At 36.9% G+C, this 288,358-nt stretch overlaps 5 protein-coding genes across 11 annotated transcripts; all 5 read left to right on the forward strand.

The window, feature by feature from the left end:
* The first annotated feature begins 23,947 nt into the window (after positions 1-23,947).
* On the forward strand, positions 23,948-24,775 carry LOC131429113 (uncharacterized). The gene has a single exon (XM_058593160.1). The coding sequence runs from the start codon at positions 23,948-23,950 to the stop codon at positions 24,773-24,775; it is 828 nt and encodes a 275-aa protein (XP_058449143.1).
* A 1,715-nt stretch (positions 24,776-26,490) lies between these two features.
* On the forward strand, positions 26,491-145,489 carry LOC131427371 (ATP-binding cassette sub-family G member 1). Of its 7 annotated transcripts, none has more exons than XM_058590498.1 (12): positions 26,491-26,625; positions 65,707-66,294; positions 130,452-130,569; positions 130,733-130,913; positions 131,093-131,238; positions 138,563-138,801; positions 138,930-139,225; positions 139,472-139,640; positions 139,701-139,801; positions 139,857-140,012; positions 140,090-140,298; positions 144,861-145,489. In XM_058590498.1, exons 2-12 carry the CDS (start codon positions 66,243-66,245, stop codon positions 144,997-144,999), a joined length of 1,806 nt encoding a protein of 601 aa, XP_058446481.1. In that variant the 5' UTR covers positions 26,491-26,625; positions 65,707-66,242; the 3' UTR covers positions 145,000-145,489. The 7 variants fall into 7 exon arrangements, with proteins under 7 accessions (XP_058446481.1, XP_058446480.1, XP_058446483.1 ...); XM_058590497.1 differs by lacking the exon at positions 26,491-26,625 and adding an exon at positions 26,677-27,085; XM_058590500.1 differs by lacking the exon at positions 26,491-26,625 and adding an exon at positions 26,677-26,935.
* LOC131427372 (uncharacterized) lies at positions 116,516-118,358 on the forward strand. The gene is made up of 3 exons (XM_058590503.1): positions 116,516-116,804; positions 116,866-116,995; positions 117,052-118,358. Exons 1-3 carry the CDS (start codon positions 116,670-116,672, stop codon positions 118,224-118,226), a joined length of 1,440 nt encoding a protein of 479 aa, XP_058446486.1. The 5' UTR covers positions 116,516-116,669; the 3' UTR covers positions 118,227-118,358.
* A 70,260-nt stretch (positions 145,490-215,749) lies between the features above and the next one.
* Positions 215,750-216,527, forward strand: LOC131427377 (MAGE-like protein 2). Its single transcript, XM_058590513.1, has 2 exons — positions 215,750-215,810; positions 215,870-216,527. The coding sequence occupies exons 1-2, from the start codon at positions 215,805-215,807 to the stop codon at positions 216,407-216,409; spliced, it is 546 nt and encodes a 181-aa protein (XP_058446496.1). The 5' UTR covers positions 215,750-215,804; the 3' UTR covers positions 216,410-216,527.
* A 59,971-nt stretch (positions 216,528-276,498) lies between these two features.
* Positions 276,499-278,007, forward strand: LOC131427376 (titin-like). The gene is made up of 2 exons (XM_058590512.1): positions 276,499-276,553; positions 276,632-278,007. Exons 1-2 carry the CDS (start codon positions 276,548-276,550, stop codon positions 277,865-277,867), a joined length of 1,242 nt encoding a protein of 413 aa, XP_058446495.1. The 5' UTR covers positions 276,499-276,547; the 3' UTR covers positions 277,868-278,007.
* The last annotated feature ends 10,351 nt before the right edge of the window (positions 278,008-288,358 follow it).

Genomic DNA, 288,358 nt, shown 5'->3' on the forward strand with positions numbered 1-288,358 from the left:
AAAAGAGAAACAATAACTCATAGAGTATTTTAAAATAATGTTAATTTGTTTGAACACATAACAAATGCAATTGCAACAGTAAATGATAACAAGAGGAAAGTCACTCTTAACTCTGTGATAACTCAGATAAGTTTTTATCTAGTAAGAAACATTCTCACATAATATCGCACAAACCTCCCTAAATCATTTTTACCTCTGCTAAACTTCTATTAACTCGCTAATACCGCGCAATCCATCCTAAACTTTTTATAAGACCAGATATCTTAGAAAGATTTTCAAAATATCGAAAACAAATTTCCGATGATTGCTGGAAAATACTCTTAGAAATTATATAGAATTAGACCTTAAGACAAGCACGAACATAGAAGAGATAGAAAAGGAAAGGCCCTGGTGGGCCGAGAATTTGAAACTTGAAACGAGCCGAATAATAACTTTGATCGATTTTTTTCCGAAAGCACGTTTTTCAACCGGGTGTCACCCGTACTTCAAAACTATTACGCTTATCAAAATTAACCAAACGGCATTTTACTTTTCAGATGTCTCTTTTTGGACCTTACTACAACCAAGAATATTCATTTTCCGCCATTGTGTTTTTTTTCGAAGAAGTTTCGAAACTCATCAACAAATCAAACGAGTGCGGCAACTGTACTCTTGTCTGCAATAAGTTCACTTTTGGAATATATTGTAAACAATTGATGGAATTTAAGAAAAACCTTTTCAATCCACCTAGTGGTGTAATGATGCCTTTCTCATATTACTTATATTTCCAAAAATATCATTAGAAGATTCGGTCAAGATATCAACCATGAATAAAATAAGAAAATATGGGTATGGTATGAATTAATCGCACTGTAGAATCGGAATTAGAAGCCATATCTAGATCAACTTTTCGGTGACTTTTTAAAGAATTTCAAGACCTTTTATTTGCTTAGTTTATTTTGTAAAAATCGGTTCAGTTATTTCAGAGAAAATTGAGTGCGCATTTACTCATAAATTTGCACATATTTCCTTGTAATTCCGGAACCGGAAGTCGAATCGGAATAAAATTCTATAGCGATCTATGGTACCATAAGACCTCTCATTTAAATCAAAGTTTATAAAAATCGGTTCGGCCATCTCTGAGAAAATCGAGTGACATTGTCACATACACACACTAACACACATACACGCACAGACATTTTGTAATCTCGACGACTGAGTCGAATGGTATATGACACTCGACCCTCCGTTCAACAGTCGGTTTTCACAGTGATTGCATAGCCTTTCTATGTGAGAAAGGCAAAAACACGATTTTCGCAAACTTTCTTCAGTGTTAATTTTGATTTCTTCTTTGCTAAGAAATATAAGTATTTTCACCTCTTTATGTCAATTACAGATAATGCTAAATATTTATTATGTATAACCATTAAGTGCCCATACCCCATACCATATCCGGTAATCAAAAGATTAAAGTTTTGCATTCAAAAATATCACCCTAATGCTGTAATTTTTTATGCTTGGGATTTACATACAGAATGATTGATGCTAAGATGCTTTATGTATATATGTATTCATATTATACAATTGCATATTCTAATTCCACAATTGTATCCACTAACATTTATGTTCACAAATTAAAAACATATCCAACACTAAAAAATGAATGCAAACCTCCTGCTTGTACACCGCACCGCAGTCTTTCGAAACAATAAATACTTCTGTTGAAGTTTCCGCTTCGCTGCAAGAAGCGATCCTTTTCGCATGGTCATGTTGATCCGTTTTTGTTATGCCTTTAGCCTTCACAACGTCATTACTTTCCGAACAATTCGCAAACGGTTCGCTTTTGCTGTCGTCTTCCTCCTCACAGTCAACGGACACTTCAGATGAGTTTTCTAAGTCCGTAAATGGTAGTAACTGAGATGGTACCCAATCAACACTGCAGGAGTCAGTTGCATTAGCAGGTGTAATGGCTGGCTAGCTAGTGGTTCTTTTCTCAGGGTCGGCTTACCACTGTTGCTCTAGAGGACTCACAACCGTTACTTACCCCGCAACTAATACGGCTCACAATTCAGAACGACACACAGAACAGACTTGAGGGCTCAATAGTAAGAAAATAACAAGCAAATATCTTCATTTAACTAATTTATTAAGGGGTTCATACATATATTGGGAATTGGGGATAGGGATTTGATGCGGCCGAACCGGAACCGATGGAGCTCATGCAGTTGGATGCGAGAGGGTTATAATAATCTCATACCTGCGAGATAGCGATATTCCGAAGGAATTCGCTGATGAATAGAGCCATGCAGGGTCATATGTCAGTTCTCGCCTCCGAATACCACTGCAAGGGAAGCGATTGACTCTATTCCGGGTGCTCGTATACAGTGGGTAAACTCATCGGCCCAATCATCAGTGAGCGGGGGCCAGGCTCAACCAGACCTCACTGGGATCAAGCCTCCTAAACGTCCGTTTCCGCAAACCGTACACGACGATATCGAAACGGGGCTCGCCGGCCACCAGCACCACTCGCAGTTGTATCGTTAACCGAAAGATGGACTCCTCACTGTCCTTGCCCAACGGTCGAAAATCGGCACACCGCCGATAGGTCGAGCACGTAGTTTTCTGGAGTACGATGATATAGGATGGGGCTCGCCGGCCACCAGCACCACTCGTAGTTGAATGGTCGAATTATCACCTCCGTTGGAAGCAGGATGCTTTGCTTTTAGACTGGATCCTTCTCCGGTCGAAATACGGACACGGTTATTTGTCGACTTCACCTGCTGCACCGACAATCCGATCGTCGTCCTCCTCTGCGTTGGCTTGCTGGATCTATTCCGAATTTCACACCGCATGTGGGTAATCAAAAAAATTTGCCTTTTCTTGTGCACCGAACCGCGTCCGAAGGCCTCAGCAGTTTACGGCCGACTCCCGGTTTCCAATTCTTCGATACTTTTTTTCTCCATCTAACCCTCTTTTTCCTGTCCCTCTCGCTCTATCGGATACAGTGGTGTCGCGATGAAGAAACGGTGAAATGCGCACCCACGTTCGTTGTTGACATGTGAGTAGTGGGATTCTAGGTTATTCTTTCTAACGGGCCTATCCTTATTCTATAATAATCTATAATTGACAAACAACTAACTGACTAACAAAATTTTAATTCAATTCAAATTAATTTATGCAAAAAAAAAACCAAGAATATTTTGTGTGTGGGCCTGCCGAAATTGTGACCGGTTTATCAACGGTAACAATCATCCTCCCGCCAGGAAAAAAATTGCTGAAATCTGTTCAGGATTGGCAATTTTTCTCGATACACCGTACAATCCGCCAATGATCTCCCTCAAACCACTCGAATACATCGGGGCAATAGTCTGGAACAGGTTATCGTTAAAATGTTCTATTTGAAACACATCCTCTCGGACACCCGTGAAACAGTCAATATATTTATTTTCGTTACCTCTTCTCTTCCACCAAAAGCTCAGGAAAAACTTCCTAACTTTCCTGATTATTTCGACTTCCATAACTTCTTGAAATACTCTAATACTGATGGCCAGTCTAATCTAAACTCCTGACAAGCTATCAGTATTCACGCGGAAATATCTAAAACTACTCTAACCTAATTATCTCTACTGTCAAACTTTCTGCATTCACTCGGGTACCCTTAAACATACATTCGTTTCTCTTTCATTCATCTAACTTTCAAAAAACTATACCTATGTTAACCTAATTATCCTTGAAGTCTTTGTTTACGACTTCGAGGAGACGTTAGGGCCAAATATACCACCAACGAACTAAACTTTCTATACCTGATTCCTTGGGAAGATCAACGTTTTCTTATCAAAAAGATTAACTTCCGCAATTGACACGATGTTGATTTTTATCTCATTCATCTACAGGCCTGACGGTTACTTCAATACAGGCATGTCCAAACACTGCACTGCACTGCGTGCTTCATATAACCACCGCCACCGCGTGTATTGAGAATGCCATTGCGTGCCAGTGCACAAAAAGAAACACGAAACGCAATATCCGAAGCCACGGTGCTTGTGGCGCTGTTTTATTTTCGGCGCTGGTGTTTCAAGCTTCGGCATACACCGAAACTGCGTGTTTTCAGTTTCGTTAAACACCGGAGCCGAGTGTTTTCAATTTCGCGAAGGCACCGAAGAGCACCCATGCGTTGGTTATAATGTCAATCAATTGAATTCAATCAGACGCGTATTGATGAAAAAAGAATTAATCATTCAAACGCATTTTTCGTCATACCGTGGTGCTATAGGTGCTTATAGTACAAGCAACGTATATGGCAAAATCGGAAACACTCGGCTTCGGTGTTTGCCGAAGTCAGGAACACTCGACTTCAGTGCTGCCCGAAAATCCAAACACCGTTGCTTGGCAATTACACGACCACCGGTACGGGTGCTTTTTCTACTGCGTTCGGTGTGTGTTTTTCAACACGGGCACGAAGCGTAGCATTCAATACTCCTGGTGGTGTGCTCACGAGTGATGGTGAGTACCGTGCAGAACGGATCCGTGTTTTTGCCATGCCTGCTTCAATAAAGAATCAGAGAAATCACGTTCAATGATAATTGATTCAATTTTATATAATGGTCACCCTCTTGGAATTGAAGATGTGAAGCGCTATTCTTCGTTAAATTAGAGGTAGGCCAACCGTGCGCATACTGCGAACCTGACGGTGGCTGTCAAAACAAAGATAAGATGGCTGTGGTATAATTGCGAATGAAAGAGGGAAGAGTAAATTCACTTTTTACTTCACCGGGAAAGGATGTTTTACCATTTCGAACTTTGATTATTGCCTCGAGGATCATGTGTTTGCTGAAAAGGGATGTTTTTCTTGTTTTTGTGCTGATAACAATGCTTGTCTCTATTTCAGGTTTCGAGTCGGGTTGCGGAATGAAAGTTACTACATTTAAGACTGATCATAACCCAACAGCTTCTATCGGATCGCGAAAAGATGAATATTTATACATTTAATTTTTTTTTTCGAGATCGGCGTCAAGTGGAACTATACCAATAGGATCATTGGAAACAAATTGAGATAAGGCTGGATCACCCCGGTTTCAGATGAACGGCCGGCCACACTCCCAGTGACTTTCCGTCGAGGTCTTCCAGCTCATACGAAGAAGAACCTTTCTTATTTTTGATTCGGGTCCGTATTTTGCATTATAATTTTCTAATGCGTTTGACAATTTCATGTTGCGTTTATACACCAATTGTCCAACCTGGAAAACATTACCGTGTGTTCGGTGTCTTAAATTGTATCGTTTCTGTCCCTCCCTGTGGGCTTTTGCTAAATTGCGCTGGACAAGATCCGAAATTTCATTAAATAATTCCTTCTGGTGGGACACACGATCATCAGGCGATTTATTTTCATTGTCAATAATCTGCTGATGTTCGGTCCCTTTCCAATACATTTCATACCCATGTGTCGTGAAGTAAGGGGTAAGTAGGGTTGCAGTATGTACTGATGAATTCAATATTGTTTCTATTTCAGATAGTTTACTAACCCACAGCTTTTGCTCATTCTTTACATACGATCTTATAGCTGCGTTAACCGTTCTATTCACTCGTTCAACGGGATTAGCCTGTGAGTGGTAACGGGAATTGAGCCAATGCCGAATGTCAAAGCGCCGCAGGAGAGTTTTGAATTCTTTCGAGAGAAAGCAAGTGGCATTATCCGTAATTATTATCTCTGGGATGGAGTTACGGAAAAACCATTGATCCCTCAACGTTGCGCATAAAACTACACTATCGATTTTCCGAAATGGTACTAGCATAATCCATTTACTAAATAAATCAACTACCGTAAGTATGTACTGGTTTTGTTTTCGACTTCTCGGTAGAGGACCGATGAAGTCCAGTGCAATAATTTGCCATGGATGGGTCGTTATGCGTTGTTCGCCCATCGGGGGGGGGTCATAGCTGTGTTCGGCGCTTTAGTTTCCTTACATAGACTGCAATTTTGTATATGCTCCCGGACTTCGACGGTCATGCGAGGCCAATAGTAACGCTGTCGGATACGGGAGAGTGTTTTATCAATTCCTAAATGCATAGATTCATCGTGATACTCGCGGATTATTTCTGGTCGTTTATCGGGATCGGGGACGAGTTTCCAATCGTGGCGAGAATCGTGGGGCGAGTCTGGTACTGATACATATTTGTAAAGATTTCCCTCTTTAACTTGAAAATCTACATAGTCTTCAGGGCTTTCCTGTAACTTTTCCACCCAACCTTCATACCAGGCGGATGCATCACTGACTGCAGCTGCGGAGACGGATCTTGACAACGCGTCAGGTACTATATTATCTTTCCCCTTGCGATGTACGACAGTCATGTTATGTTGCTGCAGAGAAAGACACCATCGACTACATCTTGATGCGGTTTTCCATTTAGAAGACATTATATGGGTTAACGCGGATGAGTCAGTCATCAGTGTGAAATGCGAGCCTTCTATATAACCTCGGAATGCCTCGATGGCTAATAGGGCGGCCAAAGCTTCCTTCTCACACGCATGATAGTTTCTTTGCGGAGTTGTCAATTTATGTGAAAAGTAGGCAATAACTCTTTCGTGTCCATCTTGAATTTGAGTTAAAACGCCAGCCACAGCGACATCACTGGCATCGGTTTGAACCACGAATTCTTGGGAAAAATCCGGACATGTCAAGATAGGAGCAGAAATTAATTTCTCTTTAATGTTATTAAAGGCTTTCTCAGCGGAGTCATTCCAGGCTATGGTCTTAGTTTTGGTCTTAAGTAAATCCGTCAAGGCGGAAGTTGTTCCACTAAAGTCATCAATAAATCGGCGATAATAATTAGCCATTCCCAGGAACCGACGTAATTTGGTTACCGTTGTTGGTCTCTCGTATTCCACGATAGCTTTAATCTTATCGGGGTTTGCGCGAAGACCTTCAGTAGTAAGCAGGTACCCAGGAATGCCAATTCCCTAACACCGAACTTGGATTTCTCTAGGTTGATGGACAGGTTGGCCTCTGCTAGACGCCTCGCAATCTCGCGGAGTAACCTTATGTGCTCCTCGAACGTCTCCGAAACTACGACGATATCATCCAAGTATACGAAGACGTTCGGTTCCAATTCACCATGCCCCAAGACCTGATCCATAAGTCGGGATAGGGTGGCAGGACTATTGACTAATCCAAACGGGAGCCTAGTGAATTGGAACATCCCTTTGCCCTGGACGCTGAAGGCAGTATATTTCCGGGAGGTTTGACCCAAAGGAATTTGAAGGAACGCCTCCGATAAATCAATCGTACTTAAATATTGGGCGCGGGGTATTTGTCCCAGAATGCGTCCTGGATGGGGCAAAGGGTAGGCGTCACGTATGGTTCGCTCGTTGATCTTACGAGCGTCTAAGCAGAGACGGATCTTACCTGTAGGTTTGATTACCGGTACGACGTTTGATGACCAATCCGAATGAGCTCGTTCGATTATTCCGACTCGCAACATTCGTTCTAATTCCTTTCCCACTTTTTCCTGTACCTTGGGAGAAAGTGTGAAGGGGTACTGGCGCACTGGAGGTTTTCCTTTCCAGTGGTCAGCAATCTCAATGTGATGAGTTACTAAGGGGGTCGTCGTTAACTTCTCGGTATTAGCGACCAAGAACATTTGCTTTACTGATTCTAACTTATCGGTTTCGTTTACTGTGAGCATAATTTCTTCGCTTCTCTGGCGAAGTCCGTCTTCTTCACATATGCACATGCACTCTGATATGGTTGGCCAAATTTTAAATTTAACCCAGAAATCCATACCAAGAATGCAGTCCACGGTTAGCCCTTTTATCACCAAGGTGGGCACTATTTTGATCTGTCCCTGAAAATTGAAAGGGATAAATAATTGTCCTAAAACGTTGAGTTCCGATCCGCCGGCTGAGCGTACGGTAACCGGATGATATAGGGGTTTTAATTTCACAGTGTTGAACTTATCGTGCATTCTTTCACTAATCAGGGTGAGCTGGCTACCCGAATCGAGGAGACCTTTCGCAGGCTGACCGTATATTTTAATACTAGCATATGGTCTATTGTCATTTAGATTGGAAAGAGATATAGTAAGTATTTCGGGATATTCGTGTTCATAGTCATGTTCTTTAACGGGTTCCCAATATTTTGGAAGTGGGGAGTTCAATGGTAAGTTTCTTACGCGGGTGGCTGTGGCGGTCGGCGATTTTCGATCACCTGCAAGCCGTTTTTTTGGCAGTATGGACAATGCTGCGTTTCGAATCCTTTGAAACCACATATCAGACACATGAGACCTTTATAATATCTACACGTATCTAACCCATGATTGGGTTGTCGACAGTAGAGACATTCGAAACTTCTAGGTGGGCGATGAGAATTAATAAGCGTTTGCAAAGTGCGGGTCGGCTTAGAGGGGCCTTCTTTGGGGTCCTCCTGACCAACTAGTAATGACTTACTTTGATGGTGTCCCGGGGCAACTTTGGACTCATTCAACTGGTTATCTTTCTTTGAGTAATTACTATCTTTTTGTTTATAAGAATTATTATTCTGATCTAATTGTTTGATAGGGGGTTTACTTGCATTTCCGACTTTGTTTTCGGATTTACCATTTCTGGTTTCCGAAACCACGTTGGTGGATTTTTCAATACCCAACAGCTTTGAGTACAATGAAAAGTTAGACGCATCAATCACATGACCTGCCTCTAACAGTTCTGTAAGGTGACTTATTGGCTTCCACAACAGGGCTTTTTTGTAGTCCATCCTCATGTTTCGCTTTAAGATGTCTAACTTTTCAGCCTCGCTCATGGGTACTATCATTGATCGAAACATACTTTCCATATCATAATAGTACTCTTGGAAGGTTTCATTCCGCTGCTGCCTACGTTGATAGACTCGAGTGCGTACAAGGGAATTGAGTTCAGGATGAGCAAATGTTTTACGCAGCTCATTGACCAGATGAGACCAATTCAACAAGCGACCGGACGATCGCATAGACATGTACCAATTGAGAGCAGGTCCGGTAAATAAATGGAAAGCAGAATCAAATAATTCGGCTTCCGTAGTATGCTCTGATAATGCTAACTGTGACACCAGAACCAAAAATTCGTTTAATTTTAACCCTTGGTCAGTGCCTGCATATTTATCAAGCTTCCATCTTGACACAGGTAAGGACTGGTGATGATTAAGTACACGCATGGCGTTACTTGTGATCTGCGGAGTAACCGATGGCGGTATACGATCATAGGGCTGTTGAAGTGGAATGGTTGGAGTGGATAGCATATCTATGTTGTTCGAAATCGTAGTTGTTGGGTAATTTAACCGGTTAGACATCGGAACAGAGTATGGGGCCGGAGGAAACGACCAAGAATCCATCCAATTATTTGAACTTGATGTTTGTATATATGAAGAAGTTATGGTTCGTGAAGTGTAAATGGGTTGATTATATGTGGATGTTGGATACCGTGCTGTAGTTACATTCCATGGATAGCGATCAACAGTTGAAGCTATACGTGGGGGCGAATAAGAAGAAGTTAATGTAGTTAAGGTTCGGCTAACTGAGTTGTACGATGAAATGTTGATAACGGAAGTGGGTATAGAAGTAACCGTATTATAGTCTTTACGGATGGTACCTGTGTATGTGGTACCCGGTAGTAAATTACTGGTGATCTCCGGGCAATATGGTGAAAACGAATTTGAGGGTTCTCGTAATTCGGGGGAAGCTTGCGTTTGCTTGAGATTTCTTAAGGCATACATGTCCTGTTCTAATTTTTCAACGGCTTTTTTTATGTCAGTTATGTCGGATTTGTCTACACCAAGCAGTCCTAACTTACTCAATAACTCAATTATCATTCCCTGATCATTTTTTAAGGAACTGTTCTGATGAGATGGTAATATTGGTTCCGAACCTGTTGTTGAAATAATTCCTGGAGGAAATTCGGGGAGAGAAGTAGATTTTCTAGGAATATTCCTGGGCTCCACGAATAGTTCGTGCAAATTTAGTATTTCCGGATCATGCAACTGGCTTGTTGTGGACCTTCCATAAAAATATTTATTCAAGTAAAATATCACACGTTCCTGCATTTTGTTTAGGGCGCCTATATCTTCTAAAGCTACATAGTTTTTTAATAATTTAATTCGGTTTCCCAGATGCAGTAATAATGACTGGCATCTAGGTGGTAATTCTTTTGGTGCTTGTTTAATGCTTCCTACAATATGTGCTAGTTTACTCTCGCACGCTTTCATTTCTTCACTCGGTGACCGTTTTAGTATTCTGGCATTCGGTGAATCTTCTTCTTTCTCTTGCTTAAGCCTTTCTCGCAGAGAACGGCGTTTTCTAGACATCGTATCATCCTTTCCAAAAAACACTTCCCTAATTTCTAGTTCGAAATCAAGTTCATCTTCATTGAGATGATCAACTCTTATATCATAAAAATAAGTCTCTAAATCATGTTCTTGTAACCCCGTCACTGTACGTTGAGCTTCTGCCATGTTTAAATACGAATTTACACTAGAAAGTGAATTCCAAACAATCAATGAAAGAAACAAAGCAACGATCTTATATCAACGTTCTATACTATTTCACAGGAGTTTCTTTACGATGTGTTCCAAACAAAATTTCATTTACTGACGCCTTTTGCGTTTTTTCGCGTTTACAAGTCAAACAGACTCTTTGATGATCCAATAATATCGAACAATAAGAAAAAGATCACGACAAGCTGCACGATACACAATAGGCGGTATCGTGAGTCTCCCAGAGCACGTGGAAAAAATATTCTCAGTAATGCTGAGAATATTTTTTGGTTTTTGTTTTACGCGGATCGCCAAATGTAATGGCTGGCTAGCTAGTGGTTCTTTTCTCAGGGTCGGCTTACCACTGTTGCTCTAGAGGACTCACAACCGTTACTTACCCCGCAACTAATACGGCTCACAATTCAGAACGACACACAGAACAGACTTGAGGGCTCAATAGTAAGAAAATAACAAGCAAATATCTTCATTTAACTAATTTATTAAGGGGTTCATACATATATTGGGAATTGGGGATAGGGATTTGATGCGGCCGAACCGGAACCGATGGAGCTCATGCAGTTGGATGCGAGAGGGTTATAATAATCTCATACCTGCGAGATAGCGATATTCCGAAGGAATTCGCTGATGAATAGAGCCATGCAGGGTCATATGTCAGTTCTCGCCTCCGAATACCACTGCAAGGGAAGCGATTGACTCTATTCCGGGTGCTCGTATACAGTGGGTAAACTCATCGGCCCAATCATCAGTGAGCGGGGGCCAGGCTCAACCAGACCTCACTGGGATCAAGCCTCCTAAACGTCCGTTTTCGCAAACCGTACACGTGTGACACGACGATATCGAAACGGGGCTCGCCGGCCACCAGCACCACTCGCAGTTGTATCGTTAACCGAAAGATGGACTCCTCACTGTCCTTGCCCAACGGTCGGAAATCGGCACACCGCCGATAGGTCGAGCACGTAGTTTTCTGGAGTACGATGATATAGGATGGGGCTCGCCGGCCACCAGCACCACTCGTAGTTGAATGGTCGAATTATCACCTCCGTTGGAAGCAGGATGCTTTGCTTTTAGACTGGATCCTTCTCCGGTCGAAATACGGACACGGTTATTTGTCGACTTCACCTGCTGAACCGACAATCCGATCGTCGTCCTCCTCTGCGTTGGCTTGCTGGATCTATTCCGAATTTCACACCGCATGTGGGTAATCAAAAAAATTTGCCTTTTCTTGTGCACCGAACCGCGTCCGAAGGCCTCAGCAGTTTACGGCCGACTCCCGGTTTCCAATTCTTCGATACTTTTTTTCTCCATCTAACCCTCTTTTTCCTGTCCCTCTCGCTCTATCGGATACAGTGGTGTCGCGATGAAGAAACGGTGAAATGCGCACCCACGTTCGTTGTTGACATGTGAGGAGTGGGATTCTAGGTTATTCTTTCTAACGGGCCTATCCTTATTCTATAATAATCTATAATTGACAAACAACTAACTGACTAACAAAATTTTAATTCAATTCAAATTAATTTATGCAAAAAAAAACCAAGAATATTTTGTGTGTGGGCCTGTCGAAATTGTGACCGGTTTATCAACGGTAACACAGGCTAGCCTGTAACACAAAACTTATTATGGTTTTCACTATTAGTTGTGATTGACTTACCGAATACGAAATGCAAGCCGCATAAATATTTGTTTTTCCAACTAAAATCCTCACTAAGTCTCAGAGTTTTAATCCAGGATTTTCTTCGTTCTTCATTTATGCGATTTATACAAATATCGCTCCTTGAAGATGGAAACGCATACAGGGCAATCTTTTCAGTTCTTTTCACTTTGGAACACGTTTTTAACAAGCACTTTCTCGTCATTTTTCAATTTTTTATTCGCAGTCGCAAAACAAAACAAATACACCTCAACTGTTAAAGATGAACTTGATTCATCGGCAGTTCATTTGTGTCGTCATCGTGCAAAACCTTATAGCATTTTGGGGTTATGACACGTTTAATTTGAATCTAAGTTTGAAGAAAATCGGCTGAGCGGTTAATGAGAAAATCGAATGCCTTTTTTCATAATTTATTTACACAATTTACCACCTTACTCCCGAACCGGAAATCCGATCTGGGTTCAATTCATTAGCACCAAGAGACCTTTTATTTGAATCTAAGTTTGTGAAAATCGGTCCAGCTATCTCCAAGAAAATCGAGTGCACATTTTTGTTACATACACACATCCATACATACACACACATACACACACAGACATTTTGCGTACTCGACGAATGGAGTCGAATGGTATATGAAACTCGGCCCACCGTTCAAAAGTTGGTTTTCAAAGTGATTGTATAGCCTTTATATGAGAAAGGTAAAAATTGGCAAAGGCGAGATCTGGAGGGCCGAGTGTCATATTCCAATCGATTCAGCTTGACGAATTGTGCAAATGTCTTTGTGTGTCTGTTTGTGTGTACAGAACAAAAAGACGTAGATCTCAGAGATGGCTGGGCCGATTTTCACAAATTCAGATTGAATTTTCACAAACTAAGATTTAAATGAAAGGTCTTGAAATTCTTCAAAAATCCGACTTCCGGTTCCGGTATTGCAGCGCTTATGGCAAAACGAGCTGTAAGTTTTTGTAAAAATTGCTGCAAAATTAATCTTGTTGTCAGATCTTGTTGGTTGGTGAATATATAAACCTACTTTGGGACTACTAGTCCCCGGTTTTCGGTTCCCAACGCACCCATAATAATGAAGGAAAATTTCATAAAACGGATGTCACTTCGATTTACCTGCAACGGTTAAAAAGATTTTCACAAATCTTGATTCAAATAAAAGCTCTCATTTTCTTAAAAGATAGCGTGCAATTTCATCCTGAACCGACTTCCGGTTCCGAAATTATAGGGCGATGGGTGTCAAAATTTTCAAACCGTCATGAAAAATGGCGATGCAAAACCGGTACGCATTTAACCGGATTTTTTTATACAGCAGTAATAGGAGCACAGATTCTCGTTTGGTTTCATTTTCGTTTAATTGACTCAATCTAAATAGTGCAAAAGTTTTTTCGCTGAACTTATTATATGTTGGTCAAAATGTCTAATCGTCATAAAGTTTTCAAAGCAGATTACACCCTTATTCTGAATGAAGACGTATTTATATTCCTAATAATCGAAAAATCAATACGTCGTTATTCAGAATGAGGGTGCTTATAACTATTTAAACTTGTAAGCCTGGCAATTTGAGGCCCGCAAAAACTTTTTACGACAGTAGCGGTCTCCGAGGTCCGGCTCTGGAAATAGATTGTCAAAAAATCTATCGGAACATGCATCGATTTCTAATTATTGGTTAATGAGAAAGGCATCATTAATCCACTAGGTGGATTAAAACAGGTTTTGCATATAAATTGGATAACGGTACCCCTATTCATCTCAACTCCAGTAATCATCTCATATATGAAAACTGAAATCTGCTGTCTCTTTTTTCCATAAATACATTTATTTCTTAAGGAAATTTGCATAAGTTTTTCTTCGCCGTAGCAGCTCTTTTACATAGAATTCTTATCCTAATCTAATACTAATATAGTCACAAAGATTAGAGTTTAATAAAACATATTCATAAACCTCTTATTTTTTAAATATCATATTATTTGAACCAAACGATTAACTGCTATAAATTATAAAATAAGCTGAAATTTTTATACATTTTGTTGTTGATTTCATAACCTATTTCGAGTTTGTTTTACCAGCACATTATTTTTATTAAAATTTTGCTATTCGATGAACTAATGGACGCAGTAGGAGTCAGAACTAAGACTCAAAAGGGTCAATTATTAAATTGAAACTTTAATTGTCTTTATGAAATGATAAAGAACTTCCATGTAAGAGAGGTCACGACAAGAAAGAATGTCTCGAGCTAGGACATTGGATTGTCTACCTTGGGTACGCAAAGAATTTGTTAGTTGAGATCTGACATCACGATACTCCACGCATGTCCAAACGACATGATCAATATCGCGATAACCTTCGCCACAAGCACAATGATTAGTCTCGGAAAGTCCAATTCGAAGGAGATGAGCATCTAACGTGTAGTAGTTGGACATGAGTCTAGACATCACACGAATGAAATCCCTACACACATCTAGTCCCCTGAACTATGCCTTTGTCGATATTTTAGGAATAATTGAGTGCATCCACCGACCCAGATCATCTTTATCCCAAGAAGCTTGCCAGCTGGCAAGTGTTCTTTGGCGAGACGAGCTATAGAATTCGTTGAAAGCAAGCTCATAAATTTCACCTTCAATAGCACCACGTTTGTCTAAACTTTCGGTTCTATCATTGCCTGGAATGGAGGAATGATTTGGGACCCAAACTATTGTGATTTGATAATTATTATTCAATATGTCGTTCAGGTATTGTTTTATTTTGCCCAAAAACATGGTTCATTTTTGCCAGCAGCGTTTGAGCGAATGGCTTCAATTGCGCTCAGTCTAGCAGTTCGGCTGAAAAGTTCGTATCGTTTAATAGAAACACACATTTTTTTTGCCAAAATTCGTTTTTATTATTCAACATTATTGCCATCAGAGGCGATACAGCGATTATAGCGATCTTCCAACTTTTCGATACCATTTTTGTAGTACGATTTGTCCTTTGCCTCAAAATAGGCCTCAGTTTCAGCGATTACCTCTTCATTGCTTCTAATTTTTTTTACCAGCGAGCATTCTCTTGAGGTCTGAGAACAGGAAAAAGTCACTGGGGGCCAAATCTGGAGAATACGGTAGATGAGGGAGCAATTTGAAGCCCAATTCGTTCAATTTCAGCATGGTTTTTCGTTGTTGTTTTTGATCGATTGTGAGCTCACGCGGCACCCATTTTGCACAAAGCTTTCTCATATCCAAATATTCGTGAATAATATGTTCAACACGTTCCTTTGATATCTTTAGGGTGTCAGCTATCTCGATCAACTTCACTTTACGGTCATTGAAAATCATTTTGTGGATTTTTTTCACGTTCTCATCGGTAACAGCCTCTTTTGGACGTCCACTGCGTTCTTCGTCTTCGGTGCTCATATGACCAGTACGAAATTTTGCAAACCACTTACGAATTGTTGCTTCGCCCGGTGCAGAGTCTGGATAACACTCATCAAGCCATTTTTTGGTATCGGCGGCACTTTTTTTCATCAAAAAGTAGTGTTTCATCAACACACGAAATTCCTTTTTTTCCATTTTTTTTTCACAATAACAAAAGTAGCTTCACTCAAAATGCAATATCTCACAAACTAATAATCAGACAGCTGTCAAATTTATACACGTATCTTTTGAAGGTTGGTACTAACTGAAAATGGTATGGATTTAATTCTAGTGGCGCCCGCTCATAGAAACAATACGAACTTTTCAGCCGATCTGTTATTTGTGAAGAGGAAATAATGGTTTGGAGATAATGTGACGATTACACTCAAGCTATAATGAACTGCTGCTAACTCTGCTATATAAATAGATGCAGGTTCTTGAAGCCTAAATGAGACCGAAACATTATTGTTGAACATACCAAACCCAGTAGCCTCCTCAATTCGTTATCCGTCCGTGTAAAACATTTTCTCAGAGTCAATATGCCTGAACTTACTTGAAAATAATTTTGGGATTTCCATCGCGCGTAGGTGTTCCGGGATTCCACGCACTTCGCACTGCATGGATGTGTCGAAAAATAACGTTCATTCTGGAACATTTAGGAGGCTGACACGGATAGGAATATATCTTAAAGGGTCGATTTCCTGTGACATATGGTTAAAATATACTGTCATTAATCTTGTTTGAGATTGAAGCTCGACTAGTTTTTCGAAGATACTAATAACCAGGGGATTCAGTACCTCACATCTTATTAGCAGTCGCTATGAAAGCTCACAAAAACGATATTTCAAGGGAAGAACTCCCGCCAGAACTTCGAGCAGCCTAAAGCAATTCGCAAACAACGGTACTGAATTCGCTTAAGTTTGATAATATGAGAGTTTGCAGCGGAACGAAAACAAACGGATCCATATTCTATCACTGAAGGTATCGTTGTCTGATACAATATTATTCGATCTTCCGGGTGAGCACCCCACCAAGATCCAATTATTGTTCGAAGAAAATTTACTCCTTGTTGGCATTTTGTTATCAGATACCTAATGTGTCCTCCCCATGTGCATTTGGAATCGAACCACACCCCGAGGTATTTAAAAGTTAAAACCTGTTGGATCATTCTTCCCATCATATGTAGCTGAAGCTGCGCGGGATCATGCTTTCTTGAAAAGACGACTAACTCTGTTTTCTCCGCAGAGAATTCGATACCTAGATGAACAGCCCAAACGGACAAGTTTTCTTGCAATGGTTTTTGCTGATTAATAGCTTTGGATCCAGTAACTGAAACCACGCCATCATCTGCCAATTGTCTTAGTGTACATGGAGTTATTAGCTAGTTGTCAACGTCGTTTACATAGAAATTTTACAGGAGCGGGCTGAGGCATGAGCCTTGCGGGAGACCCATGTAGCTAATTCTGATTGTTGCCGAATCGCCATGTGAAAAATACATGCACTTCTATGACAAAAGGTTGTGCAAAAAATTGTTTATAACCGCTGGAAGTCCATGTTGGTGGAGCTTGTCTGAAAGAACATCAATGGAAACTGAATTAAATGCTTCTTTAATGTCCAAAAATACAGATGCCATTTGTTGTTTTTGAGCGAAGGCAATTTGGATGTTAGACGAAAGTAATGCAAGGCAATCATTCGTCCCTTTATTTCTACGGATGCCAAACTTAGTATCTGACAACAAACCGTTCGTCTCGACCCAAGTGTCGAGACGTCGAAGAATAATTTTTTCGAACAATTTTCTGATGCAAGACAACATTGCAATGGGTCTATATGAGTTGTGATTGGAGGTTGGTTTCCCCGGCTTTTGAATGGAGATAAATTTCACTTGCCTTCAGTCAGGTGGAACAATATTTTGCTCAAGAAACTTGTTGAACAATTCCAACAAACGTCTTTTTGCGAGGTCGGGCAGATTCTTCACCAAGTTGAATTTAATTCTGTCCAACCCGGGAGCGTTATTGTTACAAAACATGAGTGCTATGGAAAATTCCATAATTGAAAAGGGGCTATCAATGGAACCATTATTCGGAGAAGACTTCCAAATAATGCTCTGCGTATGAACAGAATCTGGACAAACTTTCCTCGCAAAATCTAATATCAATCCAACCTTCGACAAAATGTCTCCAATAGCTCCACATTTCTTGGCCCGAAGTATGTTCTTGTACTTGGTTTCTAAAATCAAGAGTTTTTCAAAAGGAGGAAGGAGGAGTTCCTCCTCCTCGTTTTAAAAACCGTCTTGAAAGCATTTTGTTTCGCGTGTTTAACATCTGAGCACTCTTTGTCTTCTTCCTCCAAACCCACCAAGGGTTTGGAGGCCTTTTGTTAGACGATGGACTAGGAATTCGTTTGGTTTGGGCTTGTTCTGCAGCCTCCAGAATCGAATCTGCTATCTTTTGTCTTTCAGAGTAAGATGAAAATAGGTGCATTCGCTTCAAATTTTCGCGTTGCTATAACAACATAAATAAATAAATAAATAAATAAACAAATAAATAAATAAAAAATAAATAAATAAATAAATAAATAAATAAATAAATAAATAAATAAATAAATAAATAAATAAATAAATAAATAAATAAATAAATAAATAAATAAATAAATAAATAAATATAAAAATAAATAAATAAATAAATAAATAAATAAATAAACAGAGTTCGTACCGAACACTCGTAGCGACCGGTTGAGTTTTTTATCGGCTCCATACGAATTCTGTTCAATGAATATATCTTCGTGCAGTGGATAACCTTTCCAGTTTTCGGATATCATCTGTGCATTAAATTAATCGGACATTCATCAAAAATATTGTTTGTCGGAAGTTTTTTCGACTATATAGTGATTTTTCTAGTGATTATCATCACCCGGTTCAAAAACACGTGCATCATTCAGTGATCCGCCATTGAAGCAGTCAGGCTCGGGCTCAGCCTCCCGGACGAAAGCCGACAGCTGCTACAAGTGTTAGTGCAGTGGAGACTCGTGCGTTGGTGAGCCTACGAACACTGACAGTTAGGTGTTGCCAGAGCAGCTTGCAGTGAAAACACGAAAAAGTGATCATAACCAAAAGTGGTCACAGCGCATAGGAGCGTATTCGTTACCGCTTAACCATTACCGGACGCAGTAAAATCCCCGGTATAGCGGTGAGTCACCCTACTTCTTTTCGTCTCGTTTTTACACAAATCCCCCGCCCCAATGCCGGGGCCCGACCCTCCTGATGGAGAACAACCCTCCAGCTCTAGAACAATTTTTCCCCCACTACCTAGTCCTAATCTCCCGGGTTTTATGAACTCCGGAGACATAATTGAAAAACAAACGTTGTTACTACGTGCGACGGGAGGAGATGGTGCAACCGAAGCTCGGCTGCCCTCTAACCCTTTTCTTATACATAAGAGCATTCAATCGATCCTGGGTACGGATCCAACTAAACTTATCACCGCAGCAAAAGAGGCAAGAGGATCTCGTTATATCCTCAGAACGACCTCTAGAAAAGCCTACCAAGCACTACTGAATCTGAAAGAACTTGCTAATGGCCAACAGGTGGAGGTAATTCCACATCCCACCCTGAACTACGTACAAGGTGTCATTTATGACCTCGACACCATCAATATGGGAACCGAAGAGCTACTTTCGGAGCTTCGGCCCCAAAATATTTGCGGCGTCCGTCGCATTACTAAACGCAAAGACGGCAATATTACCAACACTCCCCTCCTTATCCTATCCTTTGCTGGCTCTCACCGACCGGAGAATGTCAATGTGGGTCTGGTCCGAACGGCGGTCCGACCGTACTATCCGACACCCATGTTGTGCTACCAGTGTGGCCGTTTCGGTCACGGAAGCCGCTCGTGCCCCGGTAAACCATTATGCCTCAATTGTGGCCAGGACCACGGACTAAATCCGGAAATACCCTGTATTCTTCCTCCTCATTGCATAAACTGCAACGGAAATCACGCTACACGCTCTCGGCAGTGTGCCAAGTACAAGGAAGAGGAAAGTATCATAAAAATAAAAATAGATCAAGGTATTTCGTTCCCGGAAGCCCGCGCAATCGTAAAAAGAAACCAGAAAAGTCCAACTTACGCCAGTCAGGTTCAGAATCGTCTAATCTCTCCGTCTGATGAGAAGGATAGGATAATTGCTCAACTGAAGCAGGAAAATGAGAAACTCCGTACCGAAAAAGAGAAAAAATCGACCAGTGATGAAAGCAACGTGATCCAACTCCTAAAGGTTGCACTGGAAAATGCCACCAAGGAAATTGCCACTATGCGAGCACAAATTCTTGCCCTGCAATCTTCAAAAATTAATCCAGAAACCAGCATTCAGGGACCTTCCAACGCCAGCAGTAGCAGCGAAGGCTCCCCACCACCGAAGCAGCCTAACCTTGGATCTGTTTCAACCAAGCCCAAAACTGACACGACGAACGAGACTACTGCCCCCCCAAAGCGGGCCGGAAGATCACACGAACGACCCTCGCTCAGTTTATCTAAGCCGTCGAAGACAACCGCAAACCGTAAACAAAAGAACAAAGCAAATCTTTCCACTCAACCCACGAATCAAGAACCCTCTAGCCCAAATAAAAATCACCCAGACAACGAGGCCTCCTTTCGATCTGTCTCCATCTCTAACACCGAGCTCCCAGTCGATTCGATGCTGGTTGACCTTCCCGAGTCCGAGTAGAGTACTCCTATATCCCATTGCTTCAACTGTAATAAAAGAGCAACTCTCAAATCCTCCCAGCACATCATCTTCGATCCCAAATCATCTAACTTTACCACGGACCAAATCCCGAGTCTGAATAGAGTTCCCCGCCCACTGTCTCAGCTGTAATGGATAACTATCAAACCACCAAGCAAATCACCTTCGATCCAAAGTCATCAAATATTGGCACGGGGCCGATTCATACCAATCAGGTCCCGTTGAGTCACCGTCACCCACCAACCGAGCAATCCTCCATTATAGCACACGACCGCGATCAGAACGAGCTCCGTAATGCCATACCTCCACAAACAATACCCCAGTACAGTCCGCTTCCCGGTCAACTTATTGATGTAATCTTGTCTCCTCCCGACCTCCAACGCTCGTCGGAGCACGAGACACCTTGCAATCCAAATCAACGTTACTCAGTTCCCCACGATCCTCTTAAAAATACTCTATCAGTTAATAGCGCTAGTCCTCCGTCTGCCCCCCCACTAGGTTCGGTGGGAGCTAGGGTCCAGAGGGGGGCTAACGCCGATCTACCAATTCTTAGCGGGACTCCAACTGAATACAAAAGATGCTTCGACCCAATTCCCGGATGCTCTTGGCACCAAGCTCCTTGCTGTAGTAAACACCAGACTCTCCTCAAATCAAAGCCATCCATTTCACAAACTATAGTTAATGTACCTGATTCCATTGAAGAAATTTGCTTCTCGTCACATACATCCGTTACATTAAATACCGACTCACCGAACACCGTATCCATTAACAGAGAATCTTACACTTTAGAAATGACCAAAGCTATTGTTCTTCCAGTCCCCCCACTGTCTCCCCAACCAGTTTCGGAAGGATCCGGGGTCAGCGAGGGGATTGCTTCTGCGCTTTCCAGTCCTAACGGAGGGTATACTCTTGCTATACAGTGGAACCTTAACGGTTTGAGAAACTGCTTAGGAGATCTGCAAATCTTAGAGTCAAACCTACAGCCCGTCTGTCTTGCACTGCAAGAGACCCATCTTCATGACGACACAGCCCTTGAAACATGGTTCGGATCTAGATATAGTTGGAAAACAGCAAAAGGTGATAATATTTATCAAACAATCGGACTAGGTGTGAGGGCAGACATTCCCTCAACAGAAATCACCCTGGATTCTGAGTTGATTGTGGCTGCCAAAACGATTATGTTTCCGACCCGAATAACCGTTGTCTCAATTTACATCCCACAAAACGTGCGTCACGTGGGAAATGAACTACACAAACTGATTGCACAGATTAGTGGACCATTCCTGATCTTGGGAGATTTTAATGCACATCACAGAACATGGGGATCCAAATGGGATAGTCACCGGGGCAATGAAATTGTCAACGTCATAGAAAGCAACCCCGCTATGATATTAAACGACGGTAGAACTACCTTCATACGAGGAAATTCCATCTCCGCTATTGACCTGTCCATTGTCTCGGTCGATATTGCTGGGTCATGTGGATGGGATGTTATCGAAGATACTAGCTGCAGTGACCATCTGCCAATAAAAATTACATATAACCAGCAACCATACTACACATCGCGTCGACCCCGATGGATTTTAGAGCGAGCCGACTGGGACGCCTATGAACAGCGCGTAGCCGACTCTATTATCCCGAATCACGTCTATTCGCCCGATGAGATAATCGAAATACTGGCACAGGCAGCCAGCCATTGTATCCCACGTTCAAACGAAAACCCTCCCAAGCGCGCCACTTATTGGTGGTGTCCGGAGGTTGAGCTTGCTATTAAAGCGCGCCGCAAGGATTTACGTGCGTTAAAGAAAACACCGGTATTTCATCCACTACGTGATGCCAGATCGGCCGACTTTCGTAACAAACGAAATATTGCAAGAAAAACAATTCTACAAGCTAAAAGCAACAGTTGGGCCAAATTTTTAGATGGTATACATCCTGACTCCCCAATCGGCGAGTTGTGGCGGCGGGTTAACGCCTTGAGTGGAAAAAGGCGACATTCAGGCTTCTCTATCATTACAGAGGATTCTGTTGAAGTGAGACCCGAAGAAATTGCTAATAAACTAGGTCACTATTTTGCCTCGCTATCTGCTAATACCTCTCTACCACCAGAGTTCATTCCAATCAAACGTCAAGTTGAAGCTACTCCTATCAACTTTCCTCCAGATTCAACTGCAATTGAAAACCAACATTTCACTGGAAAGGAACTAACCGTCGCACTATCCAAAGGTCGAGGAAAAGCTACGGGTATCGACAATATCGGATACCCATTGATTTTACACATGCCCCCTTTCGGAAAACGATCATTGCTAGACTGTTTCAACAGAATTTGGGAAGGCGAGCCTATCCCAGAATCCTGGCAAACAGCATTGGTAATCCCAATTCCCAAACGTACACAAGGAAATAGAACGGTAAACGATTTCCGCCCTATTAGTTTATTGAACTGCATCGCCAAAACAATGGAACGGATGGTAAATCGAAGATTAATAACCTTTCTAGAGGATCGCAACCTACTGGATTGGCGACAGCATGCCTTTCGCCAGGGCATGGGAACCGGTTCATATTTTGGTTCACTGAATGAAACTTTGAGCCAGGCCATGAGGGATGGTCTTCATATTGATATTGCCGCTCTTGACATCGAAAAGGCCTACAACACTATGTGGAGAGAGGGCGTACTCCGACAAATAAGCCAATGGGGTATTCATGGAAACCTTGGCCACTACATTCAGCGATTTCTTTCTAACAGAAGATTTCGTGTCTGTATCGGAAATCATCAGTCGGAAATCTTTCCCGAAGAAAACGGTGTCCCCCAGGGATCCGTTCTATCGGTTACTCTTTTCCTTATAAGCATGCAATCTATCTACGCCATCTTGCCCAAGGGAGTGTATATCTTTCTATACGCCGATGATATCCTATTGGTAGTGACTGGTAAAACGACAGGTAGAATTCGCATAAAACTACAAACAGCAATCAACGCCATAAACAAATGGGCACTATCAGTAGGATTTCGCATATCTGCAAAAAAAAGCTTTATATCACATTTTTGCTCTTCATTTCATCGGGCAACCGATAGACCAGTCCGAATAAACAACACGATTATACCGTTCATCAAAGAGCCTAAAATACTAGGAATCACCTTCGATCGAAAGCTGACATTCCTCCCCCACCTTCGCAAGCTCAAACTAGATTGCGAAAGTCGCAAACGATTGGTACGGGCTATATGCTCCCGTCATCCAAAGTGTAATAGACAGCTAGCTATCAATATATGCAAATCGATCATATTTAGCCGAATCTATTACGGAATCGAAATAACTTGCACCAGCCTAAACAGTCTTAACATTATACTAGCCCCACTATATCACGGTTCAATTCGTCTTGCATCAAACCTCCTACCCAGTACACCTGCTGAAAGCGCATGTGTTGAAGCCGGATTACTTCCTTTCCGCTGGGCGGTTGCCCTAGTGGTAATAAGGAGAATCCTCAGTTTTCTTTCAAAGACAGAGGGAGAGGGTGGTGTTCTTCATGAAATCGCCGATTCCATACACCGCGAATTTGCAGATTCTCCGCTACCTGAACTGGCAGACCTGCTTTACACTCGCCGCCGTCCATGGTACACAGGACCCCCAAACATTGATATATCACTGTCAAATACTTTAAAGGCAGGAGCCGTCCCCAGCATGGCACAATCCGCCTATACCCAACTCGTAAAACGCCGGTTCTCCAATCACGTCAAACTATTCACGGATGGATCAAAACTCGGTGATGCAGTAGGAATCGGAATCCATGGTATCGGAAATGGCATCTCTCTAAGTGTCCCGTCAATATACTCCGTATTTTCGGCTGAAGCAGCTGCCATGTGGTTAGCTTTGTCCCGTAGACCGAAAGACGTAGCGTTGGTTATTTTTTCCGACTCTTTGTCAGTTATCCAAGCCTTAGAGTCCGGTGAATCGTGCCATCCGTTCATACAACAAATTGAAAACTCATGCGACCCACTCGTCACCATCTGTTGGATACCGGGCCACGTAGGAATTCGAGGGAATGAAGAGGCCGACCGTTTAGCAGCCCTCGGACGAAATGTACAGCACAGTTTCACGAACGATATCCCGGCTGCGAATATCATAAAAAACTTTTCAAGATGCATCACAAACAAATTTTCTGAGCAGTGGAGAAATAGTTCAGGTCACCTACAGAAAGTTAAAGGAGATCTTAGCAAATGGGTTGATCGGAACTCCCGAATCGAACAGAGAACTCTCTCACGTTTAAGAGTGGGACACACGAAGGTTTCACACGCCCATTGCATATCCCAAACCCTTCCCCCGCATTGTTCAACATGTGGCACTAGAAACACCGTTGAACACATTCTGGTTAATTGTCAACTATATTCAGATCTACGTCGTCAACATAATATTCCACTATCTATTAGAGATATTCTTTCCAACGATCCTGTCCGCGAGGAAATTTTAATATCCTTCCTTAAAGATGCAGATCTTTACGATGCTTTGTAGCTGCGGGATTTTTTGTACGTTCAATTTAAATATATATGTACGTGTATATGTATATGGTCTATAAATCTAACTTACACGACTGTTTTTTTTTCTCTCTCTCTTTTAATTCCTCATTTCGAGCACTTACATCACGGGCCATCCGCCACGCTTTGGACAAGCGTCGGGGATGTTCTCCGCGGCCCAACGATAGCCATCCCACCGGACACAATCCGATTATGTGGTTATGCTGACTCTTCACGTGGCTTATGATGATTTTGCACACATTATGGAACAAATGAGGATATCCCCTTTCGACATCCGTCTTACTCAATGGACCCAGCTTATGATACTCAGATGCTGCAAAGTCACACCTTATTACAACATTAATAACTTTATTATATATAAATGTTTTATACTATATTAGATAAGCTAAGTTAATTCTATATGTAAATATTTAATTTAAGTGCGGTGAACGACCCAATCGTGGTTAAAGCCGCTAATAAACGACAACAACAACAACAAATAAATAAACAGTAATGCGTATGTTTTCGAACTCTTTTTTCTGCGGTTTTCCTTTTTAGAGCCGAAGCAGAGATATTGGGACGTATGAATAAAATGTAGTAAAGACGGTTTTGTGTAGTATTTTTTTAAAAGACAAAGTCCACAGAGTATGTCGCGGTTTGGTATGAATAAAAATACAATTTCGAACATGTAATTAATGCTACTTTTGGTCACGGTGCAATGTTTGTTCGGTGGGGTCTTTATTTTAAATTTAATTTTAAGTTTGTAAGATTGTCCAAGTCCAATTTTTATAATAATAATAATAATTTAATAATATTTCACTCTAATTTACATTTTAAACTCAAGTTAACTTCTGAAAGACTGAATAGATTGGCGTAAATGTTTAATATTCTTAGTAGAAAGAATAATGTATTCAAAATGGACATTCGACCGAAAAAGTTTGGAAGTCACTGAGTTAGAGTAAGGAATAAAATTAAACTATTCTTCTGCTAGTTTGTACCGCACAACGTTGCAAACCACCAAGCCCTTGCTACAAGAGCGACGAGACTCTGCGACAGACAATGTTGCAACTGAAAGCTTTGATCGTCGTGCGGAATTATCAAGTTGCTGTCGTCATCCATACCGTGGTCGATCGCGTCGTCATCGTTGTTGATTTTCGGGTTCGCAAAATAGTTAGGTAGCAGCGTTGAAAGACTTCGTATGAAGTGAAATGGAACGTAGGTATGAAGTAAAAAGACGATGCATGAAGAAACAAAGACACGCTACCGAATGTTTGTGGTTACCTAGCAGTGTACAAAAAGAAACACACGCGGTTATATTTGCGAAGCGAATACAGTCAGTTGATGTTGAATATTCGTGGAGCGCATTGATAAGCCCTTTGAAAAAGAGTCGAATTTACCTACATGATCACAGTGTAGAACCAAGGGTACCGATTTACAAGTTTTTAAGAGTTTATGTAAATGTTTTCGATTCATTCAACTTCTAGCGAGTTTAGATATAATTACCTATCATAGTTACTTCTTAATTACACAAAAAAAAACTATAAATCTTCAAACCCAGTCTAATTCTAATACCTCTTTTTTGATCGGAAATCCGTCTACAGTAGCAAGTGTTTGTACTGTAACATTGCGATAAAAAATTAACGAAAACCGTAAGGAAAACAGCGCACAGCCATGTGTTTTTTTGTAGGTGCGCTAAAGAACCACATTAGTTCGTTAGCACTCTCTACAACTATCCGCGAGTTCAAATGCGAGAGCCAGTAGTTTGCCAGTGAGTATCCTTCCGATTGGCGGTTAGTTCTCGCTGATTACTACACGTTTTCGAGCCAGCTGATTGCCTCCGTTAGCAAGGTATGTACATACTATTGTGTGAGCACGAGGGGGAAACATTCTCTCCCAGTCGACGTTGTTAGAAGTTGATTGCCTACCGATCTTACTGGCGTTGATCAAAGTCGTTTACGCATCCGTCTGATGCTGACCAGGCGCTCGACTAGGAAGATTCTTGCCGCTCGTATCCAGTCAAGTTAGTTCTAGTGCGTACGCGAACCTGTCTGGACGTGCAGTCGAGTGAATCGTTTGATCAGTGTGCAGTGTGTTCTAACTGTTGGGAATAAAGTCGCCTTACAGCGATCAACTTCGTTTCGTTTGCTTCACTGGGGCTGTAAGTTCACGCAAAGATCGCGCCCAGTAAATAAATTGAATCAATTTCTTTTTGGTGTCATTACCGTGTGTACGACCGTCCGTCCGTCCGTCCGTCCGTAAAAGTGGCAGTGCTTTTATTTAAATTGGCAATTTGAATTGGTCGACAACGGTGAGTGTGTGCTTCAATTTCGGTCCTAGACAGTAGATACTAATTTAATTATAGACAAGGTAGACAATTGTTGTGTTATAGCTCACGATTGTTATGATACACCACTACTGCTTCAAGTGCATCGTTGCACATAAATATTATTTACAAACACCGGTCCGGGATAGGTAATGCGTTGCCGGGAAGATCACGTTGTATGCCATTCTAACAAGATTGTCTCGCGATTACGATGTAAACTGCTAAGGCCGCAAAGCTGATTTGCCACCAACAAGCAGGAATTTTGTTCTGATGCGTTACTCGGTCCGAACAGTGATAAGCCCAGTGCATGTGAATATTGCAAAACGAGGTAACCTACATCGATATCGGGTTCTTTCTGGCACACGGAACATCTGACCAACTTCCCATCAATCAGTAACTGTTCTAGACCTATTGATAGTCTGTGAGCTTAATAATGCACTATCGCTGTTTTTTTTGAATATTGATTTGTATTGATATGAGCTGCTTTCTTTTTCCAAGCAACCCGTTTAGCTCGTAATAGGTGTGACAGTGAATTGCAAATGTGCAAGTGAATCGATTTGTGTGCATTTCTGTTCTGTCCAGTCGCGAGACGTTAGTAGGAGAAGCAGGGGTAGCGCGTGTCAGTTAGTGAAGTTGTGTTTTGTCTTCTTTACTGTTGTTTTGAGGTTATTGTTCTATTTTCAAAATAAACTAGAGACTTTAATAAAACTTGTGATGAATGTTGACCAGATCATTTGAACCTAAATTGATTGTGGAATATGCTAGACTCAGATTTATTTTTGGTAAGGATGATTTTTTCTCAGTATTCAAATATTTCGCTGCTGATTCTAGTAACTAGCATTGTCGAACCAAGCAGTTCAATTTTACAATTATTTCTTGATGATCATGACATCTTTGCGTAGTTTGGCTCAGCGTGCCTTGACGTGAGCACTCCCATACTTTAGTATGGAATCTCTTTTTTTTAAGAAATTTGCTGTAAACATCGAAACAGCTGCAATGAAAATCACTGAACAGCCGAATGCTCGACAATCATCTCGGCAAACCTTAAAACAACTGAAAATTTCGGTATTTTTCATTTGACAGGAAATTTACATTTACTAAGATTTTCGGTTTCGGGAAGATCTTTGTCGCTTGTGGAAAGATATTATTCAAATTGTCGGTGTTCATGCATGCGAGTTATTGTCGATATTTTAAGCAATGAATTAAAATTAAATTTCATATATGAAATAAACATTCTGTTTTAAACTTGTTATCATAGACTCATAAACTCAACATTATGTTGGTGGTTGAATAAATAGGCTCAGAAATGTCAATAAAAAATATAGTTATCGGCTCCCTATTTCATCTCATTTGTAAGAACGTTATACGCCTTCGCCCTTCGGGGTAGGGTCTAAACAATGAAAAAATCATGATTTTTGCGAATTTTTTCCAGAATTATCGTTTAACGAAATAAATTAAATGTTTTGCATGATAAAAAGCATCATTCGAACAACATTTCGTTCGTATTTTGTTCGTGGAAATATATTGAGAAATAAGTCGGTGAAGAGGTATTCTCGAGAACGCTTCTTAAAAATCATGATTTGCGGTGTCCACTGTATCTCAGCGAACACTAATCAGAAGTGAACAAATGAATACAGCATAGTTAGAGTAGAAGTTTTTCTAGACCCCAACGTTTCTGTTTGATTTTTTGTATTTTTTAAATTTTTGGTGGTTGTTCAAAGTGAAAACTGAAATTTTTCAAGAAAAAATTCACCATTTTGTAGCCGTTAAACCTCCCAAAGTAACAAACAACGAAAAGGAAAACGTTGGTCTGGTTTTTTATATGTAGAAAGTGTGTGCAAAATTTGAAGTAGTTTTTGAATGACTATGGACACGGACTTTCGAAAGATGCTTTCGAGGAAAACACGTTTAAAGGTTTTTGTCTATAAAATCAATGGAAACAATTAATTACTCCAGGGAGCCCGTAGGGTCCAACATTTTCAAACGATCATATTTTCTCTTTTATAATTTATTAGTACGAAACATTTCAAGAATGTTTTGTCAAGTTTTGAAGTCAATCGAAGTAGAAATCTTGGGCCTGTGCGCCGAGCTCTTGCTTCTTCGTAGAATGAGATAGCCATAGATAAAGGTCCATAACTTCCAGAGTTTCGTTCCAATATGCTTGAAAATTTAACTGAAAATTCTTCAAATGTTCTACTATAAGTAAAAATATAGAGAAAATAATAAATGATTTTTCAAAAGTGTTAGACCCTAACTAAATATTAAAAAAACGTGATTAATCCACCTAGCAGTGAGATGGTACCTTTTTTTTTATCAATCCGCATGTGTTTTTTGCATGTATATTCTTCGGTGTTTTAGTTCTCATGACATTATTTTAATGACCGTTATTTCAAGCGGCAATTTAAAGTTCTATTCATTCGTTACCCTGTAATGTCGAAACTGCAAATCGTATCGAATTTCAATCTTAACGTGTGACAATCGATTGAACATTCCATGAGATGTCGAAGTAAGTTCCACTTTAGAGTTTTTCGTCATTATTTATGGTACTTCCAGAGCCAGTATTCAGGAACTAGCATAACCCAAAATGATTCGAATGGCCGCCAAACAATTTACATCTTCTATATCGGTATGAATTTTTAAAACTCATCATCTGTAATTCCAGAATCGGATAAAATTCACTAATTTTGTATGGGACCTTTAGTATTTTAATTTGAATTTTTGTTTTTGAAGTTCGATTTGGCCTTTTTGAAAAAATGATTGAGCTTTGAGAAACGATTCGATACTGGAACCGGAGTTCTAAAATCGGTGTAGCCGAAATCAGTTAAATTCACCTGAGTGTGTAGACATCTTTGAGAAATTGTAGTGCGAAATAAATTTTTGGGTACCTCTCGAATCGAAAACTGAATCCCGCTTAAACTGAAATAAATTTATTTCGCAATCGACTATCCAAATCAGCAAACCCGATAAACCTGATTAATTTATGTGAAATGGACATTTTTATACTAATCACCCTGTATCTCCTAAACCAGAAATCGGATCTGACTAAATTTTATAGGATTTTAAGACCTCTCATTTGAATCATAGATGATTCTTAGATTTAATTTGAATCTTAGATCGGTTCAGCCATCTACGAGAAAAATGAATTGCATTATTTTAATTTCGTTTCATATATCATCCTGTGGTTCCGCAATCAGTAGTCGGATCTAAACGTAATTCAGGAATCTTGTTTGGGAGTATACTACTTTTCATATGAATCTGAGTTTGTAGTAAACAGTTTAGCCATCTCCGAGAAAATTAAGTGAAATTATTTGTCACACACGCATTTGCTGATCTCGACGAACTGAGTCGCATGGTATATGGAAGTTATGTTTTTCCAGCTTTTATTGCTGTAAGTAGTAAATTATATTATGGAATTGCTTTCAACTCGAAAATGCTGATATCATCTGGTTTACACATGCCATATTCGAACGATTATGTTGCCAAAAACGAACCGTTCTAAAATCGGTCCAAGGCAAATTGTCATGAAAAAGGATACTGTACACAGTCTTTTTGGTAAGTAAAAACAATTGTATGTAACAGTATAAAAAATCGTTTGTTTTTCATTCTTCCCATTTCTTTGTCATACAGCGCTCAAAACTTCTACTGCTGGAATAAGGGGAAAAGTCGTTTACACAAAAATTTCGATATCTCTGTTAAAAATGGACGGATTTCAACAATCTATGGCTTGTTGAATAGGTATTACCGTGCGGAATCTAAGTCTGAAATCATATTCTGTTTTCATTGTTAATTGTGACAGATATTGTAAAAAACTGAAAATTTTGACATAAAACTTTGTATAACTCAAAAAGTAAACATCCGATCTCAAAACCATTCAATAGTGTTCAGGGTGACGGGAAGACCCTTCATTTGCGACTAGTTTGATCAAAATCGGCTCAGCCATCTTTGAGATCTCAACTTCTTAGTTGACAACACACATACAGATACACACACACGGACATTTGCTCAGTTCGTCGAGCTGAATCGATTGAAATATAACACTTGGCCCTCCGGGCCTCGGAAATTTTTTCTAAAGTTTGAGCGAATTCTATACCTATTTTTTATAATTATAAAAAAGTTAAAAATGCAGTTAAAAAGACTTCTGATATGTTCACTATTCTGTTCCTTATTTTATCTTAGTGGATTTTCATTCATCCTATCGTTGGTTCTATATTCATTCTATTAATTAGCGATAACAATCAAAATAAAATATAGCACTATTACGCTCGCAGGTTCAAAATGTGGGAGTTTTTCTGAATTTCTGTGAGGTACAACAAACTATATTGCTAGAACCAGTTTGAATTCGATTCGAATTTAAAAAATTATTGGGTGGTTTTTGTTCCCGTTTACATTTAAAATTTTACTTTTGGTTTTGTTTCGTTTTACGTTTAAAATTTTACTTTAAAGTTTAGTTTGCCCTTTTAAAAAATATGAAAATATCAGATGAATAGCCGATTAAATACATACACAGATGAACAGCCGATTAAACACATACAGTTAACGGAATAAAACCAGTGCTACTAGATTTGCCATAATGCTTATTTCATTAGTATTTAAAACTCACTTTCTAGTAATATATGAAGCCGAATCCGTTTTTTTGGAATATAAATATCAATAACATAATTAAAATAATTTCACGGATACCAAAAAATAAATGATAATTTAAAGGAGAAAAAAAGCATGAGAAAACTTGACAAGTAAAAAACATTATGAGTAAACTTGACTAATTTGCAATACGGAATGAGATGAAACAAGGCGCAATCAAGTGCAAATTATCATCTAATATTTTTGAAGATTTTTATTGTTTAGCGGGTAATTTTAGAAGTTTTCAATCGTTGAAAATCAGATTTTCCGTAGAGAATCAGATTCCGAATACAACAAAAGTAATGCCTCGATGAAGTGTTTAATATTTAAGAAAATATATTATACCGTAATCCACCAAAAAATATGTTTTCAATATTACAAATCATATCACTATATTCGGAGAAGGTTTTAAGTTGCAACTTATTTCACATATGACAAATTTCGCGCTAACTTGAACAAATGTTTGCAGCACCCATTCCGATTTTCATGAATCTGGCTGTACATGAAGAGACTTTGTCATGAAAAACACTTTGCAAACTTTGTTTTTTTTTCAAAAATGATCTAGACTGTCTTTTAAAAAGGGCCAAACTTTGTTTTACAATTTTTTTTCAAACGGTCGAAAACTTACAAATCCTACAAAAAAAATGTTATATGAGTGATTTCTACAAAATAAGTCAAGTTTTCGAATAAAAGTATGGAAAAAATTCTAATCGATTCCTACACTGAGAAAATCGATTTTAAATATTTAAAATAAATTTTAAAAAACAGTTATGATTTAGATGTAATTTTGTTTCAAGATAGGTGACTATGTTCCCTACCTACAATCAAAAATTCAAGTTGAACATATTTTAGGAAAAAAAATTATTTGAAAAAAACCTCGATTTATTCAATTGATCTATAATGATAATTTTACTAGAACTGCTCTTCACAATTGTTGTTACTAGACTGCTTTACGACCTTAGTTTTAATAGTACTATTTAAAAAGGATTTTTCTCAAAATTTTTATTCAAACACTTGATTGTTTTGTAAAAATCACTCATACAACACTTTTTTTATAGGATTTATCAATATTCGACTACAGACGTTTGAAAAAAATGGTAAAAAAATTGGGCCTTTTCAAAAGAAAGTGTAGAACATTTTTGGAAAAAAAAAAAACAACAAAGTATTCAAAGTGATTTTTTGTGACCAAGTCTTCATGTACAGCAGGTTTCATTAAAATCTGAGAGCACCCTCTACGAATACGATTTAGCGCAAAGTTCGCATGCAGTTAAAAGCTGTTTACCGAGGTTCCTGTAAGTTGATATCATTAATCTGCTGTTATCGGTAAAACGACCACTGGTATACACGCTTCTTTCCAAAACTGAATATCAATATATTGCCGAGAAATTGGAAATAATAAACCGAGTATTTTGGAAAAAGCGATCTTTGTCAAAATTTCAGTAGAATATCGCTTCGACGTTCGTTTTTGGCATTTATTTTTACCGAGATAAAAATTAAGTTTTAAGTGTGTATAATTTGTGATCAAACTTTTAGTATCAACCACAATAAATAATTCTGAAAAGTATGAAGGGCCCGGACACGATTTGTTCGGACAAAATGTTAAAATGATAAATTGTTCGTGCGAGACTTGGAAAATCAACATAAAACTTTTTTCAGCAAGCTTCTTTTTTTAAATCTGAGAACAGAAAATAGTTGCCGTAGGCTAAAGCAAGGGAATGTGGTGGATGCGATAACCGTAACTATAAGTTTGTTTTGATTAACCTGCCAGAAACTCACTTTACAAACAATTTTTCCACATTCAAGTGCTCGTGCAAAGTTTTGAATAGACTTCTTTTGAACACCTTTTCGTTGTCAGCTATCTCCGGCAACCTCACAAGCTTCGATTTTCCAAAACGACAAAACTCACCTTTGAGGCAATTTTCGGAACAACAGCCTCTTTTGGACCTGACCAGAACGTGGTGCATCATCCATGTTAGGACGATCACGTTTAAATTCAGCATACCAATCATCTATTGTTTATTTCTTAAAAGCAGAGCCCGCTTAGTATTTGTTCATCAAATAACAGTGTTCTAACGACACACGAAACTGTGTTTTCTCCATTTTTTCTTATTTCAAATAACAGCATCACAGAAAGTAGGGGGGTTAGGAGTTCAAACCCCTCCGAAACTCAATAAATTATTGAGGGAGACCGGAACAGCTTAAATTTTCTTCGCGCTCATTAAGGTATATCGAGACTTGGCACCCCATTGTATTCGTTCTTCGTTTTGGTGTGAAGCTTTATGTGTACAATACTGTACAACGAGACGATAAATCAAAAGGATCGGGATCTGATAGGTTACCAACGTCATTTATTAAAGAATTATCGGTTATTATTCGCTTTCTCGCTGATTCCTGTTTTGTGACAAACTCGATTGAAGCTTTGATCGGTAACGCAAAAATCTATAAAACCATTTCTATTCTTATTTGGCTACCAACATTTTTCGAACGTATGCGTATAATCTTTATTCGTCAGTAAAGCACATAATTTATAATGATCAACACGGCTTTGTTAATTGCTATTTACTATGAGCATGTTGACCTATGTTCCAACACTGATTGATAAACTTGGTGTGCAGTGTACGTTGATTTTTCTAAAGCTCTTGGTTGTATTTCCTAGCAGGTCGCATTAGGAAAATTGTATCGAAATGGATTTTGTCGTAACTCACAGTTTGCAGGGCCTCGGTGCATCTAGGATCTATTTTTTCTAATCCGGTCAACATTACATCAGGTGATACTCAAGGAAGCCATCTTGGGCCACTCCTTTTTGTTCTATTTGTGAGTGACCTATGCAAGGGATTATCGTCGTTTAAAGAAATTTATGTAGACAATCTCAAAGTTTGCCGCATCAATACTAACCTTGTGGCTTACTGGTTCTTAAAAATTGGCATTGACAGAGGGATTGTGTGGTGTGAAAGAAATGATATGAGTGAAGATATTAAGAAGTATAATACAATCTCCAAACAAATTTGATAACTTTATGATGGCTGTCCCCGTTCAACGTGTTTCATCGGCAAAAGATGTAGGCATCATTCTTAATCGCAAATCAAGTTTGGACACATTTTGTAGTTCCTAAGAAGTTCCTACGAAACATGCACATATTTTTTGTTGCAAATTGTTTACCATACCACGCCCAAATTTGTTGCTAGAGAGTTTACGACGCCTTAGTACTCACTACCTCAACATCGATCAGATTTACCGATTGATTCAATAGTGTGTTTTTAAATAAAAATATATGTGTTAATTTATACTTCAAAAGTCTGTGCGAATATTTACATTCTATCGAAAGTAAATACTCAAACTCAAATTATTTAAAAAGAAATACTCATGACAAGTGATTGCCACTGTCGATCTCGGTCTACACTTTTGATGTAGTTGTGACATATTGCATGAGTATAACAGACAAAACAATCACAGTTTAAGGTTCTACTTAGAATCTCAGGAAAACAGCCATTGTTTAAAAATGCTAAAGCAGTTTCCTCCGCTACTGCTTGATGAACCTTCAAGGAAAAAAACATCAGTTTGTTTAGAAAAATGTTCCAAACAAACTGATATTCTCTTTTGAATTTCCGCTCAACTACTGCGAAGAAAACTGCTTTTGCGTTTTGCTACAACAAGCTGGGCACACAAAGTTCCTGAAATTTATTTCGATACGACTTCCGGTTCCGGAATTACTGAGCTCAGCTGAAGTAGTTCGCCCGTAGTTGCACTTCGTGATTGACCAAATGAGTAGAAATGTACAATGAACCAAGAAAATGAAGCTCAGGAGAAGCAAATCATTTTTACTGTACATACCCACTCACTCCTAACTTTTTATTAAATGATCAATAACGACGCTGGCTACGACCAAAGGCTGTGCTACTAAGGGAAAGGAAGGAATGTATGTCCGATACTCGTTGTTTCTAGAGACCGCGTGTACCACTATCTCCACGAGCATCACGGGATAGAAGATTTGTTAGTAGGGAGGGAAAGAGATCCGGGTATGTTTTGATAAACAATATGATCTCAACAAAACCATATTTTTGATACTCAGGAGAAATATAATAAGTTAGAAAAATATAAAATATCTTCAAGGAACGATCTCACCAGTATCCTTTTTCTCCCACTCGCTCTGCTGAAACAAGACCACTGAAAGAATAAAATAAAAACACTCACGAATGGGTCCTTTGTAGATCAAACTCTAGACCTTCTGTTTGATTGATACGATCGACTTGTAAACTTTCACACATTCCATAGAAATCCGACAACACCGATAATGACATGCAGACGGCGCTTCGATCGGTTTACAGGTTAACATCGTTGAATTTTGGGGCGGTAAATTCTCAGTTTCCGCCGCTTGAACATCTTTAGATTCGCGGATCAACATTATTCAATAAATAGCACTCTCTCTACTAAACACACACTTGCCACATCTCCACTATCACTAAAAATAACTGTTTCAACCAAATTTTCAACTATACATATAAAATAACACATTGAAATTATACTTTTTTGAAAGTAGCGCCAGGACACCACATCGCACTCCCAGTGATGCAACTCTCATCTCACTTCCGGTTCCGGAATTACTGGATGATTAGCCGGAGCCGGGTATGAATAAACGATATAAAAAAAATGCAACAGACAAATATGATCAATAATTTATTTTAAGTCGGATATTTTTGAACTCTGAGGGAATAAATAAACATATATTAGTAATGTTTTGCAAAGTTGGTTTGATTAATCTCCTCTTCCAGTACTGTCGTAAAAATATGTCATGTCTTCAACTTCACAGTTAATTTAGCTGAATAAACAAACAATTTAACATCAAAATAGACACAACATCAAGGCATTTTTTACTTGCCTACACCAGCGTAGTACCACCGTTGAAACCGAAAACGTTATAGTTTTACATATTAAGTGATGTATACCATGTCATCACTCAAAAAAAAATATACGGCATGTTTTGATTTACAACATGTAAAATTTGTGGGTACAAGGAAAATCTGTTGAAATACCAAAATATTTTGTTTTCGAAGGTAGTTTAAAACTTCTTTAGTGTAAGAACATCGCATGCTGTTATAAATGTTCATGGAAAGAGTCAAACCCATGAAATCGATAATTTTGATCATGATTTTGTGAATCAAAATCATGATTTTAGAAGATACTTAAATGATCTTGATAATACTTTTCAATCAAAACTGGTGTGGATTTTTCCGTGTGTGAATGAAATTTACACGTAGCTGGCAGAATGTTGCGACTTGAATATTTTACACACTTCGTCCACCGACATTCTGATTTGCATTTCAATGCACTGAAGACTAAATGCCTTGGTTTGTCGCGACAGTTACTGTTAATTAATTCAGTCAAATGATATTCTTTTGATAAAAAGTCCAGTATGTGGTTTGAGTTACACGTCCAATGTCAGAAAGACAAATGTAACAGTGTAGCAGTTTAGTTAATTGAGCGATCACTGTCAAATAATTGTCAAGTGAATATCTATTTTTTATATTTATCATATTTTGAATGTAATTCCAAATAGAACATAAACATGTATCCCTCATTAGAAAAGATATTCTCTTTCATAAATTGTGATCTGTTTTTTTTACAACATGGTGGTTCATTTAAAATTACATCACACTGTGAACGTTGACACTTTGCTTGAAGCTCCAATCGTCACGTCCATTATTTCCAAGCATAAGAAGTTTTGCTGTGTCGTTAACCCCAACTTCTCCTTCTACTGTTACTTGTTGCTTGACCGTATTCTGCATATGGAACTTTGTCATGTGCTACTCCAGTTTATAGCCTTTGGCGGGTGCTGCCCGGGAACTCTTGACCGAATGGACTGGAAGAAGCGGAACTTGACTGGCAGAACTGTACTCGTTCAATATTGGAATGAGATGATGATGTTTGTTGTTGTTATTTGTTTTGCGCCGAACTGCATTCCCTTCTGTTAGAATTTGTTGTTGGGGTATTTGCAATAAAGTGCGATTGCGTTTCATCATATATTTTAGCGTCGACATTGAATTGCCTGTTGATAACAAAATAAACCATTATGTATTGAGCATCTCGGTTAAATTTTGGGCATCACGAATACTGGACGTTTGTTTGTGCTATTGAAAGGCCCGGTTTGGCGATTCAATGAATAGTCTTATGTTCGAGCCCCGACCTGGAAGGATTCATAGTGTCAGTAGGGTCGTAGCACCAGCCATGCAATGGTTCTGTACGCTATGAGTTGGCTGCGAAGTTGAAACAGAAGGTCTAATTTCACAAGAGGAATTTAATACATAGGCATTGCTTTGTTCTATTGAAGTCTGACGGATAAATCCACACGGAACAAGAGAGGGAAAAACAAAGTATCGAATAAGTACAATAACTTCCGTTGATTGTGCGAGAAAAAATGTTTATCCAATAATTTTTTCATATGAAAAGCTAAACACCGTTTATGAAGCATTTGGTCACGAAATCTTCCGAAAATTATTTTTTTTATATAGAACTAATTAACGATCACTTCTTTATTAAGTTCGAACTTAACACGTCGGTCAAAAAGTGGCCGGCCTGACAAAAAAAAAATAAAAACTCTAGTCCAAATTTCGATTTTATTCAACAATTAAATTTCCTTCAAGAGCCACAAGATGTCTCTGTTGATCGCTAAAGAGATTTTTCATTTGTGACGCTATCTGTCTGTCAGACTGCGTCAGATTTTTGCGACTCTTCACGTATGGGAAGATCAACAAAAATGTTGATATTATTTTTTAACTGAAGCAGCTAGAGCGAAAATAAAACAACATTTGCATTTTATGACTCATGCGTTCTTCGTGCAGTTTTCCACCTCATGCTGCCAGGTTGATTGCCAACTATTCTTCCATTCACTGGGTGTTGATAGGAGTCTAAACAAACGTTTTGATTGTGATTTGTTTATGCGATATGCTGAAATAAGTACCGCTCGGGGGATCTATCAAAACATCATTCAACTGTTTTCATGCAACTTGTTCATCGAAGAAGAACGTATGTTCGTAGAAAGAAGAGCAGGAAAAATGTTTTTTTTTTTCATTGACTGATATTTGCGGTAGAGCGATTATCCGTTGATTGTATACCTTTGGCTTCGAATCAGACAAAGGTTAGTTCATTAGAACCGGAAAGTTAGGCGATGTTTCAAATTTGTTTTGCAGAGTTTCGATGCAGATTTGATTTTCACTGTACACTAGAAGCAATTGCCAATGGCAATGGCAATGTGCCGCGAAACTGAATTACCGGTAGTGACACCTGCCAATAAAAAACGGAACCAAGAAGGATTTTTTCGAAAATTTTCATATCGGCAGTATTGATTTTCAACATTTTTATCGTTTATTCAATAGTATAAATAGATATCAGCAATAAAAGTACACTCGGAGTAGAAGAAAATCGATTTCAAAGTGATTACTACTACTTTTTTTAGTGTAAACTACGATTAAACATGCAAAATCTTCAGAAATGTGTGAAATTGGGTAAGGTCAGGGTTTTTCGGATCAACATTTTTTTAAACAGAAACCAGTGTAATGTTGATTTCTCGAGCACTAGAATGTATAGCGATCGAGTACCATTTATTTTGGATACTTTATCTGTTATTTCCAAGCATTTGAAAAATGGTATTGAACCAAGTTTAATGCTCCATTCTAAATAAACACGGATAAAAAACTATTTCCGGAACCATGATTAAGAATCATTAAATCATGAATCATGTCTATCATGAATAATAAATCATGATTTCATGATTAAAAGGATTGATATCATGAACAATAACACATCTTTCATGAAAATTTTCATGATATGATTCATTTTGCTCATGAAATGTCATGAGAGGACATGGTTCATGAGTTCATGATTAAAAATCATGGTACCGGCAATCGATTTTTATCCGTGAACGTTAGTTTTCGCACAATGAATAAAGATCAACATTACCATCTCAGAGTAAATTTTTTTTCTGCTATGATTTTACAAATGAATTTGCTCGTTTTTATAAGAAATCGTTGTAAAGGTGGAGTAATTAAAATTTTGATATTAAATACTTTTTTCTCCTAGTTCGATGATTCAGAGTATACAGCACGAGTCACGCAAGAAAGTATTCGTATGTTCAAGACCCGGAATGCAGGATCGTAAGTATCAGTAACACCGTAGCACTATTCATACAATTGTCGTGTATGACTTGTTCGCTATAAAATTTGGATGAGAATAAATAAATGTGCTGTTTGTTCAATCAAAGATGAAACTTTTAACTTTTGAGTTTACTCTAGCCATCAGGGTCTCTGCAGACTTTTCTACAATCGACTTTGCTGCTTTTCTCCAAGATTTTCAAAACTTTTCTATAGTCATAGCTTGTTGTTTATATTCAGAGAGTTCTCTTTTTACAAGAGCCTAATACTGCTCGACAGGACGCAGCTCCGGGCAGTTAGGTGGATTTTCTGTTTTCGGTACAACATGGATTCCATTCCCTTAATACCACTCCAAAACATCTTTGGTGTAGTGACAAGACGCCAAATATTGCCAAAATAGCGGAGGAGCTTAGGCACGGTAACAACCGCTTCTTCACGGTATATTTCCTTTTTTATCGCTCCGGTAATAATAAAGCTTTGTTTTGTTCGACCACAGCTGCGTATTGCCTGCCAAACCAAATACTTTTTGCGGAACGTGGCCTTTTTCTTCGTCCTGGAATGCTTTTCTACGCCGTAACGTTGCATGGCAATGAAGCCCGTGCCCAGGATTTCGTTTCGGGAGGCAGAGATGTCGATCTCCTCTGTGTGACTACGAGCAAGTATAATTTCTTCCATCGCACTGACAACATCAACGAGAACTCTTCTCTTTCACACATATACACAACTGTTATATAAAGTGTGCACGCATCATGACAGCGAGTGTTAAGTTTTTTTCAACTCTAGCATTCGATCACACTAAATTGCTAGAGCAGAGCTCTGAAATTTTCTGAGGTGGATGAAGATATTTTCTCCGAAGTTTGCATGCCGGTGAGGACTCTGGTGTACGGTTCGCATAAGAGAAACGTGGGGCACGCATATTCAGCAGAAGCGCAATTTATCGTTAAAGTTTAGTTTTTCTTTGCTGCGAAAAAGATTGTCATAGTAAGGCCATCGTTACCTTCTATAAATTTAAAAATTAAATCACAGAAATGTTCGCTCACTAGCACGCACCACTGGTCACTTGGGTGTATTTAGGCGAGAGCGCGAGAGAGCGATTCATGCGAAGAGAATGCGTTTCACTCGCGCCAGCTGCTTTAACCACAAGCGTACGCTCAAATTCTGTCTATTCGACACTGAGAAGAAGTGCGCTTTCCTCTTTGTGCGATGTTTCGCTTTTTGCATCCCCTGTGTAGACAAGAATCTGACACCACCGTGTATCACTCTGGTGAAATGCCATCACAATCGGGAGTTGACTTCACCAATTCCTGCAGCATCGAAGAAAGCGGTCAATAACAACGGAATGGAATTCGCACCGATTTCACTGATAATGCATGAACTATTTCACGAACTTATATTCAAATGAAAGGTGTTTTTATCCCGTATGACATTTATTTTCATAGAGATACATTTTCTAGGTCCGAAAACACAGGGTGATGAGGGTTGAAAATTTCAAATCGTCATTAGAAGTAACCAGTACTGGAACATAAAAATCTTCTTCACTTGTTTAAAAACTGTTTCAATTTCATGATAGTGTTAGTTGGTTTTCATACTAACTTCGAAGTGCGCTTGAGTTCGTATTTTTAGTCCTAAATAAGTATGTGCGGGATCCTACGGGAGGACACCTTTCTCATCTGCTGAATCTTGCCGAATTATAGCATGCTAGCGAACTTTTTCTTACCGGTCATCCAGTACAATTTTATGTATTATGATTATTATATTTGTTTAGTTTACCTAAGTTTTAATCTCCATTTTATGAAGTTTCGATATTGTCAGGGGCAGTGAAGTTTCACGAAACTCTTAAAACTACTATCCACACACTTTTTTATAGTTTCTGTTTCTGATTTCGGGAGGACTCCTCTGGGTACTTGCCTGATGGCAGTAAAAAAAGATATTCCGGGAAGCTGGTTTAAGTCTTCCAGCACATAAGTTTCATTGCCATTACTAAGAAAACTTAGTCAAATATTTGCGATACAACTTGCGAGGCCAGGTTTTAGTCGTCAAATTCACTGTTTATCATTACGGTTCGGTACAGTTTTCATCTTGAACACCTTGCCGGCGTTAGGAAGTATGCACGAAAGTTGGAGACAGTACGTACTGAAATATCTGGTCTCTTCTGCAATATTTGCTTCGCCTTTGCGTCCCTCTGGTGGTTTCTGAGATCCGTTTTTATTCCGCTCCCAGCTTTTCTGGCTGTTCTCAAACGTGTATTTAAAGATTTAAGAATATTATAGATAATGCATACAGGAAAACAAAACTTTTTTGCAAGTTTTCTTAATGTCAGATCGGGATTTTCATTGCGACCGCACACAATTGCTTTTCGCACTTGCTCTTCCTTCGACGCCATCTTCGATCTAAAAGCATGTAGTATGTCCAAAAATGGATTCTACACAATAAACAGACATACGTTCATCAGTCTGCGAAATATTTCACGCGTTGATAAAGTATTTTCAGAGATATCCGTTATTAGGGGTGTCTAGATTATGTCGCCAACAAGCAACAATTTTTTATCGGATCGGGTTATTTGGCTTCACTTAGATCAAAGACATTATATTAACAGGATATCCAGCTCTTACATTTCCCGAAAAAATCATTGCAACATCCTTTTTTGCGAGCATGTCGGCGAGTCCGTATCGAATCTTGTACATAGAAGTAAGGGAGAGAAATGTCAAATTCGTGCGCGCCAAAATAGCAGCACTGCGCATCCATACAATTGACATGATAGGTTGAATGTGATACCGTGCGATGGCGTTGCTGAACTGAAGATTCGCTCCAAGCTGACAGGGTCTGCTTAGATGCTTGATTATTTGGTTTCAAGCTTTATTTGTTGAAAAACTAGCCAGTACATTTTTTTTTTAGAAATAGATGCTGGAATGTTTTTTTCGAGAGATCCCGAGAAGAATTCGTTGGTTATTGTCTTATTGTTACATCGAAATTGTGCAGCAAGTGCATGACAGTAATCTAAGCAGGGTTATGAAGGTTGAAATGGGAGTAAACCCGGAAAAAACGCATTGCATCGATTAATTGTTTCTTTATAGTGTTGACCCTTTGACACCTGTCTCAGATAAACGCGTGTCATCAGAAGTTCAGTACAGGATAGGGCAGTAATTAACTATATTCAGTTCCCTGTGATTAAAATTGAAGGTGTCATTAAAAATATTAAACTAATAACCTAATTTCTTAAAGTAAATGATTTCCTCCGTAGTTATGAAGTTGTTACACAAATGTAGGGGAAAGGTGAGTAATAGTGCGCGGTACATATTAATGCGCAACACATTGTGAGCTCCTGTTACTTACAATAAACACTTAGGATCAAATGTAAAACAAGTTTACTTGTGTCGGTAATTGGTGTATTACGTACATTTTATTTGGTACGTATGTTATAGATCTACGTATTTATATATGCAACCAGTTTATCAAAGTGGCAGGAACGATTGAGTTTTTTTTATTCAATAATATAATTTTAAGGCACACTGCTAACAGGGATGTCCGATACCGAGTCGATACTTTGAAGTATTGATACTATTGATTCTCGAAAATCGGGTATTTTGGTATCGATTTTACATCAGAGCGATACTGTTAGTATTGATACTTTAGGTCTCGATACATACAGTATCGCAACAGATTAAAGTCAATTTCCATTACTACGGAATATTTTTTTTTGTTTCAGTTATAGAGGCTTTAACCTTGAGGTCATTTGCCACTTCGGGTCAGAAAAAATTTTTAACCCTATGTGCGGGGTTGAGAATCGAACCCAGGTTGGCTGAGTGAAAGGCATCGACTAATCCATCACGCTATACCCGTCACCGATGGCACATTTTTGACGTGAATACGTCTTACTTTACTATGAGGCGCCTTTTCAAAATTTACCCTCTTGAAGAGTGGTTTTTATCGTGAATGTTTCTTGTTTTATTCAACGTACCATCATAATTTTTTTACACGTCATCGGAGATATGATCAGCAATTTGTGATAAAATTTTCAGTAATATAACCACAAATAACTCGAAATTAAATTTTCATATTTAGTAAGTGATAAAAATAAATCCAGATCTAATATTCAGTTCCTCGTTCGGAATCCAGGGCCAGAATTGAAATCCAGAATTCTGGACCTTGGACCAAATTTAACAATTTTATTCTAAGCCTGGTTTATAAACCCGAAATCTGGAACATAGATCAAGATCTTGGCTCTAGACCTAGACTCTGGAGCAAAAATTTGGAAAAGAAATTTTTGGACTTAAATATGAATTTTGAAATAGAATTCTGGATTTGAAATTGAGGTTCAGACCAGAACACAATTGCAAAACTCTTATCCAGAATTCAGACTTATAATTCACGTTCAGAATTCGGAAATTGAGTTCTGAACCTCAAGTTCTGGAACTGCAGCTCGAAAATCTGGATCAAATTCAGATCTTAAACTAAGCTTTATTTTCAGAATTCTTTTCTAAAATGCTTTCCAGAACCAGGTTTCAGTTAGAGAATGCTGGTCTAGAATTAGGATCCAAAACACACTTATACAATTCTGGAAGTGTAACTGAATTCAGAGACTAGATTTTTAAGATTTCTGAACTATATTCCGGATCTGGATTATACAACTCAGTTTCGAAGCTAAATTCTGGATCCGATTTTGAAAATTGAATTCTGGATCGGAATATCGGAGAATCCTGGTCTCGAATTCAGTTACAGATCTCAGCTTCAGTGATCAGTTCAACAATTTAGATACAGAATTCAATTCTTGGACTTAGTTTCAGAATTCAGTTCCAAAGTCTAGCATCAAAATTAAGTTCCAGAATTTGGATCCAGAATTCATTTTATTCGTATTCATGCCATCCGGTTATGTTTCTGATATAACCCACCTCTCTTTTTTTTTCTTCGACTTCGATGAAGCGCCAGACTCGCGCATGTATTGATATGACGTGGACTAGCCGTCGTTGAAATTCGTTCTCGACAATCTCGCTTCGTCCCACAGGTGCACTGAAAGAGAGTGTAATGAGAGAAAACACGCACCTAAAGGCCATACTCACTGAGGATTCAATCATTTCAATTTCTCACACTCGTTGCACTCTCTTTTAGTGCACCTGTGGGACGACACGAGATTGTCGAGAACGAATTTCAACGACGACTAGTCCACGTCATACCAATCCAAGCGCGAGCTTGGTGCTTCCGTTCAGTCCGTCCTCGGTACTGTCGTAATGGCAATAGGAAAAGTTTTACGACAACTTTTCATATCCTTTGCTTTTCGCATGTTAAGCTGAAACTGAAATAATTTTTCTTGAGCAGTTTTCAGAAAAACGAAAGAGTATTAGACTAAGATTTTCGCTTTTCTTGAATTGCGATTCTAAGCAGAATAAACTGATTTCTTTTATTCATTTTTCAACCATATGGAAGATTTATTGATTAAAATCAGGAAAAATCACTGCGCACTATTATCTTACCCTTGAGCACTATTACAAACAAATCACAACCATTTTGTGGCTTTTATGCTCGTAAGCAACATACTAATTGTAACCGTTCTTTTGAGGATATTGTGAAGCAAAGGTTTAAGTTTCCGTAGATGTGTTTGCGATCTTGAAAAATGTAATGTTTAATTTGTAATATTTCAAAAAGCTTAGGTGTGCACTAATCTCTACCTCTCCCCTACGTAAAACTGCTCTATCATGGTGATGTCTACTGTGAGAGGGGTTTTCAATCTATTTGCAAAGTGACAGAAACTTCAGCCAAAACACAGAACATACAAATGACGTGATACGCGATGATTATGGAGAGCTGCAATATTTCACACAATAATATTAAAAATTCGGTGGCTTCTAAACCTGTAAATTTACACATTCGCATTCTACCGGTACACGGGAATCAATTTATACGGTAGTCATAATCAAACAAAAATTCGCTACCGAATATACACTCGTTTCTTTGTCAAAACGAAGAATCGTTCAGAAAATTCACCTGTTCAACCTTCGGATCTAATTGGCAAATCGGTAGTTCGTCTGCTCGAATCTTCTGTTCGCTAGAGCGAAATGCCCCGGGTTATCGTTATGTTTTCAGTGTTTATTAAATCATCGCTAGATAAATCAGTTTTAGATTCGCATGTAAATTACAGTTCGCGAAAGAATCCGAAAAAAATGTTTCGATTCGAAGATTTACAATTTATTGTTATTAGCATAATTTTGGATCTCGGCGCTGGCGCCGGCTAACGCTTCGGACATTCTAGGGATTATTCAAAGTTAGTTACTTTTTTTGCTTTGCCATTCACATTTAGGCATTATCTTGATTAAACTTTGAGGCGCGTTATAATGTTATGTGTTTTATTCCAAAAGCAGCTATATATTAGTTTGAATTTAGCAGTTTTCGTTAAAGAATGTTGTTGAATAAAAAAAATATTATATTTTCCCGGTTTTTGTTTAGATGTGGTAAAATATAAGCATTTAGCAATTAGTTTTATTTTGTGATTAGGGCAGAACATTTTCGCCATAGAGTCGCCTTAGAAACGTCAGTGAACAACAGTTTATGTTGATCTGTTATGCCACCTAGCAGTTCAACTCAAACCACTAAGCAGGCGTAAAGTTTCGGATATTGGCAACTGAAACTAAAAACTGTTATGTGCCAAAATATGGTCCACGTCTAAGTGATCGAACCTGAATCGGCCAGAAAAAAGTGTAAATTTATAATTTTTGATTCTTTCTAATACACTGAAGTCTTTTTTTATGCGAATTTACGTACCGCATAAAAAAAAACCGCATAAAAAAAAACCGCATAACTCTGAAAATTCGCATAAAAAAAAACCGCATAACTCTGAAAATTCGCATAAAAAAAAACCGCATAACTCTGAAACTTCGCATAAAAAAAGACCGCAGAAGGGCAAACCGCATAACTCTGAAAATTCGCATAAAAAAAAACCGCATAACTCTGAAACTTCGCATAAAAAAATACCGCATAACTCTGGAAATTCGCATAAAAAAAGCCGCGTAAAAAAAAACCGCATAAAAAAAGGCCGCATAAAAAAAGACCTCAGTGTAGTTAAAAAAAAGCAACAAATTCAGGTATATTTTGTGATTGACATTTTAGTTAACAAGATTGGTTTACCGTTCATGTATTATCTTGATCCAACTGAAATGTTTTCGCGAGACTCAATTGATAGGCGCTCTATCAGTCAATTGAAAAAAAGATATTTATTTCCAGGGGGCAACTGATGACGGTTGAATGAAGTTTTAATTAACAGTCCAGTTTCAATTATCTTCTCCAGTTGGTGCGACCTCAATAGAGTTGTCTTGAACGCTTCAAAATGTTCCGTAATTTCTTTCTCACGTAAATGCACAGTGGTTGTATTCAACTATACCATTTCCCAAACTATTCTCAAACGATAATCGACTGTCAAGGACTTAAGAGTTCTGTTGGATTCCAAACTTAATTTCAAGGATCACGTAGGATATACAATCTCTAAGGCTTTCAAGATGCTAGGATTCATACTTCGCATTACAATCTCTAAGGCTTCCAAGATGCTAAGATTTATAGGAGTAAAAATATCAAAATTTTCAAAGTCCCAGAAAGTCGATTTAAAAAAAAAAAAATCTTTTTGAGATAACACAAAATCTCGACGTTTCATGCAATTTTAAGATTTTGAGCATCAAAAAATATTTTCGATTTCGGAAATTTCATGTACTACCTCCCAGAGCTAATAAAAGTCATTTTCATTGACTGAAAAATAGACGAAATTATTGTCACTTTTAGCTTCGCTTGCAAACTATGAGAACGAAGTCCATGTCCAGTCAATAACATAAGCGGGACAGTAGTTTCAAAATTGTGCTTTTTCTTTTATTTGCCTTTTCAGTCATTTGCAGTTTTCAATGAAAATCCCATAGTATGCAGTGTCGATATTCAACCAAAGCTGTGAGAATTGAAAACGACAGAAAAAGGTTTCGCAATAAGTTTTAACTGTTGGTGCTAGAATTTGTAGTAGTTTTGGTTTCCAAAGAAGTTCTGAGATGTAATTACTTCGATTTGCCATATTTTAGTCGCTTTTTATAGCCAAGCGTCACATATTTTCAATACATCGATAAAAGAATGAGAATTGAAATTCTGCTGTTGCTACCTGAAGACGTTAGTATGGTTTCGTCTTGTCACAGAGGAAAGAGTGACGTTGGCAATTATGCTCTCTCGTTTTTTCGATGAGAAACGAAAATGCTTCGTCTCTCTTCGTTTGTTCTGGTGTCGGTCATTTACGAATGAGACAGTAAAACATTGAAAATGAGACTGCTGGAATGGTTTCTTTCATTGAGAATGTGTGACAATTTTAAGCTCTGCTTCCTTCTATGGTGCTTTTTCTTGATCGAAAATGTTCAAACTTTAACCGCTGGGCAGCACCCCTTACCCATGTCCGATTTAGCTCAAATTTTGCATGAGGACTTTTTTCGAGATGCTTAACCTTCTGAACAATAGCGCTTTACGAAATTAGAGGTGATCCTAATTTGGCACCCGTATATACATTAGAGCGGTAAAAAACAACGTGTTTTGTCGGTTACGTCACCTATACCATTATATCTCCGGAACCAAAAGTCACAGCCATTTGCCCCGAATTGTTACAAAAACGGAACCTAGCTATTAACTTTCGCAATCTCTGATCTCATCAGAATTTAATCTGCTCGCACTAATTACGGCTATAACGAGCCGGTTTCTAGTATGTGCCGTCTATTTAACCGATGTTCTCACATGTTCGATTTTCACCTATCTCGTAACACCGTTAAACAAATTGTTTCTGAATTACTTCTCTACTTCTTCTCAGGAATCCAAGCTAATTGGCTCAAGTGGCAGATTTGTGCCTTGCCCTAGCTTCCTATCAATTTCCTGATGGAAAGGGAAGGATTAAAGGAACATGGAAGGGAATTGTGAAGTGGGTGAAGTGAGAAAACAGCATAAAACATAAAGAAACAAATCATTCTGCATCCCCGAAACGATGCTGAACGATTTGCAGGTGCCAAAATGCACAGTTAATATAACCTCCGAACCCGGGGGGAATTTAGAGATTTTACAAAAGCGACACTATTCTGCATTCCCGGAATAATGCAGAACGTTTCGCAGTATGTACGAGCAGAAGTAAATTCGGCACCCCATGAAGGATGCCAAACAATTTGCTAAAACCTATTTAAGGTTAAAAGAGAAAGGATTCATTCACTCCAAGAAGAACGATGAACCCTTCTGACTATAGCTCCTTACCACATTGGGTGAGAAACGAGAGAATATCCTTTAATTGTAGCTCCGCATACACAGACTCAACCATGTATGGAGTACCAAAAACCCGGATACGTAGTTGCGTCAATCAAATGATATGAAGTACCGTAATCGCATTCACACAAATCACACGAACAATACATTTGCAATGTCCAGTCAGAGTCCTGACCAGAATACTGCAATGATGGTTGGAAAAATGCTGTAGACACCTTGACATTTTCAGATTCAAATCCGGTAAAAATGTTTTTGATTGAGCGCAAGTTTGCAAGCTGCGCCAGTAGCTGGCATGTTTGTATGCAGCCCAAGAACGAATCTTGTGCTTTATCCAACTATTAGAAAGTGGTAAAGCTGGTTCAGGACCAACGAAATCATTCGTTGCACCAGCTCTAGCCAACTTATCAGCCCATTCATTTCAAGTTATATCAGAATGGCTGGGTACCCATAAGAAGTAAACAGCATTTGAAATGCTGAGGTTTCCAATTTGAGTTCGACATGATCACTAGATTCGACCGTGAATCATTCGAACTGAGTGCTTCTAAGGCTGCCTGACTGTCGGAACAAAAATAAATTCGTTTACCACAGATTCTCTGCTGAAGTGCCGATTGTATTCCACACAGAATCGCATAGATTTCTTCTTGGAACACAGTACAGTATCTACCAAGTGAATGAGATTGCTTCAGCCTCATTTCACGACAGTAGACATCAGCACCAGCACGACCATTGAACAGAGAACCATCCGTATAACAAACTATGTGTTCGTCAAGTTGTCGTTCCAAATAACCAGACAACCATTCCTCACGAAATTGAATGTTTTGAAAGGAAAACTGCATGTGAGAGTTAGGTCACTAGGAGCAAGTAAATACTCACCCCATGTAACCATTTGAGACCACAAGCGAGTGTGGCTAGTAGCATAGTCTAAAGGGTTACTGTTCCAAAGCCCTGTAACCTTAAGACGGTGTGCACAAGATAATGTTTCTTGTTTTTGGAACACATGTAGTGGTTTAATGCACAGTAGCGCTTCTAGAGCAGCAGTAGGAGTAGTCGTGAATGCTCCTGTCATCGCCATTAGGACCATCCTTTGGAGGTTCCGGTCGCTACGATTAACATTTGGATCAGTGGTTGCTAATCGAGATATTTCGATCTGTAAAATGACTAAATTTTGCGTTCTCTTTTAGATGTGGCATAGTTCATAGTTGACATAAAATTTAAACACACGTTAGACTGACTTTCAGAACATTACGAAGCCAGCTTAAAATCATCAAATCTGCTCAAACTTAAAGTTTGTTTTGCATTGCGTTAAATAATGTTTGAACATATAGCTGGTGAAGCGAACGACGGTTACTCATGTGAAGAATATTTACAGCAATGCGCAAATCTTAGAAAAAACGGAGATTTCTGATTTCGGTTAGATACTATTCTTCAGAGATCACGTTTCGTATTCGTTTTTACACTGGAAAAACAAACTTAATTTTTTCTAGATATGACTCATATTCCCATATAAAATATTGCGGTATTCTTTAAAATTATCTTCTTTGAATTTCGAGAGTTGGTATTAATAATGCTCGTTTATTTTTTTGACGCAAAACATTATATTTTACGTAAAAAAAATACTGTACATCTTTTAAAAAAACAGTGTATTTTACAGTACGCATTTAATGTAATAGTAGTTAAAAAATAAAAGAAGATAACTATTAGATGATTTATTTTCATCATCTCAATAATTGTTCTTTTTATTTCTCTTTATTAAGGTATTTTTAATTTCAATATAAACTAAATAAATGCACGAATTAATCATCGAACAATTTTTTGCACAAAAATTCCGGGATTTTTTAAATAAACGGATATTTGACAATGAATTAGATTTAATGTATTCTTTGTTTTTGGTGGAGACAATTTTCTTTTGTTTTAAATCAACAAAATATAGAAAAAATCTTGTTACCCGCTCTGAACAAAAATTAATATTGAAAAAACCACGCTGAAAAGGAAAAAAGACAAATCGCCACAGTAAATGTGGCGAAAATGCCCAGTCTCATTTTGATACAGGAAACAATCACACATAGTTAAATGTTGTGTTGTAGCGCTGATTATTGCGTAATTTATCTTATTAATTTCGCCCCGCTCTTCCCTATTTATATTCGATATGTGTTGTCACTGTTTTTTCTGACGCTTTTTATTGCGGCGAATCGAAATTCGGTGCGTTGAAGATTAAAAACTGTATTATATTTTTGATAGGAAAAATACAGTACATTTAAGGGTAAAAAACAGTGCGCAGTATTTGGGTCGAAAATACAGTACAATACTGTAAGATACAGTACGAAATTGAGAATCAAGGATCGCTTAACCGACTGGTAATTCGGCTTAGTGGCTTACAAATGTAGTTTTTGTCAATTTTTTTACGATTTAGCTTCGTGCTATGAACGAAGGTTAGAAATTTCAAGAACTGTAATTCTGAAACCAAAAGTTGGATTCTATCAAAACTCAGGAGTTTTATGCGGAACCATTATATCGTTCATTGGAAAAATCGGTTAGGCCATATCCGAGATTTCGAAGTGGGTTTCAAATTGATGCATTAGATCAGTCCGATTCTTTCGAAACTCATGTTTTGAGCCAAATTAAGAATTCTTTAACATATAACGTTTTCTCAATCGTCGCTCCTATAAAGAGTTTAAAATGTTGAGCACTTATCAATCTGTAATCCAGGAACGCATGTTCGAGTCCTGTCTTTGAGCGTATCTTTTTCCAATAAATCATCTTTTCTGTTAGTTTTTCATTCATTTGGCTTCTCCAATATATGTTTTCACTCAGTCATTGCAAACAAATGATGTTTCGTAAATTGAACAAGTTTTTAGCTCAATCTAGAAGATTGTGTCTGCTTTTTGCATCGTCACTCTTAACAACGGTTTGAAAGTTAAGGTACTCATTTTCCTATAATTCCGGAACCGAGTATAATCCTGATAAATTTTGAACATGTTTATAGTACTGGAAAGACTTTCATTTGAATCCAATTTAAAAAGTTTCTGCACCATTTCTGGTACTTCTGCAAACCCAAACTGGGAACGAGCACAAGTAAATCAATATGATTCGATCCTCTAGTAGCAAGATCCACAAATTGTAAAAAAGCAATTTTAATTTCTGCGCTAATCATCCTGTTATTACGGAAATGGAAGTCGAATCAAGATAAAATTCAAAATTTTTTATGGAATTTTACGACCTTTCATCTAAGTTGCGTGTCCAAAAACGTTACATACACACTTACACACACAGATACAGATGCACACATCCACACTTGGATATCCATGCGTGCTCGACGAACTGATTCAAATGGGATTGTATAGCCTGTCTATATAAGAAAGGCAAATAGTGCGGTTTGTCGGCTAGGTCATTTCTACGACTATATCTCTGAATCGAATATTTCTAATCTAAGGCTTTCGAACTTGATCTACAAGCCAATAGTAACTTACAAAACTAATCTAAGCCTGTTGAAATCGGTTAAGCCATCTTAGAGAAAGGTAAGCGTATAGAAAAAAGTACAGTTTGTTGATTACGTCACTTATACGAACATATCTGCGAAGCCAGAAATATCGTAAACCTTGACCCACAGAAAAATAATAGTTTTCAGACGAGCATGTTGAAATCGATTCAGATATCTCCAAGAAAATTAAGTGGATAATAAACATGAAATATTTTAAAATAAAGGGTGATTCATAAAGGGGCGGGTAGGGTCTAACACTTTTGAAAAATCATTTATTTTTTTCTGTGTGTTTTCTTATAATGAAATATTTCAAGAATATTCTGTGAAATTATCAAGCCAATCGGAGTACAACTCAGCATGTTATGGGCCTTTATATTTGCTTATCTCATACTGCGAGGAAGTGAGAGTTCGACGCACAGGCCCATGATTTCTGCTTCGATTGACTTAAAAACTTAACAAAACATTTTTGAAATGTTTCATTATAACTAAATACAAAAGAACAAATATAATATTTAAAAATGTTAGACCCTAAGATCTCCCTTGAGTTATAAATTGTTTTCTTCGATTTTATAGGCAAAAATCTTTGAACGCATTTTTCTCGAAAGCAGGTTTTGAAAGTCCGTATCCATCGCCATTCAAAAACTACTGAACCAATTTTTTTAAAATTTTGCGCACACTTTCTACTTGTAATATACCAGAACCCAACGTTTTCTGTTTTTTGTTATTTACTACTTTGGGGAAGTACAAAATGGCGGATTTTTTTGTGAAAAATCGTAATTTTCACTTTAAACAACCGCTAAAAATAAAAAAAAATAAAATAAAAAATCAAATAGAAACATTGGGGTCTAGAAAAACATCTACTCTAAATATGCTACTTTGATTTGTTGTCTTCTGATTAGTATGCACTGAGATACAGTGGACACCGCAAATCATGAGGAAAAAAACACAATAAATATTAGAAAATTGATGAAAAATTGCAATCTCAAAAACGAACGATCAATATAATTTAACGTTTGAAGATGAGTTCATGCAAATGTTGAGCGCGGCTCCGCTTTAGGTGGACCATTCGCAAGGTTCAATTTTGGCACACTCTCTCCAATATTTCTCGAATAAAGCCACCGGCCCATACTCCATACCAAATAGTGACTTTTTTGGGATGCATTGGTAGCTCTTGCAATGTTTCTAGCTGGTCTTCACTCCAGATGTCGTAATTTTGCTTGCTGACGTATTCATTCAACCAGAAATGTGCTTCGTCGCTGAACACAATTTTTTGATAAAAAAGAGGATCTTCCTTCAAGTTCGTCAGCGCCCATTCATGATTAAATTATACATTGAACTGAACAAGTTTGACAATGGCACAAAAAACGATTCACCCGTGATCTGTCAAAAACAGTGTTGCCGAAAAGATACCAGCAAAAAAAATCACGCCTTACAATGCTTAATCTATTTGAATATATTTATTCAGATTTGTGTATCGGCATTTTATTGCATATTGGATTAAAATGAACGTTTTGCCTTTCTCATATAGAAAGATTACGCAATCACTTGAAAAACCGACCGGAAGGCCAAGTGTCATATACCATTCGACTCAGTTCATCGAGCTGAGCAATGTCTGTGTGTGTGTGTATGTGTCAAATAATCTCACTAGGTTTTCTCGGAGATGGCTGAACCGATTTTGACAAACTAGGATTCAAATGAAAGGTCTCGTGGTCCCATACGGAATTCTTGAATTTCATCCGGATCCGACTTCCGGTTCCGGAATTATAGGGTAAAGTGTGTTCAATATTGTACACCGTCGCTTAAACCGGCGAAACAAAAAACGTAAAAAATGTTCTAAACTGGTCTCAAAACTACACAAATCAATAGTCGTTATCAGTAGGCAGCTAAACAAACCGATTCCGGCTATCCTGGTTCCCAGTATCCGGTTCCGGAAGTACCGGAAATAGTGGTCATATATACAAAAATAGATCTCCTCTAATTCCGGATCCGACTTCCGGTTCCGGAATCATAGGGTAAAGTGTGTTCAATGTTGTACACCGTCACTTAAAATATTTTTGGATGCAACAAACATTTAAATCGTAATTTAGAGTGCGTACTAGAAAAGTTTGTGTGTCATGTTAGTTGGTGGCCGTACGAACCGACTTTGATTATACCGGTTCTCGGGTTCCGGTGCCGGAAGTGCATATAATAGTGAACCCATTTCGTTTTCTTAAGGATGGCTTACGCAATCAAAGCACTGTTTTATTCTGTATGTTTTCCATAAACAATCTCTTGGTTTCTTTCAAAAATCGAAGAGAAATTTTTTGAATAGAATACCACATTATTATATGTACATGAGAAAGGCATCATTACACCCCTAGGTGGATTAAAACAGGTTTTTGTTTTAGCATCTAACGTTTCGAAACCACATGTCAGCGTCTTTTTCAGGGAAACTAATAACACTGTTGTGATAGTCTATTTTTCAACTATGTTACCCATTTTTCGAAGTTAAGTATACCAAAAACTAAATCTTCAGCATTTGCTTTTTCTCACCCCCAAAAATGTTTTTGACGTGGAACGATAGTCGGTTTCTGTATAATAAGTCCATTTAAAATTGGAATTAATGAAACATATTTTGTAGTGTCTATCAGTAACGTCGAAACGTTAAGTTTAAAACCAAACATGTTCGTTGCATTCTACTGAAAAACAGTTTCCCAAGAAAAATAGAAAAGCAAAAGGGCATGCCTAACTTTTGGCTCACTCCAAAAAAATTTTAATTTTACAGGTGTCTTAATCTCTCATACGATGTAATTCATAAAGACCTAATTTGTCAAATGACGGAAAATTTCATTTTTAATGACTTAGCTTGAATTTTACTGGTTTCGACTGTAACTTGCATTCTTTTAGCAGATGCGACTGTATGTATTTAAATGCCCCTTTTACCAGCAAAGCAGTTGTGTGCTTCTGTGGCTCAGTCGATTAACAGACGTGCTTTGCGATCCAATGGTTCTCGGTTCAAGTCGCGGCGCTCGCTCTATCAGTATTCATTTTTTTCTATTTAAATGAATTTCATGTTATGGAATTTTGGATACAATATTAAATGTTCTTCCACATAAATTTGCGTGAACTGTGACGCTCCATTTATGTGCATCTAATAAGATGTAAAATCACAGGTTTTTTTCGAAGTGTGCATAGTTCATAAATCATAATGCAGATAAAGTTGATTTTAGAAGTTATCTAAGATACAATTAGGTAAAATCCACCGATTCATTGCTTAGCCACCATCGTGCTTATTCACTAAAAAAGTAATGCGTTAAAGCGTAGATCCGTTTGTTGATCGAGGTTTCCAGTAAGCAGTATTTAGCAGTCTCGTACAGGGGTGACCGCGAGCGGCAGTAATATGCGTTATTTGGTGTGTTTAAATTTAGTTTTAGTTCGTTAGCATCCAAGGACCGGCACACGAACGCTTTGGGGAAGAGTCAAATGACCTCACAAGGTTGGAGCGTCTAGAGACTTAGATTAGTATGAGACAACCAACCCAGTAACTAGTTGGTTTCAGTGACGACTGATGGTTGAGTGTTCCAAATTTTTCATATTCATACGCTAATAAATGCGTGGCACGCACCCGGCTGCGGAATTGGTTACATAGTTAGTAAGCGCTTGATGTTATAAGTGGCATATCAATATTTCTCACGCATGACCATATTACAATCGATGCAATTTGTCATCCAACATGTCTCAGGCGATGAATTTGACATATTGGAAAAGTTCTCAACACCAGCATTTATTCAATAATTCAATTCCGTCAAGCATTTCAGAGGTTTGGCTCCAATTCGAAAACTTACGATTTCTACCGATTACTACCAACCATACCAAAATAACCGGTATCAAAGGGTCAAGCCTAATTTAGTATGCGAATCAGCAGAATAAATTACAGTTGTTGCTGGTTTCTAACAAAAACGAAGTGAAGTTTATCGCTGCACTAAATAAGATTTGAAAGAGCATAAAAAAAATAAAAATTAGATTCGCTTTTTACGCTACTTCCGAAGTTGGCTGTGAATGATCCAACGGATGTTGGTTTTCTCTTTAACTATTCGTATAAATCGGACACTAATGGTGTTGAGTTCACCTTGCCTCACTGTCGGTTGAGTTGGCCGGTGCGATTGATGATATTTCGGCCTTGTTGTTTCTTAGACAACCTCATAAAATGTAAAGTTAGTAGATAGTATATATCCACTAGTGTACCTATAACGGCTAACTTAAGAACTGCTGTATGAGTTAACAGAAGTTTTTTCAAAATATGGAGATCCATTCGAATCCGACGTATTATTTGTCATAAGAATAAAATTTCCTCTCAACTAATGATGACAAATTCTACATCAATTTGCATCGTTCTCAAATTCTACATCAAATGCACGTTCTTTTCCCTCAGTTCAGTGACTGCGCTGCCGACTCTTAATGAGCAGTAGAGTTAAATGACTCCTACTGACAGTAAGAATGCTTCCAGATCGGGAAAATTTAGTATAAATCCTTCCACTTGAGTATAAAGCTTTCTTCCTTTTTTATGGAATACAGTATTTTTTAAACATAAATTCTACAAGTAAAACCCTTCTTTTCGAGGCATCTTTCTGCTGTGCAAATTTGATTATTTTCGTCTGCCGAATAATATCACTAACTAGAAAAATCATTAGGCAGATTCTCAATGTGCTCCTACACACCAAAAAAATTTGAATTTTACAGGCGACTTAATCCCTCATACGATGTAATTCATAAAGATCTAATTTGTCAAATGACGGAAAATTTCATTTGTAATGACATAATGTTAGATAAGCTTGAATTTTACTGGTTTCAACTGTAACTTGCATTCTGCCAGCAGGTGCGACTGTATGAATTAAAATGCACCTTTTACCAGCTACACAGATGAGTGCTGCTGTGATTCAGTCATTTAGCAGACGTACTTTACGATCCAATAATTCTCGGTTCAAGTTTCGACGGTCGCTATCAGAACTTTTTTTTTCGATGAATTTCATGTCATGGAATTTTGGGCACAACATTACAGGGTCCGGCACTCGAAGTGTAACCAATTAAAAAGGCCATAAATTCAGTTTGAAAAATTACTTTTACTTAATTCAAAGTACAAAATGTGTAAAAATAATACAAAATTCAGAATCAATTCACTTTTGCTCGATATGACCACCTTTTGCCTTGACTTGATGACTTGAGAGAGTGAAGGAGTTGCTTCGTTTTGCCGAAAGCGGTCAATTTCCGAACATTGTACTTTCTGACGAGAAAATTTTTCCAATCGAGCAATTCGTAAACTCTCAAAACGATAGGGTTTACTTGACCGACCGTTCATACGAGAATTTGAGTCATCGATTGGCCACCAGGAGGCAGCACCCGCAACAGATAATGGTTTGGGCCGCTGTAACCGCAGATGGGCGCTCTCAAATCGTTTTCATCGAGCCTGGCGTCAAGGTAAATGCGACATACTTTCGGGAAAGTATTCTGGAGGTTGATTTGAAGCCGTGGGCAGACAAACATTTCGGTGGCAGACCATGGACGTTTCAGCAGGACTCGGCACCGTCTCACAAAGCTCGAGTAAACCAAGAATGGCTGAAAAACAACGTTCCGAACTTCATCACGTGCACACAATGGCTCTCGAATTCACCAGATGCTAATCCAATGGATTATTCTCTTTGGGCCATTTTGGAGAGCAAAGTCCGAACTAAAAGATACACCAGTCTCGAGGCGCTGAAAAAAGTTATTGTCCGCGAGTGGGCCAAAATACCTGCAAGTCACATTCGGCCAAACGAAGCAACTCCTTCGCTCTCTCAAGTCATCAAGTCAAGGCAAAAGGTGGTCATATCGAGCAAAAGTGAATTGATTCTGAATTTTGTATAATTTTTACACATTTTGTACTTTGAATTAAGAAAAAGTAATTTTCCAAACTGAATTTATGGCCTTTTTAATTGGTTACACTTCGAGTGCCGGACCCTGTAAATGTTCTTCCACGTAAATTTGCATCAAATGAGAAGCTTCATTTATGTGCTTCTAAAAAGATGTGAAATCATAGGATTTTTTCGAAGTGTGTATTAAAAACGTGTTTTTATCATAAAATTTTCATTGTGTCTGCTTAAAACAAGAAACAAAATGGTATAAATAAACGATATAATAATAAATAATAAGAAACAAAATGCTCCTCAATGTTGGTGCACACACACAGATAAAAAATATGATTTTTACAGGTGATATAATTCTACAAACGATACAATTCTTGACTACTTAACTTTTCAAATGACGCAATATTCCACTCGTACAGAATTTTACAGGCTGCGAGTATAATTTGCATTCGGCTAGCAAGTGCGACTTAATGAATTTATATGCACCATTTATCAGCCAAGCAGATGTTGTCACTCGATTGGCATATTGTCGCAAAACTGAAATGTAGAGGCGCTGCATGTTTAGAGATGATACTTTCAGCAAGGGATGTCAAATCGTTAGGAAAAATTTTAATGATTCCACCTTTTCAACAATTTCTTATAAAAACGGACAAATTCATTTGAAAAATCATAGTAGAAGTTGAAAAAAAAGTTTTTACTCTGAGGTGGTAATGTTGATCGTAATTCATTGTGCGAAATCTACCGTTTATTCAGAATGGAGCATTAAACTTGGTTTTATACCATTTTCCAATGTATGGAAATAACAAATAAAGTATCCGATATAAATAGTACTCGATCGCTATACATTCTAGTACTCGAGAAATCAACATTACACTGGTTTCTGTTTAAAAAAATGTTGATCCGAAAAATCCTAACCTTACCCAATTTCACACATTTCTGAAGATTTTCCATGTTTAATCGTAGTTTACACTAAAAAAGTAGTAGTAATCATTTCCTTCTACTTCGAGTGTACTTTTATTGCTAATATCTATTTGTACTCTTGAATAAACAATAAAAATGTTGCAAATCACTACTGCCGATATGAAAATTTCTGAAAGAATCCTCCTTTTCTTGGTTCCATTTTCCATTGGTAGGTGTCGCTACCGGTAAATCAGCTTTGCGACAATGTGTCAATTAACTTAACTTGCTTTATGATCTAATGTTTCTCGGTTCCAGTCGCGCAGTTGTTGTCGATCTTTTGTTTTTTATTGCATTCAATTTCAATTCATGTATTACACAGTTTTACAAGTTCTTGAATATGAATTACTCCATTTATGTGCATCTAATAAGATGTAAAATCACAAGAATTTTTCCAACTGTGCAGATTTAGATATTTTTGCTTAAGGCGGACATTTTATAAAACTTCCAGCGCCAATTTTGAATAAACAAACCAATAAAGTTTGAAATTTGACGATTGTATTAGACTAAGAACAAATACAATTAAATAAGATCTTTATTCATAATATATTTCGAAAGAAGTTCTAGGAACATATTATGAATAAATGTTTGGTTAAAGAATTCCGCGGCGAACGCTTAACTTTTTAAATATGGACAGTGGCGTATCTAGGGGGGTGAATGGGGCATTCGCCCCGGGCGCAACAATTTGAGGGGGGTGGCAAAGTAATCCTTGGGACCTTTGTTTTTTTGCTCGACAAAGTCAGCTTTTCGGAGATGGAGTTCAGCATTGTTTGCTCGCGAAACCAACGATGGGGGCGGTAAATCTCTTATTTTGCCCCTGGCGCCAAATTTCCTCGGTACGCCATTGAATATGGGTTGAGCATGTAAAAAAGAATTTTACCTAGAACAAATACATTGAATCGAAAGCAGTCAATGATAGTCGAAATTGAATCGAATATTTCAGAGGCAAGCGTGAAACCACAATCGATTATTATAAGTGCAATTTTGCAGTTTTTGAACGCTACCTACGGTTCATCAGCATCCGCAAACAGACAGCAGAAAATGTGTCAACATCAGGATTGATTTGTTCCGATTTAGACGAAACGTTGTATACGTTTCGAGTATTCGAGTATGGCAAACCATCAATTTGACATGAACAGAGAGAGTGATTTGACTCAGTACTGTTTTTTCGAAAGGGTGTATGTATTTTTTTATTTACTATCTTTAAATCGTTGTAGCTCAAAAGCAATTATTTGTTTACTAATGAACAAATTGAAAACAACTTTTCTTAATCCACCTAGAGGTGTGATAATACCTTTCTATTGCCATTTGAAAAGTCTCGTTAAAACATTAGATTCTATTCTCATCCATTAGTATTGTGATTCTTTCATCTCCGAAAAATTTTGTTGCATTGAAAAACACTGGGATTCACCAGCTGTGTCACATATACGAATAAATCTCTTGAATAGAAAATGTTCGCCAAAACACTTCTAAATTTGATTGATATTGTCATAGTAGAACGAGACTAAGTTTATCGAAATTCGTTGAGTTATCTTCGAGAAATTTCAGCCGATGAAAAATGTGCGGTTAGTCGGTTACATCACTTATATATCATTATTATATCATCAGAACCGGAAGTGACAACCATTTGATTTTAAAATTTCATCCAAAATTGAACTGTAGCTTTCAAGCGAGCCTATACTTGGTCAAATCGACTAAGTCATCTTTTGGAAAATTGAGCGGTAAAAAATCAACGCGTTTTGTCGTTTACGTCACTTATACCATTGTAACTCCGAAACCAAAAGTGACAGTCATTTGTTCTTCGCAATTAATCAATTCTTCAATGTAGATATAGATGTACAGGGTCCGGCACTCGAAGTGTAACCAACTTCAGACCGCTCGCGCAGCTGACGCACGGGCATCAGCTCTCTAGAAATTTGCTAAATGACAGTTCAGAGTTGTATTGTTTACAAGCGCAAGAAAGCATTTTGCCAAAAGTGAACGGGAAAAAAATCAGTGATGGATTTAAAACGTAATAGTGTGATTGCTTTATATTTAGATGGAAAATCACAACCAGCGATTGTTCGTGAGCTCAAACACCTTAAAGTGAATAAAGTTTTTGTTTATCGCACCATAACTCGTTACAATAATACTGGTAGCATCGCAAAACGTCATGGAGGTGGTCGTCAAAAGACTGCAACGTCACGTGAGATGGTTCAAAAAGTGAAGAAGCGACTTGAACGAAATCTTCGACGAAGTGCCAATCAAATGGCAAAAGAACTGAAAATATCCGACCGTAGCATCCGCCGCATACTGAAAAATGATCTGAAGGTCAAGCCTTACAAGATCCAAAAGGCGCATGATCTCACACCGAAGCAGCAACAAGTTAGACTTGAGAGAGCGAAGGAGTTGCTTCGTTTGGCCGAAAACGGTCAATTTCCGAACATTGTATTTTCTGACGAGAAAATTTTTCCAATTGAGCAATTCATAAACTCTCAAAACGATAGGGTTTACTTGACCGACCGTTCATACGAGAATTTGAGTCATCGATTGGCCACCAGGAGGCAGCACCCGCAACAGATAATGGTTTGGGCCGCTGTAACTGTTTCATCGAGCCTGGCGTCAAGGTAAATGCGACATACTTTCGGGAAAGTATTCTGGAGGTTGCTTTGAAGCCGTGGGCAGACAAACATTTCGGTGGCAGACCATGGACGTTTCAGCAGGACTCGGCACCATCTCACAAAGCTCGAGTGAACCAAGAATGGCTGAAAAACAACGTTCCGAACTTCATCACGTCCACACAATGGCTCTCGAATTCACCAGATGCGAATCCAATGGATTATTCTCTTTGGGACATTTTGGAGAGCAAAGTCCGAACTAAAAGATACACCAGTCTCGAGGCGCTGAAAAAAGTTATTGTCCGCGAGTGGGCCAAAATACCTGCAAGTCACATTCGGGCAGCTTGCGATTCGTTTTTTGACCGTCTCAAAGCCATAGTCAAGGCAAAAGCTGGTCATATCGAGCAAAAGTGAATTGATTCTGAATTTTGTATTATTTTTACACATTTTGTACTTTGAATTAAGTAAAAGTAATTTTCCAAACTGAATTTATGGCCTTTTTAGTTGGTTACACTTCGAGTGCCGGACCCTGTAGATATAAATCGGTTTCTACCAGTAATTCTATTATCTTTCTATAGAGAAAAGCACCACCATCTTTATTTGATTTTCTTGCGATATTTTTATTTTAAACTTGTTTAATGACAAACATTTCATGTTAGTTTAGTTAGAACCTTTTAAAAAATGAAGAAGCTAGAGCTAAAACAATCCGAAGACATTTGCAAAACTTTAAGATTTTAATGAAATATTGTCATTAGAATGAGAATTATTTGGCTCAAGTGGTACGTTTTCCTGGTTATTTGGAGATTTGTGCTTTTAAAAAATCGAACATTTCTTTCCATAAATTGTTATAAAAGATGTTTAGAAATGATACAGAATTAATTCCAGACGTGTGACCAAAAAGTTGGTAGAGAAAAGAGAGCAAACTGAGTTCCAGTGAATCCGGCCGTTCGAGATCCCAGGGTGGCTTTTAATCAAAACTTCGAAACCGCACAGGGAAATAATTTATGTAGACAGATGTCTTAAAAATTTGTGAATCGTCGAGTTCTTTTGTATTAAAAATCTCATAAAAAAGGCTTTAACTGAGAAAATAACGGAAATACGTTGATTTTGGGTATACCGGATCATCGTTCCTGGTTTCAGAAGTACCGGAAAAGTGCTCGTGTGCTCCAATCCGAAAATCACACCAATTTCTCAGAAATGGACAGACCGATCTTCGCAAACTCAGATTTAAATGAACAGTATTATGGTTCTATAAGTTTATGTAAAAATTATCCAGATCTGGCCTTCGGTTCCGGGAATACAATCGATTTTCACAAATTTAGATTACAATAAAAAAGTAAAAAATATACTGCTTTTGATTTTTGTTAGGATCTCACTTCGGTTTCGGAACAACAGGGTGAGAGGTGTTTCAAATTTAAAACCGTGTGATTTAGAGCGAAAATGCGTGTGATACACTTTATCATCGATATATAATTTCTAATTAGCAGTCTTGATTACTCACATTTTATAAAATTCAAGCTCTGTTATGTTACTTATTATAGTATCCAAAGATTCGGTGCGTTATCAGTCCGGTCAAAATAGAGTTATCTTGCATCAAATATGTTTTGTAAAGAAAACGTGTTATTTAATGTTATGTAGTTTCAAATAGTCTCAATTATCAATATTTACGCTTGGATTGTTGAAACTTTTGAATCGCGTGCAAACTTTTTTGTTCATTCAAGGATGAAAAAATTTCTCTGGTTTCTCGAACAACAAATTTTGTTGTATCATTACACAAATAAGCTGATAGATAAAATGAAACAAACTTTTCTTAATATAAAGGTATAGCAGAATTGAGTCAACATGGACATTGTCAATACAATCAATTCAACTTATGTTGATATGCAATTTTCACAAACAAAAATTCTTATGAAGAGTCCTACTTTCCTTCAGCACGCTGTTCAATTTTATCCGGATACGACTTCCGGTTTTGAAATTTTCTTCGATAGTTGAAACCATTTTCTAGATTAATTTGAAAGGTTCTACTTTGCCGACAAGCGCTATAAAATTTTATGACTTTATGTCTTCCGGTTTCGACATTGCATAGTGATGAGAGGGAAATTTCAATTTCCAGACCATGTTTCTATGCACGACGATATACAAACGAATAAAATAAAGCTCGCCATATAAAACTTATGTCAGTTGCTAACCAAACGAACCGATTTCGGCTATATCGATTTCAAGTCCCGAGTTCCGGAAGTACCGGGACAAAAATTCCAAAACAGATTTTCATTCTGCTGACTGAATCAAATTTCTAGCAATGATGATAAAACGGGAAATTTTCTTCTGAATTAAGTTGCTCAAAAATGCTTTTATTTGTAGGTTATGATAGTTTATGCCAGAACAAACATTCTTGTTTTTATTCAATATTAATGTGAGTATAAGGAACAATTGCACCACTAGATGGATTAAAACAGGTTTGTAAAATGCTTCTACTTCCCGAGCGAGAAATGCGTTTCTGGTTTTTACTATTAAATACCCTGAATAAGGGTAAAGGCAAACTAGAAAAGAAAACAAAACAATAACAACGTCATTTTACGGGTTAATATATTTTCTTGCATAGGGCACATAACCGTTTTTACATACTTTATGTTTCGTCTTCGACTCGTCAGTACATAACAGTTTATGTTGAACTGTTATGTGACCCAGCAGTTCAACATAAACCACATAAAGTGACATAAGACATAAAGTGCAATGTCTTATCTGACCTGTTGCAAATATAATAAGTGTTCTGCAAGTATCACAAACTTTATGTCTAGTGGTTTATGTTGAACTGCCTAGTGGTTTATGTTGAACTGCTGCGTCACATAACAGTTCAACATAAACTGTTATGTACTGACGAGTCGAAGACGAAAGTATGCAATAACAACGATTCCGATAACCAATGGACGACAATGTGATTCGCGAACTAATTTCTCCTCAGTCGATGCTGAATATGAATTTACTACTCGTTTTATTACATTTGGATTTGGTATCAATGATCACTTATCATCGTCAACTAGTATTTCCGAAGAAATCGAGAAACAATTTTTTGGAACAGATAAAATGAACAGTTGAATGCAAAAATCGGATACGTGCAACTTAGTTGGGGAAACTCTGCAAAGTATTTTTGAGTGTGAAAATCGGATAAAAACATTGACATGCAAAAACTTTGAATACCAAAACCAGATAAATACTTTTTTTCCGGAAGAGCCGATTAAGTTTTTATTCGGTTTTTGTATACAAAGTACTGCTGGCGAGCAGTCTTACTAGGTTTTTTTTCTGTTGATACAAAAATTAGAAAACAATTATCAAAGAATCATAAAGAAACATTTATGTTTACAGTTTGTTTACGTTCAACATCTAATACATTTGGATCTATCTGGACATATTCTATGAAATGATTAAATAAACAATAGACATACTTAAATGTCCAGCCCCGTAATTATCGTTTTCCCTGCGGATGCTCATACGAGTAGTGCCACATCATCTCAATTACCTCATCTAAAGCAACTCGATTTACGATGTAACTATCATATCGCTGCCAGTAGTGCCAAGCAGGTCTAATCTAACCCTCACCCGGGTTACGGTCACGTTTTTTGCCCTCATACGATCAATTTTCCAAGTGAGTGAAACCTATTTTTTCTTTTCCTATTTGCAGATTGGTATCTACCAGAGCTCTCGGTTGTACGATCGTCTAATTAGCTGCTGAGAACGATTAGCACCTTTCAACTAAGCATTTTCCGCGAGTTTTCTAGTTTGTGTAATACTATAACCGGATTGTAGTTTTCTCGCATCTTCATTGTCGTTTGAAAAAAAAAAGCCTGTCATTTTGCATTTTATGCCCCGTACATTCCAAGGCCTGGTAAAAATCATGAACCCGACACCTCAGTAAAGCTTTAATTGGAGGATAAAGATCACACGGCAGTTACGCGACAAATTCCTATCCATGGCAATTGTAGTGCTCTGCTAGGTTACCCGTGGATAGCTTTTGTCATCGGAAGTTAATTGCGTTAGACGGGCAGCAGTTTGAGATTTGCCACGTGCCGGTCCACCGCTCCGCACCGCCGGTTACTTTGTAGTGCTGTAGTAAGTTTGTGGGTTGTGCGATTTGTAGTGTAGATTTTGCGCTGTCGAGTATCGATCGGTGTAGCGCAGGTTTGATAGTGTTAAACGTTGAAAGACCCAAGCCCAATCATGGATATTACTTTTGACAACATACGCTATACCGTTTCGATGGGGAAAAAAGGTGAGTACGTTTGTATTTATGATTGGTTTGTTAGGAATATTAGAATATTTAAAATAATTTAAAATGTTTGCCAGGCAATGGATAAGCTCAAATGAAGCCGTATTTTGACAACGCATAATTGATCATAAGCGGTCTTATGATCTCAATGCTTTGATAATAATTATTTTCGAAAAAAAAGAAATTGTTTTTTGTAAAGTGTCAATATTTCAGCGCGTTGTTTCGGTGTGAAGCGATCCATGGCAAAAATTGTACTGAATTGACGTTTCTAATACATATCTGATGTAATCGCTCGGTTGGTAAATGTGAAAGTTATTCAGCGTTTACATACCAACATAAAAGATGGAGCACCCTGTACTGACATTAACAAACGCAGAGGCAGTTACCCCTAGTCTTTTTGTTTTATATTATTTTCTATACATACATGGCGTACCGGTCGGTTTTTTTCATTGTAGTTTAGTTATATAATGAATTCTTTCTATTTTTCTTCTATTTAAGGCACCATACACAAATTATGTCCAAGTTCAAAAGCGGGACCAATTTAAAAAAACATGGACACTGTGACTAAAAGTCAATTATTATTGTCTTGCAAGGTTTCTAATAAATTTCAGGATACATAAAAATAAAAAAAAATTTGGTAATTTAAGTCCAAATCAGATATGACGCCCATTATGATTCCCTTACCTAGAATGGTTTTGTTGTTTACCCTAACCTCTTTTGTAACCAACCGTCGTGCAAGATTTCCTAAGTGATCTATGAAAATGAATTTTAAAAAAAAGTTATTTCGAAAACTTTTTTGTCTTTCTCAAAAAGAAAAAAAATGTGCGGTAAAATGTGCAAAAAAAATCAAAATATGTTTACTAATTTTTCTCAGAGATGGCGTGACCGATTCTCACAAACTTAGATTTAAATGAATAGTCTCATGGACCTTCACAAAACTTCCGAATTTCATTTGTATCCGACTTCCGGTTCCGAAATTATAAGGTGATTAGAGGGAAAATTCCAATTTAAATCTACTTACTCGCTTTTCTCAGAGATGGCGTAATCGATTTCAACAAATTTTAATTCAAATGAATGGTCTTATGGTTCCACACAAAACTTCTGAATTTCATTTGGATCCGACTTCCGATTCCGAAATTATAGGGTAAAGTTTATACAAATTTGTATACCATCACATAGAGGGGCGAAACAAAAAACGAAAAAAAAACCTGTTTTAATCCACCTAGTGGTGTAATGATGCCTTTTTCATATCAATCATACTATCATATATAATACTGTGGTATTCTTCAAAATTATTTTTTTCGATTCTTAAAAGAATAACGGTTTTACGGTTACGGTGCTTGCATAACCTTTCTTAATGAGAAAGGCAAAAATTCTTAACTAACCTCAAAACTACTCCATTTGATAGTCATTGTCAGTAGACGGCCAAACAAACTGATTTTGGCTATCCTGGTTCCCAGTTTCCGATTCCGGAAGCACAGGAAATAGTGGTCATATTTTCTCTAATGGATCTCACTTAGTTTTCTCAGTGATGGTTTGACCAATTTTCCCAAACTTATGTTTTAATGGAAGGTCCTGTGGTCTTGTATGGAATTCCAGAATTTCACCCGGATCCGAAATCTGGTTTCGGATATATAGGGTAGAGTGCGTTAAAAATTTTATTCCTTCACGCGGGCGAAACAGAAAACGTGAAAAAATTCTAAATCGGCCAAAAAGCTACTCCAATTGGTAGTCATTAGCAGTAAACGGTCAACTAAACCGATTCCTGTTAATCTTTCAAGAATCGAAGAATTCTATTTTTAAGAATACCACAGTATTATATATGATAGTATGTTTGATATGAGAAAGGTATCATTACACCACTAGGTGGATTAAAACAGGTTTTTTAGATACTAATAAGAGCGTTCTAGTGAGGTTATGTCATGTTCGTGTAAAATCAAATATTAGGTTTTTTACCGTCACTGCTAACCTCAATCGGATGAACACATTTTGATAGTTAGTTTTTTTATCGTGACGTCACAAATGAATAAGCATTCATCTCTGACAGTTCAGTTACTGTTTACAGACAAGCTTAAACAGAAATCGAAGAACATGTCTTTAACAATCATCTTTACACTTTGCAACTGGTCACTTTTATGTAATAAATCTCAAACACAAGCCGTATTCAATCGTGAACAAATGTTTCAAAAATCTATTGAGACGGCATGGACTGGTCTCATCAAAATTGTTAACAGACAAACAAAAAAATCTCTGTTTACAAGCAGTACTGCTGGACTGTCAAAATGTGTTCATTCGATTGTGGTTAGCAGTAACGGTAAAAAAACCTAGTTCAGCAGTACTGTTTGTAAACAGACATTTTTTTGTTTGTCTGTTGACAAATTGGATGAGAGCATTTACGGTCCATATCGCCTAAATAGGGTTTAAAAACATTTGTTCACGATTGGAAACGGTTTGTTTTCGAGATTTATTAAATAAAAGTGACTAGTTGCAAAGTATAAAGATGATTGTTTGAAATGTGTTTTTCGATTTTTGTTTAAGCTTGTTTGTAAACATTACCGCTGAACTGTCATGGATGAATGCTTGTTCATTTGTGACGTCACGATAAAAAATCTAATAGATTATTAGGTTTTACACGATGGCGACACAAATGAACTGCCGATGAATCAAATTCATCTTTGACAGCTGTCGGTGGTTTGCTTTGTTGCGTGTCGCGCACGATTAAAAATTGAAAAATGACGAAAAAGTGCTTGTTAAAAACGTGTTCCACAGTGAATAGAACTATAAAGATTGCCATAATCCAGCATCAAGGAGCGATATTTGTATAAATCTGTTTAGTGTGAAGCGACTAGCAATATTTAAACGAAGAGCCTCTGATGAATTTTTAAACTGTAAACAAACCACGCGGCAGTAAAAAAAGTTCATTCTGTTAATTTTGTGAAGTTATGTTATGTTCGTGTAAAACTTAATAATATTGGTTAGCTTTCCACAACTCTCTAATGCATGATCAAAATGTGCTGTTACGTCTCAAATTACATTACCCCACTTTTTTAATAAAGTTCACACTGGCTGTGGTAGATGGTGCAGTGATATACGAGAGCTACCGACAGCTCACCGCTTTGCCCCGCATTCCACTATACATTTATGAGGAAGGCATCATCAGGTGGATTGAAACGTTTCTTCTGTGGTTCAACGATCAACCGATGTACTTTGGGATCTAATGTTTCTCGGTTCAAGTCGCGCTGTTGATATCGATCTTTTGCTTTTTTTTTTAATTTTATTCGAATTCAAGCCATGTCATTTTCAAATCACACAATTTCACATGATCTTGAATATAAATTTGTTTGAAATACGCTTCATTTGTGTGATCTCATTTATCTTATAAGATGTAAAATCACAAGGTTTTTTTGAGCTGTGTAGTAATTTTAGTTTACCGGATGAATGCAGAAGATGAGATAAATGAATTTTAACTTCATTACAGAACAAAACAAAACAATTTCTTTTTTAGAAATTTTTTCAGAAATAAACGTGTGATCCGATTCTGGCAAATTTAAATCCAGAGGACGGAAGTAGTGTGATGAGTAATTCGATGCTTTTCACACAGCCCGCACGGGTTCGATTCCCAACTCCGCGCATAGGGTCAGAAAGTTTTTCTGATCCTAAGGGGCGAATGACTTTACGGTTAAAACCTCTATAATCGAAATAAAAAAAATTGAATTTGGAACCAAAACCAAGCTTTATAAAATCATATATATAATAATGAGAAAGGCATGGTAGCATCAATATAAGAATAGTTTGCCACTATACAAAAACTAGTCAATTTTTACGTTTTTTTACATGTTAACTAATGTTTATTCGAAAACAATACTTAATGCTTTTCATTCCTCTTTTTTCGATTAAATTAGATTCAAACTGACAGAATTACTGTAAAGTCATTTCTAGCTTTCTGTGATACACACCCCGTGAATTAAACAGTTGCGAATAGTGTCAATTTTCGATTAAAAGCAATTAATATTAATGGAATCAGTTTTCGAAGCAATTACAATTAACACTAGTTGAAAAGATTGTTTCTTCGGGTTCTATTCTCTGTCAAACTGTACACGTATAATGAAAATTCCGCGAACAGTTCATTCTGGACATTTCCTGGTACAGATTTATTGCGCTGTTAGCACTCAATCGCTAAGATTTTTTAACGTCAGTCTCTTGTAAGACGAAAGCGGATAAATAGCATTTTATTGCTCGGTGACTGTGTGGTCCAAGATGTCGTTTAGATTTTTAATGCTTTGTTTGACCTTAACTTCATCATGACCGCGAAGGTTATTCTGTGTAATCCATTTTGACATGAGCTGGCTCGGTAGTGGCATCAAGAAGCTAGTGTTTTCTCGTTCGTTCTGATATCTTTTTGATGGGCTCGAGCACTGGATACATTATTCGGCACTTTGATCTTCGTTTTCGAATAAGGACGTTTCATTTTCTTGTTAGTAGAATCTCAAGTCTTAGATGACTACCGGCGATTCGCACGTTGGGCAGAGTAACTGAGGCAAATCAACAACTATGACGTGGTGAAATCGAATCAGTTTTGCTTGGATGACTTGAAGTTGTAATCCGCACCGTTAGAGGCAAGTGTGTTGGTTAAATGTGTTATGTGCCACTCACACCAGCACCTTTGTATCTAAAGGTAGATTAGAACAAAAAATACATATTTATTAATCCACCGATCAGTGTAATGATTCATTTTGCTTCTAACCTCATATTTAATCTAATAAACGTAGGGATCGGGGTATTATTTTTGCTAAAGATACTTCGAATGGTCATCAATCGTTAGGATCTGTGTCTTGAATCCAATTGGTGTGCAATTTTAAAGGTATCACTTAGTTCTTCCATTCTTATATTTTGATTGCTGAGACTGACTGTACTCATCATTCTGTAATTAGCTAACCGCAAAGACAGAGAACAGACATCCAAGCAAGAACATACATTTTCTTTGGAAAAGGCTATGTAAAGCATCAGTGGCGTACCTAGGAAAATTTGCGCCTTTAAAGGCGACTTGCTATTTGGTGAGCACTTTACAAAGTAACCGATAAATTTCTTTTCATTGTATTTTAAATTGTTTTTAGAAGCTTTGAGTCATCTGAATAATTAGAAAACATAGTGTTCACAAAATTAGACAGTTTCAACAACAAAACCGAACGGTTTGTATAGAATAAAATATTGCTCATTGGGTGAATTACTTATATAATTGATGAACACGTCAAACATATACGGTGCCGGTAATTTACACAAAATCTGGATAACCTAAGTATAACAAAGTGTGTCATTGTTTCTAAACATTGATTATGTGTAATATATTCTAAAAATCAATAATTTGTGTATCTATTCGCATTCACATTGAACAAAAAGCAGAAGTGAGAAATACTGGATTAAATATAGAATTGAAAGTTTTAAATACAGACGTATGTACCAGAAAATTTGGTGTGAAATGGTTCTGTACGCTATGAATCGGCAGCGAAATCTGTTGGAACAGAACGGTCAAATTCCACAAAAGTAATGTAATATCGTGATTTGGCTTAACTGATAAAAATCGATTCATGCATCTCTGAAATCTCGAACTCTGTGTTCTTTACGTGCACACAGACAAATTCGTCGAACTTAATCGATTAGTATATGAAACTCAGCATTCGGAATTTTTTCCAATGTTTAAGCGAATTCCGTTTTGTCTAGAAAGAATATAGAAGAGCTGGAAAATCTCCCTTTTTATCGGAGCCCCGGTTACCAATACGCAAAAATCAGCGCAACAAAGTTGGCATTGAATGCTCCCAACTCTGATTTAGTGTTCAAGTGGCAACATTTTCACATGCTTGAATTGCTTCCCTGAGCTAAACAGTGAATTGCGTTATGAGTGAAACATTTTTTATTCACTTAAGGGGGGAGGTAAGGTCTGAATGATGAAAAAAATCCTCATTTTTTCGAATTTTTTCAGAACTATCGTTCAACAAAATAAGTTCAAATGTATTGCATGATAAAAAGCATCATTCGAGCAACATTTTGTAATTTTTTCGTGGAAAAATATTGAGAAATAGGTCGGTGAAGAGGTATTTTTGAGAGCTCCTCTTAAAAATCATGATTTGCGGTGTCCACTGTATCTCAGCGCAGACCAATCAGAAGTGAGCAAATCAAAGCAGCATAGTTAGAATAGCATTTTTTTCTAGACCCCAACGTTTCTGTTTTTTTTTTAATTTTTGGTTGTTGTTCAATGGTAGTTTTTTATATGCGGAAAGTGTGCGCAAAATTTAAACAAAATTGGTGCAGTAATTTTTGAATGACGATGGACACGGACTTTCAAAAACCGTTTTCGAGAAAAACGCGTCTAAAGTTTTTTGTCTTTAAAATCAATGGAAATAATTAATTACTCAAGGAAGTCCGTAGGGTGTAACATTTTCAAAAAATCATATTTTTCTATTATATCATATTATAAGGAAAAATTTCAAGAATGTTTTGTCAAGTTTTTAAGTCAATCGAAGCAGAAATCTTGGGCCTGTGTTCCGAGCTCCTACTTTTTCGCAGTATGAGATAGGCAAAAATAAAGGTCCATAATTTTCTGAGTTAAAAAAAAATACAAAGAAAATAATAAATGATTTTTCATAAGTGTTAGACCCTACACGCCCCTTAAATATTGGTCCTAACTCAAAGATAATTGCATTTTATTTCCCATAGTTTTTTATCACTTCTCTTATTTCATTATTAAAATCAGTCATTGAAATAAAATGATATTTTTCATGTACAAAACAGTTGCAAAATATTAATAAGGCCAACAAACTTCATTTACACAGAATCTTCAGTCATGTGTGATTGTTTCCTTCGTAAAAATAAGAATGGCCATTTTCGCCCCACCCATTTTGAGATTTTCGATTTCGTGGTAGGTTCACTCCGAGCCCGATTGCGGCCGTATAAGTGGGAATATGAACATTAAACTATATACCGTTTTGTAAGTGACGGTTGAGCGTTCGAACAGTATATAACACTCCGAGTGAAAAAATTATTTTCCGCAATATTTCTGGCACAAGACAAAAAGTGGCCATTTTCGCCCCGGTCTCCCCTACTGAAAACATGTGCAAAATTTCATCTGAATCGAGGTAACACGATCCTAATTTTGACATCTCTTCTGTTGTTAATTTCTTCAATTGCTTCGTTTTTTTCGATGATTAGTGGCAAGCCCGTACACAGGATTTCGTTTCGGGAGGGCCCGGTTGACTTTTCTAATTCCGGATGCACCAAAAAAAGGGGCAAAACTGTCGGAATGGAGCTCACACCGATTTCTAAGATATTATTTGGTCTATTTCACGAACTTTTAATCAAATAAAAGGTGTTATTATCCTGTATGACATTTAATTTCCTCGAGGTCTAACTCCAATTCCCAATCGCCGTTAGAAGTAACTACTCAACAAAACTGAAAAATCTTCTCAACTTATTTCAAAACTGTTTCAATTTCAAGGTCTTGTATAATGGTTTTTAAACAAACTTGGTTCTACCGATCTTCGATTCCTGGAAGTAGTGGCCAAAAATTCCAAAAAAGAACGCACATAGATTTACCAGAGTTGAGTAGGCCGATTTTCACAAATGATAGAATGGATCAAATCCGAATCCGGCTTCTAGTTTCAGAAATACAGAATTTCGAGTGCTCGTTAGTTGTCGTTACGTTGTAAGGTCATACTGAAATAACTTATTTTCCATAACTTGAAAATAACTTGTTTTCAAGTAAACTAGTTGAAACTTTGTCGCCATCGACATTATAAACATTGAATGAATCCATAATGTTTTTCTATCAACAATAAAAAGACAGTATAGTATTTGAAATTACAAATTTGATACAAGGTACAAATTTCACAACGATTTTAAAACTATCGAGCGAAATTAAATTTTAATTAACTGTTTTTTATGCGCCTTCAATCAAAATCTGTGAAGATATGAACAATAAACAACGAAAAAACGTTATGTTCAGAATGCTCAAAATTAATCCAAGTAGAGTGTTTAATCCCTATATTATTTCTTCGTGTTAATAATAGTGCACAGAACAAAAAGGACTATTCATTATTTTCGTCAAAAAGTAGTTCTAAAAAAAGGTTTTATATATGTTTTATACACTTCTTGCGACTCCATAGTGTGATCGCCATATTCAAGCCAACAAAAGTTTTTTAGGTTGCATTACCGTTATCATTACATTGGGAAAACCTACCGATATCTATCTGAATCAATGCAGAAATTGTATGTTATAATCTGATAATATCTAAGTTATTGCTACATCAATTAACCGTAACGATTTACATATACGCTTACGTATTTATAATGGTTTCGCAACCTTTTTTCAACTAGTAGCTAAAGCCATAGCTGTTATTAAAGATAAGTTAGAATCAAGTAACGATAACTTACAAATGATAGGTAGTTCAATGTTGATGTTATAAAGAAACACTGCTGTCACCTTGTTTTAACCAGCATAACATAAAAAACATATTCGTGCTCTTGTTGCAACATAGTTGGGCTAAGTGGTATCAGAACTAATTACGGGTTGCTAATATTGGAGTCAAATAAACTTATTTTCAACAAGTAGCTGGAAGCATATTTGTTATTAAAGATATGTTTGGATTAAGTAACAGTAGCTTATAATTTATAAATAATTCAATATGACAAAAAGATGTGGTGATTTGAAATCGTAACTATTTCGTTACTAGTTATGTTATGAAGAAACATTGATGTCACCTTGTTTTAACCAGTATAACATCGTGCTCTTGTTGCAACATAGTTTGGACTTAGTCGCATCAGAACTAGCTGCGGATTGCTACTTGGGTACCAACTAAGTTTGGCTACGCTGGTTTCGGTTTCTGGTTCCGGAAGTAGTGTAGTAGGTTTCTCAGAAATGGCTTGAGGTTTGGAAACAGATAATAGTTCGAGGGAGCCAAATCGGGTGAGCAAGGTGGACAGACTCGTTCCTCAATCGCTTCATTATTGCGCGTTAATACTTGCGGTCTGTTTTGAAATAGTCCTCCAAAAGTGTACCATGACAATCCCAGAAAACCGACATCATGATCTTTTCGACTAATTGAGCCTCCTCATGTCGTTTCGAAGCGCTCGTTTTGACTTCAGTCCATTGTCGGGTAATCATTCTGTTCTCTGGCGTATGATAATGGATTCAGCTAAACATGTGTTCGAAGTGCGCATGCGTTCGTCTTTTGAGGACTAAAAATGTATGTGCGGGATCCAGCGGCAGGATATCTCTTTCATTTGCAGAATACTGCTCAACTATGACATGCTCGTGATTTTTAAAATCACTGTTTCGCGGTGTAATCTTTCCCATAATATTATTCAAACTTTTTTTTTTGTTTCGGTTTTTGATTTCGGGAGGGGTCAGTGCCTCTTGGGCCCCCCCTCTGGGTACTCGTCTGATTAGTGCTTCTTTGCCTGAAATGAACTGCCTAAAATGAACTGCAATTTTCATACGTGATGCAGCAACTTTGTCAGAATAAACAAATCAAGTTATGTATTCATCAGAACTGTTCTCCCCGTTTGTAGTGCATTTGTGAAGATAAAATCCTTTATTTAGATTTGCGTTGAAGTTTTTAAATTTGAAGGATTCGAATCAAGAAATAGGAAAGAAGAAAATAGGAAGAACATGCTTGAAACAGGAATGTGATTGAAAGATGCCACATCTACCGACAGTCGACCGGGAATTCAATTGATGTGCAGACATGTGTAAGTGGTTACTGTTTATTTTTTTTTGCATGCGTAGCCGCTCATGACTCATCATTTACTGTTCGGGTTACCTATTTTCATCCTCAATTGACCGGTCGACGGTGTTGCTAGTAGAAATTTTTAAAGGCTTGCGATAAGTGCTTCATAACTCTTAAATGCTCATTTTATAAATGTTGGGAAAATGATGCTCTACCAGCAATATTATTAAACTAAGTTCCTGACGAACATCGACTAAATAGTAGAGCTTTCTCATTTCTATAAAGTTTATAGGCAGCTACATATTATTTGTATATTTCGTATATCATAGCTTCGCCTTGCAAGGATTTCTAGAGACACTTTGGTAATGATATTAAATAGGTTAGAAATAGACGTAAAAAAAAAGAAAAAAAAACATATTAATATAATTTTTTTGCCCAGAACTATGCTTCAATTTTACTTCAAAATGGCAACGTGTGCCTTCAAGAGTTAGGATATGTGCACTTGAGTCAATGGTCAATGGTTTACCAGTGTGATGAAAACCACCTGAGGTGATGATTGCTATTTCTGGATGGATGGATTTTCAATAGGAAGACATGATCAATGAGTCAGCTATGGATAATGAGGTACACATTGCGGGAACAACTCGAAATTCGGGCATAAGTAGATGGTTACTGATTTTACAGCGGTTCACAGAAAGCTTTGAGAGCCAGACAACTAATGCCTCTTTAGATCGGGTTTAAAAGTACATCAACAACAAATTTATTACATCCGGTTGGTAAATGATGATCGACCAGAATAGTGATTAAAGTACTTAACGTTTACCTAGCGGTTCAAATACAGAGCTGTTATGGAGCACTGGTAGTTCAATTAAAAATTGCTTTGCACTGATTAGTTGAAAACAAAACGTGAATGAAAAAAATAAAATAATTAAAAAGTTTAGTTCAGCATTGGTGAAAAAGTATATCAAAATTTCGGAATCTCTCATTGGTGACCCTTACTGGAATACTCCAAGCATTTCAGCAACAATTATTTCACTGAACAGGCTGTGAAATTCCAACGATCGTAATAAAAGGGTTTTTTTTACATTTTGCTTAAAGAGAAAAAATAAAATCACAACACACTGCCTGTAGTGGCCTCGGGGGAATAACTTAACCCCTCCTCAATAAATATTGTTAGCTTGTCAAGTACCCGTGGTCATTTTTCATCTCCAGCCCTCTCGTCTATCCCTGGATTATAACAGCTCGGGTTGGAAACAATCCGAGATGCAATTATTGTAATTAATGCAAATAGAACCGAATGTCACTCTAAAGCCGGAAGGTATTCGCTTCAATAAAACTGGAGAAGTGGGTAATTTCTACGGGTACTTCACCAGTCCGTACTGAATATAGACTGCTCTTTTTCACAGTGGATCAAAAGAGTCGACTTAGATCAATGCAACATTGTTACAGGTTTATAAATATTTGATCATTAGAGAACTGTATGAACGCAGCAAAAACTTTGCCCTTGTCGTGAGAGCTCACTCACGGTGTGTGATTGCAGATGATTAATATGTCAAAGTTCCAGACAAATAGGTGCGAAGCTAGTAGCTTGCTTAAGGGTGGAAAAACTGTAACTTGGATATTCAGCAATACTGACTATATAAAAATACAAACAACACGTGATCGCCAGAGCGAATGAATTAATAGCTCGATATCAATTCTTGACGTATATTACGCAGTTGCAGTATTATTCGTTTTTATATTGAGTGGATATGATCCTGGTTGGTGAGGATATTTGGGACAATACGAGAAAGGTAAGATCTTGGTATTACATTACATTTGTGGAATTTGACCTTCCCATTTCAATAGACTTCGCAACAGAATCATTGCATGGCTAGTACTATGGATCCTACTGACACTAAGAATCCTTTCAGGTCGGGGCTCGAGCATACGACAACTGGCTTATAAAACAAGTGACCCATCGATGTTAAAAATTAAGAATTTTCTCGTGGCATTCTGGTTCTGGTGACCTTGGAAATCCTTTATAAGCCATTCACTTGGTTACGGTATACTTTTTCCTACGGTGGATCACGGGAAAGCATTACCCAACTGTTGCGCAAGTTAAAAACAATCTGTTGATAGTTCACTAACGCCCATTATAATGAAGCTAAAGATTTCATCTACGTTTTCATTACACGTGGGAACACCTATAATTAACAATGAATTGATGTAATTCATCGCCAGGAAACGTGCAATCAGCGATGAGAATGGGTTTGTGATTAGGTGGCCTGTGGCGTATTTGAGTGATACTTGTTTTTTTTTTAATTAATATGTAAGAATCCTTCATTAAATTCACAAACAATTGTAATCACTTTACACTATTATCTTTACGACATTTAAAACCATTACAATACATTTTTACTTAAAATCATTACATTACATTGCAGATCGTCCTTTCATTGATACTTCGTTGTTGACCTGAACCAAGTAGCTCGTGCCTCAACGCCAAAGATCGTCATTAGCACTCGTTGCACAAATAGTTCAAGTGCCTGCAGGTCATCCTCAAGTATGGTTCCGGTTCCATGACCGTAGAGAATCACCGGTTTTAAAATGTTTAGTACGTGGTACATTTGGTGCGGGGGTGGATTTTTCTTTTTATTTAAAAGATATTTTGATTCAGGCCTATTTGCGTACAAGCTTTACGTGGCCGATTGAGCCGTTTTTTTAAATAATTTTTTTTAGTTGGATCTCGTTGTCACCCTGGGGGGAGTCTAGGGGGAGAGAAGCTTCCATTTCCCTCCTTGAGGGGCAATTCGTTCGTGGTTTCTTTCGTCATCCATTGCCGCATCGATGGTATTGTTGTCGATTTTCGTCTTCTTTTCGTTGCTAGTTGCTGTAGATGCACCTTGTTGTACATTGGTTGCAGTTGCTGGTTGGTTGGAGGGTAAGTTGTCAACTGTAGCTATTGTACTTTGTTCTATAGGGGATGATGATGGATTCGTTGAAACGTTGGGGGCTTCATTGTTGTTGGTGGTTGTCACAGGTGTACTGGGCAGGCCCGTACCCAGGATTTCATTTCGGGAGGGGCCCAAAGATTAAAAATTAATGTTAGTGAAGATTGTTTATGTACCTAATTCTCGGTGTGCCTTTTACGAGTGTTTTTAACATACACTTTTCCACATTAAATAATATTGTATTACATTTCTTTACGTTTTGTGTCTTGTTATTTCTGTAACACATGTCTGAGACCTTCTAAACAATTATATGTTTTTGATTTCGGGAGGGGCCAGGGCCCCTCGGGCCCCCCCTCTGGGTACGTGACTGGTACTGGGGTTGTTTGGGGTTGGTGTGAAGGAAGCAGCGTTGTCCTTTGGTGAACAGCTTTTTGACAGTATTGACCTGTGGCCATCTGATTGTCATAGGTAACAAATGATTTGCATGGAATTCTTGTATCCTGACCGAAAGTCACATAGGAAGGTATAGGCCTCCTCAAGCGCATGCGTAACAAACGTATGCCATTTAGAATACCGGGGAAAAAGTTCTTCCACTTTTCTTTTTCGATAGAGATAATCTCTCCGTGTTGGGACATAGTTTTGCAAATATAAGGATCGATGACGCTTGAGGGAAGCTCATGCACACGCACTTCTATAGCACTATCTTCCATATGTACTGGAATGTTGTACCTAATGTTCTCGTGCTCCACATAATGCACATTGTTATTGTCTTTTGCGAATTGAATTGCATCCAACTCTTTTTAAAACTGGATGTAAACAACATTATTTGTCTTATTGCATTGAAGTAAATGCACACGTTTAATGTCAAGATGCATTTGCTCCTTAAGCAAACCTTCAAGTTCTCGTATCGAAGGTCGAATTTTGCACTGCTTGAAATCAACAACAATTGTATTCTTTCGTGTCGGTGGTAGCTTTTGTTCATTTGGTTCACTCATTTCGAGGTCGTTCTATTGTTCACTACACAATACTGTACTTGGTTTCTTCTGTCCCGAACGTAAGCGGCTTTGTTTTATCGACTGACTTGGATGAGATGTGAAAGCGAACTGGGATTTTTCTTGACAACAGTGTCTCTTGGAGAACATAACAGAGCCGACTACCACAGATGATGTGCTTTCGGATTTTACGATTCACATTGTTGTCAGTCATTAGTAGGGATCCGAGGAGAAAAATTCCTCTACTATATCGAAGACTTTTAAGATTTTTCTAAGTCCCAGAAAGTAGATTTTTTCAAACACATTTTTTTCGAGATAACACTAAATCTCGACGTTTCATGGAATTGTAAGACTTTTGGCATTAACAACTTTTTTTTTGATTTGGGAAATTTCATGTAAGCGTGTATAAAAGGTAAACTTTGATCGAAAATCGTTAATTTCTTCTAGTGCATTAGACGGAACTGGATGTCGCAGTGAGATCCTTCCACCAACATCAGTAACAACAAAGGTGGTCGTGCTCTCATTAAGACGCAAATCGCAATCAGCTGCAGAATACTGGATCTGGATTCGGGAGCTGAATTTGGATTGAGTTCTGTACAATGAAGTCTTTTTTTACGCGGAGGATATGTACCGCGTAAAAAACCACTAAAAAATATCGCTTAATGATTCAGTAACTTTTCGTTGCATGTTTGATTGATATTTATTGAGAAATCGTAAGATGAAATATCAAATTCGAAGAAGCGAGGTTGGGTACTGTTTTCATATCGGGGAAACTCTTTGTTTTTATGGATGGATATTCTTATTAATTGATAAATTATTATTAAAATTTGTAAACTGAAAATTTCAAATTTCATCCGAGATTTTCAAGTGTATAGGACAGTTTTAAATTATATGTTTGATGTGAACACGTTAATAATCTTTTTTTACCCTTGTTTGTAAGGTTTTGCCATCTGACTAACGAATGCAGATGGCAAAACCTTACAAACATGGGTAAAAAAAAAGATTATTCACGTGTTGTCATCAAACAACTCAAATAAATTGAAAAATTCGTCCTATTTTTTTTCTAAATGCATGGGATATTTCAAAAGAATTACCATAACGCTATCTCGTGGTGATCACGCTGATTGGATTCTTCAATTGCGGATTCAAAATTGTGACGATTGAATGAACTGTTTGATTGTCGTTCATTAGAAGCTTTGGTTGCCTTGTTCCACATCAATGTCTCTAACAACCCCATGGGGCTGATCCTTGTAGTTTTTTTTGAAAAAAAATCAAACATTTTCTAGCATCAGATCTTGAAGTTTCATGCATTTCTTAGACAAAACAAAATAACCGCGTAACTTGGGAAATCCGCGAAAAAAACCGCGTAACTTCGGTTTTAGAATTATCAATATATTCCCGAAGAACATACCTACTATGTAAATCTACCAAAAACAACTACAACATTGTTTGGACGGCCCTATTGTCGTTAATACGACTTAATTTACTATGGGGCGCCTTTTCAAAATTTATCCTCAGAAAGAGTGACAAGTTTTTGATAGTGAATATCTCTTGGTGTATCTTATATATCAACATAATTTTTGCTGCATGCCATCGGAAATATGATCATCAATTCATGATAACATTATCAGTTGTATGACATAATCACAAATAATTCAAAACTAAAGTTTTCGGCATTCGCGTATCCAAGAAGCAAACTAGGGGACGGGTATAGCGTGTAGAGATAGTCGATGCCTTTCACGCAGCCTACCTTCCCAGCTCCGGATTGCGGGACGTTCGCAGAGCCAGTTTCCCATTAAAGAAGATCGATTGCGTCAACCTGCTGCTGGTCGTTTGCATTGGAGCAAAATACAACATTATGAAAAAATCAGCCCTTCTAATAGCTACAAACAGTGTTGATGATTGCCGAAAATTTGACAGAAGCTGCTCGATTTTTATCTATATTGTATACAACATTTTCAATCCGGTAGAAGATGCTCCAAGAACTCGAGTCATGAACCGCGAGAGAATTTTCCTACATTTCTTCGCTCCATTTCATACTCTGAGTATTTCACGGCCCTTAAAAAAATTACAGTCTGATAATGATTGGTGATTGGATGATTCGACTTGATGATTCTCATACTAGGTTGCAATATTACAAAACTCTTGTGTGGAGCATACACGTACATTTTCATAGGCACAACTTATACATAGATTATGTGCACATTGTAAGAATAAACGGCAATAATAAAATGATTCTATCGCAGTTATTCACTGCCCATACCGAATCAGATCGCGAAATGAGAATAAGCGACCGTTTGTTGCTTCATAGAGAATCCCACAGTTAACCTTTGATTCTCAGACAGGTCATCGAGAGAAATTCGCTCTCGCACTGGTGTCTAATCTATGTTAAATGAACCATGTCGGTTTTTTGTTGCTGCGATGATATCCGTCTCTCTTTGATGGCACTGATTCAATCGTGTGAAGAGTTGAGTTTGATATAAGAGTTAAAATATCAAAATACATAACAAAGTTTTCATGAAAAAATGTCAACAAAATATAAAATACTGTCCTTGTAATATCAAACCACAAACAAAATATTTAGAGAGGAAGAATTTTTCAGTTATTTTATATTCTAGCATTCAGAATAAAATAATAAAATAAGAATTTATCTTATCTGATTCTGATGCAGTTTATTCAATTGTCTTTTCTTTGAAGATAGAACTACTGGATCAATTCCATCTAATAAAATTGGAATAACTCATCAATAACGAAATAGGATATAATAACTAATTCAGATGCTAAACCGATATTGTACAATTTTTTGATTCTCTAGATGAAATATCAAGAACATATCAAGTATCGCTATGATAGCACAGAAACGTTAAGACAAGATATGATGGTAAAATTTGTCATTATTTTGATCTTTGTTTGTCATTTACATCTACCCGGGCTTAGTGCATATCTAGAAATATTTGATTAGCTTTGAGCAAGTTTTCGAAGTGCGAGATTCGCACCAAACAAGTGTGAATAAAGCTAGCATTTGCCTGCTTCGCGTGCGAGAAAAATGTTCCGAATAGTTTTTAACATCGTATAGAATTCTACAAAATGTCCTTTTAAATGCCAGAATAGTTTGATAGTCTCTCAAACAGAAAAATGCAAATCCGAAATGAAATAATTGACACCAAAATTTTGTTTGTTGCTATTTTTGTTTACTCTCATTTGTTTTGCGTTATTTAATTGTAGAGGTAGAAAATATTTGTCGCCAGTAAGTCAATCTTTAGTATAAATGTACCGTTACAGTTCTGGAAGCGAAGCAGTAAAAGTTGCGAAATTCACACAATCAATTAATACGAACGATCATCATTTTTATTCATATTCACGTCCAGTTATGTCTGTGACATTATTCACCCGCATTCTGTTCCAAAAACACGTCTTTTGTACGACCTGGCTTTAAGTATTTATAACATTTTTCGAATAGAATGTTGTTTGCGGTAGAACATAACCTTTTTAACATAAATATAAGATAATTTACGTAAGTTTTCCTTCACCGAACCAACTATTTTACATAGAAATTTTAGGCAAATATAAAACCACAATGATTTGAATTCAATGAGAAATATTTATTCTTGGATTTTGTATTAGGTTTTCAGTATTGATCATTTAACCTACTCAAAACAAACAATCGAATTGTTACACAGTACATGTTCTATTGATGTTCTCTTGAACTATTTCAGGTTTGTTTGAATCAGTACATCGCTTTTATTTAAATCTAGACCGCAAGCTATTGACTGAACTCAATCAAGGGTAATGAACAGAACCTAACCTTGTTGTAATTTGCTCATGAAGGTTAAGGTTGCTGTTTAGATTTATCTCGCATCGGAAAACCCCAACGTACCTGCAGTCTTCCGATTGTTTAGAGTGAGAAATTCGTGATACGTTAAACTACGTCTGGATGCTTTGGAGATACAGACCTCATTATACCGATATCGAGTTCAGATTAAATTGTAGTCAAATACTTTAAAATAAATTGTGACGCTTCCCGGAATGTTTTATATATTCCATTGCAGGTCGGGTACGATAATTGAAATTTTCAACACGTTCCTATCTCTCGGTTCGCTAGGCTTTGTTTGAATTTTCTTTCATAACGCTATCGGCAAACATGGTTGAGTGGCCGTGGACCTGACCGCGGTCAACTCGGAATGAGTGGCATCCAACAGTAGCGGCACCAATGATGCATTCTGAATACGTGGCACAAATGCTCGATTCTTTCTTTCTTTCTATTTTTATTTTTGTCTTATCGCAGTTCCGATTAGAGGTTGACCCTGGTCCAGGCTCGGGCAGGATGCGACGAGTCTTGAATATTGACCACGGTTTCATTTTTTCTTACTGCAAACACTTAACGATTTATGGATTGAACAGAATGCCGATGAACTCTTTGATTTGTGTTTTTTTTTCCTGAAAACAAAAGCTTTTATTCCGAGCAAAAATAAAACATACATATTGAATTAACTCATTCAAAGTGTGTTGGCTGCTGTAATTATATATGTCTATTGATAAATGTGAATAGTGTCGTATATCAGTACTGGAATAACTGGATTTTTCTGAATACATCTTATTCTTCATAGCATGGCGAGCGAGTTACGATTGCATTACTGCTCGAACAAATATCTTATCCCAGTTTTTCAAACCATTCCATACTAGAGCAGAGTTTCCATGCAACAAATGCAGCATTGCTCTGTATTCCCGATAAACAAGCCCCCACAAGTTTATAACAAAAAGCTTGTTTTGAAGCAAGTGCTGATATAAGTCTGGTTTCTTTATTAAACAAGAGAAATAGTTTAGATATGGGATACGATGTATTGATCAGGTTACTTTCAAACTAGAAATAATGTTCACGAAAAGGTGGACATAGTGTGATGGATAATACGCCATTCATAAGATTTACTTCTACTCGATTCTCAATCTTGTACATGTAGACGGTAAATTTATCTCATCCATAGGTGGATGACCACAATGTTGAAACCTTTACTCTTGCAGAAAAGCTTGTAGTCTTTGTAGTTCAAGTTTGTATACATTTCTAGTAGTACGTTTTTTTCAGCATCGAATATATCGTTTTTTTTTCAGTTATGAAAATCTCTGTTTCGAGTTCACAGATCATTAGATTTTTATTAATATCGTATAGAAACGCTGCAGAATAAATAAAATGTTCAAATTTAAAGTGGACCAGATTTCGGTTGTGCGTTTTAGAATTACATTTAATTTAACGGAATTCCAAAAATGGAATTGAAAAGGAGTTAGTTTAAACCCGTATTGTATTACAAAGTATAAACAAAGAAAAATTGTAGTACATTGATTATTTGCAATCTTCTCTCTCTTTCAATATTAAATAATTTACCGACAAGGCTTAACCTGTAGGCAGTGATGGCCTAGTACACGTTCACCACACGAGCCAGTTCTCATACAGCTCGTGTGCTGTGCTTTTTTAAACCATACTCATAGAGCGTGTGCTAGCAAGAAAAGAGAGCCATATCGATAGAGCTCGTGGCTCGCTGAAATACGAAACACGCGAGCTAGCAGAAAACACGCACACGAAGTCTGAATCACACGCTCGTGTGCCGTGTTGCTACTAGATCGAGAGTTGTATGCTTCGTAGAACCAGCTCGCAATTCAACTGGTGTGCTGGCCCTTTTTCTGGCTCATTCTTCTGGATTGGGTTCTAGCTCGTGAGCTGACTCATGTACTGGCTCATTTGCTGACTTGAGTGTCCGTTTATTTTACTAAATAATATAATATAATTTTTAGACACACAGTGTCCGCTCTTGTTTTGTCTCTTGTCAGTAGGTGGACTACACAAATAAATATTATTGTTAATCCAAATGATTAGTGCCTTTCACATAAGGTGATATTATTGTCAATACTCGACATTTTGACAATGCTATTGATGATGCATAATCGTGTGCATTCAAATGGGAGTGACGTATTGTCGAAGGATTTACAATACTGAATATTGACTATATTATTGACTCATGTAAGGGCTATACCACTTCAATATATCAATTAATTGGCATAGAGTATTCTTTCCTCAATTTTAGAGAAAATCAACGTTCAGAGCATTCAATATTGCAACCAACGTCTAAACATTCAAAGCAGAATTGTATGTGATGTTGAGCGGCTTGTGTAATTTCCACTACACTATTAAAAGAATTGTCAACAACCACGTTTCAACCAATTCGCAATGAAAAATAGGAGAAAATTATCTTTCCTTTCAATATTACTATAGCGAGGTTGAATAAATTCACACCTGATTATGAATGGTAATTTTCATGATCAACAGCCGTACAGTGATTTTTACTAAAACATGATGATATTTAAATGTTGGAAGTTCAATACGCAATAGCAATAAGCTATGCAAATACAACGAAAAAAACATTACATTACAACATTTTAATTACAAGATTGATTAACTTCCGTGCACTGCTTCGATTAAACCCTATTAAACGGTATTTATCATGAATTTGATAAATAGAAATAACAGGAGCGCAAAAATTAGCTGCGTAGCGTTTGAGCACTTATTTGTGTATTTGCTGTATTTATTGACTTCGCCATAGACTCCTGTTACTTCTGTGTATGAAATTCAATATAGTGTGATATATTTAAAAAATGCAACATAATACAACCTTTGTGATTGGATTTTTACAATTGCAATTATTGTCATTATAAATTTATCATTGAATGAAAATAGTATTTGCGGTTTTTATTACCAACCATAATGGTACTTCTGTAAAAAGACATATGCACCGCGCAGGGAGGGGTTTTTTACCCAAAACACCCAACCTACCCCTACCCATAGAGGACTATTCAGTATTAGGTTCCATGAGCAATAGAGTACTTTTTATATAAAAGTTCAAATAACTTGACAATTCATACTTCGTTCTCCGAATTTGTTTTATAGTGTCCTCATTTGAACAAGAAAAGTCTTATCAACTTATAACCGGACATATTCATCACCAATCGCATTGTTAAAATGTCAAGTATTGACAATAATATTACCTTATGTGAAAAAGCCACTAATCATTTGGATTGACAATAATATTGGTTTGTGTAATCCACCTACTGACAAGCAGATCTTCAGATTTCGTACATAGTTCTGTTTGGTGTGGATTATGGACCGGTGGCATCATCGAGCCGTACTTCTTCTAAGGCGACGATGGGCGGAACGTTACTGTGAATGACGAGCGCTACCGTGTGATGATTGACGATTTTTTTGCCCAAAATGGATGAATTTGACATGCCTGGCATATTTTCAAACGGACGGTGTCACATCCCACACGACACGCAAAACAATGACCAAATTGAGAGCCGCCTTCGGTGAACAATTTATCTCACGTTTTGGACCCGTCAATTTGCCGCATAGATCATGTGATTTAAATAAATACCGACCGATATGTTAGAGAGAGTGGGCCATCTAAAGCGCACCCACGGCTAACATTTGCATGAAATCATTTTCAAATATTAAATTATATTGATCGTGCTATTGATAACAATAAAGATTTCATCGTTTTTTTTAAATAAATCCTATACCTCTTAAAAAATTATCCTTCATCATCACTTGTGGAAGAAAAATATAAGAGCGGAATGACGCTTTCTGCCAGCAAAAACTGCTGTAAAGAATATTTTTCCACAGAGTCTGCATAGTATTGATATACTTTCATACATTTTTAAGCCAATGTGTGCAGTTTTCCTAATATCCTTAAAAAATACATGGAATTGAAAATTTGCAATTTAAAAATAATTGTGCTGGATTTATTTGCTTGAAATTAGCCGAAACCATGAAACTTGCAGAAAAACTACATTACATACGGAATGAAAAGGAAATCATTCAGAAATCTAGTATATGGTTTGCACCTTCTTGAAATAATAAGCAGACCTGCAATCACTTTTGAAAGATATTGAACGAAAAGTTGAGTTCATTAAATCTACTTTCGTAGGTATGTAGGGTAACTATTGGTACTATAGCTATACTACCGGTTGAACAACTTGTTTGTGCAAGTGCAGCACATAAAATCAAAGTCTTGGCATTACATTCCTTTTGTGGAACTAGGTCCTTCTGTTTCAACAGACTTCGCAGCCGATTATTAGCGTACAGAATCATTGCTGGCTAGTACTACGATCCTACTGACACTAAGAATCTTTCCAGATCGGGGCTCGAGCATATGACAGCTGGCTTGTAAGACTAGCGCTTATGCATTAAACCACCAACCCGGTCAAACTCAAACACATATGCTTACCAAAATTAATACTACAGCACGTGTCACAAAAGTAGGGCACGTTAAGATTTATAAAAAATGTTATTAGTTTGATAAAAAATATATTTATTAAAAATATTTTTATCTAAAAATATATTTTTTACTGCGAATATCTTTTCCTAGAATATTCTTTTTATTTAGATAATAAAAATCGTTATTTTGTAAGAACCCCTTTTCATTCATCACACTGTTACAACATTGGAAAATAACAAAAAATATGTTTTTTATATTTTTCAAGTCCAGCAAAATATCTATTTGATCAAAATAATCTGTGATTTTGTAGGAATATTTGAAAATTACCTTATGCATATTTTGAACAACATTCCACTGATTGAACAATTGGCCATAGTTATTTTTACAAAAATCAGTGTTTTGGAAATCTAATGGGAAATTTTTTTTTAGAAATTATGTTTGTTGTGATTTTGTAAGTATCAATTCAATTCTTGCGTGAGCACAATCGTTTTAAATTAAGTTTAGATAGTAATAGATTTTCCAAGTTCATATGAACGTTTGTTAAACATATATATTTGAACGTAACTCATATAGTTGCATATTTCTTGCCAGCGAATATCACTGACTGTTGAATATATGAGATATGTCTAACGCTCGTATCCGTACTGTATATTACAGTATCATAATGTATTATTGACCCAAATATTGCGTATTGTTTCTCACCCTTAAATGTACTGTATTTTTCACATCAGAAAATTGATACAGAATTTTAAATTTTCACCGCATAGAATTTCGATTTACCGCAATACAAAACGTCAGAAAGAACAGTGACAACAAGTAACGAATATAAATACATGCAAACAATAAATGGATTTGTCTCTTTCTCTTCTTTACATTATTCATTCATGTTCAGAGCGTTGTTGATAATTCGAAGGGAAAAAAGGCGGGTGGGTAATGCCAGAAACATAACTGGATGTCGTGAATACGAAAACAACTGACATGTTCCTTAAGACTTCCGAATATCAATTAGTTTATCAATTGTATGAATTATGCAAGCATTCCCCTTTTTCACATTTTTCGCAAAAATAAAGAAGGCTTCACTTGATCTCGGTTACTGTGAGCTTCACACAGCGAAAAGTACACAAATCGAATCAAACTGTTCTAGATTTGCACTAAACTGAGGATATTTACCTTCAATTTGCGAAGAAGAAATCCCAACAGTTATTTAGAAAACTTTTAGAGCCATTAGAACGGCAGATTTTTTGTGATGCTCTCCACCGTTGTCCTCTTTTCGTTGCTTTTTAACCAATGCAAACGACTGGCAGCTGTGACGTAATCGCACTGGTCGGAAGCGAAACTAGCTTTGCAAACAGCCCGGTGGCAAGGATAGGGCGCTCCAGCAAGTGCTATCGTAGCCAACATCTGGGGCATTTGGTGGGCAATCAGAGCGCTCAGAGTATGGTAACTGAAGAATTTTTTGTATGCTAAATGTCTTAGGAATGTATGAAACGTCCAGATTTGGGATAAACTCAGAAAAAAAATGTTGAAAAAAATCAACTACGGCCTTAAAATTTGTTTGAGATTGACTTAAAAAAATTTGGGATAAATTTGATATTTCATGAATTTCTAAGACAAAACAAGAAAATCGGGTAATTTTGAAAATTCGCATAAAGAAACGCGTAACCTAACGTAACCGTAATGACATGCCCAGCCAGTCGTTACCGTCTGATTGCAGCTCTCTGTAAGATGGCTCGTTTTCATGTTGCGATTCGTGATTCAGAAGCCGTCTCCACATTCCATCTTCCATCTGCATTCCGCCATTTATGGTTTGCAGCACTTTTCTTTCGAAAACCTCAAGTTCGTCCTCAGCCAACATTGTCCAGGTCAAGTGGCCATAGAGAACAACCGGTCTAATGAGCGTTTTAAAGATGGTTAATTAACTTTACTCGATCGAAGGGTAGTACAAGTCCAAGATACGCACGATTATTCCTCTTATGTATTTTATTTTTTATGCATTTATGGCCAGTCCGATGCGTCTAGCTTCGGCTTTCAGTCCAATGTATATTACCATCATCTTTTTAAAGTTACGTGTCACAATATCAACGTCGTCAGCGAAGCCAAAAATCTGTACAAACTTTCGGAAGATCGTACCACTTGTGTCGATCCTCGCTCTTCGACCTGTCGATCAGCTCACATTCGTTCGTGAGAAGGTTAACACTGGTTTCTTTACACATTTCGGCCCGTAGTGTGTGGCCTCTACGTTAGCGTTTCACCTTCTCATAGACCTTCCGTGTATCATTTACGTGATACAGCGCTTCGCGATCACAATCTTCCTGGTGGCACTTTTTTCTCTGAAAAACAGAGTTCTGTCTGTTCCGAGCCTGTGTTGCAGAATCCTTCAGCGGGTCTCGCTTCATGTGGGTAGTGCACGTTGATGATTCTTTAATTGAAGAAGCGGTCCTTTATCTTCAATACGCACATCCTGTCACTGATTGGTTGCCATTCAATCACGCGATGGTGAATCTCTCTCATCATTATAAATCCTGTTCCTAACACGCTGATTGTGCCACAGCTCTGATAGAAGGTAGACGCTCGATGGTCGCACCTTCTGTCCCGTCCAACCAAAGCTGAGGGCAATTTGGTGGATTGATATTTTTCTTAACGAAATTTATACCCTTTTCCGCAATCCAATTGAGAGTGGTTTTGGCGTAGTGAGCCGACGCTAAATCCAGTTAAAACAGCGGAGGTGTACTATGCTTCTTATATAAAGGCAGCAATCTCTTCTGGAGACACTCAGATCGATAGATTTTTGCATTTATAGTTCCGGTAGTGTAAAAAATGGTTGACTTCAAACCATAGGAACATATTGCTTGCGATACCAGTACCTTTCGGCCAAATTTCTCCAATTGAATCGACCTGTTCGCATCGCTCACATCCTCCCCAACGACGACAGTAAAGTATTGTGGACCTGAAAGGGTTTTTGAGTCCTCCTTTACATAAGTTTCATCGTTCATCAAAACGCATGCATCCGGGCACTGCAAAAGACGCGAATACAATTTCGGGCCCTTGTTGCTGATCGCTTCTTCATGATTAGAGATACCACTTTCTGGTCCAGTTTCGGGTTGGAAGAACCGGGGTTTCTGCCTCTTCCTGGTAGCTCATCCAAAGAATAGTGTTCCCCAAGCTTATTAATGATGGTTTAAACACTGGTATGATGAATTCCAACCCGCTTCGCCAATTTTCGCATAGTAATACCCTTCTCATTTAGCCATGTGTCCAGAACCTTAATTTTCACTTCCTTTTCAATACGCGACAATTTGAAAACGCAGAATTTCAACTGCACAAACAAGTAGCTGACAGCTAAACGCACAGCATGCTGTGATCTGAGCATAAAAAATCATAACAAATACATGCGTATAACACAAATGTATGTGAATAGATTAGTTTCGATACACTTCTTAATCGTAGTCCTTTGTTCGACGCCGGGTCGTATTTTGATTTTCCGTAACTGCTGTTTAACGGGCGGCTTGTTTTGCCTGCACCAATCTCCTGTCTCGCCGGAGGGTCATCGTGTCAGCCCTATTTGGAGTCCCACGCTGTCACAAGGACGATAATCAGCCGTCCCTAACATGGGGAATAGACGATGTTTCGAATCGCTCCATACATAGGGAACAGACCCTCTGATAGGCTCGCTCCCTGAAAAGAGGAGTCCCACCAGGGTTGGTTACAGTTTATGTCGTATATCTTCACAAATGTCTACAACAAATGGATAGCGTTTTCTCCAAACTAAAAAAATATATTTGATTGTAGGACTACGCTGCCAAATGGCCGAAGTAGTTAGCAAATTAATCAGAGACCTGCTTCGAAAGTATTAGTCATACTTTAAAAAAAGGTAAACAATAATCAACCAGTAAACAGCAAACGCATAAGTCAGTATGTAAAATTTATAATAATTTCAAAAGCAACAGTTTATTCCTGATTCGTTCAATGTTATTTAATTTAATTTTTTCCTATGTATTGTCTTCCATTTGAACCAAATCTACTCACAGTATCTATATCAGTTTCAATATCTGAAGGTTCCCTCATTGTCAAGTTTTATTTGATAGCCGATAGTGCAAATGAATTTCAGTGGCAAAGGCAGAAAAACTGGTATTTCCCAAAGGGCTAGCCCGGTTTCATAGCACGAATGTCTGGCTAACCTGTTTCTCTGTGAAATATAGAGCGCTAGAGGCGTTAGCACTCGAGATAATGTAGGAATTGGGCGTTTTCTTGAACCTGATTTGGACAAACGCACCTTTGCTACAAAACCACTAGTCACTGTCGAAGGCATGTCTAATTATTTGATTTTTTATTGGAGCTTAAAGTTTTAGATAATATGTTACGATAATGACTGTAAAATAATCATGTCTAGTAACCTTTCACAAAAACTGTATGTAGTTCAGGCTGTAAAATTCCAATCAATTTCCTATTCTTGTTCAAATAAAAAGCAAATTAGCTTCCGCATTGATTAGTTGTGACTTAATCGTCATTCTTGCCTTTGTATATGTTTTCACTAATTGGAGTTTTTCAGCAGTTAATGTTTATTTCCGACATCGGCATCGAGCTGAGATCTTCGTTCTGTCGAATGAGCTTGTTCGCGTTAGAATTAAATGCCCGGTAGACTCGACAATTGAATGCCGGTAAATCGCGATGGATGCGGATTTTCACACCATAGTTTTAATAGCCACGGGCTGGTCTGGTGCGATTCTGCTTATTATACATACAGGTAATAGTAGGAGTCGGAACAAGTTTCTAGTGCGAGATACAATTTGAATACATGTATACCGGTAATTTTCTGCGGCCAGGTTGTTTACCTGTGGACTAGTTCAGGCAGATCGTAGAAATAATAGATTTATGTTATTTATTCATACAATTGATGTGACAAGACTTGTTTACTCCCGTTCAAGGTGCAACAATTGAATGTTGCTCGACTGATGTTTAATAGGCCTAATAGGATCGCATTCAAGCCAAAGTTATAAAAAACTGAAGTAAATGAAGTAAATTATTTGATTTACTTCTTCCAAGTATGGTTGAAGGAGCAGATCTGTAACTTGATGAAGAAGTGCAAATCATGATAAGCTGGATTCGAAGCGAATTCCGTTGATTTTCATTGGTCAAGGTCAAAGCCGGGAATAAGTAAACGAATTTTGCAAATATATATTGGAAAATATAAAATCAAACCGAGTACGCTAAAGTCTGTTTTTTCGGATTTTTAAGTGACTTTTTCAGGCCAATTTTGGAAGTTCAGTTGTTTTTAAGATACGTTTTGGAGTTTGTGCTCCTAGTCTTTTCTTAGAAATGCTCGAACCGACGAGATCTGGGGTTCCTTATCTTGTTAAGTCTCAGAGCCAATATTTTCCAAGTTTGCAATTACATCTGGCAATATTTGATTCCAAGCAAAGCCTTGGTGTTACATTCCTGTAGTGGAATTTGACCTTCTGTTTCAACAGACTTCGCAGCCGATTGTACAGGACCATGGCATGCACCCCGGTGGTGCGATTGTCATCTGCATACAATTGGCTTGAAGCCGAAATTTTTGGTTCTTTTGGTTCTAGTTCGCTGTCAAATGTTGTGTTTAAGCAGTGTTCACATCTTTATTCATGCGGTTGCACCAACATAAGGAAATGATTTCGATGTGTAATCAAACTATAACAAACCACTTTTTTTCTTATTCAAAAAGAGGTCAAATTACTTATTTTGCAGAGAATATTAGACAAGATTTATATTTATATTGGGTTTGAAGAAATTAACTTTTGACAACAGTGTGGTTTGATTGTATGGTATGAACGTAGCTTAAAATATTGTTGACAACAACGCCACCAAAACAAAATGCGTCGGTTTCAGGAACCAGCTTCCATAGCAGGGGGTGATTGCATGGCTGGTGTTACGATTTTACTAACACTACGAATCTTTCCAGATCGGTGCTAGAACATACGACAACTGGTTTGTAAGATCAGTGCCCTATACATTGAACCGTCAATCCGGGACATATTTGATATTTGATACAGGAAATTTCATTTTTTTTTCGAGATGACGTGACATCTCGACGTTTCGAAAATTCTTAAAAACATCAGACAAAAAACATGTTTATACTTAGTTAAGCGATTTTTAATGCGAATTTGTAAAGCTCTGATGGTTTGCGGTAGATATTTCCCGCATAAAAAATGACTTGAGTGTACATACATAACCCACCAGAAGAACTAGACTATCTTGCCCACTTGAGCACTGGAGTAGACGCCATAATCGAGTTTTTCCTTTATTTAAAAGATATTTTGCGTACAAGCTCTACGTGGCTGATTTAGCTGAGTTTTTAGATAAATTTTTTTTTTGTATTGGATCTCGTTGTCACCCTTTTTCTAGGGGGAGAGGAGCTTCCATTTTCCTCCTGCGAGGATTGAGGGGCAGTTTGTTCGTGGTTCGTCTCGTCATCCATCGCCGTGGTATTGTTGTTGATTGCGTTGCTAGTTGCTGTAGATGCGCCTTGTTGTACATTGTTTGCAGTTGCTGGTTGGTTGGATGGTAAGCTGTTAACTGCAGCTGGTGTACTTTGTTCTATAGGGATTACGTTGGATGGTTTCGTTGAAGGGGATACTTCCCTGTTGTTGGTGACTATCACAGGTGTACTGGGGTTGCTTGGGGTTGATGTGAAGGAAGCACCGTTGTCCTTTGGTATAGTTGTCTCCTTGTCCGGTTTATCACATGGATACCGTAGTGAACAGCTTTTTGGCAATATTGACATGTGGCCATCTGATTGTCATAGGTAACAAGTGATTTGCACGGGATTCTTGTATCCTGACCGAAAATCACATAAGAAGGTATAGGCCTCCTTAAGCGCATGCGTAACAAATGTACGCCATTTAGAATACCGGGGAAAGAATTCTTCCACTTTTCTTTTTCGATAGAGAGAATCTCCCCGTATTGGGACATGGTATGGCGAATATAAGGATCGATGACGCTGGAGGGAAGATCATACACACGCACTTCTATAGCACTATCTTTCATATATACTGGAATGTTGTACTTGATATTTTAATGCTCCACATAATGCACATTATTATTGTCTTTAGCGAATTGAATTGCATCCAACTCTTTATAGAACTGGATATAAACAACATTATTGGTCTTATTGCATTGAAGTAAATGCACACGTTTAATGTCAAGATGCATTTGCTCCTTAATCAAACCTTCAAGTTCTCGTATCGAAGGTCGAATTTTGCACTGTCTGAAGTCAACAATAATTGTATTCTTTCGTACCGGCGGTAGCTTTTGTTCGTTTGGTTTACTCATTTTCGAGGTCTATTGTTCACTACACAATACTGTACTTGGTTTCTTCTGTCCCCAACGTAAGCGGTTTTGTTTTATCGACTGACTTGGATGAGATGTAAACCCGAACTGCCATAATCGAGTTGATTTTGAAAAAAATACTTATCGTGTACGAGGTTTTATGGTGCCGAAATAATGAGCACAAAGAACATTAATCTTATATTTGAAAACAACTCAATGTAATGGTATTTATCCTATGCAATTAAAAGTTTTTACCTATTTGTGTTTTAATCTTTGTTAAGACGTAGAGCCATCTCGAGCTAGTTTTATGATCAATATCTAACGGGGAAAACGGATTGAGAAATTGACATGCAAATGCAATTATATAATAAAAACCGCGAAAATGTTGCCGCAGAGACGGGACTCGAACCCATAATATCTAACTCCTAACCGGGGAAATTGTTTACATACAATACATGTTATTTGTGGTTATTTCCTATTACTAAAAATTTTATCATATTTCCGATAAGATGGAGAAAAAATCATATTGTTTTTTTATATACAACAAGAGATATTCACGATTACGTTCGACCCATTCTTGTACAGGGTAAGTTTTGAAAAGGCATAGACCCCCCCCCCCCATCCACTTTATTCAGCCGATTTTTCTCCCTCGGACTAATATCGGTTCATAAACATCAAAGAATAACGAATTAATGTAAAAATCCATCGTCATCGTCACCGCGATGAATTGTGTTACTCCGACAAATTACTTATTCACTCTACTTAATTGATGAATGAAAATAAACAATATAATCATTCAATGAACAGTGGGGTAAAAAGTATCAGAAAACGCGACTTTACTCAATAGTTTCATGTAAATCTATGTAAATATTTTCATAGTGGGTAATAAAAAAAATTAATCGGGTAATCGTAAAATTGATTCATGATCATTTAAATAGCCGCAAAATTCACTAACATACCCTTTTTGCCGAATTCTTCTTTTTTTCTGACTTTATTTCCAAACTAACTGTAAAATTCTAAAAATGCATACGACTGATCAAAAGGTACTCCAGTCATTCTCATAAGTTCTATAAATGGATTACTGTTAATTAGAACGGCCGCAAATAACTGTATTCTGTTTTACCTCATTTCATCTTTTTCCAAAAATTTGCAGAAAAACCGTCGAATATAACCCCGCAAATTAATTAAAAGGTAGTTTCCATGATCGCATGAATCGTGCTACATCGTTTTTCCCCAAACCCTCAAACCTAATTTTAAATTGAATTCTTCTTTACACTCCTGAATCAGATTCAATCCGACCTATCAATAATGGTCCATACTATATAGAAAACTTCGGTGAACCAAGTACACACAATGGGAATGACAATACTATCCCTAGTTTTACCCCAGTTTATTTCATAAACTTTCTTTCGCAAAAGGCAGCTAATTGCGGTTGATTAAAATAGATTGATATTATGAAGGAAGCTCTAAAAAATAGATTATAAATATATTCAATGATCGCACGAATCGTGTTATACCGTTTTACTCCAATTTATCCTTCAACTAAGTCTTTTGACGAATATTGATCTACAACCCAGAAACAGATACGACCTATCAATATTGAGGTAAAATGGTATAACATGATTCGTGTGGTTATTGAATCTATTTGTAATCTACTTGTTAGGGATTTATTAATTTTTAGTTGGTTTGACGTGAAGTCGCCATAAATAAGTTCAGTTTTTGCAATGAATGATTGGAAACATATATTGGAGAAGCCAAATGAATGGAAAACTTACAGAAAAGATGATTTTTTTTGGAAAAAAATACGCTCAGAGACAGGACTCGAGCGAGAAGACTAGTGTTTGTTGTCTGATAAACAGAGAAGATATTTGGATATGGGATACCGGTCGTGAGGCGGCTAGGATTTAGACCATGTTCGATGTACGCTTTACGCTTCTATCACAAGGCTTAGGGTGGCAAATGCACGGAATGCATAAGAACGCAGGTTCGAGTCTTGTCTCTGAGCGTATCTTTTTCAAAAAATCTTCTTTTCTGTAAGATTTTCATTCATTTGGCTTCTCCAATAGATGTTTCTATTCAGTCATAATTTTTTAAGGTTTTCTACGTAATTTCAATCAATTTTAAACAACAGCAATCAAACTCCTTTCGGAATGCAAAAGTTCAACCAATGATACGATGTATGATATAAACGTAATATGGATCAATATTGATAGATCGTATAGAATCTGCTGTTGGATTGTACACTCAAAAAATCCACACTTTAATCTTATGTAGAAAAAATAACGCAGATTCCAAACATGGCTTTGTCATCGGAGTTTACGCGATCTTCTTGACAACCATCGGATCATGATCGAATATGAAATAGATCGTATGTCAGAATCATTACTGTTGTCACATATTTTTATGTGTGACGTTGTTACTTGAATTCATTATGTCAACCATACGTTCATTTTGTATTGCAATGCAAACGCAATATGGCGTCTGTTGAAAAACCTAGAACAAACAACATAGACGAAATCCTTTTTTGATCCTTCTACGGTATTTATCACAGTGAATCTGTATTACGCGAATTCTGTGTACCAACATTACGAAACTGAAACACAATTCAAATTTTCTTTTCTACAGTTCAAAATGCAAATCCCCTAGATTGTGTTCAAGTAACACATGGATCAATAAGTCCCGAGACTAAAGCAGAGATGGGGCTCGTAGTAAACCAGTAACCACGTCTTTCTAGAGTACTAACCTTTGTTTGAAACGTGTCAAAATTTTAAGTCGATCCGACCAGAAACAGCTGAGTTATCGAGGTTGGAGTAAAGTCGTTTTGTAGTTTGTTTAAAAAATGGAAAAAACCGAGTTTCGTGTTTTGATAAAACATTGTTTTTTTAATGGGTAAAAACACCGTGGAAGCGAAACAATGGATTGAAAAATGTTATCCGGACTCTTGTCTATCAAAAGCAACGATTTGTCGGTGGTTCGCCGAGTTTGAACGTGGTCGTACCGACACAAATGACGCGGAATGCTCGGGTAGACCTGTGGAAGCCGTTACACCGGAAAATGTGAGTGAAGTGAAAAAAATTATAATGAAATATCGTAAAGTGAAGCTCCGTGAGATTGCTGAGATGACACAGATATCATATGGAAGTGTATTTACTATCCTTCATGAAAAATTGAGCATGAAAAAGGTTTTTTCCAAGTGGGTGCCGCGATTGCTTTCGACAATGACAATGCACCCTGCCACAAGTCGATGAAAACAATGGCGAAATTGAACGAATTTTGCTTTGATCTGCTTTCACCCCCATACTCGCCAGATTCAGCCCCCAGTGACTACTGGCTCTTTGTTGATCTTAAAAAAATGCTCCAGGGAAAAAGATTTGGCTCAAATGAGGAGGTCATCGCTGAAACTGAAGCTTATTTTGAAGCGAAAGATAAATTTTTTTATAAACATGGTATTCAAAAATTGGAAAAACGTTGGAACCATTGTATCACCCTAAACGGTGATTATGTTGATGAATATAAAAAGTTTTGTAAAAAAATGTTGTTTCCATTGTTAGTCTCGGGACTTATTGATCCATGTGTTACATCAATCTTCTAAGGTAACTGTACATCGAAAATTGTCGTCAATTACAATACATAACCCGTAGCAAGAATTAATTATTTTTTAATACCTATATTCATTATTAAGATTCAATATAGAACTTAGTAACAATTACAATAAATTATGTGACTATTACGTAAAACTCTGGTAAAAAGTAAGTTCAGATGAATGTAATTTTACAGTGCAATTTGAATGAGCTCGTGTAAGTTTCACAAAGTTATTCTATCGAATCTACGAAAAAAAGGCGGGTGGGTAATGTCAGAGACATAACTGGATGTCGTGAATACGAAAACAACTGACATGTTCCTTAACACTTCCGAATATCAATTAGTTGATCAATTGTATGAATTATGCAAGCATTCCACTTTTTCACATTTTTCTCAAACACAAAGAAGGCTTCACTTGATCTCGATTACTATGAATTTCATACAGCGAAAAGTGCACAAATCTAATCAAACTGTTCTAGATTTGCACTAATTTGACCTTCAATTTGCGAAGAAGAAATCCTAATAGTTCTTTAGAGAACTTCTAGAGCCATTAGAATGGCTGATTTTGTGTGATGATCTCCACCGTTGTCCCCTTTTCGTTGTTTTTTCACCAATGCAAACGACTAGCAGCTGTGATGTAATTACTCTTGTGGGAAGCGAAACTGGCTTTACAAACGACACACAATACATCTGCTCGCAGTGGCGATAGAATCCAAACTGATCCAATTTTTGTTAGGAGGTTTCTTTTTACGTGATTTCGTTTACAGCTTTCTCACTAATGGGCGTTAGGACCGGTTATAAAAATAGCCGCATACAGAATTTTAATGTCGATTATTTCATTTCGGATTGGCATTTCATTGAAAGAAACTATCAGGATGCTGTGCGGGATGCATTCCTGCCTTTCAGAAGGACCAAATTGTGGAACTCCCTACGATATTAAGCACTGTTCGGAACATATTTCTCGAACGATTTGTTGTACAGCAGCAGATATTTTGTTCTCCTCCTCAGAACGCGTTCTGATTAGCTGGTGTTGACATGGGTCAAATGAGACAGGTTTTTCAATGATGTACTACACCCAAACCTCCATTTACGAACCTTATATATGTATGTATGTATGCTTACACACTCACTCGTTTGGGTATATGTGTATATATTTATACATATAAATGATCGCTTTTACTTCACCTATATGTATATGTATTAAGAAATACAAATATTTGCACACATGCGTACATATATTAATATATGTATACATTTATAAGTTACGTAAATGGAGGTTTGGGTGTATTGGAATACTTCAATGGTGTTGCTATAGATGTTTAAGTTGAAAAAAAATCGATTCTATTGGTAGTTAGATTATATAAATCCTTTCACAGATCACTGAGATATGAGCTTTAAAAATACGAGAAAGGCAAACGTGCCTTATGAATTATCCTCTTTGATACTCGTTTATAACAAACATTTCAGAAATGTTTAATTTTGAATAATTTGAGATTGTGTCACACAACTGAAAATTTTATCCAAAAATTGTGATCATATTTCCGATGGAATGTAGCAAAAAATATGTTGATTCGTTAGATACAACAAGAGATATTCACGATCAAAAACTTATCACTCTCTCAGAGGGTAAATTTTGAAAAGGCGCCCCATAGTGAAGTAAGTCGTATTCACGACAAAAAGTCACGTAGGGATTACGTGATACAAATGTAGACTAAGAGTTCATGAGTTCATTATGTGCCACCTATACTTCACATAAGTATTACAAGAACAATTATTTGGATAAAAATCACATAAGTTTTCACGTAGCATTGAAGTGAGGATTTTTCTGAGTCTAGGTGAAATTATAACAAGAAAAAAACTGGGGTAAAACGGAACAACGAGTTTCCTACAAAGATAAAACTATTTTGTGCATTTACTATTTTCATCTGCACATATTTGGAGCAAGCAATTCAACATAAAGTTACTTCACAGTGCTGTACGTTTCAATGTAATTTGATCGCAAAACTAAGAGTTAATTGAAAGATACAGTTCTATTCATTGAAAATCAATGCAATCCAATTTAGTTTTGCATCGATGATGGTTTTCACTTTCTTTTCAACCCATATCTATTCCACGTTACTGTTGATTTGCATTGATTTTTCCGAAATCGAAAAGAAAATGTTGATGCCAAAAGTCTTAGAATTGCATGAAACGTCGAGATTTAGTGAAATTTCAATTTTTTTTTAAATCGACTTTCTGGGACTTAGAAAAAATATCAAAATTTATAAGTCCAAGAAAGTCGATTTAAAAAAAAAAAAATTTTTTTTGGGTTAAAACACTAAATCTCGACGTTTCATGTTTTCAGATTTTTGGCATAAAAAAAATTTTCGATTTCGGAAATCTCATGTACTCCCCCCTATGGTAATTTTTCAAGATTGAAAATTTTAAAACCTTAACCGCTGGGTAGCACCCCTTACCTATGTCCGATTAAGCTCAAATTTTGCATTTACGTCACTTATACCATCATATCTTTGGAACCCAAAGTTGCAATCATTTGATCTTTGAACTTGATAAATGGCCTAATAGTAGCCTTCAATCGAGCCTAAGTTTATTAAAATCGATTCAGCCATCTCTGAGAAAATTGAGCGGTAAAAATATTTTCGAAAAATGCATACACATACATACACACACACACAGACATTTTCCGATCTCGTCGAACTGAGTAGAATGGTATATAACACTATGGGTCTCCCAGACTCCGTTCAAAAGTCGGTTTCTCCAGCAATTCTAATACCTTTCTATAGAGAAAGGCAAAAACGCTTTGTGGTCACCTGTTTTATGAATCCAAAAAGTCGTCGCGTTTTTGGTCCATTTTTCTCTACTGTGCAATGTATGAAATTGATACATATTTAAGTCTAAGCAACGTACAGTTTAAAGCTTCGTTTAGATTTATGTGAAGTACGAATATTTTCAAAGATCGCATGATATGTTGGAAATAATGTTATAATTACCCACATAATCATCAGTTATAATTAGATCTTGTTGGTCGAATATTGCATTACAAATTATTTATTTTGCCTTACAAGCCGATGTTTCGACGCTTTAACCCTTCATCTTGAAGGTGACCCAAACATTATATTCATAATCAAGTTACAACATCATCAGATACAATTGAACGCACAACGTTTCAAATATCATAAAATTGAAAACAGTCGAAATCGGGAACGGGTAGTCTTCACTAAAAGCGTTAAGACATTGACAAACACGAAGTTAAACTAGTTGACTTAGTCCAACTTACACTGACACTTCCCATCCAAAGAATGAACATCGCATTTTTTCGCTGAAACTCTGAATAATTTGGCTGAACAACGATAGATAGAGAATTTTAAGAAATGTATGAACAAAAAAAACAGAAGAAACTGATTTTTCCATGTCTGAGAGAGTGCAACAAACAACATGCAAACGTTTGATCAAGAAGCTAACTTTTATAATATAGCAACCAAAGTTGTCGTACCGGTTTTCTAATCTAATCAATTCCCAACATTGGAATATAACTGAATCGTGCGTTTGAAGATTCCTTCCAGAAGCTCTGTTCTTTCGATAGTTAATAAAAACAAAACAATAAAAATGGATTTGAAGGAATCTGTGTCTCAGTCACCAGACCGGAATGGTTCTTGGTGCCGTCTAGACCCACGCATTAAACGTCGAGGTGCAAATGACTTCATCCCATAGTGTGGGGATTTTGGGGAAAGATGAGCAACCAACATTCCTCGCCGGAAACGATGCTCTCTTGTGGACAATTACTTTACGTTTTGCCTACGACCACAAGAACTGCACTACCCAGCATACCCCCGGTTGGTTTGGTAGGAAGCTAACCAATTAGTATGAGCTGTTGTTGTACTATATAGTTGTCCAATGGCGGCAGAGCTGTGGACTCCGGGTAAACATAAATATTTGTACATTAAATGACCACTGGAATGTGCGCAAACTGTAGGCATTAGTGATTCTTTCGGGGCACTAATTGATAGTTTGTTCATCCTTCAGTGAAAAATTAATCAATAGACGGCTAAATGTTGCGTGTTAAGTCAATTGTTGTTTTTTATTTAATTTAGTTGGTAGGAATTTTAGCGAAAATCCTTTAAAATCGAAGGAGGGTGGAAACTATTATTATTAAGTTTTCCGAACATTTCAGAAGAGTAAGCATTGGTATATATATATATATATATATATATATATATATATATATATATATATATATATATATATATATATATATATATATATATATATATATATATATATATATATATATATATATATATATATATATATATATATATATATATATATATATATATATATATATATATATATATATATATATATATATATATATATATATATTTGAACACGTCACATCTCATATTATCACATCTGATGTCAAACTATACGAGGAAATTGATGAACATATAAACATTACGACAAAGTAAACAACTCAAAAACAGTTGGTTTGTTATTTGAAACGCTTACTAGTGTTTGTTTGCCACAGTAAATGTGGTCCAACAATGCGATTTTTTTTGCGAGAAGATATTCACTTGAAAAGTGACCATATGTGATTTTTTTTGTATTGAATGGTTAATTCCATGTGGTGTCAAACGTGGTAACTGAAAAGATAAACAGTGTTAGTGTAAAACAAGTTTTTCGCATTGCACCTCTACTACGAAATGCATGGAATTTGGCAAGTTTCAAGGTCTTCTATTATTTGAAAATCTTCTACCTAGTTGAAAGTATTAATTGTGGCGTGGGACCAAAAGTTCCTGTAGACTTATTCGATTACAAATCTTGTATAACAGCAATGCATACATTATTATACAAAATCAATCAAATGTTTTCGAATCAAATTTACTTATGCTTATACTATTCTCGTTACACTGTATTAATGATATATCTTCGAACTACTTAAAACTGTTTCAATAGATTTCATTGTATTGGTAACTTATTCATTTTTGAATGGACATCATCAATACAATCAACGTCAAATGTTGGTTTTAAGAGTAGGTTTCGAATACAAATTTTTGCAAAATAATTAAAGATGCGTCTCCTTATAATTTTATTTTTCCAGCTGGTTTTGAAATGTTTGAAAAAGTGCTCAACTTTGTTTTCAGTGTACACTTTCTAAGAGTGATGAATTGATTTTCACCAACATTGAATTTTCATCAAAAAATCCAATTCTGTAATGTTCAACTCAAACAATACTGGAGAGGTTACTGCCATTAGTATAAGGTTATTTTGAATAAGGTGATCGTAAATGTGACCTCGAGCATTTTTTTCATTAGTTTCCGTCGCCCTTTCGAAATAATTAATTGAAAAAATAAACAGTTTCCAAACAGGTATTCATTTTCGATCGACTACCGGCATGCTCAAGGAGATGTACGCCTACGAAACGACGCCGGTCCTCGTGTAGCGTCACCGGTAGTCGATTCGAGCGCCCGAAAGAGAAAATATAAACAAACTTGACCTTGACCGAACCGCTATGCGTGCGCGTCGCAAAACAATGAATATGCATCCGTGAGGCTAGACGACTGTATGCTGAGTTATGCTGCTTTTACCATCGCATTCGTACCGCCGCGTTATGTGATCTTGAAAGTGACTCTCAATACCATGGAAAGTTGGATATGGTGGGTTTCGCTATTTCCTATACCATACTGCTTCGGTTCATAAGTAGGTCTTCGGTTGCGGTGAAAGAAACAGGCGATTGGTGCACTAGCGTTTGCATTATTTTTATTATTATTATTATTATTATTATTATTATTATTATTATTATTATTATTATTATTATTATTATTATTATTATTATTATTATTATTATTATAATTTTTTTTTTGTTTTGCTGTAGTGACTGTAGTTTACTGATGTAAATTTCAGCAAAGCACAAATAAAAAGGCAGAAATTGGGGAAATATGGTTAATCAAACAGTACCTCTTTTCTGCTAGAAAACTTTTTGGTTGGCTCTGTCGCAATGATACCAACTGCACTGTCATATTCATGGTTTGCTATGTATTTGTTATCAATGATATCAGCGTCGACACAACACTCGTGTTGAAATGTGAAATATTGACACAATTGTTGTTAGTTTGTACAATCAATGAAGGATTGCTTTTGTTTAGCCGAATTAGATTAGTATTTTTTATTTGCAAAAAGCTGTTCCTAATAGTAGATATAACAGGAATGTTTAATCGGTTCTCATCTGTGACTATGACATTCAGAACTAATCTCGCATAAATTTGCAGTAAGTCATTCAGAGCCACGTCGCTGTCGGGTAGAGATAATAATCTTCTAGCGGATGTGGGGAATGATGCTAACCTGTAAACTTTGTGGGCAACTTTGGTTGAGATGAGCTGCTAGACTTTCGAGTTGTTTTTGGTGGTTACCTCATTCTCCGCCACTTGGATGAATCATCACCATAATTTAATCATTAATAGGGATTTTATTTCCTTTGTGGTGATTTTTTCTCACACCTAAGTTTTGATAGGAACAATGAATGTGCCTATGTTAACATACTGTCGAAGGGGTAAAATTAGTTAAAAAAATTGTTATTTTCTTTTCTTACTTCGATTTTGCATTTCAATGATTAGACATTTTTTTCCTTTCTCATATAAATGGCTATGTTATACTAAATTCAAACGGACAATATTGGTCCGGAGGGTTCGAATGCCAAAAACCAATCACACTGTATAATGCCTGAAAGTATGTGCGAAAGAAAGAGAGAGAGAGAGAGAGAGAGAGAGAGAGAGAGAGAGAGAAAGAAAGAGAGAAAATAAACCACACATGCGAAGTGAGATTTAATCTAAACAGATTCCATATTTCTTGTTGTTAGTGTGAAAATAATTCTTATTATTGCAAAATTTACACGACAACCGTATGAACGTTTTTTTTATATCGTTTATTTACCCCCGATTTTAACCTAAGATGAACGTTCGATTATAAGTAAAGTGAATCTCAAATCAGTAGCAAATCTTGATGCCATAAGAAAATATTAAATTGAAATATCAAGAGTATGGGCCTTAGTCACATTGTTTGAAATTTTTCCAAAAAAATAAACAAACGACTGTTTTTTTGACTTCGGCAATATTTTAGGTGATTATTGGGACTGTTTGGGAAAAAGTAACACTGTAAAAATATTAAAAAACCCTTCAAAATTTATTTTTCATTTTTGCCTTTCTCAAATAGAAAGCTATGGAATCACGGTGAAAACCGACTTTACAACCGAGGCTCGGAGGGCCGAGCGTCATATACCTTTCGACTCAGTTCGTCGATACAGTCTGTGTGTCACACACATAGACAAAATGTATATGTGTGTGTATATGACAAATAATGTCACTCAATTTTCTCAGAGGTGACTGAACCGATTCTCACAAACTCAGATTCAAATGAAAAGTCTTATGACTGCTATTAAATTTTATCCCGATTCGGTTCCGGCATAACAGAATGAAACTGCGCACTCAATTTTCTCGGAAATTGCTTAACCGATTTTCACAATCTAAGAAGCAAATAAAAGGTCTTAAAATTATTAAAAAAAAACCTCGAAAGGTTGATCCAGATCCGACTTCCGGTTCCGGTATTACAGTGCGATTAGTGAAAAATTTCAATTTCATGAGTAAATTTTTCACAAGCGGTGGCGAAACGAGCTGTACATTTTTATAAAACTTACTGCTAAATTCACCTAGTTGGCAGATCTTGTCAGTTAGTGAATGCACTACTAGTCCCCGATTTCCGCTTCCGAAAGCACCGATAATTGTGAAGAAAAGCTCCAAAACAGAACTCACTTCGATTTCTCAGTAACCGTTGAACCGATTTTCACGATGATTCAAATTAAAGCTCTTGTTGTCTTTGCACAGTATATGCAATTTCATCGAGATCCGATTTCCGGTTCCGAAATTATAGGGCAAAAACAGGGTCAAAACATTTAAATCTTCATTCAAAACGACGATGCAAAACTGGTACGCGTCGGTACGAGTGGCTTTGCTCCGTTCGCAACGTGCTTTGTTCAATTTTGTATAGCGATAGGTAGTTCCTCCGTTAAAAGTAAAGGGACCTTTTTTGCTCGCGTAACTTTTTATGAAGAACGGTATTTCTGTAATAAGAAAGTTTCATCATGAAAGTTAAGTTCAATATCGTGGGACCGTTATACAATTGCTCACTTAATAGCCTAATCTAACAAAACTAAGTTCTCGTTGAATCTTTGCACAAACAAACATGACAACTATGAAAAGAACGAACGAACGGCTCAGGAGAACTAGTTCTTTCAAAAGAACTGTGAATCACTGAACAGTTCTTTGAAATGAGCTGTTTTGCCCATCTCTAGTTATAACAAAATCATGATAACGATGTTTTGCTATAAAAGTACACTTATGGCTTTTCTCATATAGAATTTTTTTTTCTATATCATTCGACACAGTTCATCGAGCTGAGCAATGTCTGTGTGTGTGAGTAAGTGTCAAATAATGTCACTCATAGAATAAAAAATATCATAGTCCCATTGGTTGCTATTGAATGTCATCATGCTTTCATAGGGTAAAGTGTGTTTAAAATTGCACACCGTCATTTAGAGCGTCGATGAAAAAAAGGATAAAATTTTTCTAGATTTAGTTCAAAACTGATTCAATTTGTACTTCGGCTATATTGGTTCCAAGCTCCCGGTTACAGAAGTATCGGAAATAGTGGTCAAAAACTCTAAAACGAGACTCATTCAATTTGTTCAGAGATGATATGATCGATTTCCACAAACAGGCTCAAATAAAATGTCCTTTAATCTCATAAGTTGCTGTTTAGTTTCATCCTGGTCCGACTTCCGGTTCCAGAACATTAGGGTAAAGTGTGTTTAATGATTTGCAACCAGAGAATAATTCTTATTAACTTGACATAACTGCTTACAAATTGAAAAGGTTTTGTTAGTTCACACCCAAAGAGGGTTTCATATTTAATTCAAGATTGAAAAAAGAATCTTTTAGCGATACTTTTGGAAATATAAGTAATATGAGAAAGGCATCATTGCACCACTCGGTGGATTAAAACAGGTTTTTTTTATTGATATTCACAACTGATAAAGTTTATTGAAAACAAATTGAAAAATAATAGCTAAAGTATTTACAATTATTCGAAAAAAATGGATTAATTATTGAAAATTGTTCAAACATTTTTTTCTGAATGTTTATCAACTCGATTTAATGAGAGTACACCAACATTTTAATAAACATAATCATCAATTTTAGAAATCTCCTTCTCCATTTTGTCCTTGAATATCTAAACTTCCTGCCAAAATATCAAATAATCAATCTTACCTTTTCTGATAAAAAAAAAAAGATTTCAAGTGTAATTTTCAAAATGAAATAAAAATAGAGTAATTATGTTCTGAAACAATTCGCGTTGTACATTCTTCGTAGACTAAATAGAACCAAATTTCCACTTTCGCCATAAAAAGTTCGTTGCATGCTTATCAATATAGAAACAGTTAAGACACGTCGAGAATTAGCAATGCAAAGCAAAGCAATGCGACATTATTTTGCAAGGTATTCAATCCACAACATTACTTTCACAAATGAATTTTCAAGCACTTCTCCGTTACTTAAGAAATCGTAACATACTTTTGGAAAAGTCTTATAGAAAAAATTATGCAAATAATGGTCCAATTCATCAAACGATGCGTTGTTGCAAGCAAGATTGTGATATAACTGAATTCAGTATGTCGATAAATCAGTTAAAATCACAACTAAACCTTAGAAATATAGCCTAGTATGTAAATAAATATTGTGAATTATTATTTATGACGAATAAATAAATAAAATGTTGGATAACTTTTTCATTTTGCAGCCAATTTTGACGAATTTTCCAGATACTTAAACATCAGTATTTGTTATTTTAGCCGTAGATCGATTTACTCCAAAAAAGTGCGCTGAAATTGTAGCGATGTACATTGACAACAACCGTTCACCTGCGAAAACAGCGCGTGTGATAAACATTAGGAGACAGTCGGTGCCTTCCGCCAAGATAATTCGCACTGTGGTTATTTGAAGAGTAAGGTGTCTGCCAGTAAACCGAAGACGAACGAAGAATCCAAAAGATAATATCACAGCGAAAATATTCAAATGCAAAATGCCGTTCATTGAGTGTTTAAAAGAGGCAGTATTCATAGTGTGACAATTTACTCTGCAAAGCACCTAGCTTTTCTGAGATGGCTTAGTCGATTTTCATAAACTTAGCTTTAAGTGATACTGATCATCGTAGGTGTCCAGCGATTTGTATGGGTACATTGAGTTCTGAACAAAAAATCAGATAGGAATGTGCACTCAAGTCTCTTTTCATGTGGTCGGTTTTTATACGTTTTTTCATGCGACTTCTTAGGGTAAATTTTGAATGTTAGGTATTTTTTCTATGTGAACTATCGAAGCTATGCGGGTATTTTATGCGATTTTTTTCTCCGGTACCCATTCGCAAAGCATGATTTGAATGTACGTATAGGTTTGGTTAAAGGTATTTGTAATAAGCGTACGGCATTCAGAACCGGTGATAAGGTTCATCCACACTTCGTTTCCGACGGAACGAATCTCTCCGTACTCTCCGGCATGGTTCTCCGAACCGTACAGTGGAATGTAGTATTTGACGTTTTTTGTGCTCCACGTAACACACATTGTTGTTTTTGTTACACACTTCGAAAAAAAACCCTGTGATTTTCCATCTTATAAAATGCCCATAAATGAAGCGTCGCCGTTCGCGCAAATTCGCGTTCAAGAATATGTAATACTGTGTGATTGGAAAATTCCATGACATTAATTTCAGTGAAATAAAGAAAAATACTGATAGCGACTTGAACTGAGAATCATTGGACCACAATGCAGATCCGTTATTCGACTGAGCCACAGAAGCACACATCTGCTTGGCTGGTAAATGGTGCATATAAATTCATACAGCCACACTTGGTAGCCGAATGCAGATTACATTCGTAGTCAGTAACATTCATGCTAATCCAACAGTAGATTATTAGGTATTTTCCGTCATTTGCTAAATTATGTCTTTATTGATAGCATCGATAAGAAATTAGACCACTTGGAAAAAATTTTTTTTTTGTGTGAATAATTGAGATCTGATAAAAAAATTGAACGTTCGTAATACGATTTGTTTAATTCAATTTAAGCTCCCGATGCGGTTTATGCGGTAGAAATAAACTAGTTGTGCCAAATCAATAATAGAAAAGTTGATACTTTGTTTTGGAAGATTTCCCATTTTTTTGAGCTATTTAAGAATCAATAATCAAAGGATACTGTTGACGTTGTCATCTAAAGAGATAAAAATTATGCGAAATACAAGTATCGAATTTGATGACGACACTTTGACTTGGGTATATAAATGTCTTTCAGTCACGGATTTTCTTTGATGGCCACGGACTCTATTGTCCTGCATCCACCCCATCCTCTTATCTTTGAAGTGGAGGTGATGATTTATCGTTATTATATTTAATGCTATTTGTTCATCCTTTGATTTGATTATGCAAGTCTTGTTGCATCACCCTCCCACGTATATCCATCATCGTACATTACCGTCATATCAATAATTCTCTTTCACATATTCAATGACCCTTCTTTTGAACTGGAGAAAACTGGTTGACGGCTTTGTATCTGTTGAATATATTGATCTTTGCGATATATTTCTCAAATACCGGGGTAATCTAAAGTCTTCTGCTACTCATGTGTTATATATGTGTTTGTCGTTTCCGCATATAATATCACCAACTAGATGAATGGGCAACATTCCCGTCTTCATTATGTATATAAACATCCAGCAATTGTAAATAAATAATGATAATTGTTGCCGCACGGATAACCACTGAAATATGACCAACATAAGGCTGGCTAGCGATAAAATATGGACAGACTAAATCTGGAATGAAACAAATTTTCTTCAATTCAAGATGCATTTTGTCTTCATTTCTTTGTGCATTATTAGTCATCCTAAAACTAATCACAGTTACTTAAGGGCTGAGGCCAGTAGGTCGTGTATAACCACGTGGCTCGCTCTGCGTATTACATTTTCCCCCATGCTCTCTCGCAAATGTGCAAAATGACTCTCGATGTGGCCGGGTGGCCAAGAAAGTTTTGATATTTTCGGTTACAAGTTTGACTACATCGCTTTTTTGGCAGCCTGGCTGAGCCGATTTTATTTCTCTCTCATGTTTCGTTACGTTACCAGGATACAAGAGCAGAAAAAATGGTGCCGACATAGAAATCGACTTACCTCCACAAAAATAACGTTCACTTAATTTTTATCGCGACAACATATATGTTTTTATGCACTAATCGCATATAAATTAAATTATCTAGACATTTTTTTTTTATGCCCATTGTCAGGATAGATTTTTGATCCATGCTTTTGAAGGCGAGATATTCAATGAACAAGTTAAAAGACGGCGTTTTCAGCTATGCAATTCTTCCTTCTGAAAAAAAACCTCTCTCGACCGCTAAAGTCAATGAATTCTGAAATTTTCACAGAATAATCTAAACTTTTTACATTCGTCACCGTTTCTGAGAAAATCAGATTTGAAGCGTGAAAATAGCCCCCTAAAACAAATTGGCCTCAGCCCTTAATTAGTCCAATACCGATTGATATGTTGCAACTTTGGGCAGTTAGATAGATTCACCTCTATCGGTTCAACATGTATTCCATTCGCTTTATACCATTCCTAAACATCTTTGGCATAGTAATAAGATGCCAAATCAGACCAGAATAGCGAGGGAGCGTCGTGGCTACGTAGGAATGGTAACAATCGATGCTTTAGATATTCTTCACGGTATATTGCCTTGTTCGCCGTTCTGGTAGTGATGAAACTTTGGCTTGCTAGACCACAGCTGTATATTGCCTGCCAAACCAACTGTTTTCTAAGAAACTTGGTCTCTTCTGCAATTATGCTTCACCTTCGCGGCCTTCAGCTGGCTGTTGTCAAATGTGATTTTTTGCAAGTTTTCTTACGGACTGACTTGAATTTTTATTGCGACCGCATACAATTGCCTTACGCATTCACTCTTCTTTCGACGCCATCTTCGATCTAAAAGCTTGTAGTATCACCAAAAATTGATTTTACACAATGAACAGTTTATCAGTCTGTAAAATATTTTACGCGCTAATGAAGTTTTATTACACGGAATCGCAAAACAACCTAATTTTAAGTACATTCCACCCAATTAGGGAGCTCCGTTCAATAACCTAATTTTAAGTAAAGTGGCTCTAGATAGTTTCCGTAAGGCACGTCCTTAAAAATACTTAAAGATGAGTTATATTTATTCTCTTGGTTTTGCTCTTTGTATTTTGACAACAATGGAAGGAGCAAATGAAAGAAAAGATTTAAAAGAACTTAAAATTTAGTAAAAAGAAATCAAATAATAGAAAGTTTTTATTTTCCGTGTAGTAGCGACCAAGCCTTAGTTCTTGTTGGAGATAGACGATAACATCGAATGTAAACTATCATAACCTTGTTTTGCAAACGTTCATACGTCGACACGACCAGGCACTCCGAATAAAAATCGGAATAAAAAGTGTTCGTGAGCGATTCACCGCCAATTACCACAAATATAGCAACCCCTTGAAAATGACAAAAATCAACTTCTTGCGCAACACTGTTCAAGTTGCTACGAACCAGTTCGCTTTCACATCTCATCCAAGTCAGTGGATATAACAAAACCGCTTACGTTCGGGACGGAAGAATCCAAGTACAGTATTGTGTAGTGAACAATAGAACGACCTCGAAATGAGTGAACCAAACGAACAAAAGTTACCGCCGACACGAAAGAATACAATTGTTGTTGACTTCAGGCAGTGCAAAATTCGACCTTCGATACGAGAACTTGAAGGTTTGCTTAAGGAGCAAATGCATCTTGACATTAAACGTGTGCCTTACTTCAATGCAATAAGACAAATAATGTTGTTTACATCCAGTTTTATAAAGAGTTGGATGCAATTCAAATCGCAAAAGACAATAATAATGTGCATTATGTGGAGCACGAAAACATTAAGTACAACATTCCAGTATATATGGAAGATAGTGCTATAGAAGTGCGTGTGCATGATCTTCCCTCAAGCGTCACCGATTCTTATATTCGCAAAACTATGTCCCAATACGGAGAGATTCTCTCTATCGAAAAAGAAAAGTGGAACATTTTTTCCCCGGTATTCTAAATTGCCTACTTTCATTACGCATACACTTGAAGAAGGCTATACCTTCTTATGTGATTTTCGGTCAAGATAGAAGAATTCCGTGCAAATCACTTGTTACCTATTATAAAGCAATGGATGATGAGATAAGCCGCGGACGAAGTGACAACCGATCCTCGTTGGATGGAAATGGAAACTCATCTCCCCCTAGAAAAAGGGTGACAACGAGATCCAATAGCAAAAAAAAAAAAATATTAGGTAACAAAAATATAAGCCAATCGGCCGGGAGCGGGTCATATCGCCGAAAGCCATTTCGCCGAAAGTCGTTTCGCCGAATGCCATTTCGCCGAAAGTCATTTCGCCGAATAGGTCATTTCGCCGAAAGTCGTTTCGCCGAAAGTCGTTTCGCCGAAAGGGTCATTTCGCCGAAAGGGTCATTTTGCCGAAAGGGTAATTTCGCCGTAAGGGTCATATCTCCTGCATGTTATGTCTCCTGTATAACTGATGTGGCGCAGCCACATAACCGAAGCCAAGATGGCTCGGCGGCACAAAGCCGCCGAGCCGACGCCAGCTGAGTCGGCCGCCGACCCGCCGTCGGAAGCGGCGGCCTCTTGCATACAAACCTGTAACCGTCTCGTTTGCCCGGTCTACTCAAAGCTAGGTTTCTTTGCTTTAGTTAGGTTCGAACGAGCGGTAGCGAGGTCAGACAGCATATGAACCAAAACGATGTGGCGTAGCCGCATTAGATATTTTTTCATTTTCACTTAATAAACGGAAAAAACCACCTACATTTGCCTGGTAGATACATCTATGCAATTGCTTTGATGCTTACTAGCTAATAGCCAACAAGTTTTCTTGGGAACTACTTTCTGAGGTTCATGAATCAATCTTTATTCAAGAGTACAACAATCAATCATTATTCAAGAAGTACAATGGTAGGTCAACAAAACGGGCGTTAACGCTATCATCTTTCGTTTGTCCTTTATTTAAATTAATTCTAATTACGATTTCAAGACGATTTCAGGATTCGGCGAAATGACCCTTTCGGCTAAATGGCTTTCGGCAAAATGGCATTCGACGAAGTGACCCATTCGGCGAAATGACATTCGGCGAAATAACCCTTTCGGCGAAATGACTTTCGGCGAAATGACTTTCGGCGAAACGGCTTTCGGCGAAATGGCTTTCGGCGAAATGACCCTGATCCCAATCGGCCACGTAAAGCTTTTACGCAAAAAGGGCAGAATAAAAATTTTTTTTAATAAAAAAATAAATAAAAAAATGTTACCAAGAGTCCCAAAATAAACAAATAAACCATAATGTTGAATAAAAACGAATGATTTTTCCTAGTGATTTTATTGTATTGAGACATGTTTTAATGAAAAATTATGCTAAGAACAAACTTGATCTTGCTGGATTACTTCGCGGGAGGCGCTTCAACAAGACTGAATATATATTGGATCAGTTTTAAAAGAGTTAAAAGATTAAATGATACTTTGGCGCTTCATTATGACATACAGTTTCAGGTCACCAAATATGACACCTGGACCACACGAGTATTAGCTCATAATACAAAAATCCAGATGTAGTAAGCTCAATGGATCTTCGTAATCTCGTGAGGCTATTCACTATTGTCACGAACAGCATGATCTTTGTAAATGCTTGGGTATATTATTCGTTCAAAGATATTGGTTTAGAAACTCCTACAACCAACGAGTTTAGCCGTCTGGCCCTTGAAACTTCTACAACCTGTGAGTTTAACCGTCCGACCCTACAGACAGATGCTTATGTTTGCAACTATAGACGGAAATCATATTACAAAATACGACTAAGTAATTTGCCTCGTGTTAATTATCTCCATATATGTATAGTCGGAAAGATTCGATTTCAATTATGTACAGTTTGTTTGTTTTCACCGGAAGTGATAAGGATCTTCCACTCGAGGCAGTTTGGTTTGTTTACATTTCTCAAGTGTTCAATGTGCAGTAACCAAGGTTATGGTAATTGTTATTCAAAATTAATATTTCATAAATATTTGTTGCCAGTTTCAATAGTTTTCCTGGCGATTTCGTTTTGACATTACCAGTTACTGAGGGGTAGTTAGATTTGCGATACAGTTTAGATAGACGAGTGGCAGGTCGTGTCGTCGGTTTATATCTCTATCGATACGGCACAGAACATCATATTGTACAGCTACCTTTTCGATTATGTAATATATGTGCTGCTCTATTTCTTGATTGTTTATTTACAGTATTGGTATTTGCATTATTTTTCGTTTTCCGAATCATCAATTTAGATTTAACCAAAAGTAACAAACAGCTTCTTCACATCAAATACCTTGTTAAAACTTTTAATTCAGTGCTTGTTCATTCCATAATTTCAATTAGGTTAATACCTTTCTAGTATAAGGCAGAATCGTCGACGAAATGTTTCGACTTTCTTCTGCCCAGACAATTTTTCATATCATTTATGTATATAATGAACAACAGTGGACCTAGGACGCTTCCTTGAGGCACACTCAAGTCGATTTGTCGAAGATTTGAGAACGAATTAGCAAATTTAGTTCTTTGCCCCATGGTTGACAGATAACTCTCAAACCACTGTAACACAATTACACATAGCCCGATTGAATACATTAGTTTTAGCAACTGTGCTCTGTCAATTGTGTCAAAATCTAAAATTTAATAAAAATCGCTACAGTGAATTTACCACCTTCAACATTGCGTTTTCAGTTCAGTTCAGTTGCGCTATGAGTAATTAGTTGCAAATTCTTTGGAAAAAGTCCTGAAATGAACAAACGATAGCCCATTTAGTATTTAGCCTGATTGATTTTCGTTTCCAAAGTTGCCTGACTCTTTGTATTAGAGCTGTTTCAAAGCGTTATTCGTAAACAACATGGGTATGAAAAGGTTGTTGGAACATATTCCGCAATTTTCTATTTTGGAATCTTGCACAATCATGAACATGTATTCATTTAGAAGATTCAAATGCGAAAAGACGAGGTATTATTTAATAGATTACAACGAAATTGATTGTACAGAACCAGACACAGACTATATTTTCTATTACAAAAATCTACATTTCCTATCATCACACATCATCGGAATTTCATTGAATAATTTTAAGATTACGACCAGCACAAAATGAGAAACAAATGTGACATTGTTCCACAGGAGCTTCACGTGGAGCTGAACTATCCAGTGGCGTGTAGCATGACAAATCGATGACAGTTGCCGTTCGTCGGTATGGTCGAGTGTCACGCAAAGTACGAACACGGGCCGCGACTGGATCTTATCGTCGTGAATGCACTGGTAGTTTGACCGGCGTTTTCAGCTTCCGGTCCGACACCGGCAGCTATCAAGATGAATTATATTTGCATCGATGCATCATATAAATTTCACGGATGTATGATAGATGCGCTTAGTGTGCCGAAATACTGTCGGCAGTAATTTATTATACCGTGTGGGGTTGGGAAATAGTGTGGAGTTTTCTCAAGCAGGAATGAATCCTTTTCTGGTGCTAGTTATTTGCTGTGCCGTGGGGAACAAGGTAAATTATGCTATGTTTGCGGTGTGTTTTGTTCGTCAGATAGTAAATTTATTGTTTTCAGCTTCATTTCACACGTGCTCAGCAAAACATTTTCGACCATGCCTCAAACGTCTTGCTTGGAGCGGCTGCAAAGGGAAAAGAAATCATCGATCATGGTGTTAATGTAAAATCTGATCGACAGAATAGTTATGGTCCGTAGGGTTTAAAAAAAATATTGCATCATTATGACCCAAGCGATCTTTTTCAGATTTTTTCGGTTTGAAGTTGGGTACGAACAATGGCATTAATAGCGGATTCGGAGATGCTGCAACGGAAGCAACGCCGAGTAGCGCCGAAGATGACTTGACTCGCAAGAAACGTTCATTAGACTTACTGCGACCGACTGGAATTCTTGCTAACTCCGCCTTTGGTGCTAATGTTTATTTAGTCACTATTAATTCAGTTATTAACGTGAATAACTATGGAGTGACAACGGAAGCAAGCGCTACTGAATCATCGAAGCGAAAAAGACATTTAAGATTAGAGGACGACTCACCAAAGCAGCTAGAAACCATCAGCGACGCAAAAGATGCGTTCGATGAAAAAAATAATAAAATGTTCAAATTCGTTGACTACGAGTCTCCACAGAATGATAAATTCATACGTGATATGAGATCTCCTGTGTATCACCCGAAAACGATTGATCAGAAGAAATATGGCTTTGAACATGAAATAGGACTGTTAAGATTACAACCATCTGAAACTCAATCCAGCGATACTAGAATTCTTATCCGGTCAAGGCGATCACCTCAAGAATCCAGTATCGAAACAGAAGCTTCAACCGGAAAGCCAGCCGATCGACCTCGTGCAGAACGGCGAGGAGGTGGACAGCCTCCGAATACGAGAAGGCGAAAACATCATGGCGGACCTTGCAAAAAACGGGGGCTGCCATCCGATGAAGATGTAGAAAGTAAATCCGATTCACCTGGAGATGATATGACATCCATAGATTCTAAACGAAAACGTGAAATAACGGAAGACGAGAAAGATGTATTTAACATTGACGGAGTCGATCTGGACCGATCTTACAGTGATTATTCTAGTGAAGTTGATAGTACCCATAAATCGTCTGATGAAGAATATGTAAGCTATGAAGTCATGTATGACGATGAGGAGAACAAGAAGGCGTTTCAACGAAATAAAAGACCACCGTGTGGAAGGGGTGGAAATCGCGTGACATCAACCGCAATGCCAGCAAATTTGCGAAGAGGGAAGAGGGACGTTTTACCGGAAGAGGGCACAGAAAAACCCGCCTCATGGTTCTCTACAGTACTGGATATTATAGTAACTTCTGCTAAACAGGTGGCTGCAGTAACGAGAAAAGTTTTTACCAGAGACAAACAGGGTGAGATGGAGGAAAATCCGGACGCGGAGAAATTGTAACAACGTCTTATTTAAATTTGGAAATTTGTGCAGTTGTTACTATGCAATGTTCTTCAATGCTTGTAATCATAAGGCAAATAAAATTTCTCAACAAAGCATGACATATTCGATTTTATCAGAAAGACTTATGTGAACAGGTTCAATAAAGATATCTCTTCATGGATTACCTTTTCATTGAATTGAAAACAAAATTATTTAAATTAACTAACCTTTTCTTCTTTTGGTCAACTATGCTAAGTTTATGAGATTGATGAAAAATCAGTTGGAATGTTGAACAAATTGCATGATTCCACCATAACATCCACTGCAATAATCAAAGAGTTTTACCATCGGGCACGAATGTCTTTAATTATCCTTTTTGCAGTTGTTTACCACTATTTCCAATACTTCCGAAACCGGATTCCGAGGATCTATATAGCCGAAGTTGGTTCGTATGGCTAGCAACAAATACGGCATAGAAATTAGAACAGTTTTGAGCGTAATTAAAACGATTTTTTCGTGTTTTTCTACGCTGCTTTAGGTCACGGTATACATTTTTTAACACTATTCACCTGCTAAATTTGGAACCTGCCAAATTATTAATTCAGGTGAAATTCAGGAAATTCACCTAAATTAAAATGTCGTTTTCGTTTTTAATTTGCACTGCACCGGTGCAGTGCTACGCGGAGGCATGAATAAACGAACAAAAATAACGAAAGCATAAACAGTAACCATTGACGACAATAAACGATTCCATTGCACAGAGCTACACTAAACTCTTGATGAGCGCTACACCAGTGGTAACGGTGCAGAAAAAGTGTAGCACTGGTGTAGTGCAATTGGCAAAAACGAACGGTTTCAGTGCAACCTTACCTACACCGGTGTAATGCAATTTAAAAACGAAAACGACATTAGTTTGTGAAAAACGGTCACGCCATCTCTGAGAAAAGTGAGTTAGTTCCATTTTGGGGTAAATGACCACTACTTACGGTGCTTCAGGAATGGAAAACTGGGCACCAGGATAGCCGGAAATGATTTGTTTTGTCGTCTACTAACAATTACGGTCGATTGAAATAGTTTCGATAGCTCAGCTTACAATTTTTTAACGTTTTTTAAATAGCACTAAGTTTGTGAAAATCGGTCACTGGAACGGATCGAATCAGTATGAAGCTTAGTACTTTTCTATGGTATTTTAATACCTTTTATTTAAACCTAAGTTTGTGAAAATCAGTCAAGTCCTCTCCGAGAAAAGTTAATGCACATATTTTCAATTATTTTGTGCATATCACCCTGTAAGTGCGGATGAAGAAGTCATATTCTGGTTATATTCAGAAATTTTGTATGAGACTACAGGGCAAAAGCAAAGTCCTGGCATTACATTCCTTTTGTGGAATTTGGCCTTTCTGTTTCAACAGACTTCGCAGCCGATTCTTAGTGTACAGAATCATTGCATGGCTAGTACTATGGATCCTACTGACACTAAGAATCCTTCCAGGTCGGGGCTCGAACATACGACAACTGGCTTGTAAGACCAACGTCCTATGCATTGAACCGCCAACCCGGGACAACAGGGCCTTTCATTTGAATCTAAGTCTATGAAAATCGGTTTAGCAATCTCCGAAAAAATTAAGAACACACGCATACAGACATTTACTGTTTTGTCGAGGACCAGATTTGAATTCGAAAGTAGCATTTACTACAAGTTCGAATTTGTTTCCCTCTCTCATAAAGGAGGCTATGCAATCACTGTGAAACCCAACTTTTAAACCGAGGCACAGTGATTTTACAAAAGTTTCTCAGTATTGTACATTCAAAAAAATCCACACGTTAATTTTATGTAAAAAATCACATAGATGCCAAAAACGGCTTTGTCATCGGAGTTCACTTGAATTCATTATGTCAACCATATGTTCATTTTGTGCTTGGATGCAAACGCAATATGGCGTCTGTTGAAAAACCTAGAACAGTCTACATAGGCCAAACTCTTTTTTGACCCTTCAACTGTATTTATCACAGTGATTTTAAGGTAAATAATTGCTCATTAGTTTCATCGACAGTTATGAGGTCTAGCTAATTTCTATTATACTTTCAGATCTAATATTAGTACCTAGCAGAAGTATAGTTTATAAGAAAAAATTTAGCAAATGTTATTGGGTTTACTAAATGGCTCTACGCGACCAACCCTTAACAACTCATTTGACCAATCGGTATTACGCGAATTCTGTATATCAAAATTACAAAATTGAAACACAACTCAATTTTTCTTTGCTACAGTTCAAAAGTCAAATCCCCTAGATTGTGTTCCAGTACATCAATCTTCTAAGGAAACTGTACATCGAAAATTGTCGTCAATCGCAATACAACCCGTAGAATACATTTGCCTGGTAGATACACCTATGCAATTGCTTTGATGCTTACTAGCTAATAGTCAACAAGTTTCCTTGGGAACTACTTTCTGAGGTTCATAAATCAATCTTTATTCAAGAGTACAACAATCAATCATTATTCAAGAAGAACAATGGTAAGTTAACAAAACGGGCGTTAACGCTATCATCTTTCGTTTGTCTTTAATTCAAATCAATTCTAATTACGATTTCAAGACGATTTCAGGATTCGGCGAAATGACCCTTTCGGCGAAATGGCTTTCGGCGAAATGGCATTTGGCGAAATGTCATTCGGCGAAATAACCCTTTCGGCGAAATGGTTTTCGGCGAAATGACCCTGATCCGTCACTTCACTTTATTTTACCTATTACCAGTATCACGCATAGTGAGGTGATCACTAAAAAACTAATTTTTTCAACAAAATGTTGGTGATTTGATGCTCGTAATAACAACAAACTCATCTAAGTAATTACTTTTTTCTATGAAGCGACTTTCGTGATAAAGACCTACATTCACTTCACTTCGTTTTCACCGTGAAGTGATACCGATAATAAGGTGAAAATCACTTCACTTGGTTTTCACCGTGTAGTGATATTCGTAATAAGGGTCAGAATCCACAAAAAGTGTCACGTAGGGATTACGTGATACAAATGTGGACTAAGAGTTCATGAGTTCATTCTGTGTTACTTATACTTCACATAAGTATTACAAGAAAAGTTGTATGGATAAAAATCGCATACGTTTTCATGCAGCATTGAAGTGAAGATTTTTCTGAGTGTATGACGCTTCTGTTGGAGGAAGTCCTTAATTTTTATTAAGGGGGTAGTACCGATATCGAGTAAAAAAAAATATTTAAAAAAATTTTTCACTGTGAAATAAGTTTTTGAATTTATCTTCGCATCTTTCTATTTTTATTACATAGGTTTTAGATAATATCGAAACAAATAACTTTGCCGAAAACAACAATTTGATCTGACGTCATTTTCAGAAGATAAATAAAGTTTTATGAAAAAATAGCTGTTTTTGAAATTATCTATTCTCAAAATTGTGAAACTTTGTGAACGTAAATCAATCCTTATATAATTCTCCGTACTCTATAACACAAGTTGTGAAAGTTTCAGAGCCGGGTCATTTCGGACTATTTATTTGGAAGTTTCATTACAGCTATATATAAAAATTATCCTCATTTAAAATGATAATATTTTCAGTACATACATTTAATAAAAAGTCAACACAGTGAGGAAACTATCAATATATAAGAAGAAATCTATACAGAAGAACAGTTCATTCCTTACATGAATAGTTACCTATAAATGAAAACAATAAATTTGATATTGAACAACATATTGAATGTAGTCTTATAATTGAATTTAGTATTAGAACTTATGCTAAGAAAAAGGGCAAGTATACCTGAAATGCGGGTTCAATTTCTCATACTCCAGGATACATGTTACAAAAATCAGGAATAGAGATACGCTAGGGGTGTTTGATATTATTTCTTCGTATTTCGTGAAGCCAATGGCAAAAGGTTCAATTTATTTGATTATTTTTGTAATAGATTCGTCATCAAACAACAACATAAAAAATTGTGTACTAAATTATGGAAACATATGTTTTCGCTTCGTTTGTTTTTCTATGTATTTATGTTTGAAGTGTGGAATGAAAAAATGAAAAACCCTCGAAATGTTAAAACTTCCCACGTGAGAGATTATGTTTTTTCACGAGTTTACGGAAGCGGCCAACGAACACTCCCTCGTCTACCAGCCGCCTTCCAGTTTTTTCAAAACTCAACGCATTCGGATTCTGCTAGTGATTCTGAATCAGAGTCATCCTGATGTAATTTTGAAACTACTTTTGTTAGCTAAATTTGACTGATAATTGCTATAATAAAACCTGCTTCAAATAAAAAGCCCGAAATGACTCGGTTCTGAAACTTTCACAACTTGTGTTATAGAGTACGGAGAATCATATAACGATTGTTTACTGTTCACAAAATTTCACAATTTTGAGAAAAGATAATTTCAAAAACAGTTATTTTTTCATAAAACTTTATTTATCCTCTGAAAATGATGTCATAACAAATTGTTGTTTTCGGCAAAGTTATTTGTTTCGATGTTATCTAAAACTTTGTAGTAGGTACTTATGATAAATTTAAAAAAAGCTGTTTTTAATAAAAAAAGGGACTTCCTCCAATAGACGCGTCATACAATATTGAGAAACTTTTGTTAGGACACCTAAGCTCTTAAACGTCAATGAAAGCCAGTACAGACTTTTGACCGTCTTTTTGCTTTCTCATATAGAAAGGTTAATCACTGTGAAAACCGACTTTTGAACCGAGGCTTGGAGGGCCGAGTGTCATATACCATTCGACTCAGTTCGCCGAGTACGCAAAATGTCTGTATGTATGTATGAGTGTGTATGTAACGTTTTTTTACACTAACTTTTTTCGGAGATGGCTAAACCAATTTTCACAAACTTAGATTCAAATGAAAGGTCCTGTGGTCCCACACAAAATTCCTGAATATTATTAGCATCCAACTTCCGGTTCCGAAATAATTGGGTAAAATGTGCAAAAAATTGTAAAAATAAGTGCACTAACTTTTCTCAAAGATGGATGAACCGATTTTTACAAACTTAGATTCAAATGAAAGGTCTTGTGGTCCCATACAAAATTAGTAAATATTATTTTTATCCGACTTCCGGTTCCGGAGTTATGGGGTAAAATGTACAAAAAAAGAAAAACTTAGGTTCAAATGAAAGGTTCTGTGGTCCCATACATAATTTCTGAATTTCATCTGGATCCGATCCAGGGTAAAGTTAAACATTTTATACCATCACTGGAAAGGGCGAAAAACCGTGAAAAGTTTTCTAAATCGACCTCAAATCTTCTCCAATTGATAGTTTTTATCAGTAGACGGTCAAACAAACCTATTTCGGTTATTCTTTTAAGAATCGTAGAAAATTATTATGAAGAATACCACAGTATTATATATGATAGTATGATTGATATGAGAAAGGCATCATTACATCACTAGGTGGATTAAAACAGATTTTTCAGTTCCCGACCATTGTGCGAGGCCCGGAGAGCCGAGTGTCATATACCATTCGATTCTGTTCAACGGTCTGTGTAAATGTCTATGTGCATGTGCGTGTATATGAGGGAAATATGGACTCACTTTTCTCCGAGATGTCTGATCTGATTTTAACAAACTTAGTCTCAAATGAAAATCAATCTCGCCTCATATTTTTTTTTTATTTCATATGCATTTTTCTTCCGGTTCCGGAATTACAGTGTGGCGAGTGAAAAATGTATTAAGATGAGCGAATTTCTCAATAATAGTGAATAACCTCTATTTCACAGGTCTAGCCAGTTGACAACCTCACATCGGGTGTACGGGTTCCTGAAATCCGGTTCTGTAAGTACCGGAAATAGTGGTCAAAACCCTTCAATACGGAGCTCACTCACTTTCCTCCGAGTTGGCCTAATCGAATTTCTTGAACTTAGATTTAAATGAAAATTTCTGAATTTAGTCAGGATCTGACTTCCTGACGGTTCCGGAATTAAAGTGTTACGAGTGTTTGAAATGTTAATGCGTCGTATGGAGCGGTGATGTAAACGAAGGAAACATTCTTCTAAATTGGATTCAAAATTGCTCCAATGCAACCGGTGAACCGGTTATATCGGTCCTCGGAAAGCGGTTCTGAAAGTATTGATATTGTAATCGAATTTCCAAAACGGAGCTCATTCATTTTTTTTTCGAGATGACTCTACTGATTTTCACCAAAAAGGCCCAAATAAAATGAAATCCGGAACTACAGAAAGAAATTTGTTTAAAATTTCTATCCGTAATTTAGTCCGATGTCGATGAAAAAAATATTATAATTTTGGCTCGGACTGTTTCGATTCTTAGGCTATGCTAGTTTACGCCCAAACTAGCTCCATCGCCTCAACAATGGACCTCTGTCTGCCGGGTTTGTTGAACGAAAAAATGGCTACCCGGTTCAATGGTCTGTTTCAAAATCGGCAAACGAAAGTCCTGTGTCGGCCCCCCGTTGGACGATTTATTGGACAATCATCGGAATAACGGTTCAACGTATTGGACTTCTTAGAGGGGTGTTTTTTAAGCTATTGCGTGTTGTTTTTACTTCCTAAAGACTTTTGAAAAGTTATACATGGATTTTAAAATCTTTGGAATTTGTGTTCGTTCCATTCCTTATTGGAACGAACACAAATTCCAAAGATTTTGAAATCTATGTAGCGAAGATATCTGTTACTAAGAGAGGAATAATAATGATTCTTAGATCACTGTTTACTTCCACTCTAATGTTTCTATGATTAATTGGACATTGGTGTGCATATTAAAAAGCATGACTATAGTTAGAAATTCTATGATAACCTTCTTATTAGTGACTGGAGAATCAAGCAGATCTCTACTATACGAGCAGATTTCTCATTGAAACGGCAATTCAACTATAAAATGTTGATTTGTTTGTTTGCCAGAACACCTACACCGGCTAGAACATTGATGGCACTGGTACACGATAGGAATCACATTGCATATCTGTGTCAGCTTCAATGCATTAAACCCGGAAGTTATAAAGCATCACATCGAACAAGGTCCGAATGATGTAAGATTGTAAGCCTCAGTAATGGGTAGATGATGATAGTGCAGGAACTGCCATGCCTGCTACTGTTGTACTCTTGGATGTTGTTAGTTCAGTCGAGAGCAAAGTATTCTAACAGTATAGATGGCAGGTCACTTACAGTAGCAGCAACAGAAGATATTCCTTCATGGATGATTGTTTCAGATTATCGAACGAAACCTATTGCATGGATTATCTTCATGCTTTCAGATAGCATTTTGATATAGAACTGAGACTACAAATTATTTAATCATGTTACAGTAATACGAATGCTTAAATTTATTAATTTTATTGTTTATTTATTTCCAAGATGTAATTTTTACACTACATGATATTGAAATTTTGAAATTCACATTAGGTACTATTCAGTAACCTATTGGACCGGTTAACAGAGGATCAGAGTCCGATCAGAGATAGAATCTGGTAAAGAATTGATGTGCAAAATAGTATGCCATTCAAATGCATCAGCACGAGTGGCACGAAACACTTCCAGTTCGATTCAAGCGTACACACTTAGAAAAGCTTACATCTTAATAGATGCACATAAAAGGAGCGTCGCGATTCACCTACTTTCACAATTTAAATCATGTGAAAATAAGTCATATCATTAACTTCACAGTTAATTTAGCTGAAGCTTACATCGATACAGACGCAAAGTTTATTTTTACATGCTAGTAGATGTAATATTGTGTCATCACTGAAGAAATTACGGCATACTTGAGTTTACGTCAAGCGTAAATTTCATTTTTTCTAAGAGTGTACACATAAATGTCACATTTATGTTTGGGATATGTTGCAACCGTGTGGTTCTCGTCGTCGCCGTCGTTGTTGTGCAGCTGAGGTTGTTTTCCTACCGCCGGCCGCCATCAGCGGGAGGAAGTTGCTTTTAGCCGCAGCATGGATAAGGTCTAGTCTATCGACCGGTTACCGGTCGGCGTTAGCGGCGAGACGGCTTCCAATCACTTCCATCGGGGTACGCTGACTTCTAACGAAGGAAAATGTGGTTTGGTAAGATTTATATTGGCGTGTCGAGCTGAGCCAGAAAAGCGGTGCGGTTCTGTATCAGAATTCCGCAGTTCGCAGGCACTCGGCGTGTGTCTAAATATGGGATGGTATGATTGTGAATAGAAGTGATGATAGAACTGCTGTACCGGCGAGCTTGGTCGGTGTAGTGGTCGGTCTTTGCCCTGTTCGATTGGTCACAGATAAATGTGTACTGCAGCTTTTGCGACGAGTGACTGCGGTGTGACCTGGATGTAAAATTTCCATCTGTTGCACAACATTCTAGCGATGGCAGAGTAGCCTCGGTTGTGATAAAACAAACCACGGTTTTGCGTCATAAAGGTTACTTGTGAAGCATTCGAAAATATGAATCAGTGTATAACTCTTCATGAACGACTATTGCGATATAAACACCGGCGGATGTCTGTTTGTATCATTAGTTGTGCCGCATTACCTATGAAACAAACATTGGCAATTGTTTGTTTATTGAATATAATTGAAATCCAAAAGTAAATTTACACTAATACTTTTCTTCCGCAGAAAATGATCGCAATTCAATTTCTATGGATTCGGTTACCTATGAGTTTCCCATACAAAACCGAGAAACAAACATCAGCAGAATTTCAATTCTCATTCTCTTATCGATGTATTGAAAATCTGTGACGCTTGGCTATAAAGGGTGAATAAAATATGACAAATCGAAGTAATTACATCCCAGAACCTCATTGGAAATAAAAACTACTACAAATTCGAGCACTAACAGGCAATTTGGCGCCCGGGGCAAAATAAGAGATTTGCCGCCTCCATCGTTGGTTTAGTGAGCAAAACAAAACAAAGCTGAACTCCATCTCCGGTAAGCTGACTTGGGCGAGAAAAAAAAGGTCCCAAGGATTACTTTGCCGCCCCTCTAAAATTGTTTCGCCTCTCTATAATGCCCCCTACGCCACTGCCAACAGGTTAGAAGTCACTGTGAAACCTTTTTCCGTCATTTTCAAATCTCAAAGCTTCGGTTGAATACCGACACTGCATACAGCAAGTGACTGAAAGGGCAAATGAAAGAAAGAAAACAATTTTGAGACTACTGTTCCGCTTATGTCGTTGACTGGACATGAATTTCGTTCTCATAGTTTGCAAGCGAAGCTGAGAGGGACATTAATTTCTCTTCATTTTCGTCTATTTTGAGTCAATGAAAATGACTTTTATTAGCCTCTGCTCCCCCCTATGGTGATTTTTCAAGCACGAATATTTTCAAACCTTAAGCGCCGGGTAGTACCTTACCCATATCAGATTTAGCGCTTTACGAAAATAGAGGTGATCCCAAACTATTGCCACCCTTATCTATATTAGAGAGGTAAAAAACAATGTGTTTTGTCGGTTTCGGCACTTATATCATCATATCTCCCGAACCAGAAGTCGCAGTCATTTAATCTTCGAACTAGTTTCCGTCCTAGTCCCAATACTAGTTTTCAAACGAGCTTAAGCTTAAAAAATTCGATTAAGCCATCTCTGAGAAAATTGCGAGACATTTTCCGATCTCATCGAGATGTGTCGATTGGTATATAACACTATGGATTTCCGAGGCTTCGTACGATAGTCGGTTTTTCCAGCAATTCTAATACCTTTCTATAGAGAAAGGCAAAAACGTTAGAGCTTCACATTAGGATTTAGAATAATTTTATTATTGGAATTCTGAAAACATTGAGCAACAATTTCCGGGAGGTGTGGGGGAAAGAGCGTTGTTGACTCGTTGGTGCATAACAGCTTATGTTGAACTTTCATGCCTCCTAGCAGCTCCTAACAAACACATAGATAGGAAAGGAAAGGAAAGGAAAGGAAAGGAAAGGAAAGGAAAGGAAAGGAAAGGAAAGGAAAGGAAAGGAAAGGAAAGGAAAGGAAAGGAAAGGAAAGGAAAGGAAAGGAAAGGAAAGGAAAGGAAAGGAAAGGAAAGGAAAGGAAAGGAAAGGAAAGGAAAGGAAAGGAAAGGAAAGGAAAGGAAAGGAAAGGAAAGGAAAGGAAAGGAAAGGAAAGGAAAGGAAAGGAAAGGAAAGGAAAGGAAAGGAAAGGAAAGGAAAGGAAGGGAAAGGAAAGGAAAGGAAAGGAAAGGAAAGGAAAAGGAAAGAAGGAAAGGAAAGGAAAGGAAAGGAAAGGAAAGGAAAGGGAAAGGAAAGGAAAGGAAAAGGAAAGGAAAGGAAAGGAAAGGAAAGGAAAGGGAAAGGAAAAGGAAAAGAAAGGAAAGGAAAGGAAAAGGAAAGGAAAGGAAAAGGAAAGGAAAGGAAAGGAAAGGAAAGGAAAGGAAAGGAAAAGGAAAGGAAAGGAAAGGAAAGGAAAGGAAAGGAAAAGAAAAGAAAGGAAAAGAAAAGAAAGGAAAGGAAAAGAAAAGGAAAGGTTAGTACCGAGCTGTTCGTGAAAGTATAGGTGTAGATAGAATACATTTTATATAAAAGTAACAAACGGAAATCAGATCTGTATTTGTTTTGTTTTATCTATTATATAACAATAGCGTTATATAATAATAACGTTGAAATACAACGAATGCAATCTATGGAAGATAGAGAAAAAACATAAGCCAAATACATCGTTTCTTCATCATAGAGCTTCGTTTGACTTCACTTGAAGAAGTACTAGATTGTCGATAAGTTGAAGAATAGTGAAACTAAACAGTCGTACTCGTACTAATTTTCTTTTTATTTGAGGGTATTTATCCATAGCATCATTGATTGTCTTTAAAATATATTTAGTATATTTATTGTGATACATTATCATTGTATATTTTATGCATTTGGCATATTATGTTAGAGTCGGACTGCGTCAAATCATGTTAATTGAAAGCAATATGGTATTTATCTAATATAAAAAGACCAAAAGAGGAAATATATTACCAGGAACTGTAGGTCTTAGTCAAATTTCTGGAACCGATAGACAGAAACCATTACTCGAACGAATCGTGGGAAATGTGAAGGAACGTGGAGATATCTAAAAAGATTCACTTATGCGGAAAGTTGGAAATTGTAAAAATCTTTATTGGTTCAATGTTGATTCATTTGTATTTCATGTAAGGTATGTCAAAAGCATCACCGTCACGTGATAAACATGCCGATGGGATTTTTCAATAGTATCTAGATGGTTTCATTATGTAAATACTACAATGAAAGCCGAAGATTTTGAAATTCTTTGAATAAAACTAGAAATACGAACAACTTAAATATTTTTTCACTTGAAATTTTATATGTAAACCAGAGAGAATTTTTCACCATAATTTAAAAAGTTCATCTATTGATTCTTTATCTTTTCAAATGGATTGGAAAAGAGTCTGCGTCTTAATTGATTTAAATAACAGAAATATGATTAAATTATTAAAAAAAAAGAAAAATTCGTGACATCTTACAATCGGATTATTTCAAACATCTTCCTCTTTAGTACTTAAACTGAATAAATGCAATCGAAAATATCCGACAAATAATTCAAAAAGTTTCATTTTCTCGCGATTGCAATGTATATGCGTTTATTTATTTTTGATTGACATTTCGAACCGCGCCAGTCGGAATCTAGTACCACATTGTTGATATCTCGATCACGTGGTCGAAAGTGATATGTAATACCACAGTTTAGTCGAGTTGACTTCAAAAACAATCACTTCGAGAAACTTGATTCGAGATGCATACTGTCAGCCCAGCTTCCGAAAACAAATTATTAGTTAGCAATCCAGTTCCAATTTAATTAAAATGATTTCTAAATACTTACTCATTATCTACTAAAAACTTCGCTTTTTTCTCACACCCATCGGCAAATTATAAGTACTAATGCAAATCTTTCCAGAGAACCCACCCACCGAGTGGATATCTACTTGAACCAAATCGAATAAACCGGCGTTATCTAGCTAAGTATCGTATAAACTGCTAAGATTACATGCATATGCGTCAATAGCTAACACTGTAGCTGATCTTGGCAACGGAAACGTGGGCAGTAATTGTCATAACAAAACAAATGCGATTGCGCATTTTTCTATTAGTGGGGCGTTGAAATTGCTTTACCTGATTTGCATTCATTTGAATAATTGATAATCGTCCACTACCTAGTCCGTCTGCGTAAAATGTGTGAACTCCCCTCTCAGATTGCATAGATAAGGGCTTCGCAACAATCTGACAACGAGCCTACCCAATCACTGTAATCCGATCCGATTAATAATTCGTTCTCATCTTCTCTGTTTCAATTTCAGAAAAGAAGTCCGTTCTCAAAGGCGTTACCGGAAAATTCAACTCAGGCGAACTGACGGCGATAATGGGTCCTTCCGGGGCCGGTAAATCTTCGCTATTGAATATTCTCACCGGATACACGTAAGACGATTTGTGCGCCTGAAATGCAAACGGCTTCCGAAATTTTCCTTCCCAATTTGCCCAGAGTAAATGACGTACATGTGTAAGCCTAAATCGAATTTTCAATTTCGTTTTCTTTACCTGCTCCTGTCGTCCTGATGCCGTCATCGCTGCACACCATTAGAAAAACTGGCGTCAAAGGGTCACTCAACATCGGCAACACCGTCGAGGGCAATAAATTGTGCAGCTATATCCTGCAGGAGGATAATCTCCATCCGTTCTTCACTGTCCATGAGATAATGACCATGGCGTGTGATTTGAAAATATCGTCACGATGCTTGAAACAAGACGACAAACTGCGATTGGTGAGTCTATGGTCCCTTTCTGTAGCTTCTCCGGTTTCGCTTCCGCCAGAGGCAGAGTTGAATGATGGAAATGGTGCGACACAGACCCACTTTCCAGCTCCCAAGAATGCAGCTCTGTCGAAAGGGAACCAATCCATCGGGACGTTAACTGATATTGCTTGTATTCTCTTCTTTCATAGATTGACAACATCCTCGATACTTTGCATCTCAAGTTTACAAAACAGACACGCTGCGGAAATCTCTCCGGCGGACAGAAGAAACGCCTATCAATCGCGTTGGAGCTTATCGATAATCCGCCGGTTCTTTTCCTGGATGAGCCAACAACGTGAGTAGTTTAGTAGCTCATTTTATGACGAAACTTAGCCATCAGTGGTGATCTTCAATATTCGGCTAGGAGGATACTATCACTTACGCTATGTGTAAGGGCTTTAAATGTATTCTTGTCTGTTAGCTAGGAAATGATACGTAAATAGATGGAAAATCACGTGCTTCAACCGTTTGTACATTCACAGTTCGTTACCGTTTGTTTTATACCCAACCAACGTGCTGGGAAGTGTTCGTTATACTACTGTTCGGGAGGAATGAAACAAATTATGGTTGGGAGCTTCATTGATTATAGCAAACCGAATAGTTGGTAGAGTTGTTTGTGGAAAAACGCCTGAACGCATGCAACGGGGTGAACTACTATACTAGCAGTTTTTATAGAAACTTTCATTGCCTATTGAAACAATTATCGTTTGCAACCGCTTAGCCCGTTTCAACCCTCTTAGAAAAAAAAGTTCAATGGTAATCTTTCATTGGTCCAATACGTTGGATCTTTGGTTCAATGAACGTCCAATCAATCGTTCAACGAGAGGCCAACCCGAATAAAAAATATTGTAGAAAAACAATACGATTTGTTGTTACAAAACCTTCCACAATGACCATTGAAAAATATTTTAATGTATTATTATACATTATTCAATTAATTGTGAACTTACTTTTTACAATAGAATGAATAGGTTGTTAAGTATCGTAACAATTCAAATCATAAAATTTTCTCATACATGTTTCTTGGAACAAAATCAAATGTACAGTTTGAATATTGTTCGAAACACCATGTGTACAATAAATTCAATTGAGAATCGTAGAAACAATATATTGAATCGTTGGAAATGAAAAAAATCTTGTCAAGATACAATAAAATGAGTTGTAACCCATAGATCTAATTGTGAATCAATTTTTTATGCTGTACAATCAATGGTTTATTTTTTTAGGGGAACACGGGACCTTCGTTTGCCGATTTTGAAACAGACCGTTGAACCGAATGCCAGTTTTTTCATTCAATACCCCTGGCAGACAGAGGTCCATTGATGATCTATTTTTAATATGAGGAGTTGGAGCCCCGTTGGACTAGTTTTACTGGAGAATTTTTTTCCTCTCATTTTTTTTTAACTTACACCACATACCTGTGCAATTCAAATACAAATATAACAAGTTTTCTTTCTATATGAAGGTAACATCTAATTTTGACACTGTTTTTGCAAGAGAAAAAACATCAAACTGACCTAGCAAACTGAACGAATGTTTTGTGTAATATGTCGTTCAACAAGCGCTCAACTACCAACAAAATAGAACCGCTTGCTGAGAGGTAACGCACGATGTAGAAATTAACACTGCCCTCTTAGCAGGCGGTTCTATTTTGTTTGTCGTTGAGCGCTTGTTGAACGATATACAGAAATATTCGTTCAGTTTGCTGAATCGGTTTGTTGTTGATTTTTCTCTTGTAAAAATAGTGTGAAAATTAGATGTTACCTTCATATAGAAAGAAAATTTGTTATTATTCTACGTGAAGTAGAAGTTAGTTTATAAAAAATAAGAGGAAAAAACTTCGGAAATTCTCCAGTAAAACTAGTCTAACGGGGCTCCAACTCTTTATATTAAAAATGGCTCAACGATGGACCTCTGTCTGCCGGATTTGTTGAACGAACAATATGGCATTTGGTTCAACGGTCTGTTTCATTATCGGCAAACGAAGGTCCCGTGTTGGCCTCCCGTTGAACGATTGATTGGACGTTGATTGGACCAATGAAGGACCACCGTTGAACCGATATTAAATGAATCAACAATTATGATTATTGTTTATAGTATTGTGAGGTCAAAACCAATGCTTTCTTAATGAACCCTACGGAAAAATCGGAAATGGAAAAATAACTTCACTGAAAATCAAGTTTATCTATTTTTTTAGAAGAAATCACTCATTGTCGAGCTCTTCTATAAGCTATCCAAAATTAGGTCGTTATCTACTCAAACTTTGACTTGATCGTATAAAAATGGGTAGCGTGCTTTGCCATGGCATAAGACTCTGGGAAAACATACATTTACCTAAATTTTGAGGTCATCACTCGTTACCTACAATGCACTCTAATTGATTTTGGGTAGGTTTTGACCCAAAATTAGGTAACAGCTGGTACGAGTGTTCATTTATTAGAGAATTTAATGACAGTATTTTCTTAAAGTGCATTTTCTCATATACATTCGAGTACATAATAGTGATTCGATCATACTTCCAAATGGTGTTAAAATTTGCTCAACATATTTCCTCATATTGAAGATTTTTAAGGGCATTAATTTTATATCACACAATGTATGCAAATTAAAATTTATAACTCACTTCTTGGTGGATTAATGACAACTGTGATTATATCTAAAGAAGGAAACAATTCCAAACAAAAATTGATCAAATCCACCGAAGCCCCGAAATAAACCTCTGAAGCCCAATGATAAAACATGTTTTGATGAGATTGGGACCACTGAGCACTGGGATTTAGAGAAAAATTTGCTTACACAAAAATAATGATACCTTCGTTAAAAGTATGAGGATTTTAACAATCTAATTCCATAGTTATTACTATGGGATATCTAAGTTTTAAACACATTTCGCTTTCAAGGTCAATTATGACAGATATTGTCAACGAACTGAACAATGCAAATAAAAGTGTTCTAAATGCCAGTTGCGTTTATAAAAATGAAGCTCCAGTAGTCATCTTATCTACTTAAACAACTCACTAGCTGGATTGAGATCTGATGTCTCTGCTCGATTCACTGACTCTATGAATAAGATGAAAATAGGTTCATTCGTTTCGAGTTTTCGCATTACCATAACAGCTGTATTGCATAATTATCGAACTGTCTGTTCTGTTGTATTGATTCTTAGAGCCGAAATGAAGACATTGCATTTGATCATATTTCACATTGAATTCATTGATTTAGGAGAAAAATGTACTTTTGTGATGGATAGCTGATACGCTTGATGCAGCGCATCGCGCTGGAGCCGCTATGTGCCACACGGTGGCGCTCCTGGAGCTGCGCAGTTAGCGTACCCTGAGGTCTTTTTCTACGCGGTTTTTTTACGTCACCTTATTCGAGGACTTTCGAAGTTACGCGGATTCCCGAGATTACGCGCTCTTTGCACGAATTTTCAAAGTTATTCGGTTTCTTGCTTTGTCTTAGAAACACATGAAACGTCGAGATATGAATTTTTTAAGTCAACTTTCTGACACTTAGAAAGTATTCAATTTCTTTAAAAAAATTTTTAGATTACACCACATCTCGACGTTTCATGAATTTTTAAGACATTTGGCATTACCCCAAAAATTTCGATTTCGGAAATCTCAAAACTTCAAGTTCTTTAGTTTAGCTGTTTTTTTCTATTCCTATCTTTTGAGAGTGCCCCATTTAGCATCAATATTTTTTTATGTGGAACACATCTTTATTTTCTATATAGGGGTGCAAATCAGAAACTCAAGAAAAAATACACGTAGAAATGTGGTCAGGTTTTAAACACTTACAGCTCTATTTTGTATCAATTATTATTATTATTTCATCATTTGATAGGAAATATTTCTACGTTTCGATTTGAATGAATCAAGCCACGTATTTTCAATTATATATGATTGAAATTTTGATTAGTAGCGAGCAGTGTCCTGTTTGGCTGCTAAAAATCTTTGGCATACCGGATTTCCCTGCCTTAGACGAGGGTTTTGAAGAAGTAATGTATCGAAGAGAGAGAGCATCGCTCTGATTGGTCAATCGATGCAAAAGCGAAGCAGTTGGAAGCACGCGAATCTATAAATAGAAGCGAAATTAAAGCTAACGTTTCAGTCCTACTCGTAGCATGCTAGAGGTAGATTGTTGCTAGACAGCAAAACAAAAACGTATCATAAAACTATTTGAAGCTTTAAGGGCTGAGGCCAGTTGTTAGCGTAAAACCGTGTGGCTCGCTGTGCGTATTACATTTCTCTCCATGCTCTCTCGTAAATGTGTAAAATGGCTCTCAATATGGCCGGGTGGCCAAGAAAGTTTTGATATTTTCGGTTACAAGTTTGACTACATAACATAAAATCCAATAAAGCTACCGCTTGTTTGGCAGCCTTGCTGAAACGATTTTATTTCCCTCTCGTGTTTCGTTACGTTACCAGGATACAAGAGCAGAAAGGTGCCGCCATAGAAATGGACTTACTATTACAAAAAAAACATTCACTTCATTTTTATCGCGACAACATATTTTTTTTATGCACTAATCGCATCTAAACTAAATTATCTAGACATTGTCAGGATAGATTTTTGATCCATGCTTTTGAAGTCGAGATATTCAATGAACAATTTGAAACTTACCGTTTTCAGCTATGCACTTTCCCGACCGCTAAAGTCAAACAATCATTCTGAAATTTTCACAGACTGATCTAAACTAATTTTCTAAGAGATTATCAGTTGGGTTTTTTGATATCCGTCACCGTTTCTGAGAAAATCAGATTTGAAGCGTGAAAATAGCCCTTTAAAACGCCCTAAAACACACTGGCCTCAGCCCTTATTTAGTATGCTCTGATCTTGTGTCATGCAAGCTCGGAATTCCATGTTAAGTCGTTTCCCCATGAGAAATTGACAACTACCACTTGATAAATTTTGAGTGCTTAAGATTAATTTCTAATTTATATTAGATGAACTCGATTGATAATGAGAAATAGCTTATCGCTTCAACCGCAATCGCAGAATGGCAGAAAAACTTAACGCTAAAAAAACTGCTTGCATAAAAAACTTGAACACAAGCTTGGCGAAGAGAAGTTTAATTATCCAAATCGCAAGTATGAACAAAGATATAATTGCATACATTTGGGATAATGGTGTAATTTTGTCGGTTATAAAACAAATGCAAATCAAGACAAATGATGTTCAGTGTTGGTTCGGATTGATTGAACTTTTTGATTGTAGATCATTAGAAATTTTGGTGGCCTTGTTTCACATCAGTGGCTCGAACAACCCCATGGGGCTGATCCTTGTAGTTTTTTATTTAGTTGAACGGTTTTTTCATGCGGATTTCCGAAGTTTCACTTTTTTCACAAAGAACAGACATCCCAGTAGAGATTTCAATTTGTGTAAAAAATTTAACGGTCGTTTTAAAAAGCAAATAAGAAGTAGCAATTCTCTTGTAGAGGCGCTTCGAGCAGTAATCCTTTATGGGAACTTGAGTTCGAGCTTTCACACAATGATGCTTGCAAAGTCGTGTGCAACGGTGATTTTTAACGGATTTTTACTTGTATGCTTTACACAGCTTTATTGAAAAAGTTTGTACTAGCTTGGATGTCTGTTCTCTGTGTTTTTTTCACGCGGATCTCCCAAGTTACGCGTTTTTTGTGCGGTTTTTTACACGGTACCGGTTAACGGTTGTTTTAAAAAGAATTCACCAAGTAGCAATACTCCTGTACAATGATAATTATTGCGTGCAAAGTCGTACACAACGGTGATGTTTAATGGATTTAAGCAGCAGCGAAGCAGCCTAATTTTCTCTTGCCAGCAATAATACCTTTTCTAGCACACTTAGATAATTTCGCAGATTTCGGTAATTTATTACCGGCTTTGCAACAGCTGAAGGTTCGGCAATTGAATTGATTACCGACAGAGATGTCCATCTCCTCTGTGTGACGAAGAGCAAGCAAAATTTCTCCCCTCGCACTGACAACTTCAACGAGAGCTCTTCTCTTTCTTATATATACACCACTGTTGTATAAAGTGTGCCCGCATCATGAGTGCGTTTGTTTATTTCCTTTTACCTCCTCCACTGAATCGCACCTAAGTGCTAGAGCATTGGCTAATAAATTCTCTGAGGTGGATGCAGATACTTTCACAGAGGTGTACACGCCGGTGAGCACTCTGCTGTATGGTTTGCGTAGAAGAAGCGTGGACACGCAAAATCAGCAAAATAAAACAATTTATCGTAAAATTTTCGGTTTTCCTTGTAAATTTTTTCATAGCAAGGCCAGATCTACTCTCTTTTAATTGAAGTTCACAGAAGTGTTCGCTCACCATCACGCGCCAATGGTCACTTGGGTGTATTTAGACGAGAGCGTGTGTGAGCGATTCATGCGAAGAGAATGTGTTTCACTCGCGCCAGCTTCTTCAACCACAAGCACACACTCAAATGCTGTCTATTCGACCCTGAGAAGAAGTGCGTTTTCCTCTTTGTGCGAAGCTTCGTTTTTTGCATCCTCGGTGTGGACAAGAATCTGACGCCAGCTTGTATCACTCTGGTGAAATGCCATATTTACCGATAGTTCGGTAATAAAAGTTTAACTGAATTGTCAAACAACTAGCGTAAACTGTAAACCAAATGGATCTAACGGTTCGGTAATTATTTTGTGTTTGTTTTCTTTTGGTTAAAATTCTGGATTTGAATGGATTTTCGGATCTTAAAAAACAATACAAATTTTCAACTTACGATTAAGTTGTTCGGATTTAGATATTTTTACAGAAACGAGTGAAGAAAAATCGAGCCAGTTGTGGCTACGATTTGATTGCATCCTTGAAAAAAAGTTTCTTCATTTCCTGTTTGACCGGAATCATGAGCGCCTTCCAGAGCACTGAACTTTCTGTCGAGCCCATTTTTTTTTCGTTTGGTTAATAAAAAGACACTTACTGAGAATTTCAATTACACAGTTTGACAGTTAGTTTTCACGATAATCAGTATTTAGAATAGTATAAATCCTATCAGTATTTAGAATAGTATAAATCCTATCAGTATTTATCAGTATAAATCCGGTTATTTCTATTGATTACCAAAAGTTTCCGTCAAGCAAATTACCAAACAACGGAATCATATCTTAGTGTGTACGTAATAACTATCTAATAGTTTACCTGAATTGTATCACTATAAAAACTGTTCTTCAGACTTTATTTCGCTAAAACGTTTGAGAGAATATTATTTTCTTTTTCTTTCTCAAGTGTCAAAGAATTTCTTCTTGGACTGTTTTCTTTCTCAAGTGTCGAAAATTTTTCTGGACTTTGACAAGAATTCCAAGTTTGGAAAATATGCGGAGTCTCTTTTAAATTTTCTTTTTTTGACTAATGGAGCTGAGATGAATGGGGCTACCGTTACCCTTTGCCAGCATAGAAATGTATTAAATTTTTATATGTAGAAAACATTGGATTGGTCTATTTATTCAGAGTCAATTTTTATAAACCAATTATATTGCAGATTTTGTCAGCGTCAGTTGTCTGTTATTTAATTGCGAAATATTTTCATTACATGTTCCACAATTGGGATTGATTCGTGGCTGCTTTCGGAACCGTCGCACATGGACTCTTCTCGGTTTCGATTGGATTTACCTGAACAGTGGTCTGGACAGCTCTTCCTCGCTATACACCATCAAACTGCTGCAAAGGTTGGCACGTGAAGGTCGTACAATCGTTTGCACCATCCATCAGCCATCTGCCACGGTGTACGAGATGTTCGATCATGTGTACGTGCTTGCCGAAGGGAACTGCGTCTATCAAGGTTCGGCATTCAATACCGTCCCATATCTACGCTCCGTCGGTCTTCAGTGTCCCCAGTACCACAACGCCGCCGACTACTGTAAGTAACACCACAGCCATTTTCGAAGGTTTTCATCGGCAATCTTCTAAAATTGCTATTCCGGAAACAATTTTCTCCGTCTGTGCTAATCAAATGATGCATTTCTGTATCAATATGGATGTTCACAGTGCTGGAGGTAGCGAACAAAGAGTATGGCAATTTCATTAACGCACTGGCGAAAGCGGCCATCGAGTGTCACTGGCGGAAGCCGGAACCGTGTATCGCCGCGCCAACCTCACCGCTCTACCTGTCATACGATAAAAATCACAACGGAGCTCCGGTGTACAACAGCACCGTGATCAGCAGCGTCGGGGATGATTTCTGCAGCAAACAATTCCCGCAGCACCGGTTACGAAAGCCGAACGAATTTGCCAAACTGTTGATTCTTATGAGGCGATGCAACGTTCAGCTCTACCGCGATTGGGTGCGTATCTGGTAGCAATAGGACGTGTGCGGATTTGATTTAAGTATGTTTGAATTGGATTGTGTGATTTTACACTATAGAACGACATTTTGATGAAAATACTGCGAAAACAGTTCAGATTAATCTGCAGTGCCGAGTAGTTAAAACGAAATTTTAGTTCGATTCGATTTATTTGATTCTTTTTAGCCAATTTCATTTTACTATTCAGGTTAGAATTTTTACGTTTATTTTTTCTCCATTCTGCAGACAGTGACTCATTTGAAGCTATTCTTTCACGTAGTTTGTGCCGTCGTGGTTGGGCTGCTGTTTGGCGACTCCGGTATCAACGGCACGAAAAGTGTGTCCAACGTCGCCTCTTTCCTGGTTCACATTTTGTATCTGTGGTACACAACTCTGATGCCAGGGGTACTGAAATGTAAGGATTTACTGATATTAAAGAAGAAAACCTATATGACTATGTGGTATATTATTTCAGTTCCGTCCGAAATGAAGATTTTACGTAAAGAATCGTTCAATAATTGGTACAAAATTAGAACATACTTTATAGCAACTATGCTTACGAGTCTCCCTGTGCAGGTTTGTCATTACCCACACTTATACGGTGAAATAATAACTCATGAGTCATTTTCAGATCTTTTTCTCTATCGTGTACAGTACGATAGTATTCACGCTTACTTCACAGCCGCTGGAATCCGACCGGTTTTTGATGTTCCTGGCGGTGCTGATACTAACCACAATCGTTGCCGACGGATATGGCATCTTTCTGGGAACATTCCTTAATCAAATTGTAAGCGAATTCTTGGCAACGCTGCCGTTCCTCCTGTCATGTCTTCACATGTCTGAATACCTTCGTTATGATTACAGAACGGGACATTCATCGGTGCTATCACGACCTGCTACAAGCTGGTATTTTGCGGTTTTCTTATCATGTTCAGTCACATGTCAGAGCTGATGAAAGCTTTTAGCTATTTGTCAACATTGCGGTACGGACTGGAGGGACTGGTACTGGCGATGTACGACAATGGCCGTTCCAACATGGTCTGCCCGGAGGAGGAATTGTACTGTCATTACGTGTAAGTAATACTTTCTACAAATTATATACTAATCATGAAAAAGATGGTTTTTTTTCTAAAATTTTCTTGTCGGCCATGATCATGATCAGAGATACCACTTTCTGGTTCAGTTTCGGGTTGGAAGAACCGGGGCCTCTTCCTGGTAGCTCAACCGAAGAATAGTGTTCCCTAACTTTAAACAAACTTGGTTTTAACACTGGCATGATGAATTCCAAACCGCTTCTCAAATTTTCGCATAGAAATATCCTTCTCACTTAGCCATGTGTCCAGAACCTTAATTTTCACTTCCTTTTCAATACGCGACATATCGAAAACGCAGAATATCAACCGCACAAACAAGTAAACAAACGAAAGCTGACAGCCAAACGCACAGCATGCTGTGATCTGAGCATAAAATACCATCACAAATACATGCGTACAATACACATGTATGTGGATAGCTTATTTTCGATACACTCCTTAAGGTATGGAAGAATGAAATCAACAACTACTCGACAACCAACCCAGATCTCAAGAGGAGTAGATGTCATCAACGATAACAATTACAAAATAGCCATAATTTTCACCGACTCGCGAGGCTCATGCAATATACTCCTAAACAACGATACCGTAAAAGAAAACTTTATAGCATGGGATATAACAAAAAAAAACTGAAACAAGCACATGGTAAAAGAACAATAATCCAATGGATTCCAAGCCACCAATGAATTTTAGGCAACGAACGAACAGATATCGAAGCTGCCTCCAAATGTAACGAACCCCAAAACGATTTTATATCTCACATTAACAGAAACACTTATTCTAGCAAAGCAGGAAATTAGAGACAGTTGGACAAGAGAATATCAGAGACTATCACAAGAAAAGGGTAAATGGCACCTATAATTCATGAATACCCTGGAAAAAAGGCGGGTGGGTAATGTCACAGACATAACTGGAGGACATGAATACGACTAAAACTAACATGTTTCTTTCTCACTTCCGGATAAAGATAATCATTCGTATAACATTGTGTATATTTTGCAACTTTCATTGCTTCGCTTCCAGAATTTTAACGATGCATCTGTACTACAGTACGAATAATTGACTACAAACACAATCTACCATACAATTAAATAACACGGGACAAACACAGTTTTGTAGATTTAGATACTAGTAGGAATAAACTTATAAAAATCCTTTGGAAATATTTTAGTAGTTCTAAAAAACCGCTTTGCGTAATTTGTCCAATGTTTATAACTGGTAAAATCTAAGAACTAATATAGAAATCTGGGACACGCTCCAAATTCAATTGCAAATTTTCGGAATCTAGTTCTAAGAGTAAGGAGCTGAAGATATTTTTAGAATTTTCCAAATTGCGTTATAGAACTGAACTTTAACATTATAGGAACTGAATTCAGTTCCAGCATCTAGTTCCAGAAATCATGTTAACAATTTAGTTCCAACATGTAGGTTCTGAATTCTGGAAACGAATGCTGAAACTGAATTGATGAATTAAATTTTGAAACTTAAGTCAGGAATTAAACTCTGGTTTTGAATTCAGTTTTTAAATGAAGGTTCGGTGTTCAGACCTAATATTTAGTGTCAGAATACAGATCTAAAATTCATATCCTGAATTTTGTTCATGAATTCTGATGATAAAATCCTAAATGATATCTCTGGACTCGAATCCCTGATTAAGGAACTAATTTTGAAACCAGTTTCAAAATCCAGAAACAGGATTCAGTTCTAGTCATAGTTTTAAATTCTGAACCTGTAATCTGGAACTTAATTTTGAAATAGAAGTATGAAACTAAATTCGGAACTTAACACTAACTTCAGAATTCAGGTGGACCAGAATTTAGTTTCTGAGATTAGTTCTTGAATTTAACTAAAAATTCAGTTCTCTGCTACTGCTAGCCACGACGTCCGAATGCGAAGGAGAGCACCACCTGAGCAATTGAGATTTTTACCACCTCATTATTACTGATGTTGGTGGAAAAACCTTAGTACGATATCCAGTTTCGTCTAACGTACTAGAAAAATGAACAATTCTCGGTCAAGATTTACCTATTACACTCGGCCAGTAGAACATTGGAACTGACATGTGCCTGACTACCTCAAAACCGTCGTCCTGGTGCGAAAAAGGCAAGCAAATGTGATGAGTTTTCCTCGTTGTTTCCAAAAGTCTGAGAAAACATAGTTTTTGAGTTATTTTTGGTTATTTTACACTGTTGAAAATTTAATCACGAATTCCTTATTATATTTCTGATAGCATGGAGAAAAAATTTTGTTGTTGCGTTAAGTATAACAAGAGATATTCACGATCAAAAACTTATCACTCTCCTAGAGGGCAAATTTTGAAAAGGTGCCCCATAGTAAAGTAAGTCGTATTCACGACAAAAAATTTGGTGATTTTACACATGGTCGTGGGAGAACAGCGATCTATGTGATATATGATATATATATGAAGAAACAGAAACATTAGAACACATCCTATACTACTGCGCAAACCACAACAACCTAAAGACTGTCCCAGAAAGTATGGACGCAACCAAAGACCGCTACCATTTCGCAATGGTTCAGAATCTATCAATTTTTATGGCTGCGTCCTGTTATTTACACTCTTCTCTAACCACTTGTGCAGTTGTTTATTCGTTTTCATTAGTTTGTTTCGAAATGCGTGGACTTTCAGCAGAACAGCGTCGAAAAATTGTGTACAAATGGTGTACAGAACGCGGACTGTCACTGAGAAAGATAGCAAAAATGGAAGGAGTAAGTGAAAAAGCCGTGCGAAATGCAACCAGGAAGTTCGGTGAGGAGAACACCTTTGAGGATAAACCGAAAAAAGGGTCGAAGGAAAGGTCCAGCTAACCCCCAGTTGGATAAACGTATTCTGAAGGCGTTCGAGCAAAAGAAAGGTTTCAGTTCGGGATGTGGCCAAAAAGGTGGGCACTTCGAAGTCAAATGTTCTTCGTGCTAAAGAACGTTTGAATCTTCGAACCTATAAAAAGCAGAAACAAACAAAACGTAGTCCGAAACAAGAAGCATCGATCAGGCCGAGGGTTCGAAAGCTGTACAATACGATTCTAGCTGAAAATTTGAACTGCATAATCATGGACGACGAAACCTACGTGAAACTCGATTACAAATCCTTGCCGGGACCACAATATTATACGGTGCGAGAAGGGCAAGTGTTAAACCAGTCCGAGACATCGATTGAAGTCAAAAAGTTTGGTAAGAAAGCTATGGCCTGGCAAGTAATTTGTAGCTGCAGTAAGACTTCGAAACCCTTCATCACCACTGCTTCAATGAACAGCGAAATAGACATCAAGGAATGTTGACAAAAACGACTTCTACCCATGATTCGAAGCCACAAGGATCCTGTTGTCTTCTGGCTAGATCTTGCTTCTTGCCACTACTCGAAATCAACGGTAGAATGGTATACTTCCAAAAATGTCGTTCCAAAAGACATGAATCCACCAAATTCCCACAACTTCGACCAATTGAGGAATTTTGGGCATTAACGAAGGCACATCTTAGGAAACATGTCTCGGCAGCCGAAACCATTCAACAATTCGAAAAAGATTGGAAAAAAGTGTCAAAACTTGTCGTCAAGTTTCTGTCTGTACGGAATTTAATGCGGAACGTTTGCAAGAAGGTGCGCCAGCTAGTCTACAATGGCTAAGTAGCAAATGTTGAGAATAACATTCTGTTGTTGTAGTCTAATATTATCAGTATATCGAATAAAATTTGAATATCTAACACTTGTGAATTATTTACAGCGAAATCCAAGAGCGTCCATACTTTCTGGGACAGTCTTTACGAGTCGATTTTCCTGTATTGGATTACTGTAAACCGCTAAAGAAAATTCTCAGAGAGAATACCGAAGCAGAGCTGAAACAAATTGTTAACTTTATCAAAAAAACAAACATTCAAATTTAACGTTACCGAACTCGTAACGCAGAAAAATATCCAACATGAAACCTACAAACCAATAACACACCCAACATATTAAGACTACAATAGCGAGATGGACCGTAAGCGGTCTCAACTGTCAAAAAGACATAGCAAAGAAATAAAATGGGTGTACCGATAGTGAATAGTTTGCGCAGTTCAATATGGGTGGAACTAGTGCAATGTGGTGGAAACTTTGGAACTACTGTACCACAAAAACTTATTTTCAGAAGAATTTACTCATTGATACTCTGGGTTGGCGATTCAATGCATAGGGCGCTGGTCTTAGAAGCCAGTTTCGGTATGTTCGAGCCCCGACCTGGAAGGATTCTTAGTGTCAGTAGGATCGTAATGCTAGCCATGCAATGATCATGTACGCTATGAATCGGCTGCGAAGTCTGTTGGAACAGAAAGGCCAAATTACACAAAAGGAATGTAATGCCAAGGTATCAGCCAAATTTGAATACAAGTTTGTAAAAAACAGTCCATAATTGATTTGGTTGCAAAACTAAACAATTAAATTATTATACGAAAAGAAAACATATAAAAATAATTGAACTGACTAGTTCAAAGTAATACCCCTCTTTCTGATTGAAAAACACAGTAACAAGTTTTTTTTTCTATTACAGAAAGGCATCAACGATCCTGAAGGACCTCGGAATGACCCCGGAAAATTATTTCTTCAATATCGTGATGCTGATGGTACAGTTTGTAGCTATAAAGCTGATCGGGTATTGGTCGCTGCAAAAGAAACTGAGCTGCGGTTGAATACTGGTGCCATGGCAACTTTCTTCAGGTCCTAATGGAGGTTTTTTGCCAAATATCATCCTTGCCACAAGAAAAAAAAACAAACACTAGCTTTAGTGAAGAAATATTAGATGTACAACGATGCGTTGTGGTTTAGGTTGTAACAATTTACACTTTCTACGAGGTATTTAGATGAATACTTATGCTTAGTGAATATCACACACGAAAATATAGCATGAAAATCGTGAACCGCAAAAACAAAGTAAACAAATGTGATGCACGATTTTGAAGCCAAACGTTTTTACTATTAACAATAATGTATCGAACACGAATTTAACGACACTTTGAAATTAACAGTACAAGCTATAAAATTGTGACGAAGGAAAACAAGTGCACTTACCTATTTTTAGTAAATTATGATTAGTTTTAAATTGAAAATGTGATAATTGCAGTCGAATGTACTTCAAGTATACATGTACAAGTCTAATAAAAGTTTATGGGACAATTTGAAGAAAAAGGTTGTGCTGCAAATTGATTATATCGAAAATTTCTAAAATCTAAATCTTATTATATTGAATCTAAACTTATCAGTGACTGTAATTCCCGTTTAATTATACACACACAAGCTTTTCTTTAGTTCACTCTTCTCGGTTGGATGCTTGCCGCCATACCGAGCGACCGTTTGGCCGTGTATGAATCCGTCGAACGATGCATGGGACCAGCATATTACCGCAACGTAAAGCCATCTTTTGTTGCAGAGAAAAGTTCAAAAATATTAATTTCAACTTAAGCTTTTCATTCATACGACTGACGATGCTGCCGTTGAATGAATGAAACCCGGGGGGGCTTTCGTCTGTACGGGGGCCCAGATTCTATCAAGCTTAGCCATACGTCAATCAAGCAACGAGCAAAGTCAGTTGCAGAAGCAGCAGGATCTTTACCAGTAACAGGCTCTAAAGGACTTACATAGATCCGCTTTCAATTCATGTGCATGATTCTCGCGAAGGATTTACCACTCCGGTGCCGGTTCGGATGGATGAGAAGGAATTGACGTGGCATGGCACTATCTCTGTAGTTCTGCAGGATGGCTAGGGCAAAATAATAGAGATGAAATGATTAACTCTGGGGGAAAGTTGGACAATCATCGAAGTTCTTTTATGGGAGTCAATCTAGGAATTTTCTTTGTCATCTCGTGCTATAATTATCCTTGTTATGAAATATTAATGAAAAGCTCTTTTCAGTTTTCAATGCAGAATAAAATCCGTTTCCCTAATCCAGAATACTTTACACAACTAATTTTGGATGCCAATTGAAACATTCTAGAAGTTCGATATCACAGATTAAATGGAGTTTCTTCGGATCAATTTACTAGTCTCAAGTGCATGAACCTCTATAACTATACGAACGTCTAATATTCAGCAACGTATAAACGTATACTTGCCATATACAAATACAAATTCATTGCCAGTACCATGATTAAGAAATCATGAAAATCGTGAAATATTACTATACTAGCTGACCCATCGAACTTCGTCTCGCCTAAAATTTGTTTGCTCGAATTTATGTTTTCGGACAGCAGAATTGTCAAACGACTAAGTGCTTCACGTATGTCTCCACTGTTTTTCTGATTACCTAATCTACAATCAACGTTTAGCTTTAGCTCAAAAAAGGAGTATCAGAAAAAAATAATGTAAAAATATGAAATACTTATATTACATCTTTTGAGTCAACGAACTGAACAGAGATCCTTCCCTAACGGCTTCGACGAAATGGATATAAGGTGCCACGTTTTCCGTTCCAGATGTGCCTCTTACTTCCGGTAATCGATAAAAAAGCTCACTAACCACAATGTTGGATTGATAAACTTAACACAATGTTGCAGAGTTTCTCTTCTAAAGTTGTTCATTCGGTAGAGTAAGATATATTTACAATTTGTTTTCAGCCCAAGTAACCAAAAGTTCGTAAAAAAGGATTTGGCTTAAGTAGCATACAAAACATTCCCAACAGTCCGTTTTCAAGGAATGCTCACCCGACGCAACAGAACAAACTTTGCACAAGTTCCTTGTACAGCTTTAAAGCAGCGAGAAAGTTTTCTGGGAACATTTTCTGTACATTCTAGTTGCTAAAAAGTACCACGCGTACATTAAGGCTCTAATAAAGTTGACACTTTTCAGGTACTGTGGAATTTTTGGTTGCTTGGAGGGACGACGCTAAAGTTTTAATTTGATATTTATATTACCAATTTCAACATTCTTCACAGAATATGATATAGAAAATGGCAGTCTCAATCCATTATGGTAATCATCTTGAACATTGATCAAATTGCACTTATTATGTGTGACCTTAGCTTCTACAGCACAATCTCTTCATTGATTCATTCAAAAACTTTCAGATTTTTTAAACTCGCGCTCACAATGATCAATATTATCCATCTGATTTCATTACACACAATTCTTCAACTGGATATCAGAATTTTTCTTCTACCTGCAGCGGTCATACAGTCATATGCATTCTGTGATTATTTTATTTACCAAGCAATATTTTTGATACCCTATTAATCACGTATACATGCGAGTTCTCCACACAAAATATCTCGTTGCGCGCCAAAAAATTTATTCGACGATCTAGCATTCTTCCCTTCGACGGCCAAGCACTTATGCAACTCATTGCGCGCCAAACATCAATCGTAAATCTAGCAAGCATTGGCGACTTTTTCAGTGGAAAATTCCCTTGTCCATACAAAACAACTTCATGGATTTTTCCCACTTTTCCGGCAAGTTTTCCAAATTTTTTTGATGTACGAACCCGGTGGGGGCAAAAACTGATCGAACAAAAAAAGAATCATGTAAATACATCCATCCGTTCTTACGTGATGCGATTACAAAGAATGATACCTGCATTTTTATATATATAGAAGATAGAAGATAGAAGATAGAAGATAGAAGATAGAAGATAGAAGATAGAAGATAGAAGATAGAAGATAGAAGATAGAAGATAGAAGATAGAAGATAGAAGATAGAAGATAGAAGATAGAAGATAGAAGATAGAAGATAGAAGATAGAAGATAGAAGATAGAAGATAGAAGATAGAAGATAGAAGATAGAAGATAGAAGATAGAAGATAGAAGATAGAAGATAGAAGATAGAAGATAGAAGATAGAAGATAGAAGATAGAAGATAGAAGATAGAAGATAGAAGATAGAAGATAGAAGATAGAAGATAGAAGATAGAAGATAGAAGATAGAAGATAGAAGATAGAAGATAGAAGATAGAAGATAGAAGATAGAAGATAGAAGATAGAAGATAGAAGATAGAAGATAGAAGATAGAAGATAGAAGATAGAAGATAGAAGATAGAAGATAGAAGATAGAAGATAGAAGATAGAAGATAGAAGATAGAAGATAGAAGATAGAAGATAGAAGATAGAAGATAGAAGATAGAAGATAGAAGATAGAAGATAGAAGATAGAAGATAGAAGATAGAAGATAGAAGATAGAAGATAGAAGATAGAAGATAGAAGATAGAAGATAGAAGATAGAAGATAGAAGATAGAAGATAGAAGATAGAAGATAGAAGATAGAAGATAGAAGATAGAAGATAGAAGATAGAAGATAGAAGATAGAAGATAGAAGATAGAAGATAGAAGATAGAAGATAGAAGATAGAAGATAGAAGATAGAAGATAGAAGATAGAAGATAGAAGATAGAAGATAGAAGATAGAAGATAGAAGATAGAAGATAGAAGATAGAAGATAGAAGATAGAAGATAGAAGATAGAAGATAGAAGATAGAAGATAGAAGATAGAAGATAGAAGATAGAAGATAGAAGATAGAAGATAGAAGATAGAAGATAGAAGATAGAAGATAGAAGATAGAAGATAGAAGATAGAAGATAGAAGATAGAAGATAGAAGATAGAAGATAGAAGATAGAAGATAGAAGATAGAAGATAGAAGATAGAAGATAGAAGATAGAAGATAGAAGATAGAAGATAGAAGATAGAAGATAGAAGATAGAAGATAGAAGATAGAAGATAGAAGATAGAAGATAGAAGATAGAAGATAGAAGATAGAAGATAGAAGATAGAAGATAGAAGATAGAAGATAGAAGATAGAAGATAGAAGATAGAAGATAGAAGATAGAAGATAGAAGATAGAAGATAGAAGATAGAAGATAGAAGATAGAAGATAGAAGATAGAAGATAGAAGATAGAAGATAGAAGATAGAAGATAGAAGATAGAAGATAGAAGATAGAAGATAGAAGATAGAAGATAGAAGATAGAAGATAGAAGATAGAAGATAGAAGATAGAAGATAGAAGATAGAAGATAGAAGATAGAAGATAGAAGATAGAAGATAGAAGATAGAAGATAGAAGATAGAAGATAGAAGATAGAAGATAGAAGATAGAAGATAGAAGATAGAAGATAGAAGATAGAAGATAGAAGATAGAAGATAGAAGATAGAAGATAGAAGATAGAAGATAGAAGATAGAAGATAGAAGATAGAAGATAGAAGATAGAAGATAGAAGATAGAAGATAGAAGATAGAAGATAGAAGATAGAAGATAGAAGATAGAAGATAGAAGATAGAAGATAGAAGATAGAAGATAGAAGATAGAAGATAGAAGATAGAAGATAGAAGATAGAAGATAGAAGATAGAAGATAGAAGATAGAAGATAGAAGATAGAAGATAGAAGATAGAAGATAGAAGATAGAAGATAGAAGATAGAAGATAGAAGATAGAAGATAGAAGATAGAAGATAGAAGATAGAAGATAGAAGATAGAAGATAGAAGATAGAAGATAGAAGATAGAAGATAGAAGATAGAAGATAGAAGATAGAAGATAGAAGATAGAAGATAGAAGATAGAAGATAGAAGATAGAAGATAGAAGATAGAAGATAGAAGATAGAAGATAGAAGATAGAAGATAGAAGATAGAAGATAGAAGATAGAAGATAGAAGATAGAAGATAGAAGATAGAAGATAGAAGATAGAAGATAGAAGATAGAAGATAGAAGATAGAAGATAGAAGATAGAAGATAGAAGATAGAAGATAGAAGATAGAAGATAGAAGATAGAAGATAGAAGATAGAAGATAGAAGATAGAAGATAGAAGATAGAAGATAGAAGATAGAAGATAGAAGATAGAAGATAGAAGATAGAAGATAGAAGATAGAAGATAGAAGATAGAAGATAGAAGATAGAAGATAGAAGATAGAAGATAGAAGATAGAAGATAGAAGATAGAAGATAGAAGATAGAAGATAGAAGATAGAAGATAGAAGATAGAAGATAGAAGATAGAAGATAGAAGATAGAAGATAGAAGATAGAAGATAGAAGATAGAAGATAGAAGATAGAAGATAGAAGATAGAAGATAGAAGATAGAAGATAGAAGATAGAAGATAGAAGATAGAAGATAGAAGATAGAAGATAGAAGATAGAAGATAGAAGATAGAAGATAGAAGATAGAAGATAGAAGATAGAAGATAGAAGATAGAAGATAGAAGATAGAAGATAGAAGATAGAAGATAGAAGATAGAAGATAGAAGATAGAAGATAGAAGATAGAAGATAGAAGATAGAAGATAGAAGATAGAAGATAGAAGATAGAAGATAGAAGATAGAAGATAGAAGATAGAAGATAGAAGATAGAAGATAGAAGATAGAAAATAGAAGATAGAAGATAGAAGATAGAAGATAGAAGATAGAAGATAGAAGATAGAAGATAGAAGATAGAAGATAGAAGATAGAAGATAGAAGATAGAAGATAGAAGATAGAAGATAGAAGATAGAAGATAGAAGATAGAAGATAGAAGATAGAAGATAGAAGATAGAAGATAGAAGATAGAAGATAGAAGATAGAAGATAGAAGATAGAAGATAGAAGATAGAAGATAGAAGATAGAAGATAGAAGATAGAAGATAGAAGATAGAAGATAGAAGATAGAAGATAGAAGATAGAAGATAGAAGATAGAAGATAGAAGATAGAAGATAGAAGATAGAAGATAGAAGATAGAAGATAGAAGATAGAAGATAGAAGATAGAAGATAGAAGATAGAAGATAGAAGATAGAAGATAGAAGATAGAAGATAGAAGATAGAAGATAGAAGATAGAAGATAGAAGATAGAAGATAGAAGATAGAAGATAGAAGATAGAAGATAGAAGATAGAAGATAGAAGATAGAAGATAGAAGATAGAAGATAGAAGATAGAAGATAGAAGATAGAAGATAGAAGATAGAAGATAGAAGATAGAAGATAGAAGATAGAAGATAGAAGATAGAAGATAGAAGATAGAAGATAGAAGATAGAAGATAGAAGATAGAAGATAGAAGATAGAAGATAGAAGATAGAAGATAGAAGATAGAAGATAGAAGATAGAAGATAGAAGATAGAAGATAGAAGATAGAAGATAGAAGATAGAAGATAGAAGATAGAAGATAGAAGATAGAAGATAGAAGATAGAAGATAGAAGATAGAAGATAGAAGATAGAAGATAGAAGATAGAAGATAGAAGATAGAAGATAGAAGATAGAAGATAGAAGATAGAAGATAGAAGATAGAAGATAGAAGATAGAAGATAGAAGATAGAAGATAGAAGATAGAAGATAGAAGATAGAAGATAGAAGATAGAAGATAGAAGATAGAAGATAGAAGATAGAAGATAGAAGATAGAAGATAGAAGATAGAAGATAGAAGATAGAAGATAGAAGATAGAAGATAGAAGATAGAAGATAGAAGATAGAAGATAGAAGATAGAAGATAGAAGATAGAAGGAGAAGATAGAAGATAGATGGATTATACTATGCCTATTACTGTGAGCAAATCACATAAAAATTCATTTAAATCATTTGCTCATAACATCATTTTAATCTTTTGATTTTAATCATTTTGCTCGTAACATCATTAATAATAGGTATGATCTGATGAGAAGACACGTTTCATGATTTTCGAAATTTCTTAATCATGGTCCCGGTAATGGTTTTTATTCGTGTATGTGTACACGAAAATAAGTTCTTTGTTTCCAAAAAAACTTAAGAGAATATTTTTTACAATCATAGTTTGTATCACAATTATGATTGAATTTGATATAACTACAGAAGTCCGAAAGCAGAAATTTATAACAATACCCGATCAGATGCACCTAACAAAATCATAACACAAGTATATCAACAGTTGATATGTATAACAATTTTTGTTATTTAAAGATATTTCACAAATGAAAACAGTTGAAAGTTAAAACTTATGATAAAAATATAATAACAAAATCAGTTATGATATTTTATTTTTATTTGCAAGACTCATGATAAAGTTCATAAATTGGAAAAATGAGTTCTTCATATCGAAATATAATGATCAGAATTTCAAAGAACTAAAGGAAGAAACCAGATCACTAAATAAATTATTCATTTAATAAAAAAAAAATCATTCGACAATTTTTGATTGAAACGATGCTAAAAGCTGTGATATTGTTTTTCTGTGTTAAATCTGCTATCTAATTTTTTGCTGCGTTCAAAATAAATTTTAATTACGTGAATATCAACACAAAAGTTTTTTCTGACTTTTTTTTTAGAGCATCATGAATTGAAGAGCATCAATCGGAAAGGTGAGTGGATTGAATATTTATGAGGTGAAATAGATCTATTTCGTGATTTAATACCGGATGCTATTAAAATTTGCGCAACCAACGATTTTTTTTTGTCATTTTTAAAATGTCTACCAACTTCGATTACCGCCACCCCATTTTTTTCGACAAATCGTGAAAAATTGTCAATCAGATATGCAGGCTGTTGTCGAGACAAACATCTAGCTGCTCATACAGCAGATGCTCCGGCTAAGAAAAAACATTGAAGACCGGCCAAATTAATACCAAAGGCGCCACCATCCAAATATTCGACCAAGAGAGCCAAGGCGAAGTCACAATCAAACAATGAAGACTTTTGTCAAAAACGCTTCCAAAAAGAATAAATTTTGTTTTTTCTTTGAATAGCTGCAGTCTTTACATATATTTTTCTATTTTTAGCGAAATTCCTTGGGTTTTTTTTTATTTAATAACATATTTTAAGGCACATTGCGTTAAGCTATAAGATGCCGAGGGCATATGTTTAAACTACTTAAACTAAATTTTTTTTTATTTTCACACCATATGATTTTGATAGATGAGATCAGCTTTGGGAGATCTAGTCTTCAACGGGTGGTCGGCAGTGGCTGGATCTTGTACTCTGGAGTAAACTGGCACGACGTTGGTACGCATCACTGTAAATTTCTTGGGTTGATTGTGGTCTATACTTTTTGTGTTTCGATCAGTTTATGGAATCATTTTCGATCAATTTGTAGTATCATTATAAGGAAGTGCTGGTTCATCCAAATATTACTTGGAGTTCAGGCCTAAAGGTCTACCTGTGTTACACAGTGCTTTAACGAACTTATCGGTTTCGGTCCACATTTGTGATACCACATGCGGTCAATAGAATAATTGTGATTGCTCTATGCCATCCAAAAAGTACGTGGAGTTCAGGCCTTAAGAATAAGAGCAGTAACGAACTTATCGTTCTCGATACATATTGGTGTTACCACATGCGAGAAAAGATCAAAATACCCAAGTAAGCAGTATATAGCTCTACAATTATGAACAGAATGGAAAAATTGTACATTAACTGTTTTCACTGAAGTTCCTGAACGCGTGGAAATGTTCCAGGAACAGTCTAAAATAGACAGGTGAGCAATATATAGCACTACAATTATGAACAGTATTAGAAAATTATACATAAACTACTGAATGCTCGTGTAGATCATAAGACCTGTTTTCACTGTAGTTGTTGGGCGACTGACAATGTCCCGAGAAAAGATCAAAATACCCAGATAAGCAGTTTGTAGCTCTACGATTATGAACAGAAACGAAAATTTATTCATAAGCTGCTGATTGCTCATGTAGATCTGTAGGCCTGTACTCACCGAAGTTCTTGGACGACTGGGAATCTACCTGGAACAGCTATAAATACACAAGTAAGCAATGTGTAGCTCTAAGAGTATGAACCACAAACAAAAAAGCCATTAGCCGTTGTAGTTCTTGCTGTGACACAATGTAGTCCCTAAGGACAACACTTCAAGTAGTTCTTGGATATTGGAACATCTCTTAAGCATTTTCATAGTCTCAGAACATACTCAGAGGCTCCTTAGGCGCTAAAGTATCGGACGTAGTACACGCAGAGAAAAATATTGTAAAAGTAACTGAATTTTGGTTTTTCGCAACGATTTATTTTATTGAAATAGTGACAAAAGAAAATTTGGTTTAATATAGCAAATATTGTTGCTTGAAACTACAAAACTAGATATTAGATTTATCTCAGTGAATTAGTTTATTTCATTTGAATATTTTGTCGTAAGTTTAAGAGGTAAAAGGATTTTACCCCCTTGTTTATGCTAGGTGCACATAACCAATTTCATTTGATTTTACGTTTCGTCTTAGACTCATCAGTGCGTGGCAGTTTATGTTGAGCTGCTACCTCCGACCTGACGGTTCAACATAAACCGCTAGGCAGATGTAAAGTTAATGCCATTTGCAAAACACTTCTTGGATATTACAGCTAAGTGTAATATCAAAACTGACGTCCCCAACGAAACCAGTTTCGGCTTGCTAGCGGTACAGATTGTGGTAAGTGTTTTGCAAATAGCATTAACTTTACGTCTGCCTAGCGGTTTATGTTGGACCGTCAGGTCGGAGGTAGCAGCTCAACATTAACTGCCACGCACTGATGAGTCTAAGACGAAACGTAAAATCAAATAAATATTTTGTTAAAAACAACAAATATTTGACTTGTGCATTCCTGTCAGTTTATTAACAAACAATTCCATAGTAAATTTAACTTGCAAAATCAGTGAATGAATGAAATGAACTAACTTAGATGAAGGTAATCTTTATAGTGCTTTGAATTTATAAACTTGGCAGTTGGAATAAATGATAAGATATAAACCTAAAATAATTATTATTTTTACTTACGCTTTTTGTTTCTTTAAATCCGTTTTTTTTGGTGTTAAGAGTAAAATGATTTCTTTCAAAATAATTTGGAGGGTTATTTTTGATACATTTTTTGTCGATTTATTTTATTTTAGCAATTCTAAATACTTACATTAATAAGATTGCAATTATTTCCAAACCACAATCATGGCGCGATGCCCTTGCAGATCGGTTAAAATAGAGATATCCTGTAACAATTTTTTTTAAGAAAACGTGTTATGTAATTATTATTTTTACGTTTCGTCTTTGACTCATCAGTGCAGAGCAGTTCAGTGCTTAGTGCTAAACTCGGCAGTTCAATTTGAATCGCTAATCAAACGTAAAGTTTTTGGTATTTACAGAACACTTTTTGTTTTGCAACGGAGTGCAATGTGTTATGTAATATTATGAGGTTTTTAATATTATTGATTATCAATACTTACGCTTGGATTGTTGAAATGTCCCACGAAAAAGAAATGAACAGATGAAATTTCACTCTTTGAAACACGTGCAAACTATTTTGTTTACTCACAGTTGAAAAATGTTATCTGATTTATAAGAAATATAACTGACACGGTTCATTTCATCAACAAACTGTGTTGTATCATTATACAAATTAGATAATAGATGAAAGGAATCGATTTTTTTATTAACATAAAGATAAATTAGAATTGAATTAACAAAAATTTTGCCAATAAAATCAACGCAACTCTTGTTGATAAGCAAACAATTGGTAGTTTATTCCAACAATAAAATCAGCTGCAACAGCAATTTTGTCGTTTGGCTAGACCAAAATTTTGATTCACATCAAACAGAGATCATTGTTTGTTTCAGTTCGGTTTTACATCTCATCCAAGTCAGTCGATAAAACAAAACCGCTTACGTTGGGGACAGAAGAAACCAAGTACAGTATTGTGTAGTGAACAATAGACCTCGAAAATGAGTGAACCAAACGAACAAAAGCTACCGCCGACACGAAAGAATACAATTGTTGTTGACTTCAGGCAGTGCAAAATTCGACCTTCGATACGAGAACTTGAAAGTTTGCTTAAGGAGCAAATGCACCTTGACATTAAACGTGTGCATTTACTTCAATGCAATAAGACGAATAATGTTATTTACATCCAGTTTTATAAAGAGTTGGATGCAATTCAATTCGCAAAAGACAATAACAATGTGCACTATGTGGAGCACGAGAACATTAGGTACAACATTCCAGTATATATGGATGATCGTGCTATAGAAGTGCGTGTGCATGATATTCCCTCAAGCGTCACCGATTCTTATATTCGCAAAACTATGTCCCAATACGGAGAGATTCTCTCTATCGAAAAAGAAAAGTGGAAGAATTTTTTCCCCGGTATTCTAAATGGCGTACGTTTATTACGCATACACTTGAAGAAGCCTATACCTTCTTATGTGATTTTCGGTCGAGATACAAGAATTCCGTGCAAATCACTTGTTACCTATGACAATCAGATGGCCACATGTCAATATTGCCAAAAAGCTGTTCACTACGGTAAGCCATGTGATAAACTGGACAAGGAGACAACTACACCAAAGGACAACGGTGCTTCCTTCACACCAACCCAAAGCAACCCCAGTACACCTGTAACAGTCACCAACAACAGTGAAGCATCCCCTTCAACGAAACCATCCAACGTATCCCCTATAGAACAAAGTACATTAGCTGCTGTTAACAACTTACCATCCAACCAACCAGCAACTGCGAACAATGTACAACAAGGCTCATCTCCAGCAACTAGCAATGAAACCAACAACAATACCATCGATGCGGCAATGGATGACGAGACGAACCACGAACGAAGTGCCCCTCAATCCTCGCAGGAGGGAAATGGAAGCTCCTCTCCTCCTAGAAAAAGGGTGACAACGATATCCAACTCAAAAAAAAATTATTTAAAAAATCGGCTCAATCGGCCACGTAAAGCTTGTACGCAAATAGGCCTGAATAAAAAATATCTTTTAAATAAAAAGAGATCATTATTTATGTTGACGGGGAAAATTGGTTTGAAACAATCGTATTCTAGATAGAAATTAACAAAAATCAAATTTGAAAATCTACTGTTTTGTTCTCCATTTTTCTGCGTGTAAGATTGTTTATGTTATTTACACTAAAATCAAATGAATGTTGAAGAACCTTTTTTATGCGAAAAAAATAACGTGATTTATTTTATTTAATTTAAGCACCCTCGGATCTGCGCGTAAATTGAGGTTCCAGTGTATACAGTTTTTAACACACTTTACCCTCTAATTTCGGAGCCGGACGTCGGATCCGGATGAAATTCAGGAATTACTTATAAGCTTACGAGATCTTAATTTGAACCTAAGTTCATCAAAAATCGATCAAATCAGCGCTAAGAAAAGTGTGTGAGATCCATTTAGAAAAACATGACCACTGTTTTCGGTGCATCCGGACACAGAAACCGGAAACCAGGATAGCTATATCAGAAAGGCATAAATACAACAAACAATTTTATAGTAGTTTTATTTTTGGATTTACATACCTAGAGGAGGAAAACTTCGCATAATTCTTTAGGAATATTTTACTGGTTCCTAGAAGAATTGATTTATCCAATGTTTACAACTGTTGAGAATTTTTGGCATCATATATTTATCTACCAAAATTGTGGATCAGAATACAGCAATTGAAATTGCATTCAGCCACTTCAGTCGAAATATGGTACAGGTTTAGAATTCAGTTCTAGAATTGTGAAACTGAACTTGTTTTTAGAATCCAAAAGTTCTGGAGCTGAATTTTGTATTTGAATTCCTTGAATCTGAGAAGGAACTGAGTTCAGATCCAAAATCAAAGTAACGACTTTAGTTCCAGCATGCAGGTTCTAAATACTGGAAATGTATACTAAATAAGCGGAACTTAAGGATTAAATTTTGAAACTGAATTTAGGAATTTAATTCTGGTTCAAAATCAGAATCTAGATCTAAAATTCATATACTAAATTTCGTTTCAGAATCCCGGAGTTGAAATCCTAAATCAGAATTCTGGATTCGATTCCCAATTATAAATTAGGGAACTATATTCAGTTTCAAAATCCAGAATTATAATTCCAGAATCCAGAATTAGAACTTCAGAATATAGTTCCGAAATTCAGTTTTAGGATTTTGTTCCAGAATCCAATCCCGAATTCGTAGGCGGAATGTAGTGGCTGTTGCTAGTTAAGACGGCAACTGCTCCTCACGGCGTTTGAAAAGCAAATGAGAGCGCGATCTGAGAAAAGCAAATGAGGCGCAGAAGGTATAAAGTTTTGTCTGTTTTTGTTGCAGTTGGTGGAAGGTCCTCGCCTCGAGGTCCAGTTCCATTGTTCATCTCCCATACTCCTTCAGTTGAACATTGGGACTGTTATGTGCCTGACAATCTCAAAGCCGTTCGGCGCAAATTAAAGTCATTGAACTTAATGCAAATTACTCCAGATGCAAGTTAATAGAGATGATATTCGAGTTGTTATTAACGAATTGAAACATATTCTAACAGGTAACAGTAATGTATCCGATGTGAAGGGCCTTATGAGGATAATCTTTCCAATTACGACATTGAAAAATGTTTTTATTGAGGAGAGAGTCCTCATGATCTCTCAGCATTTCTAAAACGGGGAGGAGGAACTCCTTAAAATTTTGAAAAATTCTTGGTTTTAGAGACCAAATACAAAAACTACAAGGATCAGCCCCATGGGGTTGTTCGAGCCATTGATACGGAACAAGGCAACCAAAATTTCTAATGATCGACATTTTCAATTAATCGTCACACTTTTGAATCCGCAAATGCACGAGAGTCTGCTTAGTCTTTATTATGAACCAACACCGAACACGCGTACCCAAAATATAGACTATATTTGTCATGATTTGTATTTGTTTTTTAGCCGATGAAATTACATCAATAGCCGAGATGTATGCAATTATATGTTTGTACATGCTTGCGATACAGATATCGATATTTAAGCTTCTTTTCGCCAAGCTTGTGTTCAAGTTTTGTATGCAAGTAGTTGTTTTTATAGCGTTTCTCTACCATCCATACTACCATTCTGCGAATTCGGTTGAAACGATAAACTTTTTCTCATTATCAATCGAGTTCATCTTATATAAATAAGAAATTAATAATATGCACTCAAAATTTACCCTGGGGTAGTTGTCAATTTCTCAGGTGAAACGACATAACATGGGATTTCATCCAATCTTTCATGACACAAGATCAGGGCATAGCAATTAAAGCTTCAAATCGTTTTATGGCACTTTTTGTCTTGCTGTCTAGCAACAACCTACCTCTAGCAAGCTACGTGTAGGACTGAAACGTTAGCTATAATTTTGCGAAGCTAGTGCTTCCAACAGCTTCGTTTTTGCATCGATTGACCAATCAGAGCGCTGCTTTCCCTTTGATATATCGCTTACTCCTTCAAAACCGTCGACTATGGCAGGGAAATCTGGTATGCCGGAGATTTTTTGCATGCAAAATAGGACACTGCTAGCTAATAATCAACATTTTAATGATATACTATTGAAAATACATGGTTATGAACATTCAAATCAATACGTAGAAATATTTCCAATCAAATGGTGACATGATATTAATAATTGATACAAAATTGACTAAGCTGTTATTTTTCAAAACCTGACCACATTTCTGCATGTATTTTTCTTGAGTTTCTAGATTGCACCCCCATATAGAAAACAAAAATGTGTTCCACATTAAAACATACTTCGGGCCAAGAAGTGTAGCTATTGGAGACATTTTGTCAAAGGTTTGTCAAGTGAAACCTCAATGAGCAATCTTTGGAACACGACCAGACAAATGAGAAATCGTAACGTGGGAAATAAGAGAGAGGAACACTCGAACCGATGGATGTGTGACTTTGCTAGAAAAGTTTACACAGATTCTGTTCCTACGTAGAGCATTGTTTGGATTTCTTCTCATAATAATGGTTCCCTAGCCCCTTTTCTGTGATGGAATTTTCTATAGCACTCTGGTCTTGTAACAATAACGCTCCTGGGTTGGACAGAATTAAATTCAACTTGGTTAAGAATCTGCCCGACCTCGCAAAAAGACGCTTGTTGGAATTGTTCAACAAGTTTCGTGAGCAAAACATTGTTCCGCCTGACTGGAGACAAGTGAAACTTATCGCCATTCAAAAGCCGGAGAAACCTGCTTCCAATCGAAACTCATATAGACCCATTACAAAGTTGTCCTCTATCCAAAAAATGTTATAAATATCCGAATTAATATGAATTTCTGGTCGTCATGTTTGTCTATTGCATTTCTCTCGAGTATAGTCTTTATATTTACGACCATATGACACCGTCCGATACGACTGAACAGATTCACAGAGCCATAAAGGTCATTCACACTACAAGTATTTCAAGATTTCTAACAGTTTATACCTTGCCTATGACTCCAACTCGGAGTAATTGCAAAAAAAAAATAGGATTTCTGAATCAAAAGCGTTTCGTATATATATTGGTAGTGATATTTCTCTTCACTTCAGTCGTAAATTTAAAGTTCTCTATTGATGATGCAAAAACAAAAATATTGTTGAAAAATGCTTCTACAAATTAATGTTACCGCAGTATAACAGTTTCGGTGTATTGTGAGTATTACCTGAATAAGATCACAGTTACAAATTCATTAGGACGTTTGGATCGAGAACTAGTCAACTGTCATCAATCAATAATAATGAAAGTTGACTTTTGGCAATTCACAAAATATTGGAAAAATTAAAAATATTTTTTTTCCTGTCTATGACTCTCCGCAAAGAGTAATTTGACAATAAACTTATTAAGTGTTGTAGAATACGTTTAGGCCACCAGGAGCTTCATTTCCTATCCAACGAATAATACCAACACGATGTGCCCATCATGCTCAGTAGGATCTGAATGGGTATCGGATGCCACCCACGCACACAAAGGAAGTGAACATTTGAACCATGTGGAAAGTGTCATCGTGATAGAAAGGAAAAATAAAAGATTTTGCTCCATTTTTCCACTTCGATCTCTATAGTTTACATCCAGTTCGTGAGCAGAATAGTGAGAATTCATTTGATGCTTTTTTATAGTCTTACTTGGGAGGATGCCACTTTTCGAAATCTTGTCCTGTACATTAGTAACCCAATTCGAACGGAAACCGAGTCTGTGGTTGTCCCTGGGCTGCCTGGGAGCAGTGCGATTCCCGCCGGATTACATGGATTTACAGCACATGGTTGGTTTTGGAGTTTCGCTTGAACTACTGATGCACATTGAAAGGTGCATCCGTGCAGACGGGCTTAGAGGGAACCTGCAACCTACATAAGATACGCCGCACTGAAATACAGATTTTTCCTATCGTTTCCCTCTATACGTCAATAAAAATGATTCGGTTTCCACGGTTTTGATTTATGTCTTTCACATGAGGTATTATTGAATCACTCATAAACTGATTGGAAGAGGGATACGATGACCGAAAACTTATATACCATTTGACTCAGTTCAACGAGTTAGGATAATTTCTGCTCATATGTGATGTCAAACAACGTCACATGTATTTTTATAAAGATCGATGGTCCGATTATGGCCTTTCTTGAATTATAACCTTTCCTAGTTTCTACGGTTATCTGATTTCTCTGAAATGCACGTCACGTTAATTATTTAACTTAACTGCTTATTCATTTCATATCACAATTTTCAATAAATTCGCTTTTCGGTCAAGTATGTCCAGTATTCTCTTGCTTCTATGCTTAGTTTATTCGTTTTAATATAAACGTGTGACAATCTATTATGCATTCCATGATATGTAGAAGTGAGTTTTTGGCATGGTCATGGTACTCTTTAAAGTTTTTATCATTATTTATGGTACTTCCAGAAACGGTATTCAGAGACCAGCATAACCCGAAATAGTTCGTATGTTCAATGAATTAGTGTGACGAATATGTTGACTTAGTTTTGAGCCCAATTCTGAAGATCTTTTGGTATCGTTATCTTCTATGACGGTTTGAATTTAAAAAACTCATCACCCTGTAATTCACCAATTTTATATTGAACTATAAGTTTATTTTAATATGAATTTTTGTTTATTGAACTCGTTTTTGCCTTCTTTTGGCTTCTCTATTCCCGATACATTCGGAAACGAAATTCTAATGGACCGTTTCATTAAATTCGAAATTTTTGAAAATCAGTGTTGCCATCCATCTTAGAGAAATCGTAGTGCGTTATAAATAAAATTTTTGGGTACCCTCCGGGATCGAAAACCGAATATCGGTAAAACTGAAATAAGTTTATTTGGTCATCGACTAGCAAAATCTGCGAACCCGATAAATTTATGTGAATTTTTTACACTAATCACCCTGTATCGCCTGAACCGAAAGTGGAATCAGATTAAAAAATCAAATACCTTTTGTTAGAATGTTAAATGAACGAAATAGGTTCAACCATTTACTAGCAAAATGAGTGACAGTATTTTAATTTTATTACACATATCATCCTGTAGCTACGGAACCAGAAGTCAGATCCAAATGAAATTCAGAAACCTTATATGGGAGCATAGAACTGTTCATGTGAGTCTATGTTTATAGACATCAGTTAGGCCATCTCCGAGAAAAATTTATTAAACACAAATTTGCTTATCTCGATGAACTTCTTCGAATGGTATAAGGGTGTAAAAGTTGTGTTCTTCCAGCAACTTTTGTTGCAAGCAGTATTAATTAATATAAATATGAAATTGTTCTGAATGAATATTATCAATAATATTACTGTGGAATTCGCAAAAACAACTGTTCATTAAATAGAAATAGGAAAGTTTGGTCGGACTTAATCTAACAAACTCTGCAAATCCTGTTTACCATGTAGTTCAGGAACCGGAAGTAGTATCCACAACGAATTCAGGAATTCCGTATGAAACTGTAAGACTTTTCCTTTGAACCTATAAGTTTGTGAAAATCGATTTGGCTATCTTGAAGAAAAAGTAAGTGAGACCCTTTTTGCAGTTTTTAATCACCCTTCCCAATTCTTCCGAAACCGGATTATTATTATTATTATTATTATTATTATTATTATTATTATTATTATTATTATTATTATTATTATTATTATTATTATTATTATTATTATTATTATTATTATTATTATTATTATTATTATTATTATTATTATTATTATTATTATATTTATTATTAGTGACATCATTACACAACCGGCGCGGTATTCCTGCATTACCGGCTGTAAAAATGCACATTCTTTTATTTTTCTTTTTATATAATTTATTTTACACCGGCTTTACATTCTTTTATTCTTTCGGTCGCACTTATCATAAAATAGCTACAATTTTTAGCAGCGCCGTCTTTTAGCAGCGCCGTCTTTTACCAGCATCACATACTAGTAGCAGACATTCGTAACCTTTTCGTTTTCTTTATAGTGTGTACGAAATAGAATACGCATCGTTCGTTTTGCGTTTTGTTTTTCCACTGTACCACCACGTATCGATGTTGTACATATTGTATATTGTTGTATATATTGTACATATATGGCGGAACCGGAAGTCGGATTCGGACAAAATTTTACAGTAGCTTTAAGGATATTATGAGCTTCAATTCAAATAAAGATTTGTGAAAATCGGTTCAAGCATCGCAGAGAAATCGGAGTAAATTCTATTTTTGGAGTTTTTCGTCACCACTTTTGGTGCTTCCGGAACAGGACCAGTAGTGCCGAATTAAGTTTTTATGCTTACAAACTAACAAGCTCAGCATACTGCAAGAATTTATCAGACAGTTTTATGACCATCGTTCGTGAAAAAATACTAACGAAATTGGTAATTTTACACTTATCACACTTTCGCTCCGGAACCGGAATTTAGATCTGGATAGTTTTTTATACTTTATGTTTCGTCTTCGACTCGTCAGTACAGTTGAACTGTTATGTAACCTAACAGCACCCCTAAATGACCATCACCTGAATCGGCCAGTTTAAGTCGAAGCTCGTTTACGTTCGGCACGACAGTAAAGACGTTGCGCTTCGGTGCAAATAAAAAAGTGTTCTGTAAGTAGCATAAACTTTATGTCTGCCTAGCGGTTTATGTTGAACTGCTAGGTTACATAACAGTTCAACATAAACTGTTATGTACTGACGGGTCGAAGACGAAACATAAAGTATAGAACTATAAGATTTTTCATTTGAATCTTAGTTTGTTAAAACTGATTGAGCCGTTTCAGAAAAAAATGAGTGCACACTTTTTCTCTAATTTTCAAATATTACAATGTAACTCCTAAACCGAAAGTCGGATCCAAATGAAATTCAATAGCAGGCTATGGGACCATAAGACCTTTCATTTGAATCTAAGTTTGCGTAAATCGGTTCAGTCATCACTAAGAAAAGTGAGTGCATAGCCTTTCTATACGAGAAAAGAAAAAGAGTCTTGTGCATAATTTTTTAGACGCCAAGAAGAAACAATTGCATAAAACAGTATTAAATTGTGTTCCTCTTTGCTCCGAAATATCACTTTATCATAAAGCGCAGAAAACTCCTAGTTCTGGAATAAGGGGAAAACTCGCTTACACAAAAATATCGATAGCTCCGTAAAAAATTGCCGGATTTTAACAATCTATGGTTTGTTGGATAGCATCACTTTATCATAAAGCGCAGAAAACTCCTAGTTCTGGAATAAGGGGAAAACTCGCTTACACAAAAATATCGATAGCTCCGTAAAAAATTGCCGGATTTTAACAATCTATGGTTTGTTGGATAGCTATTACCGTTCCAAATCCAATTCTAAAAACATATTCTGCTTCCAAGGTCAATTGTGACAGATATTGTCGAAAAACTTTGAAATGAAACTTCGTATAACTCAAAAAGTGAACATCCGATCTCAGAACCATTCAATAGCGTTCAAGGTGACAGGGAGACCTTTCATTTGAGTTTGATAAAAATCGGTCCAGTCATCTCTGAGATCTCGACCTCTTTGGTGACAACACACATGCAGACACACACACACACACACACACACACACACACACACACACACACACACACACACACACACACACACACACACACACACACACACACACACACACACACACACACACACACACACACACACACACACACACACACACACACACACACACACACACACACACACACACACACACACACACACACACACACACACACACACACACACACACACACACACACACACACACACACACACACACACACACACACACACACACACACACACACACACACACACACACACACACACACACACACACACACACACACACACACACACACGGACATTGGCTCAGTTCGTCGAGCTGAATCGATTGGTATATGACACACGGCCCTCCGGGCCTCGGCAGAGTTTTCTAAATCCAATCAAAACAATCCGAGATTCGTAGAAAAAGTTATTTAAAGAAAAGTTTGCTCAAGCGAGAAAATAAAACTTTTCATCTTTTTCCCATACAACTTTGTCCCACCCTCATGCCCACATCGTCATTCATAAAACTTGCTTCAGATAGAATTGAAACAAAGACAATTGCCTGTATTTCAGTTATTTGTTATTGAATTCAAGATTTTTTTAATACAAATGTAGCGTCTTCTACTTTTAAGAAAAAATACGAATAAAATTATTCGTCACGGTTTCGAAGGAATTCTCGAATTTTTCCTGTAACACGGCTCATTAGGCGGCGCACACCTTCTTCGTCCATCGTTTTAGCTATCTTATTCCACCAGGTCGTCATCTGATTGATGTCTTTGATAACCTTTCCCTTTGCTTTGAGTCTCCTCTTCATGATTGCTCAGTATTTCTCAATAGGGCGGAACTGGGGGTAGTTGGGTGGGTTAAGGTTTTTCGGAACAAACTGGACCCCTTTCTCTGCATACCATTCTTGAACGACTTTGCTGTAATGACAGCTTGCCAAATCTGGCCAAAACATTACGGGATTGTCGTGGGATCGAATGAACGGCAAAATTCGTTTTTGGAGGCACTCTTTTTGGTATAGTTCCGATGTGATTGTCTTATTTGTAACGAAAACTTTCGTTTTTTTGCCACGGCTGCAAATGCCCTGCCAAATCATAAATTTATCGGCAAAAACAAATTTAAATTTGGCTGGAACATCCCCCCGAGCCGTTGCCAAGTAAAACCCTTTTGACCTGGGATTTGCCCGAAGTCAGCCTTGACATAGGTTTCATCGTCCATCAGAAGACACCCGTCGAACTTGGTCATCACCTGGTCATATAGTTTCCGAGCACGAATTTTGACTACACTATTCTGTTTTATGGTCAAATTTGGCTGTTTGCTAGCTCGATACGACTTGATTCCTTCCCGGAGTCGAGTTCTCCTCACGGTACTATGGGCAGCACCGAATTTTCTGGCCAAATCACGGTCCGACAGATTAGGCTTCCTCTTAATCGTCTTCAAAATCTTACCACGCGTTTCCGGTCGACAGTTCCACTCCGACGATTGGCTTGAGGCTTCCGAATCGCCGTCAATGTTTCCTATAGACCGTTTGATAACGCGCCATACGGTATTTCTGGGCAATTTCTGCTGTTTAGCTAGCCTAAATGCAGACCACAATGGATTTTGCAAATAACTGTGCACAATTTTTTTCCCTTCTTTGGGTTTCCATGTTGATTGTTTACAAAGTACAGTCGATTTGCGGTTACAATTCGGACTCATGGAAAGTGTGTTACGATAACTATGGACACATTTTGAATTGAGCTTAGGTAGACTGTCCGTAGCTACAATTCGTGATTGACTGAATGAGTGAAAATACTCAACGATGATGCTTGAGAGAAACAATCACTTGTACTGGAGTTAGTTCATTGTCAGTCCACCCGTTTCCGCATCGTCATGGCTTATCACGGTTCCGAAATGCGCTTGCGTTATTGATTTTGGACCAGAATCAGCATGCGGTCACGGAACCGGAAAATCGTTTTCTCTATACCTAACATGATGTCAAACACGTAAACGAAAATCGAACGTTAGAACAAAACAAATGGCTGCTTACTTTTCGTCACACCTAGTATGCAGTACAGCCGATAAATCGATTTTAGAGCACGTATCGGGAGAGTCTAGTATCATATATCATTCGACTATGTTCGTTGAAACTACAAAGTATTTGTGAGTGTGTGTGTGAGTTGAGGGGGGGATGGATAACATGAGTCCATGTAACAATATGCACTCAATTTTCTGGGAGATGGCTTTGCCGATTTTTATTTGTAAACTAAGATTCAAATAAAAGATTCTGCGACTCCATAGAAAATCCTGAATGTCATTCGAATCCAACATACGCTTCAAGAATTACGGTTAGGAATGATGTTTGTCGATTTGATAACGTTCCATCCCGTGCGAATGAAATTGAAAAGTTAGGTACATTTTCTCTGAGATTTATAAACGTAGCTGCATTTTCGGGTATTTGTAAGTTAAACTTTCACTGACTGAGCTATAAATTCGTCAAAAATCAATATCATTTGAATGGGAGGTCGCTCCGAAAGTACAAAAATAAATTTATCAGTATTGTATGGATTGGGATTAACATATGAATACTCGAGAAAGGCTTGTAAGTGGATCGATGCAGGGTTTTTGGTTTTGGAATATTCACACTTTTGTAAATTAAAATGTATTTTCATGTTGGCTCATAACATGCATCGATCCATGTTGTCGTGATAGGATTCGGGGAAGCTGCTTAGAGCGAAAACCAATCTGAGAGGAATCCTTGCTTAGCGCTCACATTTACATTGAAGACTTTGGTGCCGGGCCCAGCTTCCATTTTCAATAAACATAAGTTTCAGTGGAGTAAAGCTAACGAATTAATCAAAATACGGATATGGGTTCTTTAGGTGGCACTAATCAGAAAATAAAGAAATTTTAGTATATAATTAGCTGTTCAAAAAAATTGGTGAAGTATTGAATTCCTAAAATATTACTAGCACAAAATTTCACCCATTAAATTATTTTAACGTACGCGAAAATTCAAATTCTTTTTTATATGCGAGAATTCATGACAGCAGAAGTTGGAGTCTAATTTTATTATGCATAGGGAGTACTCTTCGAGCTGCACCTGTTATGCATCCCTGAGCATGACGTTGATGGCGTTGGCGATGGCGATGGTAATGTGGATGATGATGATGCTCCATTAAAATATTGTAAATGCTTTTACAGAGATTGCTGGAGATGCATAAATTCAGACTGTCGGTGGCTGCTACCGCCGCTGACGATGCGATGGTTCCCTTTTCCTTCCGCCGGCGTTACTTTGCATCCCTGAATGCCACAATTTACTCAACTCAATCAGGCCTCATCACATAATATTTATGATTCAACGTGGTGCTCCCGCCGTTCCAGGGCTTGAGATACACTGCTGATAATAACAATTTTCTCTGATTTGAAATTTCAATGGAGTAAGTCAAGACGAAGCATACTCCAGGAGCGATTGAAAAGTTTGAAGCAAGCTGTCTTGATTTTTGACTTAAGTATTTCATTTTATTACATTATTATGATAATTGTTTCCGGCAGTGCTTGAACCATCCACTATCCGGTGGTGCTTCCTATTCACAGCACGGTGTGCATCAGCACCTTTACTTTTCACTATTTATGTTTAGTAAACATGGAAGCATATGCGATTTTTCGTTTAGAAATTGAAACTTGACTCCTTGCGTTTCTACGTACTGACGTTGCGGTATTCGTTCCGTGTAGTGTAATAATTAATGTGATAAGCTTGTCAAAACTTTTTATTGGATTCTTTGTATAATTTTCAGACCACCATTGATAACTATGTTTATAATATTCCTTTGAACTTTTAATTATAATGTAAAGATGAAACTCAAATGTTAATTAGGGGTTTGGCCAAAAGCCAATTTTAAGCGTTCCTACTATTCTTTACGTTTTCTCTTCCACGTTTTGTCAGTGCAGAGTAGTTCAAATTAAACTATTTTACAAACTTTACAGTTCAATTGAACCGTTTGAACTACTACTTAGCAAACTTCACAGTTGAATTTGAACCGTTAAGCAGATATAAAGTTGATGCGACGTCTCGTAGGAACGAATTGGTAGCTATGCAGTTCAATTTGAACAGCTTTGCATTGATGAGTCGACGACGAAACGTAAAGAACAGTGAAAACGGTTATTGACTTTTGGCCGGACTTCCAAACAACTAAAATCAGTGATCGACCAGTGAAGCAGCTTTACAAATAATTTCGCAAATAACATCTACCCTACATCTTCTTAACGGTACAAATCGAACTGTTAAGTTTGCACTAAGCTGCTCAATTTGAAGTACCACTTCATGGACGAGTGGAAGACGAAACGTAAGGAATACTTATACAGGGTCCGCCATGTAACTTTTTTTTAAACATGCAATAAAATACCAACGGTTCATCCGATTTCAAAATTTATTTTTTCATATTAAAGTACAATTCTTCCGGTTAATTGTGGATTATAATTTCATTTAATTTGCTGTCTCGGCTGGCCTTGCAGTACGCCATACGATCGGTCCAGTTTTTTAGTACATTTTCGATTGTATGCAGCTTTACTTCAGCTATGGCTGAACGAATGTTATCCTTCAAGGCTTGAATTGTCTCTGGCTTGTCCACATAACACTTATCTTTGACAGCCCCCCAAAGATAATAGTCTAACGGCGTCAAATCACAGTTCCGAGGCGGCCAAACGACATCCAAATTTCGACTGATAATTCGATCTTCTAAGACTGTGCGCAGAAGATCGATCGTAGCGTTGGCTGTGTGGCACGGAGCGCCATCTTGTTGGAACCAAATGGTGTCCAAGTCTTCCTCTTCAAGTAACGGGAAGAACCAATCGCGAATCATGGCCCGGTAGCGCTCGCCATTGACCGTGGCGGCGGCTCCTGCCTCATTTTCGAAGAAAAATTGCCCAATGATGCCGCCAGACCAAAATCCGCACCAAACCGTCACTCTCTGAGGATGCATCGGCTTCTCCATAATAACGTGAAGGTTTTCCGTTCCCCAGATGCGACAATTTTGCTTATTAACATACCCGCCGAGATGAAAAAGTGCCTCATCCGAGAAGACGATTTTTTGGCAAAAATCGGAATCTTCTACAAGCTGATCGCAAGCCCAGTTGGCGAAGCGATAACGCATATACACAACCATGTTCGTTCAGCGGAAGGATAAAATTAAGTTTCTGTCAAATCAGAAGAGACATTAAGGTTACCAATGTCGAAATAACCGCTAGTTAAAAAAAATGTTAGATGGCCCTGTATATCATACATTTAGCTCAGTATCGCTTAAACATCTGGTGTTGAAATTAGTTCGTAGCAATTAAATAACGCGAAATAAATTGAAGTAAAAAAACAATAGCAACATACAATATTTTGATGTCGATTATCTCATTTCGGATTTGCAAACAAACTATCGAAATGTTGTAGGGGATTAGTTTCTGTAATTTAAATGGGCCAATTTGTGCAATACAACATGGTCGGAGCATTTTTCTCGTACGCGAAGCAGTGTAATGTTGGCTTTATTCACACTCATTTGCGATTTTCTCACTGCACAAAGCTAATCAGAAAGATTTTGCACTAAATTGAAAATTTGTATCTCCTATTGACAAATAAGCCATCTTTACAGTTCCTTAGATAACATTTGGAGCCATTAGAACGGCTGATTTTGCATAATGTTCCTCATCGTTCCTCTGCTCTCTCAAAACCTTTGTCATTGTCTTTCACCGATTGCAAACGAATTCTTGGGACAACCATCAGGTAGTGTTCCAAGTGTTCGCCATTGCTTTGGACGAGCGGCAAGATTTACAGCGATTCCGTCCAACTACTTAGTTTCGCTGATGATATTGACATAATAGCACGCAACTTTGAGACGATGGCGGCAAAAGTACATCTGACTAAAACCAGGCCAGGCCAGGCCGATCGGACTTGATATCAGTGCGTCAAAAACAAAGTACATGAATTGTAGGGACCTAAGAGAAAATAATGTCAGCCATTCATTACGAGTTCTTGTTGCAGGTGATGAAATCGAAATGGTCGACAAATTCGTGTACTTGGGCATACTGGTAACTGTCGATAATGACACCAGTAGAGAAATTCATGGTCGCATTTTGTCAGGAAATCGTGCTTACTTTGGATTTCGGAGGACGCTTCGACCGACTACTACTACCTTCAAAACACTGATTAACCCGGATATCCTCAACGAGCACGAGTCCTGGAGAATGCTTGCGGAGGACCAATGTGCACTGGGTGTAGCGAACCGTCTATGGCGGAGTACGGATAGAAGACGGTACGTGGAGAAGGCCAGGAACTGCAACAGTTATTGAGGTATCCGATCGGTATATGAAAAAGAGGCAAGATGGATCGATCAAGTTGACCCTTCGCAGTTACCGAGGTTGGTAACAAACAGCCATGAATCGAGTTGAAAGAAGACACCTTCTATATATAGACACCTTCTATATATAGATCCAGGTGGCTTACGACTGAAAGAGTGAGAGTAAGTGGAGCAATGTCTGGTAAACATGGCGGGTAGGGCAGAACTTCAGAAATTGAGTTTCCAAATGTAATATATCCCAAATGGCACTAGTGAGCGTATAAATTCATAACCTTCTGTAAGATGAAATCGGAATTGTCTAGAAGAGTGATGTCTTCGATCAATTTTTCATAAGGTTTTTTGAGGTTAGACAAGAAGATATTGTTTTTAAAACTCGTACATATTGATTATTTTCTAATAGAGCCTAGTCTTTAACTAGGCTCAAGAACAGTGAGTTTCTTAGTGGTCGGTATAGATTCCAGTGCGTTGCTGCAAACGGAAGGGCTTGAGACATGTTGATTTGCTGCTGCAGTGGTAGGGTGAGTCTTTCGATTAATGGCACGAGGCTAAATGATACTGTAGAACCATTGCACAGTGTAGGAAAATGGACCAAAAACGCGACGATTTTTTTGGAAGCATATGACACAGCTGACCACGAAGAACTTTTTTGGGGTAAAATGCTCAGTAAAGTCGCTTTCACGTATTTAGAAGGACCGCACGAAATGTTATCATGTTAATTTTATCTCAAGTTCCCTTTTTGTAATGTATTGTATTCAAGTTTAACTATATAGGGGAGAGTGGGGCTACTTGAACCACTTTTTTTGTTAATTGATATATCTTTTAAACTATTTGGGGTAAAATATGTTTCACCTGCGGTTAATCAAAACAAACCTTTCTTTTCGATATTCAATGTAATCATTAAATGTAAATTCGCTTTTTGACATAAATAGCAGCTTTTTACAATATTATGTCAGATGGTTCAAGTATCCCCATACATGGAGACACTTGAACCACCCCATGGGGATAATTGAACCACCTTTAAGGAAAGAATAAAAATATATAGAACTATATGAAAAAAATTTTCTTATATTTTTGAACATGTCTCTTTTTTAAAAAAATAAAAAATAAATATCAGATTTATTTAGTATAACGTATGAAATGACTTTGTCTGCTTTTGTTTGAGAATACTTTTTCCTCAAGTTTTATACTTTCTTGGTTTAGCCATTGGAAACCCTCGTATGTTTTCTGGAGATTGTCCTTGTAGAAATTCACAGTTATTTAGCATTCTATTGCCTTTTTTGGCACTATGGATGCCAACGGAATATTGTCAATGTTAGAGAGCATGAGGTGCTAAAGCTTCTGTTGATAAACTTACTTCCTAGAAAGTCTGATACAGAAAATGTTTATGGATTAAAAGGAAAAATTCCTGTCTTTTGAAATGCAGATTTTATATTCGTTGGACTAATTGCATTGTCATGCGCAGCATTCACGCATTCTGCAACCTCGTAAATTGTAAATGGGTGCTGCAAAGATCTGCATGCAGAGAGTGGTCGTAAGCTGTTTTAAATGAACTGTAAATAAGGTTCTGTCTAATGGTTGCATCTTGTTGTGTGGTGGTAAAGTTAAAATTGTAATGCCATTTTTCTTTGCTAAATTCAAAAATCCCAATGTACAGGTGGCCTTCGTGGTTTTCGAAATTTAATGATTTCAGATTTGTTTTCAACGCGTTCGAAAATTTAATAAAATGATTCAACACCTCTAAAAACTATTCTGCATTCATGCATCCTGTTTCATTTGCAAGGTCGAGTGTATTCGGCACACTGTTTTTCAACATTTTAGGAATGAAGTTATCCCGTGGAAATACCATCGCATGTGGTAGAAAATCTCCAGCAGCATTGACGAAAGTGGTTCATGTAACCCCACAAAAAGTATCCTCACAAATCATTAACAGATTGGAAGTGTTTTCAAGACGGCAAGAATTTTTTTATCTTTTCAAACTTTTTGTGAAAATGAATGAATTTGTATGTATTTACGATAACAATTAATGTTATGCAGTTATGTACCACAGGTGGAACACATTAAACATTTTCCAGAATAAAGTGAGGTCGCGATTCGTGCAGTTTCATGCAGAGAATATCTTTTTTAATTAATAACAGTAACAACACGCGTCAGAGGCGTGCACAAATATGTGTGAGGTTAGGTTACCGATAGGGTTACCGGTACACCTTATGATCGTAGAAAAGTTTTTAGTCAGTGAAGAAATATCCCTAATGGTTCATGTATCCCCGTGGTTCAACTAACCCCACTCTCTCCTAACTATAAACATAAACATGCAGAGGAGCGAATAGTGATGTAAAAAAGTTTAACAAATTGATTGCACATAGTTTTAGTGATAGCAGCAAACTCGTTGTACCGTTTTACTCCATTTCTTTTCTAGTCATAATATTCAGTTGAAATATGATTTACAATTCAAATGCAGATCAAATACGATCTATCAATTATTGGTATAATTGGTTCATATTACGTACAAAGGTTTTGTGATCCATTTAAATATAATGGAAATGACAGTACTAGCCTGTTTAACCCGTTTTACCCCAATTTATTTTACAAATAGTATCATTGGTTAAACTTTCTTTCGCATTCCAAAAGAAGGCTGATTGCGGTTGATGAAAATCGATTGATATTACAAAGAAAGCTATTAGTTAGAGTGAAATCTACTGTCCCTGTTCGATAAATGGACTTTAAGAGTAAGATGAAATTAAGTGCTTTCGCTTCGTGTTTTCGCATTGCTATAACAGCAGTATTACACAATTTTCAATCTATTTTTCTACGCTATTGCTTCTCAGAATAGATGCAAATATATTGTTCTCGATTTTATAACAATTCGTTGACTTGAAATCGAGTAATCCGCAAAATGGTATGGCGGCTCTACAATCTGTCTCATGTATCCAAAATAATAAGTTTCGATACTACCTTGAATTGCTTGTCGAGCCACTCAGACTCTCTCTCTCTCGAAGAATACTTTCATACTTTCGTGTTTTCTTCAACGAGAATGGAACGAAACTATACACAATTTCACATGCTGTCAATAAACTCTTTGGACATTTCTGAGTTTTGGCTGAATGACTCAAAAACATGTCGATTTTCTCTTTTCTTTAAAAAATCGTATTATAAATATCATAGAGGCTATGAGTTTAATGAAAATAATTACCACAGCAACCATATTTCTACTGCCGATAAAAAAGATAGCATAACAGTTCTGTTTTATTCTTAGTCACATTCGAACCTTTTTCCAAACTCAAAGGATAAAGTGGGCTAAAACGGTAAAACATTCATTCATACGGTCATTAAATCTATTTGTAATCTACATTTTGGGGTTTTCTACGTAACATCAATCAATTTTCATCAACCGATCTCAGGAATCAGGAATCAGAACAAATTGGCTCAAATGGCACATTCCCCTTGATATTTGGAGATTTGTGCCTTGCCATCAATTTGTTTTTAGCATCATTTTCACGATATATAAGAGGGAAGGACAAAACCACAAAAAGCAGAAGTAAATTCTGCACCCCTAAGCGATGCTGAACAATCTGCTGGGGATCACATTTAGTGGAAGCAGAAGTAACAGTCCCGAACTGTCTGCTGTAAAACCTATTTAGGTTTGTCGCTATGTGCGTTCTTTCGGATGAACGATGCATAGTTAATAAAACCTCCAACCCCCGAGAGGATTTAGCGACACCATTCTGCACTCCCGGAAGAATGCAGAACGATTCGCAGTATGTACGAGCAGAAGTAAATTTGGTACCCCATAAAGGATGCCAAACAATCTGCTAAACCCTAGTTAAGGAGAATACAGAAAGAATTCATTCACTCGAGGAAGAACGTTGAACTCTTCTGACTATAGCTCCTTATCACATTGGGTGAGAAACGAGAGAATATCCTTAAATTTTAGTTTCACATACACAGACTCAACCATGTACCAAAAACCCGAAAACAAATCTCACAAATCACACGAATAATACTCAGCAAGTTCAATAGTAGCCATGTGATAATTGAGTTTGTAATGTCCAGTCAGAGCTTTGACCAGAATACAGCAATGATGCTTGGAAAATGCAGTAGACACCTTGACATTTTCAGATTCAAATCTGATGAAAATGTTTTTGTCTGAGCGCAAGTTTGCAAACTGCGCCAGTAACTGGCATGTTTGAATACAGCCCAAGAACAAATCTTGTGCTTTATCCAACTAGTTGAAAGTGGTAAAGCTGGGCCCGGACCAACGAAATCATTCGTTGCACCGGCTCTAGCCAACTCAACAGCCCATTCATTTCCAGTAATACCAGAATGGCCGGGTACCCATAAGAAGTAAACAGCATTTGATTAGCATCTCAAATGCTGTCTTCAGTTTGAGTTCGACATGCGATCACTAGATTCGACCGTGAATCATTCGAATTAAGTGCTTTTAAAGCTGCCTGACTGTCGGAACAAAAATAAATTCGTTTACCACAGATCCTCTGCTGAAGTGCCGATTGTGTTTCACACAGAATCGCGTAGATTTTTGCTTCGTACACAGTACAGTATTTACCAAGTGAATGAGACTGCTCTAGCCTCATTTCACGACAGTAGACACCAGCACCAGCACGACCATTCAACAGAGAACCGTCCGTCCGTGAAACTATGTGTTCATCAAGTTGTCGTTTCAAATAACCAGTCAACCATTCCTCACGATGAGGATGGCTCACATTGAATGTTTTGAAAGGAAAACTGCATGTGAGAGTTAGGTCACTAGGAGCGAGTAAATACACATCCCAGGTAATCATTTGAGACCACAAGCGAGTGTGACTAGTAGCATAGTCTATAGGGTTACTGTTCCAAAGCCCTGTAACCTTAAGACGGTATGCACAAGATAATGCTTCTTGTTTTAGGAACACATGTAGTGGTTTAATGCACAGTAGCGCCTCTAGAGAGCAGTAGGAGTTGTCGTGAATGCTCCTGTCATCGCCAATAGGACCAGGATTTACAGATAATCCAACCTGACAACATCATTGTTGAACAGATCGCAGGGTTTGCTGCATTAAATCAAAGAGAGTGGTAATGCTTGTACCGGTCATCAATATATGATAATCGTCGGCAAAACCGTAATAGCCTGTCCGCACTACACCGGGACGACCGGGACGGGACCGTCCGGGACTATCCGGGACGTTTTTTTTTCCTCATCGGCGATGACTGAGCTGCCGGCGTGTGCATGTATTGGAATCCCGGACCCGGGATAAAATCCATTTGCTTGCCACCGATATTCCTCACCGAGTTTTTCGCACCATGCCGACAGCCCACACAGAAAGAGAGAGAATTGAGAGAGCAAGAGCGAAAGGAAGACCGAAATGAATCCAAATCGTTTCATTGATATTGCTTAGCTGATTTGATTAGCTGATTTGATTGATTGATTTAGTTAATCATCAAGAGTCCTTACAATCGAGTAATGCCATTATAATTAGCCATTACATTACATTTTAGGATGGTGATTTTTTAATTGTTGCTACTCATTACATATTGAATTACACTACAGATCCTCGTCTATGGTCCCCTATTGATTATGTTATCATTGAATTAAATAGAAATGTTCATGGTTCATTGTACATCTATTCGAAAAACTATTTTAAATAGAATAAATAAATGGTAGTTCAGTCTTATTATTATTGAAAGGTTTGGTCTGAAGGATCTAGGCTTATTTTGATTTACAGCAGCGCCGCTTTTACGTAATAATGGGCTCGGGAGCAACATATATTTGTGTGCTTATTACTAAGACCGTGGACACGTGCCCCACTGTCTCTCTTGTTATTGTTATTATTAGAGATTGGAATTAATATGAAACAACGCAAGGAACAAGTACGATGTTTTACTTCAATTCGAATCCACTGCCATACATTATTAATAAAGCTATAAAGTGATAATGTGACGAAACTTCTTTACAAGCACAGTTACTTGTTGTATCTGAGATGTTTTAATAAATGTACTTTTAGAGACAATGGGTATTTTTAACAATGGAGACGTCTACTCAACATGAGGATTTAATTTAAGCATATATTATGATTTTAAATTTTTTATTTTAATAAATGTTTATTGTTTGATTTATGAATAGAAGCTCTAGACTTAAGTAAAAAGAGGTGCGTGACAAACGAAGATTTTTACCCGAGAAGGACAGGATTTGGAGGCAGCCAACAGGTAGATTTAGTTCATTCCACTAACTAGCGTCTTGACTCGTACTATGGCAGCAGTATTGGTATTTCAGGTAGCCTTAAAAAAAACTGTTACATCTGGCAACTCTAGGAAGCCAGAAATATTTCTAGATTAGTATGCGGTGCAAACGGCTGTTTGAAATCGATTTATTTTCCCAATATTTCTCTGTATTCAGATGACAATGATTTTGCAGGTTTGCGTACAATTGTTTAACGGTTCGCTTCTGAGTTAACCAACCTTGAAGAAGGATAAGGTCCAGACTATGTCAATTTTCAACATTTAGTACTATTATTTAATTTTCTTGCTTAGCGGTTTAAGTTGAACTGCTAGGCACGAGATGGCAGTTCAATTTGAACTGCTTTAAGCACTGACGAGCCGAAGGCGAAACGCAAAGAAAGTTGAAACTAAATATGTGCTTTTTTGCACAAAACAAAAAAAAAACCCTAAATGTTCAAACTCTGCGGCGACCAGTAGCCAGTCGTCTTTCGTTTACGCCCGAGACGTCAGATAGGATATGGCACCTAGTGTTATATCCTTAAAGGGTCACATAAGTAGTGTGGACTTTGCGTCTGCTTAGCGGTTTAAGTTGAACTGCTAGGCACGAGAGCCGAAGGCGAAACGCGAAGAAAGTTGAAATATATGTTGCTCCCGAGCCCATTATTACGTAAAAGCGGCGCTGCTGTAAATCAAAATAAGCCTAGTTCCTTCAGACCAAACCTTTCAATAATAATAAGACTGAACTACCATTTATTTATTCTATTTAAAATAGTTTTTCGAATAGATGTACAATGAACCATGAACATTTCTATTTAATTCAATGATAACATAATCAATAGGGGACCATAGACGAGGATCTGTAGTGTAATTCAATATGTAATGAGTAGCAACAATTAAAAAATCACCATCCTAAAATGTAATGTAATGGCTAATTATAATGACATTACTCGATTGTAAGGACTCTTTAGTTAATCATCTAAATCAATCAATCAATTAAGCTAAGAAATATCAATGAAACGATTTGGATTCATTTCGGTCTTCCTTTCGCTCTTGCTCTCTCAATTCTCTCTCTTTCTGTGTGGGCTGTCGGCATGGTGCGAAAAACTCGGTGAGGAATATCGGTGGCAAGCAAATGGATTTTATCCCGGGTCCGGGATTCCAATACATGCACACGCCGGCAGCTCAGTCATCGCCGATGAGGAAAAAAAACGTCCCGGATAGTCCCGGACGGTCCCGTCCTGGTCGTCCCGGTGTAGTGCGGACAGGCTATAAGTCGGAAATCCAAGGTTATTAAGTTTCCTTAACAAACCATCATATAAAAGTGGAGATAGTACACCACCTTGAGGACACCCACAGACACTCAGCTTTCTAATCTCTGCTTGCCGAAGCGATGAACGAAGAAGTCGATTGCTAAGTACAATATTGATAGGCCATATTGGATCTGCTTCGGGATTGTAAATCTGAATTCAACATAAAATTCTGTTTGTGGGAGAATTGTGGTAAAACGACGTAGCACGATTCATGCGATCATGGAAATTATCTGTTAACTATTTTTTGAGGTTTTATGCGAAACATAGAACTGCCTTGTTTAATCATAATAGGTCAAACAGTTAAAGGATCAGTAGAACTTTTTTTCTGTTTTGAACTTCATGGAAAAAGATGATTCGGGGTAAAACAGAATGCAGTTATTTGAAATCGTTCTTATTAAAAATCATTAATTTATCAAACATGTCAAGAGTACCTTCCCATAAGTCGAATTCATTTTTTTCCAATGTCTCACAGTTAGTCTTCCAAGTAAAATCAGAAAAAAAGAGAAATTGAGGCAAACCGTGCATGATAGTTAATTCTGCGGATCTTCTAAGTACCATGAATCGATTTTACGGTAAATTTTGCATAAGAAATTTTAACTTGGAAATTATTTGCTTAGATAGTTATAAAATTATTGAGCAAAGTCGCGTTTTTGATCGTTTTTTTCCATTGCACAGTGGTCCGGATCCATAATTTAGGGGGACAAAAACATTTGTGGCTTAGCCTTATCCTTTAAAGCTATGATGTCTTCAGAACAAATGATCAGTGAAAGATAAGCCATATTTTGAAGCATATGGTATTAAGGTGGTTCTTATTATAAGGGTGATCCAAAAATTATTTTCTGTATGTGTTGAGATAGAGGACTGCACCCTTCGGCAAAATTGTAGGGAAATTTATATCGAGCAACTTTGTCAACACTATTGTAGTATCTCTAACGATTTTAGTGTTACAGCTATTTTAATAGAGCAACTTAGGGTGTTCCTAAAAATATCAGATTATTTGCTCTAGCTTTCTTATTTTTCACTTCTCGTTTTTGGTGTCTTCCTGCTTTGTTAGATCCGTGTTTTCCTTTTGAAAGATGATTATTTTGGGCGACAAAGGGAAACAGATGAAGGATAATTGTTGTTCCAGATTATCCAGTCTTCTTGCTCAACAATCAATCGCAAGGGAACCGAACAGATAGCAAATAATATACAGTAAGGAAGCGCAAGAGAGTCGAAATAAATCAATTCGCAAGTATAGGCAGTTCCATCCGCAGAAATTCAATCGTTTAGTGAATCTAGAGGATGTATTCAAACAATTTCTTTTAACGTCTGATCCTGTAATGCATTATCGAATAGAGTAACAACCAACGTGAGTGTACTCCATCTTCCCGATCTGTGACATCAAACTTATTATCCCGGAAGCGACCAAAGTCTTCTTCCACTTACGTCTCGTCATCCATAATGAGACAATGCAGTTTTGTCATCTTCTTGGTGTAGAGCTTTCATACATGTGATTTTCCCCTCGTATTCTACCATTCATTGCGATTCGGTGCCTTTGAACTTTGTAGCTGTGAATCTTAACGTGTTTTTTTTGGGGTCTTGCGCGAAAGTTCCACTCAACTGCAGTTTTTTCACCACCACCTCCTACAGAACTGTTTGGATTCCTCTTGAAAGCTTCAACTACCCGGTTATGATTTTCACAGGTCAGTGAAAGAAAAAACTAAAACAATCCTTCCACTAATTACCCTACAAGAAAACTAAAACTTAGCCCTCAAGTGATGATCCAAGTGCAAAACCCAACAAACCTAGATTAAAACCAATGACTATGCCTCTTAGTTTCGCAAATTCACAATTTAAGCCAGTAACAGCTTGTACGGAAAAGGCAATAGTCCAACGGAATTCATTTCACACTCTCGAATAGGATGACTCAATGATCAATTTTCACACGATTTGTTTCATTCGATGGATACTTCATCGCTAATGAATCAATCATATCCCAAGATCCATATTGTGATTCAATAATAATACAATAAGAATAAACTTTTATTATCATAATATTTGAAATTAACGTACAACGGCGTAGAAAAACTGATGTATATAGTGTAATGAAATGAACTTTTATAATAAAAAAAATCAGTCATACTAGAAAATGGCCTCATCATCTGATACATTTAAAACTGTGAAGTATTTGAGCTGCTTTAGAGTGGCATTCAACTGAATATTAACCAGTAAATGTTCTAAACTCATTTACTTGTGCTTAATGTTGAGTTTTTGAAAGGCTAAATAGATTGAATGAAAATGAAAACCAATCTAATATGTTATACAACTCTAATGTGTTAAAGCAAACTTTTTCGAAGACGCCACTGCACGGGGGCATAATCCTGCATGACATTACACACCGATTCTTACTCCGTTTTACAACCTATTTAACTAGCCCGTTGCCAAGTCTTTTGGCTTGATTCTAAACGACTTTTCAGAGATTGTTCAACAGCTCGACATAAAGCCACCCACATTCACAAATTCTCACCCGAAGCATGTACCTTGTCCGAACCAGAACCGCTGCTGAGCATATATCAAACACATTTCTATGTGGCACGAATCCCTCAAGATCCGGCCCCCAGATGCTCGGTGGGTGTGCGAACACTTTGTTGCTCACACAAAATTTCCATACCGTACATGCGACATTCGGTTCGGTTTCTCCAATGATGGGGTAAATCAGAGAATTGTGCATACAAACGATATTTGCTGGCATACCATTTCCACTTTCGATCTTTTCCGATTCGGCATCGGGGACAAAGTTTCCAAATTAACACATTTCAACTTCATTAAGCACTGCCATTACGCTACCACTGCAAAGTTCTTTGCTGTGCATTGGAGAAATTTATCTATGGTACATGAATTTTGCGGTGTAGAATGTGCGGTTGGTTGACATTTTTTGATTGTACATGTGGAATCCGGACGAAAATTGTGGAACAGATATCGGTGGGGGCCAGTGGGCGGATCGATGTCTTGAGCAAAGTTTTACTGTTTCAACGAACATTTTTTTTCCATTGTGGTACTGTTTAAAAGAGCAAACTATGCAAATTGATAATCTGGTGCATGGCGAACGATCGTTGTTCGGAAAGAAGCGATGAGTTTGCCTCTCGACAGCTATTGTTTGCGAAACAGTCGACTCACGGCAGTAGCTGGAATCGTGTTTTGAACAGTGACTGAATTTTCAAACAGCAGTTAATCAAATCCTTTTTGCAGTTTCACACTGTTTATTTATTGTAATGAATGAAGAAATGAATACACAAATTTTATGGAAATAGAACCACTTTCGTTCAAAATCTTTTGATCCACAGAAGTATCGAACGAAAGGAACTGATCTAATAAATCAAATGCTTTAGTGTCTAGGATTGCAGCTCTTTCAATGGAATTAATGAAGTACTTTTATACAAGTTCCGAAGGAATCTGCTCAAGAGTGCTCTAAAAGGCCGACAATAATCATAGACGAGAGATTCCAAACTTCCAATGCTGCAAGGGTAAGTACGAGTAGTAGTGTAGCTTGTTGGCAAAGTGAATTTATTACAATAATCCTATCGTATGGCGGACGTTCTTTGGAGTTCCCAACCAAACGAAGAAATTGTTTTTTAACCACTTTAACGGAATGAGCAAATGTATTTACATGAAAAAGCGAACTCGGGGTACTACATTCCGATACAATAATTGACTTTCTGTTTCAACAGGTTGCGCAACCGATACTAAGAGTACAGGACCATTGCATGGCACTACCCGAGTAAAGTCTAACATCAAAATGAGAACAAATTGATATCTGATTATGATAGCAACATCAGATTGAAATCCTAATATTATATAGACTCATCAAACTTTCAATTAATATCACATTATGTTATCATTTTGCTGTTTATAGAAAAAAGTTTTGTGAAACTCAAAAAATGAAAATATTAAAATCAACAACTTAGTGAATCCATTGAAATTGAGCAAATTTCAAATGGCAACACAAAAATACAAAGTTAAGTTTTAATGAATTAATTATTCCTTCAATCCTATGTTGCCTTTCACAAAATGGCGGGTTGGTAATGTCAGAGACATAACTGGATGTCGTGAATACGAAAACAGCTGAAATGTTCCTTAACACTTCCGAATATCAATTAGTTGATCAATTGTATGAATTATGCAAGCATTCCCCTTCTCCACATTTTTCGCAAAAACAAATAAGGCTTAACTTGATCTCGATTACTGTGAATTTCACACAGCGAAAAGTGCACAAATCTAACCAAACTGTTCTAGAGTTGCACTAAACTGAGGATATTTCCCTTCGGTTTGCGAACAACAAATCCTAATAGTTCCTTAGAAAACTTTTAGAGTCATTAGAACGGCTGATTTTGTGTAATGCTCTCCACCGTTGCTTTTTCACCAATGCAAATGACTGGCAGCTGATACGTAATCGCTGTTGTCGGAAACGAAACTAGCTTTGCAAACGACACAAAATACATCTGCTCGCAGTGGCGATAGAATCCAAACTGATCCAATTTATGTTGAGAGGTTTTTTTACCAGATTTCGTTTGTAGCTTTTTACTAATGGGCGGTCCTAACAGCTATAAAAATTGCAGCATATAGAATTTTAATTACTATTATTTCATTTCGAATTTGCATTTCATTGAAAGAAACTATCGGGATACTGCATGGGATTCATTCCTGACTTTCAGAAGGACCAAATTGTAGAACTCACTACGATATTAAACACTGTTCGGAACATTTTCTCGAACGATTTGTTGTACAGCAGCAGATATTTTGTTCTCTTCCTCAGAACGCGTTCTGATTGGCTGGTGTTTACATAGGTCATACGAGACAGGTTTTTCAATAGTGTAGTATTGAAATACTTCAATGCTTTTTATATACACATTAATTTAAATTGAAAAATTTCGATTCTACTGGTAGTTAGATTATATGAATCCTTTCACAGATCACTGAGCTATGAGCTTTAAAAATACGAGAAAGGCAAACGCGCCTTACGAATTATCCTCTTTGATACTCGTTTATACCAAACATTTCAGAAAAGTTTAATTTTGAATTATTTGAGATTATGTCACACAACTGAATATTTTACAATAAAACTGTGATCATATTTCCGATGGCATGTAGCAAAAATTATATTGATTCGTTAGATACAACAAGAGATATTCACGATCAAAAACTTATCACTCTCTCAGAGGGTAAATTTTGAAAACATTGAATGTCTCAGATTTCAGAACCTAGAGCTAATTATTAATTATATTTTATTGGCTTAAAGGAGCCACCAAGAAAATATATGTTTAATTTGTATATTCCTAAGTAGTCCATAAACTGTGTCGAAGACACTCTTCAAAACAATTCTCATTCCTAGTTATAGAATTGTTTTGAAGGACTTCATATACTCACTAACGCTAGATACTATGAGAAGTATTTTATCAATCATCTAATAGATCTTGGAACTTTAATACACTTTTCTAAAGAAACCGTCTAAATAAATTTTGCATAATTTTGAGTCACATGACTAATTCTGCATCAAATGATCGTAAATTATAAGTCTACACAAGAACTAAAAAAATACTGAAGAGATTCTGGTTCTATCTGTGATCAGAAGCGAGATAATCGTGCTTTCTCCCAATTAGTCGAAAAAACAAATGATCTGAGATACCTTATTGCCGGATTCCTAATTCACGTTCCCTGTGTTGTAGGAGACTTCACTGTAAAACGTTCGGTCTTCAGAGCCTCTAAATTCGTATTTCAAAGTGATTACATGTGCGAGTTGTGTGCGATCAAGTAGATAACTCAATTTAATATTATAATGTTTGAATGCTACAGCTTTGGATATGAGAAGGACAAAGAGAACATTTTTATACTGTGCTCAAATAGCCACACTGCTATTCACGGTGGATGCGGGATGGAAGCGACACAACGAGTGTGCATTGACAGAAACTATCTGCATACAACTTTGTGAAACAACACTGTTTGTCATATAACCGAACATTTTCCATCCCCTTATAGTTAGCACTTGCAGTCCATAGCAATCGCAAAAGTTCGCATTCCAAAACACCTAAGTTCGAAACCGGATTCTCTCCCGGTAGTGTGGAGATTGCATGAAAGCTTTTTTCTTGCTTGCGACTAATATAGAGATTGCATAAAATCTTTTTTCTTGCTTGCGAGTAATATCGCCTAAATGTATACTATCCCGGACCTTTTTGGCTGTTCTATTTTTATCTTATGCTCGTGACGTGTCATTTCGAGAAAATCTACATCATATTAAGTTTTCAATGTGCTTTCACTGAGACCAAAACTAGTTTTCAGTTTGATGTCACACAGCATTTTTTATTGTTTTCGATTTTGATCTTTTACAGGTAAAACGTCCAAAACTATAGCATATTAAGTAATCGTTATATACGAACAGCACAACATCAAATTGAGTTTTCCTTTCGATCTCACACTCTACTCGGGTAATAGTACATAGCCATCTTTTTAATGACAAATAAACGACTATTTTCCATCAAAAACAGTTTGCAAATACTGAAAAATTATTTTAGATGTAGCTTTCAATTCTGTCAATTTTTATGGCTGCGTCCTGTTGTTTACACTCTTCTCTAACCACTATTCGTTTTCATTAGTTTGTTTCGAAATGCGTGGACTTTCAGCAGAACAACGTCGAAAAATTGTGTACAAATGGTACACAGAACGTGGACTGTCACTGAGAAAGATAGCAAAAATGGAAGGAGTAAGTGAAAAAGTCGTGCGAAATGCAATCAGAAAGTTCGGTGAGGATAACACCTTTGAGGATATACCGAAAACGGGTCGAAGGAAAGGTCCTGCTAACCCTCAGTTGGATAAACGTATACTGAAGGCATTCGGGCAAAAGAAGGAGGTTTCAGTTCGGGATGTGGCCTAAAAAGTGGGCACTTCGAAATCAAATGTTCTTCGAGCTAAAGAATGTTTGAATCTTCGAACCTATAAGAAGCAGAAACAACCAAAACGTAATCCGAATCAGGCCGAGGGTTCAAAAGCTGTACAATACGATTCTTGCAGGAAATTTGAACTGCATAATCATGAACGACGGAACCTACGTGAAACTCGATTACAAATCCTTGCCGGGACCACAATATTATACGGTGCGAGAAGAGCAAGTGTTAAACCAGTCCGAGACATCGATTGAAGTCGAAAAATTTGGTAAGAAAGCTATGGCCTGGCAAGCAATTTGTAACTGCGGTAAGAACTCTTCATCACCACTGCTTCAATGAACAGCGAAATATACATCAAGGAATGTTTACAAAAATGACTTCTACCCATGATTCGAAGCCACAAGGATCCTGTTATCTTCTGGCCAGATCTTGCTTCTTGCCACTACTCGAAATCAACGGTAGAATGGTATACTACCAAAAATGTCACTTTCGTCCCAAAAGACATGAATCCACCAAATTGCCCAAAACTTCGACCGATTGAGGAATTTTGGGCATTAACGAAGGCACATCTTAGGAAACATGCCTCGGGAGCCGAAACTTATAACCTTATAACGGACCGATTGAACCACTACGGAAACGATTGAAGATTTTGTTAAACGTGTTAAAAGAGAAGCATCCGATCGTCACGCTCTATGATGAGAAACTTTTTACAAGAAAATTTGATCTCACATTTCGAAATCATTTTACTCGTAAAAACAAAAATTAATGATTTGAACAAACGAAAGCGTTAGTTGAAACACTAATCAGTTTAACTTACTGCCTTATGCTTTATTTAAACTGCAAGTTTATAGGTTCAAAGCACTACAAATATTATCTTTAACTAAAGTTTGTTCATTTTAGACTGATTTTGCAAGTTGAAATAAATGTTTGTTAGTTTTACCAAAATATTTATTGAAACTAACTAATCCACTGAGAAAAAAACAAATATCTGGTTTTGTTATTTCTAGCAATAATATTTGCTAAATGAAACCAAGTTTTCTTTTGTCACTACTTCAATGAAACAAATCATTGCGTGAACTCAACTCAGATTTCGAATTTAGTTCCAGAATTCAGACTTGAATAAGAGTTTTGATTATGGTGTAGATAAATGAATGAAGGCAAAAAGAATTTGTTTCGTGTTATTTAAGTACTAGCTGAATGACCCGGCGTTGCTTGGAAATGTTTCGGGAAGAAAAGGCCGAACAAAATTCCCGAAGTTGTCCTACTTAGTGTAATACTCTGAGCAGTTTTATGTTGCTATTCAATCAATTTTACCTTACACTTCCCATGTTTGGAGCACTTGCTGCCCTCCCTCTCCCTTAAAATAACCTTTTAATCTACATTGACATAAAAGTAGTATCTGTATTAGTCAAGATGCATCGTTTATCGTAGAATAAATTTTATATTGAACTCCCCTTTTATTAGTGAACTTACTACAGCTCTCCTCCATGATAACCCTTATGACCACCTCTTAGTAGTGTACGAAGTATCTGTGCTCTTCAAAAAGTATCGATTAATTCATTATAATTTACAATAGCAGTACTATTTAATTCAAATTAACGATAGCAATACTATCTAGCACAATCTTGACATTCTTGCCCCTCTCTTATTTTATAAAAAAATCAAGATGAAAATTGATTTTCAAGATCCCTCTTCTCCTAGTCTGAATCCGCCCCCCTATCTTGTTCGACGACGAATAAGAAAATGTTACAATGAACCTTTGTCATGAATATCTAAGCTCTTTTGACTCTGTACACAGCAAGAAGTAAAGTTTTAGGGAAAATTTTCTATAAAATTCACATTAAACTTCCTTTGTTAGAGGCACTCAATATATCCTCAATATATCCCCCCTCCCCCACAAATATCCTTAAAACCATATTTGAGTTTTTCAAAATGTATGTATGGTTTTAAAAAGAATCAATTCTCTTTAAATGAGATAAATCTCCTCAAATTAAGAACGCTTGTCCTAATGATCATCTCTGAAGAGCAAGAAGTACCTAGGCCAAGTTTGATTGCAATACGTTCAGTAGTTTTGGAGTTATGCCGTTAAAAACATTACACCCCTTTTTTTAAAGGTACATCCAACCCTCACATAATCATACATACGGAATGCAAAATGTTTCTATGGTTTTCAAAAAGTATCTATTCTCGTCAAATTAGAAACATTTTTCATGACCACCCCCCTGTTAAGAACACTTGCTACGCTCCCTCCCCCCACAAAAATACACTTATGACCATCTCTTGAGAGCAATAAGTATCTGTACCAAGTTTGGTGGCAATCCGTTCAATAGTTTCGGAATTGTGCCGTTTCAAACATTACACTCCCCTTTTTAAAGCCACTTGCTACATCCAGCCCCCGTAAAGTCATATCTAATGTATGCAAAATGTATGGTCTTCAAAACGTATCGATTGTCGTCAAGTTATATGAATTTTTCATGACCCTCTACTGTTTATTACACTTGCTACGCTCCCTCCCCTATAGAAATGCTGTCTGTATTCTTTAAGGCGCACTTAAGTATAGATGCACCGTAGCATATCTGGAGGCAAAGCAGTAAAAATTGCAAAATATTTATAAGCTACTAATAGGAACGATTAACCAGTTTCGGGAGTGTGAAAGAAACATCCCAACTAACCAAAAGCTCAGATAAAAGGGACTGTTGGGTCGTTTTCGGCTAAGAAAGCTTCGTCAAGTGACGTTCTGCTCACGGTTCCGATAGTCGTTTATTAACGGTATATTACGCTTCAATTAGAAAAGAATTCGTTTAGACATACTATCAATATCGAAATAAAGAACTTACAATTCAGTGCGCTTTTTCACTTAGCTTAGCCGACACATATTGTAAACGTACAATTGTTAGATCTACTTGAAATATACAGTAAGCAAATATGTGCAATTTAGTTAATTATAATTACACAATTTATCAAATAAACGGAAACTATCAGTCCGTACAATCCAACGAAGTTTCCACGTTTCTTTTACTTCACAATGGTCTGACAGCTGCTCGTTACTCAATGTGACAATAATCCGGCCGCAGTGAACGTAATGGACAGTTTTCTCATTATGCTAGCAGGGTTACCTGCGTCTACAGGGACTGATTTGGTTAAAGCAGCTTGCGAAGCTCATGAATAGAATTCTAAGCAACCCATTTTTTAAGTTAATAACCACACTTAAAAATCGCGCGACGCACCTGAACTAACGTCTTAACTGCTTCTAAAACACATTATTCAGCTTCTATGCAACGAGAAAGTTCACACGGAACTTTTTTTTTACTTTTAAGTTGCCAAAAGTACCCTCGCGCACTCCTAACCAGCGTCAAAAATTACCACGTGTTTTCGTAAACAGTGAGAAAGTTCACGCATATGGAAAGTGGATGTTTTAAGTAATTGTGGAACTTCTGGTTGTTAGGGATGTCAGTTTTGTTTGTATTCACGATCTCCAGTTATGTCTGTGACATTATTCATCCCCCTTTTTCGGATAGTGTGATATAATTTAAGAGTTACCAAGAGTTGTCGACTGTCAATTCCGATCATATTCTACTCTCCATGAGCGAATTCTGGGGTTGCTTACTAGTTTTTCATAAGCTCGATGCTGGGGTCTGAATTATGTCATCTAATGTGTAGGTATAATAATATAAAACGGCGCATTTTTTGGACTGCTTACGAATGCCCAATGGGTGAACTATTTTCACTCAAAGTCACTATTCTCGAGAACCACAATTTTATTATAATACAAACAATGCCATAAACGACAAAGGCTGATGATTCTTCAGCACATGATTGCTATTGGTGGGTTTGATCTAGCACAGAGGTCAATAAAAAGTACAAGTAAGTACACTGAAGGTGAAGCGTGTACTCATTAAATTAAATACTCTTCCGCGCTGTGAACCACTCTGCACTACGATGCCGGAATAGGAGCTCCTGCTATAACCACAAAATATCATTCAATCCTTTCGCACATCCGCTTCCCCTGTTCTGGGCAAACCCTGGTAAAGTCGGCACAGTAAACAGTTTTCTCACGTGGAGCAGGTGTGCTCTTTAATTAACTTATTGATTTTTAATTAAAACCTTCGTCTGTGTCTTCTTTGTATAGCGCAGAAACACACCTATATTCTAGACTATAAATTTGTTTTATAATCCAATTATATTTTATTATGATTACCCGATCCGAGCTCGGCATCAGCGCCAATAGTGATACGCAATGACCGATATGCGGATCACGGATTCTGGCCAAACCGTTTCGAGTCAAATTAATCAACTTGGAAGGATACTGCTCAGATGATTATCCGGTGTCATGGCAATGTTCAGGGTACATAGCGACTGTATAGTTTTTAATCAAAATCACTAACTTTACTGCGAGACAAAATCAAGCGCAACGAAATCAGAAACACGTACGGATTTGTAATAATTTTATATATGTACCATTCGGTGTTCGCTTGTTATCTAATGTGGCAGGCCAGCCAGCGTCCAATCGACAGACGTTCGCAATAGAAACCGAATGACGGAATGACTGATATTTCGATACAATCTAGGATTGAAAAGGGAATCCGACGATTGGAGTGGTACGGAAAAGCAATAAATCAAACTCAAACTTGACTATACGCGAGAGGTCAGACGAATCTGTTCCGATGGGTATTAGCAAAACAAAAAAAATGGGACACTGACATTTTCATTTTCTCCCAGTTGTGAATTGCACTACCTACTTATTATAGCGAGGGCAATAAATTATGTTTTATCTGAAAGGTGGTTTGACAAATCTATGGTGTGATTTCTTGCGAAATCCTGTGCTATCTTTAGTATTATTCGATATTCGCAATATTGATTCCAGCGACAGATAATGGTGCTATATTTAGAGCTTATACGAACCAACATATGATTTAATCCGACTGAATTATTCAACTCTAAGGAGACTGATTAATTGTCGTAATCCACATTTATTCCATTTCGGTTTTTATGAAATACCAGCTCCGGAAATTCCACAAACGACGCTCGGAAAATTATAGTTTAAAATTGGTCGCACAAACCAGGTGAGCGATTTTACCGGAAAACGAGTTATTTCTGAATTTAAATTTCTACACGGAAAACTCCCAGATCTCAAAATTACAATATTGCAACCTTTCATTTTCAGTGCATATTTGTTTGCATTTTTCTATAGAAAGATTAAAGAATTATTGAAAACCCGACTTTTGATCGGAGCCCCGGAGACCATTGAATATCATTCGACTCAGCTCGATGTGATCGGAAAATATCGGTGTGTGTGTTTTTGTGTGCGCGTGTGGATGCCAGAAGTGAGTAAAAAACCGCCATAGTACGTACATGTGCTCGTACGGTACACAATGTGCATGAGTTATCAACCATGTTGAGGGAATCAGAACTGCGGTTCACTCTAAAAATGTCACTTCACGGAAAGTGCGGCCGAATGAAATGAAACAATTTCAATGGATGAAGTTTAATTTGAATGAGGTGGTGGTGGAGTAATATCATCAGTAAAAACAGTAAATAATATTTTCAATATAATGTGATTAATAATCCTTATTATGATATTTATAATAAAAAAATGAATGAAAAACCAATCGCAATGTTTCTTATGCTGCTGTTTCAAAAATTTGCTTTATTTAGCTTGAATATGCAATCGAACAATGAATTTAGCTTGAAATGCAAAAGTAAAAGTAGCGAAGAATTCCGCAGCGCCAATACAAGCGCGCTTTGTGAAAAGTCCTGCGCTCCTGTTACTTCAATAAATCAAACTCATGCTAAGTAGCGCTTAAGGCTAGGTTTAATCAGATTTGACCGGGTTTAAGCAGATTTGAAAAATGTATTATTGTTGATACCTTTGGTTTGAAGAACATTGCGAGACGTAAGCACTGAAGCATTGTTTTGTGGTCTACCCGTATCAATTTGAATGAATTTGTATCAATAATGAACCTAGATTCGTGTTAGAAATTATCTTAATAAGGGGCTGTCCATAAAAGACGTCACGACGCAAGGGGGATGGGGGTGTTTCATAAAACATGACCTTTTGTGACAAGGGGAAGGGGAGGAGGTTTTCGGAATGTGACGTCCAATATTTTCAATGAGCGCATTTTTGAAATACCTAATTATATTACTGCTTTGCCCTATTTCCTGAAAAAATCTCCATGATGAATGATGCAGGAAATCATTTCTGTTGTGATTAGCAAAAGTGCACGGAGGAGCGAGTAAATTTGTCAAAATAATAAATTTTGCCTAATATGAGTAAAAAAGAAAAAAATGCCTTCAAATGGTTTAACTTAAGTTATGCAAGTTATGACATTTTTTCAGTAATTTGATTGTCTAGCAATGATAATAGTATATCATAAGAATTTATCTTATCTGATTCTGATGCAGTTTATTCAATTGTACTCCATTTGAAAAAGGGCGGGAGATCAACGATTTCAGACGTGGATCATGTCATGTCTTATCTTGATCATATGTGATTTTCCTCCACTAACATCCTCCACGAATCATCCAATGATTGAACTTACATAAATCAAGAATCATTTTAGCTCAAAATAACTACCCATTGTGTGACGGAAGATCAGTACCGATATTGATCGATGTGATTTGAAATTCTCTGATCAACTGATCATGAAAAGATTCTCCGGTAGTGACCTCGTTTTGATCTTTATTTTTTCAACCCTGTATGCTAAACTAAGGAAATATTATTCTTTACCTAAAACAATAATATATCAGTGTACCCCTAGGAGGAATAAAACAGATGATTTAAATGTTTCATCGATTCCAACCAAATACTTTGGTTAATTTATATAATTGATATTAATAAAATAATTCCGATGATTTTGTAGTTTTAGGGATATTTTTCAATCTAATGGCAGCATGTAATAAATCGATTTTTCCCTCATATTTGTATGGTTTGTCATACATATTGAGAATGTATTGAGATGATTTTTATTTATTTTGAATTGTGACATGTGACATAGGGCGGTGGGGGGTCTTTGCTTCTGTAACAATTTGTGACAAAGGTGGAATGGGGAGTCAAAAATCGTCAATAAAAGTGTGACGTCTTTTATGGACAGCCAGCCCCTAAATAAATGTTTTATTGAAACTATGTGAATGACAAGCGAAACGCCTTATCACATCACTTAGTGGATTAATAAACGGTTTTTAAGAAATCGATTGATTTCCTATTACTTCTTCTTAGACATATTACTAAACGGAGTAAGCTTGAGTTTCGGTAGTAAATAGTACATGAAAATCACGTTCCTGTCAAAAGCAGAGACTTTACTTCTTTACACATTTCGAACATACTACAAAAAATGAATCGATATGAATGAAAGCAGTGCTTACTACAGTTTTTCTGTAGGTACACCGAAATCTCCATTTACGAACTAAACGGGGGTTCGTAAATGGAGGTAGTTCGTAAAAACACGATTGATGAGTAGATGTCGAAAAACGATGTTTGAGTTGGTTCTGAAATTCAAGATGGTGACTTCTGGTTTCTTGATATTCCTTGAAAACCCTTACAGTATGAGTATTTTCGAAAAGGATTTGATGTGGTGCCATAAAAACGATGTTTGTGATCGTTCTGATACCAAGATGATCACTTCCGGTCTATTGATATTCTTTGAAAATACTCACAATATGGATATCTTCAGAACAGATTTGGTGTGTAGGTACCAAAAAAGAAAGATGTTTGTGATCGTTTTGAAATCTAATTCTTTCCGAAAAAAAGCCATATTGTAAGGGTTTTCAAGGAATATCAAGAAACCGGAAACGTCATCTTGAATTGCAGAACCACCTCAAACATCGTTTTCTGACATTTACTCACATTGTAAGGGTTTTCAAGAAATATCAAGAAACCGGAAGTCGCCATCTTGAATTGCAGAACCACCTCATTTTTCGGAATCTACTCTTTAAACCCGTTCCAAACATACCCATATTGTAGTAAGGTTTCCACGGAATATAAATGAGTCGGAAATCGCTTTCGATGTATGCCAAAACCTCTTTTTACGAAGTAGGTTCGCAAAAAAAGATTACGTTATTTGGGATTTGATTCGTAAAAAGAGTTACGCAAAAGGAGGTAACGTATAGAAAGTGTCCGTAAACGGAGGTTTGGGTGTAGCTCTATAGCAATGTGATATAAACAAGTGGTGCAGATCGAATGTCAGTATGACGACATATATGCCAATGCCAATTAGTCCGAACGGTGTGACGAAAGCAAGCACGTGGTTTTTAGTTTTACTTGGCTTGCTGATGCAAAGATAATTTCACTAGCACAAAAGAGTTGTGTTTGTCCCACCTGTTTCTACCACATTGGTTCTATAGAGGTTGTCATATGCTATTAGAATGCAGATTTATAAACAATGAAGAAGGGCATTTTTTACTTTTAGTTTTACTTGGCTTGCTGATGCAAAGATAATTTCACTAGCACAAAAGAGTTGTGTTTGTCCCACCTGTTTCTACCACATTGGTTCTATAGAGGTTGTCATATGCTATTAGAATGCAGATTTATAAACAATGAAGAAGGGCATTTTTTTGCTATCAACAACAGAAAATGAATTTCAAAGCAGAATATCTGTCGCAGTTTCTTAAGATGAGGCGAAATAAAAGTCAGGAAAGAGAAATGTCAAAATATTGGCGAACCCATACTTTTCCAACAGTCATGGTATTTGTAAGCCTAGGTGTAAACATTGAAATTGTTTAAATCATCTATCAAAACAGACTTAACCTCTCTCATTTCCGTGCACTTTCTACAGCTTCCGATCATTATTCATTGTTTGAACTTTCTTATCTAACAGGTATAGTCCTGGAGTGTCCTTTGTTGTATCAAAAATACGCCTCTACATAACTAGGTCGATGGCTGCTCGTCGCCAGCCATTCAAGGCACGGATGCTTCGGAGATCACCCTCCATTTGATCGATCCACCTTGCTCGCTGCGCTCCTCTTCTTCTTGAACCAGTCGGATTGAATTCAAGAACCATTTTTACTGGGGTGTCGTCCGACATCCTTATGACATGCCCAGCCCATCGTATACGTCCGATTTTAGCTGTCAGTACGATGGGTGGTTCTCCTAGGTTCATACGCCGTCTCCACGTTCCGTCTTCGATCTGCACTCCGCCATAGATCATCCTCAGTACCTCAGTATCTTTCTTTCGAAAACACTGAGAGCGCGCTGGTCCTCTGCCAACATAGTCTTTCTCTGCTGGTGTCATTATCGGCGGTCACCAATGAGCCCAAATACACGAACTTGTCAATCTACCTCAATATCGTCACCGTTTATCAATATTCGTGGTGGGAGGCGTAGTGTTTCTTCTCTAAAGCCTCTTTCTCTCATGTGTTCTGTTTTTGACGCATTTATGGCCAGTCCGATACGCCTAGCTTCAGCTTTTAGCTCGATGTATGTTTCCATCATCTTCTCAAGGTTACGTGTCACAATATCAATATCGTCAGCGAAGCCAAAAAGTTGTACGAACTTTCGGAAGATCGTGCCACTCGTGTCGATCCTCGCTGTTCGAATCACACCTTCCAAAACAATATTGAACAAGATACAAGAGAGTCCATTGCCGTAGCCCTCTCCGAGATTCGAAAGGTCTCAAGAGCGTCCCAGATACTCGGGCGAAGCACATCACTATCCATCGTTGCTTTGACCAATCGCGTCAGTTTATCCGGAAATCCGGACACTTCTGGAGTATTTGTCTTATCGCGAATATGTGGTCCGTAGTGGCGCGGTCTCCAGTAAATCCCGCTTGGTAAGGCTCTACGAATTCCTCAGCTATTGATGATAGACGACGGCAAAGGATTTGGAAGAGTACTTTGTAGGCGACGTTCAGCGGCGGTAATTGCAACAATCTAGCTTATCACTCTTTTTGTAGACGGGGCGTACCACTCCTTCCATCCATTCCTGCGGTAAAATCTCCTCCTCTTAAATCTTAGAAATCATCCAGTGCAGCGCTTTAGCCAGTGCCTCTCCTCCATGTTTGAGCAGCTCGCCAGGTAACTGATCATTGCCCGCGGTTTTTATGTTCCTCAGCTTGCTGATCTCCTCATTTATCTCCGACAGATCTGGCGCTGGGAGTCTGTCGTCGGCAGAGCGTGTACCCAGATTGATTCCTGTGTCGTTCTCTGTATCTTGTTCTTCGCCATTCAGTTGATCGTCATAGTACTGCTTCCACCTGTTGATCATCTCACGTTCGTTCGTGAGAAGGTTACCACTGGTATCTCTGCACATTTCGGCCTGTGGCGTGTAGCCTCTACGTGAGCGGTTCAACTTCTCATAGAATTTTCGTGTATCATTTGCGCGGTACAGCAGTTCCATCGCTTCGAGATTTTGGTCTTCCTGGTGGTGCTTTTTCCTCCAGAAAACCATGTTCTGTCTGTTCCGCGTCTGTCTGTATCGTTCCTCGTTCGGTCTCGTGCGATGTTGCAGCATCCTCGCCGTTGCTGCATTCTTCTTTTCTACCAACTGCTGACAATCGCCGTCAAATCAGTCATTTCCTCGATTCGATAACCTCGTACCTAGTACAGTTGCAGCGGTGCTACTCACGGCGGACCTTATATTCCTAGATCCGGAGGTCCATTGAACTACCATTCCTCGGGAGGCTGCAAAGTTTACGCATCGTTGGCCGTTGTCGTTTGTTGCCGCGTGCAGGCGCTCCAGCCCGATGAACGGCCCTGTACATTGCCTCCCGGTCTACCTGAGCATTAATGTCGCCTATGACGAGTTTTCCATCCTGCCGTGGATAGTTGTCGTAGACTCGTTCCAGCTGCGCGTAGAATGCTTCCTTCTCGTCATCGGGTCTCGTCTCATGTGGACAGCGCACGTTGATGATGCTATAACTGAAGAAAAAGCCCTTGATCTTCAATATGCACATCCTATCACTGATTGGCTGCCACCCAATCACGCGCTGGCGCATCTTACCAAACACTACAAATCCCGTTTCTAGAACGCTGGTTGTGCCATAGCTCTGGTAGAAGGTAGCCGCTCGATGCCCACTTTTCCACACCTTCTGTCCCGTCCAATAAAGTTCCTGCAGTGCTACGACATTGAAGCCACGGCCACGGGGAACTGACGCTCGGGTAGGCTCGCTCTCTGTAAAGAGCAGGCAAGCCGCCCCCCCTTCCCTGTCAGCGACCAAGGCCCCACCGGGGTTGGTGACCCGATCTTTCCTCGTACCCCGGCCGGCACCGAGGGGAGGTAGGGATAGGAGTTACTGGACAAGAGGCTAAGAACAACATTGGGGCCTGAATTACGCATTGTTCAGTCGTTTACCAAAAAAACAGTTTGAACAGTTTGTTTATTTTTTGCATTCCTTGACAACGCTAGATAAAAAAACGAAGTTACAATTACTTGAGTTTTAAGCAATGTTTGAAAATATTATCATCATTTTCAAAAAATATTATTGCAGAAATGAAGTTCAGATCCGTTAGTTTTAATAATATCGAAGCATGATGTATCGGAAATTAATGCATTTTGGATACATTTGAAGGCATTTTTTCTGATTAGCTATGGCACCACTGCCAATATAAAAAATGCATTACCAATACTCAAACACGTCGTGAAATTTTGAATCATGGAATTTTGGAAAATTTCAAAAGCACAAAGAGTTTTCCTAAATTTTGGTGCGGTAACTCAATAATTTTCGTGACAGAAGATAAGTTCATCGGCGAAGAACAATCAATTATAGTGTTTTAAAGATTGTTTACGCTAAAAAGTGTTAAAATTTGGAAGTGGATGAAAAAATGGGAATATTCCTAAAGGACATTTCAACTAAAGGTAGGAAATACTTTGGCACAAATCTCTCATTAAAACTGATATATTTTTTTCTTTTTGCGACATTCAGTTAACCAGAGACCATTCGGTAGAAACAAAAAATGAAAATCTTAGAATGATAGTAGTACCTGTTCATTTTGCGTTCAGATATTGAAAGACGCAAGCTTCATTACATACAGTTTTCCTACGCCAAACCTATGATTAATATTAGCATAAAACATAAGGATTAATTTTTCCATCAGTATTATGCTGATATTTTACCTTGGAGTAAAATAATTGCTATATCACAGTTCGGGAGACTAACCTAAATCGGGTTATGCGGTACCGTATTACAATACACGTACATGTACCCGTAACCAATATTCATTCTGGCATTCGCTTTAATCGCAAAATATGTCTCTAATTCAATTCATTGCATATTTCCATGCCAAACTTGGACTGCATTAATTATCGATCGTTGAGGTGTTATTGGAAATGCCCTAATTCCGCCGATACACTCTAACTTAATTTAGTAATATGAAACCACGATAACGGCCAAACATTTTCAATAAATGCTAATCGTTATGGGAAACCATTTCGGAGACGAAATCCACTACTGCAGCCGGTTGCGGTAAATTTTCTGACTGCACTGCACCGCTCCAACACTCTAACGCAGCCAGTCATCCAATTTGCATGATTTCAAACAACTGAGCGGTGTTCCTACTGTCCTGAGTTTGACAAAAATTGAGAATGCTCCGTCCACCATCCGACCACTCCCCATCCGGTGTCGTCCACGTGCTTTGTGTTGACTTGTCGGGGAGGATTATTCCGGAAGCCGACACACGAAAATCACTGCAAAATTCCAAATGCCACCAAAATTAAACATCATAGAAGCGCAACGGGCCTTTCCGAGGAATTAACAAAAACGCTGCGGATCAAAAAGCGTATGTTAAATCGGTTCATGCGATGGATTTTTGATCATAGATAAGCTTACTGAAATGTTTGCAGCTGGAAGTTTACTAAATTGCAAATATAAAACAAACATGGTTACGACTTTGTAGTAACTGGACTCGAATTTCAGCTTCAGTTTAATGAGAATTCATTCGTAAATTATAATCACCCGTAGATTGACCTGATTGTTGCTGTCTCAATTGTAGGTAATGAAGCTTAGCAAATCATTATTTTTTTCTGTAGACTTTAGAAATTAAATAACGGTTGACAAATCAAACTTTTATGCAATCCTTCGTTGTGCGTAATGCTATGAAATGGTTTCGTTTGAGGTAGAGGCCATAGGATGAGGACTATGATGCAATTAATATTCGAATTGAAAGTTTGGATCGAAAAGGCTGTTAGTTTGGCGTTGAGGTAGATTTTCAGGACTGACTCTGATTGTCTTCAAGATAAGTAACAGTTCGGCTGAAAAGTTCGTATCGTTTAATAGAAACACACATTTTTTTGCCAAAATTCGTTTATATTATTCAACATAATTGCCATCAGAGGCGATACAGCGATTATAGCGATCTTCCAACTTTTCGATACCATTTTTGTAGTACGATTTGTCCTTTGCCTCAAAATAGGCCTCAGTTTCAGCGATTATCTCTTCATTGCTTCTAAATTTTTTACCAGCGAGCATTCTCTTGAGGTCTGAGAATAGGAAAAAGTCACTGGGGGCCAAATCTGGAGAATACGGTGGATGAGGGAGCAATTCGAAGCCCAATTCGTTCAATTTCAGCATGGTTTTCATCGACTTGTGACACGGTGCATTGTCTTGATGAAACAAAACTTTTTTCTTCTTCAAATGAGGCCGTTTTTTTGAAATTTCGTCCTTCAAACGCTAAGAGCGGTATATAATAGTCACTGTTGATGGTTTTTCCCTTTTCAAGGTAGTCGATGAAAATTATACCATGCGAATCCCAAAATACAGACGCCATAACCTTACCGGCCGATTGTTGAGTCTTTCCACGCTTTGGGTTCGGTTCATCGCGTGCAGTCCACTCAACTGACTGTCGATTGGACTCCGGAGTGAAGTGATGGAGCCATGTTTCGTCCATTGTTATATATCGACGAAAAAAATCGGTTTTATTTCGATATAACAGCTCCAAACACTGCTCAGAATCATCAATTCGTTGTTGTTTTTGATCGATTGTGAGCTCACGCGGCACCCATTTTGCATGAAGCTTTCTCATATCCAAATATTCGTGGATAATATGTCCAACACGTTCCTTTGATATCTTTAGGGTGTCAGCTATCTCGATCAACTTCACTTTACGGTCATTGAAAATCATTTTGTGGATTTTTTTCACGTTTTCATCGGTAATAGCCTCTTTTGGACGTCCACTGCGTTCATCGTCTTCGGTGCTCATATGACCAGTACGAAATTTTGCAAACCACTTACGAATTGTTGCTTCGCCCGGTGCAGAGTCTGGATAACACTCATCAAGCCATTTTTTGGTATCGGCGGCACTTTTTTTCATCAAAAAGTAGTGTTTCATCAACACACGAAATTCCTTTTTTTCCATTTTTTTCACAATAACAAAAGTAGCTTCACTCAAAATGCAATATCTCACAAACTAATAATCAGATAGCTGTCAAATTTATACACGTATCTTTTGAGGGTTGGTACTAACTGAAAATGGTATGGATTTAATTCAAGTGGCGCCCTCGTATAGAAACGATACGAACTTTTCTGCCGATCTGTTACAGTCATAAATAAATGAATAATCATTTGATCATAGCACATGAAAAATCCCGTGCAACATCCCAATCCTGTTCGCCCAAACTTCACGTTTTGCTTGTTTCAGATTAATGTATATCGACCAGCATAACAAGTGGATCAATCTGTCTCCGAACTAACTAAGAAAAACACTCTTTTTTGACAAAATTCAACGCCATTCATCAACATAATCAGTCCAATGCTTCTTTAACATTTCAATAAGTGTCTTGTAGAACTCTGCAGAAATTCCATGAGCCATACCATACCGATCTACATTTGCGTTTTTCACCGCTCTGCTCGGTTCTAACCGACTGGAGTCCACTTAATGAACTAGGATTCAGTAAATCGTTACTAAATTGGCTCTAGCCATATCTAATTGATCGCAAAGAGTTAATGAAAACCGAAGACTTCAGTACACTGTTTTTCCCTATCAACTTTAGAGTCCCTCAAGGCAGTCACTTAGATTCATTCTAATTTTTACTCTACCTCAATGATTTCAACTTTATATTGAAACGGCATAAGCTATCCTTTGCAAACGACTTCTAGCTATTTTATCAAGAGAGGACTATATATTTGCAGTTGCAGTTAGACTTATTCACGTACTGGTGTCATAATGGTTTTGAGTGCCGCGAAGTGTTCCGTTTTGCCGTTTACTCGTAAACATTCGCTGATTACCTATGACTATGGCATCTCGCACAATAGACTGGAACGTGAGTTTTCCGTGAAAGATTTAGAAATCATTCGTAATTTCAAGCTGGATTTCAAGAGTCATATCGATTGTGTGATATCTATGGCCTCCAAACTTTTAGGTTTTGTTTTTGGCGTTACCAAGAGCTTTACTAACGTACACTGTCTTACGCCATTATATTGTGCTCTAGTCCGCTCGACGCTTGAATATGCATCCTCACTATCAAATTGAAAGTTGACGCATCGAAGCTACACTAATCCACCTAGAAAAAACCTACAAAGATCTTGGTAAGCTTATTGACCTGGATCTGCAATCTGTTCGTTGGAATTAATCTGGACATTCATCGACACAATCTACGCTTTTTTCACTTCTTGAGCTCACCTTGAGCTTCATAATCACTTATCAGAAGATATCTATGTATCATTGGGATGTAAATGATACAAAAGATGAGGAGGCTTTATGCCTGTTGGAGAAAGGGACTAAGAAAGTTTCAGTTCCAGTGGACTTTTCCCTGCTCAAGAATGAAGCAAAATAAACGCAGTAATTGCAAGGGAAAGGGTAAATATTCTTTATAAGAAAGGCACTGTGAAAACCTTTAAACTGAGACCCAGAGGGCCGAGTGTTATATAACATTCGAATCAGTTCGTCGATGAAGTAAATTGTCGCTATCTTTTCGTCTGTGTGCTTAAGGCTTCAATGAATTCAGGTGATATTTGCGGCCGACGTCATGAAAACTCGTGATGCTTTTTCAACGCTTCCTTCTACTTCACCATCGTTATCTTCGCCAAGCGGCCGCTACCGGCCTTCCGTTTCTCGTTCCAGAGATACCAGGATCCGGTAAACTGTATTCACGGGCACGTTTTCTTCTCGAAAGTGGTCTGCCGTAAACTTTTTTCCATGATGACCATGCGTTCAGTAAAACCGTACAACACGCTCACAGAGTGCTTGCTGTTTCGACGCCATTTTCGATTGAACTGACAGCACCCGAGCGAAAACAAACATCCCATCCGTTTCTAGAAAGTCTGGAGAACAATTTTCTTGATAAGGAAAAAACTAGGCTCTTCACTTCAATTACAGAAAGGTATTGAAATCATTCTCAGTATTTATTGAACTTCCGTTATGTATGTGTTTATGTAATATTGTAGAGCACTCACTATTTTCGAATATGGCTGAGCCGATTCCCAGAAATTATAATTCAAATGAAAGGTATCGTGATTTCATAAAAAAAATCCATAATTTTATCTGAGCATAATATAATATAATTCCTGTTCCGGAGTTTCGGTGTACAATGTGTAAAAAAAGGGAGAGCGTGCCACTTTAGCCAATTTTTTTCTGATTTCGGTTCCAGTATTAAATAATATAAGACGATGAATGCAAAAAAAATCAAACCTACACTCAAAGTGACAGAGTGAATGCAAAGAAAATAAAAACTCCTTGCAACCCGGCGAACAACCATAACTAGATTAAAGTCGGGTGTAAATAAACGATATATAAATAAAATATGAAAGCCTCTCGGAACTGTTCTAAGAACTGTTTGAATTGTTAGATGATGACCAATCAAACCAAAGTAGACTATACCGGTCCAAGAAGATTGCTGAACCGATTATTCATCAATTTAGATTCAAATGAAAGTTCTAATGTTCACACAAAACTCCTGAATTGTTTCCAAATTCGAGTTCCGGTTACGGTTTTTGTTTCGCTGCTTTAAGTGACGGTGTACAATATTGAACACACCTCACCATATAACTCCGGAACCGGAAGTCAGATCCGGATGAAATTCAGGAATTCCGTATGGTTCAAATGGAAAGTCTTTACTTCCATTTGAACCTAAATTTGTGGAAATCTGTCAAAGCATCGCTGAGAAAAGTGAAAGTGTTGGAATATATGACCAATATTTTCGGTGCTTCTTGAACCGAAAACTGGGAACCAGGATAGCCGGAATCGGTTTATTTATTTATTTATTTATTTATTTATTTATTTATGGAGCAAGGGAAAAGCCCGATGGAGATGAAATTTGGTAATCTCTCTCTCCAGCAGGCATAAAACCTTCTCATTATTTGTATCAACAGATTACAATGATCCAACAGATACATTTGGACTTATTACTAACAATTGCAACTAACAATTAAAACTAACAATTAAAACTAAATCTATAACCCTATAACTAATTGATGACGCTAAGCCTTACATGGCAGTAATAGTACTCTTGCTTAAAAAGTGAGTGAGAAGAAAAGAGTGGGAATATATACAAGGGTTGGTGGAGAAGGTGGTAGACGAGCGTGGGCTAGCAACTGTGTTAGAATCGGCATGAAGATCTAATTAGTGACCAAAAAGATGGCGGAAGGCAGAGAAAACGACGGGTTTAGAATCGGCATGTAGATCTAATTAGTGATCGAAGAAAGCATGGTGGAAGACAGAGAGAAATAAGAAATGACGACCGGGTTAATTTCGGCGGGCGAATCTAGTTAGTTTCCAATGGAGAATGATGGAGAGGAGTGGGGTTGAACGAAAATACAATAATGTATGTATGCATGTATGTGGGGCAGGGAAAAGCCCACTGGAGTTGAGCATTTTTAAACCTCTGCCTCCAGTAGGCATAAAACCTCCTCATCTTTGTACCAATCTTTGATTCTAAAACTAACATGATAAGTGACTAAGAAACAACCGTTTGATTACATTTCGAGATACATGAAAATCGAAGACATTATATAAGTTAACGAATAAATGACACATACTAGTAAACGGTTCATTGAATCCATAGTTTGTTCTGGCGGAAGGTAATCTTAAAAAAGGGTGATAACGCAGACTGCGACGATGAATGTCGAAATTAATTAATTGTAAAAGTTCGGGACAATCGATACGTGATTGTAACAAATCGGCTATAAAAACTGCTTTTGAGACATTCCTACGAAAAGGTTTGCTTATCTTAGTGTCTATAACATACTAAAACGTAACGTAAGTAACGTTTCGTAACGTCTATAACACACAAAAAAGCTACGCATGTATCGCCTAACCCTCACAATAAGATAACGTATGTAACGCTTCGTATCACATATAACACACAAAAAATTAACACATGTACCACTTCGTAACGCCTATAGCACACTAAAAAGTAACGCATTTACCACTTCGTAACACCTATAACGCACAAAAAAGTAACGCATGCAACGCTTCGTATCGCAAATAACTCACATAAAGTAACGCTTCGTTACGCCTATTACACAAAAAAAATAAGGCAAGATATGTTTCGTAACGTCTATAATTTACAATAAAACAACGCAAATCACGCTTCGTATCGCCTACAACTCTCAAAAAGGTAACGCGTGTAACGCTTCGTAATTCCTATAACCCAAATGAAGCAACGCATGTAACACTTATAACACACTTAAAAGAAATGCATGTAACGCTTCGTAACGCCTATAACTCACAAAAAAGTATCGCATATTACCTCACAAAAAATAACGCATGTATCGCTTCTTAACACTTACAACTCACAAAAATAACGGCATGTAATGCTTCGTAACGTATATAACACACTTAAACATAACGCATGCAACGTTTTGTAACGCTTATAACTCACAAAGAGTAACGCATAAAACGCTTCGGAACGCTTAGAATACACTTCAAAGTAACGCATGTAACGCTTCGTAGCGGAAATAACACACTCAAAAGTAACGCATGTAAAGCTTATAACTCACAAAAAGTAACGCATGTTACTTTTCATAATGCATATAACTCACAAAAAAGTAACGCATGTAACGCTTCGTAACACCCAAACCTCACAAAAAAGTAACGCTTGACACGCTTCGTAATGCGTATAACTTACAAAAATTAACACATGTAACGTTTCGTAGCTCTTATAGCTCACAAAAAGTAACGCATGTAACTCTTATAACACACTAAAAAGTAACGCATGTAGCGATTCGTAACGCACATGATTCACAAAATAGTTATTCATGCGCTTTACGCTCGTATCGCTTATAACACACAAAAATTAATGCAGGTAATCCACTCAAAAGTAACGCATGTAGCGCTTTGTAACGCCTATAACTCACAAAAAAGTAACGCATGTAACGCTTCGTAGCGCCTATAACACAATGAAAAATAACGCTTGTAACCCTTCGTAACGCATAACCGTTAACCCACAAAAAAGTAACGCATGTAATGCTTCGTAACGCCTATAATACACTTAAATTTACGTAGCGTATATAACTCACAGAAAATTTACACATGTAACGCTTCGTACCTCGTAAACCTCACAAAAAAGTTAGGCATGAAACGCTTCCTAACGCATATAACACAGAAAAATTAACGCATGTAACGCTACGTAACTCTTATAGCTCACAAAAAGTAACGCATGTAACGCTTATAACACATTAAAAAGTAACGCATATAATGCTTCGTCACGCTTCGAACACACTAGAAAGTAACGCATGTAATGCTTCGCTACGTCTATGACTGACAGAAAATTAACGCATGTAACACTTTGTTACGCATATCCATACATAATTCCAATAAATAACGCAGGTAACGCTTCGTAAGCCTATAACTCACAAAAAGTAACGCTTCGTAACGTTTAAAACTCCCAAGACGGTAAGACAAGTAACGTTTCGTTGCGCCTATAATACACTAAAAAGAAACGCATATAACGCTTCGTAACGTCTGTTAGATACTAAAATATAACGCATGTAACGCCTCGTAACGCACATAACTAAAAAAATTTAAAGCATGTAACACTTCGTAACGCCTATAACTCACAATAATGTAACGCATGTAACGTTTCGTACCGACTATAACCTTCATGTTATATAACACTAAGGGTCTCCGGAGCTCCGATCAAGTCTCATTATTTACACATCGTGTATACTCGTGTACTTTTTGTTGACACAGGAACATCGACGTGACTTCTAAAACAGCCGGAGAATGGTGTAAAAATCAATTTTTGATGAAACTACAAGCTATCATATCGAAGATGACATGGAAAGAAGAGCATGCGCGAAAAGTATTTGCGTGCGGTGGGAATGGAAATCCGGATCTGTCTTCTTTCACGTGGCTTTTTACGCGGATTTCCGAAGTATATTGGAATATATGACCACTATATTCGAAACCGGAAACCGGGAATCAGGAAAGCCGGAATCGGTTTGCTTAGCTGCGTACTGATAATAGCTACCGATTGTTTTGTGTCCCGTTTACAATTTTTTTACGTGTTTTGTTTCGCCGCTTTAGGTAACGGTGTACAATATTACACACATTTTACCCTATAACTCCGGAACCGGAAGTCAGATCCGGATGAAATTCAGAAATGAGACCACGAGACCTTTCATTTGAATCCTAGTTTGTCAAAATCGGTTCAGCCATCTCCGAGAAAACTTAGTGAGATTGTTTGACACATACGCACACATATATACATACACACACAGCCATTGCTCAGCTCCGGTTCCAGAATTATCTGAAATTGTGGAATTCAAATTGTAAATTGTGTAAAGTCTACATTGAATGAATCATCATGCACCACCGTATCAAGGTATCCGGTTGGATGTGAAAAGTTGAAAGAAGAACCTCATCAAATGGTAAAATACGCATGAGTTACGTGAAATAGCAAGCAAACTGAGCAGCAGTAATTTAGCATGCAGGGCTAGTCAAATGAATGACAGGGATTTAATTGTCTACTGTTTGATGTTTACATTCGTCTACGGCTCACCGAAGCGATACGCTTTTCTATGTCTACTGCGAAGAAATGTAGGCATAAAATTACAATAGGAACAATTTGATGGATTGCTTGCAAATTTACCAGACCGGGTTCATTTATTTGGTCAAACTGATTAATGAACGCGAACGTAACAACAAAAAAATGTAATACCACTTCCAGTTTGGAAACATAACTGACCTATAATTAGTCAATTGGGTCATTACGTTATGTGCGATGATTGCTTGTTTTTCCAATACCTCTTCATCACTCGTGTAGTGTTATCACGAATTGCAGTATTTCCTTACCGAAAAAATAAATAAACCATCAAATCCGAAAATGTGAGAACCACCAAATGTGGCTTTATAAGCTTGATGAACGAAGCATAAAATTAGCGTTAATTGTCATGAGCTTATCGATACGTGATTTTCTACGCTATGGGAAGCTAGTTTACAGGCGTGTTTGGGTTGGGATGGTAAAATAATTGTATCAATAGCCATCTCATTAGTTTAGCCATCAGCATATTTTGCTGATCACTCGGTCTATAATCAACGATTTGCGATGGAGTCGGAGTCAAAAACCTTCGCTTTGGTTCTAAAGTAGCAATATCATAATATTAGAATCAGATTTCAAAATGATGTTTTGTCTTTACCATAATTGAAGACTGTGTAATCACTGTGACAAAACGATTTTTGAACCTACGCTTGGAGGGCCTACCACTCGAATCAGTTCGTTGGGATCGCAACATGTTTGGGTGTGTACATGTGTGTATGCATGAATGTGTGTGTATGTAATATGTACGTGTACATGTGAGCATGTAACGAAGTTGGCAGACACGACTCCAACGAATTTCAATGTTGATTTGAAAGTGAAGACGGAAATCCGTATTTAACATAATTTTCCATTAAATGTAACATAAATTTCCGAAAAATTATTCGCATATTAATATTATGTTTATTTCCCATCAATTTTCTATGCAGCGTGAACTTCAAAATAGATAATACTCATTGTTCTGTCTGTCAACTATATTTTCTGTCATGACTGTTTGAGATTCATATGTTTAGCACGTAATTTTCATTTAGGGGTTAGCCAAATTTTGTGCTAGGGCACATAACCGTTTTCATTATTTTTACGTTTCGTCTTTGACTCATCAGTGCAGAGCAGTTCAAATTGAACTGCTTAGTGCTAAACTCGGCAGTTCAATTTGAACCGCTAAGCAGACGTAAAGTTTCTGCTACTTACAGAACACTTTTTTGTTTTGCAACGAAGTGCAATGTCTTTTCTGACGTGCCGAACGAAAATTTCACTTTCGTACGAATTTAGATATACCTTTTACCTGACCAGCAGATATGTGCTTCTGTGGCTCCCCGAATAAAAAATACCGTAGAGAAACAATATGATCCGTCGTCGTTACAGTTCCATTCCAAAATTGACATTGACCATTCGAACACATTTCAATATATTGCTATAAACCATTTACTGAATTGTGAACAATCTTTTTACAATAAAATTTATAGGTTGTTAAGTATCGTAACAACACAAAACCCTTAAATTTGCCGGCATGTTATTTTCGGAGAACAATAAAGTGTACAGTTTGCGTATAGGATACCGAAAATACCTTTTTTTTGTATATTGTGAAAACAATACAAATACAAATATGTTTAGTCATCAGAATACAATGATTTGTATTATACCCCTTATTGTATTAGATCTTATTGTGAATCAACTGTTTCTGCTATAAAATCTATGGTGTATTTTTTACGGGTCATCAGTTTTGTTTTTTATGCCATTGATTTTCTAGCCATTTAATTTCCAAATCGCTCCTAAAATTCTGTTCTTTCATATGGATGCCTTTTGTTACAGTTGATTGAATGAAATTTTACAGATTTCTTTTTGACTGTGTAGTTACGAAGTAGAGTCTCTGAACTTCATACTTTGGATCATTTCGTCCCAACAAACAAGAGACGCAACTTTGAATATTATTTGATTTAATTTTCAACATATCACCTGTATTAGAACAAATTTTGAAAAAAAAATCAAAGGATTGGCTCAGAAGTGCACTGGTTGTATTCTTTACTCAATAAAAGTACTAGGGGAGCGTGGGGAAGGTTCGATCACTTGCGCTCTTTCAAAATGTTGACGATATTTTGACGTGAACAAGTCTTTCTTTACTATGGGGCACCTTGCAAAAATTTTCCCTTTGGGAGAGTGATAAGTTGTTTATCGTGACTATCTCTTGTTGTATTTAACGTAATAAGATAATTTTTACTACATATCATCGGATATAGGATCAAGAATTTATGAAAAAAATTTTAAGTTGCAAAATATAACCACAAATTATTCAGAATTGAAATTTTTCTTAAATATGTGCTATTAACAAATATCAAAGCAGATAACTCACGTGTGTTTGACTTCCTCGTAGCCGCGACGACGGTTTTGAGGTAGTAAGTGACATTTAAGTTCTGTGTTAGATTTTCTGCATAGTTTCGAATGCTCACACGGAATGACCGAAATTAGCTCTGCGCCTAATTCGTATTACTTTTTTGAATTAGTTGATTTTAACAACAAAATTTTCAAAATAACTATAGAAGTAGTTAAAATTGAGAATTTACTTTCCTGAAAAAAACTCTTATTTTTTGAGAATGTGTTTAGTTGGCGAATATTCTGGACCCAAACCAGCAATATTTCAATCCAGTACGAAATTCTCATTCACAACAAATTTTGTTATTAAAATCAGAAAATTTGTTTCTATTTATCTATCACCATCATTACTGAAGGACAGGACAAAGAAAACAAAAATGAAATTGGTTTTATTAACAAGTTTATTAGCTAAAAACTCATGAGAAGTGTCAAAGCTTATCAATCCATTAAAAAGCTAAAAGGGACAGTCTTGTTGAAACTGCTTGAAAATTGTTTAGATGTTTTTCGCATGTGTTACGATATATCTATATATAAATTTATAAACCGATATGTAAAAATGACGTAAACTGTTAGTGGAAAGTGTATTTATTCAGAATTTGTGCGCATTTAAAGCGATTGTGCGTAATAATGTTTTTACGGGGAACAGCGAAGTGAGTTTCGAATATTGCACTCTAATTGTATATGTCAAATGATGTTTTTTGTATCTTCCAACCTTCTGGGCTACGCTGTCCGGTGTACTACCTGTACCGAGTGCTCAAAGTTTTCAGTGAGATAGTCAATTTCGCGAAGTCGAATGAAGAAAACAGCAATTGAGAAGAAAAATTTTCAAAAAGAAGTTTATGTTTCGCTTATGTCTTTTTCTCCAATACATCGTATGTATACCTGCCAATATAGAAAAGACAACCGCGACTGAAATTTTTTTCGGTAGTAATGTTCAACTAAAAAAATAGCCATTTCAACAAATATTTTATTATTATTGAGGGAATTAGAATTAAAAAAATCTAAATTAGCAAAAGTAAGATTTTTTTAGTTGTCTCAAAAAATAACTAACTAAAATCAGAAAATCAACTAATTTTTTCGCCAAAATGCTGATTTCGGTCTTTCCGTGCAGTGATCTGTAAAAGATTTACTGAATCTAACTACCAATAAATTCGATTTTTTTAACCGTAACAATTATTGGAACAACATCACAGTGCTTCAATTTGTACGTTATTGAAACCCCTGTTTAAATTGATTCATGTCAGCATCAGCTAATCAGAACGCGTTCAGAGGAAGAAAAAAAATATCAGTGCTGCCGAAAAACTGTATTAGGGTAAAAGATGAACACTAAACTCGCATTATATTCTCTGCAACATTTGGCGGAGCAAGACATACATGTAGAAAAATACGTCAAATTGAGAAACTGTTGTTTCAGACCGAGATATCGCAGATTAGAAATATTTTTATTTTGAACCAGAATATGATTGTTCCAAACACAACTATTCTAGTAATAACAAATATTAGAAAGTGGTAAAGTGTTGCACATTTCACATTGTAGTTAATTAGTTTAAAAGTTTTAGTAACTTAGTATGGAATTATGAGCGACTATGGATTTACCGAATGTACATGTTAAGAGCCATCTTAGTTCTGCCTGAATGCAGATACCATAGGTCGTTGCTATTCAAGGCACTTTTTAGTGCCACCTATCATTATAATTTTGTCCCGGGTTGGCGGTTCAATGCATAGGACGCTGGTCTTACAAGCCAGTTGTCGTGTGTTCGAGCCTCGACCTGGAAGGATTTCAAGTGCCAGTAGTATCCATAGTACTAGTCATGCAATGATTCTGTACACTAAGAATCGGTTGCGAAGTCTGTTGAAACAGAAAGGCCAAATTCCACATAAGTAATGTAATGCCAAGTCTTTGATTTTGTTTATCATCATAAAGTCTTATTTGGATTTTCTCCATTTCTTTCCAAAAGCATCAGATTCATCAAAATGGAAGTTGAAAAAAGTATACACCGTCACTAACACATTCAATTACAACTGGCAATGCTCCAAGGACTTCAGTGAATTACGAGTATGGAGGGTAAAAATTAAGTTTTTAATGCAATTTGTTATTTGGGTAGATCTTACGGTCTGAACTGCAGGTAGTTTTTGGATGGCGTAGTTCATTCACAATAGGTCTATTAATTACGTTTGGTATCACGAGGACAAGAAGTAAATTAACGCAGTTCCTTGTGCTGAAAGATCTTAAAGACTGAGCTCCAGATAGTTTTTGGGTGACCTAGAATACTCACAATAAGTAAATGATTTGCATGTGGTATCACGAACAAGAAACTATATCTTGGATCTTGATAGTTAGCTTGGAAACGCTAGCCTTTTTAAAATGGAGCTCCCGCCAAAAATTTACTCTCTTACTAACCTTACTTCATACATGCTGACGATGGCACGCGTTTCCAAAACACGCTTAGTTTTGCGTTTAAATTATATTGAAACGTACAGAATTGTAAAGTAACTTTATGCTTAATTTCCTGCTTCAGCATGTCGAGACAAAGACGTTAAAAATTTTACTTCCGATTTTTTGATTTATTGTGGTACCTAATGCAATGCTAAATCATGCTATTATTACACGAAATATCGGTACACCTTTGCTATTCCAATTTTGCAACAAATGAAATTATTGAACTTTGCACTGAATGGGACTGACATGCGGGTGCATAATAAAGGATGGTAGAAAATTTTTTACACACTTTACCCTATAATTTCGGAACCGGAAGTTGGATCCAGATGAAATTCAAAAGAATTGTAAAGGACCATAAGACCATTGCTTTGAATCTTAGTTTGTAAAAATCTGTAACGTCATCTTTGAAAAAAGTAATTCCGGAACCGGGAGTCGGATCAAGATGAAATTCAGGAGTTTCAATGAATCTAATTTTGTGAAAATAGATGGGTACATTTGAATTTGTTTTTATTTAGGAAGATTTTTTGAAAAATGTACGATAAGAATGACAACCTTAGGTAGATGTCAGAGAGAACGCGATTTACGAAGCGATGCGAAGCGTTTTGATACGGTGAACTTTTACCGCAACGCGTTCACTCTGACAGGTTTGCTTTGATCAAATGTAGTTAAATCGCACGTGCGTCTTGTCGCTTCGCGTGGCGCTTTCACTCTGACATCAACCTTAGATTACTTTACGCCCAGATGTCAGTTTTAGATATCATGGCTCTTGTAATATGTTCAATTGCTACTGTATTTCGTGTCAAGGCGTGAGTTGGACTCTCAACAGTACCAAGAAAACCTGGAAGTGGTCGCAGGTGATATGTGAGAACGCCGGCTTAATACAAACCAATAAGATGAAAATAACTCGTAATCCCATTCGGAGCACGAGAAAAATGGCGAAGCAGGCTAATGTATCAGAAGCGGTGGTAAGAAGAGTTGTGAAATATGACTTGAAATAAAAATCTAGAGCTCGGGTTAAAAGACATTTGATTAGTGACAGAATTTAAGCAGCTAGAATGGAACGAAGCAAGAAACTGCTTAGCAATCTGAAGAAGAGGTCCACCGTCCAGTGGTGTACCGAGGAAATTTGGCAAAATAAGAGTTTTGCCGCCCCCATCGTTGAATTAGTGAGCAAAAAAAACCGGAAATCCGCAAAGATCTTCGAAAAGCAAAAAAATGGTGAACCAAAATCCGGAAATCCGCAAAGATCTTCGACGAGCAAAAGAAAAAGGTCCCAAAGATGACTTTGTCGCCCCATACAAATGTTGCGCCCGGGGCGAATGCCACAGATGTGTACTTGGGAATTTTTAAGGAACATATTTTGCCTAAGGCAAGGATTCAAATATTGTGTTCCAGCAAGACGGGGACCCGGCCCACACGTCTAAGAAAACACGAATGTGGTTAAGGGACAACATGCCTCAATTCTGGTCTAAAGAGATGTGGCCACCTAGCTCACCTAACTTAAATCTCTGGATTTCAGTGTATGGGCGAATATTGAAGCATGTATATGTGAACATCCTTACTCGAATTTGATCTCGCTACGGACCTCCATAACAAAGCATTGGAGAGCAATGTCAACAGATTACATTGCCAAAGTCTGCAGTAGCTTTATGCGTCGTCTAGAAGCGGTCATCAATACAAATGGCGGATATATTGATTTAAAAGGAAATTTAATCTTCTACGAACATTCAATGCTAATACAGGATATGTTTAAAGATACTAATCCCCAATGAAATTAAAAATGTTTAAGTTTAATTATTTTCTGACGCATACTGTAGATGAGAAAAGCAAAACATAAGTACTTTAATTCAATTATAAAACAGAAACATACTAGAAAATTTGATTCTTATTCAACTTTCATAAAAGTGGTACTACAAGTTATTCTTTCAAATAATCTTAGCACAGTTTTCACCAATTGATAAATACTTACCCATCAGAGTAATAGAACTTGTCCCACTAATCCAAGTGCACTTTGATTTTCTAACCGAAAAATCATATGCGCCGTTGTTCAAAATAAAGCCCTATATGCATCTAAATTGCAATTATTTTTCATTGATGAGTAGTTCAATATCAAGATTTTAGGAACAGAGGCGTACACGGAAAGACCGAAATTAGCATTTTGGCGAAAAAATTAGTTGATTTTCTGATTTTAGTTAGTTATTTTTTGATACAACTAAAAAAATCTTACTTTTGCTAATTTAGATTTTTTAATTCTAATTTTCTTAATAATAATAAAATATTTGTTGAAATGGCTATTTTTTTAGTTGAATTCACCAATTAAACGTGCTGTCATTTCTTAGCTAAGGCACGCTTCATATCCATTCAACTAATTTTTTAGTTGAATTAGAGAAATAAAACGTTGTTTTCAACCAACATAAATGGTTGAATTGGTTTCTGCAATTAGCAGCTATATGGCGCTCGTTAACACCGTAATGACTACTAGCCACTAGATGGCACACTACTACCGAAAAAAATTTCAGTCGCGGTTATCTTTTCTATATTTGCAGGTATAAATACGATGTTGTATTGGAGAAAAAGACATAAGCGAAACATAAACTTCTTTTTGAAAAATTTACTTCAAAATCGCTGTTTTCTTCATTCGACTTCGCGAAATCGACTCTCTCACTGAAAACTTTGAGCACTCGGAAAACATAAACCGAATACAAGTAGTACACCGGACGGCGTAGCCCGGAATGAGAAGATACAAAAAAACATCATTTGACGTGTACAATTAGAGTGCAACATTCGAAACTCACTTCACTGTTTCGCGTTAAAACATTACTACCCACAATCGCTTTAACTGCGCACAAATTCTGAATAAATACACTTTCCACTAACAGTTTACGTCATTTTTACATATCGGTTTAGAAATTTATATAGGGATATATCGTAACACATGCGAAAAACATCTAAACAATTTGCGAGCAGTTTCAACAAGACTGTCCCTTTTAGCTTTTTAATGGATTGTTTTGCTTTGACACTGCTGTCCTTCAGTAATGACGGTGATAGATAAATAGAATCAAAGTTTCTGATTTTAATAACGAAATTAGTTGTTAATGAGAATTTCGTGTTGGATTGAAATATTGCTGGTTTGTGTCCAGAATATTCGCCAACTAAACACTTTCTCTAAAAATAAGAGTTTTTTTCAGCACAGTAAATTCTAAATTTTAACTAATTTTATAGTTATTTTGGAAATTTTGTTGTTAAAATCAACTAATTCAAAAACAGTAATACGAATTAGGCGCAGAGCTAATTTCGGTCGTTCCGTGTATACATGACATATGCCTTATGGAAACATAACTTGTTAGCGATTTTGGTTCAACGTAGCCCAGATTTAGAATTTCGAAGCTAGTTGCGATGTGTTACTTGGGTAACAATATCACCGCGACGTTGTCGATCCGCGCGCTAAAATTTTTTACTAGCGGCTACTTCGAGTCGTTGTTGAATCATCTGAACTGCGCCAGTACCAATCCACGAGCTTACTGATCTATTATAGTTTCAACTGCCGTAACTGATTGTTGTTACGGCTACTTGTATAAAAAATGGTAACCACATAACGAGGGTAGTACGTGGTGTCACCAAGCGGCCCTTGAACCTTTGAGGCAGTTGAATTATAGAAGTGTAGCATTTTCCCCATTCTTTTCACTTGCATCTTGGCTGAAGATCTAAGAGGAACTGTGCAAAATTTAGAAAATTTTGTGCAGTAGGAAAAAAGCTACAGCGAGTTGTTAGTATCGTAAAAAGTGCCAAAATTTTCGCCCTAAAGGGGAAAACAGTACTAGAATAAGTACGTTCTCAAGCTCAAGTTGTTGGTGGATTCTGCAAACTGAATGGTTACTAATAAATATGTTTTCCGATTGCATATTGCAGTCCACAGCCGAGAAATCATCTAATAAACCCAAACATTTCCTCGCCTAGTTCAATATATTAATGTGTATGATAATTTTGTTATGGTACTATTGAAATTTCATGTTTTCGCAACTGTTTTGTTAGATAAGCACTTTCGGTCATAACCAAACATCGAGCAGCCCATTAATTCTGGGAACAATTACAGCTCATTGCCGTTCTTGCCATACAGAAACTAGACACTAATGACCACCTACATCATCGGCCCCGGCCATGGAACGGACGCAAAACCAATAGCCCTACATTTCTAGTTTGGTCGTGCAAATTTATCAAAAGAAAGGCAAGCCTCTTGCGTCAAAACGAAAAGTGAAATAAACTAAACCGGTTGAACACATAAATACATCACGCATCGGTTGAGCAATAAACATTTCCCTTCGGGCTACTGGAAGAGTTGCGTGCATTTTGCTGCATTCCACCGAACAGGTTTCGAGCAAAATGAAGGTAACAAGGTGCAGGAAGTGTTTTTCACCTCTTACCTTCATCCGTTCTAAGTTTTCCAGGGGGTCTTGATGTTACTAATCCTTACATTTGGATGGAGTTCCGGAAAAACGAGCAAATCCGAGCCGCAGAAACAACCCGTACAGTCTTCCGGGATTAGTGAGCAGGTCGAAATATCGCACACATTCGACACCGAGTCACAGCAAACCAACAACTGGGGCCACAAGCAGTACACAGAGGTCACCATCACCAAGAATGTTCCGGTTCCGTATCCGGTGAAGGTTGATCGTCACATTCCTGTTCCCGTTAGAGTACCGTATCCGGTTGCCATTCATAACCGAATACCAGTTCTTGTCGAGCGGAAGATTCCGATCTACGTGGATAAACCGATTCCAGTGCAAGTGGATCGTCCAGTGCCCTACCCGATGCCGATCGAAGTGCCCGTGTTTCACCAAATTGCCGTCGAAGTACCGAAACCATATCCGGTGCACGTTCCGAAACCCTATCCGGTGTATATTCCGCGGGAAGAAAAGAAAGTGGAAAAGGTACAAGTGAAGCGGGTTAAAAAGAATTTAGTGAAACTAGTGAGACATAGGCACTAACTGTTTACGGGACAGTCAGAACTCTGCAAGATTTCATGTTAGTGCAAATATTTATTTATGTCAATAATAGTAATAAGTCACAAATATTTATGCACTACGCTTGCTAATTTTACGAGAACGGTGTTTTAACATGATAGAAAAGAAAATTCCTTCTAGTGGAAGTGTGCGAAACTGACAGTCTTATAGAACGGGTGAATGCAGAAATCGGATTGAGTGAGTTTCACTAACTTTTAATACCGGATTCGGAAAACAAGTTTTAGTGCTAAACCGAACCTGTATTCATTCATCAGCGCAAATGTTGTTAAAAAATGGTTCTCAGTGCTAAAGTCGGACAATTTTCTGAATACTAAAACCAGATGAATATTAAACCGGTTTTTCTCACAGCTAATATTTTTAACTGATTTTTGTGCTGAAAATGCAACGCCTCGCGCAGCAGAGGTTAAATCGGCCAAGTTAGAATATGTGTTACCACAAGAAAAAATTGTTTATCAACTGTGGAGAATGAAATAGTTAGAAATCGATGAAAATATTGGTGGAACATCATAAAAATCTATCAGTTCGTTAGAATTTGCAAAAAAATAACTACAGGAATCTAAATAATTCATTGGTTGAATGCTTTAGAAAACGAAAATCCGAAAAAAATCCTTCACTTTGATTCTATTATTTTCCCTCACATTCTGAAATGATACGATTTACGTCTACTACGCCGAAGAAGCTAACAAGTAGTAGACGAAATACGTATCTGTCAAGAATACGAGTGAAAATGTGATTGAAGTAAAAGATTTTTCTGGATTTTTGTTTGTAAAACTACAGATTTTTTAAATTGATATACAGATTTTGTGTCGCAAATGAACGGCTGAATGCGAAAACCGGATAAGTGAAACTTTGTTTGAAATACCTGTTTAAGTATTTTTGAACGCAAAAATCGAAAAAAAACATTGAGTGCAAAAGCCGGATACGCATTTTGTAATGCACAAGTCGTTTAAAATATACAAGAATCGGATAAACAAACTTTGAATGCAAGAACCGGATTAAAACTAAGCCGGTTCTTTCAAAACAAATGCTTTTATTTGGTTTTTGCATTCAAAGTAATTTTGCCGACTGTCGTAAAATAAAGCATAGATCAGGATGCCCGTAACGAACAAGCAAACCATGCTTCGGTCGCAGTGACAGTAGCGAACCGAATAAAATGAATTCGACAACCGAATAAAAATATTTTGCTTCGGAGGAACCGGCTAATTTGCAATTCGGTTCTTGCATTCAAAGTTTGTTTGTCCGATTGTTGTAAAAAAGATGTTTTTGAACGATTTGTGCCTTGAAAAGTGCGGTTTTTTGTTGATCCTTTTTTTTTGTTTTTGTGCGGATCTTGCTAAAAAGATGTATTTCAATGATTACACTCAATTTTTTTATTCGGTTTTCTGCTTTCAAAAATATTTATAACGGGATTTCTGAATTTAAATTGTATTTTTCCGTTTTTCACATTCAACCATTTATTTGGAACAATCTGTGTAGTAATAGAAAAATCTGCGGTTTTACTGAAGAATTTGTTTACATTTCTGTATGAATCCGGTCGGCTGCATTGATAAAAAACATTCGCCCTGGAAGAACCGACTGGATATTTGTTCACTTTTATGCAATTGAATATTTTTTGTCAGACTTATGCACAACGACTTTCGTAACGATGAATCCGAGTTCAGTTTTTTCTAAAATAAATTACACCCATCAGATTTTGCGTTCAGCCCTCTATGTGCCCGAAATTCAGATAAAACCGTTATCAAAAAAATAGCAACATGTTCGTAAAGGTGCTGGCGAACATTCAGCGGCGTGGCGTTTGCGTGCAAATTTATTCGGGCTTGGCGATTCAACCATTCGAATGATGGTCGGAACAATGAAAAAGAAACGCTAACCAAACCCTCGACACGTTGTGAGGAAATTGAGTATAACCGACAGTTTCCTTGTTCCATGTCTTTGTTTACGTACGTAAACCTTTTGCCTCCAGCTCCGAGTAAAACTTTTGTCATGTTAGTGACTTTATGGCTCGAACAATTGTGCAGTTTGAATGTGTTTTTTTGTACGCTTAGCAGCACAGAGTTTGTTTCTTGTTACTAGCCGTGTGGCAGGAAACTAGGATTTTTTGAAGACCCTTTTGAAAATTGTCTCGTCATTTTTTCTGAAAGTTTGTAAGCTATTGCAGCTGAAATAAGTTATGATAAAAGCTATACTTTGTGTTGCTGGTTTGTCAAAAGTTTTCCAATATCATCAATTAGTTCTGATCAAAGCATCTTATATTGAAAAGTTCATCAGAGGTTCTCGGGCTGCAATTCAAAACTTTCTATATCGAACGCATACGAGGGGAGCTCTATAAGTTTTGAGATAGATAATTAAAAAAAAGAGTTGTCATCAAAATTTGCTTTGTTTCTTTAGGTATTCTTAACGCCCGTATTCTTTTTTTCACGAAAATACAGTACATCGACTTTGTAAAAACAGTACTTTTTACGGCACGAATGTTTCTTAAAATAGTAAAAAAATAAAAGCAAATAAATTTGATCAGCACCTCACGAGGAAAATAGATTGAAAACATGACATGCGACTACAACTATGAAAACCGCGAAAAACGCCACCGTGTGTTTCACATGCAGAGTACCTTAATTGATTTCCCCGGATAGGAGCTTGTAAAAGGTTCCAATCCCGTCTCTGCAGTAGCTTTTTCGCGGTTTTCATCACACAGTTTTATTCGCATATCATTTTTTAATCTGTTTTCCTTGTTAGATACTGATCAAATGTAAAACTAGCTCAAAACGGATCTATCGTGAAAAGCAAATAATTATCAAATGATTTATTTAGATAGTCTCATAGGGCATTCTCAAGATCAAGATAACATGAAAAAATGCACGAATCATTCATCAAACATTTTTTCAGAAGCGGATATTTTACATGTTTATATTTACTCAAATTCACATTCATATTCTTTATGTGTTTTCACTGTTCATTCTGACGTTTTGTGCTGCCATAAGTCGAAATTCGATTCGTTAAAGATTTAAAATACTGTATTAATTGTTAGTGTGAAAAATACAGCACATTTCAGTGTAAAAATACAGTACAAATTGAAATACAGTATATTTTAGGGTAAAAAACAGTACGCAGTATTTGGATTGAAAATACAGTACAATACTGTAAACTACAGTACGGATACGAGCGTTAGGTATTCTTCTTGAAGATCAAAACCCTTTTTATCGACTCAACTCCGGAAGCACTTTTCATACTTCTAACGCATCAACCGCTTGTGTTGTTGTTTGTTTCATCAGCGACTTCTACTATTTATGGTCATTCGTTGAGCATCAATAAGATGTGGTGAACGTTCAAATAGCCATCATTTGTTTGACGCGATTCTCGTGATGGAAAATGAATCGTTTTTGGCGGTTTGTTTTTATCATTTTTCCGAAAACTAATGATAAATAAGTGGTTATGTGGATGGTTCTAGGTTGCCATAGAACAATTCCAGAAACGATAGGCAAGTAATCGAAATTCACATCCTTCGACTCGGATGAAATTTTGCACACGTTTTCAGTATATCAAAACATTTATTTTGCACGGACGGGGATACTAAATCGCCTTAAGACTGATTTTTCAAAAAGGGCGTATGTATTTTTGCATGTACTTTCTTCAAATTGTGGTAACTCAGAAAGAAGTTGTAGGAAAACGACACTGTAAAAAAAAGTTGATTACTCTTTCAAAAACTAACACATGGATCAATAAGTCCCGAGACTGAAGCAGAGATGGCGCTCGTAGTAAACCAGTAACCACGTCTTTCTAGAGTTACCTTTGCTTGAAACGGGTCAAAATTTTAAGTCGATCCGACCAGAAACAGCTGAGTTATCGAGGTTGGAGTAAAGTCGTTTTGTAGTTTGTTTAAAAAATGGAAAAAACCGAGTATCGTGTTTTGATAAAACATTGTTTTTTAATGGGTAAAAACACCGTTCAAGCGAAACAATGGATTGAAAAATGGTATCCGGACTCTTGTCCATCAAAAGCAACGATTTGTCGGTGGTTCGCCGAGTTTAAACGTGGTCGTACCGACACAAATGATGCGGAACGCTCGGGTAGACCTGTGGAAGCCGTTACACCGGAAAATGTGAGTGAAGTGACAAAAATTATAATGAAAGATCGTAAAGTGAAGCTCCGTGAGATTGCTGAGATGACACAGATATCATATGGAACTGTATTTACTATCCTTCATGAAAAATTGAGCATGAAAAAGGTTTTTTCCAAGTGGGTGCCGCGATTGCTTTCGATGGAACAAAATGCACCCTGCCACAAGTCGATGAAAACAATGGCGAAATAGAACGAATTGGGCTTTGATCTGCTTCCTCACCTCCCATACTCGCCAGATTTAGCCCCCAGTGACTACTGGCTCTTTGCTGATCTTAAAAAAATGCTCAAGGGAAAAAGATTTGGCTTAAATGAGGAGGTCATCGCTGAAACTGAAGCTTATTTTGAAGCGAAAGATAAATTTTTTTATAGACATGGTATTGAAAAATTGGAAAAACGTTGGAACCATTGTATCACCCTAAAAGGAGATTATTTTGATGAATGAAAAAAATTTTGCAAAAAAAGTTGTTTCCATTGTTAGTCTCGGGACTTATTGATCCATGTGTTAGAAAACCAACCAAAAAACAGAAATTAAGAGAAAAACGTCTCTTTAATAATTATTTATTAAAAATTTTCTCTCAACCTTAACTTAAACCCCACATTTTAGTACAAACTTTATTAATGTGGATTGAAAAATGATGACGTTACAACTAAACATATGATAAACTTCAAGTTTTTAATAAACAAAATACTTAAAAGAATGAATCTTTGACATGTTTTAAAAATAATTTTTCTTCAAACCATAATTTAAAACAGTTTTGTGAAAATTTGATTAGTGTGAATTGAAAAATAACGAAGTTATGCCTAAAACATTTGTGAAACTTTAAGTTTTAATTGAAAAACCTTTTTCAATCCACCTAGTGGTGTAATGATGCCTTTCTCAGATTACTTATATTTTCAAAAACATTACTAAAAGATTATTTTTTTGAAACTTGAATAAAATCAAAAACTTTTTTCGGTATAAACTATCATCACCTTTTCAATGTGTAAACAGTTATGTCAAGTTAATAAAGATTTAAATGTGGCAACCCTGCACGCTATACAAAATTGAACAAAGCACGCTGCTAGGCAGGTGCGTTTTCTTCTTCTTCCGTACCAGCACGTACCGATGGCACAGTATCTTTCAAGACACTAAGAGCTTTAATTTGAAACATGATTTGTGAAAATTGGTTTAACCGTTACTGAGAAATCAAAGTGAGTTCCGTTTTTTAGAGCTTTTCTTCACTATTACCGCTGCGTTCGGAAGCGGAAACCGGGTACTAGTAGTCCCAAAACAGATTTATATATCCACCAACTAACAAGATCTACCAACTTGATGAATTTACCAGTAAATTTTATAAAAATGTGAACCTCGTTTCGCCATCGCTTGTTAAAAATCCTAATAAAATTGAAAATATATCACTGTAATACCGGAACCGGAAGTCGGGTCTGGGTAAATTTTTTAAAGGACTTTTTGAAGAATCTCAAAACCTTTCATTTTTTTTCAATCTTAGTTTGTAAAAATCGATTAGGAAATTTCCAAGTAGATTGTATGTGCATTTTCTCATAGATTTGCATATATTTCCTTGTAATTCCGGAACCGGATGTCGGATAAAGATAAAATTCAATAGCAATCTATGGGACTATAAGAGCTTTAATTTGAATTTATGTTTGTGGAAATCAATTCAGCCATCTCTGAAAAAATCGAGTGACATTATTTGTCACATACACACATACACAGATACACTTGCTCAGTTCATCGAGCTGAGTCGAATGGTATATGACATTCGGCCCTCCGAGCCTCGGTTAAAAAGTCGGTTTTCACAGTGATTGTATAGATTTTCTCTATGAGAATAACAAAAATAGAATAAAATTAAGAAAACGCCTCTTTAACATTTTCTTCAAACAATTTTCTTCATAACCTCAACTTAAGCCCCGTCCTCGAGATATTTGGACATGTAAGTCAAAGAGCTCGGTATTTTGTTGATTTGCGCCTTGTAAACAAGTCAAACGTAATTCTTATCATATCAAAACAGTTATTCTAAATGAAATATAAAATTTTATATTCCATACTATCAGTTATTAAAAAAATTTAAGTATCATTAGTGGTAGTAGGATCGTAGCACCTAGCCATGCAATGCTCCTTATACATATAGTTTTTACATTTCAGAAGATATATGAATACAAAGTGCTTCACCATTCAAAAACAGTCTTGTATCGATTGTGATTTTGAAAATTGAAACGAAAGAATGGTATTTATGTGTGTCACTTTAGTATTCTGATTACTCTACTCGTTTGCATCCCGTGAGTGTTCTTCTTGTGACACTCAAAAAAAGTCATATTAGTTATATACAGTATACTATTGAAGAATCGATTAGCATTAACCTATGATATCACGAGCTAATCACATCATACCGTAATGATGACATCCGCTTGATTCCTCTACCACGATGATTTTGGTTGTTGTTTCACACCTCGCGTTTCATTCAGTAGCAGCTCTGCTGCAATCGGAGGCCCATCAATTCGACGTTTTGGGTGCTCAAATATTTGTTTGTTTGAGCCGATGTGTGAGAGCTTGCATTATCGTGATTAAGAGTAATTTTGCGTCTAGCATTTGTTTTTCTTATTTCACGAAAAACTTTTGGCAAAAAAAATGATGGTATACCAATCAGAATTGACGGTCTCACCATCCTTTAAGCCGAGGTAGTGATATATCCATGTATACAAAAAAAAAAAACAAGCCACCATTTGTTTTGAGCGCGAGCAATTTTTGTTGGATTTTAGTTTGCTGTTTAGTTTCGAGCTAATATGAGTAAATCCATAATTCGTCACCTGTGTAGATGTTATACACCAAATTACACCATATTATGGAGTAATGATGCCTTTTTCATTCACAATTCATTAGAAATAGATGCAATTTTTGATGGAGACCGTCACAGTCGTTTATCGGTCTACAAATAGCCAGGCACACAAGTTCAAATAGTAAAAAAAGCTTTATGACGATTAGACATTTTGACCAACATATAACTAGTTCAGCGAAAAAAGTATTCCATTCAAATATTCATTATAGAGGTAAAGACTTTATTTAAATTAAAGCAGCTTGATCCTCTCATGCACTATTTCGATTGAGTCAATCAAACGAAAATGAAACCAAACTGGAATCTGTGCTCCTGTTACTGCTGTATAAGAAATTCAAGTTGAATGGGTAGTAATTCTTTTCAAGCAGCATAATGAAACAAGCGATGACATAAACTTATTAGTGATTGTATTTTTCGTAAGTTTTCGTTCTCTTTTAGTTCTCCCGTACACGCTATACGAAATTGAACAAAGCAGGCTGTGTTCTTTGTTCGCAAAAGCGGTGGTGTTTCCTTCTTCCGTACCAGCACGTAACGATGCGTACCAGTTTTGCATCGTCATTTTTTTATGACGGTTTAAAAACAGGAATTGCACAGTATTTTTAAAGACAATGAGAGCTTTAATTTGAATCAAGATTCTTGAAAACTAGTAGTCCCAAAGTAGGTTTATATATATCCACAAACTAACAAGATCTGCCAACTATATGAGTTTGCCAAAAAGTTGTATAAAAATTTGCACCTCGTTTCACCATCAATTATGAAATTGAAAATTTTTCATTTATCGCTACCGAAACTAGAAGTCGGATCTGGATCGACTTTTCGGGACTTTTCAAAGAATTTCAAGACCTTTTATTTGTATCTTAGTTTGTAAAAATCGGTTGATAAATTTCCAAGAAAAATGAGTGCGCATTTTCTCATGAAATTGCACATATTACGGTGTAATTTCGGAACCGGGCAGAATCAAGATGAAATGTAAATGTAGGCTATGGAACCATAAGGCCTTTTGTTTGAATCTAAGTTTGTGAAAATCGGTTCATCCATCCCGGAGAAAATTGAGTGACATTATTAGTCACATAACCACAGACATACATACATACACACAGACATTTTGTGATCTCGACGAACTGAGTCGAATGGTATATGACACTCGACCCTCCTGGCCTCGGTTGTAAATTTGGTTTTCACAGCAATTGCAAAGCTTTTCTATATGAGACAGACAAAACTGTTGTATGAAAATTATTGTGAATACTTTTTAGACGCACTTGGCGAATACCTTATGATCAAAAAGGAACCGGAATTTTCATTTTAAATTTCCCGCGCTTGTCCAATCGGTAAACTTTTATACACTCAACGTTGGCAACACTTTTATACACATTCTGTCAAATTTCGACGCATATCGTACGATTAGTTTTTGTTTGGCATCTATACAAAGAAGTTGAAAAATTTTCGTGTGGCGATTTTTATAATGGATGAAAATTTAGAACAACGGCTCGCCTTCGAAGCGCCATTCGGTCGATTGTTGTGCGGTTTCGACGTCATATTCATAGATCCTCATCACCAGTTATGATGCATTCGATGAATGTGGGGTCACTATCTGCGTTGGAAATCATCTCTTTGGCCACATCAACACGACGCTGTTTTTGAATGGAATTCAGCTTTTTTGGCACCACCCGAGAAGCGACGCGTTTCAAACCCAAAACATCAGTTAAAATGTGTTCGACTGATCCATAAGAGATGCCCAACAACACAGCAATCTCTCTAATCGGTACAGAACGATTTTGCAACACGATTTGCTTCGCCGATTCAATGTTTTCTTCAGTAACAGATGTTGGTGGGCGGCCAGGGATCTCATCATGATCCAAACGTGTACGACCACCTTTGAAGCGTTTATACCACTCGTATGCCTGTGTTTTTCCTAGACACGATTCACCAAAGGCCTTTTCTAACATTTTCAACGTTTCGGAACACTTAAGTCCATTTTCAACACAAAATTTGATGCACGCACGTTGTTCTAAATTTTCATCCATTATAAAAATCGCCACACGAAAATTTTTCAACTTCTTTGTATAGACGCCAAACAAAAACTTTGACAGAATGTGTATAAAAGTGTTGCCAACGTTGAGAGAATAAAAGTTTACCGGTTGGACAAGCGCGGGAATTTTAAAATGAAAATTCCGGTTCTTTTTTTATCATAAGGTATATAGCCAAAGCCTTGGTATTACATTCCTGTAGTGGAATTTGACCTTCTGTTTCAACAGACTTCGCAGCCGATTCAGAGTGTACAGAAATCATTGCATGGCTGGTGCTTCGATTCTACTGACACTACGAAATCCTTCCAGGTCGGGGCTCGAACATACGACAACTGGTTGTAAGTCCAGTGCCCTACGCATTGAACCGCCAATCCGGGACATATAGCGAATATATACTAGTAATTTAAACATCTAACTTCCGAGAATCCTAACGTTAGCTTTAGAATCGTGGATAATGTTTCACAATTATTTGTCTCTTATTCAAACTTCAATCTATTGATGAGGTAGGTCGAAAATTACATTATTTTTGCATCATGAGCGGTCGTGTCTCGTACACAACCCTGTAATTTTTAATTAAGACCATCGTCCTAGTACCATGCGCGCGGCTGGTTTTAGGTAATTTTCGATGGAAAATGGAACCTTTGAAAAACTTTTATCTATCTGCAGGGCAAAAATGGCTGAAAAATTCGGAGGATTTTCCGAGTCTTATCAAAAATAACTCTGAAAAATGAGTGTTCTTGAGATCTTTCACAATTATCTGGAAAAATAATGCGATGACATAATTTTTTTCTTTCAAATAAACCTTATGATGGCTACAAAGATTACATTCGGACACATTTTTCGAAAACCTTTTCACGCTTTTCATAGAAAATCCACGAATTTCAAAAATTTCAACGAAATCGGTTATATGAAATTCGTTGATTTTCCATGAAAACCGTAAAAAGGTTTTCAAAAAATGTGTCCGAATGTGATCCTTGTTGCCAGCATAACGTTTTTTTGAAAAAAAAAATTTCATGCCAACGAATATTTTTTCAAATAATGGTGAAAGATCACAAAAAAAGCTAATTTTTTCAGTGGTATTTATGATAAGATTCAGAAAATCCTTCGAATTTTTCAGTCATTTTTGCCCTGCAGATAGATAAAAGCTTTTCAAAGGTCTGTATGTTTTTATGTTTTTGGTTTTGGCAAATTTTTCAAAATTTCCATCGAAAATTTCCCCGCGCACATGGTACTTGGACGATGGCATTAAGATAATTTTTGACGCGAATCTGGGTTCATTTTTTGAAACAAATACGTTCAGATTGATTCGGGTAGTTCACAAAACCGTGCTTCAGCACTTTCGTCGCATATTAAGTAACCTTATGCAAAATAAAAGTAATTGTATATTCAAATTTAAACTTGATCAGTGACCACTTTCTGAAATGATTGGGCGGATAGAAAAAAAATCTTTTGGTTAAGTCACTTATATGATTATATATTCGAAACCGGATGTGCCAGCCATACGGTCTTCGAACTATATCTACAGCTCAATATTAGTCTAGAACGAGTCTAAAATTATTGAAATCGGTTCGTCCACATCCGAGAAAATAGATCACCTAAATATGAGTTTAGTCGTTTACGTCAATTTTACCATTATAGCTCTGGAACCGGAGCGACATCCATTTGAGCAATGAATTCATTCAATGAACCAACACAACAGTACCTTTCAAACGAACTTGAGTTTGTGAACATCGGTTTAGCGATTTCCGAAAAAAAATTGAACGGTGAGAAAAATGTGCATTTTGTTGCCTTCGCTTCTTCTTCCATCGTGTTTCGAAACAAGAAATAATAACCATTTGATCTTCGAACACGATTGACAACCCTAAAGTATCTTTTGAACGAAACTAAACTTGATAAAATTGGTTTAGCCATTTCCGTGAAAATTTAGCAGAAAATGATTAAAAGTCGAGCTCGGTTAGTGCAGAGGCGTTGGTCGGGAGCTTGATTGGCTCTCAGTTTGAGGTTATGTTCTAAAAAAGAGGTAGTTGTCAATAGTTTCTTACTTGAAAGCTTCTGCAACGCTCAGTTTGAAGTAGAAAATGATAACGGTTTATCCTTGTACGAGCTAACCAAGCAACGATCTCAAATAGTTTTATACTATACACAGCTTGTAAGTTTATCTTCTGACTCGCTTGAATAAATGAGTTTCGCAAAAACAATCACTACAGAATATCTTGGACACTCTTTTGCTTGAATACGCCTGCTAAAAATGTTTAACAAAGTTCAGTTCAATCTTCAGTGGTTTCATCATAATTGTTGTGGGGGTTCTGAAAATATTTCAATTAAAATTTTTCTTTTAATTTAAAAATTTTCAAATGCATATTGAATTTTTAACTTTCAATATACCTTTTACACTTAATTTTACAGAATATCTTTCCTGGATGAACTATCCAATACTGGGACTTCACAGGAAACTATTTGAATGCCAGGCACTTTATTAGTGTGTGTACACATCAAAACGATACTTTGAAATTTCAAACCCTTCATGTGGGCGTGCTTACCGCATGTGTGCAAGTTCTCTCGATGAATGAAAGAAATGTACCTATGACGAGTTTGTGATATGTTACATCCGGAGAAACCAGCCAACAAACTCTTCCGACACTCGTTACTCACTCCTCTGCTAATATGCAACAGTGGCAGGACTGACATAAAGGTTGTCCTATTGTGTAGTGAAAAAGTGCCGCACAAAGCGCAAATCCCCTGCCCCGGATGCCGAGCTATCAAAAGAATTCAGAAGCCGGAATGCGTTGCACGGCACGGAGATCGAGCAACGAGTGAGGAACCAAGGATTCAATTGGATGCGTTCAATGGGTTGTCTCCAATGCCAACTGCTACGCGACGAGCAGCTCGGGGGAATCGTTTCCTCGTTTTGTTGGGGGGTCGATATGAAAAGCATTTCGTTGGCTGCTCGATGGGTTTCGCTTTTAAAAGCGATACAGTACGTATGAGAGTACAGGGGATCATATTTTTCCGCAAACTGCAATGACGCGGTGGGATTAGCGAATATAATTTCTAAGTAAAAAAAACAAGCTTAACGGGAATTGGTTCCATTCTTACTTAACGTTGGCTAGTTGGCAGCGTAACATCGTATATTTAACAGTACGATTGCAGTATCATCTGTTTTCTTGTTAGTTTCGCAGAGTTCCCCCTTAAATAAATCCCAGTACTTGTCAATTAGACGAAGTTCTGGACAGTTTTGTGGATTGTTTTTATTTAAGTATTTGCCCCTCTTGTACCTTATACCATTCCAGGACAAATTTCGGATGTGTTTTCTGATAAATGGTCACAATAACTTTAGCAGACATTGTTTCTCGTACACATCCCTAATAACAGTGCCGGTGGAAACGAAACTTTTCAATTTTCGATCACAACTACAAATGTCTTGCCAAATCAAATACTTCTTCAGGATTTTGGACATCTTCTTTGTCCGAAAATGATCGGCAACGACTTTTCTTCAAAATGTGGTGTAAATAGCCAGGCCCGACAGCTGTTTAATGCCTTTGGGCACAAGTGTTTCGTCGTCCGTTAAGGAATGTTTTTTTGGAAAAAAAACAAATTGTAAAGCTCCTCAGCACGAGATTTTGCAGTGAAATTTTACTTGTCACCACGATTGGGTACCTCTGCTTCACTTTGTGTACGTAGGGTAAAGTATTATAATAAGTCCCTCTTAAGAAAACATTGAGATAATTCTAAATGTACTAATAAATTTTCTTCGAGAATGTAGGTTTTTTCTTTGCAATACGCCTGAGGATTTCGGTAGATATAATGAGAATGGATTGATACAAACACATTCTCCAAAACGAACAAATTCTCAGTTTTTTAGCTTGCCCCAGCAACCGTATAATATGCCTTACAACAAATCAGTGCAATATGTCCCTTGAAATGTCGATATAGAAGAAAAGCAGATAAAAAAGATATTCTTTGCATCAGAAATCAATTACACAATGAATTAATTACAATTGGAAACCAACATTTTTTATCCTCCCAACGCTACATTTTGTTTTAATAACCGTTACAGATCTTTGAAACAGTATCTTAACTCGAAGCATAGTTTTGAATCGAAGGTGGAGCATAATGTCAGTTGAGTGACTGTTCAGAGAAAATACATTAGCACTGCTAAAAGTTAATTACTAAGTAGCAACCGGCCATTAGACGTTTTACTCGGATAAAATGCTTGTTTAGTCGAAGCAAAACTTTACATCAAAAAGCTGCCTAATGATATTTTCCTGCAAACGACAACTGCCAAACTTGCATAACAGAAAGGTCTTACGAAAAGATAGTGTTAGTGATAAAACTTTTGTTTAGAAAAGTCTTGAATACTAAAAAAAAGAAAGGGGGTCGTTTTGGCCAGCTGGGGCGCTTTATAATACTTTCCCCTATGATTTAGACTTCCCATCTTTGCGTTTCACAGTTTGCACAGGAAGATTGGAATTTTTCTCAAGAATGACGACTACTTTTCGATTTGTTTCACTTTTAACCTTTCGATCCACAGTCAAGCGCTGGTCAAACGATATGCAAGTACAAAACACGGTACTTTTTGGTAGTTTTAGTTTGTTAACAACATCACGTACTGACATTTTGTTGCCGATCGTACAAAATGCGTTTGTGTGCACTTCCACTTGATTCGACATCATTTCACTGAATGTAATAAGAATGTAAACATATTGTGCCACAAAATAAAGTGGAGAGTTATCAAGTGTTTCTTTTTTATAAATTGATCGTTTGTACCTTTTTCCCTTCATTCAGACTATTATTTGTCAGATGAATTATTTTAACAAATAAACAAATATACAAATAAATTATTTTCTTTGCTTTTTAAAAGAAAACAAAAAAGTTTGTTTCTGCATAAACTAATATAATCCACAAAATGAAACAGGTTCCACTATTTGCGAAGCTCCTGGAATTGGAAACCAGGATAGTCGAACTTGATTTGTTTAACCTTCTACTGAAATTGACTATCGATAAGAATAATTTTGAGACTTGTTTAGAAAAATTTTGACGTTTTAAACTTCGCCGCTTTGAGCGACTGTAAAAAAAATACTTTTCATCTTGTAAATTTGGAACCGGAAGTCGAATCCGGATGAAAGTCAGGAGATAAGACCTTTCATTTGAACCTACGTTTGTGCAAAATCGGTCAAGCCATTTTCGAATATTTGAGTGAGTTCTAATTTGGAGTATATATCCAGTAGATACAGAAACCGGGAACCAAGGTAGCCGGAATTGATTTATTTGGCTTTCTAATGACAATGATTACCGAATGAAATAGGTCTGGCCTTAGCAAATTTTTCAAGGTTTTTTGCTACATCGCTTTGTATTGTAAATAGTGCAATTGATTTTTTTCACTAATAACCTTGTAATTCCATAACTGAAAGTCGGATTCGAACAAAATACAGGAAGTTTGAATGGGACTACAAAACCTTTCATTTGGATTGAAGTTTGTTAAAATCGGTTCAGCCATCTCTGAAAAAATTGAATACACAAAAATGTTACACACATATAGACTTTTTGTGTACTTGACGAACTGAGTCAAATGGGGTCGTCAAATGGTGAGTTAACTAAGTCCTCACAAGTCCCTATCTCATGCCTCCCCGAGCGTCTATGATGACATTTGGTCAATAGAACGGCGTCGACTGGGTGCTATCGTCTTCTGCGTTAGTAGCAGAATGAGAGGGTGCGAACTGGTTTGTAGGTTGAAGCCCATCCTAAAGTGCAATGTTTATCATAGTATATTACACCACATAATTCTGTTGTTTATTACACCATGTATTATTATTATTATTATTATTTTTATTATTATTATTAGAAGTGCGTAGCTTACACTGCGACATTAACTGTTATATTATATCATAGCATATTGTTTCATATACTATCGTTTTACACTATTTTATGTTATTATATACTATGTTGTATGGTATTATACTGCATTGCATTACATCATATTATATTGTATTATATTATATTTTATTATATTATGTTATATTATATTGTATTCTATTATATTATGTTATATTGTATTGCATTATGTTGTATTCTATTATATTATATTATAGGGTTTATTTAGAGTAGTACTACGTACCTTGTTTTCCTTATAATTTATCATTTTTAAGGTAAACTTTTAACTAACTATCAAGGTCGTCACAAGGTGAGTTTGGTCCTCACTGGTTCCTGTTTCATGCCTACACGTGTGTCTGTGGTGACAATTGGTCGAGGGAATGCGTTGATGGCAGAATGAGAGGATGAGAAATGACATATAAATTCAAGTAATATAATATCATTTAATTCATTATTTTATTTATTATATATTTCATTGTACTATATTAGATTTGTTTCTTTATTATTATTTTCATTATTATTTTTATTGTTATTATTATTAATTTGTCATCACTAATAATAACATATATTATTTTTATAGATGTGGATATTATTATTCTTATTAGAAGAGAAATATTCTACTTCCTGCAGTATTGCGAAGACAGACTGACTGACTGTATACATTAACTGTTGTTTTATATATTGTTTTCTAATATATTATATTATATTGTATGACATTGTATTATTAAAATATTATTAATAAAATATATTATATTGTATTATGTTATATTATAAAATTTTGTGATCTATTATATCATTTTATGTTATATTAATTTCATTACACTATGTTTCATTGTATTTATCAATATAAAACATTTTGCACGGGGGCGTAAAGGGGAGGGAGCATCAGGGCATCGGACGAATTGATGACTGGACGAGGGATTGTGGATAGCCAGCCCAAGTCACTTGTAGGAAACTTGTTTCCTTCTGAAGGTTTGAAATGAGTCTGACGCGCCCTTCTCAAACAAACCATCAGGCGGGTTCAAGCATGTATAGCGATATGCTTCATCTATGCACTGGATATTATGGTTGAAAGAGCATCTTTTACTCCCGCGGAATACGAGTAAGTGACTCTACTTACATATCCGCCCAACCCCTTTTGTTCGCTTTTCGGTAACAGCTATAGTAAGAAGGTGAATGGATGAGTCATATCGGGGCTACTGTAAGTCTACACGCATCCACTGGCAAGTTTTTGAACTGATGGTGGCTTCACTTCACATCACATCACATCATTTGACGAACTGAGTCAAAAGGTATATGACACGTTGGCTTGAAACTAATTCAATTTTTAAGTTATGTTAGCTACTGGACGCTCGAAACGACTATGGCTATACCGGTACCAAGTTTATGGCTCCGACAGTACCGGAGAAAGTGGTCAATAACGGGACTCACTAAATTCTCTCTAAACCGCCTTAATCGAATTCCACTAACTTATACCTCAAACGAAATGGTCTCATATTTTGCTATTGAATCTCATCCGGATACGACTTCCGATTCCGGGGCTACTGGGCGAAATGTTTTGAAAATTGCAAACCATCATTTAGAGCGACGATTCAAAGGAGGGAAAAATTCTCTAAATTTGACACATAACTTGTTAGTTTATTCCCGAATAAACTTTCTAGTTTTTATTTGAATTTCAAATATATTTTTTTTGAAGAAGATTCTTCAAAGCGATATTTATAAAAATCTGAGTGTTAAGAGAAAGACATCATTATAAGGAGGGTATCGAAAATAAGCTATCAACACATTTTTCTTTCAAATTATGATAAAAAACGATATTTTATTCAAACTAAAAATTGATCCTGTATTGTACGAGGTCGAACTTGAGCATAATGAAAACCGGATGAAATTTAAGTTATTCCTTCACGAATTTTCGAACTTTTGATCGAACGCTCTTCATCAAGTTCCGGACAAGTGTTGCATCGCATTTTTTGGACGCTTGAGCAAAATTTTTTTTGAACTCCTGCATGTCCTGCCTTACCAGTCTTCTTGAAGACCCTCTTCACGATTGCCCAGTAACGTTCGATGGGTCGAAGCTAAGAGCAATTTGGTGGATTGATATTTTTCGCAACGAAATTTATACCCTTTTCCGCAAGCCAATTGACAGTGGTTTTGGCATAGTGAGCCGACGCTAAATCCGGCCAAAACAGTGGAGGTGTACTATGCTTCTTATATAAAGACAGCAATCTCTTCTGGAGACACTCAGATCGATAGATTTCTGCATTTATAGTTCAGGTAGTGTAGAAAACGGTTGACTTCAAACCACAGGAAAATATTGCTGGCCATACCAGTACCTTTCGACCGAATTTCTCCTTTTGAATCGACCTGTCCGCATCGCTCACATCCTCCCCAACGACGACAGTAAAGTATTGTGGACCTGTAAGGGTTTTTGAGTCCTCCCTAACATAAGTCTCATTGTCTATTAAAACGCATGCATTCAGACACTGCGCATGCGCATACATCCGGACAAGTCGCGAATATAGGGTAACAGAGGTATTTTGGCTCACTTTAGGATTGATTTTATTTTGGCCCACTTAGTAAAAATATCCACCAAATGTTGTAATATCTTTGAAAAACTCTTCCGCAATAGGTAATTTAATGTGATAAGCTTCAAATTAATGCAACATGGGTTACTTAACATCGATAAAATCCGAGAAAACCGATAAAGTTTTTCAGGTGGGCCAAAATATATGAAGTGGCCAAAATACCTCTGTTACCCTAATTTCCGGGTCCTTGTTGCTGCTCGTTTCTTCTGTTCTACACTTTGTTTCGAGATTTTCGGCTTCTTGTAGGTCTTCAGGTGATTTCGCCTCTTGATTCGCTGGATCATTCCGACACTTGTTCCTGCTTTTTTGGCCAAATCACGTATTGACATTGATTTGTTCTTCGTGATTAGAGATACCACTTTCTTGTCCAGTTTCAGGTTGGAAGAGCCGGGTTTTCTGCCTCTTCCTGTTAGCTCATCCAAAGAATAGTGTTCCCCAAACTTATTAATGATGGTTTCAACACTGTCATGATTAATTCCAAACCGCTTCGCCAATTTTCCCATAGTAATACCTTTCTCACTTAGCCATGTGTCCAGAACCTTAATTTTAACTTCCTTTTCAATACGCGACATTTTAAAACGCAGAATTTTAACCACACAGACAAATAAACAAACGAAAGGTGACAGCCAAACGCACAGCATGCTGTGATCTGAGTATAAAAACCCATCACAAATACATGCGTACAACACAAATGTCAGTGGATAGCTTATTTTCGATACACTCCTTACCACTAGGTTTTCAAGAATACAAGAACAATCGATAGGCTTCAGCCGAACTTTTTCTTTGCAACGAACAAAACATAGTAAAATTCTTGGAAGAAAAATTGATTTTACCTGCTAACCAACATATTCAACACACCAAAACTGAGCCGTGTGTTGTATCAGACTCGATTTGGATGGTATTTAAAATGAGTTCTTCAATGATCACACCCATGCATAGCCAAAGAGCAATGCTTTGATTTGATTTGATTTGATTCGATATCAATTTGTTGTTGTTTGATAACAGCCGATAAGGCGCAATTTGTTTCCAATTGTGGGCAATTAAATTTTGAAATCTATTTTCGATCAACTCATCTCGTTGCAGAAACACACCGTGGCTGGCCTCCTTTATGGCTCGACACGATCGGTAATAACTTTGTCGTTGAGCTGAGGAAAGATACACACCGAACCACAATGGCGAAAGCGAAACACATGGAGAAGGAGCGATTTTATCATTTTGTAACGATGTCAATAAAATAAAAGCTTTGTCCACGCGCGCCACGCCACCCCCTCCCAACCGGGTTGTCCACTCGGTGCACCTTCCGTTCGTCAGCGTTCGAAGAGATGCGGGTCAGCAATTGCAGCGATGGTCATCTGAGAACTACTAGAGGTGGCTGCCGAGATTGTGATGGTTCAATTTCAGTGAGTGGATTGTTCCAAGAGCCTTCAGGCATAGCGTTCCACAGTCCTTGGGTACCTACCATTATTATTATTATTATTATTATTATTGCTATTTTGTTATTGTGGTTAAACTCTTACGGCAATTGGACGCAGACACAAAAAAAAACCTGTATCAAATTTTGTAATGAGAATTTCCATTTTTTTACAACAGAAGTTATGATAGTGATTCAGTTAACATTGTACTCCAATAGCGGTAGTATTGTCACATCCATATTATCGATTCAGGGAGCTGAAATCGTGGAAAATCGTGGAAAATCGTGGTCTGTTTGGTAACAGTACAAATTTTATGCATTCTCCAGCCCAACATAATCATTATTCAATTTTTTTTGAACTGAGTTCCCTTACAATTCTTCGAATTGTTCGCACAATTCCCAGTAGAAGAAAATTTCATGGAAAAGCTAACACACACAACACATCCAATCTTTTAGCTTCGTCATCATACCGTCTACCCACGGATCGAGCTTAATAGCTCAACACCTTTTGAAATCATGATGCACTTCCTCCCTTGTTTGGACGAAACCGTCTGCCATCCTTCTATTATGGGACAAAAAAATAAACAGTGCAAATCCATCTGCAATCTTTACCCGACGCTTTCTGTCTGTTCGTTTATCCCAGCCGGAGAGAGTGCATCATATGTTGACCGATTTTCCCTCGGGGGCACACACTCCGAATAGCATATCCACTTCGTATTCCTGGCGATGGCTGAACAGGTTTGCACTTTCTCAAATAAACTGACACACAAAAACTGTCTCGAATGTATGGAACCGATGGATAGCTCACATGTGCCGGTGCCATCAAATAAATAAACCCACTCTGTTATGGTCCACAGCCGAGCATAGTTCGGCCAAAGAACGAGCAGTGTATGGTGAAAAATAAATAAATTATCATCAGGTGTTTCTTTGCTCACTTGATGAAGAAGTAGATTTCGCAGTTTAGTATGTTATGTTGCTTTGCCTTGCATTCTATGCCCTTTTTTTTTGTTATACCTTTTATCTCATTTTTCGAACGCCATAAACAGACCTTTGAAACTTGTGAAAACTGGACAAATGACTGAGACTGGTCAGAGCATCTCTGAGGATAGTTGGCAGGAAACGGCAATTTCTAGTTTGAGTATGCACACACAACAATGTGGTAATGATGTTGGTTCATTAAGCAGCTTCCTAACTTATGTTCAAGAAATCCTGTTGTAGTCTAGTACAGCCATAGATATAACTATCAGTAGACATGTTCAAGTCTTGACAGGGTACTAAAAATATATATTTACAGAGTTCTGTTCTGATTATGTTTAGATAAAGCTCGAAATCACTCTGTTTTGCATTCCGAAACGGAACTTGATATTCTGATTCAACAGACTTCATATCTCGTTCATTAGTGGATTAGAATAATTGCCTGCTACAAACCTCCTTTTTATAGCTTATTTTGGGGGGTTTGTCATGAAGCAGTCTTGAGCTCAATTTTATATACATCACTATCAACGGTCAACAGATGGAGAGCAAAGATGAAAAGGCATGACAATTTAAAAGTATCTCCCAGAGAAAGGACTAGAACCTCCACCATTCGTTTTAAAGTATTTGGCACCGTCGCACAGTGGACCAAAAATGTAGTTTCAAGCCTTAAATTGTTTTGCGGTATTATCGTAAAGTTTTTCTTGTAGGTGTCTTTCGAAAAGTTGTAGGGAGTATGAGGGAGGTTTAACACTCCCAATAACAAACCTCAAGAAGAGTTGGAACGGTAACTTTGAGCTGTCATAGCTCAGCTGTTTTTCAACGAATCTCAATAAATTTTACACCCTCGAATTTTGTGAAGATCGTAGATTGATTCCAAAACTTTGTAGCAGACGATTGGTAAAGGAAAACCAATGAAAATTTGATTTTTCCCGTTCCAAGTTTTTTTCACGCGCCCAATATGCCCTATCTGCTTTCCAATTTTCTTTACTTTGGCATAAACGTCGCATAGAAAATATTGAATACTTCAACTTTACCAAGTCATAACTTTGTTGTTAGTCAACCGATCTTCAAAATTTGTTCACCATCGGAAAGGTACTACTTCCACAAATAAAATGCACTGCAAAAAAAACTAAAAATAAACATAAATACGTTTATTTCTTAAGGCAGTTTACATAAGTTTTTCTTCGCCTTAGCATCACTTTTACATAAAATTCTTATCCTAATTTAATTCTAACATAGTCACAACGATTTCAATTTATTAAAACATATTCCTCTTATTACTTAAATATCATCTTAGGTAACTCGTCATTAATTATGAAATCTACTCGGAAATATTATTTGAACCAAACGATTAACTTCTATAAATTATAAAATAAGCTGTAGCTGTTTGTTTGTATCATTACTTAATTTGTATTCTAATTTAGCTATTGGTTGAACTCATGGACGCAGCTGGGATCAGAACTAAGTCTTAAGAGGGGCCTTTATTAAATTGAAACTCCAATTTTCTTTATGAAATGATAAATAAGTTTCATCTATGAAAGGTCACGACAAGCAAGAATGTCTCGAACTGGGACATTGGATAGTCTACCTTGGGTACGCAAAGAATTTATTAGTTGAGATCTGACATCACGATACTCCACGCATGTCCAAACGACATGATCAATATCCCGATAACCTTCTCCGCAAGCACAATGATTAGTCTCGGAGAGCCCAACTCGAAGGAGATGTGCATCTAACGTGTAGTGATTGGACATGAGTCTGGACATCACACGAATGAAATCCCTACTCACATGCAGTCCCCTGAACCATGCCTTTGTCGATATTTTCGGAATAATTGAGTGCATCCACCGACCCAGATCATCTTTATCCCAAGAAGCTTGCCAGCTGACAAGTGTTCTTTGGCGAGACGAGCTATAGAATTCGTTGAAAGCAATCGGTCTCTAATAAATTTCACCCTCAATAGCACCATAAAAATAGGGTTGTCTACCCAAAGTTATAATGAAAATTGTAGATAGATGACCTAAGAAAAGATGAGACTTTCTACAAAGATCGTAAATATCTCGAAATTCAAAGCGATGACCTACATATTTTTATACATCATTCGATTGCTAGTGATACCAGCTACAATTTTCGCTCAACTACCATTCCTGTACAATCAAAAGAAAACATTAAAAAATCGATAAATTTATAAATATATATGAATTATTCATTTTTTTTCACATGTTTGTATATAACTCAAAAACTAAAGCGATGACATGTACTTTTTTTTATTCAGAATATTGGAATCATTACCAGAAATAATGTATTGATCATCAATAATACATCATCATCAATGATCAAAATTATATATCCGTTCAAAGAATTTCAAGAAATTTGGTACAGAGAATTTCTATTTTTGGGAAAATTATGCCAAAAAAAAAAACAAATCAAAACTCTGAAATTTTATGACATATATTTTTTATTATTTTAGTTGGAAATTTATTATGAACAAAATTCACAAAAAAAAAACTGAAACTTGGATTTCACTGAAAATCTTAAAAAAATTGGTAAATATACCTAAACTATAAAAATAATTACGTTTTTTGTATTGGACAAAAGATCTAACCAATTTTTATGCACAACCCAAACGGAATTGATAACTACTAAAATTAGGTTTTTTTGTTTTTAGTTTTCCGTAAAATCTCAAAAAATCGGTAGAAGATCGGAAATTTCAAAATTTCTGATATATATTGCGTTCAAACGTTTCTGCAAATCAAAGTGAAAATATTGGAATCCGTTTTGATTTCATCTGTTTCAAAGAGACGTAGAATTTGTTTTTTATTAAAAAAATAAATTTTTTTAACAACACAAAAATTTTAAATTATTTCAATGGCTTTGTACAATAAGAAATAGAACGTAAAATTATATGAATTTCATATACTAACCCATGGCAAAAGAAACCAATTACAATTCTAAAAAAAATTATTGCTTGATTTTTGTTTTAAAATCTATTAAAAACAAAAACATATATCTTAAATTTTCCGCTATCCTAAACGACATCAATTATAATCGATAGAATATTAAAATTTAAATATCACAAACTTAGAATTATTTTGGAATGTATAGAATTCGAAAATTATTTGAATTTTCTATTAGTAAACAATTCAGAAAAAGTAGAATTCTGAATTTAGCACAAAAAATCACACGAAATTAAGTAAAACTTGTTTTTATCCACCTAGTTGTGTAATAATGCCTTTCTCAAATCTCTCTTATTCTCATATAAAAAATGTATTCTTCAAACAGTATTGTTTGACTAGTGTAACCTACTAAATGAAACAGTTCTCAAATCGGTTAGGCGAAGTGAGTGAAGTGAAGTGAGTTCCACTATTTCAGGTACTTATGAATATTGGCTTTGCAGCAGCCTTTGCGATTAGCACCAACCAACCAATCTATTTGCAGCTTACAGTTGTCTTCGTCTCGGAAAACAACCTCTTCGTTTGAATGCTATTTACTGAATGAAACCCTGCACCTATGTTATAAGAACTAATTGGCTCAAGTGGCATGTTCCCCTTGTTATTTGGAGAATCGTGCCTTGCCGTAGCTTCTCATCAACTTCCTGATGGGAAGGGAAGGACAAAAGAAAAATAGAAACCTTGCACGCTATACGAAATTGAGCAAAGCACGCTGCGAACGGAGCAAAGCTGGAAGTACCGTCGAGTACAAGTTTTGCATCGTCATTTTGAATGACGATTTGAATGTTTTGACACTCCCCCAATCTTTTTTTATTTGTTTCGATTATAGAGGTTTTAATCTTAAGATTATTTACCTCTTCGGGTCAGAAAAACTTTCTGATCCTATGTGCGGGGTTGGGAATCGAACCCAGGCGGGCTGCGTGAAAGGCATCGACTTATCCTATAATTTCGGAACCGAAAGGCGGATCTGAATGAAATTTTTTTCTTTCAAATTTTTTATTCAGGCCAATTTGCGTATAGCTTTACGTGGCCGATTTACCCATGTTTTTGTTACATAAAATTATTTTTTTATTGTTGGATCTCGTTGTCACCCTTCTTCTAGGGGGAGAGGAGCTTCCATTTCCTTCTAGCGAAGATTGGAGGTCATTTTGTCCGTTGCTCGTATCATCCATTGCTACATTGTTGGAGTTGTGAGCGGTTTCCGTTTCCTTGTTTTCATTGTTGATCGCCGTCTTGGGTTCATTTGCAGTTTCTGTAGATGCGCTTTGTACATTGATTGCAGTTGATAGTTGGTTAGATGGTGAAGGTGTTTTTGAAACAGGAGCACTGCATTCACTAGTTTCCGTTGTTGAGCAGTTGTCCTTGTTTTTGTTTGAAGATGTCCTTTTCGCAGTTTCAGTGCAAGGTTTGCCGAAGTGTGCAGGTTGTTCACAAAACTGACTTGTAACCAATTGATTTTCATACGTAATCAGCGTTTTACACGGATGTATTCCATCTTGACCACAAACGATGTAAGATGGAATTACTTTACGTAGTTGCATACCTACCACTCGCACGCCATTCCGGATACCCGGGAAAAAATTCCGCCATACTTCCCATTCGATGGAAACAACTTCACGGTACTGCGACATGCTTTCCCGAACATACCCATCGCTGGTCTGCGGGGAAAGGTCATGCACGCGTACTTCTATGGCATTGTCCACCATGTACACAGGGATTTTATATTTAACATTGTCATGATCAACACTGTGCACCCCGTTATTATCCGAAGCAAATGCAATTGCATCTTTTTCACGTTTGAACATAATGTACACACAGTTAGACGCCTTGTTGAATTGAATCTCACTTACATCATTAACGTTCAGATGCATTCGTTCCTTAAGCAAAATTTCAATTTCGGTTGCTGCTGGTCTAACTTTGCAGCGCTTGAAATCAATACAAATTGAATTGGCCAAGTTTCAGGCTTTGTTAAATCGTATTTGCCCATTTCGTACACTCTATTGTTCACTGCACTGTATTGTCTTTGTTTCTGTCGTCGCGACCGTAAAAAATTTTCGACTGCGTCGGATGCGATGCGAGCACGAACTGGATCTGAATGAAATGTTTGAAGTCAATTTTCGATTTCTGCGAGAATTATTAACATATACTTCCACAAGCATTTGATACTCTCCTGCCGCACTTTTCTTTCAATTGAAACAGAAAACTAAAACTTCTCGCAAATACTGCTTAGTTAATATTAAATTGCTTGTAATTAACACAGTGAAAATCAAGAGTTTTTTTTATTCGAAGCAATATGTCCAACCTTTTGAGACTATCGACATCAGTTGTTAATGTTCAATATTCATAATACAGTTCGCTTTCTCATGTCATCCAAGTCAGTCGATAAAACAGAACCGTTTACGTTCGGGAACGAAAAAACCAAGTACAGTATTGTGTAGTGAACAATAGAACGACCTCGAAATGAGTGAACCAAACGAACAAAAGCTACTGCTGACACGAAAGAATACAATTGTTGTTGACTTCGACCTTTGATACGAGAACTTGAAGGTTTGCTTAAGGAGCAAATGCTTCTTGACATTAAACGTGTGCATTTACTCCAATGCAATGAGACAAATAATGTTGTTTACATTCAGTTTTATAAAGAATTGGAAGCAATTCAATGCGCTAAAGACAATAACAATGTGCACTTTGTGGAGCACGAAAAAATTTTTTACAACAGTCCAGTATATATGGAAGATAGTGCTATAGAAGTGCGTGTGCATGATCTTCCCTCAAGCGTCATCGATCCTTATATTCGTAAAACTATGTCCCAATACGGAGAGAATCTCTCTATCGAAAAAGAAAAGTGGAAGAAGTTTTTCCCCAGTATTCTAAATGGCGTACGTTTGTTACGCATGCGCTTGACGAGGCCTATACATTCTTATGTGACATTCGGCCAGTACACAAGAATCCCGTGCAAATCACTTGTTACCTATGACAATCAGATGGCCACATGTCAATATTGCCAAAAAGCTGTTCACTACGGTAAGCCATGTGATAAACTGGACAAGGAGACAACTACACCAGAGGACAACGGTGCTTCCTTCACACCAACCCCAAGCAACCCCGGTACACCTGTGACAGCCATCAACAACAATGAAGCGTCCTCTTCAACAAAACCATCAGTATCCCCTATAGAACAAAGTACACTAACTGCAGTTAACAACTTACCCTACAGGAAGTGTTGCTGATGCGAAGCAAATTTTCGAATGCTCCACAATGGATTGAAGTTTATTTGAAAAGACATGCGTCGGACTTCAATGCTTCGTGGTATTTTTTTTTTGCAATTTTTGCAGTCGACAATAAATACGATGATAAAAGAAATAACAAAAATCCAATCACAAAGCAAAGCGTTGTTGATTCAATAGTATTACCCTATATAGTATGAATTTCATATACAAAAGTAACATGAGCTTATCGCTTGTTTTTATTTGTTTAATAGAAAAAGTTCATAAGATGTAAATCAACCAGATTGAATTACAACAAAGTCATTTTCTCATAGAGAAAAAGAAACTTTTGATCTCGATATTTACAGTATCGCAACAGACTATATTCAATTCCCATTACGACGGATCACTTTTTTGTTTCAATTATAAAGGCTTTAACCTTAAGGTCATCCGCTTCTGAGGGTCAGAAAAACTTTCTAACTATATCTACTTACCTACCGTTGTTTCGATGCAATAACGTGTGATTTATCTGCAATACTTCTTGACAACAGACTATTATTACGTTTAGTACGTCTAATTTTTTTCACATCGATTGATAATCACATTGAGATTGTTACAATTCATTTTTTTTGCTGTGTGGAAACACCTTTCTGTACATCATAAAATAACGCCACAGTCGACAATTTTATTTTATTTTGAAAAGATTGCGGCGCAAGTGTTAATTAATACTTACAGGTATCGATTCTTTATTGCCTTTTGATACCCTGTATCGATATCCAAAATTTCGGTATCCCGATACCCTAGGTATCGATACTTTGCCTTTCGCGTACCATCCCTACGGAGCAGTGTGTGTGTATGTGTTTATGTATGTGTGTACCAAATAATCTCACTAGGTTTTCTCGGCGATGGTAGAACCAAGTTAGGCAAACGTAGGTTCAAATGAAAGATTTTGTGATCACATGCGAATTTCATCCGGATCCGACTTCCGGTTCCAGAATTATAGGGTAAAGTGTATTAAAAATTTTGTACCGTCACTAGAAGTGGCGAAACATAGAAAGTAAAAAAAAATCCTATCTGGCCTCATAATTACTTCAATCGGTAGTCAATGTCAATAGACGGCCAAACAAACGGCCAAAGCTTTTCTTGTTACACAAAAATGGATACTTTTTTTCACAAAAATGGATCTAACTCACTTTTCTTGCACCGACTTCGATTATACCGATTCTCGGATTTCCGTTCCAAAAGTACCGGAAATAATTTTTCAGAGATGGCCCAACCGATCTGAGAACTGTTTCATTCTGTAGGTTATAATAGTTTAAGAACAAGCTTTTTTGTTTTTCAAAAATCACAGAAAACTATTCTGAGAAATACCACATATTCATATTTAAAAATAAGAGAAATATAAAAATAGGTATCATTATACCACTAGGTGGATTAAAACAGAAACAGAAAAAGTTTGACACTGTTTTCAGTGTTAATTACACCATTAATATTTAGAACCTGTCACGAGTAGAGGGCAGCTGATGGCAAATTAGACGCATGTGTTACAAACTTTGGGTGCATTCTGAAAGTTTAACTTGCGCAGGTTTTCAATGATTTAACCCAGTGAAATTTGTCGGCCGATATCGGTCCGATTGTCGAACCGATTCGTCACGTTCCTCTATCATCATATGATAAAGAAGGAAAAACTTTCTGTTATGTTACTTATTTTGGTAAAAGAACCCCCTTTATTATGGCTTCCCCTACCGGAGACGAAAGTTTATATACATAAACTCACTATTTATACAGTAATTTCGCTCGTCAATGTGGGTGTGTGCGCATACCAAACCCTCTCACCAAACAAGAATCAGTATCGAACAGATTTGCACTCTGTGCGATTCGTTAATGCCATAGAGAAGGTTGCTATGCACATCTGCAAGTGGACCATTTGTGGATTTGTTTTAAACGCCGTCTGCTTCCCACGAGAGACACTTTCATCGATATTATGTTGTATCTTCGCAGTAGGATGAACTTGATCATGGAGTACTAAATGATCGTGATCAGCATCTTTCATTATAAACACCAACAAACTAAACGGCCCTTTTCAAGGCATTCAACATTTCTGGAGAATTAGTTTTTGAAAACATATTTTGCGTAGATACAAAGTTTTTACAGATTACATTGCCATGTGTAACCGCACAGGAGAGTCTGTCGCTATGGATTTCATCGGTTGTGGAGTTTCGGCCACCACGAAACTCTCGAAACTAGTATTTTGCGGTGTAATCTGAGCTAGCATTGGCTCCATAATATTCATTGCACTTTTCTCGGATTTTTTTCGTCGCGTTGTCTCACAAAAAGTAATGTTTTATGACTTAACAAAAATCTTTCTATTCTCAAACTGTACATAACGCCAAATCCGTAAACAAGAATTAGCGGTTACAACAAAACTAATGTCTGTATCACGCTGAATGACATATCTATCTAAATATGTTGTAACCAAGAACGTTATTTTCAAAACCCTAGTATAATATGCAAACTCCAATACTATTTTGTACAGGGTGCTTCATCTTTTATGTCGGTATGTAAGCGCTGAATAATTTTCACACTTACCAACCCAGCGATTGCATCAGATATGTTTTGGAAACGTCAATTCAGTACAATTTTTGTCATGGATCGCTTCGCACCGAAACAACGCGCTGAAGTAGTCTTTGATGTTCAGTGATATTTGAATTTGTCATCGAATAATTTTATTTAACTCATTGTATTTAATGTTAACCAGATCCTAAAAATGAACGAGGTGTTTTTCCCACCAAAGCATTTACGAAAGTATTAATTCATAAACGAACACACACGAACACAATTATAATTCAATTACTCAATCACATAGTCGAGCACTCTTTTTGTTCGAATGGGCGGTCTCTCGGTGCGAATTTGTAGAAGGAAGAGGCGGTTAATGTGCTGCTGCCAGCTGCCGTATACTCGCCACATTTGCGTGGACAAGATTTCATGTTTGGTCGGAAGCATACACATGTTGGCGCATTAATTGCTGCTATCCTCCTCCGGCCGTGTGTGGCTTTGCACTTTATGTATTTATGCACTCTGAAGCGAAGTGACGATTTTGTTAAGCATTACACGGGTAGCATTTTTTTTCTCTTTAAAGCGCACTCACACACCTTTCGTAGTCGAACCAATTTGCATCGCGACCGAAGGCAGAGTAACCTACTTCCCGATATATGCGGTGCATGGACATACACCTGAACTAGTGAAGGAAGTTGTTTGGAATAAATATTACTAATCACTTCTTGGAAAACGACTGGTTAGTGCGATTTGTGGCTATAACTCATACTCATACTATCCGCTGTTACCGAAGATGCAAACATCACGGAATTTTTCTTATCCCAGCAATTTGTATGTAACAACTATGTGTGGTTATTTTGATTTTGTATTGTGTATCCTGTTAAATTTTGCTGGTTTCAGCCAATCCCCAAGAACGCGTCACTGGTTTGGTTTCCTCATCAAATTTCGTACTCAGAAACCTACCATACCGAGGCCCGGTAAGGCTGCCACCCTAGCCGGATTGATGTTAACTGTTAGGTATCGATGCGTGGCGTGAGCGGAAAGAAAAAAATTAAGTCCCTGAGTAGAGTTCGGACGTGGATTTCCCGATATAGAATAGAACACTACGAAATGTAACCCAGTTTCAAAATCGATTCCACAGGACTTTTTTGGGGTATAATGAATCGATAGCCACATCCATTCAAACGTTTACTGCTGTGGACGATTTTTTCGAGTTTGGTAGATTATGTAGTAGTTTTGCTAGGGAAGTTGAACACTTTGCTGTTGTGATTTGACAATTTTGTACAACTTTTTTTTCTACAAATTTATTTGAAACGACTCATTACCCTGAAGGTAAACGAGGTCAGTCTGACAGTACATTTTGTGCAATAAATCTTAATAAATAAAAAATGTCATGGCATCCTCTTGATCCCTCTTGCACGGCTGATAATTTTGATAGTTGCTTAACACCTCGCATTTCTTTCAGTAGAAGTCCTGTTTCGGTCGAAGTAGGGAGCCTTGGCGTCATGCAAACAAAATACCGCATCGTTCTAGGCTCCTTTTTTACCAGTACAGGCATTCCAGCGGTAAACCCAATTTTCCATACACTTGCCATAGCCCTCGGCCAGGATGGCTATCAGTTCCTTCAGCGAATTACTTTTTATATCCACGATCGAGTCATGGCGCGTTCCCCGGCGAATGCGGTGGCAGAGCGATAACTTTCGTTTCGTGTTTGTCCAAAAATTTAGTCACAATCACGCCAAAAAAAAAAAATCAGTTCTTTCGCCATCGATGTGTTTCATACCCAAAACAGTAATCAAAATGTGCTGAGTCGATCCATATGAGATGCCAAGATCCTCACTAATGATAGCACGATGATTCTCAAACACAATTTCCTTCACCTTTTCGATGTTATCGTCGTTATCAAAGGTGAACGGCCGAGCAGCATGAGGCAAATTTTCTGCGATCTCACGACCCTTACTAAATGCTTCATGCCATTCAAATACATGCGCTCTCGATAGAGTAGACTTCCCTAAGCGCTTCTGCAGCATTTTAAATGATTCCGTAGCTAAATTTCCAGGTAGCTTGTCCAGCAGAGATGGTCGGGTCTCGGGTATTTGTACCCGAAACCCAACCTGTGCTCGTACTCGACCAATACTCGTCGGGTTTCGGGTACAAATGTGTTTCAGAAAAAAATATGTTTTTCGGGTTCGGGTGACGATTTTTTCATTTTTACCGGTTACGAGTCGGGTTCGAGTTTAAAGTTTGTGTCAAGATTTTTTTCGGGTTCGAGTAAAGATTTTTATTTTCCTATCTGATACAGGTCCGGTTCGGGTTTGGAAGGTTCAGGTCGGGTACGGAAAAAAAGTTTTTTAACTTTAGATCGGATACGGGTCTGGTTCGGATTTAAGGAATTGCTTACCCGACCATTTCATCGTCCAGCGAGGAGAATGACCAGATTGAAAAGTATACGCGTTCGCTTGCTGGATAGTGCTTTTGCATTTGTAGGTCGGTGCAACTTTCCGTCTACTGCACATCGTATTCGCTTGAGTATATTACATATCAATAGCTATTTATTGAAGACTCGAATAAGTTTGGCACCACGAGATAGCGATTGATAGTGATACTTTTGACAGATCTCATGTATTAAGCAAATTGTTGGACGATGTTTTTCAATTTATTTGAGTTTGAAAGAGTGCATGTAGTGAAACCTTACAAATATGGGTAAAAAGCTGATGTATATACTCGGATTTAGGTAATAAAACATCAGACTAATAAAATAAATTTCGATTATGATTTATCAATTGAATTCTAACTCCAACCTAAAAAATTAGGAATATCCCAGATTTGAAAATTCATCTCACGATTTCTATATAAATATTAATCAAGCCACGGAACGTGCGATCGCAGACGAGTTGGCTGGATTCTTCAAAAGATTTTGATATTCCGGTGACTAACAGGTAAGACTTTTGAATACTTTCGGAATCGGAGCGCTTGTATCTCGGTGATTTGTTGCCACATTTAAGTTGATTCGAAAACATTACTTCGATGTTGTACGCTTAAAATGGATTCATTTGTCAACTGGGTCGTGTGCACACTGGCTCGAAAATGGATTCCTCACGGAAAAGCCAACGATCGCAAAACAACTAAAATATTAGTTGTTTTGCCTTTCTCATATAGAAAGGTTATGCAATCACTGTGAAAACCGACTTTTGAACCGAGGCCCGGAGGGCCGAGTGTCATATACCATTCGACTCAGTTCGTCGAGTACCCAAAATGTCTGTGTGTGTATGTGTGTGTGTGTATGTGTGTGTATGTGCGTATGTGTGTATATAACGTTTTTTTGCACTAACTTTTCTCGGAGATGGCTGAACCGATTTTTACAATTTACTTAGATTCAAATGAAAGGTCTTGTGGTCCCATACAAAATTCCTGAATATTATTTTGATCCGATTTTCGGTTCCGGAATTATGGGGTAAAATGTGCAAAAAATTGTGAAAATAAGTGCACTAACTTTTCTCAGAGATGGCTGAATCGTTTTCAAAAACTTAGATTCAAATGAAAGGTCTTGAGGTCCCATAAAAAATTCCTGAATATTATTTGGATCTGACTTCCGGTTCGGGAGTTATGGGATAAAATGTGCAAAAAAAAGAAAATATGTGTTCTAACTTTTCTCATAGATGGCGCGACCGATTTTCACAAACTTAGGTTCAAATGAAAGGTCCTGTAGTTCCATGCGTTATTCCTGAATTTCATGCGGATCCGACTTCCCGATCCGGAAATATGGGGTAAAATATGTTAAAAATTGTATACCATCACTGAAAATGGGTAAAAACCTTAAAAAAATTCTAAATCGACCTCAAATCTTTTCCAATTTGATGGTTTTTATCAGTAGACGGTCAAACAAACCGATTTCGGTTATTCTTTTAAGAATCGAAGAAAAACAAATTTTTTTTGCCTTTCTCATATAGAAAGGTTATGCAATCACTGTGAAAACCGACTTTTGAACCGAGGCCCGGTTCAGCGAAAATCCGTAAAAAGTTTTCTAAATCGACCTCAAATGTTTTCCAATTGATAGTTTTTATCAGTAGATGGTCAAATAAACCGATTTCGGTTATTCTTTTAAGAATCGAAGAAAATTATTTTGAAGAATACCGCAGTATTATATATGATAGTATGATTGATATTAGAAAGGCATCATTACACCACTAGGTGGATTAAAACAAGTTTTTCTGAATTTGATTGGATAAAATTTGGTACAACTAATCGATTGTTGTTTTAACTAAACTCTAATTTTTTATGTATCGTGCTGGCAATTTAGCAATGACACTCAGCAAAAACATGCACCATAAACGAGTAATGAAACGTTACAGTTGAGCAATGACATACACCCTAAGCGGAAAATGTAACGTTTCAAGAGATGTCACTTGTGCAATTGAACAATAACACAATCCTAGCAAAGTCACTTATATGCATGAAAGGAAAAAATATCTAAGTTGTTTAAACCAATTATTCAGTAATGTGATCATAGGAGGACTATTGCAATACATATGTTTTACTGTTAGTCTCTTCTGCACCGAATTCTGCAGCTAATTCTGCACCGCTTGAACTACGAAATTTTACCTAAGTAACTGCTTATAGCTTTATTACTAAACTTACAGATGGTTTAGAAATGGAACACAAGATTAATCTTCCCAAGAGGGAATTCACCAGCAAAATGTTCACAACGCATTAAGAAATTTTTCCTCCACTTGCAGAATGTTTCGCTGGAAGAACTTTTTTTATTCAGTTTTCAAAAATGTTTCTGGTAAATCTAATACTACAGATGCACTTTCGAGAAATACAAATAGTAATTCACTTCAGCAGCAATTTTTTTAAAAAAGCGTTTTTAAAAACATAGACAGAAACTGTCCGTAAATACCTTACTCGCAGTTGAAATTTAAACATTTCTACTCCAATCTTTTTAATACATGGAAAACTTGTTTTTCAATCAACTCTTATATTCTTCTGCGTACTTTCACTTACATAAAACGGCCACTACGTAACTGACATAAATGACGTTCATTTGCCATTGAAAATTTTCAATAACGTCTGGTGAAATGAAGTGAATTTTTGTTCTGTGTTTTGCTGTCTTCGTTGCCAAGTGACAGCATTTGAATACAGCAATTTTGTTTACCTGAATGGTTATAACAAAGTCAACAGATATGTTAGTTAAATCAACAACATTTTAGTTGAAACAACTGGGGTGTGAAACAACAATTGCAATATTGTAATTTTGAGATCTGAGCGCTCTCTGTGCAGTTCAGTACCGATTTGATCAAGTAATTGTCCCTCTAGGAGTAAAACATTTCAATAGATTCACAATAAAATTTCAAAAGTTATCTTAAATCAGCCTTCTCGGTTTAGTACAAATGAGTGGCAAGAGATAAGTTCGCGATTTCTTCAAAACCAAATCGGAATAATTTGTTTGTGATTTTCCTTTGAAAGTGCAATAAATGACATTTATTTTGAGTGCATTGATATTTTATAAACGTCGACCATTTCTTTACGACCCAGCGTTACTTTACTTAATATAAGCTTTATTCGAGACACCAGAGAGCGGCATGAACCTAAAAAACCTATATCTTCTTATGTGAAAGTCCCAAAGCACAAGGTTTCCATGTAAAATGGTTGTCACCAACGACTATCAACTGGTCACTTATAATACTGTTTAAAACCTGATCTATTTGGTAAGTTTAGCGATAGACTCAAGTCATCGGCACCCAAGAAACAATGTTCAACAAGATACGTGTTACGAACGACAGCACCACAAGATAACAACAAGATAACAGCACCAAGAAACGAAAGGGTCACTCGGACGACACGCAGTAGGTGATAAACTTATCAATAGTAGTACCAACACGCACAAATTGAATTGCGATCAATAAATGTCATGCACTAAATTTGATTACTAAATAAAATTGTTGGATAGTGTACACATGATTGGAAACGGACTAAAAATGTAAGTTAAGCATAGGACGATTGCTGACATATTGAAATATTGAACACAAATATATTTGCAGCTGAGGGGACGGGTATAGCGTGATGGGTAAGTCGATGCCTTTCACGCAGCCCGCCTGGGTTCGATTCCCAACCCCGCACATAGGGTCAGAAAGTTTTTCTGGCCCGAAGAGGTGAATGACATTAATGTTAAAGCCTCTATAATAGAAACAAAAAAATATATTTGCAGCTAATAGGTTACTCATGCTCGAGTAGCAAACACGACTTATGCTACAAAGAAGTTCGAAATAGACCATTTTTGGTTGCTGTCCCAACAATACGTCTAGTTAACATAACAACGAACCTAACATCTGGAAAAAATATTGAGATAGGAAAACCCCACAATGACATTTCTGAGAGTAACAGTGGCGCTAAATGAACATGGAATAGAATGGATGGAGATTAGTGAACCATTAATACCCCCTCATTCAGTGGATAGCAATGAGAGTGTCTTTCGCCCAAGTAGCAACGGGCTCCAGTTCTAAAATAAATAAACCTTTTTTATTATTTTAAATTCCATCATGTTCAGCTAAAGCAAAAAAAACTGTATAAACAGATTAAATAGGGTTATGGTAGGGGAGAGTGTTTGGTTACCGGCACCCTTTCATTTTAAGCTTATAACTTCTGACTAAGTGCACATTATGAGAACAACTGATTAAGAAATTAAGTGGATTCATTTGATCGAAAAAACTTTATTGTTAATTTAGTAAAGTGATAAATTTGGCCATTTCAAAAAAGGTGTTCAGTTGCCGGCACCCCAAGAAAATTCGCTAAAAAATGGAATAATATAAGTAATTATTCGAATAAAAAACGGAATTTGGACAAAAGTGTTAATTGTCTGATGGTGACTTCAGATTGGCCGATGATTTGGATGGTGGCGATTTTGCCGGTCTTCCACGTTTCCTCTTAGCCGGAGCATCTGCTATATGAGTAGCTTGATGTTTGGCAAAAACTTTGACTGGTTTTGTCTCTCTGCATCTCTGCATATCACTGACAATTTTTCACGATTTGTCTAAAGTTGCTGGGGTGCCAGTAACTGAACACCTTGGGGTGCCGGTAACCAAAATCGGTAGACATTTTGGAAATGACGAAAAAAACCTGTTTTAATCCTTTAATTTGAATCTAAGTTTGTGAAACTCGGTTCAACCATCTTCGAGGAAATTAAGTGATATTAATTTCACATTTTCGGTGCATATCACCCTGTAAATACGGAACCGGAAGTCGGATCCAAATGAAATTTAGGAACATTGTATGGGACCGTAAGACCATTCATTTGAATCTAAGTTTGTAAAAATTGGTTTGGTCATCACCGAGAAAAGTGAGTGACATTATTTTCACATTTTTAATGCATTATTTTAACATTTTTGGTGAATATCACCCTGTAATTCCAGAGGTGGAAGTCGGATCCAAATTATATTCAGGAACTTTATATTGGACCGTGAGACCTTTCATTTGAATCTAAGTTTGTGAAAATCGGTTAAGCCATATCCTAGAAAAGTAAATGACAATATTTGTCACACACACAAACACACACACATACACATACACACACATACAAACACAAACACAAACACAAACACAAACACAAACACAAACACAAACACAAACACAAACACAAACACAAACACAAACACAAACACAAACACAAACACAAACACAAACACAAACACAAACACAAACACAAACACAAACACAAACACAAACACAAACACAAACACAAACACAAACACAAACACAAACACAAACACAAACACAAACACAAACACAAACACAAACACAAACACAAACACAAACACAAACACAAACACAAACACAAACACAAACACAAACACAAACACAAACACAAACACAAACACAAACACAAACACAAACACAAACACAAACACAAACACAAACACAAACACAAACACAAACACAAACACAAACACAAACACAAACACAAACACAAACACAAACACAAACACAAACACAAACACAAACACAAACACAAACACAAACACAAACACAAACACAAACACAAACACAAACACAAACACAAACACAAACACAAACACAAACACAAACACAAACACAAACACAAACACAAACACAAACACAAACACAAACACAAACACAAACACACACACACCAACATTTGATAGCACACACACGTCGTCGACCTGAGTCGAATAGTACATGACATGCTGCCCTCCCGGCCTCGGTTCAAAAGTCGGTTTTTGCAGTGATTGTATAGCCTTTCTCTATGAGAAAGGCAAAAACTTTGGTTGCAAAAATTTTGATAGCATCCGGTATTAAATCCCGAAATAGATCGATTTCTTCTCATAAACATTCAATCCACTCACCTTTTCGATTGATTCACTTCAGTTTATTATACTATTAAAAAAGTAAAAAAAAACTTTTGAGTTTGTTTTGAGTAGAGCAAAAATTACAAGCGTCTGTTTGCTTCGATATTCGGCACAAAAGGAACGTGCTGCGTGTAGCACATGACATTTGTCGGAATGACGCTATCTGTTTTCTGTCAAAAATTACGGTGGGGTGCCGGCAACCGAACACCTTCCCCTACTAATAAAGACAGTTCCTCTAAAAATTAGACCGCACAAAAAGGATTAGTTTTTGATTTAGCTTTAACAAAATAGAAAATTAAATATTGGCCAGCTTTACGGATGAATTGTCACAGTTGTACTGGTAACCTTATCAGCATTTTTTTTCATCCTTTCTCTAAGTCAGACGGTCAGAGTCAGAGTGATTTATCTCAATAAAATCGATATGAGTCAAGCCAGAACTTACCGTTGCGAAATCGAATCGAATGAAAGGCAAAATCCTTTTATTATAGACACCCCTCCTTGTAAAGTGATCCATTGATAGACATTTGAAAAGCTTAGTTTTCTTTCCAAAACTTTCAATTCATGAATTTGCGAACAACTTTGTCTTGCTAGACAAATTAAAACTTATCCGATGTACTTCCCTTAAGTTTAGCGAGGTGAAATTTGAAATCCGGAATCTTAAGTCTTATTGTTTAGATAAAGTTCATAGGATCGATACTGCAAATAAATATTCTACAAAGAAAGTTCTTAGAAAATTTACCGAATAAATTTCATGTGACATAAAGTTGTCAGTTTTGAGCAAAGACTTATTTATTTTATTGTTTTCCAAATGTAAGCTTGGAAACGGTGCTTCATTGTCTACCTGACAAGACAATCGCCATTCAAACGGGCGATATTTTCTGTGGGGGCAGTAAAACATTTTAAAGCTTACCGCAAAAGAGCGTCTTCATCGAACATCAAAGCATACAATTTTCCCCAGGCCTTCAGGTCGCGTTGATCTTGACGATCCCTTTCCTGTATTCAGCATGTTTATACAGCCACAGTAAGCAAACAAACCATAAAGATATATCATTGGAGCAGAGTTGCTACGCCGGGTGCTATCAGTTGTTTCCTATCGCTCTGTAGACTTAATTCATTATCCTTCAATTGGAATTCCAGCTAAACGGCGCGGTGCAACGAACATCCTGCCTTTGGGCACTGGCGAAGAAAGGTGTCTGCTAAATACGCCAGGCCAAGCGGAATTTGTTTGTGGAGCTACAAGAAACGCGCTGCAGTACGAAACTATGCTTGATGAGTTAGAATGGTCTAGTTTAGTAGCCAGTAAATGATGGTCATAAAGGCGGAGACTTTGTCTTGTGATTAGGATCTACATCTAGTACGTAACGTAGTACAGGAAGCATTGGAACCCTTCGAAGAACCACGCGCTTTTCGGCTTTTATTTTGGTTGCGAATCAAAGCCATCCTTATATTGTTCATTATCTAAATAGCAGAAAAAAAACTGATACCATTATTTAGGCTCTGACTGAGCCAACATTCGAACAAGGGTTTGTTTTGTTTTGCAAATGAAAATATATTCTAATAATTGCTTTCAGCATTGAAAAATAATAATATAACCAAGAGGATTCTTCATCGCCGTACATCACTCCTCGGTGCTCATGGCTCATAAAGCGGGCACTCGTTTCGAAAGAAAAGCACAGGGCTTCGTCATGTTGTTGCCCCAAAAAAACACACAAACTTCTTCGATTCACCCCCACTTATAATTGCATGCCAGCCGGAGTGGTTCGGCAGTTCAATAGCTCACAAAAACATCTTACAATCGAAGGAGCTCCAAGACATTACTGCCGACACTCGAGTGCAATAAATTCACGAACCAGGAGCGCAGTGGCACAGAGTGGCAAAGAGGAACATCTTATATTCCAATTTTCGAAGCATGAATTAAAATAACGAGCTGCAGAAAGCGATCGCCGCTTCTTATGCTTGTACCGTACTAATATTAGAGCTTCATTTCAGCCCCGGGAGTCTTATCTCGATGAAGATATGCTAATACCCACTCACGATGTGCTCGCGCCAAATGAAATACGTGATTTTCGCATGAAAACGTTCTCCATTCATTGCACCAGGATAGTTGCGGTGGTAGGTTCCGGTTGTGGAAAATCGAAATGGTAGTAGGATTGCGGATTTGGGCCCTTTCACGTGATTCTTGGCGCTGAACAAGTTGGAACTTTGTTTGGCGAATGAAAAATAATGATCATTGTTGAAAGAGAGTAATTAATATTTCGATGGGAATTCTTATAAAGTAGCATCAAAAAGTTGGAAATAATCGTTTTACTTTATCATTTAATCATCCACTGTCGTAAAACAATCCGTGTACGTCAAAATGCTAATTTATTCCGAATTCCAGGTAAGAAATTAGCGTATTTTTCACGTTCGCAGAGTTAATAGATCAATGGTTCACACCCACTAGCCGGAGGTCTGTGAGATAAAATCGTATTACCAACTCCGCAATTAATTCGTTTACTTTTCCTTACATCCCTCAATGCCACAATATGGGCTGCAGTTGGAGAGTATTTTTAGTATAGTAAAAACGATTGTTGAAATAAATCTCATTCAAAAGGTTACTGAATGTTAAACAAATTTCATTTCACTAAAAAAAGCTGCTTTAACCCACCAATTGGTGTAATGATACCTTTCACATATATGTCACATATATTCTCACATATAAGCAATTCCAGGAATGAGTAGACGAAAAAGTGACAAAATCAGAATCGACCTTCTTCGATTTGGATGAAACTTTGCACATGGCTTCAGTATGGCAAACCATAAGTTTGGAACCGATGGAGAGGTCAAATTGACTCACGACTGATTTTTACAAAAGGCGTATGTATTTTTGCATTTAACAAATATTGCCTTTTTCATATCGTTGTAACTCAGAAACCATTAATTGAACAAAATGGCGTTCAGGAGAAAATTGCAGGGAAGCTCTTAAAAAAAATATACACTGAACAAAATTTTTGATACTTTTCTCAATAATTACTAAATAATCCGAAAAAGTTAAATAAAAGAAAATCAGGATTTTAATTTTTTTTTTGATAATTTTTATTTTTAAGCTCGTAATAAAACCTACAGATTGATGGCTATCCAATCTGTGCCTTTTGAAAAATGAAGAAGTTATAGCTAAAACAGTTTACGGGTGCATGCAAATGATCAAGTTCTTCTCGTTGTAATTCAGAAACCGTTCATCGTACAAAAATGACGTCCACGAAGAAGTTGTAGAGAATCAATAGGGCACTCTAAAAAAAATATACACTGAAAAAAAATTGATTTTTTTTTTCAATAATTTCAAAATGAACCAAAAATTTAAATTTAAAAAAATCAAGGTTTACATGTACATGAATAATTCTTAATTATGTTTAAGGTTTTAAGTTTTTCAAAATTGTATGAGTACTACGTGCATCGTCATTCGAACACAGTCTTGTGACGATTGTGGTTTCTGAAATCGAAACGAAAGAATGGTATTTCTGTGTGCCTGGAATCATTTTGGTATCCTTATAAACACTACTCCACTCGGTCACACCCCGTTCATATTCTTCTTGTGACACGTAACAAAAAGACATGGTCGTGAATGCATCTCGACGTCTCTGCTCTGCCCATTCATATAATTGTTTTGCAGTTGTGATTGGGTGTTCATGTAGTTCAGCCAAGCTTTCACGTCGTACCATTCGCATTAAATTACCCCCGAGTGCATCACATGGTCCTTTACCATGAGAAGTTGCAAAAAATGCCACTCAGTATCAATGTTATACATTGATTTAAATTTACAGAGACTTGCAATTTTTTTCTGTTTTTGTACTGCGAGGCAGCTCCGTCAGACATAAATATTGCTTTTTTAATTTGAATTTTGTCTTTCAAAAATGACATTAAGTGTGAAATAAACACTTGAACCGCGATGGTATCGTGTTTAAGCACTTCTGATATCACAATGAAACTTAAATGCTTAAGCTTTTCTGATTCTCTATAATAAATTTCAAACGGATGAATGGTTGCTTGATATTTGCTCCAATAGTGGCTTTGAATAGCATCCTGAAGCACAAATGAAAAATTTTGTGGAAAATCACAAATAATTACAATTTCTCCTGTCTTTAAATTAGATTTTGCCTTTTTAGGTAAATCAGATTGCTGATTTTTATTAAAATCATGAGTCACAAGTTTTTCTAATTTTTCGCAAAAATATGCTGCCAATTCTTCTACTGGTTTGACAAATTTCTCTAGATCACTTCAAATCTTATCTCAGTCAAATCACGTTCCTCGAAATTGTCTAAGCCGCTTCTCTCCAGATCTTGGGTCGCTGGACAACTTTTGCATTCACGGTGGTATCAGGAGTCTTTTTTAATTAATAATTCTTATCACATACTTGAAATATTTTTCAACAACATGAATCATTATTAAAACATTCTCATGGATTGTGCAAACACATATGTTATGTGAACCAGAACTTCCAAGCAACTTGCAGTGTTTTGGTCTTAATGCTGCAAATGTACTAAATCCAATATTTCGATCTGGAAATTCCTCCTTAGAACCCAAACAAATTTCTTTCAATGATAAATAAAGAAATCATTTTTGTTTGCGTTCACACTTAGCATTCATTTTGACTGTGACGCAATCTCTTGATCCCGGCATTACCCTGCTGACGTCATCGCTGTTGAAATATTGAAGCACCTCGTTTTCTATTGTTTCGTTCCTGCTGCGTCTCATTTGTTTCTTGGCTTTTTTTTCGTCCGTTGATTCTCTTGCCTCCGACAAAATGTATTTGTTCACCTTTTCTCCTTTGACCACGTGTTTGGCAAGACTGACAACAATCGCACTTTTTCATTCCTAGTGAAATCAGGCTTAGCAAACTGCACTATCATTTTAATAATCACTTCATCTAACTCTGCAGCTTTCGTTTTGAGTAATTCTGGATCTTCTTCATCCGCCGGGAATTCGAATATTTGTTTCTTTATACCTCTTGAAATATCCAAATATTTTTCTCGAGGATAATTAACATTCCGGGTTTTCTTCGTTGATATCGGAATCACGTTGATTCCTGCGATGCCCTTGTTGAAGAGTTCAATGTTGTGTGCTCTTGAAGCTTCAGACGATGCTGAGTTGATTGAAGCTGCTGAAGGTACTTCCTCTAAATCGTATTGCGATGTGGATGGTTGTGGTTCCGTTGTTGACTGCCCTTCTGTTTCCGACGTATGACTTTCCTTATAAGGCCGCCTACGACAGCGATCACAAATGCTTAACGTGGTATTCAATTTAACCTTGCACTTTTGAACTTCTAATTTTCCAATTATGGTTTCTATAAATTGGAAAAATTTTCCGGAACACACAAAACCAGGAAACAACACTTTGAGAAAACCATATTGTAGTATTGTAACTGTTTCGAAAGAGATTTGTAATAAACTGATATATGTTGTACGATGTATAGCTATTTATATGTGAAACAGGTAGAATTTAGGTAAGCAATTCGCCGGTACGTTGCTTGTAAACAGTAGGTAGTCATCTGGCACACCTCTTCGATCTTACATGTGCTTATTCGTTTTGACGTAATTATGTTATTTCTACTGTTTAAATGATTATCTTTCAACGAGAACTGATGGGATAGCCATCAAGCTGTAGGTTTTAATGAGAGCTTTAAAATATAAGTTATCAAAAAAAATCGAAACCCTGATTTTTTTTAATTTGAATTTTTTGGTTCATTTTGAAATTAATGAAATAAAAATCAAGAATTTTTTTCAGTGTATATTTTCTTTAGAGTGCTCTATTGACTCCCTACAACTTCTTCCTAGGCGCCATTTTTGTATGATGAACGAATTCCGAATTACAACGAGAAGAACTTGATCATTTGCATGCACCCGTAAACTGTTTTAGCTGTAACTTCTTCATTTTTCAAAAGGCACGGTTGGGATAGCCATCAATCTGTAGGTTTTATTAACAGCTTTAAAATAAAAATTATCACACAAAAAAATAAAACCCTGATTTTCTTTTATTTAACTTTTTCGGATTATTTTGTAATTATTGAGAAAAAAAACCATAATTTTTTTCAGTGTATATTTTTTTTAGAGTGCCCAATCGATTCCCTACAACTTCTTCCTAAACGCCATTTTTGTACAATTAATGGTTTCCAAGTAACAACGATTTGAAAAAGGCAATTTTTGTGAATTGCAAAAATACATACGCCCTTTTTAAAAATCAGTCGTGAGTCGATTTGACCTATCCATCGGCTCAAAACTTATGGTTTTCCATACTGAAGCCATGTACCAAGTTTCTTCCAAATCGGAAATGGTCGAGTCTGATGATCTGCTAAGCTTTTCTGTAATTGGTCATATATTAATGTGGTATTTTTCGAAACTATTTTCTTTGCTTTTTGAAATAAAACAAAAAAGTTTAACTCAACTAGAACATTCGACAAAATGGAACAGTTCCACCATTTCCGGTGCTTCTGGAATCGGAAACTAGCTTTGTTTAGCTGAAATTGACTATCGCTAGGAAAAATTTAATATTTTTTAACGTTTTTTGCTTCACTGCTTTGAGCGACGGTATAAAATATCTATCACTCTTCACTCTGTAGTACCGGAACCGGAAGTCGGATCCGGATGAAATTCAGGAGTTTCGATTAACCATTCATTTGAATATTAGTTTGTAAAAATCGGTCACGCTATCTCTGAAGAAAGTGACTAAGAAGTTTGAAATACAATTTTTTTTAACTAATCACCGTGTAATTTCGGAACCAAACGTTAAATTCAAGTAAAATTCGGGAACTTTGTACTACTAGAGGGATCTTCGATTTGAACTAAACTTTGTTAAAACCGGTCCAGCCATCTTTGAGAAAATTGAGTGCAAAAGCCCCCCAGGCTTTGGTTCAAAAGTCTGTTTTCACACTCTGACTCTCTATCAAGTCATTTTATATGGTAATTGAAAAACGGGTCGTTAAGGTTAGAACATTTTTTACTTTCAGCACCCTAGAAGTCGGATTCGGGTAAAACTCAACCTTATTCAATGGGACAATAAGATATTTATTTGAATCGAAGTTCGACTGGTTCAGTCACGGTTAGTTTGTTTGGTTATAAGCCAATAAGTCCTGCATCCTGCATTTACTGGATTGTTTCAAGGATTTTTTAAGGGGTTACACCACTGTATAATTTTAAAAAAATCGGAAATTTTTTTTTTCATTGCAAAAGATGAAAAGCGGGAAAAATTTTTAGACGTCTTAATTTCGAGTTTTACCTCGAGACTTCGACTATTATACTCCGAGCGACTTTTGTGTTCAGAGCCACATTTTTAGAGCTGGCCGGAAACATAATTCAAGTAAATCTTGACTAATCGATTCAAAAATTTTACAGAATATTCTCGATAGATATCTCCACAGAGGTACGTAGGGGTTTTTGAAAATTGTGAATATTTTTTTTATGAACAGTTTTGTGACGAAAAATGCGGTTTTATTTTCAAAGGGCTGCCATTTTACAGAAAATCAATCTTTAAACCCCTACGTACCTCTATGTACACTGCAATATGAAATTAGAAAATGTTTTGTTTTTTGTTCTAGATCGAAGAATGCGGGAGCCAAATTTCCGACCGTCAAAATGCAGCACTTTCGTGGAAATGCCGCTAAGCCGCCATTTTATTTTTCAATTTTTAAAACCCAGTTTTTTGTACTTCAATATACGTATTAAAAAGTGCTTTATACAAAATTCGGATTATTCCATTTTTTGGATCCCAAAATAATTCCCCAAAAAAGTCCTTCTCTTTTTTTCTACAGTGGTGCCCTTAAAGGAACCAAGAGAAATCCTGCACTTCTGTTTCTTTTGTATAAGTTTCAAGTTATATAATGGCGTTTTCGTTTTTAATTTGCACTACACCGGTGCAGTGCTACACCATGGCATGAATAAACGAACAAAAATGACGAAAACATAAACAGTAACCATTGACTACAATTAACGATTCCATTGCACAGAGCTACACCAAACCTTTGATGAGTGCTACACCAGTGGTATCGGTGCAGAAAAAGTGTAGCACTGGTGTAGTGCAATTGGTAAAAACGAACGGTTTAGGTGCAGCTTTCGCTACACCGGTGTAGTGCAATTTAATAACGAAAACGACATAAGATGTTATTTTTGAATCAGCTACATAAATCATGTTTTGTGGTTGAATTTTTAATCAATTTTGGTCACAGCATGCATTTAAATATGACATTACTGTAAAAGCAAAGTCTTGGCATTACATTCCTTTGTGGAATTTGGCCTTTCTGTTTCAACAGACTTCGCAGCCGATTCTTAGCGTACAGAATCATACATGGGTCCTACTGGAATCAGAACAAATTGGCTCAAATGGAACATATGACAACTGGCTTGTACGACCAGCGTCCTATACATTGAACCGCCAACCCGGGACTGACATTACTATACTATCGGCTGAAAAAAATTTATGTACATCGTTAACCATGTGATTTCTATGCATATAGCTTTTCAAATAAGCTTAAATCTATTGATTATGATTCTATAATTATCTCTATTTCAGCACCGTATTCAACAAAAATCACACACCGGTAACAGACATTTGTGCTGTGATTCTATTTTCTTCAAAACGATGGAAAGCTCGGACTCATGTATGCTCGGTGCCGATGGACTCGCTTTTATTTTCAAAACCGAGCTTCGGTGTTTATCTTCGTTCTCTTTACCACGTGAACGAAATTGAACACCACACACAGCGTACTTCGTTCGTAGAGGCGATGTTGTGTTTTCTTCTTCTGTACCTTCGCATATATGATCCCCGTTCAAAAGTCGGTTTTCACAGTTATTGCATAGTCTTTCTATATGAAAAAGCAAAACACAACAATAACTACGATAAACATGAAGAGACAGCCCAAACGAATAGAAGAACCAAGCATGTATCGCTTAAGTTGGCCGCCACAGAATTCAATTATAGTCCTATGTTCTTATGTCATTTCGATACAATATTTTTTCCAGATGTCACATCGTATGTCACATCGCTTCTGATTCCATAATAACAATTTTTGTTCGTTGTTAGCTGAAGCTTCGACCATCAATTATTTAAAATACCACTGTTTGCACGGTTTTATTTATCGTATTTTGAATTCGCACTCCTTGAATTGTCATCTAATTTGTTGTGGAAGGGGAACCTTTTCAATGAGCAAATCAATCACGAAAAAAGTCCAAAGTCTAAAGTTTTGAAATGCGCATTGTATAGAATGTACCAATCAGTATAATTTGCTGCTCGTAGAAAATCTGATTTTTGCTCCTTAAGAGGTTCGCTGGTTTGCTCTCTGAGAATCGGTTTTTTGGGAGGTCCAAATGTACAACCACACAGACGTTTATCTGTTCATTGTGTGAGATCAATTTTTATTGATACTACAAGCCTTTAGATCGAAGATAGCGTCGAAAGAAGAGCAAGTCTGAGAAGCAATTGTGTGTGGTCGATATGAAACTCCGGATCTGTCAGGTATAAAACTTGTAAAAAAGCTTGGTTTTCCTGCAAGCACTGTCCATAACGTTCTAAAATCTTTCGATACAGTCAGAATCTTTCGTGCATACTTCCAAGCACCGACAAAGTATAAGGTCAAGTCAAGGTGTAGCGCCTAAAACCCGGGATAGTAAGTTGAAACGCGAATATTTGACAAAACTTTCCTGCGTAATAAAAGAATAAATGTAATAAATCTTATATGTTTGAAGACTTTAAGTAGCTTCCCGGAATATATTTTATACTGCCACGTGAAGAAACGGCGTAGGACGAAGAAAAACACCAGGTTTCCCAGAAAATATTTGCTTTGTCAAGTGATATACAGTTGTAGTCGAGCAAGACAAGCCTTCGTCACTGCCGGAACAGTAAATAACAGTTCATGTTGAACTGGTTATGCCACCTAGAAGTTCAACATAAACCACTAAGCTGGCCTAAAGTTTCTGCTACGATATTCAAAATGAAAACAGCTCTTTGATAGTATTTTAATAAAACCAATTAGAAGTATATAAGCACACAGCGACTCGGTGTCAATGCTAAATGAATCAGTGTATCAATTTTATTTTATTTTAAGAGTCTGCCATTCAGGTTCGTTGAAGCATTCGCACGGTGCATCTATCAGTGTGAGTGGTTGTGTGCCAGAAGAAAAGCCTCACTGTGGCGAACCAATCATAGCTCACTTGACAAAGCGCCTTAACAATTGAATCAACCGCCGTCGGTGGAGAGACAGGCACACGCATGCTCTCGAACTTGAAGTAACGAGCGTAACGATAAACTCATTAACAGAATTAGCGCTTGTCTGCGTTGTTGCGAAATTCACGACATCGACCCGCATCGGTATGTTTGCCATCGAACCACGAGCCGGCTTCGGTTTGGAGCGCTGCTAACTGATTTATTGCAATTAAGTCATCAACATTTGTTGCAAATATGCTTCCTTGCTAATAACAATAACAACAACAAAAATAATAATAATAATCATAATAATAATAATAATAATAATAATAATAATGATAAATGCACACAAATCAGCTTCTAACGTTAACGGTGTTCCTCACCACAGAGCGGATAAACATAGGCTATCAGTCTGAAGATCGAAGTGTCCATCGAGGAGTGGCGCCAGCCGACTGGTGACGGAATGTGTGACAGAAATCGAGCCGAACCCGAACCATGGCTAGGGGATAATTGCAAAGAGTACAGCTGAAGGACGAGGTGCAGTCGGGATAGACTCGGTTTCCACGTTTCACAACACAAAATTGCTCTCCAAGCGGTACTGATAGGATGTGCGTGCCGAGTCTCCCGCTCCGTCACTGCCATGTTCCGACGTGTGCTGATAGGCGATTCCGTTATTGGGTCGATGGCGTAAATCTCTACGCCTCACTGGTTCGTCGCTGATGCCTGCGACTGGATTCGAGTATCCTGACTGAAATCGATAGTACAAGCAGTAGCAGCATCAGCGAGTTCAGCCGTAGAATGATGTGCTAAAACCGATTGAGAAATTGCACATTGTTTAACAGGATGCGAACGGTTAATTTCGCAGCACTTACCTTCATCGTTGGTTTTCGATTCAGCAAGAGTTCTTGTGTTCCTCTGTTGCTGCTGTTGTCGAGCTTGGAGTGCTGGTGGATCCGAGATGATAAACTGTATTTATACTACTGAAGAGGTGCAATTGACATTTGCTATTGCCTGTACTTGAACGACAAACTTTGATTTGATTTGAGTTGGTAAGATGAATTAACTGAAATTGATTTGCGGATCGTCAGTCGATACTACAATAAAGGCACAGATCGAACCACTCGATTTAATTAGAGATTCATAATAATCATAATAATATTTTGTCTAGTACGTTCTCAGACGTATAAAGTCGTAAAATGTTGTCAACTCGCATATTAAACTTGCTTGGAAACTGATAATTTGTATCGGGACGATCGAAATTAGCTCTGCGAATAATTCGTATTACTGTTTTTGAATTAGTTGATTTTAACAACGAAATTTCAGTTCGCTTTCACATCTCATCCAAGTCAGTCGATAAAACAAAACCGCTTATGTTCGGGACAGAAGAATCCAAGTACAGTATTGTGTAATGAACAATAGAACGACCTCGAAATGAGTGAACCAAACGAACAAAAACTACCGCCGACACGAAAAAATACAATTGTTGTTGACTTCAGGCAGTGCAAAATTCGACCTTCGATACGAGAACTTGAAGGTTTGTTAAGGAGCAAATGCATCTTGACATTAAACGTGTGCATTTACTTCAATGCAATAAGACAAATAATGTCATTTACATCCAGTTTTATAAAAAGTTGAATGCAATTCAATTCGCAAAAGACAATAACAATGTGCACTATGTGGAGCACGAGAACATTAAGTACAAAATTCCAGTATATATGGAAGACCTTCCCTCAAGCGTCACCGATTCATATATTCGCAAAACTATGTCCCAATACGGAGAAATTCTCTCTATCGAAAAAGAAAATGGGAAGAATTTTTCCCCGGTATTCTAAATGGCGAGTTTCGAGGTCGAGTAGGTCTTAAGACCTGTTTTCAAGTTCTTGGAAGTTCTTACCGTTTACAAGATATTTGCTACTAACATCGGATGCCAGCCAAAATTTGATAAAGAATAAATCAGGATTATACAGCATGTACTGTGTAAATCGACATCTAGCTTTAGTAGGAAATAATTGCTCATCGATCAAAATGTTTACATCAGTTTTGTAACGAGCCTGACTATTTTGTATTAATTTTTCCCATATTTTGTCGTGAATACGACTTACTTTACTATTTTGTGCCTTTTCAAAATTTACCCTCTGAGAGAGTGATAAGTTTTTGATCGTGAATATCTCTTGTTGTATCTAACGAATCAACATAATTTTTGCTACATGCCATCGGAAACATGATCACAATTTTATGATAAAATTATCAGTTGTGTGACATAATCTCACATAATTCAAAATTGAACTTTTCTGAAATGTTTGGTATAAACGAGTATCAAAGAGGATAATTCATAAGGCGTGTTTACCTTTCTCGTATTTTTAAAGCTCCTAGCTCAGTGATCTGTGAAAGGATTTATATAATCTAACTACCAATAGAATCGAAATTTTTCAACTTAAGTGTGGATAGACAAAACATTGAAGTATTTCAATAGTACGCTATCAAAAAACCTGTCTCATTTGACCCATGTCAACACCAGCGAACGCGTTCTGAGGAAGAGAACAAAATATCTGTTGCTGTACAACAAATCGTTCAAGAAAATGTTCCGAACAGTGTTTAATATCGTAGTGAGTTCCACAATTTGGTCCGTACAGCATCCGGATAGTTTCGTTCAATGAAATGCAAATCCAAAATGAAATAATCGACATTAATATTCTGTATGCGGCTCATTTTATAGCCATTAGGACCGCTCATTAGTAAAAAGGTACAAACGAAATCACTTAAAAAGAAAGCTCCTAACCTAAATTGGATCAGTTTGAATTCTATCGCCACTGCGAGCAGATGTATTTTGTGTCGTTTGCAAAGCTAGTTTCGCTTCCGACAAGAGCGATTACGTCACAGCTGCCAGTCATTTGCATTGATGAAAAAACAACGGTGGGGAGATTACACAAAATCAGCTGTTCTAATGGCTCTAAAAGTTTTCTAAAGAACTATTAGGATTTGTTGTTCGCAAATCGAAGGGAAATATCCTCAGTTTAGTGCAAATCTAGAACAGTTTGGTGAGACTTGTGCATTTTTCGCTGTGTGAAATTCACAGTAACCGAGATCAAGTGAAGCCTTCTTTGTTTTTGTGCGAAAGGGGAATGCTTGCATAATTCATACAATTGATCAACTAATTGATTTCTTCGCGTTTCGCCTTCGGCTCATCAGTGCTTAAAGCAGTTCAAATTGAACCGCCATCTCCGCCTAACAGTTCAATTTGAACCGCTAAACAGACGCAAAGTTCACCCTATTTATGTGACCCTAATCTGAAACTAATTGATATTCGGAAGTGTTAAGGAACATGTCAGTTGTTTTCGTATTCACGACATCCAGTTATATCTCTGACATTACCCACCCGCCTTTTTGTCTTCAGTCTTTCACTGCGTTCATTTTTTTTATCAAAACGTTTGAACCGAATTTTTTTCTAGCAATTTATCGCTTGACATTATCTGGCTAAAAAAAGGCGGATCCCACTTCGCAGACCACAAATATGAACACTACAATTTTTTTGCCTCATATGCTCCTCTAGCAAATAAAACTGTCACAAAGATCCACAGTTGTAATTTTGCAACCGTCCATTCCTTATGATTTAAAACATGAAGAGCTTCGAGCTCGGTACATGATTTCATAAATGCCATCATACTTATTAATTATTAAATTAAATGCGCTACTTGCCGAGCCAAGCATAATATGCTTTTCTGCATAGGTCTTCGTTCAATGTTTCCCATAAAGTCCCGTAAATCAATTTTTGCGGTTGAAATTTCTTGATCAGAAATTGCATCGATTGTGTCTAGATTATTTTCGATGTTAGAATCAGAATTAACCCTAGCTCTTTTTTACTAGGAGCTGTGTGACGAAAAACTTCATACTCGCTTTCGGTTCCAGAAATTATTTTTTGTTAGGAGCTATATAATATATCTATATCTTCATCTTCACTGCTCAATATTATTGGCTGCTCTCAGTCTATTATGGAAATAAATAGAATTTATCTATCCTACATAAATAGAAAAGAAAAACAAATATTGCAACAGTTTGAAAAAATCATATCTTGTTGATTTCGGTATGAATTTGGTACGTTTCGAAGGCATGTATCAAATTGATACGCATAAAAATCTTTGTGTTACATTTTTTTCAGGGACGGATGCGAGTTAAGAGACGGCAACGTGTATGTCATGACAGATATAAGAACCAAACAAATTAGTGTATTTACGTCGACATGAAATTGATTACCCATTTCCACAATGGCATAACGAACTACTTTGGGGGGGGATCGTGGCTGCTTCAACACATACACCGAGTGCCATGTTACACCTAAGTACTTGAAAAGACAAAGTTTTAAAATTTTAATTGCTATTAATATAATAATTTACAGCACTTCTTCCCTGTGCTGCTCAATTAGCTCGCCCCCATTGTGCAGAAAGTGACGCTGTACTGTATCCACATAGATAGGGAGCCAGCGTGTGGGAGTAAGATAACTTTCCATTGCTCCAGTGACGATATAACTCCGACAAATGCTTTTGGTGTGCTCAAAAATTAATACCGGTAAATTCATCCCCGTTTGGCCAAGCTTTTTCTCCGTCTTGCACGTGCAGGGGAAACCTCCGAAGACTGGGAAAGAAAGCGGAAAACCGAAAACAAAACCCTTGCTGTACACTTTATGAGATTTACCATGCTGCTCCATTGAGGTTTTGCTTTACCCCTCCATGTGTAGCGTAATGACTTGATTTTCTGTCCCGGAGCGGTTTACGGATATAGCTGTATGGCGTATAAGTATCGCCCCAGTGCTTCGAAAGGGGGAGGTTCGTTCATCGACTTTGTGACGATGGTCGGTCGAGCAAATTTGTTTTTGAAGTTTGCTCGTTCAGACGATAGATTTCACGTTGAGATAGTCCTGTAAAGACGTCTCCGGTTCAACAAATGAACGAACCCTTAATAGGGAGTAGAATGTTGGGCGAATTAGCAGACAAACAATGTCACTCCAGACACTCCCCCCCCTACCCTTTCCTTCCCTCGCTCGTATATTTAGCAACAGAAGGCAAAACGTTTGTTCGTATCCTAGATAAGGATTCCCGAGAATGACTCTAGGAAAACCAGTTCGGCTGCTCCCGATTGAGAGCAAAAGCAATGCTGCAGACAGCAATCTAAATGTGCACTGGCCGAAGGGTTGCCATGACTAACAAAATGGGACAACCCATAAAGCATGGCATATATTATTATTACGACTCTGGAGACACCAATTAAATTTAGTATCAGCATAAATTAGGATAGAAAGGAAACCGCATTAAATAATTACACAAAGCGTAAAACTGCCCCTAGTAGGAATGTTGTCTAACGTCTAGAGTGAAAAAAGTGCAGTAATGCTGTTTGAGAATAGAAAATATCATTCAAATACTTTCTATTTTTGTTCAATATCAAGTCCTACTAGTATCAGTGATATCGCACTATTCTTTTCCGTGAGCTTTATTTTCTTAAAATTTTCATCACCTACCCCACACAAGAATTGAAAATCTGAGCGACCTTGTTTCTTTTTTCAATACCAGCGTATTGACTTTTCTTTTCAGTTTTGTGTTACTTTCGCTTGATAACTGCCATATGCTTTCCAGATGACAGAATTGCGGGCGTTCGGGTGAATATATATGTTAACGGAATACATGTAGTAGTGATCCTACAACCAGAGATCAGTGAAGGTATTGTTGCTTGCTGTGGATCCACCATCAGTGGAGAGTATTGTTACCGAGTTAGCGAGTATATGATATTTGAAAGAATTTACAAATACTCACCTCGATGCGGAATAAAAGTTATGTCTAAAAACCTACTTTCATTATTCTCTATATTTGTTGGAATCTGTTCGTACTACTTGGTATCATGTGTTTTGAGGATAAAATTCTGTTTGATTAAACTGTTCGATAGCAGGGCGACCCTCACCCCGGATTAATTTCCCGTCCAGGAGAAATCTATTCCTAATCCACCTCTTGCATCGAGACAGTCTCAAAAAAATATGCTTTGCCTTTTTATTGAGATATTTTTTGACACACATTTGGGCTTATTTATTATTCCAATTGATTCAGATTGATTCACAAAAGCATGCTTCGGCGTCTATGTCACATATCGAATAACATTTATGAACCAAGCGAATCAGCAATAATACATTTGAACTTGATCATTGGAAACAATTATGCGGGTAAAAAAAATGATTTTGTCGATTACATCACTTGTTTGATTATATATCTGAAACTAGAAATGTCAACCATATGATCTTCGAAATCGACCCACAGAAAATTTAAGTCTCGAACGAGCCTAAAATTATTGATATCGGTTAATCCATATACAGGAAAGTTGAGCGGTAATGAGTTTCGACGTTTACGTCACTTATGCCATTATATCACCGGAACCGTAAGTGACAACAACCAGAAGTTACAGCCATTTGATTTTTTTAACTTGACTTTCAACCAGAGATGCCAGGTAAAAATTTCAAATATCTTTAGACAGGGTTGGAAAAGTCTGTATATCCGAAAAAAAAATCTGCAGTCAGCAAGTATGTCTTGCTGGCAGCCATTTCTCTATAAAGTATGATACGCTAAACTGATTTGACGAGCAAAAGAAAAAAAAGGTCGCTACAATTTCAAAAGTCTGTAAATTTTTACGAAAGTTTGCCAAAAACTCGATTTTCAAAGTCTGCAAAATTCTGCACAACAAAAAATGTCTGCAGCACTATTTACGAAATCTGCAAATTTACAGACAAATCTGCAAATCTGGCTTCTCTGCTTTCAACCGAGCCTAAGTTTGTTGAAATCAGTTCAGGTATCTTCGGAAAAATTAAGCACCAAAAAAAATTTATTGAAATGTGCACACACATACACACACAGAGGCATTTTCCGATCTCTTCAATTAGAGTCGAATGGAATATAATACTATTAGTATCCGAGGCTCCGTTTGAAAGTCGGTTCCCGACCAACACAGCGCATCTAAATTATTTCTCTTTTTGATACTTGTAAAAAACAATTGATATTTTAATTACTAACGAGACCAGACTTATATCAGCACTTGCTATGAAAACATCTTTTTGCTATAAATTTGTTACGGCTTTTGATCGGGTTTTGTCAGCAATTCTATTTCCTTTCTATAGAAAAAGGGAAACAAGATTCTGCAATTGAATAGAGTTGCTTAACCAGAATGGGTTCACTGTATAAAATTGATACAAATTCCGATTTCAAAAAATAATTTTAAACCTGTTTTAATCCGCCTAGTGGTGTAATGAAATTTTTCTTGCATGTAACTCATGTTTTCATAAATATTGCGAAGGACCTTCTGAAAAACGTTTGAACTTTTCATTGACTTTTAAATTAGAACAACAAAGTTTGTTTTCGTAGGTTGTATTGTAAACATTTGACTAAATTTTCCTGCGCGATAATGAAAAATGAAATTTATCTGCTGAAGACTTTAAGCAGTATAAAATACTGCCATGCAATGGAACGGCGTAAAGAAGCAGTTCAGGGCGTAGAAAAAGGACAAGTTTCGGAACGGTAAACAAGAAAATATACCGTTCAGAATGCCTAAAGATGCGATTGATACCATTCCTACGCAGCCACGGCGCTCCCCCGCTAACCTGACCTGATTTGGCGTCTAGTCACTACATCAATGGCTTAAAGCGAATGTAGTCCATATTGTACTGAACGAGGCAAATCCACCTAACAGCATGGAGTTGCGACCTATCGAGGGTATTGGGCTCACGCGAAGAAAGAACTCTCTCAACATAAACAACAAACTAGAACTTTACAAAAATTTCGAGAATTTTGTATAAAAGTAGCTAAATCGGTTGCAGATAAGTCTGCACCAACTCTCATGGCTCGAGTAAACTCAAAAGCTCGTAGTTTATTTATGTAGCCTAATTAAGAAGCTTTAATTAGTTTTAAGATGATTAATAATGCACAATTAATTCAATGAAAAATGCAATTTGAATTGAACTAAGAGTAAAGGGTGTAGCCTGGTTTTCATATAAAAACTGCACCCAAACAGAACAAAAATTAATATACGCTGTTTGAAAGGGTTTATATTGGAGATGATTTTCCCAAAATGTTAACCCTTTAACTGCCATATTGATGTTACGATGGTAAGGGTGGTTTTTCTGATTTTCATTTTATTTAAATTTTTCAAAACCACTTTACCAAACAAATTGAAAAAAATCAGGAATATTTTAGTAATTATGGAAAACCTTTCTGATTTTTTCAGAATTTTTCAAAATGTATTTCATGTGAAAAAAAAAGTTTCAAATTTTGGAATTTTTTTAAATCGCACTTACAATTTCGGTACCACTCTAGATTTTACATCAAACAGAAATCATTTATGAGTACATTACGCTGTAATTTTTCAGATTTTTAAAAAATGTGGACGAGTGTAATACCAGCATAAATCATTCGGACAACCATGTGTCCCCATCAAATTGTCATCATCCCATGGAGACGCATGGTGTTTAGTTCTAAAATCATATATCACATGCCGTTAGAACTAAATACCATGCGTTTCCATCTACAACTTGAGCTCACGTCTTATGAAAGAATTTTTATAAGACCCAGTGAGAGAAACATGAATAAGAACTAATGAATTGACAAATATTTAGGTTGTACTACTCATAAATAATTTAATTTTGATGTAAAATCTAGAGTGGTACCAACATTATAAGTGCGATTTAAAAAACCTGTTTTAATCCTCCTAGTGGTGTAATGATGCCTTTCTCATGTATAATATTGTGGTATTCTATTCAAAAAATTTTTCTTCGATTTTTGAAAGAAATCGAGAGATTGTTTGTGTATTAACTAGTATAACATACAGAATAAAACAGTGCTTTGATTGCGTAGGTCATCCTTAAGAAAACGAAGTGGGTTCACTATTATATGCACTTCCGGCACCGGAGCCCGAGAACCGGTATAATCAAAGTCGGCTCGTACGGCCACCAACTAACATGACACACAAATTCTTCTCGTACGCACTCTGAATTACGATTTAAATGTTTGTTGCATCCGAAAATATTTTAAGTGACGGTGTACAATATTGAACACCCTTTACTCTATAACTCCGGAACATAGACTCCAGAACTTAGACCTTTCATTTGAATCTAAGTTTGTGGAAATCGATCAAACCATCGCTGAGAAAAGTGAATGAGATCCATTTTGGTATATATGACCACTATTTCCAGTACTTCCGGAACCGGATACCGGGAACCAGGATAGCCGGAATCGGTTTGTTTAGTTGCCTAATGATAATGACTATCGATTTATGTAGTTTTGAGACGAGTTTAAAAAATTTTTTACGTTTGTTGTTCCGCCGGTTTAAGTGACGGTGTACAATACTGAACACACTTTGCCCTATAACTCCGGAACCGGAAGTCGGATCCAGATGAAATTCAGGAATTCCGTATGGGACCACGAGACCTTTGATTTGAATCTAAGTTTGTCAAAATCGGTTCAGCCATCTCCGAGAAAACCTAGTGAGATTATTTGACACATACACACACACATACACACACAGATATTGCTCAGCTCGATGAACTGAGTCGAATGGTATATGACACTTGGCCCTCCGGGGCAATTTTCACTAGTCGGTTTTTCAAGTGATTGCATAACCTTTCTTTATGAGAAAGGCAAAAATCCAAAATTTTGAGCTTTTTTTTTCACATGAAATACATTTTGGAAAATTCTGAAAAAAAATCAGAAAGGTTTCCCATAGTTACTACAATATTCCTGATTTTTTTCAATTTTTTTATAAAGATTTTTTTGAAAAATTTAAATAAAATGAAAATCAGAAGAACCCCCCCAGCTCCACCAATATGGCAGTTAAAGGGTTAAAATTTTGGGAAAATCATCTCCAATATAAACCCTTTCAAACAACGTATATCAATTTTTTTCTGTTGGGGGGCAGTTTTTTTATGCAAACCCGGCTACACCCTTTGTTAGAATTCATTTTTTTTTGTTTCAATCATAGAGGTCACTCGCCTCTTAGGGCCAGAATAGTTTTCTAACCCTATGTGCGGGGTTGGGGATCGAACCCAGGTAGGCTGCGTGAAAGGCATCGACTAACTTATCACGTTAAAATCGTTCTTTAATCAAATTTAATACAAGTTTCGAATAAGTTTTGTTGTCATTCTGTATTTACAAACAGATGAATCTTGCACAACTTTTTTGCAAGTTTTGAATTTCATATCATTGTTTTCCTAAAAATGAAGAAAACTGCACATATTGTCCTAAATCGCTTCACGCATACGTCTCATAACGCCCAAATTATACACCTTGATGACGGTCTGGTCTTGTGGAAGGAATTCATGACATCACGATTTTCTTGTAATCAGTGAAAAGTGTGAACATCGCCTTATTTTTCGACTGAAAACTCTCTCATCATCTTTCATGGACTCACGGCCACTTCTGAAATGTTTGTACCACTGCTGAACGACTGTATCAGTATCAGTTTTAACGCAAAATTTAGTGCAAACTCGTTATTGAAAATGTAATTCTATTTTGTAAATTTTACTAAATCGAGCACACGCACAATCTCAGATGTACTTAATACCCAACTTTTACAAATGTACAGGTATCAAGCTGAAAATTTGATAGAATACCAATGACAGATTTAGCACCTTAAAAATGAGATAAAATCTAATCTGGTGACTGAGAGCGTCACACAGTGGTGATTCCGGGAATTTTTTGATCAAGGTAGTATGAGGTGGCCAAAACAATGCAGACTCCGCAGAAAAATATTTTTTTGAAGCAAAATTCTCAATCCGGCTTATAATTTTTTACCTTGTGGAGAACATCATTTTGCACCTTCACTTTCCTCAAGATATAGGAATAACATGGAATATTTTTTGCCTTTCACAAATAGAAAGGTTATACAACAGATTCAAATGAAAGGTCTTATGATCCCATAGATCGCTATTGAATTTTATCTCGATCCGACTTCCGGTTCCGGAATTACAAGAGAAAATGCGCCCTAAATTTTCTCGGAATTTTGTCAAACAATTTTTACAAACTAAGATGCAAATAAAAGGTCTTGAAATTCCTCAAAAAGTTGATCCAGAACCGACTTTCGGTTCCAATATTACAGTGCGATAATTTCTTTTCAAATAAAAACAAAAAACCTCTTTTTACGTAAAATGATGGCAGACATTTGGAAAACTTTTGATAAGTTATCATAGTTACTTCCTTTTTACATGTCGATATGATTTTTTTGTTTTTGAGTATTTGATATTTTGGAAATCCAAGATGACAATTCCGGTTTATTGATATTCTTTAAGAACCCTTACAATACGGGTATTTTCGGAACGTGTTTGATGAGTAGATGTCGGAAAACGATGCTTGAGGTGGTTGCGAGGTGGCGACTTTCGGTTTATTTATAATCCTTGAATGCTATTTCAATTAGACCTGTGCGCCGCCGCGCCACGCCTACGTCGTTGATAATTTCGACACGCCGCCAATTTAAGAAAAATATGATCAGCACGCCGGTTATCACATTTTAATCATGCCGCTAATTATATTACATAGTCCGAAAAAATAATTTTAGTAATGTGAAAAATTGTTTACAGTTTTCATGAAAATTCATTAAAAATTAATAAATAAAGCATTTTTCGCCTCTTTATACTGAAAATCCATACTATCGACGTCAACCGAAGCCAATTCCATTTGATTCAAAGTCTATTGGCACAATGATGCCAACATGAAATGTAGAGGTGCCGCTTGTTTGAAGATGATCCTTTCAGTAAGAGCTGTCAAATCGGCAGAAAAATTTTTAATTCACTATTCACTACGTTGGCTTTAATGGATCACATAAACATTAGGATCGTTGATTGTAGGTCGAAAAATCAATAAAATAGAAAAATTGTCCTGTGTGAATCAATATTAAAATTAAAAATATATTTATAATTGATTACGCCGAATCGCGCTGCTTCCACCGCCGATATTTTCAGGAAATGGCGTCACGCTGATTCGCCACCGGTCAAAAAAACGCTTTAGCCGCCGATGTTGACGATTTTGATCGGCGCACAGGTCTAAATACAATATGGGTACATTCGGATCAGAATTGATAATTAGATACCGGAAAATGATGTTCTGTCCATCTCTGGGAAATCAATGTGAGTTCTTCAGTAGAAAAACTTGAAGCCAGTGAAGAAGAGTCCAGTAACATGCTGAAATTACCGAATTTTCATAGATGATTTAATTAAAACAACATTGTTTTCTTCTTAAATTTGTTTTCACATGTGAGCACCGTTTTCGTAGACTAGGTCACGACTAGGAAATGGGAAAATTTTATTTGTCACATTATTTAACACTGCTCCCTCCTTAAAGCGTGACGTAATTTGTGCATGACAGCTGGTGATATTACAGATACAGATCTAAATGCCGGAACAGATTTTCTAAGTTTCCAGCTCTAAATAGCCCAATATTGAAGATTGACAATTCCGCTGCATGGCCGTTAAATTTTGCTCAGTAACAGAATTCAGTTCCGTCGTAGCTTAGCAATAGTCATTAAACTTAACAGTTATTAGATAAAGTAGAAAGGAAAAATACACTATTCATAAGCGTTTCAGCTGAGACCACACTTCGAAGCGGTGTGATGTGTTAAAGTTACCCACTAAATTAGACTGGGTATCAGTGGCCGGACCTTCGTCACCACCTCTTCACCCGGCTAGCTCAGGGCGATTTGGTGATTTATCAATGAGTTGTGATACCTGCCATCAGCGCAACACGTGGCCTTGGACCGAAAAGTAAAGGCATGCTCACCTGTGTTTTTCTTTTTTTTTGGTTGCTATCTCTGTGCCTACAATAAACTCTTTCACCCGTACCTTCGTTGGAGCATCGGTCAACGAGCACCGAAAATGCCAGCGGAAGCCACACGATGATTAGCAAAGAGATCGGGATGAAGAAATTGCTTTACTATAAAATGGTTGGTGATCGTCCCTGCAGAGTATCATTCGTTTGCGATCGTTCACCGGATTTGGTAGTTCAGTTTTGATAAGTGCAATCGGGGCCAGTATGAAGGTTGGTGTTTTTGTACCTTGATTGATGCGATGATCAGTGATTCAATGTGTTCTTTATTAATTTTGTTTTCGTTAATAGAGAATAATTGTTTTATCAATGGCTGTAGCCATTGCGATTGGGGCAGCCATCGAGAAACCACAGAAGGAAGTGGATGTCAAGCAGGACAGTAGCGATTCTAAGGTACACGAAAAACGTGGATTAAGTGACTATAAATATGCGTACGGACACCATACTGAAATGTTAAGCGGATTCAAGCCTTCTTATGGATACTTCACGGAAGATGACAGTTACGAGGATATGAAACACTTCAAACATGAACTTCTCCATTCGCACGACACTCCCGACTGGAAGAAAGGTAAGATTACTTACATCACTAAGAATATTCCAGTTCCATATAAAGTTGAGGTAGAGAAGCATACCATCATCGAGAAGAAAGTTCCAGTTCACGTAGAACGCCCTGTTCCGTACCGAGTGGAGGTTGAGCGCAAAGTTCCAGTATACTACGAAAAGAAGGTTCCCGTTCATGTAGACCGTCCAGTACCGTACGAAGTGAAAGTACCATATCCAGTCGAGGTTGAAAGAAAGGTTCCAGTGTACGTTGAGAAGAAAGTCCATATTGACCGTCCAGTCCCATACCCCGTCGAAGTGGAAAAGAAAGTTCCAGTCGTCGTAGAGAAAAAAGTGCCAGTACAAGTGGAGCGCTTTGTCGCGGTTCCAGTGGAAGTCAAAGTGCCCGTACTTCAAAAGGTACAGGTTGAAGTTCCCAAACCATATACTGTCCAAGTCCCGAAACCATATCCGGTGTACATCGAGAAAGAAGTCATCAAACATGTTGACCGTCCAGTCGCGGTAGAAGTTTCGAAAAAGGTACCAGTCCCTGTCGTTCATAAGGTTGAGGTTCCGAAACCGTACGCCATCTACATCCAGAGGCCAGTTCTTGTTGAGAAGCAACATCCTCAGCATTACCAGCAACCTCATCACGAATACGACAATGAGCAAGTGGCACTTAAACTGACCGGATACATTTCGGAAGCAATCCAACACGAACATCATGCTGAAGAATACCATTCTCACCAGCAGCAGCAGCAGTATCATCAACAACAACAACATCAACATCACGCTCATCATGATGCTGGACACCTAGTTCAGCACAAGGATGAGCACGATGATAACGAACAATATCACTCGCATCAGCGTGAAATCGAGCAGCACGAGCAGCTGCATGAACAGCATCAGAATGAGCACCAGAATGAGCATCATTACGAGCAGCATCATCACATTCCGACGCATCACAAGCGTGAATCGAAGCAGTAATGCAGCACTGATAGTTCGTTTAGCAACGACATGAGATTGTTACTGTTTTTCTCTAGTCTGTCCGTGCGCATGCAACTCTGTTGATTGACGTGGAATGATCTTGTTGATAATATATATTGTTATTTAGAGTAATTATTGAAAGCCAGAATATTTTGTGATATCAATTTTCCGAAATATACCGATCCCGGTAGGTTTTGTCTATCTTATAATGACGACGATCATATTCCATTTCAATTAGTTCGACAGGATCAGAAAGTACCTTCAATGATGGAAGTTTCTATTGCACTCTCGTCTTGTAACAATAATGCTCTCGTGTTGGACAGAATTTAATTCAACTTGTTCAACAAGTTTCTTGAGCGAAACATTGTACTACCTGTTTGGAGGCAAGTGAGAGGTGTCGTCATTCAAAAGTCGGGAAAACTAGTTCCAATCACAACTCATATAGACCCATTACAATATTGTCCTGCATTAGAAAATTGTTCGAAAAAAATATTCTTCGACATCTCAACAGTTGGGTCAAGACGAAAGGTTTATTGTCAGATACTCAGTTTGGTTACCTTAGAAATAAAAGGACGAGTGATTGTTTTACATTGCGTTCATCTGACATCCAAATTGCTATCGCTCAAAAACAAAAAATGGTTCCGGAATTTTTTGGACAGCATTCGATGATGTTCTTTCATACAAGTTCCACCAAATTGAACATCTTGCGGTAATAATTAATTATTTGCACAACCGTTTGTCAGAGAAGTGTATGAATTTTTCACATTGCGGTTTGGCAACATTCAGAATTAGCTACTACATGCCTCTGTCCGTTCATCTTTAATTTTAAAGTGAACGACTTTGACAGTTGCATATCAACAAAATTGGTAGATGATAGCGTAATTTTTACTACTGGACCCAAAGCTGTAGTTGATCTGCAAAAACCATTACAAGATACCTTAGATAACTTGTCCGTTTGGGCTATCCAGCTGGGTATCGAGTTCTCTGCAGAGAATACTGAGCTGGTCGTCTTTTCAAGGAAGCATGATTCCGTCTAGCTCCAGCTTCGTAGGATGGGACGAATTATCACCCTGGTTTTGACTGTCAAATACCTCGAGGTGTATTTCGAATATATGTATTAAATGAACACATTAGGTATCTGATAACCAAAGGCTAACAAAAAGTAAATTTTCTTCGAACAATAATAGGATATTGGTAGGGTGCTTATCCGGAATATCTGAAAAATTGGTATCAGACTACGAATCACCAAGTTATTGATAACTTAGAAAAGCTTGTCGAGCTTCTTTCTCAAGCAAGATTCATACAGTAGGGGAGACGGGGCTATTTGGCCGAGTTTTGCTTTCGGAATTTCTGTACTCTTTCTGGTTAGACATTTTGATAAACGCTTTGCTCTGTCATGAAGATACACCGTTTGAGCACATGTGTGATTTTTTCATTCCTGTATGAAAATCAGGAAAATAATTATTACCAATAAAATGCGGGGGAAAAAATCGGCCAACTGACCCCGGCTCTGGAGTAAGTTTAAAAAATGTGTAAACCACATCAGTTGTATCAATAAACGTTTTCATTAGTTAAAACAGTCTGTATGCATCATTTTTATTATGTAAGTACGTGAAAAAACTCCCCTTCTCGGTTTTTGAGTCTTTTTAACTATTGTGGAATTAGTTTCGGCAGCATTAGTAAACTTTTCCAGTTTCCCTTCTACCTTTTCCTCCACCAGCGTTCTCGCTTACGCTTGGTTTCATTTTTTACTCCTCCAATGCTGCTTTTAGTAGAGAATTGTTAAAATTTTAGATTAATTCGGGATTCACGACCTTGACGCTCCTCCGAATCAGCCTTGGGGAGAGGTCTGTTATTTTCAGGATGGCTTACACCTGCAGCAGTTTCTATAATGATGGAAGTTCGAGGTTGGGTCAATCTGCGAGAAATCCTGGCAGGAACTCTAAATGCTGAAAGTTTTGATGGAATTTGAATAATAAAATATTATAATCATCATTTCTATCGACAATTTCCAACTTTTAATGATGCTAATCCTTTATTTCTATTTGTCAATGATTTTAATTTATTTCCATTACTTATTTCTCATGTATAATTTTCTTTATAATCATCAATATAAACATACAATCAAGTTTCGTCCAAAAAAAGGATAACATTTCACGAATATCCATATGCACATTACTCTAAGCTAAAATTACAACCAACCAATCCCGGCCAACCAATCCCGCAAAAAAATCGGCCAACCTACCCAAATGAATGTTTTCGAGAACAATCACGATTAACAAAAATAAAAGAAAGGTTGTACTAAAAACCGATATGCCATTTTGTAAAGTTTTGTATACCCTTTTCCAATGATATCACATTGTTGGAAATCAAATATAAATTGAACCACGTTATACGTATTACTTTACAAAAACAGAAATTTATTCACCAGTGCCGAAAAAAGAAAAAACGTGCTCCTGCGCAAACGATAACACAGAAACGCCTTAAATTACCTAACACTCCACCAAAATTATTGTAGATGTCGCCTCTGCGCATAATAGCCTTTTCAGAAAAGCTATTCTTCCAATCGGCTATTCGGTCAACTAGCCCTGGTCTCCCCTATACTTTTACTTTATGCAACAGAAAATCAATTCTTCAAGATATATTCCCCGTGTCAGCATCCTAAATGATCCTTACTCAACTTTATTTTCCGAAACATCCATGCAGTGCAAAGCGCGTCGAATCCCGGATCACATACGCTCGATGGACAAAACATAATTAGACAAGAAAGAGCCATTTTTCTTGGGAAAAATAAGACAATAAGTCTGAACGACATATTGAATAATAATTTTCAAAGCACTTTAGTCTAGATCCCAGTTCATTGCTGCGTTCCAGGCAATAACAGAGCCGATAATTTAGCCAAGTGTGATGCTCTTGACGGTGAAATTTATGAGCAACCGATTGCTTTCAACGAATATTATAGTGCGTCTTACCAAAGAACACTTACCAACTGGTAAGCTTCTTATGGTAAGAATAATCTAGACCAATTCGTGTTATGTCCGGAGTCTTAATGCGCCTATCGAAGATCTAGCAAGCATTTTTACGGAAAATTCAAATTTAATCAACTATTAGATTTTGCACGAACATGACATAACCTCACAAAATGAACAGAATGAACTTCTTTTTGGCAGCCGCCGTGTGTTTGTTCACAGTTTAAAAGTTCACCAGAGGTTCATCGTTTGAATTTAAAAACTGCAGGTCGCCTCACACTAAACATATTTATATAAATATCGCTCTTTGATGCTGGAAACACATACAGGGCAATCTTTTTAGTTCTTTTCTCTGTGGAACACGTTTTTAAATGGCACTTTCTCGTCATTTCTCAATTTTTAATTTGCAGTCGCAAAACAAACCAAACACACGGCTGCTGTCAAAGATGAAATTGATTCATCGGCAGGTCATTTGTGTCGTCATCGTGTAAAACCTAATATGGATATTTCACACTTTTCCAGTGAATTTCCCTAAGATCCCTCGATGAACTCGGTTCACCGCCAGTTTCAGTTCATTTACTTTTTGCATCAAATCTTAATAACATCAAGTCACAATATTAATGAAATTGCGGAATTTAACTGCGTATTCAGGTAGTTCCTAATATGCGAAAGTGATCAAATAAATGGAAGTAACAAAATATTTTGTGCGGACTGTTTCCCATGATTTCTTCCTAGTATTGTTACTGTAGTATTTACCGACACTTTCTAATGATTATCGACGCTACACCATTAACGAGTTTACTGGTTCACATTTTTTTTATCAAAATATATGAAGTCGTCTCTTGAATCGATCCACTGTTTATAAAATTAACTAGTTTGTACGTTCTCTTTCACGAAAATTATAATTATATTATAAAATCATTTCATTTGTCCAGGTATAGCTTGAGGATGTTCATATCTAAAAGTGGTCTTCCAAGTAACTTTGAATTCACCATAATTGACAGTTAAAGGATATAAAAAAAAAACTTTAAAATGTAAATATTTCAATAACATAGAATCGATTATCATGAAAAAATCTAATTGTCGATTTTTTTTACATTCACAAACAATCTAAGCGAAGTTCGGAACGTTGTTTTTCAGCCATTCTTGGTTCACTCGAGCTTTGTGAGACGGTGCCGAGTCCTGCTGAAACGTCCATGGTCTGCCACCGAAATGTTTGTCTGCCCACGGCTTCAAAGCAATCTCCAGAATACTTTCCCGATAATATGTCGCGTTTACCTTGACGCCATGGCTCGAAGGTCTGAAGTTGGTTACACTTTGAGTGCCGGACCCTGTAGAAAAAAGGCGAAAGGATAATATCAGAAAAAAAAACTGTATGAACTGAATATGAATAAATATGAATGAAAAAAAAGGATAATCGTACGTACTAGTTGATTGATTGCAAACTTTCACTCGTCACTTGCATAATTGTAACATTGTAGGCATCTAGGATTTCTAAATCTTAGTTGGGAATTAATATGACGTTCATTTCAATGATTTACCTGTTAAACCCGTTTCGAAAATTCATATTGTATAACGATTGCCGCAAACCGAATTTAAGAATTTAAACATAAATTATTGATATCCACTTGCCAAACGTGGACAAAAAGTATCTGTAATTCCTTCAAAAATTCGTGAGAAATGGTAAATGGTGTTATTCACTTCATAAACTAGATATTTTTAGTAAACATCTTACAAGCCAGTTGTAATTTCATATAAAAAAGATCTTGTTTGAATGTTTAGAAAAATTTTCCGAGGCCCGGAGGGCCGAATGTCATATACCAATCGATTCAGCTCGACGAACTGAACAAATGTCCGTGTGTGTATGTGTGTGTGTGTGTCTGTATGTGTGTTGTCAACTAAGAGGTCGAGATCTCAGAGATGACTGGACCGATTTTGATCAAACTAGTCGCAAATGAAAGGTCTCCCCGTCACCCAGAACGCTATTGAATGGTTTTGAGATCGGATGTTTACTTTTTGAGTTTTATGTCAAAATTTCAAATGACAGTATCTGTCACACTTGACCTTGAAAACAGAATGTGTTTCTGCACTTAGAATCTAGACGGTAATAGTTATCCAACAAGCCATAGATTGTTAAAATCCGTCCATTTTCAACGGAGATATCGACATTTTTGTATAAGCGACTTTTTCCCCTATTTCAGCAGTAGGAGTTTTGAGCGCTGTATGACAAAGCAATGCTTGAGAGCAACGTGAAACACTGTTTTTATACTGTTACATACAATTGTTTGTAAGTACCAAAAAGACTGTGTACAGTAGGGTGGGACAAGGTTGTATGGGAAAAATTATTTTCTCGCTCCACCAAACTTTTCGTGTTCCTTTTGGGTCCCATAGAAACTATGCAAAATTTTAGTTCGATAGGAGAAACTATATTTTCGCGCCCGCGGTTCAAAGTTTGTATGGGATTTAGTATGGGAAAACTAACTTTTAACAAAAAAATCATCTGGAGGTCATCCTATATCCTCAAAAAATCAGCGGGCATGAAATTTTTGTAGGAAATTTAATGAGGAAGAAAACCTTCGAAGACTGTAGCATAATCCGACATCTGTAAAAAATGTTATTAAAGAAAAACCCACACAAGGTCCGAACGATGGCTCATTCCTTAATATATCTAGCACCACTTCTGTTAGTGGTGGTAATATGAGTTTGTTTTCTTAAGACATGTGTTAAGACATGTGTTATAATTTTCATAATTGCTTAATCGTGGTACCGGTTTTGATGTGTAACAAATAATAAACAATTTCACAATAGGCGAGCAAATTAATTTTAAGAGAGTTTTGGCATAAATTGATTGACTTAATTGACCGTCTTGAGCAACATGAACAAATGTGTCTCCCAATTCTATTGGTCACTTAAAAATACTCATGGCTAAAAACATTCATAGTCAGAGTCTGTTTTACTAGTTAACAAACACTGCACTCAACCACTGAAAATATTCCGCATTTGTGTGAGTCGGTTTGGCGCAATCCGCTTTGTGCGATGGTTCGTTCAATTCATGCGGTTGAAACTTCGCGCGCCTTATTATGGCACTTAGCGAGCATTAAGGTGAGCTCGCTCATACCAAACATTTTAGAAAATCTCAATTATGAGTTAGTTACGGTTATCGCATATTACTAAAAATAATATCAGAAATTGTTGACCCTGATGATATGGAGAAAAAATTATGTTGCTGCGTAAAATACAACAAGATATACTCGCGATTAAGTTCTTATATTAATAGGTGCCCCATAGTAAAGAAAGTCGTATTCACGACAAAATCGTGATAATTCACGTCTTTATAGATGCACATAAAAGAAGAGTCGTAATCAACTTAAACATATAGTTAAAAGCATGTAAAGATAAGTCATATCATTAGCTTCACAGTTAGTTTGGCTGAAGTTTACATAAATACATACACAAAAATTATTTTTACATGTTGAATATTTGTGTCATCACCGAAGAATTTACGGCATGTGCTTCGAATTTACGACAAGGGTAAATTTTATTTTTTCTAAGAGTGTACCTTGCGCTGGGTCGTCTAGGTCTTCCTGAACGATTTTACCACATGGAGCACGGTCGAATTGTCAATTCCCATCCGTTTCACGCTCCACATGTGGGACTTGACTGGATTTTACACGCAACATCCAAGATCAATTTTAAAGTTTGTTTCGTTTAACACGTTGACTGCCACGACCATTCGTTTCCGAACGGAATATACGAGTTATCTCGTAGGTTGGCAGTCAACGTGTTAAACTAAAATTGTTGATCTGTGATTAGATCTTGTAATCATAAATTTTGCTTAAATGCTATGGCTTAAAAGAACAGTCGAGTTGAAATTCGAAAAAAGTTAGAAGCCAGTTCCCGTAGTCCACTTCTTATAGAACATTTTCCAACCCGTAACATTTGAACTATCAAACAGAATGAATACTAATTTTTGCCTAATAAATTCAGGTGTAAGAGGCAAAAACAAAATGAAAAATGGGGCAATAGTAATTGTAGTAAACAAAAAAAAATCGTATTTCCCATTCTTTGGTCATACCACTGGAGTATGATATCACGACAAAAAGCCATCATCATGCCAGTTCGGACCAATGCCATGAGAAGAAAAATCACTGTTACGACGGGTATGCAGGTAATAACTAGCCCAGATGTGTCGTGGCAAAAAAACCGCATCCTTTCATTCCGGCAATTGGGCCAGCCGACAGCACGAACCAGGCTGGAATAATTTTTATGAATTGGCAGAAAATATCCACTCGTTCGGATACCTGCCGGCAGTGACATTAGGGCTCAACCGAATGTCCGCACCAGACAGTCTATCGTGGACAATAGCGTGAAATCGGTTTCGATATCAGACCCCCGTCGAATATCGTCACGGCAGCAAACCGGGCAGATTTGCTATGTCGGCAGTTGAGGCAAGCCCAAGGAGAGCCTATCCCAGATTGTTCCGCTAGCCTTTGTTGGAACTCTTCCGGACAACAGAGCAGAACGATTGGTTGAAAGTGAAACCAGGACCCATTTCCGTGCCTGTTTTATTTCAATTTTTCAGAGTGCATACATAAATTCATTGAATGGCAATTCTGTCTGTTGCCTGGCAGAGCGATGATGCTGAAATGAATTTCCACTTGGTACCTCGATGAATATTAGAAAGTTTTTCCGGATGTTCAGTAGGTGTTCTTTTTTTTGCTCATTACATTTAACCACAATGGGCCGTATGAATAAAATGTAGTAAAGTCTTTTGTTTGTAGTATCTTCTCAAAAACAAAGTCCACAGAGTAAAAAGCGTTTGATATGAATAAAAAACAAGTTCGAACATGTAGTTAATGCGTAGCGTGTAGCAACCTCTGGAGCTACCTACCGAAAAATTGTAGTAAATACTACATTTTCGAACGTTGTTGTGTAGTAAAGTCTCTGCTTTTGACAGGAACGTGATCCACATGTAGCATTTACTACCGAAATTCAAGCATGCTACGTTTTATTCATACGCTCAATATTAGAACGTCCTATTTGATTATTAAGTTAGTGCAGAATGACTTTCTCACCCCATAATGTATTTCCCGAAATTACCAACGAAAAAATGAAGATCGACATGCTTTGATCGGTATAAAAATTAGCACACGTCTTCAGTATTAAAATTTGTTTGCACAAATCGTTGCTACTCATACATTGTTCAAAAATGTGGTCCAATAAAATGTAGTAGGAAAACACAACGGCTCTGTGGCCATAAAAGATAACTGGTATATTAAACGGTTCCAATATCTATTTTTCTGGTCTTTATTCTCACTTCTGAATGTTAACATTTCAAAATTACCACTTTTAACTTTATAAATACGTATTCGCTTGTACTCAACTTAGAGTGGGTTACAATTTCTCGTGTAACATTTGAATAGGATAGGTTCACCGACAGTTTCAGTTTAATTGGGGTTTGTCCGTGATTGACATGTACCGGAAGTTTTTTTTATTTAAAAGATATTTTATTCAGGCCTATTTGCGTACAAGCTTTACGTGGTCGATTTAGCTGAGTTTTAAGATAATTTTAATTTTTTTTTGTATTGGATCTCGTTGTCTTGTACGGGCCTGCTTATTTTCGTATAACCGTTATGGATTTTGATAAGAACATCATATACAAGTTATGCAAAAAGTCGATGAGATCACCCGACATATAGAAAATATTCATTACATTTGTCGTGGATCGCATGTGAATTATATTTCATAGAAGTCATATGAAAATTTATAACCTTTATCGGAAATATTGTATATAAAATCTTCAGGAAGGAAAACTAGAGATGTTTTTTTTATAGCAATATTTATTCAGACCAATTGTTGGACAATATTATTTTTTATTGTTGGATCTCGTTGTCACCCTCCCTCTAGGGGGAGAGGAGCTTCCATTTCCTTCTAGCGAAAATCAGAGGTCACCTTGATCGTGGCTTATCCATTGCTACATCGTTGGAGTTGTGAGTGGTTTCCGTTTCCTTGTTTTCATTGTTGATCGCAGTCTTGAATTCATTTCTAGTTGCTGTAGATGCGCTTTGTACATTGATTGCAGTTGATAGTTGGTTAGATGGTGAAGGTGTTTTTGAAACAGGAGCACTGCATTCACTAGTTTCCGTTGTTGAGCAGTTGTCCTTGTTTTTGTTTGAAGATGTCCTTTTCGCAGTTTCAGTGCAAGGTTTGCCGAAGTGTGCAGGTTGTTCACAAAACTGAAATATAACCAGTTGATTTTCATACGTAATCAGCGTTTTACACGGATATCCCGTCTTGATCACAAATGATGTAAGATGGAATTGCTTTACGTAGTTGCATACGTACCACTCGCACGCCATTCCGGATGCCGGGGAAAAAATTCCGCCATACTTCCCATTCGATGGAAAGAACATTTCAAAACTATTCTGTGATTTTTCAGGCCTAATGAAACAAAACTCAGGAAGTTATGGGTTTTTATCTATGCTCTTCCTATTCCGCAAAAAAAGCATAAGCTCTAAGCACAGGTCTAAGATTTGTACTTCGATTGACTTAAAAACTTGACAAAACAATATTTAAATGTTTTGTTATAACAAAATACAAAAGAAAAAGTACGATTTTTTGAAAGTTTCAGACACTACAGGCCCTCTAGAACAAAAAATTGTTTACTTCGATTTAATAGACAATGAACTTTAAACGCGTTTTTCTTCAAAGCAGATTTTGAAAGTCCGTATCAAACATCATTCGAAAATTACTTCAACTATTCTTTCCAAATTTTGCACACACTTTCTACATGTAAAATATCGTCGTTTTTCTTTTCGTTTTTTGTTACTTTGAGGAGGTTTTATAGGTACAAAATAATGGATTCTTAGGTGAAAATCGTAGTTCTACCTTTAAACAACCACCGAAAATTCAAAAAATTCAAAAAAATCAAGCAAAAACGTTGGGGTTTGGAAGAACACGATCTATAACTATGCTGCTCTGATTTGTTGACTTCTGATTAGTCTGCGTTGAGGTACAGTAGACACCGCAAATCATGATTTCTAAGAAGTGACCTCACAAATACTTCTTCACCCCGTTAAGTTTTCGAGTTTTTACAGCTTACTTCTTACTTCTTACTTCTTACTTCTTACTTCTTACTTCTTACTTCTTACTTCTTACTTCTTACTTCTTACTTCTTACTTCTTACTTCTTACTTCTTACTTCTTACTTCTTACTTCTTACTTCTTACTTCTTACTTCTTACTTCTTACTTCTTACTTCTTACTTCTTACTTCTTACTTCTTACTTCTTACTTCTTACTTCTTACTTCTTACTTCTTACTTCTTACTTCTTACTTCTTACTTCTTACTTCTTACTTCTTACTTCTTACTTCTTACTTCTTACTTCTTACTTCTTACTTCTTACTTCTTACTTCTTACTTCTTACTTCTTACTTCTTACTTCTTACTTCTTACTTCTTACTTCTTACTTCTTACTTCTTACTTCTTACTTCTTACTTCTTACTTCTTACTTCTTACTTCTTAC

Source organism: Malaya genurostris, chromosome 2 (assembly GCF_030247185.1).
Source record: "Malaya genurostris strain Urasoe2022 chromosome 2, Malgen_1.1, whole genome shotgun sequence".
NCBI lineage: Eukaryota > Metazoa > Arthropoda > Insecta > Diptera > Culicidae > Malaya > Malaya genurostris.

Excerpts from the sequence above, each read along its gene's own strand:
- LOC131427371 (XM_058590496.1), top strand. The coding sequence starts at position 27,819 with ATGTTGACCAGATCATTTGAACCTAAATTGATTGTGGAATATGCTAGA. Across the intron at positions 27,883-130,451 it reads TAGACTCAGATTTATTTTTG|AAAAGAAGTCCGTTCTCAAA; the intron begins GTAAGGATGATT and ends TTTCAATTTCAG. Across the intron at positions 138,802-138,929 it reads CCACAACGCCGCCGACTACT|TGCTGGAGGTAGCGAACAAA; the intron begins GTAAGTAACACC and ends GGATGTTCACAG.
- LOC131427372 (XM_058590503.1), top strand. The coding sequence starts at position 116,670 with ATGCGCTTAGTGTGCCGAAATACTGTCGGCAGTAATTTATTATACCGT. Across the intron at positions 116,805-116,865 it reads GCTGTGCCGTGGGGAACAAG|CTTCATTTCACACGTGCTCA; the intron begins GTAAATTATGCT and ends TATTGTTTTCAG. Across the intron at positions 116,996-117,051 it reads TGATCGACAGAATAGTTATG|ATTTTTTCGGTTTGAAGTTG; the intron begins GTCCGTAGGGTT and ends GATCTTTTTCAG.
- LOC131429113 (XM_058593160.1), top strand. The coding sequence starts at position 23,948 with ATGGCACAATCCGCCTATACCCAACTCGTAAAACGCCGGTTCTCCAAT.